Source organism: Drosophila sulfurigaster, chromosome 3 (genome assembly GCF_023558435.1).
Source record: "Drosophila sulfurigaster albostrigata strain 15112-1811.04 chromosome 3, ASM2355843v2, whole genome shotgun sequence".
In the NCBI taxonomy this organism is placed as follows: Eukaryota; Metazoa; Arthropoda; class Insecta; order Diptera; family Drosophilidae; genus Drosophila; species Drosophila sulfurigaster.
In genome coordinates, this window is record NC_084883.1 from 17,564,654 (window position 1) to 17,850,461 (window position 285,808).

Here is a 285,808-nt window from a genome sequence, read left to right on the forward strand (position 1 = left end):
GCCCACTGCGTCAACGGATATCCGACGCATGGAAGACAAACAAAAAAGCCATTAAATCGCATTTAAGTCAAGGCAAACGCGTTGCCAACAACCACCGGCTTATACTTCATTTGCTTGCCAGAATGAGCACAAGGATGACAGCAAGGATGGCAAGGATGTGGATGCTTTGACTTGCCTTGCCTTGACAATCCCACTTCACTTCAACGATACGCACAGCTTATCACAGGGATGTGGCTTGGGCTGGCACAAAGTTACACAAATACAAATACATCTTACAAAATGCGAAACAACTTCTGGGAAATATGAAAAGATTTTTCATTTGCCAAATATAAATGTACCGAATTTGTAAATAATTTCTTAAGAAAATGAGAAATAAACTTGGAGTCAGTGTCAGTCAATCTAAATTTTGTGTTTTAATAATTGAATTACTCTATTGCATCATGAATTAGACAATTTATTATTGTTTTAGAATCCTAAACGAATGAAATTGGATGTAAATATCTTTGAATGAATCAATTAACTTAAGTTAAGAGGATAGCTTACTCAAAACATATAAAATTAGAAAGTAAATATTGTTGAGAATATATATGAAACAATAACTTAATTAAAGATGTAGCGTAGTGTGACAAATAGGCAATTATCTCAAGCCAAAGCAAATGAGATTATATTTAATAACTAAGCAACTTAAGTTGAGTGGTTTGCTTAGTATTAGATCATATCACACTTTAATAATGTTAATAAAGAGAAAATTAGCTCAACTTGAATGTTGCCTTAAGAATAAATCATTGAATAACGATAGAATGAATAAGTGTTTATATCAATGCTTGTGTATTCAATAAGAATTCAACACAGATTACACGCTGCTTTTCAGTGACAGTTCAATGACGAAATTGTCACATTTCATTTGTGTTTTATTTGGATGAACCATTTATAATAAAAGCTTAAAATGCGTGGGACAAAGAAATGTCGTACAGCATTAATGAAATTGCCCATGCACGGCATTACTATGCACATAATAAAGCATTGACCAGTCCAGTCCAGTCCAGTCCTCAAATGAGCCCATGCAGCAATTAAACTGAGAACTGAGAGCTGAGCAGAGAGGCAACCAGAGCGCAGCAAATGCATTTTGCAAACAATGCCAGCCTGTTTTTGTATGCTTCATTTTTTCTGTAGGCCAGCAGTGCAAAAAGTGGCAACTCTGCTGCTGCCCCCGCACACACACACACACAGATGCAGAGACACACGCACAAGAGTCGCGGGCACAAAGGAGCAATTAATGCGAAATTGTTGCTGCATAATTGCTGAACATGCAGCTGGAGCAGCAGCTGGACATAAAGAAGCAATTAATGTCGCACAAATGCGCTTCGCATGCATAAAAATGCTGAGCTGAGCTCATCTTGCGCAATGCAAAAAGCGCACAAAAAATACTACATAGATTGGTGTGAGGAGTGTGCAACGGCAGAAAATGGCAAAGCCAAAGGCGAATTCAAATCAAAGTTGCTGACCATTTTGGCACGCTGGCAAACAATTGCAATTACATTAGAAAAGGCTGAAAACTGGCAACTGGAAACTGGGAATAGCCAACAACAACAACACGACAATGGCAACAGTTGTATGCTTTGAGGCATGTGGCACCCACGTAGCGCGTTCACTTCCGTTGCATGCCAGGCACGTTGCAAATTGTCGCAATGCTGTCGCTGCGCATCCATAGAGATTCTGCTGCTGCTGGCATACAAAAGCCACGGCCAAACGAATTGCCAATTTAAATGTGAATAGAAAAATTGCAAGCGTACTCACCCCGCATTTTCACACACCACATTTAGATCTTTTCACAATTCAACCAATCACTTATACGCGGCAACGACAAAAAACTTCAAATGGCTTGAACCGAACGAACATTTACTTTTTCACTTTTCCCGCTTGAAAGCATTCAATGTTGCACAACGCTGAAATAGCAAGGACAGATAGAGAGAGAGAGACAGAAAGATCATACTCCTTTCAGTGTTGAGCTTTGTTGCAGTGTGACCACAAATTGTACCACAAGAGTTGCTTATTACTTAATTGAATAAATAATAAATCTTAAATAAATAGTAATTGCAATGATAACAATAAATCTAAAAATAATAAATGATTAATATCATTGCTTATGGAATTAGTGCTTGAAATATACCAAGCATATACTTGTGGTATTTTTCGGTATTTTCATATCTCGTGATCGCAATTTTATAACTATCGGAAATATGTTAATCGATATCTTAGCTAATGTTGGCACTTTATTGATTTGGAACAAACATTCCGCAAGTAATGATGTATGTATTATATATTATTTTGATTTATTGTCGGTAGAACATTCTAGAAGAGCAAAGTATGAATGCATTTTTGGAATGCATGCAGCAATCAAACAATACTAAATGCAACGATTGCAAGGTTAATTTACTTTGATATTCTGATTATTTGCAGTCTGCATGGTAGCAAAATTCTGGTTATACATTCAATCAATGCATAAACAAGGGCAACAAACAAAAGCCACAGAGGTGCAGGCGAATGCACCAATTAATATAGTCTCTACATCTCTGTGTGACCCATTATCTCGACAAAAACAACCACGAAGATCAACCAAGCAAATTGATCGCACATCGCGTATACGAATAGTCACTATCTGTTGAATGCTTTGCGGGCAGACCTGTCGTATAAGTAATTGCATAATATATAGTACATATATTTCGTCATGATGCTGATAAACCATTCACTCCGTACATGAAGATGAATACGCATATTTTTTGGGTAGGCCTAGATGATAAGAAATGGGTATAAAGGCGGCACTGACAGCAGTCGAAAATGCAGTCGCCTTCTGGTCTTCCAAGAAAGGAGCTATTCAATTAACAAGATGAACAACAAACTTCTTGTGCTGTTTGCTTGTGTGCTGAGCACAGTGAGTGCTGGAAGAATTTTTGCACGTGACAATCAGCGTGACATTGATACTGGTAAGTCATCTAAATTTAGAAATTCATCTTATAAATATAATAAAATTAGACTTCTACACAAACAAATTTAAAATAGAAGCTACACACACCTACCTTATTATCCCTTTTAGGTTTAATCCCAGTTACTACTTATAATTTTCCACCAACATCTTTCAGTTACTCAGCGTATTGAGCGCTTGTCATGGCAGGATTTGGTACGTCAAAAGTTTCTTCTGGACATTGTGCTTCGCGTGCAGGAACCTTTGCAGGACACTGAGCTGCTACAGCTCGATCGGGGACTGATCATCGACGAAAACCGTTACCAGGGTGGCATTAATGAGCAGATCCAGCAGATCATTGACTTGGATCGTCAGCGTGGTTTGCTCACTCGCAACCAGATCTTCAATATACTCAACACTGATCATGTGCAGCAACTCACAGGCATCTACAACATTCTGGCCCGCTCCATTGACTTTGAGACGCTCCAACGCAATGCTGTCTATTTGCGACGCAATGTGAATCCTGTGCTCTTTGTCACCGCACTGACAACAGCATTGCAATCTCGCCAGGATAGTCAGAACTTGATTATGCCCGCCACGCTTGAGATATTGCCGGAACTGTATCTGGATGAGGAGACGATTCAACGTGTGCAGCGCACCCAACGGGAGCTGGATACGAGCTCACGTCGTTCTTTCATCGATCTTGTTGGCCTGGGTCAGGGACAGACTCCTCGTGGCATCAACTCGCTAAGGAATATATTCATACCTTGGCGCATGGCACTAAAACGTCAACAGCAGCAACAGATACAGAATCGTGTGGTGTTGTCTCAGGGCTCGCAGAATCAGGCGGACATAACTTTGCTTACTAAAGACATTGGCATGCAGACTTTCGTCAACCAGCTGGTCCAACAGTTGGCCATGGCAGAGGATACTACTGAGAAGAGTGTGAGGTATTTGAACAACGACTTCGAGCAGCAGATGGACATACGTCGTCAGCAGCAGCAGAATGAAGACGAGCTGAACATGAATCGCGTTCAATACCAGGGTTTCTACGATGAGTTGAGTGGCAATCAAATTAACGATGATGATTCGACAATCAGCAGACAAATCCCAATCCGTCGTCAGTACCAGGAGCGCACCATTGGTCAAGGCATTGAAGGAATGACCAGCAATCGTCGTGTTATCGATAATATCGATCAGTTGCCCACGGTGAGCATCAACGACGCTCGTCTGCTGCATGTGGGACGTCGTCGCCAGCAGAACACGAATCGCATCCAAGGACGTAATATGTGGAATGTTGATGAGAATGACGATGACTATCTGACAACTACCATTGGTCGTGGAATAGATCGCCAGCTGCTTAACAACAGACGCTACAATGACGAGACAACACAGAACGTGTACGATCAAGACATTTTGAGGCAGCAGGAGCAAATAAACCAACAGCAAAACCGTCGTTCGACATACAGAAATATCGATATTCAGGATGAGCTCACTTTGGATGACATTGTTGAGATGATTCGTCGTGAGAGTCGCTCTAGGCAATCCGGTCTAGGAACTCGTTCTCGTCGCAGCTTGGACACAGTGAACGATGAGCAGACAACGCGCCAAAGTGAAATTCTGCTGCAAACTCTGCGTCAACTCCAGGCGCGTCTCAACCAGGAACGCGTCGCTCTTCGTCTGAGCAATGAAGTCAATGGCAATGGTCGTCGTTCAATCGTATCTGGCCAAGATCAGGGTCAACGCTTTGCTCAGCGACTCAACGAGATGCGTTTGGACTCGCGTCGCAATCGTGCTTTGATTGAGCAATTGAATGCTATTGAAAACACTTTGCGGCAGGCAATTGGTCAAGTTAGAAGACAAAGCAACAACCAGGAACAACTTGGTCAAGCCATTCGTGTGGAGCGTGCATTGGCAGAAGTTGTCCTCGGTCGCTTGGGTGACACTGGCATTCTCCGCTTGCTGCGTCAACAGCTGCAGGACAGCAACATGCAGACTGATTCCTTGGATCTTGGCATCGATATCAATGATCGCGTGCTGCGCTACACCTTAAGCAGCATTCTCAACATTCTCGACGAGCAGCGAGAGCAGCAATTGGGTGTCTACCAAACGCAGGAGCTGCAAATGCAGGATGTGGCCATCAATGATGTGCGTGTCAGCGAATTGCGCACTCGCCTCGAGTCGAGCGATGTCGATGTCAGCAATCTGCTCGAGCAGCCGCAACAAGCGCAGATCTTGGTGCGTCAGCGTCGCCTCAACAGTCAGCCCTTCACCATTGACTTGGACGTCAGCTCGCAGCGGGCACAGAATGTGATTGTTCGCCTGATGTTGGGACCACGTGAGGACGGCAACTTGGAGCAGCGTCGCAAAAACTTTGTGCTGTTGGACGCCATCAAGGTGCAACTGCAATCGGGTCGCAATCGCATTCAGCAGCGCTCTACCAACATTGAATGGACCACTCGCGATGTCACGCCCATCAGCGAGATCTATCGCCGTGTGATGACCACATTGCGTGGCCAGCGGGAGGAATTGAGTGTTAACGAACTGGTTGGTGAGAATGGACGCTTCCCTCAGCGTCTGCTGCTGCCTCGTGGTCGCCCTGAAGGTTTACCCATGCAACTGTTTGTCATCATTTCCCCCATCGAGCGTCAGCAACAGCAAATGGTTCTAGAGAATACAGCTGGATTGATGGGCATCAGCCAGGCTGCCATTGAGGACAGACGTCCATTGGGTTATCCACTCGACCGTCGCATTGACAACGAGCAGCAGCTGCTTAGCATGCCCAATGTCTACTTGCAGGATGTTGTTATTGTTCAAGACAACTAAGTTCGAACTCAAGAAGTTCTTTATTCCTAACCGATCCATCGACCGACCATCCGCCCGTCTTATTTTCCGTTCTCTGGTGAAACGATCACGAAATACTTGATTAACTTTGTAAATGTAATTATTTTTTTGTAATAAAAATGTGCAGTACTTGCATGAAAGCATTTGAAAAACTTAAAACTAAATATGCGTATTATTTAAGGTTTCATTTTTCAAAAATAAAAGCATATATTCACTAGTTTCAATCAAGATGTATCAAATTATGTTCCTAATATCAAATTTATCTCTGATTTGTACTATTTTTCTCTTTTATAATATTTAATAACCTTTTTTTTTTTTGCTTTGGACAATTGCCAATTTCTTTCTTCTAATCTTTAAATTATACATATACATAAGTTAGTACACAAATCGATCAAGTAAAATGATTACATTATGTAATGCCTTGTTAAGCTTAATAGAAGCTCCAATGACTAAGAATGTCTCACACAAACATTAGTCAGAAATTAATCATTGATCGTAGTATTTGCATTCAATGCAGACTATGATCTAATTATTTCTCTTATAATTTTTACTATTTTGCATTAAATACGCTATGCTATTCTATCACATTATTTCCCTTAGCCTTTTTATTGATTTAAGTTTTCACACAGACACACCTATGTTAGTGTGTGCACACCTGAGTGCATTTTCTAATTTCGAAAGACAATTTTAATGTAAATTGCATGAAAGTCTCCTAACGTATCGCTCGAAGGACATAATGGAGAATAGAGAGGAGATTGAGGAGAGAACTAGGATTAGAGCGAACCCCCTAACAAAGGCCGCCCACAACAAAAACGATTTGATATTATGTTGAGGGCAGACAATGCCATCCATGTAGCGGCAAAATAGCTGGCAGGCAAAGCTATTCCTGCCACTATAATAGACTTTTCTTATTCTTGCACCACACACAAACACAACTCAATTTGCAACCCATCGTCCGGAATCACCCTCTTCTCTGGACTGTATGCGAGTAAGTATCTGGGCTGGCGCAGACGCCCAGCGAAGCGTCAATTGCCAAATTAATTGGCCGTAAAAAATTGAAAATGAAAATATAATCACACTTTCCGTTGTCAAGCTGACTCTTTCTCTCTTTCGTTTCCTCTCTGTTTCTCTCTTCCACTCGCTATCGAGACTGTTGTCACTGGCTTAGCTGGAAATGAATTGAGCTTTTAACCCTGCCACGTTGTGGCAACGTTTTCTCATCAAGCCAGACACACAGCACACAGCACAAGTGTTGGCCAACCAGAAGAAGAGCAGACATTTCGCTGCAGGCCACAAAATGTTGCATTTTTCCAGGTTGCCTCTTACCACACAGTTTTAAATTATTGATACTCTGCACGTCAAAAGGAAAGGCTGCAACAACTAAGTTATGAAATCGAAAATAAAATATTTTTATGGCATTTTTCAATATTTAAAATTATTTCAAGTCTAGTTATTGAACAGTTTTTACTGTATTTGCTTTTTAAATGAATTTAGAGAGCATCAGAAAGTCGCTTTGCCTTCATTTTGCTCACTTTTTGTGCTGTCAAAGAATGCGGCATAATGGAAAAATGTTGGCACTCGACCTGTCTCTGACTTTTGCCGCCTCAATGCACTTTCATTATCTTCCGAGTGTTCCTCGCCGCAAAATTCTGTTTTTTCTCTCTACTTCTTGCTGGCTCTCTCTTTTCTTTCTCTATCTCACTCTAGTTCGCTGTCTGATGTGCTGATTAGAGGGCCAAAAAGTTGTAGCATTACACGGCCTATTAGCTAAGCGCTTAATGCAAAAATAATTATGTCTCGTTAATCAGTGCTGCGAAAAACTTTGAGAGACTTTTGCCAAGTCTCTTGAACCCTTTTTGGCCCCCAAAAACTTTCTTCGAGTGGCAATTGAAGGTAGCAAAATGCAACCGCTTTCTCACTTCTCATCTCTCTCTCTCTCTCTCTCTCTTAAAAAACTTTTGTGATTAGCGGCCAACGCGAAGATAGCAAACAGAGAGAAAGAGAGAGGGAGAGAGAGAGAGATAGCTGCTGATGCGGAAAATGCTCGCATAATTTATGTTGTGCGGCTTGCAGTCAGCCAAACAGTTAACTCAGCCAACGGAAATGCCGTGGCGCGCACAGTTGGTGGCGCCACCAATTGCTGCATTCCCCTCCAAATGCCGTAGCATACATTCAAGGGCCGCTGAGCGCAAAAGTTTTCGCCACGCAAATTAGCGGCCACATTTGTTTCGCTTGACTGTTGCCACTAAACCCCAACTGCCAACTGCAAACTTGCAACAACTGCATGCTACATGCCACACGCCACATGCCGCTTAAGAGTCCGACGCCGCAAAAGTTTTTCAGTTATGAATATAAAGTTTATTTATTAAGCAAACAACTTGGCGTTCTTATCTGTGTCGACTGTGTTTCTTCTACTCTTTTATACCCTGCATCAATGAAAGGTGTATAACATAATGATGTTGATAAGTTCACACTCTCTTGATCAGGCGATTAATTGAATAAAAGTTCAACAAACATATCACTTTTAATTACATTAATGTCAATTATGCGCAGCTCAATTAATTGGATCATATGAATCAGCTGATTTAATTGGAGGTTAAAGGGTTGCAGAAAAATAAAATAAAGTTTCCGTTTAAACGACAAATTAAGCGTTTTTTATTATGAAAATTGTATTTAGTTTAAGCTTACATTAGCAAAGGGTATCAAATTGTTGATCAATCCCAGACTAATTTCATGCTTTCGTTGCCAAACAATTTTGCAGTTCAGTTAGTTGGCAAAAGCTCAAAGGAACTGCTTTGAATGGCTAAGGAAATTAATTGCAAGGAAGACTATGGTTTATCATTAGCAAAACGAACAATAATATGTTATTATACAACGTTTTTATTACAATGTTTAAATGCAAAACCATTTCGCAGATGACAAACTTCAAAATGAAATCGACTTTTGTAATAAGCCAAAAGTAAATTGTTGTGATTTAAGTGACAATAATGTGTCGAATCTAGGCAGAAATCAATGAAGAAAGTTTAGTTAACACCTTTTGTGTAGACGTGTGGAAAATATTGACAATCGAAATGCTAAAAGCAACTAAGGAAGGCGTGAGCTGCCTTCAAATCAGCACACACAACACAACAGGAAAAAAAAAGGAAAATAAAAAAAGATCCCTTGCCCTTGTACAATAAGAATTTTTGCATGTTGTAATAGAAAGAGGTTGTGATTGGGTTTTTTGGTTTGAGAGTGAGTTTGAGTTGGGGGTTTTAAGTTTGGGGGGGGGGGGGGAGCTATCAAGTTGAGCAGAAAACTTCTTGCCATTCATACCCATGCGAGTGAATATATGAATGTACAATATAGAAGAATGCTAACAAACGGAAATGTGATATACGCGACACAACCGAAATACAATGGCTAATAGAGAGCAGGGATGGCAATGAAGATGCCAACAGGGGAAGGAAGCGAAAAGGGGGACGATAGAGGAATCGAACCAATTGCTTACAAGCCATTCATAATATTTTTGTGTGTAGGTGATAATGCTACATGGCAATCGTCACAGTCGTCGTCTATTCAATTTGTTGCGAATTAAAGAAAAAATACATGTAGAAAAAAATGTGAAAAAGAAAACATTTAAAAGGGAAACTCTTCAAGAAGCGGAACTACAACGTACCCTAGACAATGCTTATATGTACTTAACATTTGCCATCGACTTACTGCTGTCTATAAATAATAAACTAATTAAGCATACAATGAATTTCTTATTAAATTTAGGATTTCTTTGACAGGTCTAAATAAAATAATTACCAATAGATTCCATAAAATAACTGCAATTAATTATTAAGAAATAACTGAATAATTTTCAAAAATGTTTATCATAATACATAATTCCTTTAATATTACGCGAAGCTATCCAAAGGCCAATTCATGTTTAGGTTAATTTATAATTCGTTACAAGAAATTTCATACTATGTCTCTTGCAGCTGACCACAAGTAAACTTAATGTTGATAGACCCCATGTGAAATGTGTTTCTTATTGCGTGGTATCAAATGCGAAATCGCTGAAAATACATTGAAATTTCGTGGGGTGCATTGTCAAAAGGCTTTTCAACCATTGTAACAGAAATGGAACCACACACTGTCAGCCATCCAGCATCCAACATCTAGAATTCGCCAACTCCAACTCCAAGCACAGGGACTCGCAGCTGACACGCTTTGGCGCATCGATAGATAAGAAAGAAAGAAAGAGGAACCTCTTGAGGCTTTCGCTTGAAGTGGGATTAAAATGCGAGAAGGAGAACTTCGAGGGTATTACGGAAATGTGCACAGGAAGGGATGACTGCCTCTGACTGATGCAGGTAAGCAGGTGTTAGCGGAACTCGAAATTGAATGGGGTAAAGGGAGCAATAAAGAAAAAAATAAGGGACATGAGAGCTCTGTGGATATCAGTAAACTAATAGTTAACAAATATTTTCAATTACTGTTGCTGTCACAGCAAAATCAATCAATTTTGCAAACCACAGACACGAAAGCCAAACGCAATTGCATTTAATTCTCCCCCCTTCACAGAGGAGTATGTGAAGGGAGAACTTTAGCCGATATAAATTTGTAACGCAAATTGATTTTGTGGCCACAGAGATTACAGCAAAATGCATTTTACATTTCCCACTTTACATTTTACATTTTATAGTTTGCATTTTGCATTTTGCATTTTCCCAATTTGTCACATTACAAAATACATTTTATTTCATTTGAATTTTTCCCCATTACACGGCATATGGACAAGCATTTTGTCGACTAATGAGGCTGAAAAAATGTCGCAAATTATATTTGCTGCGCTTGCTGAATACCTTGTAATTAGAATAAGTGCGCATTTCCATGCGCTCAAAAGTATGCTCGATGAATGCCACAAAGAACTATGCCACCGTCTCTCTTTCTTTCTCTAAATCCTATTTACACTCGCATTCGCATTCGCATCCGTCTCGGCTTATTTGCTATTCACACCACAAACAAAGTAAACAAAGCGCCCAGTTCCCATTCACTTCCCTGTTCGTTGTTCCTCCACCTCGTTCCTCTTTCCTAGTGCGTGCGACAACCCTCCCGGCATACCCTCAAGTGGCAAGTGGCAAGTGGCGAGTGGCGAGTGCGAAAAGCAATAAAACGTTAAGCATACACCAATACACGCAAGCCAATACACACACACACACGCACGCATACAATGTCACAGCAAATTTGTTGCAAATCAAAATAAATTCCTGGCAGCACCAAAAAAGAAAAGAAAACCGAATCATAATATAATCGAGCTGACCTTCAAAGTAGAAGAATATTATATACTCTACTTTAAGCAAAGGTAATTTTATAGTAAATCATTTACTTTCTGCTGAGCACTCCTTTTTGGGAGAAATTATATAAGAAAGAGACAACCCTCTTGATTTAGGGATAATTAATACTGCAATACTTTGCTTTTATTCAAAATGGGTAGCGAGTACCTCACAGTCGAGCCCACTCGATTGTAGCTTTCTTACTTGTTATTATTATTGTAACAAAATCTTCTGAGTTATACATTTTTTGCAGACAGACTTTCTGAAGTTATTACTAACAAAGGAAGCAAAACTCATTACTGAAATTAAAATTTTTTCGTATTCCTAAATAACCAAATATTATCATCAAATAAAAATTGTAATTAAAAAATGAATTACTTTTCTTATAAAAAATTAAAAATACCTAAATGCGTCTATTCTAATTTCCAAGAAATGTGCACCTTATTTTGAGTAGGTTTAAGAAAATGTTTAAAAAAGATAGTTTTCTTAAATCTCTCTATAATAATTTGAATATGATATTTATAGTATCATTTAATACCAAATGTATTGCATATCAACTTCATTTCAATTCTCATTAAAACAATAAATATTACACAAACTTTAACGCAAGTAAGCCCGCGTCTAACCTAAGACCAGCTTTGTAAATATAGTATCAACAGACAGTATGCACGTCAAGCTCAAAAACTTCAATGCGAAAAGCGGGCTTACAAAAAATTGTTCTTCGCAGCATGTTTGTTGTTGTCCATCACGAATTTGTCGCAAAAATGCAGTAACAGCGGATCATAGGTAGAAAGCTCGTGAGAAAGCTTTTGAATGTAAGCTCTCTCAGAGCGGCGCTTTGTACTAAGAAAGCATTTGACAATATTAGCGTAACAACAGAAAAGAAGGCAAATTTGTATGGAAATATAGAAATTGAAAGAGCGAGATAGAGCGAGTGAGGTGAGCAAGCGAGCGATATGCCGAGATATGCGATATGCACAGTGAGCGAAATCGTCGAACATACCTCCAATTTTGGTCATTTTGCGTGCAAATCGGGTTTCGCACCAAAGTGCAGTACTGCCATTTAACTGCCAGTGCTGCCATTTAGTTTAGCTGACGCCACTAATCAGTGAGGTTAATCAGAACATTTTCTCTTAGTTGTTAGTTTATATACGCGTGCGTGGCGGCGCAATAAAGAATACATAATATGACAAACGTACGCATTATTAAATGTTTTTTTTAATAAAAAAGAATAATTTTCCTATTTATTGTTAAACTGATGTAAATTATGTTACTTATTATTTTAATTGCTGAAAGCCATCACACTACTTCAGACAATTTAAATATTGCTTTTATGTTTTTCATATTTTCATTTAACGTATAGCATTTATAAACATAGAACTTTGTATTACGATTGGGTTTAACATAGAACTATAAAATGCTGTTACAAACGCCATCAGGAACTCGGCGGAACATAAATATTTGATAGAGTAGAGTGTGGTAAAAAAGCAAAGGCGTTGTCCGGCACTGACAACAATCCCTCAGCCGCAACTCGATTGAGACCCTTTCGCCAGTGCGCCTCGCTCACAAAAGGCGCATGAAGTGCCAGTTCTGTTGTTGTTGCTGTTGTTGCCACGAATTGTCCTTGCTGGCATTCACAAAATTCTTCAAAATGAGTGCTCGTCTATGTGGCATTCCATAACAATTTATGCAATCAGTTGGACAATGCGTACACCAAAGGGAAGCTGCTGCTGATGCTGCTGCTGGATTTGCAGTCATCATCCCCCTCGTACTTTCACTCGTGCTCGCATTCGAGTGGAGTGGAAGCTTAATCCTTTTGAATATTTTTGACACGTGCGCTGCAATTATTTTATTACCCCCGCGAGTGCAGTGCAACAACAACAAGAACAGCAACAGCAACAGCCACAACAGCAGTGAAGTTGGCCAACGTGCAACCAGCCACGCCCAGACAATAGGGCGTAACAGTATTTCGCTTTTTATTTTTAGTAGCAGAGCATCAACAATGGGCCGGCAATTGATGCAATTCATTGAAATTGTTGCCGACTGTTTAGACTAAAATTGCATTAGTCTCTGAGGCATTTATTGTTGTGGAGCTGCTGCTACTGTTGTTGTTGTTGTTGTTGCTGTTGCTGTTGCTTTTACTGTTGCTGGTCGAGCACAAACAATTGGCAATAATTTTCGCGGTTGCATTGAAATTCAAGCGACGCAAATTGTAAGCATAACAATTTTTAAATACGCGCGGGAAGCTCACTTTTGAGTCTCCAACCCCGCCCCCAATTATGGTCGCTTTGCATTATCACACACACAACACACACATACACGCACACTTAGGTACATATATTTTAATAATGATGCCATTTGTTTGGCCATAGAATTGTGTTGGCAATAAAATTTGGCTTTGCCACATAATTCAAATTGTTAATCGCGTTTAATGGGCGGCATTTATCAATATTTTGAAAGAGCCGAAAAATGAAATAAAATACGAATAACAAACAGCATGCAAATGCGAGCAGTTCGCTTCTATCTCTTCCTCTATTCCTCTCCCTCTCTCTTTCACTCTCAATCTCATCTAGTTAGTTGCCATCCAATGACAATGTGTTGACAATGCGAAAACAAAAATGGCGTCTAATATGGCGACAAAATGTGGGGCGGAAATAAAAGCGCAGCGGTCAGCGTTGCATTGGAGCAGAGTCAACCCTGCCACACGAACACACACACACAATGAACACACCTCCTCCCCTCCCGCTACGTCTTGGCAGCGCCCTTAGTTATGAAGTTTGCCCATCTCGCTTTTAATGCGCACCATTGTGTCAAGATAAAGCAACGGAAATTAGCACGATAGCAGGAAGTTGGCAGCGTCGTTGGCGTTGTTCTTCACGACGAAGACGACAAGGAAGACGGGCGCGATAAAAAAAATATACTGAGAGAGATAGACAGAGAGAGAGAGAGTGAAAGGCAGAGAGAGAGAGAGAGACAACGACATTGACAAAGGCAAAGGCGTGAGCCAAAAGGACATTCTGTGACCGTCCAGCATTCCAGCCACAAATAATAATGAAAACGGAAATGAAATACAATACCCAGGAATGCCGAATGCCAGAAGAGATGCTGAATACCATCAATGATGATGGCAATGATGATGCTCTTGCTGCCGCTTCTTGTTGTTGTTCCCAATGGCCACTTTAGTTCTCTCCTCCTTCCTTATTGTCCTTTTGAATGGCTGCAGTGTGGCACCTAACATAGATGTCCGCTTAGTTCAAAACAATGCTCTAATCAGTGCAAGCTCACTCTAGCAGTAATTCATGAAAGCTGCCAGCTGATTTCAATTATATTTTGCATGTTACAAAGTTCTTCTTTTAATATTAAAATTAGCATGTGTCAATGAAATATAGAACAGAATAATTTTGAGGAAGTGTTAATACTTTAAGAGGTTTCTAATTAGTTGATGAATATAACTCGTTTGGAAATTTTGTAGTAAGACTTTGACTTTGATTTGTTAATACGAATAATGAAAAAGAAAATACTATATATTAAAATAACTGCTTTCAAACATTTTAGAGCCTTAAAGCTTAATCTACATAAAACCTATCAGATGATTTCAATTAAATTCATCATTCTGAAGAGTTCGTCTTGCAAGCACGTCAATCTCAACAACAACAACAGATTTATATGATGAAATATATGGTTTCTAAAAATAATTTTATAGTTTTCTATTTAATTTTCTTCCTCAATTCCTTACAGATTATCAGCTTTATACATAGAAATGAAAAATATAATAAAATGTTTAGTTATTAAACCACTTAAAAGAATACCGACAAAGTATTAATTTATTTCTAATAATATCATAGTATTTGTAGATTTGCAGTTTTGGGTTTTCACGTGGTAATAGCAAAATTTGAAATATTTAATATTGTATATATTAAGGTTTCGATTATATTATAAGCTTTTAAATATTATTATTCTCTTTTAATTTACATTAAATCCACAATTAAATTTTTAACAATTTCCAGTATCAGCTCTTTTGCTGAGGGTTAAGTCGCTATTTTATGCCAACAATCAGAATGTAATAAGCAGAGGAATGTGCAACAACTTTGAGGACAAGCTGTGAAGTAACCAAAAATATATGTATTTTCATTAGGTCGCAGAGTGAAGTCAGAGTGGAAGAAGCTGTTATTCTTTTCATAAACCGCACACAAATTAGACGCATACAAAAAAGAGCCAAACAAAAAATGAACGCTGATTGTCGTCTATTCTTACCAAGTTTTTGGACCAGCATCAGGAATGGAAGAGTCGGGAGGTTGGGGATGGTGTTTTGCGTGGTTCACGCAAAGTCAATTAGGCAAAGCGACGACGGGCAAACAAAACTGAAAACAATTCGTATTTAAATTTGCGCATTCTTAGAAAATGTACGCGAAATTAGGGAGCTGCTAAATGAAGTTGGGGATGGCGTTGAATTCGCCGTAAAATACGTGCATATTATTGCGCTTATCTGACAACAAACACGCCCGGGCCAAGGACTCATTCCAGCACCCAAGACCGGGCCCAGACCAACCGACAGCCCTCAAGTTGATTTCGCTTTTCTTTCTCTGTCAAGAACTGAGCTTCAATGTTTCAATGCTCTTGTAGTTATCGCTGTGGCTGTTCTTGTTGTTGTTGTTGTTGTATTGTGTGCATTTGTTTTTATGTGTGTGGCATGCCACCATGCCACATCCCCTTGCTGCCTGTCCCGTTGCCCGTTGCCCGTTGCCCGCTGCTCTTCTCTGTCATCTGTCCTAAGCAACACATCCTTCCTTAAACGTTTCTTGTCTACCAAATGTTTCCATGGGCCATACGATTGTGTGTCCTGGGACTGCCTGTGTGTATGTGTGTGTGTGTTTGTGTATGAGTGTGGTTTTATGTGTGCATTGTATTGCTGGCATAATAGACACATTTAATTTTACTATTATGCCTTTTTGTTGTCATCGCATTCGCATAAGCATAATAAACCGTTTCGTTTTCAAGTTTTCTTTGGGGACTTCTCCATTTGCCTATTTGCCAGTCATTTTATTTGATTTCCCATCTCAAGGGAAACCGAGAAAACGACAAATATTATATTCTATAGAAATTACAGATATACAGTCGTCATCACAGCGAACGAAGTACTCAAACATTGAAATGTGAATCAATGAAAGGCATTTGCTCCAAGTCAATTTTATAATTACTAAATTAACTTCTCTTGTTTCAAATTATCGTCTTTCAAAACTATTGCAAGGCACGTACCAAATTAGTTTGATATGTCTTTAGTTAATTTGCTATTATAGTGTTACATGTAATTTGCTTAAACTTGCATTTAATTGAATAGTGTCTTAATGCCCGATTTGCATATTTTAATACATATATGATAAGTTTTTCTTCACTTTTAAATGTTTTAGTACTTGGGTAACGTACATTGTTCAATTAATTACAATATTCCAATATATGTACAAATAACTATGCGTTTTAAATGAAGGCCATTTCATAAATTAAAAGTTTGTAAAAGTATTTCATTGGAATAATTTTTAAATGAAAAGACACTTCACATTATGATGCTAATTCCCTTTAAAAAGCTACAAAGCATGCCCGTGAGATGGCGCTAGCAAGTTTAGTCCCAAGATGGCGCTATCACAACAGCTGGTGCATAGTCAGCTGAGCAGCTGTCGATAGCTTTTGCAATCGATTACTCGAGCATATGAAATTATCGTTATAGCAGTGAGCTTCTGAGCACTCAGTCAACAGGTGGTTCAACAGTGCGCATGAATAATAAAATGGCAACTCTGTGACCAGTGATGACTGGAATGAAGTGATCAAAAATGAAGATAACTTGTAATTGTTTTTTGGGAAAATGCATTTATTATTTATTATGTTCTCAGTTGCGACTTTTAACATATTAATTTAAATAGTATTAGTTGCACAATTATTGCTTAATTGCCCCGCAGCACATAAAGAATCTTTAACAATCTGTACCAGCAGTTTCTGTTCTATGGAACGTTCTAGGCAAATCTCATAAGCTAACGTACAATAAGTGTGTACTATATGTATGTATGTATATGGTATTGAAAGCTGTTTCTATACTCACGCTTCAGTCTAACGTTTAATGGGGCTTTGCTTTGGGGCGTTCAATATTTTCACCAAACAATGCAAAGAATTCTTGATGGATTCGGTTATACAAGTCGAATGTATAAATACATACATAGTTTATAACTTTTAAAGTTAGTTTTTTTTATTAGATTGGTATCTTTACATGTTTGCTATGCAATAAACATATATAACATAATTAATATATTATTTTAATTTTTGTTTTTGTATTTCATATATATTTTGTTGTTTAACTTTTGCTAAGTTCTCATTTTGAAAACATTGAGGTAGCTGCGTTTTGTTTTCGTCATTTTATTTTAATAATTAATCGTTATTGTTAGATTCTTTGTTTATCCCTGATTTACATACATACGCATGTAGGTTTTTAGGTGCATATGTATGCTATTGGTGTGGATCAAATGTGTTGGCCAGTTGTAGTATTATTTGTTTCATAAAGTGAGAACATCAACTCTAATACCAATTAATTGATGACCGATTCTCATTCCTAACTTAGAAGTTAACAACGAAAGCAAATGAAAAGGAAATAAGAAAAATATTAACTAAAGTATATCATTTTTTGTTTTATTTTGTATATTTAATATATTATATTGTATATCGTATATATATTATGAATAAAAACACCGAAATCGTAAAATAAATCGTTTTAAATTAATAACTAAGCAAAAATAAAATTAAACAATAAAAAAATGGAAATTAAAATAAGGAGAAACAGAGTTATTCTTTTTGGCATATCAAAGAGGAGAGTGTTCAGAATGTGTTGGGCTGTGATCTGTTGTTGTAGCATCTATTATGGAGAATTAATGAGGTTTGGCAAGAGATTCGACTGGGCTATTTACCCTTTGACTATATGTTATATGTGGGTATGATTAAGGTCAAAGTCTTTGTGGGTAAACTTGAATTGACTAGATATGAATGTTGTAACTGATTATGATTCTGATTCGAGGAACTGTTTTGTAGTATTTTGTTGCGTATACGCAATGGGAGCCCTCACACGCCTGAACAAACTGCTAAAAAAAAAACAGAAAGTATCGAAATCAAGACAATATATAGAAGACATTTAAAGACTTTTCAATATAATCGCAATCATATGCATGATTTAGCTATATCATGGACATTGGATTATCATGATCATCATTTGTTATCACTTGCTCTTCTTATAACGTATAGACTAACAACTATCTTTGGGATTCTTTCGCACTCTGCTGGCGCTTTGCTTGATCATTTTCATTGTTTATAATTTTCATGTAGCTTGTTTGTAATTTGATTCGCCTGGTTGTCCTGCTCCTGCTTCTGGTTTACTTCCAGCTCTACTCTTTCGCTCTATAAAAATATAAACAATTTGCCTTACATACTCGTACATACAAGGTTGGTGATGTGTGTGTGTGTGGGTGTAAGTGTATGAGTGTGTGTGTGTGTATGGTTGGGGGATTAACGCCGTTCTCATTATTTTGGTATTGATCTGATCTCTGATCTTTCTGATCTTTGGTTGTGGCAGATGCCACTGCACACGCTGTCAAGGTGCTGATCATCATCATCATCATCAACAACTACATCATCGATCAACCATTGACGGCGTATGGCATTCATGGCATTGACTGCAACGACCCAACGACCCGCGTCCGCGTCGTCTACTGCCTCCTCCCCCGCAACATGCATAGCTACTAAATTTGGTTTGTTGTGTGTGATTTAGTAGAACGAATTGCACCAGGCATCGCCCGCTGCGGGGCTTAGCATACCGACCAGACTGCTGGCATGATGCGTCGGCACGGCGCCAGTCACCACAGTCGCCGGCGATGCCGTGTGATTCGAGGAGGGCAAACATTGGAAGCAGTAGTTGGCGCCATAATTGTTATCCCAAAACTGTTGACCCTTGCACTGAAAGCGCACCGCGAACTCCAAACGCTGGCCCACATGCAGCGAGTTGCCGAAGAGCACGAACGTGAACTTGTCGGAGAAACCGTCGCAGGAGTTCTCCACATAGTTGGCCTGCAGATCGGCATAGCTGCGCCACCCGTCCAGCGAATAGCGTATATGCACCGATTTATGAAAGTCCAAATTGCGCACACGCACCGAACCGGAGATGGTCTGATTGATGCTATCGCTGACAGCGGCATTCTCCAGCGACACCTGCTTCTCGCGCACCGCATCGAGGAATGTGGCCAGTCCGCCTGGCTGCTGGAACAGCGGCATCAACAGCTTATCGGACTTCGGTCCCAGCACCAATGGCGGTTCCGATTCCAGTATTTCCAGATCCTCGAACGCTGACTTCGGTATGGTGGGTATCTCATCCAAGAAGGTCTTCACATCGGCCAGATCCAAGCCTAGCACATCGGCAAAGCGCACAATCTTCTTGCGTCCAGGCGTTCCCGGTGGTGTTTTGCCCGTCTTCAATGAGGAGCATCGACGCACACGCTGCGGTCTGCAGTCATCCTCGTCGTCTGTGGTATCCATGCCATGACTGTGACTTGTCTTCTCCTTCTCTTTGTCTGCCTCCGTCTCATCTTCCTGCTCCTTCTCCTTGTCCTCCTCAGTGACAGTCTGCTTGGCCTGCTCCTGCTGCGCCACTTCGATGTCGACTGTCAGTTTGCTCTCGCACTTGTCAACCTCATCTGAACCATTCGCTGGCAATTGCTCTTCCAGCTGATGCTCCGTCTCTTGCTTATCCTCGACTGTGGCTATCGCTGCAGTCTCCTCAAGCTGCAGCAGCTGTTCGTCTGCCTGATCTATGTGTCCATTGAGCAGTGCTGGTTCCTCGGCTGCCAGCTTCTGCTCCTGCTCGGTGCTCTTCACGCTCTCCGAATGCTGTTGCAGCTCACTGAGTATTTGTGCCTGCAACAGCGTCTCATCTTCACTCTCCTGCTTCACTTCCTCTTCCTTATGCTTGTGCTCCTGCTCCTTCTCGCCATTTGTGAGCAATTCATGTGTGCCATTCAATTGCAGAGCATTGGCAAACTCCTTGAGCTCCGCCGGCGGCACTTTGCCACGATGCGGATGTGGCTGCGGCTGACTCGTGACCAGCATCTCGTCGGGGACATTGCTGATGATGCTGCTGCTGCTGCCGGCGGCAGCATCAAAGTATGGACCATCGGTGCTGCTGTGACTGCTCGCCGCCGAGGCGCAGGCGTAGCCTGACTCAGCGGTGGAGTTGTGTGGCGTATTCGAGGCGGTTTCTATGAGACGCAAGTACTCGCACTCATCCACCGGACTGCCTGGCGATTCCAGCTCGCAGTCAAAGTCGAAAAATGAGTCCGACTCATGGCGCAACGGCTGCAGATCGGTGACAGTCTGTTCGGATTCGTGTGCATTCACCCAAGTGTTGGTATTTGTGCCATTTATGATGGGCTCATCCTCTGCATTGGCGCCCTCCTCGTTGGCCTGTGCGAAAGAGTAAGGGAAAATATTTTAATGAAGTGCTAATAAATTAGTAAATTAGTTTCACGTAATACATCAAAACTTTGCGAGCTTAAAGCTTAGCATGTGCTAGAAATTAGCGTATACGAAAGAAAGCTGCACTAATACATATATCTAAACTAATACAACGACATTTTTATACTATTTAGCTGCAAAGACACCTATCGGAAATACCGCAAGACTTTTTTGCCAACCATATATTTGTTGCTAAAATTTATTCAACTCATATTTCTATGTATCTGTATTTGTTGACTACAATTTAGCCTGCGCTCTTAAAGTATTCGGCCTTGCTTGCATTGGTGCTCTTGAACGTTTTGGCGCCAGGACGCCAATTGGCCGGACAAACTTCGCCGAACTCATCGGTAAATTGATAAGCTTGAACCAAACGCAGCGACTCCTCGACACTGCGTCCCACGCCAATGTCATTCACCGAAATATGCCGCACAATGCCCACGCGATCAATGATGAACATGCCACGATGAGCGAGACCTGTGCTCTCGTCCAGCATGCCATAGGACTGGGCAATCTTCATAGACTTGTCGGCCAACAGCGGTATGTCCATGTCACCCAGACCGCCTTGCTTGCGTGGCTGCATTATCCAGACACAGTGGGCAAATTGACTGTCCGTGGAACAGGCGATGATCTCGCAGCCAACGCTACGAAATTCCTGAGCACGATCGCTGAACGCTTGCAGTTCCGTCGGACAAACGAACGAAAAGTCCGCCGGGTAAAAGAGAAGTATCACGTATCTGCCACGAAACTCGTGCAGCGTCATTGATCTAAATCCAGTTGCGGATGTTACTGCAATGGTACTGAAATCTGGAGCCGGCTTGCGTAGCAGTAAGCTCATCTTTTTTGTGTTTTTTATATTCTACGATGTGTTAAGTTTCAGTCTAGTGTTGCTACTGTAGAGCTGAGTATTGCTAGGCATCAAAAAAACTATTGTGATTTGAGTGAGTATGAAAGGGTTTCTTATTTTCAACATATTTGTGAAGGATTTTTAAATACAAATACATATTACGATTAAATTTAAATATTCCCCAATATTCTAAGACGTATATATACTTTATGATTATGTACAGGTGAGTTCTTTGAAAAGGCAGTGCTCACAACCTGCACGTTTAAGATTTAAAAATACTATTATATTAGTGTATAACACAAAATTTAGTTATTACTGCATAACATATTTATTATGCACGCTACCGATAGAGAAGAATAGTATTTCAGAAGTCATTTAAGAAATTATTTGTTAATGACAGAAAACGGCTTCTAGCGTCGACTCTTATCATAGTTGCTGAGGTGGACAATTCGGTATATACATAGTATTTTCTTCTCTATGGTATATTTTGATTGTAGTAGTGTAACGATAAAACAAATACAGCTTGCGGTATATATGTAGTATTTTTTTGATACATTAATTTGATTTAGTTTTAGAATAAAACCGCACAATTTTGCATTTTTTAATAATGGTAGCTGAAGCGTTGAGTACTTTATTAAAAATTGATGAAATCTAATGGAATCTTTATTCGTTTCAGCTATGTTCAAATGATCAACTAACAAAAAGACATAAGCAAAAAAAAACTGTTTTATTATTCTTGTTCTGACGCACTGCTATTTTAAGGAACATAGCTATCCACGTCTGAAACTATTTGTATCGAGCCCTTTAAGCGAAGGATATTAACTCACCTGGGTTCCCAGGGTGCGCAGCTTGGAGGACAAGCTTCGCGCAAATGCCTCGGCACGTCCACGGCATGATGACATCCCTATGTTTGGTATGATTGAGATAATGCTGCAGGGCGGCCTGCTGTCCGGCGTGCTGGTGTGTGTCAATGGTATATCGCCGGGTTCGTTCATTTACGTCACGTCAATGTGATGCTTGCTGCTGCTGCGGGCGGTGGCAATGTCGATGGCGGTGTCGGTGGCTGTGCGGATGCCAACAACAACAACAAACAACAACAACTGCGGCTACTGCAACGATGCTGCGGAATATACATAGATGACGTGGTTCAAATTATTATTTTCGTTTATTGACTCAGGCTGGGAAAACAGTCGAGATTTTCATTCTCAAGTAAACAAATAAATTTACTCAAGATTTTATGCGAAAACAGCTGTTCTCACTTTTTACTTTCGTTTCGCATATTTCATTCAATTCGTTGATTGCGAATTATTTTAATGACTTATGTATATGTATAAATAATTTACAACAGGCGAGATGCCCACTAAACACTTGTTAAATTTTAATTATTTCCCGCAAGCATTTAGTTGGAATGATTTATTACTTAATATTTGCATACCCTACGTTTTGGCAAGCATTTTGGTAAATTAAAAAAAAAGATAATAATAAATGTAATAAAGCAAATTAGCTATTGCCAAATAAATTTGTATTTCTGTATTTAGTTTTTAACTTTTGTAGAGGGTATATATTAGTTGAACATTCCGTCTGTCTCAAATAAATTTAAATACTTGACCATCTGTCAGTGATTTGCGTGTCCGCCGAAATTGTCATCACATTAAAAGTGTAAGAAACATAAATAATATACGAGACCGCAAAATAAATATAAAAAAAAACATGATTATATCATTTGATGAACGCGTGACATTTCCTCTACAACAGTTAAGCAAACATTTTCTACATGTGCCAAAATAAAGTAATTACAATTAGCCGTGTTTTTGTACATGATTTGTTTTGGGCTTATAAGATCAGGTGTTCGCCTTGTTGCACGTGCCGCAGGTACAACCAAAATGACGCCCACCAATTATTGACCAATCAAGAGGAAAATAAGATGTTTTCAAATACGCCAATCGCTGCGATTTCAATTGGCCTTGAACTTTTGCCGGCGACGATCAGCAGACGATCAGTATTTCTTTTCCTTTTCCTTTTTCAAGACTCGGTTTTTTTTTATTTTTATGTCTTTTTGGCAATGTGCATAGGAAACTTAATTGAGCAGTCAACAATAAAAATTAAATTGAATTTTGCCAAAAAGCATCGAACAAAGTTGTAAATAAAAAGAAAAACCTGCATGCCCCTGGCAATCGACAATCGTTTAAGGAGGTCAATAAAGCAAACTGTTTCGAATGTTTTTCTCTTAACGAAGAAATATTGCAGGAATATTATATAGAAACATATGGCATATTTTGAATGAATCATTGCTTCGGCGCTACTTTTGGGCATTCACAACATGTTGCAACGAGTTGCCTGAGCAGGCGTGTCGCATTCGACATATTCAAGTCCCTTTCTTCACATAGCAAACAGAAAATTGCTGTTGGACCTGGGCCAATTTGCTAAATGCGTTTTGGGCAGTTGTCGGCAGATGACGTGCGAGAGGGAGAGAGAGAAGGTATTAAAAAAGACGCAGTCTCTGCAGATCAGTAGCAGAGAGAAAGAGAGAGATTGAGAGAAGTGCAGACAAAAAGTGTGAAAGAGAGAACGTGACAAATGCCAAACAATTGAATTAATTTAGAATAATAATTATAGACGAATTGTTGACATTTTTAGATCCGACTACAAAGCCTTTCAATAGCAAATAAAATGAAATATATAAAAGTATAATATTTTGCTCGAATACTAAATGAAAATAGCCGAAGATGCATATAGAATATAAAATTATTAAATTTAAAATACTCAAACCAAGTTCAATAAGTCACTTAACAAAATCAAATTACCAAGTCATATTCCTTTATTTACAATGCACTATTCGCAGATTTAAGTTCAATGTACTGATATCAAAACTATCGCTATATTAATATATATAATCGCAGCTAAATGCGAAATATTTCGCATTCTATATTTGCATGCCAAAAATACACACAAAAATGTTTTCTACTGCATTAAAATACCCCACACAGTAGATAATAATAAAAGTCATAAAGTCAAGTCATATATTAGGCGAGCGTTTTATAAATAAAGCGACTGCAAAGCGATATAAAAAAGCAAAGATTTGCTAAGAATTTCGCTATAAATAAAAATTGAGCAATGCATACGATCTTTGCTATGTTTTTTTATTGTAGTTTTCCAAAAGGAACATTTCCGTTTTGCTGTTTTCACTTTCTTCATTCATCACAAAGAAAAACACAAATACAAATGTTTATGTTATGTTTTTTCCTTTTTTGTTTTGTTGTTTCGACAGTGTCTACGGAATGTTCGCTTAGTGGCAAAGTGCGTCTATCTGCGACGCAAAGACACGCACTATTAGATACGAATTGTATCTCAAGCCAGTTTGTCACCCATAAGTAGCTTAATTGAATTAAATTGGGGCAAATGTGTGTGCTCGGCGTGTTTGCCAATTGAGGTACATCAAGTGGCACTCTAACGACCCAAACAATCAAATATAACTTTTGCATAAAGTGTCATTAGTTAACTTTGTATTTTGTGGTCAAAAAATCCAACGAAAGAAAAGAAAAAGAACACACACAATGAGCAAATAATGAAGTCAAGGCGTTGTTGAGATACATTGATGTACATATATGACAGAGGGTCAAATGAGCTAAATGGGCGGGCTGACAGCTCAACACAAGTAGCAACAAGTAAAGCACACAAGTTAATGGTTAATAATTCTAGCTCATTACGTTACACTCTAAAAAATCTCATTAAATTTAACCATAATTTTAGGATTTTGAGTATTGTATTTAAGCCGACAGCTGCTTTTCGTTTTATATAATCCGTATCTGAAAGATACTGTAAAGAGTCGAAGTTTTGATTCAATTAAAATGTTCTAGAATATTACAATTGCGTTAAACGATTTCAACCAAATGTATTAATTAAAATATTTGTGATTTCACGAGATGACAATTCTATCTTCAAGCGTTGCACAATTTAAACGCGACACACAGATACACTTATCTGTCGATGCGATTATCAAAACGCAAATCCATGTCATCCACATTGTGATTAGCACTTTAGTTAGTCACGGTTTCAACTCGTCTCAAAGGGCGGGAAACTAGCCACAGATTGCGATTGTGGTTGGGTTCATGCGCCATTTGGTGATTTACGATTTACAATTCACTTGATTTATTCGCATATATCACAGATACATTTTAGCATCGACTGAGGATCGAGTTCACCTGGCAGTGACATGACTTTGTAGGGATTCAAAGGGGGAAAGGAGGAAGTGACGGGGGTGTCGGGGGTGCCACCGTGAACAGGCAACAGTCAATCATGCCGCGCCGGCGTTTCGATTATGAGCGCTGATAACATACTTGGAATTTATTTTTAGCAGTCTGTAAAAAAAAAAAACACAAGTGCTGAGCACAGTTTATGACCCGATTTGAACTAAACCGAAATGAAACGAATAGAAGTGAATTTTCCCTTACTCACACTCACTATTCACTTTCGCGAGTTGGCAACGCGTTGTCAACTATTCAAATCGCTTTAACATACGCACTTTACGGGGTTACGAATAAAGTTCGGCGCGAAGAACTTTAGCGAACTCGAAAGAACTCGAACTGCTGCACCACGTCTGCAGCGACAGTGAGGCGAGCATGCACTGAATACGTTGAGTGTTTTTTGGCATTAAACGAATTTGCGCTGATTGATAAGGCAGGCAGGCAGTCAGGCAGGCAGGCAGGCAAAATCGAAGCACAGCAAATCGCACCGCTAGCGTCTGGCCTGTCACTGATCAACTCTGATGTGTCTATGCCCTGTGTGTAAATATACTTTTCAACCCACACACACACTCACACACATCGAGTATCTGCAACTGCAACAGTATGTGTGTGTGGCAATCGTATCTGTAAGCGTAATCGCTGCATCCCAAAGGTAGCACTACTGCAGCACCGACAGATGCGACCCTCCCTCTGCCTCTGTCTCTGCCTCTGCCTATCGCCATCGTCCAATGCCAGCCTGACAGCCGCTTGCATAGAGAAATGCTCGTGATCAGCGACGTTGCTGTCGCTCTAGATGTGGATGTGGATGTGAATATGGATGTGGTTGTCTGCTACCCTCAGAAAAGGAAAGGGCATACAGCTCTGTTGACTACCCCTGCAACACCGAGGTATATGTAAATTTTGACTGCCGTTTAAGCTTGATCACAAAAGCACTGAAAAGTTCTTTAATATAATTATAAGGAGGGAAGGAAATACCAGTTGCAGCTAGAAACAAGAAAAGAAGCGCAGAGCTGAAGACTTGAAGCCGTAAAAACTTGAAAGCGAAATGAAACCTTAAAAGTGGACTGACTCATTTCATTTCTTCAAACTTAAAAAGCTTTATTAAAAGAATACTAGATTCTTCTAAGAAATATTGATACGCTCTTTATATGAATTTTGTAAATCACATTCTATTTATTATTGCATTATAATATATTTTTATACCCGTTACCCATTGTGTACGGGAATGTCTGTTCGTATGAAACACTAGATGTTAAAGACTATAACATTTTCGACAGCTAGAGCGGTTTTTAGTACGAACATTAATAACTATATAACATAGTAGTATTTAAGTAAAAATTACAGAAGTTATTTAAGAAATACATTTGTATAGGATAAACACCTGCAAACTACGGGTCTTAATGGCCTTGGATGACAATCTGGTAGTTTTTGCATTCTATAGTATATTTTTATATCAACATACTAAAAACATGACCTATGGAATGTGTTAGTAGTTTTGTAGTATAATAATTTCATATATTTTAAGGAAAATATCGCACTGTTTTGCTTTTATTCGAACTGAGTAATGAGTAGCTTTCTCTCTTGTTTAAGAATTATAAACAAGATATTCCTAGGCTACTAGGGTATTTCCTCGTCGACTCTTTTGGTTTGCAATATATACAAATTGGCATTAGTTCAATGTAATTAAGAGGTATTTGCAGATATCCTCGGTATTAACCATAGTAAATATTTATGATAGTGGCCGAGCTTATCAGCAGCCCGCTGGGAGCGTGATTATTTGAGTTCCAGTTATTGCTAATAGCTGTGTTAAGCGGATAGCTTGTTATCAGTCATCGGTTTATGGACTGTTCGGATTTAGACAAGTGCGGCAATTGGCTTTGACATTGGCCTTAACAATTTTATGAGATAAACTATATAGCATTTTACGGTTACTGATCCTGAAACATTGATTTGCTAACAAATGTGGATATGATTTTACTCCTGATATATTTTTGAAATATATTTCATGAATCATGTTAAATTTTCTATAAAACATTATACATTTATCACACTTTTTAACAACATTAGAAAATGTGTTAGTTAAAAATATATTTAAAATATTCTTGAGTTCTGTCAATAAATCTAATAATAAATGATATTGCCCTTCAGCTTTTTATAGATGGTCTAGTAATTTGTAATAATTATCTAAACTATATTTTATTCAATATGGATTTGAAAAATTGTAGCAAAAAGAACAGAACTTGCTTTCCCGACCACATTCTTCAACTCACTTAAGATCATTTATCAAAATGACATTACTATTTGCTTTAGAAATAATTTTCAAATACAAACATATATTTACTATATACTTATAAACACTTTTTGCTGGTCCACCCACTTTCAAAATTTTAGAGCTAAACAACAGCTGACTGCGTTGACGCTGAATGATTTTCTTTATTTAGAAATATACCACCAGCAAAATGTATTAATATATATTTTTTTATATGGCGAATTAGCCAAATTGACAGCCGCACGTAGCACGCGGCAATGTTTCTTCTTTTATTTTTTGCGCCGCAACCTAAAGTGTTGTCCAGGAGGAACCGGGAGGATTTGGGAGGTGTTGCTCATCGATTTCACGAGGGATCGAAAACAATCAATAGCTTTTGTAGAATTGTGTCAAGTTTTTGGCACTTGAATGGAGACGCCCTAAGTAGCCGCCTATTGACGAGAAGAACTCAGACTTTTCTTATGTGTGTGCGGGTGTGTGTGTGTGTGTGTGTGTGTCGGCGCGGTCAGTGCGTGTTTGGTGTGGGTGTGGGTGGCTCGCTTGGTTTGGCAACGCGTGTATTTTATTTATATTTGTATGACATTGCTACCCAGCGAAATGTCAAAAGCAAACAAAGCCAAGCACCGCCACAATAATAATAATAATAACAACAACGACAACAACTACAATGCGAAAAACGCTTGCGCCGTTTTGGAGCAGACACAGGCACGGACACAGAGAGATACAGCTACAACTACAGCTACAGATACAGATACACTTTCGATTTTCACATGCTTTCGCTTTCCGTTTGACTCTCTACTTACAGCGCGTGCCTTGATTTTTATCGGTAACAACCAAAGCCTGAGCCTGAACCGGAGTGGGAGACTTTGTTTTGATTGTAATTGCGGTTAAAGGATGTTTGCGAAGCAGTTGACAAAGAAAATGAGTGGAAAGATTCAATTCGATTACGTATACGAATCTGATGAAATCAAAAGTGGAATTCGCATGTCACATGAAAAGATCTGACAAATGAGTTTAGCTAGTCTAACTATATTTGATTGAATTAGCCGGATGTTTATTCATAATATTCAATAAAAAGACTTCACTTATTAGATTATGTATTGTACTACAAGTATTCATGCTTGGCACGCATAGCACTTTGGACTCGCCCTCGCCCACCCATCAATCGCTTCAATGTCACCACAAAAAAAGTATCTGACGGATACATGATTATATGTATATTAATATAGCATTGTGCAGCAATTATTTGTAGATAAATGTGGAATCCAACAATTATAATTGGCCCATTTCTATACGCACTTATTTTCACATTATTTCGAATAGTTGTTATGGTAATCGTTATTAATTTTACTAACCTGCCTCCAAAGGGGTTGCCTTTTTTTGTTGTATAGTATGGCCAAGTTCTTGGCTCAACCGTTCACGTAGTAATAAAAAATATGAGTTGTCAAAGTTGTCGCATAAATATCGCACACATAGATGTAGTATAGCTAATGGCGTTTATATACACACGCGCTCATACATATATGTGAATGTATTGGTGTGTATGCTATACCAAAGTTGACGCTATGTTGTAGATATATAGTAAGGCTTATGTATTGCGTGTCTCGGTCTCGTTATGTACTCCGCCTTCGCCTTCGCTTTCGCCTCCGCCTTTGAAAAATGTGCCAAGGAAATGACCCAGCAAAAGGATATAGTATGCTTCTCGCCTGAACTTTCACTTTTTAAACGCACTCACACAGACACGCACACACAGTCACAGGCACATACACTTCCACAACAACTTTCGGTTCGGGCCCACAGATGGCGCTAGTTGCTTAGATAACACTATGTTATTTGGATGCAATTATGTGCACTTTAAATGGGTCGACGATATGTTTCGAATTAGATTCGCTTTCTTTGACTTGTATTATTATTATATATTTTTGTATTTTTGATATTTCCTTTTTGTTCACACGCGCGACGTCTCTGCGAGGGGATTAGTTGTGATGTAAAGGAGCTGCTCCGTCGGATTTATGCAAAAAGCACACGAGACTCACACAAAAACGATTCACGCTAAATACGAGATAAAAAATTTCAATTTCAATTGAATTTCATTTCTTAAATTTTGCCAGCGCTCGTCGTGGCAGCCGTGGCAGCACCGCCAGTTGTAGTGGCAACGACGACGACTTGGTCGCAATAAGAGTGTCATTCAAGGGCATTGCAAGGTCGTAGCAGCTCACCAGCAGTCAGCAGTCGGTAGTCGACGGTCGGCGTTCGGCGGTCGGCGGTCGGCGGTCGGCAGTTGCGTCTTTCGCCCACTGGCGGGCGCTACTCTATACGCTGCTGCTGAGAGTACGCATGGCATGGGACTTATTCAGATATACAACAAAAAGATACGAAAACTTTTTGCAAAAGAGAATTTAATACGTACGTTGAGAGTGAGAGAATGTTTGGAAGGGAGAGTGAGAGAGATTGTGTGTGAGGGAGAAACAGCTGGCCAGTAGATCGCACGCTGCGCTTTAATTAGTATTAATTTGACATCGGTATCTCTATCTGTGCTAGCACAAGTGTATCTCACAAATACAACAATGCTTTATCACACAAACTGTTTTACAGAATTTGTTGTAACTTTAACGCGACGAATTCTGCATTCCGTTACGCCTTTCTGCCCTTGCGGCTGTCCTGTCGTGTGGCAACTGAGGAGCGCCTTCAGCGTGTTGCAAGCTCTGCGGTATTCCATTAACTCTCACTTTTCTCTACCGTTTAACCGCTCTCCACTAGCTGAGTGGGCTGCCTTGGGTGGTGCTTTTGTGTGAGAGGGCAAAATGAGAGAAAAACAGAAGAGCGAATGATGCTTAACTAGCAAACAGTGGTATCGAAGATATTATCATCTGATACATTGAGAAGTTTAAAAACTTTTAAAACTCCACTTGATTAAACAACATTAAATTTTTGAGGGATTTTAATTTAAAATTAATAAAATTAAATTAAATGTTTCATTCTTAGATGATCATTTACTTTCTAAAAAATGTAGTCTAAACATCATTGTAGTAATACATTTATTTAAACTTTTTAAGTGTTTTGGAAAAAAAAAATGTAGTTTTGTTTTATAGATGACAACGTCAGTAAAGCCTATAGTTTTCTTTACTTTCTTGAGAGTACTAGAAAATTCAAATTGAATTATTGAACATGTTAAAAACATTATTACTTCATTAATGTTTTTATATTAATAATACAATTTGTGATTATTTTATGAATGTACTTAATTTATATAATTTACTTTAAGTATATTTATTATTTCATTTGAAAATATATACTATATTTTACTTACTTTTGTATTCTACATTTTTCGATATATTCGTTTATCTCGCTTCACTGTTGTGAGGTGTGTTTTACTCTCCCATTCTCTCAGTCTATCGCGAACTCTCTCACGCACTCTCGGCATTGTTTCGCTCCACTCAGTCTACTGTGAAGCCGGCGTTTTTTTTTTTTTTTTATAAGGGTTTTGTTTTGCATCATGTTTGTTTAATATACTCGCAGTTTGTTTTTTTAATTTTTAGTTTGTTTTTAATTTTCTTTGTGTGTTTGCATCAATGTTTTCTTTATCTGGCTGCCAGTTCGTCTATGCTGCATATGTATGTGATATATCTACGTATATATGTAGGTATTTATGCGAGCATTTATGTGTACTTTGGATATTGTTGGTTGTTCTCTGTTGTCTTAAAGGTGCGTTGACCGCATTTGGCCTGGCCTGCTTCAAACCAAATCGAATTGCTCTTGACGTCGGGTCCCCTATAAAAATATGCATACGTATGTATGAGCATCTTTCAATTACACTGCACTCGTTTTAAATTGCACATGTGTGTGTAAGCATTGCATTTATTTGCAGCTTGCAATCATGTGAACCGGGTCGTCATGCTGTGCCATGTTCTCTTTAGTCTTTCTGTCACTCTCTCTCGATGTGTTTCTCTTTGGATAATTTACTCTTCTGTTCCACATTCATTTTTGGGTCAAAAGCTACTTTCGCTTTCATTTCCATGCGACGGCGCTCTCGCTATTATATTTGATATATAAAACAATTTTTCTCTATTTTTGCCGCTATGAGCCGGGCCGAGTAGAAATTGCTTTTAAGCGGCTTTGTTTAGCGCGTGATTTTAAATTGACAATAATTATTATATGTATGTATATATTTAAGGTGCGGGAATATTTATTCATGTGCTGGTTTTGTAGTTCTTAAAGCCATTATAATTTTCAATTAGTAATACATAGATAATAAATAATAGTATAATGCAAATTTATTGACAGTGGTTTAATTTATTATGATTTCTTCCAGCCTATTTAAAGCTTATCGCATTTTTCGCAATTCAAATTTACATATGTACATATATGTTTTTCAAAATACAATATTCTCTTACATCCGTTACACGCATGAATTTATAGTAGAGTTCCCAACTTTCACTAATGCATGCAAAAATAAGCTTAGCATGATTTTAGGCTGACAGGTTTTTTTTCTATTAAAAATACAAATGTCGAATATACTATTATTATTAATAATTCAATTTTATTATTTACTATTATTAATAATAAATCAATTTTATTATTTAATTCAATTTAATATTTGCGGCAATAAGTTTTTGCAACTTTTGATACAGCATAAAGTTTTTTTGTATCCCTGGTTGTTGGCATGTATGGCAACGCTGAACTGGTTGCCAAGCAATCAGCTGTTCAGTTGGTCGTAAAATAATTGCTTAACGACAATCAGTTGTTTACAAATGTTATAAACTTTAAAAATTAAGTGATAAACTAATCGGTCAAGACGTTTCCTCGACTACACAGTTGTCGAGGCTCTCTTCTGACACGTTGTCTTCATCAGGGAAAGAAATTCAAAATGTTAAGCAATTTAATATGTGAGAGAAATGCCGCGGGAAAAGATTCCGAGTTGTTGACGTTTACAATTCAACAGCAACAGCTTCAACTACGTGAAAAACAACGCATCAGTAATGTGACAGCAACTCACAATGTAAGTGAAATTTCAATTTGCCTTGAGAGGCGCAAAGTTTACTATTAGAAATCGAAGCCAAGGCCTCGTTGCTATAGCAACTGTAGTAAATGCAATGTGCGTCCCCATCAGCTGTCACAGCAGCTGTTTGTGCCCTGCAGTTTATTTGTGCTGCATTTGGGGTATATTGCGACTTAAGACGTTTGTGAACAATTGTTAAATGATAACGTCCAACTTTTATGATACGATGACGGCTGGTGATGCGTAAGCGTAATCAATTTATTACCAATCGCTGATCAAATAATCTTTAGCGTTATTTCAAATGTGTCAAAATAGCGGCATATAAAAATAAATGCCATAAAAAAAATTTCTGTATGATATCAATGCATCCGCTTGCTGGAGAGTCAGCCTCTTAAGTGGATCGTGAGTTGAGCTTCAGTTACGTTTCGTCGTTCGCCTTGGAAACTCCTTATCCGGAAAGCTAAGAATACAATAAAATATAAGAAGTGATATTACTTATTTTAAAATTTGCAATTTAAAATTGATTTTATTGTATGAGACATATTAAGCAAGTTATTAATGGATTTTAATAACGTCAAATGTTAATCTGTTAAACAATTAATTATAAATGAACCCGCATTTTTAGATGCTTATCGAAGATGAAGTTCACGGAGTCATCGAGCTGCCTAGTTTCATTGAAGAGTTAGTGAATCATAAGCTCTTCCAGCGCCTGAAGTCCATAAAGCAGTTGGGTTTGCTGAGCTTAGCCGAAAGACCGAACGCCGATCATACGCGATATGAGCATTGCATTGGGTGAGTTCCGTTATCTCGCTTTATATACTTCAAAAAATTCAAGTCGATTCCAATTTCAGCACTTACAAGAGCGCTCAAGTTCAACTTAATGCTTTGAGACGCAATTCTAATTACGAACTGGATTTACCAGTGTGGTGTCGTCATGCGGTTGAGATTGCAGCGCTCCTTCACGATATAGGACATGGTCCATTTTCTCATAACTGGGAATCAGTTTGCGGCGGCAGTTTCGATGTGAGTAAGTCAGTACTTGAAAGATATTCTGTAATTGAGAAGATTATATTTACAGCATGAACACAATGGATTAATGTGTGTGGATGAAATGTTCAAGGCAGTAAAAAGCAAGGAATTGCTTACCTTGCGTAACGATAATAATGGACGCGGATTACAGTTGATTAAGGCGCTAATAGTGGGCGAAAGTGAGAGGCTTAGTTTTCCAATGATGGGTCATGGCTATATTTTTGACATTGTGCACAACAGTCGCTGTGGTCTCGACGTTGACAAATGGGATTATCTGCGACGTGACAATCTCCGACTACAAATTCTTACCGCGGAACAAATGCAGTTCGATGAGATATTTCAGAATGCTCGCATTTCATCAGATGGTCAGCGCATTGAGTATCGCTATGAGGACTACCATCTTATATATAAGCTGTTTGAGGCTCGCTGGGGTCTACATGTGGCTGCCTATAGGTTGCCCAAGAGTCTGGCTTTTGACGTCCTTCTGAAGAAGATTGTTCACCGAAATCAGAAGAAGCTGTTGGAGGTCAGGGGTGGCAGCAGTGGATGGGATAGTTTCCATGATGACGAAGTCTTGCAGCAGATAGCCAGTGATCCTCAATCTAGTTATCTAAGTGCACCAGAGCGTTGGCATAAAATGCAAAACTGCGACCATCAAAGTGATGATTGTATATGCATAATAAGTGAAAAACCTGGACCTGGTGTTGACATGAAACCCGATGAGTTCTATGCATTATACGGCGACAAAACGTGAGTTGACTTGTTTATATATTGCCCCATTCAATTTTAAATTGAATTAAATTTATTACAGCAAGAAGCGCAGCATCATTCGGCAAATGACGTCCACTCCTATTAGAGCTTGTTACAAATTGCAGTAGCATATTACAGTATTTGTCGTTGAAGCTGATTTATACCATGTCAAGTTTATAATTCGTATAACTTTTTAACTGCCATAAGAAACCACTGCCAGATGATTCTCTACCTTGTTTATCATTGATATTGTAACCACCATTAATTTTGTTTTAATCACTGTTAAGCAAAATATGTTTTTGAATTTGTTATTTTGTTTTCTGGTTTCACTTTAAGCTGGATTTTCACAGTTAACTTTTAATTTTCTCATTGTACGAGGCTAGTACTCAATAAAATGATTTCTTTTCTTCTAATATTTCGTTAAATACTCAATAAAAAAGAATGTTTTCATTAAGATTACGATTGAACTACCTCAACTTTTGGCTAATGGTCAAATAATGAAAAATACGACTAGACAGACAATTTAAAGGAATTGATATTTCAATTTTGTTTGCTTTGACAGTCTTAAAAAAGCTGAACTTGAATCTATCTGAAAGTGTCCCAAAATGATTTATAATATATTGTACTCACTTATGAATTTGTGAAATTCCAAAAATAAAAATATTTAAAATAGATTTGTAGATCTTAGAATATCATTTATTTTCTTTTTACAGTTTTGAGAGCTTAAAAGTCTTAACTCTAATTACAACTAGGTATTAAAAACAACAAATTTCAACAGTTCACTTGAAGACATCACAATTCGAATGCATTTTGTTCATTAACACTAACTAAACAATATAAATATATTTATGTATTTGATAAGAATATGAATATATGTTTTATAACCAATTTGAAATATACACAATGAAAACAACTAGACTCTACGATATGTGGATTGAATGGAGGGTAGCGCACATTACTTAATTGACTACAGGATCGAGTATATCTTTACAATACCACAATACATCTGGAAATCGGGGAGCTAATTGCCCCCGAAGCCTCCTTGATGCGCTGTGATAATCTTTTGAGGCAAATGAGCGGCCAAATATTGTTTATGCAGTCGCTGGCGGCAGAACTGATAGAATTCAATCTCGTTCGTAAAGTTGCGACGCACAATGTTCTTCACGTGCTCGCTGACTGGTGGCTTAAAATTGTTCTTGTTTATCTTGGTCAAGTACTCGGCGCTATCTGTGAGGGATAAAAAGAATGGGCGATATCATAGTAGTTAGATTATGCTTTAACACAAATAATATTCTTTTTGAATCTATTTTATTTTATTATTTAAAATAATTAAATGTATTATTAACTTACTTGCATAGATATCTCGCACACCCTCGAAGAAGCGTGGAACATATTTCTCCAGCACGGAGAGCGTCGTATTAAAGTCTTCCAATACTCCAACCACCGCATACTGTTGCTCCACAGCAAACTTGGCCCGCTCCAAAGCACCCACAGTGTTGAAGGGACTACAAAAAAGAAGAGATATTAATTAAAATGGTTCCGTCATTTAAAAACTAAATCAACTCACGTGCACTCGTAATCATGACCGCAGAAGAACAAGCTCTGGCGTCGATGATCGCCAATGCCTTCGACAGTAACACCTTGAGTGTAGGTGCACTCTTGATCCCCGCTAAGGACACACGTTTCAAAGTCCTTTTTGAGCCAAGCCGGATGAGGCAGTGGGAGATCTGGAAAGGCGGCCTTACGTTCCACAAAATACCAAGGAGCGCGCACATAATAGAACCAACTGATGACACGCTCAACGGGATCACGCACCACATTCAGATAAATGGGTGTTGGCAAATTGAACTTGGTAAAGTTGGTAAAGCACACATGCTTAATAAAGACCGAGGGTTCGGGTAGCTCACTGATCACCTCGGCCATCTCCTGCTGTTGATCCTCGGCGAGGCGTATGGTCTCAACCTTTTGGACGGCATCGCGATGAAATTGAAAATTGTTGCGCTCTGAGAGGCGACGCAGTAGCTCCATAAATGTTTGACTGCCCACTTTGGGCACACGATTAAAGAAGACCAGCTCCATTTGTGCCTTTCGCGTATTGTTCAGATCACGGACATTCAGCGAGGACATCTAAGGGAGCACGAGACAATTTTATTAGTGGACAAGGCAATGCCACATAAAGTATTCAGTGTCAATCATAAGTAGAGCATACTTCATAGTTACCTCAAGTTCCTTGGTGTTTGATATTTACTTTGAGATCTATTGCCAAAACGAAGAAAGCTCTTGTTAAGAGCAAGGGTAAAAAATGCAAAGGACAAACCGTAATTTCTAAACAAGCTCGGCAAAAATAAGTAGACAAAGTTAAATTATAATACAATTTTTATTTTTCAATTATTATTTGGTATAAAGCAAAGTTGGATGAAGCTTATCTAAGATTACTCTCCAACTGTAGGGCCAGATATTGCTTATATAGATGCCGCTTGCAGAAATTATAAAAATCATACTCATGGGTTAAATTACGCATTACCAAGGCTCTAACATCCGCATCCACGGCATGACGATGAAGCCTAGGGAAACTTTGTTTGTGTACTGCAAAAAAAGATATTTTCGATGTATGACATGCCGGCAAATAAATAACAAAGGAAACCTACAATTGTATAGTTTGCGAGCATGATTGAAATATCGTGGTACGTACTTCTCCAGCACGGTCAGCGTTATATTTGGCTGATCCCAGGTGCCGACAACGGCGTATTCCGTCTCTACATGGTACTTGGCCATTTGTACAGCTCGGGGAGTATTAAAAGGTCTGCGGAGTGACGGAATTTTGGCACTTGTAACTAAGCAAGAGCTTGAATATGAAATGCTACTCACAAACAATCTTCGTGATTTCCACAAAAGAACAAAGATTGTCTCCTGAAATCATTTACAGGATCCATAATCGCATATTGAATATATCGGCACTCGGGACTTCCACTGCGAACGCATTCACTGAAGGTCTGCTTGTACCAATCGTTAGTCTTTTGCGGAAATCCTGCGTAAATGCTGCGACTAAGAACCAACTTCTTGAGAGTGCGTTGGTCATAATAGTTGTGAACTATCCTATCCAGAGGATCGCGTACCAGCGAGATGTAGATGGGTTTACGTTTACGGAATTCGGCAAAGTCGATCCAATTGCCATGGGCAATATACATAGTGTCCTTCTGCAATTTACTCACCCAATTCACTTCGATTTTCTGCTGCTTCTTTGTTCGCATGCGAGATATGCTCTGCACAGGACCATTGAGCACTACATTGATGTCATTGTGAATCGAGAGCAGGCGCAGTAAGGGTATCAAGTGATCGGTGCCCACGCGAGTTGGCCGATTGAAGAACACGATATGCGGTCGGGAAAAACGAGTGTTGTTCAAAAACAATGTCCTAATTTTGGGTAGCTGAGAAGGATTGGGGTTTGGAGTTGGGCTAAGTGGGGGGATTTGATAACGATGAAATATACAGAGAATTGAGATTGAGCGCAGAATGAGACACAAATAATGAGGCAATCTGTATGAGTTGAGAAGTTATTCACTTTCGATACGTGTGCTAAAGTTTCTCTTTCTTTTGTCACTCTCTAAAGGAAAATACTCTTCAAAATGGTTTGTAATAATGTTTATTCTCTAACTTTGGATACAATGAGATAGTGCTGTAATAGCAACAGTTCTGACTCAAAAGAGTTCTACATCTTACGATAAATACACTTGCTCCAATTGCGATCGCTTGATGGCAATATATTGTTTATATAGACGCTGTTTGCAGAAATTATAAAACTCGTATTCATTTGTGAAATTCCTTCGCACCATCGCTTTGACATCTTCATCGACTATTGGTTTGCGATTGTTGCGATTCCGATTCTTAAGTTTTTCCGCAAAAACTGTAAAGTTTTAAAGTTGAAGTCATGTATTTTTCAACACTATAGAAGAATATCTTACTTGGATAGATCGTTGTCGCACGTGCGAAATAACGCGGTATATAATGTTCCAACACCGTCAAGGTAATATTCGTTTCTTCCCAAGTTCCCACAACTGCGTATTCCTCTTCCACCCTACGCTTAGCTATTTGTACGGCCAAAGGGGAGTCGAATGGTCTACAAAGCATTTGCAAGGCCTTTAAAAATGATCTTCCCAACTAATTAAACCCATTAACGCTCGTTAGTCTTCTTCGGTTCAGCATTAAACTTCTTAGATCAGCAATAAACTATAATCATGGCTATAAGTCGTCATAAGTTATAAAAAATTCGAAAACTTCTCTTCGAACTATTATATTATTTCTTAATATGTATCCCATCTTTATTCAAATTTTGTCAATTATTGTTGTAAACTTTCATATAAATGTTGTACTTTAAAGCTACATTTTTATTAACACATGAAAACATCTTTACTTTGAATGTACTTGGATTTTATCTATCCATAAAAAACGCGGAATATTTTAAAATGTTAAATGGGGGATTATACATTAAAATCTATCCCAACTGTCACTTCGTTCAATGTCAAGGAAATAATTACAAATTTTACTATTTTAAAAGTTCTAAAAAGCTACCATAGTTCAGAGCTGATGTAATGCTGGACTACAAAGTGGAGCGTTAATGGGTGATCCAAGCTGCATTACTCACAGACAATCCTCATGGTGGCCACAGAAGAAGAGCGACTGTCGCTTAAAGTTACCCACAACATCCTTGACAGTCATGGGAATATATTGGCACTCGGGATCGCCACTGCGAACGCAGTCGTTGTAGTTCTTCTTGAACCAGGTGGCTGGTTGAATCGTTGCCGTGGGATTCTTGCGATAGAAGATGGCATTTCGATAGGAGTTGCGAACGTAATAATACCAGCTGATCACACGCTCGACGGGATCGCGTACGAGATTGATATAGATTGGTTTGGGCATATTGAAGTGATTGAAGTCAATCCATGAGGTGTGCTCGATGTAAACTGTGCCCGGTTGTTGGTCGTAAATATATCGCGCCTTTCTGGCTTGACCTCTGGGTAAAAGTTGACGTTTCGCTGGCAGTTTTAATCCGGTGTGATCGACGTCAAAATCGTTGACATGCTGTAGATACTCCATGAATTGTGTCAAAGATTCGCTGCCAACTTTAGCGCAGCGTGTGAAAAAAAGGCGATCCATTTCAGCTTTTGCAGTGTTGTTCAGCTTATACGGCATCAGAGTATGCAACTGTTTTTTGTTGGGAAGGAGGTAGGAAGGTGGATTGGTAAGGAGTAGGGTAGGATTAGGAGCACTTGACCCACATAAAGGATTAGACACAAAATTGACACACAAAAATATGTATGTGGAGTGGACGAGTATTTTTTTTTGTTTGTTCAATAATTCTACTAACAAAATGTTTGGAAATTCTTTTAATGCATTCAAGTATTATGTTTATCTACTACTATATACGTATGTTAGGTCAACTACTTTAACAATCCATGCTTGTCCAGCTCATGCAGATTGAGGGCCAAATACTGTTTGTACAGACGCTGCTTGCAGAAGTGGTAAAACTCATACTCATGGGTAAAGTTTTTCCTAATCATCTCCTTGACCTCAGGCTCAATGAAGGGTTTGCGTTTGTTCTTGTTCCGATTCGTGATCTTGTTATTGTGCACTAATCAAAGTCAAGGGGAAAGACGAGTATATACTAAAACGTATTCAACAAATTGAAGAGAAATATTCAACCTACTCTCATACATAAGTTTAGCACCGCGGAAGAAACGTGGAATATAGCGCTCAAAGACGCTTAACGTGATGTTTGTGTCTTCCCAGCTGCCAACTACAGCATAATCCCGTTCCACATGCTCCTTGGCCATTTGTATGGCAGCTGGTGAATTGAAAGGACTGCAAGTTTTCATCATTAGATGTTCCTCGGATTAGATCCAATCTACTACTTACATACAATCGTCGTGATGGCCACAGTAGAAGAGCGATTGTCTCTTGAAATTAGGCACCGCATCCTTCACCGTGTGTGGAACATACTGACACTCGGGATCTCCACTGCGCACACAATCGTTAAAGTTCTTTTTGTACCACGATGCGGGCTTAATCTTCTTATTTGGCGCCTTGCGATACTCGATGGCATTCTTGTAGGAACTGCGGGCATAATAGAACCAACTGATAACGCGCTCCACTGGATCTCGAACCATATTGATGTAAATGGGTTTTGGCAAATCGAACTCATCGAAATCGATCCAATTGATGTGCCTTATATACACAGTGCCATCATCTAAGCTAGCCACAAGTTCAGCGGCTTCTCGACGCTCTGGTTTCGTCATTTGTCGTTGCGAATTTTCATGTAATCCACTGCGCTCCAATTCCAGATCATCGTTGTACACTTCCAGGGCATTGAAGAGTTCCAGCAATGCCTCACTGCCCACCTTGGCAGCGCGATTGAAGAAGAGAACTTCTATCTCGGCATTACGAGTGTTATTCAAACGCTCTGCACTCAGCCGATGCAGCTGGAGTTGTGGCAGGAATTAAATTTGGATTCACTATAATATTCGCCTTTTGTTCGGTTTTGTGTTAGTCTCGAGTTTGAAGACAAGTTAGTGTGCAGAGACCGCTTAAGATATTGATAGGCAATAGCAAGTTGCTTGACTGCGTTTAGGTCAAGTTAAAAGCAAGACAGCGATTAAATTCCATGAAAAGGAAATCAATAATCATTCCTAAAATTTGCTGATAGGCAAAATTAAAAGCACTTACAAAGTCAGCTTGATTTTTCAATTAAATAAATTGCATATTTCTTTTATTAACTTTCACTACTTAAGCTACCTAATCTCTAATGGCAAGTTCATTGGCTTGCTTTAAATTGACTAAACTATCATCCATGCGCATAAGATCGTTCAGTTTTAATGCCAGATACTGTTTATGCAGCCGCTGTCGACAAAATTGATAGAATTCGATTTCGCGCGTAAAATTACGACGCACCATGTCAATGATCTCCTGCCTAATGTGCGGTTTCATGGGATTATCATTCGATTTTTCCATATGGAGACCAGCTGAAAAACCACATCAATGAGTGAAGAATTCACAAAGAGAAGTGCAGTTGCTGCAGCACTTACAGTAATACATTCTAGAGGCATCCGCAAAGTAACGCGGTATATAGGCCTCAAGCACAGCAAGGGTTTCATTGGTATGCTCCCAAGTGCCAACTACAGCGTATTCGCGCTCCACATTCTGCTTGGCCAACTGCAGGGGCAAGCGGGAGTTGAAGGGTCTGCAAGGGGGAAGTGTAGGGAGGGAATCAAACAATTATGAGGGAGAATACAGTAAATCGCTTAACTGACTTGGGTAATTCGCTGAGCTTAAACCTAACATCGTTCAAATGCACATTTCTTATTGACGCATTTAAATATCGTCAATATCACCTACAGGAAACTGCAATTCAAACTGTTCAACGAACGTCAAGAACTTGGCTTTTATCTTTGTATAAGCCACTACGTATAAATGACCTGGTCGTTAAACGAGATAGAAGTGTACTATATCATTTACTTGACTGTATCGCTCTGTCTTTTACAATTTCAATGGTCAACTTATAATGAAGTCAACTAACTTCAAATGTCTATTTTATAGTAGCTGCTTAGTGAAAATCACATGAAGCAGAAGGGCCGGTAAGCGAGATAGATGTGTACTATATCATTCCATAACTGTGTCAAATTATAATAAAGTCAACGATGTTTAAAATGACTAATCTATAGTAGCTGCTAGGTGGGAATGCGGAAAGGCTGGTAAACGAGATAGAGGTACTATTTAATATTCTAGACTGCCTCGAGAACTGTCAGTTTAATGGTCAACCTATAAAGAAGACACCTATGTTTAAAACAAATGCATTCAAATATCGAAGACAGTTAAGCGAATGTACTGCAACTCAAACGAGAACTTCAAATCTCACTCACGTGCACTTGAACTCGTTGTGACCACAGAAGAAGAGCGTTTGCCTACGATGATCGCCCACACGCTCCAGCAGCGATCCTTCAATGTAGGTGCAAACCTTTTCACCACTCAGCACACACTGATCGAACTCTGTGTTGACCCACGCTGGATTGGGCATTTCGCGATTGGAGCGACGACGTCCTGGCACAAACACCCACGGAGCACGTATATAATAATACCAACTGATCACACGCTCGACAGGATCACGCACCATATTCACATAGATGGGACGAGGTTGCTCGTATTTGGTAAAGTTCAAATAGTTGACGTGACTGGCATAGACGGTGCCATCCTCTAGGCCGACAATATTGTCGATCAGGTTGTTCTCGCCAGCACTCTCCAGTAAGGGAATTATGCCACCGTTTTGTGGATCCTTCTCGACATCATAGTCATGCACTTTACCTAGTTGCTTCATCAGTTCAATTAATTGTATGCTACCCGTTTTGGGTACCCGATTGTAGAAGAGAACATCGATCTCGGCGTTCTTTGTGTTATTCAGGGCATTGGCATTGAGTTGAAGGATCTGTGAATGGAATGCGAGGGGAAGGGGAGCCGTTGATAGCACTGCACTGATTGATGCTTAACCATAAACCCAACTTGAGATTAGTAGCGAAAGTAGAAAAGAAAGACACACACACACGTTGCTTGCAAATTTGTATATGTACATGAAAATAATATTCTGTATTTAGGTCTGATTATTGGCTACAGATTCTTGTTCGAATTCAGTCTTTCTGATGGCTATATACTGCTTATAGAGGCGCTGCTTACAAAAGTTGTACAATTCAATTTCATAGGCAAAATGTTGCTTCAAATACGTCTCCACATCCTCGTCCAGATGCTTATCATGCGGCGTTGCATTCTTCATAAACTTGTCCTGCTTAGCTGAACCCCCATGAAAAAATACATACGATTAAGAATAGATAATCAAGAGGATTTTTGAGTGAGGCACCTACAGTAGTAGAGTTCTGTGGCCTTGGCAAAGAATCGTGGTATATATGCTTCAAGCACGGCCAACGTAATATTCGTATCTTCCCAGCTGCCAACGACGGCATATTCCCTTTCCACATGCTCCTTGGCTATCTGTGTGGCAAACTCTGAATTCAAATTCCTGCAGGATACAACGATAGTTAGAGGCATCGATCGAAGCGATCATCTGAGCATTACCTACAGACAAACTGGCTGATTGCCACACAAACGCAAGGCGAAACGTCGCCAATCATTATTGTACGTGGAGTGCGGATCAAAGATGCAATCGGGACTTGTTCTTTGTCGCACGCAATCATTGAAGCTCGTATCGAAATATTCCTTATCCTGTTTGGGTTTGTTAGGATTACGCAACAACGAATTGGCATAGATCACCGGATGGCGTTGATAGTAATAGGCACTCATCACCTTCTGTATGGGATGTCGCACCAGATTTATATAAATCGGTTTGGGCAAATCATGTGCCGTAAAATTAATCCAGTTCGTGTGCTCCACATAGGCACCGGGATCGGATAGATCCATGAGATCGGCAGCCTCTTCGGCCTCCTCCTCAAAGGTCTTTAATGGCTTTTTTACGGGTGGTATCTCATTGCGAAAAGTCTGGAAGCCATGCATTCTACCCAATTGGCCCAAAAGTTGTGTCATCGATTGACTGCCAACCTTCTCTATGCGATTGAATAATACATATTCTCTTTCTGCTTTGGGTGTATTGTTCAATTGTGCTGCTGTCAGTCCAGCCAACTTAAAACAAGAGACAAAAATACGAAGTTTCACTGCCATGCTAAGCGATTGTCAGAGAGAACAGAAAGAGAGAAACAGAATCTAAACCCATTCGAGCAGTAGACGAGTTAGTGCAAGAAGAATGGAAGGCGAGTCTTCAAGGAATTCCTAAAAGCAATACGTAGGTGCTTTTAGTTAGAAAACTCTTTAAGTTAATTTTGTAGATTTTTACCAAAGTAAATAAAAAGTATAGGAATAAAAATCGACTCAATTTTTAACGTAAATGTCCTTTGGTAAACTAATAGCAGTTAAATTGATCCTTGAAAACTTTATAAATAGACCTAATTCCGACTATAATAATTTAATGATCACTAAAAATATTTATATATTTTTTAACAAACAAAATTTCCCCATACTAGGAAATATATGTAGATCATGTCACTGAAAATTGAATGGCTAAGTTCATTTTGTTAAGCAAATAGAATAAATATGTATTTTTTTCTATAGATTACTTCTCAACAAAATGAATAGTTAGACATCTCCACGGCGCAACTAAAAATTATAAATTTCTTCAAGATTGAAAAATGAGAGAGAAGTTTTGCACAACATTTTATAGATTATATCCACGGAAATGAACAGAATATTGCTCAATATTGCAGACAAAGGCCAACTTTAAGAAAGAAGTTACATACATTAACACCAAAACGAAAAATACGGCAACGTGAAGAAGAAAGAGTTCATAATCGCTTAAGTATTTCTAAGATTTTTATTCATATTTTGTTGAACTACAGTCTAATACTCGTCATCGATTTGGTTTCCACCGTGCTGCTCCGGCACCAGAAGATAATCGTCGTCGCCAAAGCGTTTGCCATTGCCAAGAGCGGCATATTGGAGATATAACCGTTGCTTGCAGAATTCATAGAACTCGATCTCGTTTGTTAGATTCTTGCGAAGAATCTGACGCGTCTCCTCGCTGACAGTGCGAGTGACATTATTGCGATTGATTTTCGAGAGACCTTCCTTGCCCACTGCAAAGTCGACAGAGAGAATTATACCCACAGCTCTTTCTTTGAAAGAAATAATTGCTTACGATAATATGCCACCTTGGCATTGGCGAAATAACGAGGTATATAGTGTTCGAGTACTGTTAGAGTGATATTCGTGTCTTCCCAGGTGCCCACCACAGCGTACTCCGATTCCACAGTGTGCTTGGCCTTCTGCATGGCCTTCTCCGAGTTGAAGGGCCTAAGGTCCAAGGATGCAGTTTGAGTAACTAGATATATGTTTATGGTACTTTGCCTACTTTGGTGCCTACTTACATGCACAGCTTCTTGTTCATGCCGCAGAAGAACAAGGTTTGCCTGCGATGATCTCCCACCGGATTCTTGATCTCCATCTGCGTGAAAGTGCAGTGAGGATCATGGTTCTTCACACACGTGTCCAAGTCGAGATTGAGAAACTCATCCGATGGCATAGCAATCGAATTCTCACCCAGTTTTGCCTTCATGTCATTATAATACCATCTGGCACGCACATAATAATGCCAACTGATGATGCGTTCGATGGGATCGCGCACCAGATTAATGTAGATCGGACGTGGCAAATGGAATCGCGTAAAATTAATGTAGGCAACGTGCTGACTGTAAATGTGTGGCTTTTGGCGTGTCAGCAGTTCGGCAATGAGCTCCTGTTGCCCATCCTTGGTCATCATGATAGTCTCCTTAGTGCTGCCCGGATTGCGAGCATGTTGAAACCCATTAATCTTGCCCAGGCGACGCATCAGCTCCATCAACGATTGACTGCCCACTTTGGGTACACGATTGAAGAAGACAAAATCGACTTCAGCCTTTTTGGTATTATTAAGCATATCGGCTGCCAGATTAATGCCATGCGCCTCCTCATCATCATCATCATCGTCGTCGTCTTCGTAGTCCAAGTCATCATCAGCCGGATCATGTCTATTCTCAGGTATTGCAAGCTGTCGATCGTGCGGTGCCTTGTGCAGATGATTATGTGGCTGATGTGGCGTCTGATGATGTTTATCGTCGAGTTCTGATAGATCCACAGAGTGTCGAGGTGCGTGCACATTGTGGCCGCGCTATTTGACATAGAGGATGCGATTGTTTAGTTTCGTTGTCAGTCACAAATCCCAAGTACCAGCATGACTACGCGGTGGTTAAAAGAGTGTTTCAGGAAAAGCACAAGAAGTGATGCGAAAGTGAAGATTAGCAATTTTGCAGTAGTTTTTTTTCTATATTTTCTTTATTCTTGAATTCTTAGCCGCTAACTGAGCGATCTCTCTCCAAGTGATGTGCTATATACTGCTTATTCAGACGCTGCCTGGCAAACTGATAGAACTCAATCTCGTGCGTCAGATTCCTGCTGAGAAGCAATCGCGTCTCCTCGCTGATTGTCGGCCTCAACGCATTCCGATTCACATTCTCCACTTGCCGCTGCATCGCATAGTATTCGTCCCGGGCGCCGGCAAAGAATTGTGGTATATACGTCTCCAGTACGCTGAGCGTTGTGTTCGTATCCTCCCAAGTGCCTACGACGGCGTAACGCTTTTCCACATTCCGCTTCGCGCGTTGCATGGCCTCAAGGGAGTTGAATGGCCTGCAGGGTATGGGGGAAGAGGTTTGGGTGGCATCTCAGCAAAATTCTTTGGCGCGTGGTCTGCTCAATAAATTGTCAATGGAAACGATTTTGGTTTATGCCTCATTTTGTTCGTGTGACGCAGTTTGCCTAAAATATTTGTTTTCTTTTTTTAAAGATGAACAAATAGTCTGGCACATCACAATATTTATTCACTTGTTCATATTTATTTGTTTATTATTTACTTCTTAAATTCTTAATCGAAAAGAGGTTGAAAATTTTCCAGAGCAATTAAGATTTGCGTAACACAATTGTGTTTGAGTTAATAAAGTTTAATAAAATTTGAATTAATTTCTGCGATTTCTGGGATTATATTTTTAAATTTCTTCATATTTTTATAACAATATTTACAATCTTTATATGTTAAATAAATAATTAAACAATGAATTGTTTTGAAATTTTATGAACAATCACAGAGCGACCTTTCAACACTTTCCGAAATCTTTAAGTTCATTTCCTTTAGCTTGTCGCATTGTTTCCACTGACAACGAATCGAGTGACCCTCGCCTAAGCATTGGCTACTACTCACATACAAATCTTGGGATTCTGGCCACAAAAGAAGAGCGTCTGCCTTCGATGGTCACCCAGATTGCCCATCTCCAGCTGCTCATAGACACACTCTGGGTCCCGCTCGGAGACACAACGATTGAAATCCTTTTGCAGCCACTCCGACGAGGGCATTTTATACGCCTCACCAAAGGTATTGGCACGATCTGCCAAATACCAAGGAGCACGTGCATAATAAAACCAACTGATCAGCCGTTCGATGGGATCTCGGACAAGATTTATGTAGATGGGCCATGGTTTCTGATACTCGGCAAAGTTGACAAAGGCCACGTGCTTTGTGTAGGAATTCGGTGTGCTGCAATTGAGTATTTCGGCATCGAGTAAATGGCGTGCGAAGCCGTTGTCGATGAGAATCGTTTCGAGCAGCTGTTCGGAATCGCGACGCGCCTCGAAACTGTTGCGTTTGGCCAACAATTTGAGCAGCGCCATCAGCTTCTCGCTGCCCGTCTTGGGCACCCGATTGAAGAACAGTGTATCCAGTTTGGAGTGCGGCGTGTTGTTCAATTGGGCGCTGGTCAGGTGTTGTAGCTGCCGGATTGCAAAAGTGGATGCAGTCGTTGTTGTTGTAGTTGTGGTTGTTGTTGTTGTTGTTGCACACAAGGGACACATACAGAGAGTTGAGTGTGTGTGTGTGAGAGTGTGTGTGTGGTACACATACGAATAGGCAGACTCATAAGCGGATTTTAGCTGAAGCAACAGGCACAAATTGATTGTGGGGCAACAGTTAACAGTTAACTGGCCACAGGCCACCACAATCATATTTTTTCTACAACCTCATCGCGAATTTCACAACTGACATGTGGCTAAATTGTACAAGTAATCCTCCCATTCGACTTACCTTTTACGCGTGTCTTTATATACATATGTACAAACATATATTTTTTAATCATTATAAATCGAATTTCTATCGCTTCTATGTCGCAACTGGCGCATCTGGCAACTAACTCACTCAATTAATTTTATTCACAAAAAATGTACAAACGAGAAAAAAAAGAGACAAAAAGCTAACTGCGCTGACAAAAATCCAAGACTGAGTCGAAGTGTAGTTTTTTGTGTTAGTGTAAATAGAGGAGAGTCTAAAGAGAGTGCAGATTGCGAGAGAGAATACCAAAGAGAGAGAGTGAGAAGGAGAGTTCTGTGTAAGATTTGGTGTAGTGATGTTTGCGTTGTATGTGTGTACTATGTATGTATATGTGTGTATGACGATCGATGAGCAAAATAGGACTACCATTCAAAATATGAGCGAGCGAGCGAGACAGAGAAAGAGCGAGAGAGAGCGAGCGAGCAAGAGGCAAGACACACTTTTGGTAAATATCAAACACCGAGGAGCTGAAGCTTTTCCTTTGATGTTTTTTTGATGTTCGATGTATTTTTGTCGACGATTTTTATATTTTTTTTATGGCCAACCAGAATGTATGCAATAATGTTTACGATGGTGACACATATGGCCCAGCGATGGCGAATGCAGATCGTAAAATATGAATTATTGAATGTCTCGCTTACCTGACCGGTGCTCTTCAGATATTGATAGGTGCCGTGAAGCGTATTGATGTCATCGTGTTCTGAAAAGTGGATTAAACAAGTTGTAAACAGACGTAGTCATATTTTCGTAATCGTAAGAGAGATAAATATGAAGTATTGCTGTGTTGCAAATAGAAGCGATGCATTTGAAAATCAATACATTTAAAGACTTTAATTGCAAGAAGTTGCACAATTATTTAACTAAGCTTGCATTCCCTGCATTCTCTTTTTAAAATAGATTGAGTTGAATACCGAAATCATCTTTACATCACTTTAGTGCAAAGTGTAATTCACACTTTTGTACAAAACCACAATTAAAAATATTTATGTTGACTTGCTATTGTATTTTTATTGATCATAATTGGCTAAAATGGCTAAAACAACAAGCTTTTCCAGCTTACTACTGAATATGAATATACAATATTGTTATTACATATTTTGACGTTAATGTTTTGTAAAAAAGACACAAGACGTCATCAAAAATCTTTAATAGAAACTTAGCCATGACAAATGTAATGATGCCATTAAATAAACTTTAAGCCCCCAAAAAGCTTTGCGACTTTCCAACTAAATTATTTCCCTAAAATAATTCGTTTTTTTTTTGCGTATACGCAATTTTTTGTTAACAGTCAAGTGATAGGAAAGAGACTTTCATTTATTGACTGCAGGGAAAGACATACGAAAAGTAGGAATAATAAATAGATTATTGGCTATTATTATCTGACAATTGGCTACATTTTCATTCGTTTCGTTTTTAATTTATGCCTCGTCTGCGACCTTAACACTCGCAGAGGGCAGTGCCAACTCCTCCCCTGGCCGGGGGAGACTCCGCTGTCAATACTTTTACTTTTCACCAAGTGTTTATGCAATGCGAAAGAGCATAAATATATGACTGGGAAGTCCATCCACTCCATTTTCATTTCGAAGTACTACTCACAAGCCGGCGTAAATGGTAAATAAATGTGAGAGCAATAAATATGCAAGCTCATGATGATTCCTTTCACTTTCAGGATGATCATCGCTCCCTATCTGTGGATCAAGTCGCATCGCATCACATTATCGTTCGTTTGAAAGTTGTCCAAAAACTAGGTCTACTAAGGAACAGGCAACGTGTCCACCCCACACAAGTTGGGCAATTAAAATTGTTATAGTCCAGGCGTAGGTAGCATCGGTTGCAGCTGACAATTTACAAGTTACAACTTTATAAGCTAACAATTGCATACTAAATGACTGCAATTCAGCATTTTGGACAGGCGGAAAACATCTTGATTTTGTGAGTGAGACTGTAGTTGATTGGAGTGCTTGTGGATTGCGGCTGCTTTTGTGGTAAAGTAGGAGAGTGTCGACTGTAGCAGTAGTCGAGTCTTGTGTAGTCAAGTGTGTAGTGTAGTTGTAGGCTGTCTTGCGGCTAAGCATTTCATAATTTGCCCGCTGGAGCCTGATGAACAAGGAAGTCGACGACATAAGCTTGAGTTTGCGTCTGAACTGGAAATCCAAATCCATTGGCCATAAACCAGATTCGTTTTGTGTGTATTCGTATATGGTTTGCTTTTGGTCATTGGTCAGTTTCACTGAAAAATCTGAATCTGAATGAAAGTGGCCAAGTCTAACTGGTTTCTTTCTCTGTTTTTGTTTTACTTCTGCATTTATTTTTTTTGCTCGTCACATTCGAATTCAAGTTACTGAACCAATGTGAAATACATTTTGTGGTTAGAGAAGCCTTTTGCCTTAGCTTTGGCACTTTTTGTGTGGTCTTGAAATTGGGTTACATGCATGTTTCTTATGCAGCAGCTTAGCCCCAAAACTCTACTAGTATATATGTATGTAGTGCATTCAGTTTAACCCTCGACAGCTTACCCCTTTGTCAAGTCAATCTAGTTTTTGCTATTCTTAAGTTATTGTCGTCACAACGCTTAGCCTCGACTTCGTCTATTGGCCATTGAAGGTGAACTGCATTACATGTGTCAGTTATAAAGAAAAAACTTCATTAATGAGTTTATGTTATGTACCCACTCATTCAATCCGGGGCGTAGCTGCTTCTATAGCAACTACGACGTATAAGTGCACTGTAATCACAGTCAATTGCAGTATCTCACGAGAGACTTTTGAATGTCATTGGACTTAACCCCTTGGTTATCCATTAATTATTGTTTGCCTTATATTTCATACGCATTAATATTTAAAATTTTTATCGATTTTAAATTGTATTTTCATACCTCGTTTAGGTGTGTAGATTTTCTCATTTATTTATTTTTTGTGATTTCTTTAATTTTTAAAATTTTTATCGATTTTAAATTGTATTTTCATACCTCGTGTAGGTGTGTAGATTTTCTCATTTATTTATTTTTGTGTTTTATTTAATTTTTAACATGGTGATCTCTAATTAACTAAACATGATGCGACTTTGGTATAAACACTTGCATCATAGAATTACATCATTGAAGAAAATCCACGTTAATCACATAGAAGTCCCCTTAAGTTATGATTATCGCCACTTTTTCTATATCTAATCGATAACTTACATTGTATGAAATTCGATTTTCGTAAGTGTTGTTGAATTAATAAAGATAAAGGGTTGATAAGAAGTAAAGAAACTTGATATACTTAACATAGTAGCAATTTAACATCCTATTTTAAATTCAATTGAAGAGCTCTCTATATAGTTATATCTTGTAGTTGATGTAACAAGTATTTCCTTGACACTCTTATATATAGTAAATATTTGCAAATTTTAAAACCTAACGACTTTTTCGTAAGCCAAGCACGCAATGTTACCAGAGCCTTTTTCCTGTTCATTGATCGCCAGGTTAAGTTGCTTTTTTATTTTAATGGATTTTAACTAGACCGCTGCCTCGCCTTAAGGCTAACTACCAAACAAGTCAGGTATCTATCAAACGCTGCAATTGAAAACGAAAAACGAAGTTTGTGTAGCTTGTGCTAACCACATTAAACTGGTTTAGGAGCATTTAACCAGCACTGTAAATTGAATTGGAATTGTTTTGGCTACAGTTTAACTTTGCTCATTGAGGTAAATATAATTAAGATAAGACGATGTGTTGCCGTTGCCATCTAGATTGAATTAATTTGAATGGGCCGCTTAATAAGAACAGTAAACCGTAAAGTACTTTGTCTAGAGTTCGTCATTATATATGCATATAAGTAAGTATAGTGCTTCTTTCATTCTTTTTTTTAGTTGGACTGCGTGTTCCCACTTGTTCAGTGGAGCAAAAAACAAAGCCACATAACGCTACACTATGCTGCAAAACACACTCACAGACAACTGTTTGTCTTCGTTGCTAATTAGCCCAAGTCAAGTTCAATGTTGGAACACACAAAAAAATGCTGAAAATCCACCGAACAAAACTGGCAACTTGAGAGGTGTCATCAACTTGACTTATGTGAGTAGCACTCGTCTCGTATTTGTTTTCAAAGTCGTCAAGTCGTGCGAGTCAATTATATGAAATATTTATGAATGAATGCTTAGCAGCAACCAAAAGGCTTTTCTTCTCCACTTTTTTTTGTATTTGTTATTTTGTATTTTTCATTTGCTGGCCACAAAAAAGTAACAAAAAATATCTCATCAGCGAGGAAGCCAAGGTTTTTCTTTTATTTTTTTGGCCATTAGCCATTTCGCCTTGCTTTGAGCCTAACCAGACAATTTGTATCTGTCGTCTATGCTTAGGCACGACTGTTGTGGCTGCCGCTGTCGCTGAGGCTGCTGCTGCCTCTGCAACTGCGGCAGCGCAATTGACGCGTGCGCTGAACAACAGCAACAACAACAGCAATAATAATAGTTGTGCTCAAGCAACAGCTGCGCGATGGCAGTCCACAAATGTCTTGCTATCGTACTGGAGCGCATCTGCAGACTTTAAGTTGTAGTTGTAGTTATTGCAGTTGTAGTTAGAGTCATCATCATCATCAGTTGATCACATGACCATTGCACAGTGGTTCAACAATAGGTAACATGATGAACAAAATCTGAATAGTCAATTAAATAATCATTTGCCAAAAGACAAAAAGATGTTTATAATAGCTGAGTATTGGCAACAATACAACACTTCTTAATTTCTAGAAATAAATCTAGTAACAAATTTGTAATAATCGTATGAAGAATATCGAAAGCTGAGAAATCTTAGAAGTTGCTTTACTTTTTAATATCTGTTTTATGATTACGCTTTATGTAATAAATTCGAAATTAAACTAACAGAGCTACGAGCTTCGCTTCTCACCAAAAAAAGAAAATGTAGATGAAATTTACGACTTTTATACTTTTCTTTCCATTTTTGAGATACTTATTAATAGAAAGAATAGAAACCTTACCATATAGTCTAATCTTTAATAGAAAGGTCAAAATCATTCTTCAAAAAACTTTATGGAATATTCTATATATCTTACAAAAATCCCGCATGCAACACTTTTAAACTGCAAATTCATTGGAGTTTAGACAATTATAATTTATAATTACATGTTATTATTTACTCTAATATAATTTATTTCATTTATTTTCAACTAGTAAGGTATATTCCTCTATGCTTAGGTTTACTTTCGTCCATGAGCCTTTCAAATCATCTGCCTTAGAATCAGTGTGCACAGTGCTTTCGGTTGACTTTTGTTGCCGACAATCGCCGCACTTAGGCGTGAAGCAGCCGTGTCGCGACTTGCGACTTGCAAGTTGCAACTTGCGACTCGGAGATTCGCGATCAACCCCCTCATCACCGATAACACTCCGCTTTGATCTATGGTCCGGGTTTTTGGCATACTCGTATTTCGTCAGCGGCAAATGCGGCGAACGCGAATGCAAGTGGATTGCCAGCCAGACGAACCTAAGCTTCCGGCATTGAAATTAAGGTTTTGCATGCGGAAAGTCTGATTTGATACAATACGAAGTCGTATTTCACAGTTGCAGGCCAACTAATGATAGAGTTATTAGTTAGTTGGCTGCGCCTAAGTATGGGTTCGGTTCAGCCACATTCTAAAGTGGCAATCTCAAGACCTTTTTTTCACTGTGGAAAAGTCAGCTGGGGGCAACATTGTGAGGCACTCAAATCATAAAATACTCAAACTCGAATCGCCTCTTATAGTTCTGTGCGTTGAAGTGCTCGACATACGAGTAAATTTTGTGAGTACACAAAGAATTAAATGTCGAGTGGCTCTCAGACAAATGATTTCTTAAAGTTTCAATTGACACATGAAATGTGATCTACATTTTTATTGTAATTTGTGTTTCACTTCACTATTGAAATTCTGCAGTAATTTAATAGGGTTTTTTGTCTTTATGCGCGGCAAATAATTGAATATCTGTTTATGAAAATAATGCGCACAGAAAATGTGAATGAAATCAGAAAAATCAAATTACATTTTACTGCTTTTCTAGTTTTAATCAGTTCACAAACAAATACACTTTTTATTTCGGTTGGTTGGGGAAAAATGCGCTCATTAAATTAATATATATAAACAGAACTTTGCTTTATAGCTCCAGATAATAATTGTGATAATCATAATAATTATAATAGTGAGTCATTATGCAAATAATGTAATTCAATTAAAACTATTCAACTAATGTTTAACAGATTCGATGCCTTTTATAATTTCCATGAAAAAGAGAGCACATAATCTATAATTTCCGCAGTTTAAAAATGCAATCTAGTCGGCTTTTGCATATTTACTAATTGAATTAATAAATATGCGCAGACAAACAATATTTAAATATGCTGCATTATTTATAAAAGCACGAGTGTGAAGTCGATGGAGGATAATAAACTTTTAAGGCTGCTTAGCGCATGTCAAAAGGTTAAATTTCTATTAGTCGCAGCGTCCATTGGGGCAGCTGCTCGCTGGCAGCAATAAATAATTTATTAATGTACTAAAAATAGTATGAAAAATACGTTGCGTTTATAAAGAGAACAACTGCCTCTTTACATTGCATAAATTGTCAATTCATGCATATTAAAATGCAAAATTTTGTTCATGTTAGGAACGTATTTCTCCCATACAGTATAAATTATGTTGACTTTCATTTTGTACTGTACTCGTAGTATTAGTGACTGGGATATAAACTATGCAAAATAATTTATGCATGCATAAAGCATTGGGCACTAATTCAAGTTAAAAACTTTCGACTAATTTATGGTTGGCCCTGGACCAAAAAATATTGCACACAAAAAGTGTTAACAAAAGAGCATTTGGAGTGCTGGGCAGGGATCAGTGTGGTCATTAAAAATCAATTGGCCATAGCCACAGACGTTATTGTTTGTATTTCCTGTGTACAAAAGGGCTTATCTGACAGATGCATTTGTATCTGTGGCATTCACGCATGCAACATGCAGCATGCAACATGCTGCCTGCAATCGAGCGTAAACTTTGGCACAGTTCTGGCCTTTTGGCCTTGCAATATGCGTGTTTCGGGGACTAACACAATACAAGTATAACAAGTGTTTTCAAGATGCTTATCTCGATTACTTACTGCCCGCATCATGTCCGCTTATGTGATTGCCGGTTAGACCCAGGGCCGAGAATTCCGATGGCTGCAGCTTCACCTCCATTTCCTTGAGGCGACTGTTCAATTTGTTTGTGTGCATGAACAGAAAGAAGGTGCACGATATGGCCAACAGCGCTATCAGCTCCACAGAACTGCAAAAACAGAGAAAGAGAAAGAGAATTGAGAATTTTATTAAAAACACTTTTAGCCAAAGGTCGCATAATGACAGCTTAAAAACTCTATTTATAAACCCCGTAAAGCTTTTGTAATTTACGCCAAATTGGTTTTTAGCAGCTATTATTTCATTTACACTTCGAATCGCTGTCACCCACAGAGACTATCAAATACCCTTCCACATCCCTCCTCCCCATTCTTCCCCAGCTATGTTGCTCTTTGGCTGCCCCAGCGACAAACTACAAAGTGTACGCTGTGACAACATTTAATTAAGTTCTGAAAGCCAAAACAAAATAGCACAGCAAGAGGGCGAAGCGGTCCAAGAGGAGCAGACCGGCAAATGAAATGCAGCAGAGCAAGCAACTGTAAAAATTATACAAGAAATTAACAAACAATATGGCAAGAGAAGGTGCACAGACTGTGTCTCTCGGGGAATAGTCACACTTGAGTTACCAACAGTTACAATTGCAATATCTAGAATAAATTCCTTATTTGGAGTGAATTGGCTTTATATAGGGAATTGGTTGGCATTGAACTTTTTGATAAAAGTATTTGTGATACTTTAAGAATGTAAATTAAGGAATTTATTTGATTGAGTAAGTCAAAAAGGGTTACCATATGAGATAACCGAATATGCCATTATTAGAACAAGTGAGTAAGATCAAAAGTGTGATCATATTTCATGATTGAATATTCCTAAATATTTCATGCATGTTAATATGGGCATATTTGTAACAAAAATGTCACCTAATTTAAAAGAAATATTCTGTTATAGTATTAATAGATTAAGTATAATTAACATCAGACTTATTACCTCGAACATTGTTACCTCTTGCTTAACTTTATTGAAACTTATTCAGATTACCATTATTATCACATTATATCCGTTTGCATTCAATCAGTTCGTATTGTAAACATAATTAAGCTGCAGATAAATTTGTTAATATTCAATTCACAACTCCGGCTTCTTTTCTGCGATTAGTTAAACACAAAAAATTGAGACCGGATTTGGCAAATTAAAGCTAAGCAAATATTTGCATTATTTTTGAACAAGTCGAAAACCTACATACAAAAGCAACGACCCACTTGTGTGTCTGCGGGAAAATAAATAAGTTGCAAGTTGGCTTCAGCCATAAGGGCTAAGCTAGTCTCTGGTCTCTGGTCGCTCTCTGTAGTCGCTTTGCCGGGTCCCAGGCGACCGGACACAACCTTTTGTCGCCCCGCATTTTCGTCTGGTCACTTTTTGAAACATTTTCGTTGGTTATTTTGTTTCTATTTTGTATTTCGCAACGTTGTTCGGTTGATAACAAAAACAAAGCTAACAAAGCAACAAAAATAAACCAAGTCGAAATTGCAATGCAAACTGTTTTCTTTGGCCAACTTTTTTAATGCAGCTGTCGAGGAATCGCAAAAACCAAAAACACAAAACAACAGCAAAAAATGAGAAAAATTAAAAGCAACAATTTTATTTTTTACTGTTTGCCTTTGTTGGCATAAATCTGCTCGGCAGATAGCAGCATCAGAAGAAAAACACAAAAATTTACTCAAAAAAAAAAGGAGCAGAAATATGGGAATGGGAAACGATGTAGTACGAAAATAATAATGACAATAAATGTGGCTATAGCAAAAAATAAAGCAAAATGCTAGGCAGAGTTTTGCAGAGCTTCTCTTAGACTTGTTTGCTGCAGTTGCAGCAGAGTTAGTTTTTGTTGTGGTTTCTGTTGTTGTTGTTGTTGTTGTTGTTGCTGTTGCTGTTGTTGTGAGGCTTTTTGCTGGTTTGGTTTTCATCAGGTGCACAAAGTAATTTATTTCAAATGACTGCACCGCCTTCACTCGAAAGTAGAGTTGAATACGGAGTGTTAAATCTCAGACTTAGAAGCGAAAGGCTGACTTTCATTTGGCAGGCAAGGCGAGTGAAATGTATCTGATGGATAGACGGATACAACGCTGTCAACGACACCGCTTTGGCAATAAGGCGCTTTAACTTTTGGCCACCTGCTGTGCGCACTTAGCTCAAGTTCTCTGAGCTTCCAATGGCCGTGGGTTTTTATTTCATTAGCCCGAGCCCACAGTTGATGCCCCAAAAAACCTTTTGGTTGGTCGAAAAAGAAGATTTTTACTTATGTATGTATGCTTTGAGCTTTACCCCGCACTTCACATCCCCGCACTCAAACTCCTCATCTTTCTGCGCCAACTTATTGTTAAAGTTGACACTAAAGTGCGCCGCAAATCCCACTTAAGAGCTGCCTCCCCCATTCCCCCATCGACTTTTACTTGTTCTCTGGCTCAACTTTCTGTTGTATTTTGTTCTGTTCTGTTCTATTCTTTTCTTTTTCTGTTGTATTGTGCTGCAACCAAAAAAAAAGAAAAATTTATTGACATTTTGTTTCTCGTGGAGTTTTGTGTGAGTGTGTGTGGGGGGAAACTGAGGGCTACTCCCATTGGATCGCATGGCGTGTAAATGCCGAAAGTTATGTGATTATTAAAATAATTTTACGTGACTGCGTCGATTTCTTTTTCGGACATTTGCTAGAATCGTAGTCAACACATTGCGCCCAGTTACAGTTTCAGTTCCAGTTTCAGCTCCTGTTTTTCGATGCCAACTGGCAACAACCAACAGCCAACTGGCAACTGGCAACTGGCAACTGGCGACTGCAGTTCGTTTGCTGCCACGTAGCACATGTGCCTGCCATTAGGGACCTACACTTGGTTCGTTAGCGTTTTTTGTGTGCCACAGCGCGTTGTGAGTCAGAGAGTTCTATTGCCATACCCGTATGTGTGTAAGTGAGTGTGTGTGTGTGTGTCTGTGTGCATGGGGATCGTGGGAGTAGCAGATGATGATACCACAGCTAAACTGCGCTGAATTGGGACAGCAACGTAGCGCATAGATTGCTATAGATACAATATAAAATTCAAACTGAAACGTGGTCAGCGCGAAAACAAATCACAAATGATTCTATCGATCATCGTTACATGGAGTGACTTTTTGTGAAATAAAGTTACTTTCCTACGAAATACCCAAAAAAAGTACAATTATGTATTTAGAATATAAAACTATATGCAAAAGCTGAAGAATCTACATATTAGATCTTTTGAAGTTCAAAAGCTATATTTTTATACGTTCAAGTTAGTAAAGTCTTTTTAAGAAAGGTACGAAATTAAGCAATAATTTAGCTACGTTTATTTTGAGCTAGTTACTTACTTAAATTACAAATACATTAACTATATATTGCTTCTTAAGTTATATAAAATTATTTTTTATGTACGAGACAAAAGATCAATAAACAGCAAAGTTATTTAAGGGAGTATTTGAGAGGCACTTTAATTCACATCAATTCTTTAACATTCTCTCATTTATATTAAATCACAAAATATCATCAATCTTAATAAACAGCTGAGTTATTTAAGAATCTTTTGAATAGCTTTAAGTATTACTATAATACTTTATAGAGAAAAAGAAGCTGAGATAAAACTACAATGTTGTAGCGGAAGCTGTGTGCTGGGTATTTCCTAGTCCAGCTCTTCGATTTGTTCTCACAGCTTTATTCATTTCCGATGTCAGCGGAAATGCAATGCGCTAAGGAAAACTACGGGAAAAGCGTCATAACTGTAACAACATTTATTCCTTGCAATCGTTCTAATACGCATACAAAGCGACGATTGCATTCGTATCGTTTACAGAACCAAAGAGGAAGAGGGGCGATTTAAGAGTTGTGCCTTCTATATCACATATATCGCTTTCAGTTGCAACAATATTGCAGTTTGAAAAGCGCGTGCCTTTCACTTCCAGTGTTGCCTAAGCACTGGAAAATGAAGAAAAACAAGCAGAAATGAAAAGAGCAGCAGCAAACAACAGCAACAGCAACAGCAGCAAACAACCTGAGTTTGCCGCATGCAAATTGGTTGCCATTTCCGTTCATTGTCGTTGTTGCTGATACGTAAGCACAACTGCATCATAAGTAATTTAATTAAATGATGGTAAATTTTCCAACTAATCAAACAGCCAACTGCCAACTACCAACTGTAAACTGCAATACGATAAAAATGGCTAAATGGCAAACAATTTGCCGCGCTTTGAGCATTAGAAACGAATATTGCGAAAAATGCTTTAGTTGAGACAGATGAAGTTGAAGCTAAAGCTGAAGCTGGAACTGAAGTTGGAACTGGAGATGGAGTTGCGCACTATATAAGCCATTTGGCACATGTATCTGTGAGATACACAGGTATCTCAAGATTTGCGCAATCTTGGCAGACGCACACAGCGTGTGGCGAAACTATTTGGACTCACTGTGCGCGCTTCAGCTGTGCTGCTTGAAGCAATCAATAAATAAATACTCGAACTCATTAGACAAGTTTCGAAAGGTGTTTGAACCCGGCCTGACTTGACTTCATCGCACCAGCCTAGCTTAGCTTGGCTGATAGTTAAATTTATTGGCCCGCGGGCAGCGTTCGAGTGGGGCTTCAGCATTTTGGAACAACGGTTGAAAGAACTCGGCAAAAGACACGACATAGAATTATGAATATTCGAGTATATGCACACAGATTTTCCATGGCCCTGACTTTGGCAAACGATTCTTTTTGGTCATTAACATTATAGATACTGAAGGCGGTTAGAACTGCTTTGGCCATGACATAATCACCGATGTCCGTCGATGGTGATAGCAAAGTCGCTGGCGATGGCGATGGCGATGTCGGTGCCGTTGGCTTTTCATAACTAGTTTTTGGCCCCCAGGTCAGAGGATGATGCGGCTTATTTGATATGCGCAAAATAATATAATTTACATTTGTGTTCAGCATCAGCAGAAGCGGCAGCAGCGGCAGCACAAAAGGTTCAATAAACTTTGCGGCATTCATTTTTCGCACTGTTGCCCGTTGGTTCGCTCTCGCTTGACTTCATGTAATTATGGCTTTTTTCATTAAGCATTTCGAATTGTCAACAGAGGTCAGTTTAATGAGGCCTACACATCGTTGTGCAAGCTGTGAAAGGAGCTGACTTCGGTTGGATTTATGAATAGTAAAGGCACTTACGCTAAAAATAACTAAAAGCATATGGTTATTAGCTTTTACGATATCCTAAACAGATAAAAGATCACAATTTTGATGAAGAATTATAAAAAAAATACTTAACGCTTATTTGAATTAATTTATTGTTATGTTTACAACCTGTTTATAGTTATGAAAATCCCATTTTGGATAGGGGTTAGCTTGAGCTACTAAAACAAACTCAAAAATGATAATCATTTCATATTATGAATTAAGTTGCTTTTAAAAATAAATATAAATTACTTTTGTACTCGCAGTAATAAATACAAGTGCTCGTGAAAAAATAAAGAAATATCAGAATAATTTACTGTACCAATATATTATAAATACAAATGCTCAAAAACTATTTGTGTAAGGATTGTGAATAAAATAAATAACGCTTTTCAAGCATCATGAGTGGTCTTTTGCTGGGTAGTAACATAAGCTATTATCGTAAGAATGAAAATCATATTTATTTCGCATAATGATTGCCCTTAAATTTAGAGAAAAGCAAAGTCAAAATATGATGTTTGGTATACAATTCTTTTTTCTGTACTTATAAACTTACTCGTGGTTTCTTTGAGTAATTGTTGCCCTTCAAGAACTATTTGCGCATAGAAAGTAGCCATTAAAATAAGTATTTGAATGGAAAAAACCCAAAAAACAAAAACAAATGAATTGCGATTGCAAGGCATGAGAACAACTGAGAAGGGCACAGGGCATAAATGAGCAGTACTAAGGGCAAAGGTCAGTTAAATTACCATTGCATGAGCAGACCGAAGCACAAATTCAGAGCCACTGAAGCTGTATCTTAAGTACATCAAATTCACTATTCACTTAGCCAAATGGCAAGAGAGATAATTTGAGGGGGAGAAGAGAGGAATGGGTCAACAACAATGGACTACTGCAGCTATTTTTGGCCATTTTCCCTCCGTTTTGTGTGTTTGTTTTTTTGGTATTTCTTTAACTCTCAACATTTATGACAATTACTTTGTGACAGTAATTGTATTATATTTATTTTAGTTATTTGTTTCTTCTGCTTCGGGTTTGCCTTTTCACTCTATTTTGATGCGTTTTTAAATGTCGTCAGCAGTTTGTTATTAAAATAAATAGTGAAAATGTAGTTCAAATATGTCACAACAACCTTTTATAAATTAAAATCAACACAATTTACAGTTGCGCATTTTCTCAGTTTGTCAGCTTTTGGTTTGCTGCACTCGATGATGGTTTTTTTAGTTTAGTTTTTAGTTTTTCGGTTCCAATTTACAGTCTCTCAACCAAATCTCAGGCCTCTTGTTTTCGTTTGCTTAATTTTGCTTTTGTTTTGTTTTTTTGTTTTTTTGCAGACTTCAATTAAATCATATGCCAAGCACTCTCCCGTCTGCATGCAGCATAAAATTGTTGTGCTTGTAGTTGAAATTGTCATTGTCATTCGTAGTAGCTACTTATACAATAACTAACTAACGGGTAACCTCGTGCAAAATAAGAAAAAAAATAATAACAACAACCACAACAGCAACGAGAAAAGTAAAAACCAAAACAAACCCAAAAAACAATTGCGTAAAAAATTCACATGCCTCGAATCGTTGCTCTCAGAGATTATACAACTTTCTAATCAAAATAAGCATTACCCTATTATTATTATTATCGTTATTATTATTTATACTCTCTTTTCATATTTTCATATTTTTTCTGTATTTTTGATTCATTCGTTTTTCGTGGCGTCACGCAGCTACCAGAGATTCAATTCAATTACTCAAATGATTCAATCAACTGCGACTATGAGTATTAGTTATACCCGTACCTCAACTCATGGTGCAGGTATCTGTTTGGAGACTTGGACAATTCTCTAAGATGCCTTTTACCGGTTTCCTACGCACTTTGTGGCGAACTCGGTCAACTTGAAGTGTATCGAGTGGAGCACGTAGATCGTTTTAATTACAATTGGCCTAGTTTTCAACTAAGAACTTGTTGTTGTTGTTGTTGTTGTCGCTGTTCTTTTACTGCCCGTTAAAAGGTTGAGTAAGAGTAAAGCTACGAATACGGTTGCAAGTACTCGAAGCTGCGTCATTGCCAAGCTATCAGATCCAAGTTAATTGTTTAATTGGAAGTCGTGGCACAGAAACTTGCCCAAATCGCATTTTGGGAATTGTTTGCGTTGATTGTGGGCTTAGCCCACAGACACGAGACACCTGAAACCAGGCCCATGATTACTCTGCCCTATTCAAAATCAGGTATCAAGTACTTAAAAGTTAGTTAGTTGCATTGAAAAGTGCTGTAGGATTCATTTCTTATAAACTTCCATTCGATGCTCGCTTTTTGATAGCAGACTAAGCGATCCATCGAATAGATATAATAATCGGAAAGTTCAGTTATTGACTGCATCGAATTGATCTAATAATTGTTATATTTTTATAATTGGAAAATGCATGACTTTTCCTTTTTGTTGTTTCTGTTTGTTGTACATTCTCTTCTGAGAGTTTGAACTCGTATTATTCCTTATGTTTTCTTCATTTTCTCTTTCTTTTGAATTGCCATTGATTTCTTTTCCATTTCTTCCGTCGATCGCATTCCCACGATTGTGGCTTCACCTTCTAGCAGATGTTATAGTCACCTTGCTCTGGCAAATTAATTGCTCGAATTATTAGATTAATGTGCAGCATGCTCTAGAGTTATAATAATCATAATTATCATCTGCATTGCCTATGCTATGTTACTTCTACTAGATGGCAATAATCAGACGAAAAGTTAATGGCTTTGGCGTTGAAGCGTAAAACAAACCGAAAAAACAATCAAAAAACATAATGGCTAATCACTGCGATTTGCGTTGTTTGCTATTGCAATTATTTTATACTTGCTCACAAACTTTGGACACGGCGCAGCCTTCGTCGTAGACATTTCTCTGCAGCAACCGCATCTAGTATAACAGTTGTCTGACCGTGGTTTGTAGTCGATGTTGTTGCTGTTAACCAAAGTAGCGTTAAACACGCACTTGGTCCAAGTTGAACGTGCCAGCTAGTTAGTCAAGCGTGTTGTCCCACTCTCTCTCACACTCTCTTCTCTCCCCTCTCTCTTTCTTTCTCCATCACTCTCGCTCTGACGCCTCTGTCTTGTAGTACATGGCATGACAGTTGCATATCCATCCGATGCTCGTTCAGATATTTCACGTATCTAATAGAACGTGATCTCATAAAAGCGCCACTCGCCCGTCTACAATCTTAATGTGCTGTCTGCATGCTCTTTTTTCCCCCTGTTTTTCCATTTGGGAAAGTCTTCGTCGATATCGATCAATCGATGCGGTTTTTACTTTTTTATTTTTGGTTTTTCATTTTGCAACTTTCAGTTCGCAAATTGTCTCGGAAGAAGGAACGTGCAACGCGCGCGCGCTCTTTGCGCTGTGTGCAGCGGCCCGTTGCATGCAACTCCTCCGTTCGAGATTAGCGACAAATTGTTTTTTTCCTGCTGCTTTCGATTCACGAATCAAGCTGCAGCTCCTCCTCCACCCATATTCACACTCTCAATCACAATCACAGTCGCATTCGCAGTCAAAGTCACAGTCATGGTCATTGAATAAAAGTGTCAATCTGGGCAACACAATCATTAGTCGTAGCACTAGAAACATCATCATTATCATCATTGGCATCGCCATCGCTATCGCCATCAACGTCATCGTCATTAGCACTGCCAACAAACTGTCAAAGACAATTCGTTCATCTGTTTGGCTTTCTGCAATGAATGAAAGTAACTCATGCCAACATGATTTGAATGCCATGGATTTCAGTTTCATCTACTTTTTTTCGATAGTTTGACATTTCGACACACCCGGAAATATATGAGCTTAAAACTTATTCGACAGTTGCCAATTTTATTACTTTTCTGGCTATTTTTTTGTTGGTTGTTTATCCTAAATAAATGGTTTTGCTTTACATTGAATAGATGTTTAAATTAAATACAAAAAATATTAGAATGAATACAATAAATAATATTTGCTTGCAAAATTAGTATTCATTAGACCATTTTGATAAATAAATCACGCAAATTTTGGAACCATTAGCATTTAATACGCATAATAAAAGCAAATTAAATCTAAATAAAGTGTATGAAATATGTTTATAGTTGTGAGTTTAGTTTTGCGTATTATTATAATTGTTATTTTATTATTATTATTAGTTTAACCGCTTCTCACTTTGTAGGGTATTTCCCATTTTATCACTTTCCCATACGCTACTAACATAAATTAAAAATCAACACAATAATGTATGTTAACTTTAATCCTATTGCCGTAATTGGGAAGCCGTAACTAGCTCGTTACTTTGGTAACTGGTTACCTGCTACCAGCTGACTGTTACTGCTACTCGTTACTGCTTACTGGTTACTAGTTGCCGGTTGCTGGTTAACAGTTACAGGTTACCTGCCACACACAACAGCCCACGTGATGTGACGTGACACTTGGCGCATGTGTGGCAAGTTTTTTTTGGTTTTTTTTTTTGAGTGCATCATTTGAATTTTGCGTGTAGCTTAACCCATTTTCCATTTTCCGCACTTTATGGCCATGTGAAAACGTGAGAATAGTCGAGCTTCATTTGGCCCAAGTAATTAAGTTGTAAAATCTATGTGGTTAGGCTAGATGCGGTGCTCCATAAAGTCCTAAGTACACACACACACTCATAAGAAGAAGCACAACAAGTGCCACAAAAAAGAGGGAAACAACTTGTGTCAAAATGTTTAACTGCAGATTCATTAGGCGCTGCTGCCTTACTTTTTCCTACTCCTTCTCCTCCTACTCAAATTGTTGTTCGTAGGTGTCGCTGTGCATGCAGCGTGCAAATGTTACGAGCACCCCTCGCATGCTCCTCGCAGCTTGTTGTCAGCGATTAACACACTCTAATTGTCATTTGTTTTTCGACTTTTCGCGTCAATTATGAGGGACAGAACTTGATTTGGCCACCGCAACAACTCGTCTCTTAATAGTCGCAATTAACAATTTTCATAACGTTGTCATAAATCAAACGGATTGTTTACGATGTGAGTGTGTGTGTCAGTGTGTAAATATGTATGGGTAAAGTGCTCATTTGAAATCGTTCGAAACATTTGCTAAACTATTTGCCAGCTTGTTAACAATTAGCGATTCTGGCCTTTTTGACATTCTTGTGCGAAGGCTAACGGAATAACACACTGTAAACCTTACACTGAGCGAAATTAGCGTGTTGGTTGAGCTTGCCAAAATACTCAAAAAGCAAAGCTTAGATCAATTTTCACACACTGTGAAATAATAAAGAATATAAAGCAATTCTTTGTTCTGAGACTGAAGGAACTTAATATGTTTAAATGAGAAAATAATAAGAATAATAATGAAAAATAATGAATAATAATTAAAATTATATTTAATCGTTTTTTTACTAAAAATTTTCTTATTATCAACGAGAAATTGAAGGTTGCATTAACTTTTTTTAAATATCTAAGCAACTTGTTTTCATTGCAGAAAATCGACAAATATTAATCTATTACTTGTCAAGACTTTATTACATCCGTTCTTAAAAAACTTATCTACATTTTCTAACTTAGATTATGAACAAAATATTAATCTTTACTTCATACAAAAATCTAAAGCTGGTATCTTCCAACTTTATTTTAATTTTCTTCCACATCGTAAGCTGTCTTTTTACTACACTTTGCACACTTCTTGATGCTGCTATTGATTGTACAACTATTTTGTTGGCTGTGTCTCTGCTTGTTCAGTTTATACTTTAAGTTGTCAACAACACGCAGCAGTGGCAATGGGAACTGCAAATCGGATTCGCACTTCATGTTTCGTGCCACGCCCACCGCACTGGGCAGTAAAATTTACCTAAGTAGGCAGCCACTACAGCAGTGGTTGCTGCTCTGCTCTGTGGTTGCCAGCTCTTGAGTAGTGTTGAGTTGAGTTTAGTTTGGCTGAAATTGCTCCTGAGCTATATTCGGATTGCGAATGCGGCTGCGACTGCGACTGCGGATGTGTCGCGTGGTCGCCTGACGACGACTTTGCCATTTGCTGTTGCTGTTGCCGTGCTGCAATTTAGTCCAAACTTTTACGCGTTTTCCTGCCACAATATGTTGCAGCAGCACACAGACGGGAGTCGAAGAAGATGCTGAAGACAAAAAAGCGCTGGTTGCTGAGGGGCTGGGGAACGCCCACTTTTTGACTTGGCATCGCACGTGCTGCTTGCAGCGAATGTTAATAACATTTTGTGCCAACAACAGCAGCAACAAATCCAGCACCAACAACAACCGACAACAACAACAATTGAGGCGAAAAATTTACGCACTCGACAACAAGCTCGACGTTGTGGCTGTTGTTGTTGTCGCTTCCTTTAACGAGCTCATCCTTGTTGCAAGTAGCGTACGTGCCACATCCCACTTCCACCTCCACCCAAACTCCAAGCTCTAGTTGCACTCTCAATCCACAGTCTCAGTTCTAGTTGTCTTCTGCTTACTTTTACTACTTGACGCTGTCATTTGCGGCATTGCAATTAATTTTTGCTTGCCATCTCCCTCACTTCTCCTTGCTTCCTCTCTCTCTCTATCCCTTTTCCCATGTATGTGTGCGGTTGGGTTAAGGGCGTGTCAGGTGGCAAGGGTGCTGACATGCAACTTGGCACACTAATTTCTGATCTCTGCTCTGCTCCGCCAACAACAGCGGCAACAACAGCAACAACAAGATTGTCAAACGCTTCTCATTTAACGCCTGCATGATTCGCCCAGCAATGATGCAACACGACAGGGGAAGAGGAAGAGGTAATCTCCATGCAAGTGGGTTGCAGGTTGCCCTGGTGGTGTGGCAATGATAAGCAAATGCATCGTTGTTATTATCAATTTAGTTCAGGTACGAGATGCGGCCTTAAAACGTAAACTGAGCTTGAGCGCAGCCAGAAGCAGCAAGGAAATGCAAATTAGTTCTTGTTATTCGACGAAACTCTTTAAAATTTTAAATATTATACCAAGAACTTAAAGCAAGCTAAATATTAAATATTTCTTAATAAATGAAAAAAGATTTTTTTATTTTAGAATAAAAGTGAAATATTTAGTAAATTCAAGAAATAGTCAAATTTGATTTTATTTTCATTTTCTTTCCAGACAATCAGCGTAAGAAATTAAAAGAATTTCACAAATATTACGTATTAAGACAATATGACAAATAATACTTAGTATACGTTTATTAAGAGAACTTATAAATATTACGCATACGCAAGGTTCACATTTATTGTATTAAATTGAATATAATTTAAAATTTAAAATAGAAATTGTTAAACAAAAATTTGTGAATTTATATAAAGTGTTTCATAACAATAATATAAAATGCGTATAAGCTTGTTAAATATTCAGAAAATGGTTCAAAATGTATATAAAATAAAAAAAGTAGTAATTAAACAAGAAATGATTGAAATATAACATAACAATTCGACAAAGAAATTACTGATTTAATAACACTTCAATTTCAATTTTCAGCAAATATAATTGCGCAAAAATATTGTTTAAAAGCAATTTATTTTCAAAAATATCCGCATCGATTTGACTAACTTTCGCCATCCCCTCCCTCCTTCTCTACTTCTTTTTCTCTCTCTCTCTCTCTGTGACAGCTCTTATTTGTTCCCCTGGAAATTAGCCTGACTGGATGTGCACACATGCGAGGAGAAAAAGGAAAAACCTGTGAGGGAAATTGCTTAATTAATTTCCCCAGCTATTGGCATAAAATTGAAAGCATGTGAGTTTTAGGAGCAATGCAAATAAAACTTAATTTTAATGCAACTTTGACTTGTGGAGGAGGGAGCAACTGGAAGAGCAACTCCCTCAGGATGCATTCTGTTTGATATTTTTATGTGCAAGTTTTTTAAGTTGTTTTTCTCTGTGTGTGTGTGTGTTTGTTGCGGGGCAATTGCCGGTAAAACGAGTTGCAAACGCTGCAGACGATGACGCTGTCGACCTACTTTAAAGCCTGAACCTGGGACAAAGTCTACTGCTGAGTTTGCTGCAACTGCAACAGCTACCGCGGCTGCCACTGTTGTTAGCTTGGATGCTGGCGCCACTTTCTTTGGCGTCCAGTTGACTGGTTGACACCAATTTGAATGGCAAGTTTCAGTTTGGCTCGCAGCTCAGGCTTTTTTTTATGCTATTATGCTAAAACTTAACTACAAATAAGCGCCGTTTATTCTGTCACGTGAAAGTCGTAATATCACAAAGAGAGACAGAGAAGAGAGAATGGGAGAGAAACACACCCAAGAGACTTGCCTCAAGCTGTTGTTGTTGCTGCCTCCAGTATTTCTAATTGTATTGCAGCGCGTGGGCTTTTTATGCTTAGAGCAAAACTGCCGGAAGTTGCAAGCTATACAAACAGGTGATTTTCTTGGCTGCAATCAGAGTGATTTATCAATTTTCTTGGAAAACTCTAATAAGCAGTTGTTATGTGCAAGGGAAAACGACGCATTAAATCGTGCTGCAGTTGTTGCACTTTCCAGGAAACCTGTTCTAAAAGCGTTGCAAGGAGTTTAATAAAATAATGGAACTAATTATATTTAAACTACGAAATAGGAAAGTCAATTTAATTAAGTAGATTATCAGCCTTGTTGATACTGGTAGTTGATTATAAGTATGATTATAAGAGGGAAATTTAGCTTGCAACATTTAGAAACAATCATTTAGTAAAGAAAAGTTTGTTATACATTGCATTTTCTCTAATGAATATAAGTGAATAAGTATTATAAATAGCAGCTGTATTGATTATATAAATCTAGATCGCAAGTACGATTTCTTAGAATTAAATGTCTTTATAAATCCTTGACTTTTCCATGGAACATTCAGATTATTTGTCATGACTGTCAGTCAATCTCTTTGATTTGCCTTCTAATTAGTGATCCATTTCGGATTGCTTTCAACTTCCTCAGCAGCAAAACTGCAATCGCTTTGCACTTGAGGTGAACTCATGCAGCGGCTTCAGTTCGCTGCGATCGTCAGCTAAAAAGACCATATATGGCTTCCAGTATGCTCTAAAAACAAAAAAAAAAAGAATCTAAAAACTGCAATAAACCAGTTCAGGTTTTGGCCATTATGTGCTTGTTGTTGGAAAATATTGGCCAAGACCGAACCAAATGCACTTTCGAAAAGTAAAGCAAAACCAAAACAAAGCCAAGTAGCTGCTGCCGAATGGAGCTAAGCCAATGCCGACAGCAGCAACACCAAAAAAGCAACAGACTCCGCCTAAATATAGCCATGTAGTGGGGAAGAAGAGTGGCGAGGGGAAAGGGGAGGCAATAGTGGGACCCCAAACGACCCCACATACAAAAATGCAAGACAAGTCTTGGAGCAACAAATTGAAATTGTAACAAAATGCTCACGACAAATATGCGGTTTCTGTGCATGGGTACAACTATTTTTTTGTTTTTTGGTTTTTTAGTTGTCGTACTTCTCGCACTCAGTGTGGCACAGGCTGGTCCATGACGTAATGACCACGTCGAAGTCATGTGCTCCGACAGTTGTTTCTTGGCTTTGGCGGTGACGGCGGCGACTAAACCGCAGCGGAGGGCCGGCGACGGAGACGGCGTCTAGGCCAGGTCCAGAGACACGTCCAGATGCGACTTTTTACGCTAGATGTAATTAAAATTTAAACTGCATTTTTGTCTGTTGGCGTGTATAATTGCCAGAGGATTGGCCTCAACAGCAAACAAAACAATGTTGCAAAAAAAAAAATAAAACAAAAAAAAAAGCGAAAACAAATACTTGATTGTTTGCATGCATTTGTGAATTTTATAATCTTATAAAAGCTAATTAACAAATTTTAAAATAAATACATAAAAATTAATTAATTTTCATTCGTACTTCCGATTAATAGTCTAGCATTTGTGAAAGTTGTATCATCAAAAAGGAAGTGTCTTAAGGGTATTTGGCTGAAACCAGAAGATTGCGAAATAGACAAATAAAAAAAGAAGTGGAATACTCATCATAATTAAAAACAAGTTGAATCTTCTTTTCGCATTTAAAATTCAGGACAAGTGCGGCTTAAAAGTGAGTTTGGAAAGATTTGCCATAAGAAGACCTGTTTCCATTTGAATTGTCCAGGAAGTTGAGCAATCTTAAGCGTTTGCTTAACTCAAATGTAATCCAGAGGCACACAGACACCATTTCAATTGCTATAAAGTCATCATAAGGCCATAAATAAAGGCAAAGCATTTGCAGTGTATTCATTATTGATTTTTGTTTAATTTAGTGAAAGGTGCTTTGTGCTCTGTCTCGCGATTGGTTTCATGTTTTTCTTTTTCGTGGGGGTCACCTGTGCAGGTGCACATCACCAGCTCCAGCTTCAGCTTCAGCTCTATCTACTGCTTGCAACTTCTTCTTCGTTGAGCTCCTCAGCAGCGGGTGGCTAAGGCCATTGGTTAAATGCGGCAGCAGCTGACAGACACTCTTTTGAGTTTGACCGAAAATCAATCGTGAAGTACATAAACTAAGTTGGAGCTGCTGCAGCTGATGCCAAAGTGATGCCTCTAATATGTCTGGGAAAATGAGAGAGATTTGGCCGCACAGCACGTGGCTGGCAACATATTGAGTAGACCAGAAAGACGACGAATCGATAGCAAAAGCTTCAAAAGATTTATGATTTCCGAACATGTTTGTCCAATGTTTGGCGTATCCATGCAACTAACTCAACCGGGGCGGAGGCTGCATCATTAAAATCAATTTTTGATTTTGCCATTTGTCATGAAGACGCCTTTCACAACATGCGAGATAACAAAAAATACAAATAACTCAAAACATATTCACATCTAGTGTGATATTAATGAGCTCTTCTGCACATTAAATTTGATTACTAAATTTCTCATTAGGGATACGCGGCGTATGCGTACTTTCTTTTCGAAATCAATTTGCATACATCTAATTTGCCATTAAAATTTCGCATTATGTTTGTACATGGATTAAATAAGTTTATGCGCTTTATAAAGATATATTTAATAATCAAAGAAATAGACAATAAAATCAAATTCGCAAAATAAATTAAAAACACAAAAAAATGGAGATGAATGTAAAATATATATTATAGCTAGAGCTTATGAATTAAAGTACAATCGAAAAAATAACAAAAATGCAGTAAAATATGCATTACAAATATAAATGGGAGCTTATATTTTTTTAACGCCTTTTCCCTTTCAGTTTTAAAGCTATTCTAATGAAGCTTTATATCCATAATATTGTAATGTACAACGTAGCCAGGTAGATCGGATTACTACGTAAAGTATCTACATTAAACAAGCGATCGATCGGTTGAAAATCTCATTATGTGTTTCATTAAAGCTTAAATTTGATGCTGAAGTGTGTGTTCCATGTGTTATAGTATCATTAAAGTTGGATTGTGTTATGGTCTCGAGTACTCTCACTCGTTATGCACGTTTGCATGATGAGCTGATTATAATAATCAATTTGTACTCTTGTTGGAAACTGCCCCATTAATCTTCATTTCTCGACCAAATAAACAGCATGCGTACAACTCTAATGATTGTTGACTTTCTAGTCAAGCCATCAACACCTTTCATTAGAGTTTTGTTTGGGAATACTCCCATCCCCGATATTTTCTTTCGCCTATTTCAATTTGTATACGTTAAATGGAAAACCAACAAACTTTATGCAACACACACACACACACATACAGTTGGACTATACAAATTTATTTTGATTTTTCTCAAACATTTTGCTGCTGTTTGTACGCTGTTGTGGCTGCTGCATAAAATCTGATTGTTTTTGATCAAATATGCATGCAAAAGCTATAAAAATTGTTTGTCTGTTTTTTTAAGTTTGCAGTAGCAGCAGCGGCAACAAATTTCAATTTAATTTTTTTTTGCGCTTCGCAGACGAGTAAACTTCCCCAGCGAAAGTGAGTTACACTCTTCAGCATAGAGACGGGAGACAGAGAGGAGATAGAGAAGCACAAGAGCGACTCTTGGAAGTATGTAAATCACCTTAACAACAGCACACGGCGCAGATTTATGGGCGCCAGCTACTTAGCGCACAGAATTTTTTATGGGCCCCAGAGACTGAAACATGCTCGGGTTACCAAAGCGCATAGAAACCATCTCCAAAATCTTGCCTGGGTGCGTGGGTGGTTTGTTTTTTTTTTCCTTTTTTTTTGCCATTAGAGAAACATTGCAGAAGTTGTCGTCGCTGGGTGTGAAGAAGTGAAAGCCAACAGGGCGGCTACACAACTTTAGCGGTGCCTTCAATTGAACGTCAATTAGCACCTAGCATATTTCAGTATTCAGATTTCGGATGCAGTTTACCACCTTCTCGCCATCCACGCTTACGAAATATTCCCTTTTGGGATCTCGCTTGCTCGCCACTCGAGTATTTTGGCGGTGATGCTAAGTGGGCTTTTAGCGGTTTTTTTTTCCTTTCAGGGCTGCTTCTGCATCTGAGTCAGCGATTCAGCAAATTGTCTATTTACGATGGGTTAGTGGAGCGTTTTGCCAGCTGACTGACCTACTTTACAGTGGGGCACTTTGACAAAATTCGAAATCAAAGAGACTGCAGAGGAAACGCTAATCAAAATTTCAGCAATGTTAAAACACAGCAATGAGAGCTCTCGCTTAATTTCACATTGGATTATGTGCGTTAAACAAGATAATGAAAACACAATTGTGTTGCAAATGAAAAATAGATCAAGTCTCAGCATTTTGCGATAAGTATAAAATAATACAAACTCTCAATTGAATTTGAAATATAGGCAAAATAGAAAATTTTATTGAAAACTTTTCATGATAATTTTAAAAATAATAAAAATACCTTTTGACTTTACTACTTATTTAGTTTAAAATAATACGAACTCATTTGGATAATAAAAGATTTTAGTGGAAGTTTGTTTATGATAATTTTGAAAATAATACAAATTATTTGTGACTACCCTACATTTTTATAATGACTCTTTCACTTACCATACAATGGGGTTAAAATTGCTTAAAACATATTTGCAAAAAAGTTTCATTGAACTTAAGTTGCAACTAGTTCACGAGCTTGATATGGCTTTTAATTGCCTTCAAGTTGAGTGCCAACGAGTGTGGCGCAAAAAAATTCATCAACAATAAAAGCAACCAAAAAAAAAAGGAAAAGGAAAAACAAAAACTAATCAACGTCATTATTAAGTCTGTGTGGATCGTTGTTACGCATTACCAGCCACGCCCACTCGCAGGTGTTGGGAGGGGGGCTCCTCCTTTGGCCGTATTTGTATATCAAGTGAAAGCTATTCACTTAATTTCCACTTTTTGCCGTTGTTTGTTATTTTTAGCCAAAACTCTAGTGTTGCACATTTTTCACATGATTGTGTTAATCAGTTTTTACCTTTTTTTTTGTGATACTTAATCTCACTCTACACTCAACTTAGTTCCCGAACTGAACCCTAGACTATGGAAGTGGGGGATAATGCAAATTTGGCTGTCAGCGCGACTTTTGACCGCTCTTTTTGCATAATCTATCTAATACTATATACTGCATATTGTATATGGTCATGGTTGTCATGGGGGCGTTGTTTTTAGAGCTGAACTAAAACTAAACGAAAGTTGATTAGTTACTGTTCCATGATGATGGTTTTTAGCTTGTCTCTTTTTATTATTAATAATATTGTTTGGGGGCAAGTCAACTCTGGCGACTGTGGGCGGTCAGTTGTCTCTGCCTTTATCGTTGTACTCTGCATTTATGTCATCTTTCGAAAACTGTGTGACCAAAAGGCGCTAAACGGCTGCGGTCGTCATAAATTGTTATGATGGTTGCTGGTTGTTGGTTGCTGGGTACAAAATACCAAGAGCAAAAACAATTTTAGGCTTTCACTTGCAAAAAATAAAAAAAAAAATTGCGTGTGAAAAGATCGTGTGGCATGCGGGTAACAGACAGAGACAGAGAGACAGAGAGGGAGAGAGCAAGCTGCTCTCAGTTCTGTCAGCAGCCTTAGCAGACAAGTGTAAATGTGTGAAAAAGTAGAGAAGCGCTTTTTGTCGACATTTTTGATGCGCCCTCTGAAGACATTGCTGCTGCGCTTTGTTCTCGCATGCCAAGAGGCAAAGTTTCCGCTAACGCATGCAGCTTGCAATGCATTGCAAGCGTTAAGCTAACAGAAAGCTAACAGTGAATTAATTGCGTGTCTGTCTGTAAGTGTGTTTGCTTGCCAGCTTGACGCACCTATCCGCAAAGAAACTGTAATTATTAGCTTTCGAATGCTGCAAATGATTTTCATTGAAAATGTGCCAAACGAATCACATAATTGTCATCAAACAGCGTGAGCAGCAAACCACAATCGAAGTAGCAGTCACAGTCGCAGTCGCAGTCGGCGTCGATTAAAGCAGAACAACGCACAATAAACGAAACCACAACAACAACAGCCATCAACTGCAGAAACTGACACAACGCGAGACAACATGAGAGAATGAGAGAGTGAGGTGGCGAAATGAGTGCGAATACCGAAGTTAAAAAAGAAAAAAAAACACAAAAATTATTTATGCTGTTGTGTAAGCTCTGTGATTTGACTTTGCTTGTCTGAGTGTTCACACGTCGCTTCGCGTCGCGTCGTGCTGTGCAAGTGAAGAAGTTCTAATTAAATATACAGTGACGTCACAAGACGTTGGCCGATAATGAAAATGCAAGTAAAAGTTGTATATTTTTTCTATTAATAGCTGCACGTATTGAGTGGTAAATACAATTTGAGTTTATTATCGTTTCTATTTAGGTAATTTTCGTATTTTATGGTTATAAATTGAAACACATTTAAAAGCCAATACAAAACCGAAACTAAGCTGATAACTTTATTAGTTTAGCTAATTTCAAAACCTTAGAGTGTTGAAAAAGTTCTAAAACGTGCACAAATTAACAGTGCTGTAAAACACGCTCTGTTAACTGCGACTTACGTGCATTTGAAGTGCATTTTATTTTAAAATATATTTGTATGTGTGCACATAAGTACGTGTCATAAATTTGTTGTTCATGTTGTGTGTCATAAATCACACAATAAACTCGTATATATTTCAGTGCCATGTGAAATTGCTAGTTAATTAATTAGTTAATTTTGTGCACAATTGTTTGCATAAGTACTAAAGAAGCACTCATCGCTCATAGCGTCAGTATTGTGTGTGTTTGTCTGTTAATAAGGCAGCGAAGCGATTTCTCACAGAAACAATTAATTAAATTAATTAATATCAATTGAAAATACAACAAAAATGAATTTAATATGTGCAAAGGACTGTGTAAATAGAGTAGAATGACCACAGCATAAATCAATATTGTTGATTGTGATTTTGTTTTAATTATGTACTTGGTTCCTTTTATATTTGTATATTTTTTATGCATTTCCACATTTTGCATTTTCCGCTCTGCAAATGTTTATTTAATTTTATGGCACAAACAAAAGTTTGTCTTTTTCGTCAAATTGAATAGCCAATTAAATTAGCACTTGCGAATGATGAAAACTGTTTACCGATTGATTGATTGACCGACTGACTGAATGAGAACTTTGAATAACAAAACAAACGATGCGTGAAATTTCTGCAAATGAGATTTAAATTTAATGCAAGACTCTGCTCGAGTGTTAATAAATGCATGCAATTAATGCACAAATAACAGCTAGTATTAAAAAAAATCATTATTTAAAGCTATTTCCTGAACAGAAGGTGCGAGATAAAAATAATTAATAAGAGCGTAAATAACAAACATTTTTGGTAAATTAAAAAAAAGCCATTTAAGGTATGTAGCTCTAATTTAATTTCGATTCTGCACATTTGAGTAATTTGAACATGTGCTATGAATGTTCAACAGAGCAAACTTAACAGATTCCCACACCCCGACAGACGAAAAACAACAATCAACACCTTTTTAAATACCAATTAGTCCATAACAAGTGTGTGCTCAGTATATCATTAGTTTACATCTAATGTGGTCGCAATTGCAACACTTTTGGGTCTGCCACAAGTTGCACAATAAGCGGACGCAGCGAGGCAGCAACACAGCCCAGCCGCGAAACAACGCAGCAAAACGCTCCCCCGGTTCGGGCCTGGCCTAAACACCTTAGCTAATGGCCCGGCCAACAACTAATGAGCGGGCAGTCAGCGAACTGAGAGCTGCAAACTCTTTAAAAGGCAAACCAGAACTTAACCAAAAACTGAATCAAAGAGTAAAAAAAAAAAACATCGAGACAACAAAGAAGTTTGTGTTTCGTTTTCATTTTTGTGTTTTTTTGGGGAAGTCAAGGAGAATGGGGGCTACTTGAAATACTTGAGGTGGCGTTTCAATTCGAGACTTGGAGGTTTTTCTTTTGGCTTTGGCGCGCATTGTTGTTGTCTCCGCACATAGTTTTGGTAACACCAAACACCAAAAAAAAACAAACTGTTTTTTTATTTGAAAAAAAACTGGCCCCAAAGCTGCTCAGTAGCTGAACAATTTCAGATTGCTGCACAAAATGAAATATGACTGCCGAGCAGAACAATTGAAAAAAGACTCCAAAAACCAAAGCAAATAAAATAAAAATGCGAGTTGGCTTTAAATTATTTTAAACTGGAGCACGTTGAGAGAATTCTGATTGGACACCAGCTGCAACAGCCTCGACAGCCGCAGTCGCAGCAGCTGACCATGAAATGCGTTTTTATATTATGTTTTTTTCTCACTCCTCAAGTCAGAGGAAAAAAAGCAAGCAAAACGTTTCACTTTTGCCCGATGCCAAAGTTGGCATCTGAAGCAGTCGAGAAAACCGAAAGTTAACAACTGCTGTTCAATCGAGAATTGAGTTCACGCCAAGTGCAATTAGAATCCGTTTCGAGTCCGATTCAATAAATGCAGTGCGCAGATTCCAATGCGTTTTATTATGACCGGTTTTTTAGTAAGTTGTTAAATATAACTGCAGTGCACTTTCGCAAAGAAATCTTAATTTTTTAATGTTGGTTCTTGATTGAAAATGTGCTACTTAATAAAAAAAAAGGAAAACGTTTTGAGTTTCCTTTTAATTTTAGGCACTTTCTTTCATTTCATTTATTGAGAAAGAAATTACAATTAGATTCTTTCTTCAATGTACTGTTATTTTTTTGAACTTACCGCTTGGGGTACGGTATGCGCCTGTACTTGAAGGCATTTTCCACATCACGCAATTTCATTTTGTAGGATCGATCGGTGTTTACAGACATCAAAAGGAACCACACACAAAACACTGAATGACACTTGGATCTTTTCTATGAACTTTGACAGCTTTTCTAATTCTCTTTTACAGTTATTCGAGTATGCTGTAAGCTTTTGCCCGGCACTGCAACGATTAAGTGACTGAGTGACTGAGAGGAGAGGAGGAAGCACGTGTGAAGCGCACAACGTTCGCGGCACAACTGAATGTTCCTGCGAGTGCTTGGCCGCCTTTTTTGGCCAAGTCCAAAGCAAAACGATCAACGATCAACGCTCAGCAGCTCCGAGACGAAGTCAGAGACTCGCGTTTGCTTTGTGGCTTTTGCCGTTGTCGTAGCCGTTGTTGTTGTTGTTGGCAGCGACGGCGACGGCGTCTGCGCCAAGCGCTAGTTACGTTTACCGTTTGTTGTTGTTTTTTCCAGCAGCTGCTTTTACCTTTTTCTTTTGCGCTCTCATTCGATTGGAACCAACTCTTTGGCCGGTCTCTTGTCTCTTGCTCTCTCGTCTTTCTCTCCCTCTCTCTCACTCTCTTTCTCTCTTGTGTGTTGACCGTGACTAATATTTGGGATACCACTGTACACCGTTTGATGTCTTTCTTCGTTCGGTAGTTCTTTGTTTTTATCACTATGTTTTACTGCCTGTTGGCATCAAATTCCACTTTCTGCTCTTATTTGGGTCGCTAATATTTAAACAAATTGTCAACGTAGCATAAGACACAAAAACAAAATAAAACACAACTGCACAAATACTAGCCAGATACTATTCTTACCGTCATCCAAACATTTGATGTGTGAGTGAAATGTTGTTTGAGCAACTGTTCGTACTATTCCCAAAAAAAATATTCTTTTATTTATCAGCTTCTCTTCGTCGTTTTTCGAATTAAGTACCACAACTTCAGTATCATCATTAATAATCGAATCGCTGCTTACATAAGCTATTTCGAGTTCTTTTGTTATCCATCTTTCTTTTGAGAGACCATCAAAGAACAGGTTTGCATCCATCTCGACCCGATCCAAAGTCTAAACTTGACCTTTCCGGCTTTGTGCCTCGATTTATTAGCAATATTCGTTGGCTTCAAATCTTGCTTTCATATTCCCTTTTACATCTTGTATTTATCTATTTCAATCCGCATAAAATTTGCTAGATTCGACTCTCAAAATTCTGAGGAAATTAATTATTATATGTTTACATTTATAGCCCCGCGCTTGCCGCTGATGAAGCTCATTGACCCTACAACGATTAAAGACACTTCTGGAACGGTGAGTGCTAGAAATATTTGTATTCCATAAAGAGAACATATGTTTTCAAATATTATAACATCATTAATAAATGTGAAAATAAAAGCAAGTCAATAAGTTTATCACGATTATAAAAGCTTCTGGAACGGCAAGTGCCAGAAATATTTATATTACATACAAAGAGAGTGTTTAGTATTATTATTAAATATTAATATTAAAATATTTATTTGAAGAAATTGTAAATTGATAAGTTTATTATTAAAAGTAAAGAAAATTAACGATTAAAGATACTAGCTAGATAAAGATAATAGCTAACATAGATATATTTGTATTTCATGAAGAGAAGATTGACTTCTAATCATTATAAGTTCCTTTGAAGTATTTATATTTGAAGAAATAGTTAATAAAAATAAAAATTAAGAAAAGATAATACGTCAACCTACATATTATATATGTATCTATCAAAGATAGCTTTGGAATGGTGATAGAAATATTTGTATTTCATAAAAAAAAGATTTATTCCAATCATTATTATATAACAATTTTGAGTGATTAAAACAAAATTAATACCTAAAACCATTAAAAACAGTTCTGGAAACATTTATATTTCATTAATAAAACTACATTTAATGTAGATTATAATTTCAAAGAAGTAGTAGCGAATGGGAAACTTTTCCTATCGTGTGTAAGACAAGTAAACTAAAAAATTATAATAATAGGTTAAACTTACATATAAAACAATTTGTCTTTTCTCGCTTTTTAATTGAATAAATACGACATTTAATCCGCTCTCGGATAAGCCTCACTTTTCCAGCTACTTGAACAGCTTTTCATTTGTAATTCTATGATTGCTTTCACTTAACACTTCCCACTCACCAGCAAGTGCACAGACTTTCTCACCTCACTGTGCAGCACTTGGACTTGGACTGGCGTCTGACGGCTGTTGGCCCAAAGTAATGCGTTTACACATTTTCCGCATACATACATGTTTCTCGTGGTTTTCAGTTTTGAGTGTGTTTTTTTTTTCTTGCTTTGTATTTTATTGTTTAGTCGGGCAGCAAAAAATTGAATGTTTATACTTTTTTGCAACAAGCTGAAAATTCATGTAAATTTCTCGATAAAAAATCCAAAATTGCCGCGGTCAACAAAAACATACTTAAAACTGAATAAACAAAAAAACCAATAGGGTTTAAAAAGATATATAATAGCAATTGGCAGCTGTTAATATAATATAATATATGTTAAGCACGGAACAAGAATCAAAGAGTGCGAGATGTGAAGATGTGAATACATTACATAAACATGGCAAAGCTATCAGCTTCAATTGAAAGTGATATGCAATCATAAATCAATAATGTGAAATTGTTAACGAAAAAAAAGGAGAAAAATAAATATGCGCAAAGTTGTCATCGGATTGCATAGTTCAACAACAGGTATAAATAGAAATATATTTCAATTGTCATATTTTCCACTTAACCGACGACAAACCACAATCACAATGATGATGCTGTTAATGATGATGATGATGATTATGATGGTTTCGATGACGTTTCTTGAAAAGATCTCTGGAAACTCTGCACACATCTGGATGGCTTGACAGGGCCACACCTTTCGCCCAGCGGAAAACATTGCAACTCAAGTGAGCAGTTGTCGCCGTCACACAGTCATTCGTTCAGTCATTCAGTCAGTCATTCAGTCAGTCATTCAGTCAGTCATTCTGTCACTCTGTCAGTTTGTCATGCGGTCACGTGGTCACTTTGTCATTTTATCAGCTGCCATAAGTTTTTACGCGCACCTTGTTGTTGTTTTTCTTGTTGATGCGACTGCTGCTGATGTTGTTACTGCTGTTGTTGTTGCTGATGTTGCTGCTGCTGATGTTGTTTTTGTTCGCCATGTTGCTGTTGTTTCTGGCATAGCAGCAATTGTGCTGAACTGGCAACTCAATTGTAAATTACTTCAATTGGCCCTAGGCGCAAATACAAATACCTATACGAATATTTATGTATGTACGTTTGTATGCGAGCATATTTGTCCAGGTTTGTGAGTTCAACAACAGGCACTTTGTAGGCGGCGAGGGGTGTCATTAGAGTTCTCCATAATTAAGTCGAATTGCTTGCATTATCTTCTGAAAAGTTACTATTATTATTCATAAATATAAATTTAACTTAAATTAAAGCAGTTCAAATTTTGTTGATATTCCATTCAAATTTATGCTGAAATAAGAAGGTAACGAGTTAAAGTAATGAGTATTATGAGTAAATAAGAATATTAGATAAATAAAAGTTTTCCAAATTTAATTATATGAATGACAATAAATGAAACTAACATCGAGTAATCTTTTCTTATTATAATATCTAACACTGCTTACTCGAGCTCTTGATTATAGTTCCTAGTATTATAAGTATTATGTTTGTTTAGTTTAAACAATTTAAATTTACGTTCGTTAATTATTATTATATTTGTGTGCTCTTAAAGATAAATAAATATGCAAATAATATATGAATCATTCACCACTATTATTTATATTTAAACTAAGCGCTTTTTGACGTAGTAATATATGACAATACCGTAAAGCAATCTTTTATAATTATAATTTCCAACATTACTCCCTTATTTATTCTTTTGAAGCTAAAACTAAGATCCCCTTCAATCGAGAGCCTTGGTTAGCCCTCGTTAATTAATATTAGGATTGCTTATTTTGAACAATATAATTTAGCATAAAAATAAATAAATTAAATGTGAAATTTTCAATTCTATTAATTCATCTAAACTTCACACGTTTCCACAATATTTCTCTCTGGTTATAAGAAAAGGCAAATAACGTGGAGTAATCTTAACAAAATTTCTAATTAGAATTTCCAGCAATGCTTAATCTACTTTTCTATTTAAGGCAATTGTTCACCTTAGCATTTCATAACGAGCATTTCCTTGGCAGCCTTAGTCTGTGTTTTTGGGTTAAACAGGGCGAATTCATAATACTTTCATCCGCTGTGCAGCTCAAAATGGGATTATTGCTGATGCAGGTACTTACTTAATATGGGCATAAATTGAGGGCTCGGGCAACTCTCGCCTTCTCGCACTTGCGCCTGGTCACACTGTTAGGCTTATCAACGCCATTTGGCAAAGGGCTGGCCAACAACACACACAACACACAGTCCCGCAGCAGTGTAAAGTGTAGTCAGCTGGCGGCAATAAACAGCACCATCGTCGAGTACATAGCCCCAGACAACGTAGCGACAACCACACCACTAACAACAACAACAACAACACCAACAACAGCAACAGAGAAGCAAGAGGAAGACACATCGCTGGTCGGTGGTTTATGTGTTATGCGGGTTAAGCTGGTCAGTTGCCAGGGCCAGAATTCGCAGCAGGCCGAATAAAGTTAGCCTGGCAAAAGGGTCGACGCCTCGGGGGCAGTTGGCAGTTGCCTTAACTGTAACACCGTCGACAGGATGGGGGCAATCAGCACCGGAACTCAAGTGCTTGGCTAATAGCAATTGGCAACTTCAATCCCAAAAATGCAATGAAAGAATACAGTTTTTTGTTATTTTTAAAATTGTTGTTTAAGTTTCTTTTTGTTCTTGTTTTATGTTCTTCGTATTTCATTTTTTTTTTGTTTTTGTTTTTCAATTGTCTTGTTTTAAATACTCGTTTCAACTATTTGATTCAGTGCGTCATTATTTCAAGTTTTCATATATAATACTCTATATTTATATTAATATATATATATATAATATATGCATGTATATATTTATAAATATTTCCATTTTGTTTATAATACAAGTGAAACTTACGCCATACACAACTGAAAAGCTTAACTCACCATTCATGAGCAGAATCCAAAATGGAGAAAACAAATTTTCAATTTGACAGTTTCTTTTTAGTGTTTCTTATTTTGTTTTTTGTATTCATGTTTTTGTGGGTTTTTCATTCTTTAATATGCGCTAACAGTACGCAGTTTGACTATTTACACAGCTGCTGTATTTATTTATTATTTATCAGCGTCACTTGCCGCACATTCCCTTCCTTCTTTCTGTTTTTCTTCACATCTTTTTTTTATAGGTATACATATATTTTCTTTTTATCGAGTGTGTTTTTGAGAGGGGGTCTACAAATAAATTACATGCAATGTTTTATGCGTTGACATAATTCAATTTCTTGTACGTTTTATTTATCATTTTGTTTGCTTTTATTTTCTTTTGGGAAATGGAAACTACTTTAAACTGAGTTGGCACAATAATTTTTCATAGTTTGTGGTCGTGTTTTTCGGTTTTTTTTCTGTTTTCTGAGAGAAGGAACTGAACCGAACTGTAAATAATTTGTGACTTTTGATCGTGACTGTGACTGCGACTGTAACTGTGACTGTGACTGAGACCGTGAGAGAAATGCAGTAACTGTTATTTAGGCTACTTATTGAATCTGATCGGTCACATTTCCTATATATGTTGATAAATATGGCCTATGCACCAATTGTGTTTTTAATTGATTTGCTTATCGATTTCCTTATACCCTTGTAGTTAACTATCGAATTTTATAGAAATTCGATTACTATAAGATCTTTGGCAATCCTACAAGGTTATTTAAATTTCGGATAACCGAAGACAGTTTTCATTATAGAATCATTTACTAGTTTGTGTTTTTGGTGTTTAGTTTGTTATATGCAATGATTGCTATTATAAGTAATTTTATTTCTCACAATTATTTGCGACAAGAAAATATTTACTTTCATAAAATTGTACAAAGTGCGCATTTTAGTGGAAAATAAATGCTATGTGAATTGAAACTATAATAAATTCATATTTGATTTTCATTTCAATTTCGCCTTTTTTACATTATTCTTGAATTAAACGTTGAATGGATCTTTTCTATGGGGTCTGCTATTGGCGATATATTTAGTTTCAAATTCCATTTATACTTATTAATAATTTCATTATATATTTTTAGTGCATTTAAAATAAAGTACATTTGTCTTATATGTTTAAATGGATCTCATCTGTGTCGAAAATTTGATTGTTTATATATACTATATATTGATGCATTTATCGGGCTAATCGTATGACTTAGGCTCTAAGTACGGCATACAAATTGGCATAAATTACTCTAGAATCATTTATATTAGGTTGTTATTGTGTTTTTTACAAATTGTTTGTTAATTTTAAATGCTATTCTTTAATAATATCATTAGGAATTTGATTTCTTATCAAATTGTTTTTGTTTTTGCAAATTACAAATGAATAACTGAGCAGATCTTAACGTGACAATTGGAAATTGAATTCTTAAAAGTATTGAGTCTTTAAAGTTGAATTGAATTAATTGAATTAAAATATGGAAAATGTATAAACTCATTACAAAAACAATTTTAATACATTTGAAGACATTTAATGGCAGTTTTCTTTGATAATCGGTGAATGTGAACATTGTCGCGGTTGAATTTGTTACTTATTATTAATTGAATTAATAACAATTTATTTGTTTATCTTTCATTTGTGTGCTGTATCAAAAAACCTCACGGTGCTGCCATGCCTACATATATACTCTATATACGAGTATTTGATAACTGCCTTAGTTGTTGATTAACTCACTGAATGCCTTAGTTGCTTAGTTCACACTATAGTTAAACATAGTTCAGTATGTGCATGCCTTTGGATCATCACAACACTGTCGAGATTCTTTTACTTGCCCCATTTGAAATGCCGCTAACAGTTTTTTCTTTTTTCTTTTATTATAACTAGACCCTAAGTTCTTAAGCTACATATTATGCCTCAGAAACTTTTGCAATTCATCTTTTCAATCTTCGTTTGCATTTCAATTTCGCTTTCACGTTTGCTTTAAATATATTTATACAATTTAATTGTAATTTATGATTTTGTCTGCTAATTGTAACTAATTTTCTTTTGCTGTGTGCTATGTGTGTGCTATACTAAATATTATATGCCAAGGGCTTTCATTTTAAGTACTGTTATATCATATTAAAGGTACCTAATTTACAATAGTTTTCGCTTTGCTCTTTTCGCCCCCAAACAAGAAGAACTAAGGCGACTTTCGTAGAAATTAGAAATTAGAGAGTTGACAAACAATATCAATAAATACATAAATCAGACTTTCAAAGATTAGAAATGCATTGAAAATGTTGTTCATTTATGAGGTGGAAAATATTAATTTTGATATGGCAACTTTGTGAAAATTAAAGTATTTCTTTCGATGGAAAATTAAAGTATTTCATTCCGGATAAATGCTAAAATATTTTGTTATTTTTATTATAGTTATGTACAGGACTCGCTAGGCAGTGATGATTGTTAAATGAAAATGTTAAAAACGAACCGAATTCTATACACACATAATATCTATTCGTATCGATAACTGTATCTGCAAATGTATCTGCATCTGTTTTTGCATTTTTTGTTTTGCCTAGGACTAAACATTCACGGATTCATGGCTTACATGTTTACTGTTGAAGCGCTTAGAAAAGTTACGAACTTACAGTTAAGCTATTTAGTTCTCTTTCTGTCTGTCTCCCTGTTTGGCTCATTCGAAATCCATTCGCATCCTCTTGCACTCAATCTCTCAACGACAGCATTTAAAATCTCCAAGCCAGATCCTGGACTGGACCAACAATAATCTCCATTTTCTCCATATGCATCTGTTCCCTTTCCCTTTCCCCTTCCCCTTCCCGTTCCCCTTCCCCATTCCATTGCAATTTCCCCTCCAGTTCCAGTTGCTGCTCGGGTCAGGCAATGCTGAGGCCCTGCTCCATTTTATCGTAGAAGCCACAGCCGGCGGCAACATATCACACGGTAGTCTCGCGATCCACATGAATGTATTCGACCGGCTGTAGTGGATGTCAGGACGCCGGATCGATGTAGAGCGCCTCCTTCTTGAAGTCCTTCTTCAGTGTGCCAATATTGCAGGCAGCTGGCATATTGCCATTGCCATTGGCACCATTCATGAAGCCGCCGCTCTTCTGTACCACCGACTTTTTTCGCTTGCGCATCAGTCCAAACATGCAGAATATGAGGCAGGCGGTCAAAGCGGCTGCGATGCAACCCAATGCCGCAAAGACGCCGCCGGGCAGCTCGAGCAGTTTACGCGCCGTGCCGCACTCCTCCTCGGACTCATCGAAGCCGCTGGGACAGTTGTGATGACCTGCAAAGGCAGAAAGCAAAGCAGTTGGCCATTGATTGAAAAGAAATCTTTCTCTCTCTCCGTCTTTGCTGGTCAGGTTACACAGGTTCTTTTTGCCTCGACAGTTGCCAAATTGAAAGTGCCTCGGCCTGGCTGTCATTTGAGTGCTCCCTGGTTGGTTGCCCAGTTTGCTGTGTGGATTGCTTCTTGGTTAGTTTGGTTTGCTTGGCTTGCTTGGTTGCTTGGATGGTTAGCTTGTTTAATGCGCTGCCTTTGCGGTTAAGCAGCTCAGTTGCAGACGCGCCTGGCTACCCATAAATAATTGAAGCTAAAAGGCGAGTCCAGTGTCCCATCTCTCTCTCAAGTGGCAGCAGCTGTTGCGGGCTGCCGGTCACACAGACGGACGGACAGACAGACGGACAGATTAGCGGACAGATACACAGAGAGAAGCAAAGTTTTGTGGAAGATATTTGTAGGCTGCTTGGCGTCCAATCCGCAGCAGCAGCAGCAGAAACAACGGCTGCAACTTGCAGCAACAGCAGCTTTGTGCAGTTGTCAGGAAACTTTGCCTGATTACAAAAACGTGGCAAGCAGCTTGCAATGAAATTAACAGAGAAGCAACCACAAGTGAAATTTTGTGTTGCCTGCTCACAGGCGTCAGAGAGCTGCAAGCAGCTGAAACTGAAGCTCAAGCCGGAGCAACCATCGCCAAATCACGTACACGCAATGCAAACTTTGTGCTCAACGAGGGTTGCCTCTAAAGTTACGTGTAAGATTAGAATGAATATCGAAATTATTCATGAATCCGCTTAATATTGCTTTCTAGCATTTCAATTTATTAGTAGATATATTTGAAATATATTTTAAATAAATTTCAAATATCAATTTATGTGCTTAAAGGTTTCGTTTAAGAAATACAAAATATCTACAAAGCTAAAATCATGTCCGAATTGAAGACCACTTCAACCAATTCACATTGGTTTGAATTAATTCTAAATTGAATACATAAAATATTCAATTTAAAATGCAACTGCTAAAGTATTCCTTAGCCTTTTTATTTTTAATGTGCTGCCAAGTCGAATTTAAATATTTAAGTTGTCGGCCAAGGAACTTTCTGTCTGGCAAAGAATTTAGTAAGCAGGCATTCAGGTATTTTGTCTTGTCCACATTTACTTGCAGCTCCTGCTGCCAATTCCTGCTTACGTGGCAGTCGGAGTTGAAGTTACGAGTTGGGGTTGCAGTTGTGTGACAACCCGTGCGTTTTGTATCTTGTATCTGGGAACTTACCATCACACCACAGACTGGCCGCAATGCATGCATCAATTTCAGGACATTTGTACTCGCAGTCCGACTCCTTGGGATAGAAACCAAATTCGTTGAGCGTCTCATTGGCTGCCGAGCTGGTCGCAATGCCTCCGGCGCCGGCAACTCCGGCACTGCCTGTGCCCACCACCCCACCACCGCTGCCCGCACCACCACCACCACTGCTGGGTGGTGTTCCCATGCCAGTGGTTACGCTTGCATTCACATGCAGGTCCAATTGCTGCAGCAGCGCATTCTTCGTGCGATGAATCTCCAGCCATGTGAAGGCAATGTCGCCGGGCTCCTTGAGTATGGGCTCGAGCACCAAGCTCATGGGTCTAAGCCAAAGAGAAGAACCAAGATTGTGAGTTAGTAAGTGTGTATGTGTGCGAGTAAAGTAAAGTTGTAAACATTTTCAGCCTGACCCAGTATCTGCCCTTGTCCCAGGATCTATACCATGCCCTGTGGTTGTCATGCTCCACATAACTTTGAGGCAAGTTTTTTTGGGGATAATGCATAAGGCAACTCGGGTATCTCGCCTTGGCAACCCAGTTGCTCAAGTGCAACTAATTACACGCAACTTTCAAGATTGCATAGACAAAATAAGTTCTCGTTTATTATGCACTTCGTTTCCCTTCATTCTTGAGAACAAGAACGCTGCTGCAATGATTTCATCATTAATATTATTGTATTTAAGTAGTCTTAATGCTTTCAACTGCGAAATAAAGCCAGCGCAATATTAAGATCGACTACAACGAGTCAAGTGGGTAAATGATGGCAAAGAAGCATCGCTCTGAAAGCCAAGTTACACTTTAGACAGGCAGCCATAAAATAGTTTCTGAATGGCGTATATATTTATGCACTTTAAAAATTCATAAGGCAAAGCTCTCATCAAATTTATTATCTTCCTGTATATACACTCAATTTTATTATCTCCCAAGTTCACTTGAGCACAAAACTCTGGGCTTTATGAAATACAAATTTTTAAAGATGGTATTAAAGATTCAAAAATGGTTTATGTTTAATCCTAATACTAAAAAGAATGCAAGTCACTCAAAGAGTAAGATTTAATTCGACTATTGGAGTTATATTAAAATATAACAATACATATTATACAATGACTTTAAATGCTTTTATTTTCTGCAATAATCACCAGCTTTGATTGAATTTTTTACTATTCGCAATGCCGACAAATCTATTCAATTCTCAGGTGTTGCATAGCTAAATTCTATTCTGAATATTCCATTGTAGCATCTGAATTATTTATAAAATGTTTATCAGTTTCCACGGGAAAGTTGAATGAATCATATAATATGCATAGTTGAGGGGAGCTTAGTCCGTTGAGGCATGGGCTCTATTTAAAATATGTATGCGATGATGTGCGAGTTGCTTCAAAAAGCCTCTGAACGTTAGCTCCTTTTTTTGTAGCTGCTTGCACAAAACTAATTGCAATTTAACAGTTGCCCGCGTTTCAAACATTTTTAGCAGCTTCTGTTCTAAATATATGTGTGTGTGTGTGTGTGTTGGGTATCCATGCCGTTCTCTGCTCTGATCTCTGTCGAGTTATTTGGAAGCTCTTATGAGCTCTATCAAAAGAAAAAAAAAGCAGGCTGCTTAAAAATGCAATAACAGGAAATGGCTACAGCGGCAACAAAACACAGGAAATTGAGCGCAAAGAGAGAAAGAAAAAACACACACCCATATACATTGAGGCAAACAAACATGGCTGTCAGATACACTCACACACACACACAAGGACTGGGAATCATATAAATACAGCAGACAAGACCATGTTGAAAAGCATGCAAAAATTGTCCATTTGAAAAGGAATGGAGATGAACGTAGGAGGAGAAGGACAAACAGCAGATCCATGTGAGGACTTCTGTATGTGTGTGTGTGTTCCGGCAATTTATGTTCAAGGTGCGTGCCATGAAAATGAACTCCGTTTTTGGTCAGTTTTGTGCTGCCGCTCGGAACGTGTTGCCATTAAATTTTATGTGCAAGTGCAGCTCAAATTTGTCGCCAAAAAAAGGCAACAATAATAACAACAATAACAAGAAAGCGGCGAAACAACAAGGAGAAAGGAGAGAGAGCAGAAAATAAAACATATAAAACACATACATGTGGCCATGTGGAAACATATTTTTATGACACCCCAAAGGGTAATTGACAGTGTCCAGTGGCTGTCAGACAGGCCAGACACAGCCAACTAATGAGCGTGTCGAGCCTTTTAGATAATTAATCGAGTGCTTTTCAACTCATTCGCTTCACTTCACGCTGCAGCGATATATGTATCATATACATCCACTGCAAAAATGCCACTAAAACATGGGATTAATATTTCAAATGACAATCCAAGCGTTGAGCCATATGATACCACGTGAAGCAATTGCAACAATGAGCCCTCGAATGGTGTGCATTAAAAGCGCATTATGGCTGCCAATGAGATTCAATTTATTGCTCAAGGCTGTAGTCAAGATTTATTTGCGCCAAATTAATTAAAAATGCAAATTAATTGCATAATAAAGCCGAAAATGTGGAAGGAAGGAATTTTTGCAACTTAGCACTTGCGTTGCTATAAAAGCTCATTAAAGCTTTAAATGTAGAAGGCGACTGAAGATCTTAATTAATGGATTTTATTCATGTTATGTAGTTTTTATAAGGAATGTGAACAATGAATTTTATTATGTTTGCTAGAGATATAAAAGCTTCCTCAACACAAACTTCACAGCTTTTATAAAATTATTTAACAAGTAAGTTAAAAAGCTTTGGGATATAAAGTTTTCAAGGAACATGTGCTGGCTTTAAAAGCACATTATCTTTACTAATAAATTGTACAAAAATTCAAAGCATTTATACTAATACACTACAAATTTAAAAATAACCATAAAACACCCAATTGAATCGCTAATCACTTCATAAGGTAAAAACTGTTTAAAATATAGAGTGAAGACTATGTTATACATCTTAAAATATATGTCCAACAGCTTGATATGCTAACGCATCATTATCTATCTTAGATTTCCCCCGTATAGATATCATACAATTTTGTCCACTTACTTGTTCATGAACAACGGCTGTCCGTTAGTCCAGTCCTCGGAGAATATGTGCAGCGACGTTGGCCTCGGGCCACTTTGTGCTGGGCAAACAACACGCATCGGTTTCAGAGGTCGACCCGAGTAGACCATCAAGCGATTCTTCGTGTGACAGCGCATGGCATCCTCGGAGGTGGGATCGACGGGTAAATAGGAGCCCCAGGTCTGCACAAAGAGCGAACGTTCCGGGGACTGAGCCTCGACATACCAGGCCAAGCCCTCGCAGCTGGCATCTTGTGTCTTAAGCGGATACTTCAACTCATCCTCGCCACCAGCGCCCTTCAGTTTCAGCTGCTTGCGACAGTCCGGCTGGCGTTTGTACTCATACGAGGCCGAAAAGAAGACATCGGCAAAGTCCTCGGAAATGTTCAGTTTGCTGACGGTAAAGGTCAGCTCCATGACCCGCGAATGTGAGACAAAGGTCAGCGGGGCATTGCTGTACAAGGCGCTGGAATTATCACAGAAGCAGCCCAATTGTATCTTGACATCCCGGAAGGGCACATCGTACAGTCGCAGCTCGGTGATGCGTCCCTCGGGATCCAGTTGATTGCAGCGTGGCCTGCCCGTATGCAGATCCGAGTCCGTGGTACAGGCGGTGCCCTCGCCAAAGGACACATTGTGCAGCACCAGCTTAACACGCTCCGAAGTGCCCGCCTCGAAGCGATACAAGCAGGTGATGTTCTTGGCCCCGCCTCGGCCGTAGAGAAACACATTCCTTGGCACCTGAATGTTGCCTTTGCGTTTGCGAAATACACGCGAACAAAGAGGAGGCACTGGATCCTCGCCACGCCTACCGGGCCATGCGTCGCCCCCTTGTTCCGTGTCCACAAACTCGTAGTTGAGCGCAAATTGAGCCGGAAAGAGCGCGGTGCCTGTGTGCGTGTGAAATTCCAGTTTCTGCAAATATCGAAAAAAAGCAAATGCCAGAATGAGCTAAAGCAGAGAATACACTACAAAAAAAACATTGTTGGATTTTTTTAATTTCCATTAAAATTGCATTTAAACTTAAATAAAATAAAAATCTTTGATATCTTAGAAAAAATATTATGCACAAATGTAATTATTAAAGTGTTAATTAAATTCCTAAAAAAGTTTTATAAATGTAATATATAATTGTGAAGTATATTTTTACATTTAATTTTGGTGGTTAACATATTTAAAGTACGTATGAATTTGTATACGCATATTAAGTATACGCAATACAAAATTTACCGAAATATGCAATTATATTTTATTATTTATTTATTTTCTTCCTTTTCATATACAATTTAAATTAACTATTTTAAAATTTCATCGCAGTGTAGCGTCAATTTGGCGTCATAATATTTGCAGTTCATATTTGCGACATTCAAAAGGCTAAGCAAGCTTATTGCGGTCCCCTCTATTTGCTGCGCCCACAGTTAGCGAGGAGATCCTTCAAGCACCCCCAGCTACATTGGCACGCACACAACAGCGTTTGCTCTGTGTGTGTATTTGAGTATACAAGACTGTGTGTGTGTGTGCTTTGGCGAATTTGAATTTTGCCATCAGGCAAAGAAGTCGCCGTGGGCAACTCAACAACTCGGCAGCTTCGTTGGCTTCGTTTGTCGCTTGTCGTTATTTGTGCACGTCTGGCGATGCACTCGAGTGTTTAATTTGATTAATTTTGTCAAGTTTAAAGCAAATACAAATGTGCACTGTGCCAAATTTGTTGGCTTGCGTTGTTGCCAGGCAATTGGGTGCTTGCCACCGACGACACAGCGCCAGGGCCCCCAAAAAAGAAGCGAAACGCAAATTGGGTACTACCAGCGAAACAGGTGCAGTTGAATGCTCAGAAGGCAACAAACAACAAGAAAAAACGCCGAGAACTTCAACAAATTGTCCTTTTTCTGCTGTGTTAAAATAAACATTGAAGTGTTCAAGGCACAGCCTGAAAGTAGACAACAGTTTACGGAGCGTTTCACAGAGTTCATTAAAAATGTTGCATACTTTCAAGCTGCGAAATTAATTTCATCTTCTTTGGGTAGCTGTACCTAATATTTGTGTACTACTTAGCAGTCACTTAAGCCTGAGAGATTTCGTCATGCTGTGGAAGCAACAAAGTTATTTAGTGGCTGACAAATGTGCAAATTAATCACACACGTCCTACTAAATGATATTTTATGAGTCCTTGAGTGCACTATAATTACTGATGTTGAGTGATGAAGCGAAGTTTAAATGAATGGCAAGTTTATTCTAAGAACTGTCGAAAATAAACTACATAAATTGAGAAAAAAAATAAAATAAATAAATTCCTAATAAAAAAAATATAAAAGGAAACAAAAAAAATATATAGAGTAATAATATTATGGGCTACTCATTCTCTACAGTTACGAATAGATTATTAAAATGTAAAATAATTTCTTAAATTACACATATTATAGATATTTTTTTTTTATTTTTACATAAATGAGTGTAAGTTTGGTTTAATTTATTCACATTAGTTTTCTTTTTATATCCCTCAAAAAAGAATTGAATTTCATTTCCATTTTTTTTTTTTCAATTACAATATCGAATTACAAACCAACTTGATTTTCAGTTTTGTAATAGTTAAGCGAATAAGTGAATAAAAAACATGATAAAGCACTCAATTATAAATAATGACGAATAATTTAAATTGATATTATTATAATTTGAAAATATTACTTTATATTTATTGATACTAGCTTACTGCTACATATTTTTAATTTTAATTATATGTATTTTTTTATTTTAATTTTTTTTAAAATTAAATTTATCAACTTACCAAATCTCTGCCCGTGCTCACGTAGCTCTCGAGTGGACTGCAGGGCCGTTGCTTGTTGCCACCCATGAGGGCGCTGCTACCGCTGACTCCGCTGCCAATGGCTGTGTGATCGCACAACTTGGGCGTCTCGTAGTCGTAGATCTCGAGCATTAGGCGACGCTTGCCCTTGGTGCTCATCAAGGAGACGGCACTCTGTCTGTCCGAACTGACAACTGCAGCAGCCGAGGCACCTTGGCCATCTCGCCCCGATTTGCCACTCGATATGTAGTTGAGGCTATCCTTGATGCCGCCCAATTGTTTGCCAGCGGCCGAGCCTGGAGCACCAGCTCCACCTCCGACGCCGCCACCTTGATAGCCACTGTACTTGTTCTCCTGATTGAACACACTCGACTGGGTGGGACCATAGATGTAGGTGTCAACGGGATTCCAGGCATTGTCGATGTTGACGCGCAGATTGCGATTCAATTTCGGATTACTTGCACTGTAATAATAGCTGCCGTAGTTGCTTTGATTCAGCAGCGTCGGTTTGCCGCCATCAGCCGAGGAGGCAACGGGGGGCGGTGGTGGCGGTTGTCCGGTGGTCACACTGGTCGACTTGATGGGCAGGTAGGTGCCATAGCTGTCCCACATGCGCAGTCGGGTTATCCAAGGCGGCAGATCGCTCTACAATAAAGGAATGCAAAAAAAGTAAGGGAGAGGAAGAAAGGCAAAAAAGCATTAGGGAAAAAGTAAGCGCATGTTATTGTTTAATTCTCTTGTTGACATTATTATTGTGTTTCGCGCGGATAAACAAAAGTAACAAACGCGCAATTCCCCAGCCCATTCCCCTCAAGCTGCAGCTCGCATCCCTGAACAACGTCGCTGTCTCTTTCTCCAAGCATATCGTTGTCCTTTGTTTTAACGCATTTTCCATGCTTTCTCTCTCTCTCTCTCACTCTGATGTTTGTTTGCGCTTGTTCGCATTCCCTTAGTGTTAGTAATTCCCGCACCCACATTTCCCTTTTGCCCCTTCTTTCCCCCCGTGTTTGTCATATGTCACATATTCAACAGCAATGAGAGTCAGTTGCAAGTGTGAGTTATTTGTCTTTTCACGTTTTGTCACTGCTGTTGTCATGTTTTCATGTTGTTGTCCTCTTCTCTCCTCCCTTTGTTCCCCCTTCCACTGCATCGTCAACATCTTCAGCATACTGTTGTGTGCAGGCATTAAATATTTTTACTAGAAGCCTGTTTGGAATGTTTTCCTTTTCGTGTCTAGGCAGTGATTACTGTTGACTGTGTTAATAATGGAAAGACAGTAACAAACAGCTGCGGCTTCTGTGAGCTACCGAGGGAGCAGGGCTGGAAAGGACCAAGGCGTGACGCAGAACTGTAGAAAACACGCCTCGAGCACATTGGCTTATAATTTTGATTGTCTACGAGTATTCTATTGCACTTTTTTTCCTTATTATTCTTTCTCTCTTACCATCTCTCTTAGTCCATGTTTTATTCCCCATTTTTTCTCGAGTAAATTAGCTTTCAGATTTGCGCTCTAATTCTGTCACTTATGTTTTTATTTGCACGCATTCTTTAAAGTAATATAATCTCATTAAGCTTCAACTTTTCGTATTTTATTATAGATTTTTTAATCTTTTATATTAATATTCATATTTGTATTTATAAAAATTGTGATTCTTCAACATTTTTTTAAGGGTATGATTAATGAGTAATGAATATTATTTGTTTTGTGTTTTTACTTCTGAAACTAATTTTGATGTTGTTCTTTAATATTGTTAGGATATTGGACATAAGTTTCTTATTTTGAGCTTTTTAGGGTTAATAAATTTTTACGCTAAGTCGAGAAGTGCAAGAAATCTTCAACTAAAATAGTGAATCTTGATATTATAATCGAATATTATGTAAGGTTATTATCAGATTATAATTTAATGAACCAAATAAAGTTCAGAACTAATTTTGTCTTTAGCTTTAATTTGTATTTCTAGAATTTTTTCAGCATATCTTGTATTACTTTTTTGTCGCATCTGGCAGAAGTGACAAAATGTGGTTTTCCCCGCTTTCCCTCTGTCTTTGAAGTACTGAAGTTAACTTGTAAAGCTGCTAAGTGACTTTCAATTGGTTTTGTTGTAAGCCCAAGTCGCGTCGCGTTCGCCTACTTTGCAGTCAGGGGCGTGAGTTTCGCAAATTTGTTGCTTTTACTATGCACACACATACACATACATATATCTCCCCCTAATTTTCACGTAGTCCATCACATCAACTGGGATTCCTGGAGGGGACTTGGGGAAATGTCACCACTTGTGTGCGGCTCTCATAAATGTCGCGGCATTAATTCTAATGGTTTTTCTCAACATTGTTCTGCAATTTCCCAATGATGTAGCTTGCGCTCTCCTGGTTGAGCTCTTGCTCAATGTTTTTATTTGAAATTTTAACTTTGCTTCTTAATTTAAAAAGTTTGCTCGCTTTTTGTTTTGCGCAAATTCCCTCTCAACTTATTTTTATTTTGCTTCTTTCTTCGTACCCAAAATGCCAGAGCACCCACGTAGCAACTGTCCTCCCCCTTGATCTGCCTGCCCTCTTCCCTCCGCACACTCCTCTCCCAGGAGCTAACTGCTGTTACTCCAAGTGTTGATTGTCGTTGTTGCTGCTGCTGTTATACCTGCTGTTTGTTTTTGTCGCTTTTGTTGCTGTTGCAAAATTCATGAACTGTTTTTGCTGCTACTTTTGCCTCTGTTCCTGCCCCTGTTTTATTTTACACATATTTCTGTTCTGTCACTTTTTATTGTGCCACCGGCGTGGGTGTAAGTAGGGATAGGGCAGGGGAAGGTGGGAGTTCTGGTGTTACTCTGCAAAAAGTTGTTGTTGCTGCTGGCAGCTTTTCATTTTTACCTTTTTCCTTGGCAATTTTAAAGTGTAGGTGAGTGAGGCAACTGCAATTGACACGGACAACTGCAGTCAGCAGGAAGGACACGAGCAATTGTTTAAGGATTGAAGAGCAACTGAAACTGGACTGACGCGTTGCAGGTAGGTGGAGAACGAAAGCGAGTTCTTGAACTCTATTCCATTGCTTGAGCTTCTCATTGGGATTTATAAAATTAATTGGCACTTCTTTCGTATTTATGTCCTAACAGTTTGTAAAGTCACTTGGCGAAATGAATTAGATGTCTCCTCTTTCAGAGAGTGTCTAGACAGAAAAAGACCTTGAAAAAGTTGGAGCAATTTATATGTCAAGTCTGTCTCTATAACGTGCAAGTGGATGTGCTCACATACGATAAGTAATTGAGGTGACAACAAAAAGAAAGCAGACATTTGATCCTTAAGCTCGCAAAGTTTAAATAGCTGTGGTAAGCTGTTAACAGTATCCTATGTGTCCCAAATGTTTAGCAACACTTCCGCAATTGTGACAAGCATTTTCCAACACTTAATCGCACGAAATTGACGTTAAACAGCACGCAGCTATTTGGTGTTTTGCAACATTAAATTTGTGGTAGTAGATTGGGGTAAACATTTTCCAACACTCACTCAGATGAAACTGACATTTACAAAAATTTTTTTTACATTAACTTACTTTAACAATATTTTATTATAATGGAATATATTATTACAAACATGGTAGCGATAAATTTCTAACAAAATGGAGAATATTTTTTGTATGTTGCACTCATACCGTCAAAAGAAATTAATCATCAGAGTCATTACTTATAGACATCGGAAGAAATCACATTATTAAGGAAACAAATTATACATCGAATAATACACTTCTTTTCATTTGTAAAGATGTCTCTTTATTTATCTTACGAGTGGAAGCAAGCTCTGTAAGCCTACTATTGTAAGCTAAATTTATTGCAATAGTGCACAATTTAAAATCAATATCGTTGTGTTTCTATTCCAACATTTTGTATTAAATTAACACTATTGAAATTTCAATGGCAAGTATTAAAAGTTGTTTGCTTTCAGATTTATGTAAATATGTTACTAACATGTCTCTGCAATGTTAAACAACTGTTAGTGCGCTGTTACCTACAGCATATACCCTGTTAATTGCCCTACATAATCATTTAATTCACTCATCGCTAAACCTTTGACTCTGTCGCTGAGGTGAGCTCAGAGAACTCGGGTCGTTAAAGATATGTATTTACATGTGCATGGATGTTGTAGTTTTCACTTACAGTTATATCCACCTTGACACAGTTTACAGGCCGTTAGACAACGAACAAGGCACATTAAAAATGCACGCACGACACGAGAGGTGTTGCCTTTGTTTTCGCAGTCGTTTTGTCGCGTTGCACAACACTACAACTAAACACAGTTGCTGTTATTGTTATTGTTTTTGTTGCCGTTGCCGTTGCAGTTGCTGACAGTGTCGCATTTTGACGCAGTTTCTTTTGCCCGCTGGGCAGACTTCACAGTTAAAGAGAGAGTGTTGAAAATCCTTTCGGCCACATTCTACACTCACCGCTTGCTGCAGCTTTCTATGTGGCATGCCCCATACCTTGGCTCTTGAAGTCTTTCACTTAATTATAAATTGTATGCGACTTTATTTGTGTGTGCGTGTGTGTTTGCTTTTGTTGCTGTCGTTACACACACACACACACACACACGCATACACACAACAAACGGGGCAGGCAGCATTTTAATTGGGTGAGAAGACAAAGTGTCGCTCGACTGGCACTAATAGCCAGTATATAGAATGGAGTGGCATATAGTGCGATATAGAAATCAAGACAATAGACAAGTGAATCCACCGTTGGCATAGAACGCGACGCGTTTAAGCGCACAATGCAAACAACTCGGATACTTCAGCTGCTTGCCTGCCTGCTGCCTGCTCCATATAGCCCTCTTTCCCTTCTGCCTCCCCAGCCCACCCACAATACACATTTTATGCATTTATGCAAACTGTTACAGTTGAACCTCCCCATCGCCTCAAACGCTTTCACTCACCCGTCCCAGCGTATTGTTGTCGTGTATCGCCTGCTGCAGTATCTGCAGATTGTAGCTGGTGAACGATAACCAAATCAGGTCACCAGGATATCCGTGAAAGTGGTACGTGCATGTTGTGTTCGGCGGAAGCGTGTGACGCGGACTCACAATGCGTCCCATGCGGCCGCGACGTGAGAACAGCACATCATCTGCAAAAGAAGATCGAGCGAGACAGCATTAGTGACACATGTATGACAGCGAGTGCGAGAGAGATAAATACAGATTATGTGGGTGTGTGTAGGTGATGTATCTGTGTGTGTTTGTGTGTGTGCTGTCAACTCACGGCCGTTTTTTAATATACTCTAAGAACGTTGTATGACAAGCGGCTTACATGTGATTTAGGTTAATTTACACTCGTCTCCTCTCAGCTCTCTGCGATTCGAGTAGTTTTTCCCATTTCCCCACATTCATATTCACACTCATTTGCGTGGGTGGGAGATTCGTAAGATTTTTACAAAATGATTAACTATAGGCAGCAAATGTTTCTCAACAAGTTGAAGCATAAGAAAACTACATTCAACATACATGTCCGTTATTTATGTCCCGGTTTTTAAATAGGTTAACAATTGGGAGCAAGCTGTGCTTAGTTTATATTTCATGAAGCCGATTCAGTATCGAAATGAATGTACATAAATTGATAAATATATTATTATATATTATTCATATATTTTTAAAATTAAAACCAAGTATCGGCATTTGAAGCAACCTACCAACACTGTTTCAAATTTATCACTTTAAGAGACATTATATTATTATATCATTAAAAGAAAAGGTATTTAAATCTGAATTACAATGATTTCTATCATTTCAGTATTAATAGATTTGTGCATAATTCGGGACAACAATTTAGATATTTTTGTGAAGTTGAAAATATCATTATAAAAAAATAAGAATTTAGATTCGAGTGGACTGAACTGCATGCAACCCGTTTCCAATAAAACCATATTCTAAAAAAATAACATAAATATACTACAATACACCAAAGGCAAATCTATAATACTCTTTCACTGTATGGGTAGTAGATATAATAAAATATCTTAATATAGTTTAATTTGAATTAAGGATGATTTTTCTTCCAAATTCTAAAAGTTATTTTATATCATTAAATCTATATTCATTGTTTCAGTGAAATTAAATAAATATATTTGCATTTAATTTATATTTATAAATAAATTTACATTTATATCAATGAAACCTTGTGCGGTTATATTTCATCCTTTTTCCTAGCGAAATTCCCATTAATTCAGCAGATGAAACACGTGAAATATGGAGCTTGTTAAATCCGTATGTTGAGATGTTGCAATTGCAACACTTGGCATTAATTAAAGTTGTCCAAAGAGCCAAAGCAAATGGAAGTGGAAGTGGCACTGGCAGTGGAATGAAATAAACGAAAAGCCACGAGAACCGAGCAAACAACATGCGGAGCAGTTGAGCGCCGTCAGTCAAGGGACAACTTTGGCAACTTTTGCTTCAAGTGACAAATTAAAAACGGCAAAGAGAAAAAAAATCGAACAAGCCCGAAAGCGAAAAGCAGAGAGCACAAAGAAAAACCTCCAAAGCAAAAGGCAAGCAAAGTCGCTCTTCAATTGCTAAAAGTCGCACGATTTGTTGCAATGCGGCATCAAGAGAACACATCGAGTAGCTGTGTGGCAAGCTTGTCGTGGGTGGCTTGAGTGCCGCCTTTCCTCTCTCTTCTCTCTCTCCATGAAGGAGGCAAACGTCAACGGTATCGATGATAACACCTGGGCCAAGAACGTTGCTCCTAACTGCTGCGACAGCTTTTCAACTTCAAGTTGATGTAGCGCCAAAGAGTTTTGATGTGCCGCTTCGAGTGGCAGCAGTTGTTGGCAAAAGTTGCAGCTGCCACAAAGGCAAAAGTTGCCCAGCTGGACGGTGAGGATAGAAAGCAGAGAATTGTGAGAATTGTGCTGCGTCGTCGTAGACTTCAGACTCTTTTATTTTGGATGCTATGGCTATGACTCTATTACTCCCACATGTGTGTTGTGTGTGTGCTGTGCCTCGTGCCACACACACACACACGCATCTAATACATTTTTATGAGCTTTTTATTGTCACATTGCGCTGGTTGCGCCCATTAAAGCGAATGCGAAACGGCTGAGAGCCACTTAAGACGGCTTTAAGCAATGTTTCCAGCCTTTAAGACTCAAATTTTGCCATATTTGCACCATCAACATAAGAGTTGCCCATAAAAAGGGCTGCTAAGGATAATAGGCACATTAGAGATGTATGCCAAGGATATACAAAGCTTCCTCAATATGCTAGAAACAATGCATGTGCAAAGTTAATCAACATTAATTAACAATGGTACAAAGGAGAGGCATTGAGTATCGATTGAGAATAATTGAGAAAACCATTTAAGTTTTCAAGGAGAGGAAATGTAGTTTTAAGTAATTATAAACAATTACTAATGGATCAGTAATTACTTGTTTATAACTACAATTAGTCGTATTTAAGTAATTATTTATGAATTAATAATTTGTTTCAAAAGATTAATTTGTGTGGTCAGAAAAGACTTTAAAAAGAATAGAAATATTAAAACGAAAATAATTTATTATTTATGTACTAATGCCAGAGAGAAACAGTTATTATTATTCATATTTATTTTAAGGGGCAATAGAAAAATTTGAATTATGTCTGATTCACATTTAATTTTCGAATGTACCACTTTTTTATGGTATATAAAGACTATAAATACGAGTCTGACAAATAATTTAATTTAACTCTGTCATTTCTATGCCAAAATTCAAGACTTTATCTAAAAAATTACGCTTGTATTCGATTTTCCTCAATTTGTTATAATAATCTATGGGTAGCGGGTATAAAAACATATGTACATACTACAGTAACTATAGTTAAACGCAAAAAATGCTTATATAAAAAAAAAACTACTATTTTTGTAATATAAGGTTGGCCAAAAAGTCTTGCGGTATTTTTATTGAATTTTCCATTGTTCATAAAATTGGTTATAATAATGCGATTTAAGTCAAATATGCGCCGTTTTGTTCGATGACGAGTTCCCAACGAGATGCCAACTTCATAATGCCCCTCTTATAGAAGCTCTCTTTTCATTGGCAAAAAAACTCGGAGAGCCAATTTTCACAGGACTCTCTTGACTCTCTCTCTGATGAAAGACAATTCGGTCTCTGTTGATCAAAGATGGACTCTTCTGCATGATTGCTGCATTCAAGCGGTCCAGTACAGGTCCGAATTGAGCGTTTGGCCATAGGGGAGCAGCTCATAGTGGATGATTCCCTGCTAATCCCACCAATCACACAGAAGAACCTTCCTGGCCGTCAATCCAGGCTTGGCCACCGTCTAGGCAGCTTCACCGCTTTTCGACCACAACCGTTTGCGCTTCACGTTGTCGTAAGTGATCCACTTTTCATCGCCAGTCACCATCCGCTTCAAAAACAGGTCGATTTTGTTGCGATTCAGAAGCGATTCGCATGCATCCATACGGTCAAAAATGTTTTTTTGCGTCAATTCGTGTGGCACCCATACATCGAGCTTTTTTTTTTGAATCCAAGCTTCTTCAAATGGTTTAAAACGGTTTGATGTCTCATGCCCAGCTCTTGGCCGATGCTACGGCGCTACTATGCCGATCTCTTTCGATCAATTCAGCGATTTTATGGCAATTTTCGACGACAGGCCTTCCTTATATATACATCAAAGGTAATGTGAGCTTCTTCTTAATTAGAGCAATGTCAATGCACTTTTATGCATTTGTTAAATTTTAATTCATCTTTATTTTTATTTTGATTTTTTAAGAGCAGTTACTAGAAAATCAATGAAATAATTGGGATCTATATCCATAGTTGACTTATAGAGCAATAAATACGAATATGAACACATATTTCAATAAAAATATTCAAATGAAAAATAGGCCCTATGCTAAATTGAGGCACATAAACTATGCGTTGCACCCATTAAGAGATAGAAGCGAATTGCATTTTAAATGGCTTCAGGACAATGGATTCCACATGCACCCAATCGCAACAATGCATCCGATTGTCTCGACTAATTGTTTGAACGCATTAAATATAATGCAGCATAAACAAAAACAAATGCAAAAATCGAAACACACACATATGTAAGTAGATGTGGAGTTCGTTATGTGTATGGATATCGATATGGATATGGTTGCCTGGGGGCAATTGTATTTAATTTGCACAGAGGCGAAAAAGCAAATCGAAAAATAACAAAAACCTAACAAGCAATCAAACAACAGAGTCAAACGAAATGCCACTCAATCAAGCCACACATCAAGAGTGTGGGAGAGAGAGAGAGAGGAGTAGATAAAGAGAGAGAGGGAAAGAGAGATGAGGGAGTGTCCCACTCTCTTGGCCGCGCAATCAATAAAACTAACACCCCATAATTTAATGCCGAAATGCGTTGCGCACACAATTACGACTACATTTTGTGGGCTCGCGGCCGCAAAAACCCAAATGCACTCTAATAATAAATCGCAAAAATAACAATTTTATTGCCACGCTTGCGGTTCACCAGCCAGCGAACTACACACAGTACAATTCCCAATTCCACTCTCTCTTTCTCTCTTTCTCTTCCCAAACTATGCAAGAGGAGAACGTGGTTCGATAGTCGCGTCGCGTCGCTGCGAGTTGAGTTTCAGTTTATGGCACGCTGATAAGCATATTATTATTATTGCTACTATTACGGCACAGGTCCATTGACTCCAACACCCAACTGGCAACTGGCAACTGGCAACTCGCAACTCTGACAGCGATTCCGATTCCGGGTCTTGAATTATTTCTGTGCGCGCCATTGTGATGTTGTATTGGGCAGCAATGGCGGCGCTGCCGTCGCCGTCGCCATTTTGTATGCCCTCGAAATTTATTACCCGCCACTGCAGCTGAGATCGAAACTTGGCCACACTCTCCACTCACCATTCTCCACTCCCCAGTCTCCACTTGGAATGTAATTTTGACCGTGTGAGCCAACGTATAACGTTAACTAATTCACATGGTGCACAAAATGGCAATGATTACATTTCATATAAGCAATACAGTATGAATTGCCAAACACGAGTGTCGAGTGCTCGAGTGCCCAAGTGTTTTGAGTGTTGTGAGTGCCCACTGTGAATATTGCTGTACTATATGTTCAGTATTTGTTTTTAAATCACAGCACTTTTCAATCACTCTCTCTCACTCTCATGTGGTCTCGAATTTAACTCTGCTTGTGTGTGCATTATATTTGCCCTTTGCTCTGCTCTGCTCCAATTTTCAATTGGCAGTTTTGATGGCAGATTTTGATGCGTATTTTTGGTTAAAAATAAAAATGGCAACTATGCAACTCATACAAAAACAGTTGACATTATTCTACTGAGCTGCAACTTTGTGCAACAAAATATTATTGAAATGTATTTTCGCTCGTTATTAGATATCCTTTTGATTTTTTCATTGATAGTTGCGGCGCTTTAAATTTGTCTGACCGTGATTGTAATTTGTGATAAATCTCAGAAATGAATTAATATCAAGTTTACTGACAAATAATGTTGTAAGATCTCTGAAAATTAATTCATAAATTTATATTGATATTGTAATTCTGTATATTTCAACTACTTCATTTAAATTTTATATATTTAAAGAGGTTTAAAATGTTATTTCTTCTAAATTGTTTAATTATTTGCATTATTTGTAAAATTACATTTTAATTATAAATTTACTAAAAATATAAAGTTGACAAATTTAAAATTGTAATTTATACATTTAAACTTCTTTTTTAATATGCGTTATATAAACATTTTACTTTTGCATGAAATACTGTCATAAAGAACAATTTCCGACACATTATTTTAAAGTACAATTAATGTGATTAACTCAAAGTGAGTTCAACATTAAATGTCACTTCAAAGTAAGTGTTGCAGTCATATTTAATAAACATGTGAGACTGATAGTCTTGGCAATTGAAATTATTCCAAAAAAGAGACAATGCAAATGATTTTCCTGCAGTAAATAAAAAACATGACATAAATAAGAAATAAGCCTCGAACAGTGAAATTAATTTACGGGTCAATAAACAAAAGCAAGTCAATCATGTTTTTCGGCGGAAATTTACAAACTTTGGCACTCATTCAAACATGTATGGATAAATGTTTATTAGGATATTATTGTTTATGGGGCAATGGCAAGCAAAACAAGTCAGAGGGTTGGCGAGTAAATTTCAATTAATATGCTGCAGCATGCGCCTAGGGGCGATAATCAATTTGGCTGATGTACTATATTTGTGATTAGGCCAATAATTAGGCCAGAAATAAGCAAAGAAATGCTGCAGCACTGCGAATGCTGACTAATTGCAAACATTTTGTTTTCGCAGCAATAAAATAGCCACTGGCTACCCTTTTTTTCCCTCTCAGTAGCATAGATGAGATGTTCTTGATTGCTTTTATTGGTAGCTAAGACAATAATTGAATCGCCTGGATGGCTGCCCAATCACGTGTGGACAATGTCGAGTCAACAAAGTTCTTCACAATAAATAAATATGACAAATATTTGCCAGATTTATCTGCAGCATCAATCGGAGAAGAAGAAGAAGAACAAGAGGAGAAGTAATAAAAAATAGCATGCAAATAATACTTAAAGTTTATAGTCTGTCAGTTTGGCTGCACACACACACACACATATCCCATTCACAAAATTCGTGTTTAAATATTTATATTACATAAAGGCACACACACATTGGATGTACAAATAAAATGTTGCTGTTATGTGCAAATATGCTAATTTGTTGTTTGCACATCACATCCCACACACACACGCACACACACACGCACACATTGACATGCCCTTTAGTTGGCTCTGTCATCTGGATCGACTTTATGCATTTTGTCGCTGATTGCAAACAAAATTGCAACTCAATAAGCAAACTAAACAACGGCAAATTCAACTACTACTCTATGCAGTATGCAGTGTCTGTCCCTCTCCCCCCCTCCTACCGCCGCCCACCCACACTCTGATATCCAACCTCGCCTTTTGTCTGCCAAATCAGCCAGGCAATGACCTCATTTGAATGCATGCGCTGCCATTGTGGTTCGATTTTATGGCAAAATTCTAATAAAAGACGTTTCCGTGTTCATTTTCTCCCCAATTCTGCAACATTTTATAGAGTTTCCGCTTTTAGTTAAAGGCGCACATCCATTGGCTGTGCAAATCAGATAATATAAATGGCCTCTGCCATGCGTTCATTGTTGCAACCATTTCTAGTCCACACAAAACCGACAAAGTTCTAATTTCACAATGAAATTCGTGTTCAGCATTTAAGAACTAACTGAAAACATGGTTTTCGTAATTATATAAGGTATATTCGTCATATTATTTAAAATCTTATTTTACATATATTAATATAATCTGCATTGCTAGTTTTTAAATGCAGTTTAAAAAATATTATATTGATTTAAAATATATAAAGAGGTATAATATTAATATTATTTAATAATTTTAAAAATATACGTGTATTTAGATATTTATTTAAATGTTGTTTCAAGTTATTATAATTTAATTATAAATATATGACTATTGTTAATATCCTTTTATTAACTAATTTAAGCCAACACATTTTAAATTTAAAGATTTAAAAACTAACTAAAAAGATTACCTAATATTTATTTTAGCTTTTTCTGAAATTTATTTTTTGTTGAATCACAAATAAATCTGTTTTTAATTTTATTAAAGCCAACAACATTTAAACTTCTTTAAAACTAACTGAAATCTTGCTTTATAATTATACCAGCATTATTTGTAATTCATGCTAATTAAAACAAATATTCTCTCAATATTATGCTGAAAACTTTACCAAATATTCATATTAGCATTTTCTGCAATTTATTTTAATTAAACAACAAATATTTGTAACTTAATACAAAATATATGTTTATTAACGAACTGAAAGCTTGGCTTAATAAACATATCAGTTTTTCTAATAAATTCTAATTTAAACGTATACTTTTTTTTAATATTATTTAACATCTCTTTGGCATACAAATATTAAAGCAACGCAAACAACATTAAACTTAATTTAAAAAGAAACTTAAAACGTACATCAAACCTAATTATATTTGCTTTTTTACAATGTTTTCTAATTAAACCACAAATATTTGTATATTTATTTATCATCATTTGTACTACACTTTTTATAGCGAATTTAAAATTTCAGTCGTACAACATTTTAAATTTAATAATTTGATACTTGGTAAACTGGCTTGCAAAAGTTTTAAATTGCACACACATATTGTAACAACTAAAACAAGCAAAATGAAGTTAAAAAGATTTTAGCAAAACACACACACACATTTAAATTCAGCTCTCGCACATTAAACAATGCAAATTTTTGTTTGAGTCTACTACATACATATATTTTTTGTATATTTGCTTTTGATTTTTTTTTTTGGCTTGGGCCTGTTGACTTTGCAAAATTAAAAAGTACAAAAATTTCAACAAGTTGCCACGCACTTGAATAACAATAAGAGAAGTGAGAAAACATCGCAAGATTTGGTTAAAGTTTGCTACAAACTTTCGAGCTGCTGCTTTTGTAACAACAGCTGAGCAAAAACGAACTGAGAACTAACCGAATCGAAACAAACCAAAGCAAACTGAATCGAATCGCGAGAGGTTTGAAAGCAAACCTTGCGAGAACTTTCGCTTTAACTGAGCTCAGCTTTTCTGCTCGACAATAATCCGTAAATCAATAAAAATGCCAAAGCAACTTCCGGCAACGTAGAGAATGTATCTATTGTCAGGCTCCACGTTTCTTGCATCCTTCTTCAGTTTATTTGTAATAAAATGTTGTATATTTGCTTCACATTTGAGCATATTTTTAGGGCTCTCCACACACAATACACACACATACATTGCCATCACATTCCCATACAAATCATTGGGTAAACGGTTTTTGGCTTCAACGGAAATGTTACTCAGCTTGTAGTGCAATAAATTTATAGCATCTGTGATCTTTCTTTTGTAAATGATTCTCCGTCTCAGACTCATTCTCCTTATTCACACACGGTCTGTGCATGGCATAAATAATTTGCAGCCAAATCTTACAACGATTTCATATAATAATTTATTACACTCGAGGCACATAAAGTATGTAATTCCAAATCTTTGGGGCGGGCAACTCTATTTTGTTTTCGGCGGCTTAGTGGCTGTGTTTGTGTCTTGTTTTTGTTCTCGTTGCTGGGAATGAGGAGGGAAAACGGAGTTGGGCAGCAATTCGAGTGTCAGCAAGTTGATTAGCGTTAATTAGATGGCCAAATTCAAGGGGTGTGGTAATTAAAACGCCGTTTCGCCATTGCCAACAAAATTGATTGAGGGCGTTGCGTTGCTTTGCGTTGCCTGTCAGCTTAAGTGTCAGGCAAAATTGTCAGCCAGCGGAAAAGCATCTTTGTGGCTATTTTTAGGGTAAGGGTAAGCTTATTATATGGAACATTTTAATCAACTATGTTTAGCTAAATTAGCTAAATATAAAATAGTATACATATAAATTTTCAAATTTGTTTATTTCTTATATAATTGTATCTCTGCTGTCCGAAAATATATGGTAATAAAAATAATATAGATTAAGAGTAAGTTTGTGTGTATGAAATTTACTCGAAATCTTTTCGTACTTATGCAATTAATCATTCAATGTTCAATGCTTATTATTGGAGACATAAGAGTTAAATACAAATTTTTTTTTTTTTAATAATTGAATTTATATTGAGAAGTTAAGCAAATTAATTTCAGTTATTTGCCTAGTTATATTTCTTACATTTTCCTATAAGTTCAATGTTAAATATTTGAATGTGAAAAGTTATTTAGTGCATTTTAGCTATTAGAACTAATAAATTATTACGATTATATTTCTATATTTCTGCGTATGTCTTCAATTACTCAGGCCAAGTTTTCAAGATATATTTATAGCTCTACGCAGGACATTTTATTGATAAACCTAGATGGTGCGAAGTGTCCTTGTAATCAATAACTTTTCCTTATATTCTTTGGTATTCCAAATCAGATTTAATCAGCTGACAAACTTGTGTTGAAGAGCACTCAAAGGGAAAAGGTGCCTATTGTCGTTCTTTGACTACAATCTCAATGGCCCTATGAATTGTTAATGAGCTAATCAAATCAATTTGCATGCCATATGAATGTGGCTGCCACAGGGGCAACATTTGACTGGTAAAATACATTCACATACACGACGGCAGGTGCAACAATGCGCATATTTTTACACCAACTAGTGCCACAAGGTAAACAACAACAACAGCGGTAGTAAAAACAACACGGATAACAAAAATAAAAAGAAATAATAAAAAACAAATAAGGTGAAGAGAAGAGCGGGGCGCAGAAGTTTGGCCAACATTCCGCGGAAAGTTCAATTAGCAAAACGTGGCGCTTTTCTATGAAGCATTTATAATGACCCCAAAAAGGGCGAGGAGAAAAGGTAAAGCAGCATAATTGTTTTGTTATCGATACGCACACATACACACACACTCAAACGCACAAGGCCACTAACACAAATGGCAAAAAGCATGCGCTACAAATAAATTATTGCGGGCTGCAACATGATTTTAATTAAAGTTTTAACGAAAACCAAATATTTATCGTTTCATTTTGCTTTCAATTGTGCGCAACGCGGTTTTGTTTGTTCAACACGCCCTTCACACACCCCCGTCCCAAACATCCCACGCACACAACGAAAACAACAACAAGAAACATGATCATTAAGCAACCAAAAAATTCAATATGCATTGCATTTAAATATGCAAAATGCGAAAAGGGAGCACAGCAATTTATTATGAACAACAAAGGTCATTTCAAAGTTGTAATAATGAGCTGTGGCTCTCTGCATGTGTGTGTGTGTGTGTGTGTGTTTGGGAATGTAAATATAACGCTTGATAAACAGTCTAATATAAGCTGCATGTCGACGCTCACATTTACATTCCTGCGTTGTACAACGTGGCGTATGATTAACAGAACTGCAATTTGAGTTGGTTTAGCTTTCGAATGCATTGGTTTTCATTTCGTTGATTACAGAGCACAAAATCTGTTGCATATTTAATTTGGTTTGATTTTGCCATAACTTTTCCAATTAAGTTTAATTAAATGTAGAACTACGTCCACGTCCACCGCACTGACTCTGCTCTCCCTCTCTTTCACTTTTCCCCAGATACTCTCTCTCGTTCGCTCTGTGTGCGTTGGCTTTTAATTAAATTTTGCATGCATGTATTGCGTTGCAAGCAGCCTTGGTTTAAAGTGCGCCTAATTTGATTGAATTGTCAGCCAGCAAACGCATATTTAAAATGACCATTGACAGCTGTTTACCGCGCAAACTTTGAGCTTGCCTATGAATTCAATTATTTGACTGCAATACCCTGTAGTTAGTGTCAACAATCTCCGGATTGAACTTTCAATTTATGCATAATGTTTGCAAGTTAGACAGCTCTACAAATTTTAATAAATTTATGCTAATTAAAAGCAGCTAAGAAGCATCAAATAATGTGCATTAAATATTGGATAAAGATTGGAATTTGTTTTGTTCAAATGTTGTTTATGATTTATATCCTGATTTAAGTGCTTTATTTCCCAACTTTGTTTAGAAAATTACATATATTTCCCCTCACAAATTCTATTTATGTTTCCCATAGATGTCAAAAACTTTTTGTTTCTCTTTATCAAATTGTTTAGCCGAAAGTTTTAGCGTGTCGTGAACAACACAAAGATAGGTTACTCTTTAATCCATTCATTTAATTGCCATAAATATTTCATTTAACATTGATCTCTTCCATTTTGTTGGCCATTTACAGTGCTCGCAGCTGTTCTGATAAATATTTGATGTTTTTGTTCAATTTAAAGCATTGAGAGTTGCCATAGATGAGCACACAGATTAAAACTATGATAGATATGCCAGTTTCACGCCTCCGCCTAATGATTATCCCCCGGACGACGACAAAGAAGACGATGGGCACATCTGTGGCATTTCCCAAGGCATTAAGCTCAAAGCTAACGCAAAGGCTAAGGCTAAGAATGAAGATGAAGCTGGAGTCGCAAGTCGAAGTCGCTGTCGCTGTCGAGTGAAGCTGAGGCATTTCAGAAAAGTTAAACGGTCAAAAATTAAGGAGAAACAACAGAATGGGCAAAAGCTGGCACACAGCAACAAACACAACAAACAAATAAGCTGGCAAGTTAATGACCATAGCAACAACACTGGGCATAGAAAAGCTGATGAGCACTTGGAAGACAAGACAAACAGGCAGACAGCAGGGTGGGGAATTTTCATTTAGGTTTACACAGCTGGACGAGTGCTTTGACTAGCCAAACTCGTAACCGAAAACTAATTTCAAATGAACAGGAATTTGCAAATAAAGCAAACTTGAGCGAAAAGCTTAAAAAAATTGCCAGCAAAATAAGACCTACTCAAAAGTTATTAAGTGCAAATTAATGAACATTAGCGGTTAGCACACACATATTTACATCAACGCACACATAGAAACACACAGAAAGTCGCAGTGAAAAAAACAACGTTACCTACTTTTGGGCTGCACAAATTACCAGTCTGCGGTTCAAAGAGTTTGCCCGTCGTCGTTGTTTTGCTTGGCGCGCCGAAATTTCATTTAATAATTTTTCAATTAAATGCAGCCGCCTGCTGACCGCCGCCAAAGAAGCAAAAACAAATTACACACAACCAAAAAAAAAAGTAGAAGCAAATTAAGCACACAGCTTATGGACAGGAGCTTACAATTTACCGCAATTAAGCGAGTATATTAAGGGTCTGTCTACATCGCCGCAGACCGCACACAGCGCCTCCAAACATTCCCCTTAGAGGAAGGCAAATCAATTGCAAAGCGTTCTACAAAGCGCTTTCTTCTTTGCTTTCTTAATTTTACTGTTAATTATGACGTCAACAGAAAACTTTTTTGAATAAGCGATTTTAGGTATTCTAATAATGTTTTGTGTAATATTTAAATATACAACTAAATTAAGTTGTGAATAACTTTACAGAAAACTATATACATAAATGAGCAATGAGCTCAGTTAATTTATTTTATTCACAACATACATAGATGCTAAAATGCAGTGAAAGCAGATTCAAGAGAATCTTCAAGCATGCAATCTGACAACGTCAATTGCTGGTTGATCATGTCAATCTGATTTCGTCTGGCCTCGAATTAAATTAAAAACCTATTAAGACCGTCTAGATAAGCCTACAGCTAATGAAGGGCAGCAAGCCCCAACAGGATGCTGCACTTGAGGCCTCAATTCATCTTTTACAGTTGCCGTTGCAGAAGCAGCAAAAGCAAAGTGGCTGCTACTTTGGATTGTTGCAAGACGCTGTGTGCTAATTAGCTACCCGTTACGCTGTGAGTCGTTGTGATGAAGTTGAAGTTGAGATGTTGAGAGCTTGGGGAGTTGAGTTTGCAGCACGCGTTCACTCAACTGGCATTAATGAGTAAGCAATATAAATAATAATAATTTATAAATTAAACAATGCAGCAGAATCAACTCTGCATTTAATGAACAAAGAGCAAGCTCAAATTGAGAGACTGAGAGTCAAAGGAAGGCCTGCCTCGTAGACAAGCCGAAGAACATGGCAAGGGGGAAGTTAAGAATGCATTCAACGTTCAGCTGACCCAGTTTAAAGTTGATTTTGCGAATGTATGAGTAAGTGTAGGTGTGTGTGTATGGGAGTGTGTTGATGAGGGCGTAGCTGTCATGCTCATTAATATTCGCATTTTTTTTACAGCTGAGCTCGACAATTGTTCTGCCCTTCGTTGGCATGGATGTCTTATTCTCGCGGTACTTACCGGGATTCGATGCATTAATGTGAAATTCACAGAGATTTTTCGTGCCCTGTGCAAAATCATATGAATCCGAGTCTGTAAATAATATATCCACATCCAGTTCGAAGCCACGATTCGGAATGCCTTGTTGCAGAGGCGCCGAGAAGGGGCTGGAATGGAAAGCCACAAGCATTTCTGGGCCACTGCAAGAGAGAGAAAGTTTATTAAAAACTATATTAGACAACTATTTCATTTACCTCAAGTGTTTTATTATTAAATTGTTTGAATCCCCAGAGGCAGTTTATGAAACATTTTTTAAATTACTATTTTGTACTTTTGCGTAAGAGTTATTTATCTTTTTTTTTAACTAAATGCCAACTTTAAATATTTTTATTAAATGGCGTTTTCCCTTAGCTTAATTTAATATCGTCCCTAAAAAAAAAACAAATTTGTTTGCCATATGGATTAAATCTTTGTAATTTAGCATAACATATTTAAAACTAATATATCTGACTGAGAAGTTTATTCATGCGTTAAATTACTATCGCTCAAACTAGAGAAAGAGAAATTGCTCCAAGGACTGAAATTTGCTTACGCATAAGAAATTTTTACATATAAGTGAATCACAAACAGCTTAAAATTTGTTTTGGAATTTGTTATTTGGGCAGTTGTGCCGTATTAAGTTATAACTTTGATTAAGCCAATTGAAAAGTGTTCGCAAGCTTAGTCAACAACACGATATTTTGTGCCTCAGATTGCGTATACGCCACGCTGGCCAACAAGGCTAACGCTGGGCACTCCAATTAGAGGCGTGAAGAAACTAGTTTCTCATAAATTTAATTTGCACAACTCGGCAAACAAGCAAACTCATAAAGTTGTTGGCCACACACACGCACACACACAAGCATTCGAGCGTTGAGCGTGCCAGAAAAGGCGGGCGCGCCTAAAAGTATGACGCAGTATTTTGTTGTGTTTTGCTTTGTTTTGGTTCACAGTTTTTCCAGAACAGAACTCTTGGCATCTCTCCCTCTCTCTCACTCTTTCTCCACTTATTTAAAGTGTCTGTCAGTTGTATTGTCGTCGTCTGCTTGCTTGTTTGCATTTTTGCTGCCAAATTAACTTTTTTCGCCATTGTCTTCGTTCTCTCCGCCTCGCGTCGCGTCGCCGAAAAAGTTGTAGGCAAATTTTTTGGCATAACAAATCGCAAGGCGCAATTCAAGTCGCAAGTAACGAATCTACCAAATGTCCGGGCCAAAATTTTTCGGGGCCGTTTGTCTTTCGATTTTTTGGCTAAAAATTATGAAATGACAGCCGTGGGTGTTGCACCATTTATATTGTAGACAACACGACGCCAGCTCCCAAGTGCACGAGGCTGGCAGGGAAGAGGAAAACAGAGGAACAAAGAGAACAGGCAGCTGGACTGGAAAAGACACCAGCAATGGCAATGACATCGAGTGCTCGTAAAACTTTTGGCCAACAGCTTCAGTGAGCGAACCTCAAGTAACATTGCAAGACTTAAACAAAATTTACTTGAATTGATTTTTCGTCATTGTTTTGATTAAAGAGTCATCTAATGAATTGAATGTTTTTTATTCTTTGAATTGTTACAGTCTTTTTTTATTAATTTCCGAAAGCAAGCCAGAAGCTTTTCAATTTAAATTTCAAATTGAATTTTTATGCCCATGCTGCGTATGAGCAATATAAAGAGCATAAAATTCAAGAGAGACAGGCGCGCAGCTTGTGTGGCTTTTGCCCACACCTGGGCACTTGTCAAGGCTCTCGCCACGCACGATGTTAAAAGCCATCAAACATGGCCAACACAAATGGCTTTTTAATACGTGTAAGTGTGGCTAAAAGAGAGAGACAAGAAGCAAAAGATGTGGCACTCTTATTATTCAAACACCTACACACATCCAACAACGCTGGCGCCCACACACACAAAGATAATGTCACATCTCCTGCACGTGTGATGAACTGTTGGAGAAGGAAGAGATGAAGATGAAGGTGGAGAGAGAGAGAGGGGAACTGTCAGTTGGCAGCTGCTGCAACGTTTTTGTCACTGCCAAGTGCAATAAACTGCAAATGAAAAGTAAATTAATTTTTAATAAAGCTCACAAATGTTGACTGCTACCTCCCAAAGGAGAATACCCTTCGTGTCCTGCTGACGCACTTGGCTACCTCCTAATGGCTTGCGGCACTTGCGGGTGTCGTAAAATCAACACAAACCTCGCTCCACCCCTTCCTCATGGGTGCTTATCAATGCGTGGCCTGAAATATTCTCCCTCTCTCTCTCGGTACGATATCCCCAGACGGTTACTGGACACGTATTTACACTTGCTACCGTTTTGGGCTACCAAGCGCCTGACCGCAGAAGGGCTGCGCCGTCATCTTGTGGTCTTTGTGGCATGAAAATATCGAGCAGATTGGCGGCCCTAAAAGTGCCACACGCTGCTGCTGCTGCTGCTGCAGTGGCAAATTGAGGTGCTAGTCGCTTGGTTAACAGCATTACTCACAAGGCTTTGAGAGCGGCAAATCCAATAGAGCCGACAGAGGCAGGCGCCTAATTGAACTACTCATAGTTTCCAATTCCAATGATTGACAGACTTACAGCGGACAGTTGATTGACTAACAGGATTTAAGCGGCAGTTGATTGATGGCCAACTAAGGCGAAGGCATAGGAAATGGATTCTCAGTAAAATGTTAGATAAGCGCATTGAAGAACTTCCATATTTTTATACCCACTACCCTTAGGATAAAAATCTAATTTTAAAGCTACAGCCGCAATTATACAATAATATAAAAAACAAAATATCAAAGCGACAATCGAGTATGCTGACTGTTACACAGAAAACAGAAAAATGCGATATTCTTCTTAAAATATACCAAATTTATACATAGCAAGAATACTAAAATACACAAAAAGGTAATATACAATTGATATAGTACCACATCCAAAACTGGCTGACAATGTAGTATATATTTTCTACTATATGGTATAAAAAAAAAAAAATCTTCGGAATTTTTAAGTATTTTTGCGGTACTTTTTAGAATATAATATATGTATTTTTCTGGTTTTCTTACTCGTTTTTCTTTATAATTTATCTATCATTTAGTACGCAATCTAATGCCCAACACTACTTGACATTAAAGTTTGCTGTCAAAGAGAGTAAGTTGAGCAATTCATTAAAAAGTGTTCATAAGTTGAAATTAACTTTGCATCATGCGAAAACTCATTTGAAAGTAAACATATGAGGGTAACTAGCACAGAGTTTATTCCACTTAAAAGTGTGGACTTATCTCGACATATTTACACACGTAAAAACTTTCCGTCTACAGGTGCAAGACGCTCTACTGTGTGTAACTTTATCGAAAATGAAGCCACAGCAAACTCATAGCTAGCTAAAAATTAATATACCATTTAAAAAGTTAACACTTTCCCCTATTGTAGTATAAAGAAAGCAACAGCTGTTTACCCTCCCAAAAAAAAAAATAGGGAAAAAACTGCACATGCCAAAAAATATATAAGTAGACGTTGCAGTGAGAAATTAATAATTTTGATGTGGCAACGGTTCCCCTAACACCTCTCACTCCCCTCCCTCTCCTCTCCTTTGCTCATGTGCAGCGTGGAAAGTCGGGAAGGCAAAAGAAAAGTGCCAGGCAAATTGTATGACTGTCATGTCTGAGGTGTCTGTAAGCCAACACTCGCACACACAGTCAGTCAGCTGATGTGTGTATATGCACATATATGTATGTGTGTGCGTGCATTTATAATTCGTCTGCTCAAGTCGCGAAAGACGTGGAGAACGTGCAGCGCGTTGAGAGGCGAAGGCAAACGTGGTTCGAGGACAACTTTTGAAGCGAACTTAATGCCGTTTTTCTTCAAATTGCAGTGAGAGCTTGTGTGTGTGTGTGTGTGTGTGTGTGGGAGAGAGTGAGAGCTTCAAGGGTGGTGCTGAGTGGCGTGGGTGGATGTCGGTGTTGCTAGGTACCGTGCCGATTTCTTTCTATAAACTGCACGACGGCATCGTCAACGCCATCGTCATCGTCGTCGTCATCATCTTCTGTGTGCATTTTACGGTGCATGCATTCTTTATGCGTTCTGTGTGCATGTTTGCCTATAAGATTTCAGCTCTTGTAATTTGCCTCGACGTCCTCGGCAAAATGTTAATAAATGCCCGAGTGCAACTCATTAAGAGATTAAGTAGCAAGGTGAAACGATCGTAATCATCGTCGTCATAATCATCATTGAAAATCATCAAACTGCTTAAGCAACTTTTAATTTGCGGCCTGCTTTCAACTTGGAAATATTTTTGCAGCTGCCTTCGAACCAAAAAAAAAGCAGAAATAATAAGAAAAACGAAGAAAAAGGCTTGCAACAACAATCAATGTTGATGTGCACGTCTCAAGAGTCAGCGAAAAGTGCAAACTGCAAACTGTAAACTGTGAACTGTAAACTGCTGGCTGCCAACTGCAAACTTTGCCCAGCGAAAGCAACAACAACAACAACTACCAAAATCTGAAGTGGCAGATAAATGGCCGAAAGTGGAGCGGACGTCGCCCACGTGAATGTGGCATGTGGCAGAGTGGTTTGTGCCTCGCCGTTTTGCACTTGAGACCTGCAAAGAGTGGTTAACCTAAGGCGTTTCTTCGGAAATGTGTACTCAGATCTTGAAAAAAACACATTTAATGAAAATATAGTGACAGAAGAAAGTTAACGACGCTTAGAATATAAACAAAAAACATATTCTCAATTATTGTCTTTTAAATGCAGATCAATATTAACAAGTACGAAATCTACAGTGGAAGTTGCTCAACTATGAGATGCACACTACCTAATTTCAATAAAACCGTAAAAATACTAAAATATACCAAAGACTTTACTTGGTATATAAAAGTATTATATTTAGTATAAAATATTCTAAATTATCAGCCAAAGCAGCTAGCCATCTGATTTCAGTAAGCGTTTTTTTGCCATGTTTTCATAAATAATTTCTACAATTTCATAAATAAAGTCATAAACATTGTATTGACAAAATTATACTTGTTATCAGTTTTTTTCAATTTGCGGAAAGGAAATGGGCAAAAAATTACATCAAACTTGATCTGCCTGTAAAAATAAGAAATGCTGACGAAAAAACATTACATCTCTATCTTTTACAGTCTCTGTGATGTTGGCGCTTATATGGACAGACGGACTAGCAGACGGACATGGATATATGGTCTCGGCAGTTAAAGCTGATCATGAATATATCTACTTTAGGAGGTACACAAAGTTACTCTACGCTATTGTTAAAAGATATCAAGCAAATACTTATTTGTACCAGTTTGAAGCTTTAAAAATATTTTCTCACTCCAAGAAATCAGCTATATATTAAAATACGTTTTAAGGATGGGCAAAAGTGTATTGTGAAAAGGCCATAAATAATTTTAGGCATTCTGTGCATCTGTGATTAAGTGTTGTCTCCATTTATTTGCAATGTTTATATGTTTCTAAGTTTTGAAGTATGGTTTCTTTTGAAGAGAGTAAAAATACTCAGAGAATGGTACTCACAGTATTTGCAATAAAATTGTTTATATATTTTATTTTTAGAAAGAGAAGCAATTAACAGCTGAGAGAGTATACTTTTGTCCAGAAATAAAAACTGAATAAAGTATGACATATATTTAATTTAATTTATTTATGCTCTTGGTCTCAAACAAAGCAACTGATTCACAAAAAGAAAATAAAAAGTATTGAAAAAGCAGGATCACAAAACACACACAAATTTATAGGACAATTTCACGAGCGATTTATTCAGCAAATAAACTAATAAAATCGGTTCAATCAGATAAATGCGATTAATGTGAATATATTTCTCAGCAGAGGAAGGTGTTATTCAAGAATGCTCTGTTTGGGTTTAGTCTGCGATGGCGCTTTAAGAATTTATAGTGGCAGTCCCCGAAAGTACTTGGCAACTAATGAGCAGCAACTAATGCCATTGCATAAATCACAAGCATCAAAATGTTGTTTTCAATAGGCGGGTATTTTGTATAGTCAAGCAAAAACTTGCAAGCGGGCCACACATACATACACATAAATCTATTTATGTATTGAGAGTGTGTTTGTGTCTCTATTTAAGTCTGTCTCTTTGGTCGCTTTGTCTGTCTGCAAAGCAACCCAATTTCCGGTTTTTCTTAAGCATTGCGCACAATTGCAAGGCACACACAAAGGCATCATGAACTGTGACTATGACTCTGTGTGTTTATATGTTTGTGTGTGTGTGTACATGTGTGTGAGTAACTATATGTAACTGAATTGGAACACATGCGCCCCAGGCCAACTGCAGTGCAGTGCACTAGGACTGCGGTCTCAGACCCTCACACACAACACATGCTCATTAAAATGGCGCTCAGTCAGTCAGTATATCTTTCTCTCTCTATCTCCCCAACTGTCTGTCTGTCTCGCTGTCTCGGCTTGTAAATGTATTATGAGTCGTGCAATGCTCATATTTAACTTTTTCATAAAAGCGAGAAATGGCGTTAAATAAATGCCTGACAAGAGCTTCAAGTCACATTGCAACACATAACATACACACAGAGAAGACACAACAAAAGCTTCATTCATTGCACTTACCGTGACACAACGCGGGGCAACCAGTCGCCACCACAGTATTTAGCCAGGACGGGATCATTGGTCGAGCTGCCATCGTAGAATATCAAATGATCCCGTTCGCCCGTACAATCCGACCAGGCGCGTATCGAGCGTGAGGTCTTATTAAAGCTGGCAATCGAGCTGCAAAAAGGGGTTAAAGACAAAACAGATTTCCAAATTAAAAACATTCGCATACACAAATTTCCCGTTCGCTGGAGTCAAACAAAAGGGGTATTTAAAATAAAATTGCAATCAGTGCTAAATGCAATGCAAACATTTTCATTTCGATAAGCCGGAAAAACAATTGCGAGCTGTGTTGTCAATGACGTTGCACATTGCACGGGAGAACTTGTCAAAGTTAATAACCAACAGATGGATGAAAGAACGCATATTGTCATAAGTCTATCAATGAATACGCTACGATTTAATGCAGAAAAATGCAGAAAATAACAATAATATAAATATTCAAACAAAAATTTTAATTGTTCGAATTTTAAATATAAAAGAAAAATATATGTATAGTCAAAACATAAAATTAATATTACGCATAGATTTATATATTAGACATTAATTCTCAGGAACTCATTCATATCATTTCTTATTTAAAAATATAATATATTATTTTATAAATATATAATATTATATATAATAAATAGCGTTAACTAATTCGGAATAAATAAATAGACAAATAAAAAGAAGAATTGTTAACCAACTCATTTTTAAAATGTCTTTAATAAATATGAAAATACAAACATAAAATTAGAAAAATACAATGCAACTAAAATATGATTGAAATCTACATATATTTCACAAGTGAATATACTTTATAATAAAAGAATGTATAGCATAAAACTATATTACAAAGTAATAAGAATTTTCGAAATTTAGTTTTATAACTATATATTTCTTACGCTGTTTATTTAGAATAAATAAAAAAATACTTTTTTTTTTTGCTTAACGTACTTAACCCTATTAATGAAAAATTACCTAAATACAATACAACTATAGTTTATTTGACAAAATTATTTATATTTCAGAAGTAAATGTATAATTTATATAAAAAAAGTGTGTAAAACTTAAAACTATAATAAATAATGTAAATAACAAATGTTTTCATATAATTTTGTAACCACAATAAAATTATTCAAGTTCTTTAATAAAATTATTTTCCATTTATCTTTATTAATCTAGAAAGTGTATTAGCTGTTGCGGTTTCTAACACAAAGGTAACACACTCGAAATGACATTCAGTTGACTGCTTTAGAGAGGGGCCAGTCCATGAAGCAGTTGTGCAGCTTCCTGTCAGTTTCTATCTAATTTGAAATGCATGCATTGTGTGCAAACATTTAATTGGAATATATAAAATACAATTTGAAATACAATCAAAAAATGCTCAACAGTTTTGAGTGGCCCAAAAGTTTGAACTTCTATGCGCATTTACTATTTACAGGAGACTTTACAAAGTGTGAAGTGCAACAACATCGACAACAACAGCAACAACAACTGCTACTGGAGTTACAATTGCAATTTGGCAAATTGAAATGTGTCATACAAATGCGACACGCTCTCCTGGAGCCACAAAATGCTAATGCTTATTTAATGTGCATGGACGTTGCATAGCATTTGGCATTTTGAATAGAACATCCGTCCGTCCCATCCATTCAGACTTTGACTGTGTCTTTTACTTACCGCTTGACTAAGGCCTTGTGCTGATTCTCCTGGCTGACGGCAATCATGGCATGCTTGCTGGTGGGAACCTCTTTTTGCCGTATGGTCCAATAGCAGGTGACATTCCTTGGATACATGCCGGGATAATTTGGACTTTGCAGGCGACACTTGTTACGATAGCATTCATCGAATTGCCTTGTACAATAGGTGCCGGGTGTGACACGTCCCAATTCCAATGGCTTATCGGGCAGTCCATACCTGTAACAACCACACACACATAGCATTAGTACACAGGTGTGTGTATGTGTGTGCAAGTGAGTTTAGCATTTAATTTAGTTTAGCCTCGACTCCATTCGACTCGTCGCTCTGTGCAGTATATTTGTTTGGTATTTAGGGCTCTCATCCTGCCTGCAATTTGCATAAAATGCGCTCTGGCATTTTAGGGTTCAAATCCTTCCCCCCTCGCTCTCTCTCTCTATCGTCCATCCCCAAATATTTGGCCATTGTTTGGTTTGCTAATGGCTCGCATGCCGGACACCTGCGATGAACAGCAGTCGAGCACATTTACTGCGCTCAATGCATTTCTGGCTCTGCTCGTAAATATAAATATCCGTGTAAATTGTAAATTGTGTGAAATTTGTTGAGGCGTAAAAATACATTTCAATTTCTATTACTCTTTCTATTGCCGTATCCATTTCTCTATTCATTTCTCTATCTATCTATTCTCTTCTATCTACTGGCAAAAACAAAGAGCGCGACGCATTGAAAGACCAAATTTGACACACGTCTAGGCACAAATGGATTGCAGGATGAATCGTATATGGCATGCCACGGCAAGGAGCTGTTACTGCTGCTCATGTTTTATGCAGCAGACTTCAGCAACAACAACAATAACAGCAACTGTTGTTGGCATTGTGCTGCAGCAACATTTGCAGGTAGCAAAGATTTAGCTCAACCTAACTTTGGCTCAGCTGCCAAAGAGTGCTACGAGTGCTCCTAAACTAAGGGCAAACTGTCAGGCACCACACACACACACACAGTTCCTCAATACACACACACACACACACACACACTTTTCTGGTGACATTAACTTGCTGAGCTGTCCACACTTTTAAAGCTTGCTCTTTTTCTTTACCATCCACGAGGGCTGAATGATAAATTATGGCGCTGCGGCTGCGGGCCACGTAGCAAGTTGACGCATTACTGCCCTTGAGGCAAAGATAGTCCCCAGACACCGTTGTGTAATATTTCTTAATAGAACGAGGGATATTCTACACACTCATAGTAAATTTGAATTCAATTATTGGTGAACATTTTTAGTATATACAGTTTTTAATTTCTAATTCAACTTTCTTAAATTAATATCGAAATTTGACAACTTTATTGTGGTTAAGAGATAGGGACGAAATTTTTTCCACGCCCACGCAAATCCATAAAAATCGAATAAGAAGTGACATATTCCTTAGCTTTCATTATTTCAGAAGTTTGGGTGCGATCAGATAAAAATTGAAAGAGAGATTTAAATAATACTTTTGTTTGAGTAAAGACGCCTACTTATATGTTTACTTTGGCGGACAATTAGGTATATTTTGCTCTCTACGGTATATTTAGAATGTTGTACTATACCAATAAACAAAATCTAATCTCCGGTATGATTTTAGTATTTTTTAGATATATTTATTCGGTATATTTTCAGAGTAATACCGTACTGTTTTGCTTTTATTCGAAATTTATAGCCGGTATCTAAGAGTAGAGCTCACTCGACTATAGCTTTCTTACTTATTATATTTTACACTCCCTTAACTTTATGATCCACCCTTGGCTTTGTCTTTGCCTTTGTCACCCAAACAATTTTGCTGCATTTTTCATTTGTGAAGCAACTTACCTTACAACTGCATCGGACTGGCTAATAAATTTGTATCTTATGCTGAACTCGAAGGGTTTCTCGTCTCGTATATTGCGTGGCGGATGAAATACCTGCAAAAAAAATGTCAAAGCACAAAATGTGAAAAGAAGGAAAACGATACAAAAAAGAAAAGAGAGACACTTGCAATGCAATAACGCTACAACTTAAAATGAGCTGAAAATTGAGTGTAAATAAAAGTAAAAAACGGATACACAGACAGATCTATTGAAGGAAACTCTGTCAGATAGCAAAGGAAATGGTGTCCTGTCATTCAAGAGTGTGTCGATACAAAGGACACATCGCTGTGCAGGACGATGACAGGGCCATTGAAATATTTATTTGTCGTAAAGTGAGCGACAGCCGTCGTCACGACAAAAGAAACAAATGCATTTTCACAACTCTTTCAATTCGCGTTGGCGCTATTAATGAGTTAAACTCAGACTTGTTTTTCGCCGCCTTGTCGTGACATATTGTCATTTGCACACGCAATTTTCTTTTAATTATGCAATCTGCAATCTGGAATCCATGCGCCTCCGCTGACCACGTCAACTCATCATCACTTGAAGCAATTTGTTGCACTCTCAGCAGATACAAAAGCAGAGGCAGACGCAGCAACAGCAATCGAGTGTTTGGCTGAAGGACGTCCAGGGATGCGATTCAAGCATGAATTTTTATTAATTTTCATAATTTATGCGCTGGCGATTGCTGGCAACCTGAAGCCTGGGCCAGAGTGCTGCGTTGTCCATTTGCCTTTATGGCCGCGCATTTATTTAAATATTAATCACAAAGTGGCAATGGCTGCTCAAGTAAACATTACGCATACGCCGAGTATCCACACAAGTTGTCCAATTTTAAATTAAAAGCAAGAAGTGGGCTTTTTGCTTACGTAATAAAAAGCTTTTTAGATATTTCGACTTAAATAAAATTACATTTAAATTGCAGCTGAATTGTTCAGTGTGATTTAATCTCTGCATTTAACTCACCTTTACTGAAGCTGTCACCGTAGATGTTTCGCTGAAATATAATTGCGGTCCCGTGGCCTTGCCGCACCAGGAGCCACCGGTGAATGGACGTCCCAGTTCGCTGAGCTGCAAAGTAAATAAGTAAAAGTTAATTAATTAAATATCAAGTTTGCTGGAATGCAATTCGCAACTGTCTTTAATCCCATTCGCTTTTCTCTTTTTGACACATTTTAAAGCACACACGCATGCTGTAAAAAAGTAGGTTAAGTTGCACTCCAGATTTGCTGTATATTCTGCGTTTTTTTTAATTTTTTTGCATCGATTTTAGTGGAGAATATACATAAAAATGTTTACAGGGCAAGTGAAAAATTAATAAACGTACGGAAGCTGTAACCCACACAACACGGCAATCCATCGCCAGCCAGCACAATCCCAAAGCATCTCCACATTCCCAATTCGAGCTCGAATCCCATTCAATTTAAAAACTGCTGCTGAATTCCCGGGACCAAGCAGCTGGCATGGGTAATGGATTATGACTGTTGTATAAATTTTATTTGCCGGCGCCGTTTGCCGCCTCTTGCGCTCAATATTTGATTGTTTTCCTTTCGTCGATTGCAGCAAACGTGCAACGACAACTGCAGCTGGCAGCGAGCGGCAAGAATGAATGCTGCAAAAAGTGTGGCATACATTTGAGCGCCGTGCTCAACTTCATATTACAACAACAACAAAAAACTATTGGCAATTGTCGAAGGTACGCCAACTGAAACAACATGCAATTCGATTGCCAAGCGCCTAAAAGGGCTCACCAAAGAAAATAAAACAAAAGTAAGAAAGATACAGTTTCGTATGCTCTACTGTGAAATACCCGCTACCCATTTCCAACCAAACCATATTCTAAAAGCATACCCAAATTATATACCAAACATACTAAAATACTCCGAATTTCGTATATCAATATACCGAAATATAATTTCAAGTTATGACATATGGTACAACATATACCAGATTATCAACTAAACCAGCTAAGACCCTTAGTAAGTAGACGTTTTTTCCAAATGTATTTCTTAAATAACTTTGACAATTTTTACTCGATCGCTACCAAACTTCTAAAAAACATAAACCCTATAGTTATTCTCGTCTCGGCTGTTGACTCTGATCAAGAATATATAAACTTTATGGAATCAAAGATGCCTCCTTCTGTGTTTTACATACACCTATTACACCCTTACACTCTATGCGTAACTGGTATCACACAAACAACATGGTTCCTTTTGCGTACACAAATCAATCAATTATTAAAAATATGTATTTATTTTGCAGCCAATTACGAGCTATTACGAGTCCAGTCTGAAATCTGCTTTATTGTTAGACAAACAAATGATCTTTTATTGTGGTAAGCTGGACCTAACACATATTTTTACCAACTTTTTATTATTTGTTTTCGCTCTGCAGAGCTCGAGTTTTTCTGGCCAGAGTGTTTATAAATATTTTTCTCTCACTTCAAAAAAATTTAATGAAAATATGCTCTCAATTAGGAATTGATAAAAAATTACAAATGATTTTAGTCCCAAACTGTTTTTTTGAATTTCAATTTACGCTTTTTTAATGGTAAGCCCCAAGAATTTCAGCAAAAAAAAAAAAAATTACTAGAGTCAAAAACAATCTTTAAAGACATTTTAAAAATTGATTCAGAAAATGTAATAACTATCTTAAGTAAATTTAAATAAAGTGGAAATAATGAATAGTAAATTAATAAATAAACAGATTTATTATTTTAAATAATAAAAATTAATAATAATTTTAGGATAGACTGAGTCTACAAATTGACGAAGAAAATAACTCGTTATGAAAGTGAATTAATTTAAATAGCTACCAACTCAAATGGAATGTTAAAATGATAAATAGTAAAATAATTAAGTAAGTGTGATTTGCAAAATGATAATAATAATAATTACATAATTTCGTGATTAATGATATAATATTAAAAAAATTTAAATAAATTACTCATCCTATGAATTGATTCACAAAACAGATTTTATAAAAAGTGAACTTATTTAATTTCGAATTTATCGCTATTATGAAGTAAATATTCTATGAAGTCTGAGTAGTAAACGATATAGAATTCAATTGTGTATGGCCCCATGAATATCATCGAATGTTGCACGTGCCCCATAGCAAGTTGCAAGGCAGTCGATAGTGCAGCGTGTGCAATGGAAAAAATTACCAGGGTTGTCAATTAGCATTCATTGAGCATAGTTGAGCCAAAGCTTCTATAATGTCGCTAATGGCAACCAAGAATGGCCAACCACATCATCAACAGAGACACAGAGACAGGGAGAGAGAAAGAAAGCAGAGAGGAGGAGAGATATGGTGGCTTTTTTCGCATTGCCTGTGGGCTGCAGAGCTCGTTCGATAGGCTGTCAGCTCATTTACACTGCACCTATTGGCAATGCTTATGAAGGGGGTTGGGGTTCCAATTGATTAAGTTTTTAGTTAATGGGTTATTTGAACTGGGGCGCACACTGACCAGCCATCTAGCCAGCTATCCAGGCAGGCAGGCAGGCTGCTAGCCAGCTCTGTGTCCTGCTAACTGGTTGTGCCATGTCCTGTGGCTGCGGCTGCTTCTGCCATGGCTCCTCGGCTGTGCTCTGCCTCAACTCAAACAACAATTTTTGCTGTAATTGCAAAGTTGCCATCGCCATCGATGTCGTTCATACCAGAGCTCTAGCCAATATTTGTAACTGGTTAGAGTTGCAATTCACTGCTGTCATATGAAATACGAGGAGCAAGCTCTAGGATGGGCCTGACTGTCCAGCATAATGGTAATTTTCTGATTTCGATTTTGTGTAAATTCATTGCAAACTCTGTGGCGACCTCCACTCTTTCTATCTATCTTTCTCCATCTCTCTCTGTGTTTTTGTTCCTTGCCCCCGAAGCATTCACTGTGCGGCCCAGTCTATACTTTAGATCATCATCGTCTTCTTCTTCGTCCTCATCATCGTCATCGCCCATTTTGTCCATTGTGTGCACTGGAGCGTTATTAGCATCGACTTCACAACGAATTATTGGAATTTCGTTTTTGTCTCTCCTATCTGCAATCTTTCATCTCCATTCTGTTCTTATTTTAGTTCCCTGGTCTTGTGGCGTTTTGTTTGATTAAGTGTTGGTTTTAAATTGATTGAATTATTATTGTGGTCAGCTTGGGGAGCCACTGGCATAAATGTAGCAGCAGCCAACGAAAGACACGAGCTGTTGACTTTCCCTACTGTTCCTTGGCTTTGCTTTTGAAATAATTTTAGGGGAATCGAATACAGTTCAAGGCTCACAAAATTTTGAATATTCATGGTAATATTGAACGGTAATTTAAGCATCAAATTGTGTTCTTGGAAATATGCTTTGAGTTGGAGAAGTTTTTGTACTTTTATTCTTATCTAGTTCAGGAATAAGTAAAGTAATTTGAGTTAAGTAAATTATCTATTCATTTACGTTTATGCTTGAATAAATTAAGTTAAGATGTAAATAGAAGCAACTAATTAAGCAATTGTACTTTAATTAATTATTTATCCACCGCTAAGCAGCGTTAGCATTTAATGTACTTAAAGATGTAGTTAAACATCATAGCGAGGGCTCAAGGTAAGTGCATATTTTCATTTAATCTTTTGTGTATGTGTGTGTGAATGTGCTCGTAATCCTGTGCACATATCAATGAAATGCAATAAGTATCTTTCGTCCTGTTTTCATGAGAGCTTATCACAAGAATTGAACTTACGCTCGGTTTAAAAATCCATTTGACCATTTGCACGTCGAGTGTGAAATGTTGCAATGTTAGTTCGTCGTGTTGTTGTTCAGCACAACAACAATCAACCTTTGGCTGATTAAACATGGCTCAATTCGGTCTGTCGACAGATATGCTCACAACATTTTACCTGCTTTTGTTTGGACACAGCTCATCATCAGGCAGTGAGCGTCAGATCCGCGTCATTTAAACAATAACCGATAAAAGTTTTATCTTTTTGTAGAGAGTTGTTATTGCTGTTGTTGTTGTTGTTGTTGTTGAGTGTCGTCGCCGACGCTTCATAATCTGCCCGACAATAAACAAAAGCCTCGCTGCAGAGAAACCTTCAATGGATGCAGCCGTTTCGTTCCTCGATATTCTCTTTGTCTATGAGCAGCATGTTTGCTGGCTTAATTGTAAAACAATTTAAGCGCATAATGCCACATTCGTTCCACTGTATTGAACCCACACTCATTCACTTACAGAGAGTGAGATAAATGGAAAACTTAACAACCCTGTCTGCATTTCTGTTTGATTTACTGTAATTTAAAACATTTGCCACAGTTTTTTACGTCATTGCTATTAAAAAATCATTAAATATAAATTATGCAGCCCGGCAAAGCTTTTAATTTGCAATTCAATGCGTCCTTGTATAATAAATAATATGGAAAAAATAATATGTAAGTGAAAAGCTTGAATGAGGTTGAAGCGAAGATACCCTAGAGTCGAATAGTCTTTGGCTGACTTTATTTACAAACTTGATCATTTCACTGAAATTTAGTTGAACTTTACTTAAAAATATTTAGACATTTCATCAAACGAAAAACAGGAAAAGGAATAAATAATTTGAAAACTGTTTAGGAAGCTTCGAAATATTTCTAACAAAAAAATGAATATAAGTTTTTTACTTTACTTCATTTATTATACATTATTTACAATAATTTGAGAGATAAGTAAAATTCAAAATATACTTAATCTTTTATTCAATACGTTAAAAACTTTTTTGTTTAAGATTTATTGTTTTTCCGTCGAGTATACCGCATTTCTCAGTATCTAACAAAAAAGGAGTATACAAAACAGGAAAACTTGCAAACCTTTCGTAGCATTTTTTCGGCTTCGACTCGTAAATTTACGACACAAACAAATGCCGTTGGGCAGCGCCAAAGGAGCAAAAGTAGTAGGAAGGAATGTACAAGGAGTTTGCCAACTTGAATTATGAGCTTGTCTATGGCACACAAGCGTGCACTCACACACAGACACACTTCCACTAACACTAACAGTCAGACGTATACGTATACATATTTATAGATAGAGCTTAAATTGCTATTGACAAACTGGAATGCATTGTTGCTGTAGCCTGTTGTCTTAGCAGAGGACCGGGAAAACAGGATGGCGAACAAAGAGAAGAGCAGAGAGCGAAGAGTTGACAGTGGACACAGTGGAGAAAGAGAGAGACAGAGATAGAGAGGGAACTTGAAGCGTGGAGACTAAGCGGATGTTATGATTGTCAAATATTGAGTCATTTACTCAAGCTGGCCAGGCCAAAGGACAAGAGGACAACGAGGCAGGGACACAAGCAGCAGCAGCAGCCTGTGCTTTCTCGTTATCGTTGTCCTTGTTGTTGTTGTTGTTGATTTAGGTTAATACGTTTATGCATAAACTTTGTTATTTATGATTAACAATATTAGCAAATAAACAAAGCGCCAGCCAGGACGAACAGCAGCAGCAACCGAAACAGGAACTTCCTCTGCCAGCTGGTTGAGTTTAAAGCAAAAAGTGTTGCTAAATTATTCAAAATAATCCAGAGAAAAAGGTCGCACTAAGGGCATTGCCTCGTGCAAAATGCATGAGTCTCAAAACTGTCTAACTAAATTGAATAACTGATTAAACTGTTACTTGGCAGCCACTCACACGCATTCCTCGCTCTTCCTCTCTGCCTTTTCAGTTCCACATATGTATGTGAAGGTATTGCAAAAACTCGACCAGAGATTGGCATAAATATGAGAGACGGTCAAGAATTTATGTGGCCAGGTCATGACACGAATAATTTATAAAGGAAACCAACCAGGAGAAAACCGAAGCAAAAAATAAAAATAACAAAAAAGAATTGAAAAATAACAACAAGAACAAAATCCGATAGGAATAAAAACTGAAACCGCGTCAGCAGTTAAAAATGTTTGCCTTAAATAAATAAAAACAGGCGCCGGCCAGCAGCGATAAAGCCCGGCAAACGGCAACGAAAACGGACCTCGGCGAATGACAACACAAACCTGCGGTTAGTTACGAGTTTATAAAACTGCAACAAGGCTTGCAAGGAAAAAAATTGCAAATATTTAACTGCATTTTAAAACCAAAACTCGCATGCAAAAACCGAGTTTCGCCCCGGTTCAGAAAAGGACTCGCAAGACTCACACCAGTTCTATTCCGGGTGCAGTTTCCCGTACACATGTCAAGTGCCAAATGAAACCTCAACAGACAGATGGACAGGCGGAAGGATGGACGGACAGAGAGACAGACAGACAGATGGACGGATGGACGGACGAGGATGAGCTGGACAGCACCGCAAAATGTCAGCGCACGCCCCACGCTTGTTCAAAATTTATTGTCACAAAGTCAGCCGAGGGGTGTGGCAGACAGTCAGCGAGGTATGGAGGCGGGCAGCCAAAAAAGAAGAAGCTGCAGCAAAAACTGCAGAATCACTCGCCATCGCTAAACTAATAGGGGAGTATGGGCTCACACAAAGGGTGGAGGATCGAGCGAGAGGGGCACACAATGACACAGCGGGTGAGAGTCACTTTCAGATGGATGTGGCAAGGGAACGAAGCCAAAGCTGAAACATATTTCGAAAGAAGGGAGATGGCAGTGGAAAAAACTACGAAAAGGAACTATCAAAGATAATGTCATTTGGTCAAAAGGAAACCCTGCAGAGGAATGCTAATCAACTTTCACCTAAAAGTACAAGGAACAAATGAGAGAATTTGTTTGAAATAGTGGAAACAATTTTTGAAAGTTATACAACTTTAATACAATGTGAAGAAACCAAAAAACAAGACTTGAATACGTTAGGAATAGTGAGTTCTTAAATTTATTCAAATGTAATAGAGTGAATAAACACAACGATCAGTGTGAATTATTAGAACCTTTAATTTTACAATTCCGTGGTCTTATAAAAGTCGATTGTTATCTCTAATTAGGGGTCTAAGCTGAAAGGAACTTTTATGCATATATATAAATATTGTATTTTAAATTACCGCAGTGCGCGATGGAATCATTTTTAGGATCTTATCCTAGTTATTCAGTGTTTATATGAGATATGAATAGCACCATATGGGAAGATATCTATTTTGTGTTACGATAACTTAGTGACTGTTACATTTTCATGTTCATGCTTGACCAGAGATATTAATCTCTTTAGTTAAAAGAATTTTCTATCTTTTTCAATTCCATCTTCTTTATACTAATATATAGATATACCATTGTTATTTTCTCATATTTATTTAGGTAAAAAGCTTAGATCATTTATAGCTTTCAGCATCTTCGTTAGTATTGAGTAACTTTACAATAAGAGGAAGTATACATAAGCTGAAGTCATTTCTTAAGATCTGATGATGATATGTGTAAAACAAAATATCAGCTCAATAATCTTAAATAAATAATGTACCCAAACATCTCCTTAAATATTGAGTACCTTAAAAACAAAACACTTTTTTGCTACAATCACTTCAATATAAAGAAGTGCCGCTTAAATAATTGCAAGGTAATTATTTACGAAGTAATTCATCAGTTTGAATTGCGAATCTATTAAAGTACTTCTGAATTTGCTGGTTTTGCACAAAATAATCACACCTCAGTTAATACCACAAAGCTGAGGAGGAGATGCCTTGTTTGTGCTCCGTGTTGCTCCTCCCCAAAAAGGGGAAAACACTTTAGTCGCTTTGAGATTGCTTTACCACACCTCAACTGAACTCATCTCAATTTCAAATGCAAAGGTTCTTTGTGCGATGTCCGCACAACTTAAGCTTTGAAATTAATTCAAAAGCTGAAGGGTTGCTTAAGGTAACTAAAAGCGCATGCAAAGTGCATGGTCGATACTCGTTCGGATATCGAAAGGAATTGAACTTCACTCCACTCTCTTTCCCGCCACTAAAACCAAAGCAAAGTGTATTGCAGTAAAACTACATTTAATGTAATGCAGCGGCATCAGATTAGAAGAGTGAATACAGCCACAGCTAAAGATACGTATATACTTCTCTATACAGAGAAAGAGAAACAAAGTTGAGTGGCAGAGTTGATGTTGTAGATACTTATATACAAATGTACATTTGAACATATTGCACAAGTCAATTACAGGGATTTGGTACATTTTATTTGGCCAGGGCTTTAGTTTTACTGTTTAACCAACCCTCACCCATCCAAGCGGAAGTGCTTGAAATGCCAAAGGGGCGTGCCAGAGACCAAAATGTCTCGACAAAAGCACCAATGTCAACATCGTGGAGCCGCAAAAATTGTGATAAAAATATATGTATGTTAAATACTTTTCTGTTCTGTTTCGTTCGCTTCCTTTTTCGCTTCCATTTCGTTTTCGTTTTCATTGCTTTACGTTATTTTTGCTGCACAACAACAGCGAACAGTGTGGCAGAGAGTGAGGAGGAGGGGAAGGGTAAAAAGGGAGACGGCACAATTCAATTCAATTTGCTGGGCTAATGTGGCATTTGTCAACAGAACCAACAGAAAATTACAGAATTACTCGGACATTGATTGAATCGCAGGACGGAGTAAAGCAGGACAGAACAGAGCAGGACGGTCAAACTCCGAGCACCAACGAGTCGCCACCCAACACACACACACACATATATATACACTCATCTCTCTCCATTTAGTCTGGCTTTAAGTGTATTGTGTGTGTGTGTGTGTGTGTGTGTGTGTGTGTGTGGCATAAAATTATGGCAAGTTCAATACCAACAGCAGAAGCGAGAGCAACAGCAAATGGAGTGCAAGTTACAGCAGTCAGCAGAAACGTTTGAGGGGGACGCAACTTACGTAATATTCAATTCAAATTTTAATAAATTAAATTTGCACTCACCTGCATAAAACCCTCGGGACAGCCGGGCAGCTCACCGGTCGGACTCAGATTCGTTTCATAACCGTCCACATCCGTATCGACCATGCCCTCATCGAAGCGGCCCACCGTAAAGCCATCAAAGATGATCTGCAAAGCGAACGAGAAAGAAATAAATACGTATACGTAATATGGTAGTATATGCCTAGTGAAATAGTCAACTTAAAGATACCTATTCTGAGGCAAGTTAACTCCACTAAGTGTATGTGATATATATTTTGTATCGGAAGGTTTTACACTATTGAAAAGAGAGTACAGTATCATATATACTATAGTCATGAACCATTCACGAAAGAGCGAACCAAAATTAACTATTCAATAAAGAATTCAATAAGTTCACTTTCATGGTTTTATTGTGTGTTTTAGTTAATTCTTGTTTAGTTTTACATATTTAATCTTTAGTTATTTCTTATAGACATACTAAATTAGTATTTATTCGACTTTCATTTTTCAGTTGAATATCTTTCTTCAGCTAGTTGAACTGGTGTTTCATCAGTATTTTTTACAATATCATTCAATACCTAAAATATACTATGTGCCATTGATTGTTGCCAATCGAAGTAAGTAAAATACAAACTACCCGATAGAACTGCAGAGGGTATTTGAAATACATTTTATGTTCGTTTAGTTTCACACACGTTAAAGTTATGCAAATGAAATTCTATTGCAAGTGGAAAGACTCTTTGCAGCATTCACTGGCACTGCCCTTTCTTACTGTTTGCATATTAGATTGCCCATAAAAAAAGACAACACACACACACACACACAGCAGGCATGAGAAAACAAGGTCAGGGAGGAGAAAAAGTGCGGCGAAAAAGTATCTGTACCAGCCTCAAGATGGGGGCTCAACTCAAAGTCAAGTGTCTGTTTGCTGTGTGTATGTGTGTGTGTGTAAGTGTATGTGTGTGTGTGTGTGCGGGCGACTGTATTTTAATAAAATATGCAAATAAAGTTGTGCGTGTGTTTGGCATTTTCCAAATTACAGAACAAAACTCTCACAGAAAAGGGTTTTCAACTTTCTGGTGGCTTCTTTATACATTTTTTAACACCTCAGCACACGTAAACAGTGTCGCAAACAGCAAATAGAATGCAACACGATTTTAATTTCGAATATTAAACCAACTCGAAATATCTATGGAAATGATGGTCGTCACCTGTTTTGCATCGTTTGGACCAAAGCTCTTGTGCAAAACTTTTCCGTTTTTGCCAACTTTTCCCCGTCTTTCTGGACACACGAAACTCTCCTGGGCAAGTGCTCGTAATTTATATCGTTTTTCGTTTTTTTTTACGGAGTTTTGCATGTTAAATGAAAGTTGTGTCCAAGTTGTTTTGCCACATGTAACGCTATCAAGTGAGCAATGCTTTCATTTCTGTCCGTTTTACACCCATTCGTGTTGTACACGCAACTTCAGAACGCTTTCAAAAGTAGATGCACAACTTGGGATTGCGTAATTGCGGTACTTTCATCTAACACTCGCAATTTAATGTTTTGCTATTATTTACTTCTCGATGATAGCTCTTAAATGTGCGTTTATTCTAGTGTTAATTACTGCATCAAGTATACGGTGTGTTGTATTTCATTTAGTGAGCAAATTCTATTTAATACAAATCGGAATTTAAAATTTGCGGAATATTAAATGAAAAGTTTAATATTATCACACGTTTTGTGTCACATAAACTAATCTCCAACATATAGTATATTTTTATTCAAAGAATTTCAAGCAGAAAATTAAAAATGATAACAAATTTATCACAGAATAATTAGAATTAAATCCCAATGTCGAAACGAAAATGGTAAAGGGTATTGCAAATAATAATTATGCTGCGTAAAATAAGAAACTCGAATTAAAAAGAAGAAAAAGAATTGAAAAGCTCTCATTCGCTTTCGCTGTGTGTGTGCAATCAACGTTTCCAAATACCAGAAAATACTCAATTATTAAAAGGGAGCCAAGCAAAATGCATCTATAAATGAGAAAATCGCGTTTAAAAAGCGACCTGCAAAAATATTCGATTCCAATGTATAAACAAATATAAAGGGGCATTTAAAATACTAACAGAGAAAAAAAATAATAAATGAAAATGGCATATAAAAACCAAAAAATTATGCAGCTATGTGAATTTTATATGAAAATATCTGTTGATTTATGTGCGGCTGGTAAAAATCGCTGGCTTTTATTACAACAATTTAATATGGCAGCAGTAACATATACTGACAAATACAGGAGACTTTTCTGGCAAAATTTACCGCAACTCTCTTCATTTTTTCCCTATCTACTAGGTGAGGCTTTAAGTCACCTGTCCCATGAACTGGGGGAGTCTCTCACACCCAATCTGGAGCGGGGAGGGCGTGAAAAATGCGCTCAGCTCGTAGCGTAAATTACATAGTGCAACTTCAGGATATTTGATTAAAGCATAAAAAATTGAAAAACGCATCATGCAGGGAGTTTTGGGGCCAAGTTATTTCCATTAAAAATTAGCCGCGGGAAAAAGTTGCAGCAGCAACTGAAGCAGCAGCAAGGGGACCTAGGGTAATTTAAACTTTTGCTCTCGTTGGGAGAGAAACACACACCGACAATCATCAATCAATACGTATGGTAGCAGGAGAAGAAGGACGAGTTGACAGACAAGGACGAGGACGAGGACGATGGCGATGTTGTCCCCTAAACCGGCGCGTAACATTATTATTTTAAGCAATTTCCCACGCAGATGCACAGCAGGGGAGTCAATGGGAAATGGGAAAAATGAAGAGAGATATAAGGATAGAAGGGAGAGACTGAGAGAGCGGGTTTCGCCTGAGGTATGTAGATGGATAAAGTGAAAGCCAAGCACATGATTTATACGCGTTCCGAGCAGATTCAGCCACGTTTATCAGCGTGGTCTACAAATGCGGAAACACAAAATAAAAGTTATAACTTATGCATGACAGATTTGGTGCAAGGTGCAAAGCTGCTGAAGCTGCTGAAGCTTTCGTGGCATCAACAGCCAGCAACTTTGCATATATCATCTTATATACACGTGCAGCTATAGAGAGCCAAGAGTGAAGTGTGAAGAGTGAAGGCACAGGCACAGGCAATGCCACTGTTCAGGATTACGAAAATGATTGAGAAATGGAGCAGCAAAGGACTCACTTCGTTGTCGTTGTCGTCGTCGTCAACATCTCCTACCTAGTTACTGTTTTTCTGTGTCCTATTTACAGCTTGTCTCCCCATCTAGATTTGGATTGGGGGCAACACCGAGTCTTGGTAACGCTTCACCCACACCTCAAAGCTTGTTTCCCTCGTGGAGCTAACTGCTCATTGCGCTGTTACGCAAATTGCATGGAAATCAATTATTTTCGAAATTGAAATTGACGTTTTTCTGACAGTTTGCCAAAAATGTTTTGAAGCGTGTCTAATTTTATTGTCAACGTTTTCGTCATTTTACTCTTGACAGTCTCGACTCACTGTCTGTGCCTCAAAGGCGCTTTTAAAGACCTCGCTCGCTTAAAGAGTGCTCGCTCCCCCATTCTTGTGCCTACTCGTATTGCGTTCGCTGACAGCAAAACAGCTTGCCAGCAGCATTTGGGCCATAGCTCAGTCATATCCCTAATTGAGCACGCACATAAAGTCAGAGCTGCGCACAGCGCACAGGCATCCATCACAGTGTAATAGAAACGTACAAAAAAACCGAGGAGAAGCACAGACAAAAAGTGATGAATCTTTACGCAACTGAAACTAAAATACACTACGAATGCTTTAAAATAAAATCATTTCATATTATATGTTTAATCTATTCTTTTTTTAGGCAAAAATCATGAACGAAACTCACGCATATGGACATGAGTTAAGCTTAAAGCTTAGCGCATGGCTTTGTAGCTTTTTTTGTTGAAAGCTCACTAATACATGCGCGCTTATCAATACGTTGACATATGTTAGACCTTATCATATTCTTCTATTTATTTTTGGATATTCAACGCGATTTAAATATGTTCTGTGATTATTATTTATTATTATTGAGATTTAAGTCTTCACTATTTTGATGCGTTCTTTATTTATTTATCTATTTAACTTTGTAATCCTATCGATTGAAGTATAGTACTATTCAATTATGTATTCCAGATGGATGTCAACATACTAACTTAAATTTGATTCAATTCAATTCAATAATAGAATATTATAATACTGCTGATTTTTATATGTTTCGAATTATTGATGTCTATATGGGGATACTTTGTATTCTACTCTCCTTTATTTAAATGTTAGTACAATATTTGTTATGCATTATATAACTATTATTTCCATCGACTTAAATGTGATTTATGTTATAAAATATAATCTTTTTTAATACAACTTTCATGGATTTAATTATTATTCGAGTATTTATTATGCCTTGAACACAACTTAGAATGTGGCAAAATTATTTATTCCTCTTTTTATTGTATTTATTTACTGCAACTATTCTAACTCAATATTCTCTGAGCAAGTGTATTCACAGCTGGCACATTGTCATCTGCAACTTTGCGTCTCTTTATGGTACAGCATTGTGCCCAAATGTTTTACGGTGCATTTGTGCGTGACAAGAGTTCCACACTTGCCTCCAGTTGGAGGATGTCTGCATATATACAGACACTCAGATACACACACTCTCTCTCTCTTTCTCTGTGCCCCCCTCACTCAACACTCTTCGGTCTCTTTTCGACGCTGTCTCCCACGCTTTTCTGCCTCTGTTTGTGTGCATTGCAGTTTTATGTCGCCGGCGCGCCTGCTAATCTTTGGCCTACGGCGCGCTAAAGCCAACAACGACAAACAGCCGGACAACAGTCCATGCAACAGCACGGCAAACACTACAGAATGGCATACTGACTATTCCTCCCCTCCATTTGAGTAACCCACAATCACACGGCCGTCGACTCACCTGAACGATGTCGCCTTGATCATGGCCGGACGCGGTGAATGTCAAGTGACAGAGGAAGGGCAATTTATTCCACTGTGGTGTTGGCACTTTTATGGCATATGTACGTCCAATATCCCCATAATATGTCCGATTGCACACTGTCCAAGAAAAGATACGAAAAGAGTTACACAAACAGACACAGATAGAGATACTTATGCAAATGGTGGCAGGCTTAAAACAGTCACTCACCGGAACAGTGTTTGGGCTCATCACTGCCATCGGCGCAGTCGTTGCGTCCATCACAGTATTTGTCCAATGGCACACAGATGCTGCCAATGCTGCCGCTGCCTTTGCACGCAAACTCCGAGACGCGACAGGCGAGGCACAGGCTTAATGTGGCCAAGAGCAACGTTAACAGCAGCAGCCAGCCAGGCTGAGCTAGCCTGTTTCTCTGTTGCAGGCTCAGCATCTGGAAGGCAAAGGGAGAGGGATACAGGAAAATTAATTAAATGGAACATTTTTATAAGTTAAGGTGAACTCATATTTTTAATAAATATATATTATGGTGCAGACAGTTAATATATTAAGTTAAAATTCGTAAGACCGTTTACCTTAAGAGTTTTATAAGCTAAATATATTGTAAATTGTAAGCTTGTATCTGACAGTCTAGCACATTATGGTTTCATTTTTGTTTTTCGTATAAAAATAATTCTTATACGGTGCCTTTATAGAATTCTGACCTAATTGAATTACTTTCATCTATTTAATTGGAATTTTCTGTTTTAAATTTTTTTACACATTAAATAGTAAATTATTTGGTTAATTATACTAATTTGTGCATATTTGATATTCGAGCTTATTAATAAAAGTAAATTCAACTTTTTTTTTCTAAGGTCCTTTTAATGATCGAATGTGAATTAAAGTAATTTAAATGAATTACTTTCATCTGTTTAATTTCACTGTGTTAACCATGGGACATTTATTTTGAAGCAGCCACAGCCCTCGAAATTTATGTCTCAATACTATGTCAACAATGAACAAGTTTCAAATACACTTTGCTGCCATGAAATACTTTTGCTAGAAAATATCTGTGTAAAGTGTAAGTGTAACTCAAGTGCTGGGCTGCGATTGCAAAGACGATTGCGCTTCCGAAGGATACTATGTTGTGCCTTTTTATGGCGATTCAGAAATTTCTAAAATGCTTTTGTACAATTTCTTGTAGAATAATTACAAATCCCATTGAATCTAATGTCCTCTTGCCCTCCACACCGAGCGTGCAAGTGAAAACTTTCGACATAAAGGCGACTGCTTCCCCTTCTCGTTGCAGTCAGGACCTTCGAAATATCTCAGGCTTTTCATAGCTTTTAGCTGCCAACGTCTTACGTTGTTGTTGTTGTTATTGCTATTGTTGTCTGGCTAAAGCCGTGCAGACATTTGAACGTAACTACTTCAAGTTTTATGTTGCCGTCAACCTTTTTTTTTCTGCTGCCCCCTACATAAGGATATATTTTATGGGGCATACGTGGGCCTCGGCATATTGAAAACTCAGCATTGTTATGACTTTGAAACCGAGTGGGAGGCGCTGAGTAAAGCAGAAAACGAGAACAAGCGTTGCAAGTCCAGATAAGCGGCAGGTGCAAAAACTGTTATCGGGAACTGAGCCGGTTATCGTGCATGGGGGGCAAAAGTTCTTAAAGCGCACTTGATTGCTCAAATCCTTTGTGTATCCTTTTAAGCCTTTTGTTTTCCATTATGCGCCGGAAGTGTTGTAAACACTTCAGCAAAGCAAAGGCTGACACAAAAACAAAAAAAAGAGAAGCAGAACACAACCAACTGATGAAGAAAAACCAAAGCCAGGCAACAATAACAACAGCAAGCAGACTGCCTGGGAAAGAAGTTGCACCCCAAACATTAAACCATGGCATCAGCAACAGCAACAGAAGCAGAGACAGAGGCAGAGGCAGCTATTCCCTGACTGGCCGAGGAGGAGGACAACATGCCGAGACAGCAGCTCGGCGGGAAACTGTCGCTCCTCTCCTTCCGACTTTCTTTCGCTGACTATATGTAAATTTGACGACAGTTTTAATAAAAATAAAAGAAGGCACGGAAATAAAGCATAATAATGTGTGATGACAATCACAAGACAACCCCAAAAGTGGGCGGCAGATGAATTCACCCTAGAAAGGGAGCAAACTCAAAAAAAAAAGGGAAGGAAGGTGCGTGTCGAATGGGAAAGCACTCATAACGCTTGGTTTGTCCCTATGTCTACAAACCCTGAAGTGCGCTCCTCTTCTGGCCTGTCAATATGCTACCCGTCGAGTTATGCAATAATTGTAACTCTGTGTGTGTGTATGTGTGTGTGTGTGCTTTGAGAATGCTTTGCATAAGTTGATGTGAGCTGAGTTGTGTCTTGTGAAGCACTTTAAGTTACTTAGCCAAGGCCTGGAGTGGCGCCCAGGGAATGCGATCTTGCCAGGGATTTGTCGTTGACAGGAACTTGCAAGTGGCCAACGCGGAATGTTAAAAGGGGCCGAGATGATTAGTTCAGTGCACAAGAGAATTTACAAGTAAAATTATTATAACAATAAAACAAAAGAGCTGATGAAGAGCGTCAAAGCTGTGGGAATTTCCCGCATGAAGAAAGAGACATAAAGTTGCGATAACGAGTTTAAATTCAAATGTAAAATCTTTATGAAGAATTTGGAAGATGAAAGTTAAATACTGTGGAAAAAGCGCTTACGTTAAATCGATTTAGTTCTGAAGAAAATCAGAGCATCGAGTTACCTCCTAATGCTCATCGTCAATATTCAATTGGCCAAATGAATAAGTAATTGTGATGTATGCAAATACGTTGCACACAGGTTCTTAAGCCGTTGGCTGTAATTGCCGGAATCCCGCTTAAGTTGTAAGCTTTTCATATCACCATATTTGCCAAACAATAACCTATGCCTGGGGATATGTACTTGAGCTGAAATTGAAATGGAAATGGAAATGCGGTCCACTCTTAGTCACTCAGTGCTTTCACGTTAATGGCCAATTCGAGTGAGTGGAGCGGAGTCGACGGGCTGAGCTTAGTAATCCAATCAATGCACTCTCATGCCTCGACACAATCAAATTCTAGTTACAGACTCTCAAGTCTTTCGACCATACGCGTGGCACAATTAGAGAGCACGTATGTGCTCCAAAAGCGACATGCAAAAGGGAAAAAAGACGATGAAGCTGTAGCAAACTATGCGAGCACACAAGCTGGAGCCAGGACGAAGCTGGAAGCAGGACAATGGCGATGGCAAACAGCCTGACTGCCACTCAGTCAGCCAGTCAGAGAGTCAGGCTGTCGGGCAACATTTGCCACAATTGACAAAGAATTTATGCGATGCTTATAAAAGGCTTATGGGGTAAGTCCTTTCACCCCGTCGGAGACACATACGCACGCAGGACACGGGACATAGGACACAGCACATGCGAGTGAAGTGGAGTCAACATGAAAGACGAGAGAGAAATTTACTTTTTTTGTGGCAGCTGCAGAAGCCGAGCGCAGAGATGACGATGTTTTTGGGGCACCCAAAGTGACAACAGTAAATAAAGTTGGGGCGGAGATGCCGCAGCCACATGGAAAGTAACAGCACCGTGTGGCATTGCACATAGCTCGACAAAATGGAAATGAGAACTAAGAAAAAATAAGACCGAAAAGAAAGAAGACTGAAAACTCGCGCGCGACTGCTCGCGGCGAAATTGCTGGAAAATGATGTTGCAAATGTGAACATTTGTATTTTGTATATTTGTCTTTGACTTTTCGTGGCCCAAAAAAAGGAAATGTAATTTTTTCAGGCTTTCCCCAAGAAAAAGCACGTAACGGAATGCTAGATTGTGAGCTACCTTTGGCTGTATTTAGAAATTTATAAGACGAAAATGTCTTTTAATAAAAACAGTCCTCAAATTAAAGAAAAATATTTAATTTAAAAATAGTGTTTCGCATTATTTATTACAATTAAACATTAGATTATTATTTTACACCGAATTTTAAATTAAATTTAGAATATCAGAATACCCATCATCAAAGTGGACGAGGGTATAAAAAAGAAATATAATTAAATTAGCGTTGAGGGCAACGAAAATGTTTGTATTAAAAAAAAGAGACCTAAAAGCAGCATCAAAGCCCATAACAACAACAATAATAACTGCCGAAGAAAGAGAGAGGCGACTTCAATGGCCAGAAGGCGTCAAGAAATTAGCATAACAAAGCCATTAGAGGGAGGCGAGAGGCGCGAGACAGCAGCAGTAAACCAAACCAGCAAACAGCAACCAACAAACACAAGGCACAAGGCGCGGTAGCAAACCAAAAAACGCTTGTGATTTCAAAGGCCAAACGCAGTGGCAATGGCAAAGGCAAAGGCAATGGCAATGGCGACTGTGTGGCAGCTACACGAATGGCGGCGCTGTGTGCCACTGACACCACAGCTGTGGAGCAAGGACGCACCAGCAGCAACACAAACAGACTACAAATGTCACCAGCAGAGAGAGAGAGCGTAGCCAAAGCTCGAGCAGAAGCAGTTTTATTCGTTGGTGGCCACCAACTCGAATTACAGCTCAACGACTGCGAGGTGGCGTCGGTGGAGAAACATTGCTCGTTTACATTGCTTCAATTTTGCTCATTTTTTTTCGTTCTTTTTTTTTTAACTGTGGCCCGTTACGTGCCCAGCTACTTTTTGAGTAATGGCCAAGATTACGCTGCAATGTGCAGGCAGCAGGAGATGGATGAGATGAAGGAGGATGGGAGCCATGTCTTTCGACAATTTAAACTTGGTGTCACGCATCACGCTTTGGTCTAATGAGCGTCGTCGTCGTAGTCGTCGTGCTCATGCTCATCCTGATAGTCATCCTCCTCCACATGCTCTTCTCGTGGCAATTGCAACGTGATTTGGCGACACTGAATGCCGCTGCTCAATCACGCTTACTGTTCAGTCACTGCAACTGGAACTTAGTGATGTATAACGCTTGGTCACATGTGGCGTATGAGTAATATTTAATTGTATGCGATCCACTGGGCAATGGATGTTAAATGAATTTGTTAAGCTGTCATGTGAGAGTAATCACTCCAGGAGTAATCAAGCACGAAGCCGAGCAATGCTGCCAACAAGCAATCTGATTGGCAAGACAAATAGTTATCGTTGAGAGAAAGTGCCAAAGAATGAGAGAATGACAGAGAATAGAAAAAAGGCTTTGGCATTGGAATGTTGAAGGACAATTTTCTTTCTGGATTTGTTGATAACTAATTTGTGACTTATAATTATTTTTATTAGTTTCTATGCTTTTGTTATCCCACAATGTATTCTAGAACTGAACTCAGAAATTTAAGTAAAATATTAAGGTATTTTGGAGTTATTAACTATTAAATATTCAGTATTTCTTTTTCAAATGTCCAATATAATATACAATTAATATATCCAATATCTACAAGGAAATTATGTACAATTGATTAAATTATTTAAAATAAACTTAAAATGTAAATATTTTAGAAATTTTATATTGAAAAAGTGGATTGATAGGAGAGTTCTTAACGGAACAGTAAATAAAACACATCCATCTGCTTTGACTATTTATTCGCGACTATATTGTTAATGCTAGTTAACATAATTTATGCAGGACAAATGTGCTATATGCGAATTTACATTATTTTCAACATTTTATAACCTCTTCATATATCTGAAAATTGTGCTAATTCCAACAGTTTTTCTTCATAAATACCATATGCTGGCATTAAAAGTCTGCTAAGATTAAAATAACGACATCTACTATATATATGCTTTAAATGCCGAGTCAGCTTTTATTATAGACCATAAACACCGCCATTCCATGTCTGCGCTAGATACATGATATGAGGAGGATCATCAAAAAGATGACTTATTTGGCATTCTATTGTTGTCATTTGTTTGAAATGCTGCGACATGATTGGACTTATTTCCACATGCAATGTCTTTAACTACATACGAATGTATGTCCCAGGGTGAGCTCAACTAGTGCCGCAGTCAGTCTGGAGCTGTGCCACATTGGTTGCTCCCAGTCAACTATGCAGCTGGCAAAGTCATGACTATTAAAGTTGCAATCATAAAGCTTGAGGGGGGGTGAAGGCAGACCTCACTGACTTCGTGCCTGCTGCTGGTACATTAAAAATGTAAGCTTAATTTTAAAGCTCAGCGCTGCGTGTGTCTGTCTGTGTTTGTGGAAGGCCAAGTATGTGGGTGTTAAAACTACATATTACAATGCCCAGTCCCAGTTTCAGTTACAGACCCAGATCCCGATCCAGAGTCAGGAGTCTGGTCATGGCACTCTGGCGCTTTTGCAGTGCCTCTGAAAACATTTCGCATAAAATGCCAAATGCTTTTGTGAGCTCGTAAAGCAAACGATTGTAACCAAAAGCAACTGACAACAATGTGTGTCTGGATGTGTGTAAAAGCAAAGGCCCGAAAACTGTTCCGCAAAACTGTTCAACAATTTTAGTCCGCGGGTTTGCAAGCCAAACAAATTGCATATGAGCATTTTCAATTTAAATTTTTTCCGTGCCTCGAGCACTTTACATGGCGCTTGATGCCAGAGAAGTGCGAGAGTGGAGCCCAAATTGAAATTTCTGGCCAAGAAGTGTGCAAGAAAATAAAATGCAAAATGATGCACAATGGCACATAGAATGTGGCCATGCAGTGCAGTGCAATGAACTCAAGGCTAATAGAGAGAAAGAAGACACGCAGAGCGACCAGGTGCTAACAGGCATCTTGTGTGAAATCCAAGGACTGCAGACATTCCATGCCTTTGGCCATGGCAGCAGGCCAAGCACCTGCACTTGAAAAAATAACTGCTTTAATAAGTTTAAGTTTGCTTTAAGTTTAATAAGAACAAATTACAACTGACGAAAGACAAATTTATAATAAGCTAAATGTAAAAATATAATATAATGTATATAAAATATATATAACTATTATTTGTTGTTTACAAATACCTATTATTTGCGACGTTCGTTTCTCTCAGTGTATTGCTTGACATAGCTCAGCATAATGAACTGTAGTCTCTCGCACCACAAAACAAATACATCACGCATACGCACTGGTGTCTAGTTACGGCCATTGAAAGCAATGCCATGTACAAAAAAGCCTCACTAAACACTTGAGCACTGAGCACTGACATGCAGATGGGGCTGCAAACTCTTCTCACATAATGGTCTTTGGGCGAGTACCTTTTATCGGCAATATATATTAGCAGAAAGCCAGAAAACAGCAGGAAAAACAGAAACGAGCAGAGACACACACAAATAAATAGATAAACAGAGACGAGAGCAAATCTTATGAATGTTTGAACATACTTTAGCACTTTGACACTCTTGCCGACGGCTAAAATGGCATTGCCTACTGCGACAATAGCTTTTTTTTTCGACCAATTCTCTGCTTTTGGCTTTTGTCGTTTAGGCGACCAAGACGAGCAGCGAGTGTTGCCATTAAATATATGGTCAGGAGAGAGGGGAGAGCAGCAAAGGGAAGGTAAGTAACTACGTGTCGTGTAGCTAGCTTAGCGCTTGTCTTAGATTAATAGCAGTCGGCAGTCGGAAGTTGGCAGTTGTCATTGACGATGCCATTGCGTGTGGTCTACGTGCCAGAGTGCGCCTTGATGTAGGCTACGCTTTTTTTTTGTCATACACATGATTTCAAAATCCAATTCTTGTTCATGTTTCAAAGAGCAGATTTACCGGGAATTGTTCTATAAAAAATAAAGAACTGTCCCCATCAGCAAATTGAATTCATATTTCGCAAAAAGCGAACGATTTATGTATTGAAACTAGCTTTTACATTTTGCTTGCAAGCCAGTCAATAAATAAATCAAAATTTATCTATACAATTTGTACAAAAGAGAATTAAATGAAAAATACACGTAAAGAGCTTTGTGAGTTGCGCCGGACTTTTATTTTAGTAGTTTCAGTCAGGCAGGCAGCAGCATTGCAGCTGCTCGTAAATAGAAAAATGTAAAATTTATAGAAATTCAAATGCAATGGCGCAGCCTCCACGTAAAGCTGGCTTAAAGCATTCGCACAGCGTACACAGCGAGTGCGCCGGGAATGGAGATGGAGATGGCAACGGAGAAAGAGAAAGGTTATCGTTTTGGTAGTGAAAGGGTCAGGGCAAGAGTCCTATCAATGGCAACCGCTGCCACAGCTTTGGCGCTGCTACAAAATGCCAAATTTGCATATAAAGTAAAATTGAAAATGCCGGTGGGAAAAGCGAAAAGAAAACCCCAGACCTCAAGCTCTAAAACGAGCCCCAAAGAAAACCAAACGAATGCACTTCCTCAACTTTCAGAGAAAGAGAGAGAGAGAGAGAGAGCGAAAGGGGGAGGCACCGACAGGCAAAGAAAAAGTGAAGCTAAACATGGAATGCAATGCCAACTACTCGTAGGTTCAACTACTTCATCTGAGCGAAGCCGCTTTAATGCTGGCAAAAAAGACGTTCCCAAAATATTTACATTGATTTGGTGCCGTTGACGATGCTGCTGCTGCTTTTGCTTTTGCTCTTGCTGCTTTTACAGTTGGAATTCAAGTATAAATTGCAGGCACTTTATATTTGATGGGCATTCAGCGGAAATGCGCGTCACGTACAGCAGACTTCCCCTCGTCCCACAAACAGACTCAAAAACCAACAGGCCGCAAATCAAAACGGACCACGAAACGCAGCGGTAACTCCGCTCGCTCCCTTCCACCACAAACAAAATAAAGAATTACCAAAGAATCCAGTGGACGAATTTTACACTCAAAGAAGCTATTCGTGTAGCTCAACTTGAATACGAGGATTATTAATGTAAATACTGAAGAAACTTCTACGATTGCTGTCTATAATATAAAAGTAAATAAGTAGAACAAATTATCTTTTATTATAGGCTATTATTATTATATATAATAATTATTTATAATATAAATAAGAAAAATTAAAAAAAAAAAAACCACAAATAAAATAAATCGTTGTACTGCAGAAGCTTTCGTCTTTTGCCGCTTATTGCATACGTGAAACAATTTATAATATGTACATACATATATGCATGTATTTAATACAAATAAAAATAATGTATTTGCTACAAATTTTTCTTTTAATATTGGTAATTCAATTTGATAAATTGTTCCTAATATCATCAATAAATTGTTCACAATAATATAATCAACTTCTCGATAATACATTTATATTCAATTTGAATTTGAATACATTTAAATTATTTATTATGAACTAAATATGTTAACATGGTATTATACAAATGCTATGTAACTTTCTTGAGAAGTTATCGACCATTTCTCGCAGTGTATTCGGCTGTCAAAACGCGTCGCACGCGCAACTTCACTATTTTCACTTGCTTCTTTTTTGGCTCGAACCTGTTTTTTTTTTTTCTGCTCTAGGTAAACGCTGCGAGGGAGGCCCAAACTAACTGATACAAATTTGTTACACGTACAGCACTCCATAGCTATCTATATCTCTGTGTGTATAAGTGTGTGTGTATGTTTTAGTGTGTGTGTGTGTGTTGGTGTACGTGTGTTCGTTAGCCTAAAATCCGCGCTGGTTATAAGCCTGCCTAGCATTGTTGTTGTTGCTGTTGCTGTTGCGAGACGAGCTAAAAACTAATTCGAAATTCATGGGCTCGATTTGCATTTTTGATTACTCGAATGCACCACGTGCTGAGCAGAGCGAGCGAGAAAGAACGAGTAAGTGAGAAAGAGAAAGAGAGTGAGGAATATAGAGCGTGTCAAGTTAGTTGTAGTTGGAACATTGTCTTGGCCAGGCTAACACACAATGCTAACGAAACCAGGCAAAGGTGTGATATTTATATTTATGAACGCAAATTGTACGACAAACGCTTGGGGAATTTTTCGTTAGTTTTAAGTAATTGGGCGCCATTTTTATAGCACATTGTAACATAGACACGATACTGTCTATGTATGTGTGTGTGTGTGTGTGTGAACAGTCACAAGGGACGCATAGCAAAATACATAAATATTAAAATAAAAATAAAATTATAATGTATGCGTTATGGTTTAATTGGCTGCAGTAAAACGTGTGCATATATTGCCTTCTCTTTTGCACAAATTCTCTCTCTTTTTCGCCGTTTTATTCACTATGGATATGTGCATAAAACGTGTAGCTTTATAATTTTTTGTAGCGGTTTTAATTAAAAGTGTGGAGTTCGCTGTGGCTAGAGAGGATATGGACAAGACCAGCTTCTAGGGGAAAACAGAATGTAAAACTTTTAACGTGAAGCCAAGGGAATTATGGCGATGGAGGGAAGGCTATAAAGTGAGCAGGAAGACTATAAACACAGAATTAAGAGCTGCATGAATAAACTAAGTGCCAACGCTTTAATAGAGAGTGTTCGACTACAATTAACCCTGTTCCTTCGATCACTATAATTCGAGTGCAAATAAAATGACCTGTTCACTCATATTTATGTTATTATCAACATTTTTATGGATCCAGATCAGCGCCATATACATAAATGGATTATATCTTTTAATTATGCAGATAGAACTATAGGCAGGTGGCTCGCATAATTATCAAACCGAATGATTTCCTCTTTTTTTTGTGTTTATGAATATTTATTAACATAGTTGTAAACAAAAAATAATGAAATCCTGTACAGAAATACAAAAATATACTAAATTGTGCTCCCCTTTAACTTTTCAGTTATGTGTGATTTTTAATACATCCAAAGACTATTATCTTTAATAATGCTTTTGGTTTGATATTGCGTATTTGCAATCATATTTTTAACCTTTCCTCTCTTGCTGGTATCGTATACAAATTATAAGTTCAAAGATAATTCCCTTGACCTGTTTCACTAAACATATTATATCCTATGCTCTCTCATTTAATCGGAGCACTTATAGTAAAAAATATAGAGAAGTATCACTGCATAATATATTTATGGAATTCTTTGGTTGGGAAATCAAATAACCTTTTTCACGTTAATTAAACAAAAAGCGTTGATATATAAAATTTAATGCACTTCTCTGAACTATAAGTGTCAGCAATTAAAAGTCAGTTACTTATGAGCTAGCAACTATACATAAATTGATAACTGTGACTTAAGTATTTATAACAATGCTTAGCACAACGACACAAATGTTGTAGATTTGCATAGCAAAAAGGGGAAACAACGAACATTATTCACATTCACATTTTATTGCATAAAAGGTGTTAATTTGCTTGGGTAACCAACAGTTTTCGTCTGTGCGGGCGTCGCATTCAACTAATTCTGACAAATAACTCTATTAATATCAGGCGCCAGAACTTTCAAATATGCTAAAATTGTCACTGTCATTTGCCATTGGCCTGACGATGATAATTGTCTACGTGTTTGCGTGTCTCCTGCACATTAGGCGGAAGTTCGACGCTATTGCTGGCAGCATTTCGTTCGCAGTCAATGACTTAATTAGTCAAAAATTTCAACAATGTCGAACCTCGACTCGGTTGCCTGCTGACTACTGCTGCTTCAGCTCGGCTGTAAGCTGTCAAAATGTCATTTCGAGGTCTCCAGCCACTAATGCTTTATTAGCTTTTGCGGGGATGTTGCCACATAAATTACGTTACACATTAGCCTTGTTGTTGATATCTGATTATTATGTGTCTTTTTCACCAGCAGCAAGAAAGCAAGTGTCTTCTTCTTTGCTGTCGTCGTCCAAGGTAGGACACACGTGCCTGCCAAATGTCCTGGCATGTTGCCTAATCAATGACCCTTATCACCGTGGCAACGCTAGAGATGCCTGTCAGGGCTTTAATTAAAGTTCAAACTGTCAGTGCGAACGTAAATTGAATTTTAATGTGCGCTACGTATCGTATACGTAATCTCAACAACGTATACGCAGTGCAAGCAATAACACTCACACACAGAGAATGCGGTTGCTTGGGCGCAGTTGTCTTTAATTTAATCAATACACAAACAACAAACAAACAACTTAGCCCACATTTGTGAGCACACTCGATAAAGTCTTTCCCCTTCCCCCGCGTCGCGTCGCTTCATCCTGCCAAAGGACGACGACGCAGTGGCCCCAATTTCTCGGCTTCTCTGTGGCCTACTTTGCGGCGCTCAATCAAAAGCTGTAAAATTGGCAGCTGAATTTTAATCGAAAGACAAATGAAACTCTTCATGTATATAGCGTATATCCCCTTGAAGTATATGAAAATGCATGCTTTTCAATTTATACCCTAACAAAGTGTGATATTCTGCCTTTTGTATTGAAGTTGCTGTATAGTCTTAAAAGACATCTTATAATAAATAAAGTTCAAAATTATGCTTATTTAATTTAATCAAAGTTTGTTTTAATAAGAAATAGCTTTGGCTAATATAAGTTCTTAAAAACATTTTGTCGTCCTTAAATAAATAAAAGTTCGAATTATTAAAGCATATATTAAAATGTTTATAAATCAATCAAATTTTTGCTGAAGTTTTCTGGGCAACTGAAATTACTTTTTTCCAAATTTAGTTCTTTGAAATTTATATTCCATTTCCATGTCCTTGTACTTCTAACAAAAATGAATAAAAACAATGTTATATAGTATCAAAACGTAATGAATAGCTTCGTAAAAGTTGTGAAATCTTTCACAAGGCTATCAATATTTCATCTATGCATTTTATTCTCTTCTATTGTGTGATTGGCATCCAAAGCCACTTGAAGTTGCCGCTTTTCCCATCATGTATAGTACTATGGCAGTGCGTGTTTATTGTACAAATACTCATACAATTTTTCATATTTATTGGCACTTGATACTCTGCATGTTCGACTGTCTGCCGACTGCTGTATTGTTGGACTCTGCTTGTCATGAGCTCTCTGTGGACGTATTGTCAATGTGCTAGAATTTTTATTTATTCATAAAACGCGTTCATCTTGCATTTTGCATGTCGTATGTTTGTTGGCTTTTAACTCTTTCCCCACCAATATAAAAAAACTAGTCTGGCAATTTATTTAGTTTTTATGCAAATCAAATCACACATGGAATAAAACAAGCATTTTTATATTTTCGCTATATTTTTCAGGATTCAAATTCACGATTGCGATCAGGATTTTAAGAGTTTTCAATTTAAATTCTGTTTGGCAAACAAATTTGTTAGCCATAACATAAGTGCGTGTCGTCTGCTGCGTCGGCAACAGCATTTTTTTTACTGGTTTTTAATTAAATGATTGCATTTTTGTGACAGGCGAAAAAAAAAGGATTTAAATTTATTTGAAAAAAACAGAGAATGAAGACTAATTTGATTTTAAAGTCTACTATTATTAAAATTAGTTGCTCACTCAATTTAAATAATCGTATTTTATGTGCAATAACGAAAGTCTATAAAATCTAAAAAGTCTTCTTCAATTTTCAACTTTTTTTTTTTATAATTATTTTTGACTATTTTCCCCAAGTTTGTTGACAGACATTTCTCATACAACTTCAACGCCTGAAAACATGTGCCATCTCTTTTGATTTTTCATTTCTCTCCAAGTTGTTACGACAAACTTCAAATTAGCTGCAAACTAAAAACAACAATTCAAAAGCCAAAAACTCCATACATTTGGCACACACATGCTACACACAATAAGTACATACAAACAATCATATGAAAAGCAATTTCTATAACCGACAAAATTGCAGCCACATTTCAACTTCGGCCATAGAACTTCACTTCACTTATCATTCGGTCCGTTTGCTAGAAGAAAATTGTGTTCGATATGCGATGGCAGAAGCAACATCGTGCAGTTGACCAGAAGAACTATTTGTAATATTCTTGTGGTTCTGGCCAACGAAAAATTCTATGAATATGCAAAGTGAAACTAAATGGCGTGTAACAAGCATACGAGACGAAGGCAAGCAAAGTGCAAAGAGAAAAAGTAAAAGAATAGAAACTAAACGAAACGAAAACATATTAAAGACTGGCGCCAAGTTGATCAAATTGATGCTTGGCATTTTTGGGCCAGCAGCCAAAGTCATGGCAAATATACGAATATACTCGTAACTTATAAAGTTGCTAAAAACCGAATGAAAAATAAAAGAAAAAATAAATTGAAATCGCATATAAGTCAGACTGAGGATTGAAGTTGCGTTGCAAGAACTGCTTTTGCCTTTTGTGGCCCGAGACGAGGCGCAGGGCAAAAACAAATAGAAAGAGTAGACAAGGATGCCAAGGAGAAGGAGATAGAGAGAGAGAGGGAGAGAGGCAGAGATGAGGCCACGTAAGCAGAGCGCAACGGACACGTAACATGGATGGTTTCCACAATTGCTTCGGTTTGTTATATGACAACAATAACAACAATTGCACTCCTGTGGGCCTGTCACGGCACAGTTCAATTTCGCCACAAAACGGGCACAGCCCGAAATTGATAGGAAAGTCGAATTGGTGTGTAGGTCATGTGAGTAGACGGAGATGTACCCTAGCTTTGAAATCTCATTCTTCAAATTGCCAAATATTACATTTAAAATTAATGAGAATTTGTCTTTGATTATTAAATACGGTTGCACAACAATATTTTTATATTTTAGACCTTGTTTTTTGGCATAGAAATGAAAACTTTTTAAATTTCTGCCTTATTATCATAGGGTGAATATTAGAAATTAATGTTTATATTAGGTCTTTCAATAATTTTTTAAATATCGTTAGTTATGATGTATTTTTTTTTTAAATGTAAAACACTTAATAAAAGTGTAATTACAATTTCGATTTAATTATTAAAAATTTCAGCAGAACAATATTAACTTTTTTCTAATTGTCAAAACTGTTTCTGTTTTAAAACATTTTAAAATTAAATCTAATTATTTTATAGACATTTATATTTGCATATACATTGGCAGAGATAATTAAATAGAATATCTGAGTAATAATGAAAAATGTTTGGCAAATATAAAATATTATTATATTTTACAATGTCATACTTTCTCTACAAAATGTTGTGTTCAATTTGTCAATTTAAGCTCAAAGCTTTTTATATTAAAATCATGTTTACTTTAAAGTGATAAATTGACATTTACTGTCGTTATTTATATACTTTGATAATCATTTAATGCGAAATACTGAATGTTTTCAAATTAAATCAATTATTCAACCTTTTAATACTTTCTTAATCTTCAAAATTAAATCATTTTATCAGCGGTAATCCAAGGTGATTGAATGTATAGTAATAAATATTCGTGCGGCCGAAATCGAAATACATAACTTTACGTTTAACTTTACAAGCGCTTGTATGTGGGCCAAGAAGGCAATTTGTTGTCAGTCTCTCCCCTTCTCCAATCGCTCTCCCCCTCTCTCTCCCTAGCCCTCTCTCTCTCTCACTCTCTCTCTCTTTGAGTGTCATGACAGCTGGCACAGTATGTAATTGGTGACAGCGGCTGCATTAAGATGTCCAGCGAGTGTCTGATGTGTTAGTCGTTGACAGGAAACAACTCCGAATCAGAAATCCAAACCGAATCGCATTCCGAATTGAGGCAGCGACAAGGGCCAAAGGCAAAGGCAAAGGCAGCGTTTGACATTTAGTGTGCATGCAAATTTCATGCATCCGTTTCCGGCAAAACTGCGAGTCACATAGCAGAAGGCGACTTTTTGACAGACTTTTTGAGCTGGCCAAGTCCAAATGAAATATGCACCTAATTAGTGCGCGACCCTGTGCCATTTCCCACTCACTCACAGAAAACACGAAGAACGCAGAAGCAAAAGCAGAAGCAGATTTTTAATTATTTATGAAAACATGCAATGGTCAAATGGCCAAAGAATGACGTAGTGTAAGGGTGAGGGATGTAAAGTGTAAAATGGCAAAAGGCGAAGCAGCATTTTTCATTAGTGCGGGCGTTGTCGAGTGGCCAAAAGCCCCGATGTTTTACAATATAATTGCGAGCGAACGAGCGAGGCGAGCAACGGCCAACAAAACTCTCTGACCTGACCGCTGACGCTGCCGCTGCGGCCTTGAGCTCGTATGTAATTTGTTTTAGCCGAGTTTCTGCTCAGCAGCCCACCTTCCCCCTCTTCCCCGCCAACCTTAACCGACAACCCTCCATCAAACAATTTTCAACATGCAAGGCAAAGAGCAGAGCATATAGAGCGAACCCAACATACATATATGTTTATGTATGTGCATATATCATATAAGGACACGATATATTAAACTCACACACGCAACAACCAAAAAAAGAGAAGCCAAAAAAAAGGGGATGAGAGAGGGAAAGATATAAAACCATTTAAAAAACGAAAGCCAATAAAACATTGCCTACAAAAGTTGGCTGGATAGTCAGCCGGATAGTGGAAGCACTTGCCTAGTGAGAAGTCAGTGAAAGTATTACGAATTGAAGGGCAGAACATGTTGGTAATAAATATGGATACACAGTTCATATATGTAGGTTCATGTTCTTGTATGTACTCCAGGGCAAATGATGACTGCTGTGCTACGAGACTGTTATAAGCGACCAATTAATTTGGGAGATGGGGAAGAGGGCTTCATATAAGTTTTATAAATAACTATGGCTTATATTTAAACCCTGCAAGAATAATTTATGGACAGAATAAACTTTGAAATTGTAGTAGAGTAAATATAAACAAAAATAAGTTTGCAACGAAATTCATTGGAGCTCGATTGTGAGATACCCTCTAACCATTTTGAATAAAAGCTCAAAAGTGCGGTATTATTTTTAATATGTACCGAATTAGTATACCGCAATAAATGAAAATTATTTGAAAAATGATATACTTGGTATATTTTTAGGAACCATAAAGACTATAGTTATTATTGTATGTAATAAAAACCCTAGCGACTCTCTAGACAGACGGAGAGATTATTTAAAGTATTATTGACGTAACATTAAAATTATGTAAATAATTTTCGAAGAAAATTCAAATATAATAGAATATACTTTTAAAGTATTATTCATAGTCATAGTACACTATTAACATACATTTAACATTTCAATTGATCCGATTTTATTTTGTTTTCAAATTCAGTTTGCACAATTGTCTAACATTGCATGGTACTCTTTACCCAACTCGAATTCTTTACCCAACTCAAATATTTGACAATTTATTATTTTAACACAATATTATTCAAATTCACAAATCAATATTTACAATATTTAAACAAGAGAAACATGAATATTTGTAAGTTCATAAATACATACTCGACTAACAAGATTGTGTACAAGTTCTCGCTGTCCAGTTGTCATTATGACCCAGAAACCAAACACATTTGAAATGATAAGTGCCGCTACAATTCTCTATTACAATATGTATTTGTGTTGGGCACACACACACACACACACCCACAAACATAGTCTAAAAACTAAAAGCCAATAAAAAACACGAGTTCTCTGCAAAACGAGGGAAAACATTAAAAATAGAAGAGGCACACTGAATTGTTTGAAACATACGGGAAATGTGGGGAAATCACGGATGGTTGAATGGACAAAGGGTTGAGGGGATTGCCTGCCTTCTCCATTTTTTTGGTGGGGGGTTTGGCTGCTTTTAGCCACTCGTAACTGTTTTACCTATTTTTATTGTTGTCGCCAATGCTGTGCTGGTTGTTGCTATTGTATTTTCCACACATACACACATTTAGCCTTCAACTCTCTGGCTGTTGCTCGGTTTTTATTGATTTTTTTTGGGTTGGTTTGTGTTTGTAGTTTGTGTTAGACAAATGCTTTAGGTACAAGGTTTTTTAATATTTAAAATGAAGCCACCCGTTCACAACAGTTACACAAACACAATTTCGGAAATGACCCAAAAATGCTTAAATCGAAATCTCAATAAAAGGGCATTTGGCGTGAACTGTCAATCAGACAGACAACCAAAAAGCAGTCAGTCAGTCAGCCAGCCATTTAGTCAGACAGTTGGTCGATTCTCCGGGTCGTTGTTCGCTCTTATGTGTTTATCTGTTTTACTCTTGATGTTCGTGTTGTTGTTTTTAGTCATCAACCATTTTCTATGCCAAGTGCCACGTACTCTCTGCCCCCGTCTGAGTGGCTGCCTCTTCTCTTCTCCTCTCCTCTCCTCTTTTATCCATTTGCCCTATTCGCTTCTATGCGAAATTGTGTTAAAAATCGCATTCCTTCTCGAGTTTTTTTTTCTCTCTCTCTCTTTCTTTCTGTGTATGCAACGGAAATTGAAAATAGCGCCACGTTGTTCGTGTGGCACTTTCCATTTTTATAGTACTTGTTGTTGTTGTTGCTGCGGCTGCTGCTGCTTCTGATGTTGCACAAAATGCTCATATGGCATGAAAATTTAATTGGAGTAAAATGCTGCTGCACAACTCTCAAAAACTAGTTAGCGTCGCAAAAGAAATCAAAATAAAACTAAAATGGAACCAAAACAAGAACTACAAATAAAACTAAAACTGGCACATAGCATAAATCAACGAGAGTTTGTCGTGAGATTGAAATGTGCATTTCGTATTAGCCTTAAATATGCATATAACCGGATGCTATGTGTACGTAACATAAAAGCACATACTCTATGCTACATAGTACATATAGTACATATATGCTGCATATCAAGTGGCTTATAAATAAAGAATCCCATCACAAAAATGCTAAACTTATTTTTTGGGGGTAGGTAAATTCATTCTAAGTTCCAACTAATATATGAAATATACAAATAAGCTTATTTAATATATAAACTTGCGCCAAATTAATATATAATACCAATATTTATTGAAATGCAAGGATACTTAATTTCTTAATTATTAACTTTGTTAGAGAATTAAATTGAAAATGTTCCATTTTTATAGATTATCTTCTTATCATATGATAGTCATAATATTTGTATACTTTTGCGTAATCCTAATAATCATAAATATGAAATATTTTGCATGGAGGCTCATTGCATCAAGGAATTGTATTCGATATGTCAATAAAATAATATAAATTAATTGGATTTTTATCTATTTTTTCATTTTTTCGTAATAAATTTTAACTTTGGTATAGCTAAATTAATTAAAATTTATATAAGTGCATTTAATTGATATATAAAATAAATATTCATTAAATTTCAGGAATATAAAATATTTGAATTATCAGGAATTTAATTGCAAATTTTGTCATATTATATTTTGTTTTTCGTTTTCTAACATTGTCAAAATTTTTGAATACTTTTGAAATATCATATAATTATAACTTTAAAATATATTTTTAAATTTTTTAATACATTTTATTCAAACTCTAACTAAGCTTGATGTAGATAACCTAAAGGTTATATAAGTTTTTTCCTTATTTATGTGAAGGCGCTTCCAATTAATGTATAACTATTAATTCGAATTTAAAAATTTTCGTTTTTTTAACATATATAATATTGCATTACAATCATAGATCTTAACTATTTTTTCATTTCATCCACAAAATACCCAATATGAATTGTATATTAATTTGCATGTTAATAAATTTCAAACTCACTTCAATGCAGTTAAATTAATAATAATAATCAAGCTAAGGAAACTGACTAGACTAAATTCTTCTATGGTCTCAGTTTCATAATTATGTGCACTCCAAAGATTATTTGGTTGATTTGACACTTCCTTTAAGACGTCGTCACAATGCTATCAAAGCCCATGCAGTGTTAATTAATATTTGATGTAAGGAAAGTACATAAGTACATACATATACATACATATGTACATATGTATGACTACTATATAGAATTTGCTCGATGTGCATATTTTATGTTAGCTAAGTAAGTTTGTCATATGCCCTAAAAGCAAACATCAAACAAGTTTCGCCCACATTGCGTATGAGTTATGCATTATGTTCTTTAGTTTCCTGTTATGCTCTGTTTAGCTCTCTGCTCGGCTTTGTGCTTGTTTGTGCAACGCATTACGACAAATATTTGCGCATTGGACAACATATTCCTGCTGCTCGTTGTTGTTGTAGTCGCTGTCGCTGTAGTCAGTGTTGTCTGTGCTTCAGCTGTGTTTGTTGCTTCTGGTTTTTGGGTTTTTCTTGCCTAGTCGCCAAACGAGGTCAGTCCAAAATCTAAGCCCTTGGCTATCCAAACAGCTGATGTCAGCACAACATATACATATATACCAGTATTCCGTAGGTGTTTGCGTGCCACACAAGTAAGGGAGGTGGCTACAATTCCATCCAACGTGTTCTTTTTTTTTTGTTCGTACTTTGATAAATCAGTCGGTAAAGCCGCAGGGCCAAGGCAGCCATACAAGTGCCCCACCAAAAAAATAGGGGAGCGAGGGCGGGCGTTGGCAAAACACTTTTGGCTATGATTTACCAGCAATGCAACCCGCAGGCACACACAACTTTTGCTTACTGAGTTCACTTCGGGCATAAATTAAGTGTTTATTTAGATAGCACGAGAAGCACAGAAAGTCACAGCGAGAGTTTTATATATAGTAGATGCTTGCAGAATTTTAGTTATTGTTATATTTTATGCATGCCAAAAGGGTTCAGCCAGTTATGGAACTACTGCAAGGCCGTGCCACAGATGCTGCAAATGGTTCATATAAAGTTATTTTTATTCAAATGCCAGCCAAGTGCCGATTGAGTGCCTTAGAGTCCACACTAAATGGATAGAGAAAGAGAAAGAGAGAGCAGTCGTAACTCAATTTGAGTCATCGATTGATAAATTGCTAATATATCCATCTTGTTTCTTTTGCAGCTTGCAAAGTCTCAAGGTAATTGAAATGCCTCGACTCAGTTACAAATGTATATGAAAAACTCTACTCGGGTTTCAGTTATACAATTTGCTACTCTAATTCAATTTTAAATTTATATGAGATGAAAAGTAAATATGAAATATTAAACAAGTTTTCAATGAAATGCACATCCAAAAATACATTGCAAACATTTTGTAAATTGATTTTATTTATTTACTCTTCAATTAATGGTGAAATTTCGCAAATTTCTGCTTCAAGAAGCGAGCTAATTAAATTACCTCATTTTAGTAAAATAATATCGCACATCATTTTCATAAAGCTTTCCTGATTTAATTAAACAAATAATGCACATTAAATATGTGCAAAATAATTAATTGAGATGCAAATAGAGATGAAAGTCAAAAGGGCATTTAAAGCGCTCACATTTTACATTAAAGCAATCGCAATCTCATAAATCTGTCACAGAGTTGCAGAAAGCAATCTTTCAATCTCTTAATACAAGTACTTCGTGCTACAAACAAAAATCTATTGTAAGCATCTTTACCGTTTTTTATGGCAGCTTAGTCAAAGCAAAGAGAAGCAAACTGTGTCATGCAACCAGATAAAAAAAAATAAAACGACAAATATTGAATGGAAGAGAAACAAAATAATAGTAGAGCAGATGATGCTCAGTTCGTTGTCCTACAAACATGACCCGTGTGACCAGCGACTCAATAAGGTTGCAGCAACCGGCTTAAGTTCCATCCGAAGGTAAGACGTGTGAGTGTGAGTGCTGGCAGTGTTTGGCAGCGACTTGGCTAAAAAGATAAACTTTTCAAATGCGCAGAGTTCTGCAATTGGCTGCTCACTGCGCCAATCTCACGTAACTACGCGAAAGAAAACTCGCATTTCTCTGGCCACAAGCTTTATTTGAGATTTTCCCTTTCTTTTGCACTTTATGTACGCTTCACTTACTTTAACTTTCCTTTGGCAGCTGATGCGTTGAAGCCGCTATTGAGGATGATGGTGATTTCTCTCTCTTTCCTTTTTTTATTTGATTTTTTTTGTAATATTTGTCGATGTTTAAATTTGTTGTTTGCTTTTAGGTTTCTGTTTGTGACATTTTGTCAGTGCGAACGCACAGGAAAAAAGGAGGCGACCTTGAATGGGCGCACACAAAAACACACACTCACTCACTCACGAGAGAGAGAGACGAGACGAGACGGGCAGACGAATAGACAGACAGACCGACAGACTGTGGCTGGCAGTTCCAGGGCAACAGTTCTATGGCGCCGCTGCAGCTGCCTGAATACGGTTTTGTAACATTTTAAAGCAGCAACTCAATACATCGTATATCCTTGAAAGCTACGTAGCAGATAGCGTGCAATCAATAAAAACACACGCTCACACAAACACACACACACAACACGTACGCACGAATAGTGACAGCAGCGTTGTGGTCACACGTTGCGTATACGTAACGCACACAACATTTATATTCTTTGTATGAGAGAATTTATATTTGATTTTGACCCAGCTGATTTGGGCATCGAACACACACAAACACAAAGCACACAGAAATTGATGTTTTGGGCTTTATTTTTCCTATTTTTTTGTTGTACTCCGTTTCGCGAAAAGATTTTTTGTGCGCGAGAGCTTCTGCACGTTACGCGTCCTTGTTCCAACTACTGGCGTTCAACGCAACGCAACGGCCACAACTCGATTCGCTGACGGGTCCTGGACGCCCCCGAAAGTAGCAGCAGCAGCAGCAGCGACTACGAAAGCGATTACAAAAGCTCTTATGCTCTCTTGTTCACACTCTCTCTCGTTGCTTTCCATTCAGCGTGCAGTGGAAAACTTTGCACTCACTGTGCTTGCTGTTGGCCCAGGCTCTCACAGTCTCTCTGTTGTTGTTGCTGGTGCTCTCCGCTTGCTTTTGTGGCCTGTCTCTTTGTTGTTGTTCTGCTGCCAAGCTGTTCTCTCACGCTCTCACTCCCTTGCGCTCTCGCTCTCTTCGTTTTTGTTTTGTTTTGCTGCTTCGCTGGCAAGGTTAACAACAAACGAAGCTGCATGGCGCCAATATCCCAAAACATCTGATTGCTGTCAAATTTGTGCGGAACATGCGCAATTCGATTGACTGTGTTTAGTAGGTTGCCAGCGTGTGGAGTCGTCAGTTAGACAGTTGGAATGCGATGAGTTAACTTAGTATGGAAACACATAACTCCCATTTAGAGATGCAGTAAAAGTGAAGTTAGCAGAGCAGAACATATGGAAGAAGCCTTGATTTATGATTAGCCAAAGTGATTAAGACAACTCCGATAGTTGTCTAAAGTAGAAAGCATAAATTTAATGATAGAATGACAACGTAACGTATACGTAATGTATTCTAGTTTGCAGATGCACTATTTCTTTTCTTATTAGCAGATTAAAACATGAAATTATATCACAGCGGCTTAGCGCAAATCTTCTCACCTTAATGTGTGTTGTTTTTTTCGGGGTAACCCGATATTGTGGCTGGTTTTCGGTAACCGTAATTGCTGCACCTGCAAACCGCAGGTTAACAGCTGCCAACCACATGGCCAGAGATTCCGTTCTGTCAGTCTAAACTAATATTTAAAAGCCACAGCATTTCGAAGTAGCAACCAAGCGCCAATTACGCGTGCACCACCCCGAAAAGTATGCAACAAAAACTCGACGCGCTAACAGCAGCAGCAGCAACGAAAATAATGGAAATACCACACAAAAAATAAAATTGTGAAGAGCAAGAGAACAGACACAATATACTCGCAACTGAAGCTGCAGCTGGAGCTGCATTTGCAGCTGGCCAGGAGAGTTAGCTAAACCTTGTTACCAACAAATTTTGTGCATATTTCACAAAAGTTGCGGCATTTGCAACGAACGCTGTCATCGTCGTCGTTGTCGTTTGTTCGTTTTGTGTGTGCAGTATTTTTTTTTTTGGGGATTTACTTTTTCATTTTTTCCAGCAGTCCGGCGCGTGAAAATCCGAGAGGTGACACTTGTCCAAATTATCTTGCGGGATAAACCAGCGCACTTAACGTGTTATCAGTGCAAACGATGCCAGCGTGGCGCGGCGTGCACACACAGAGAGAGAAAGAGAGGAAGAGAGAGCGAGAAAGCAAGCACAACTCCAAACATGAGGCGCATTGTAATCAAACGCAGGCAGCTGCAACACTCGAGCCAAACAATCACACACGAACACAAGCTCAGGCGCAAGCTGAAGCTGAAGCCCAAACCTAACTGACATGCAGTTGACTCCAAAAGAGTCGTCGCAGTTGGGATACAGGATGCAGGCTGCAGGATACAGGCCACCAAGCACTACCACAACGACGTCGTCGACGATGAGGCATGCAACGGACGCTTGAGAGTGTGACCAAACCCACATCTGGATGTGAGTGTGAGCTCTGACTGTGAGTGCGACTTTGAGTGTGAGTGTGAGTGTGAGTGTGAGTGCAAGTGTGTGTCCACAGTGGACAGCTGCCGCATAATACAAAACATATACTCAGCTGAGGCTGCAGTCAAGTTGAAAATGTTTAACACGAAAAGGAGTTATCACACTGACAGGATGAGGCCAGCACGCGAACGCGAACGCGGACACGGATGAAGACCAGGACAAAGACGAGAACGGTGATGGTGACGCTGACGAGAATGAAGTTGCGCATGCAGACGAGCCGGAGTTTGTGGATAAACCCGAGCAGCCGCGACGTGCCATCCACACGAAATTATGACAAACTTCTGATGAAGAAAAATGCCGCAACCAAGAAAAAACGCAACAACAAAAATCACACTACTAAAACAGGTTTCTATGCGGAGACTAAAAACTGAATGTGAACATCCATAAACCAAACCAAATAAAAGCCATTAAAGTCGAAAGAATCTCTCTTAAATTTTTATAGTCATACTTTGTTATAGTTAGGAAAATAATATAATGAATGGAAAGATATAAAATTATTACAAACTATTACAATATAAATTATTTATATGAAATCAAAAATAAATATTAGATTATATAAAATTTTATTTACTGTCAATTGAACTTATATTTGTAAGTGGATTATTTTTATTGCGTATTGTATTTATATTTTTAAGCTGATGTTAAAAAAACACAAAATATGTGTACAGTTTCTTAACGCTTTAAATATGTGCGAACTAAAAATTGCAGCTTTAGTTTACAGAAATACTTAAAAATTGACAATGTTTGGTAATTGAATTTCTTAGGTAAAAAATAATTAAAGATCTTCATTTCACATAAATAACAAAATCATCATCAGTCGACCAGGAGTTTGACAATCGGTGGAATGAAAATTAAAGCGCTTTTATAAGTTACAGCAAAAATTAAAATATGAAAAACAAATGCAGTTGATAACCGCAGGCCATGCGACATCAGTTGGGGAACATCAGGAGGACGACAGCAAGCGCATCTCTTATGAGAACAAAAAACTATGCCTATCAACAAGAAGGGCAGTGAGCAGAGTAGTCGTTGACTGTCAGAATTAAACCACGCCCGCCGTCTGCAAATGAAAGCGGATAAAATTGAAGTAGCTGCAGTTGTTGGCCGGCCAATGAAATTGGCCCCCAGCAACAGCATAAACCAAAAAAACACTTATACAAATGTTTTTTTATACCCGCTACTCATAGGGTAGAAGGTCGTGTTCGTCTGTCCCAATGAAGAGCTATATTTCAGAGACTACAAGAGTTAGAGCTCCCGTTTTGTTAAATTTCGACAGAACATGTTATGTTTGCACGCAGATCAAGTTTGTTTTAAATTTTTACCAATTCTGCCGCCGAAAATCACAAAAAATCACATAACAAGTGTAGTTTTAAAACTAGATTTTTGGTAAATACAATAATAACTACAGCATTTAAGATTCCTGAAAATTTGGTTGCAATCAGATAAAAATTGTAGAAGTTATTTCAGAAATACTTTTGTATGGCAAATAACGCGTACTACAATCGGCTCTTAGATGCTTTGGCTGACAATCTGGTATATTTTGCACTCTATGGTATATTTCGCATTTAGTACTTTTCTACTATACAAAACTTAGCCTGTGGCATATTAATTCGTATATTATAAAATTAATACTGCAGATTAGAAACGGGTAGCGGGTATCTCACAGTCGAGCACACTCAACTGTAACTTTCTTCTTTTTTTTTAATTTTTATTTCACAATTTGTTCGAGGAAGCGGTGTAGAAGGGGAATGCGAAATGGGTCCACTTCATAATGTCCGTCGATTAGCACAAAAACTTTCAAGTTGAGGCGGCTTTTGCGGTAGCTTTGGGCCACCGCTAAATGACTTTAAAATGTAACCACAAAACATACATATAAAAGCGACAAATTCCAGCGCATTTCCCCGGTATCTTGGCTTGCATATGTATGTGTGTGTGTTGGACCAATTATGACAGAGTCAGCGCCAACTAATTACACGTGAGCCTGGGATACTCTCGCACCAACGAAAATTCTTGTTTGCTTGATGACGACGGCGTTGCTTTGATGGCCACACATAAAAACCCACCGCAAGCAGCACTCGAGCCAAGCAACAGCAACAATCGGCGGGTGTTGTGTGGAGTGAGAGCATAGCACATAGGCAACTTAACCCGTTAACGCGTTAAAGAGCAAACGAGTGGTTAAAAGCTATGCCAGCACGCAGGACGAAGGACGCGTGGCCACAGAGGCAACCGGTTGACTGGCTGCTGCCTGACTGCTTTGCTTGCTTGGCTGCTTGGTTGATGCTTCATGAAACCTGGCCACCATGCTCGATGGCGGTCGGTGCAAAGAGATTGGAGGACGGTGAACGGTGAATGGTGAACGGAGGATGGCCGCCAAGTCAAAGACTTTTCGAGTGGACTGCAGCGCACTGCAGAGGTTAAACACTAACCTGATGAAGGCAAGCGCCGCAACAAAAACAAAACCACAATGCTCAAGCTGAACATTATCGAATACTAAATACTCTTACTGCTAAGTAATCAAGAAAGAATATTTGTGATATGTCAAATGAGTAATATTTACCCATTAAATGTTCTAAATAGTAAATTTAAAGAATATGTCATTCATATAAGCAAATATAAGTGGATTTATTATTTTTAATAAACAGTACTAAAAATCAACTGAGCAACATTTGAATATATCTTGAAATATATCAAAGGTTGCAAGAAATCTATATTAAATATCGGAATATACATATATACAAATATACATATACATATTAATTATTCGAAAAAGTAATTTTAATATTATTAAAAATATTCAAATAAATAAATCAAATCAAATCTTCATAAATATTATAAATATGATTTAAACTTATATTTTTATGTGCCATACCTAAAGATAAACAGCCGTATTATAAATTAAAATTATGAAAAGTAGTAAAACAACTAATTTTTTTAGATAGTTTGTCATCTAAACATTATTTTTAATAAAATATGTATATAATAAATTTTTCAAACCAAAAATATATTTTAATACTACAATTTTGGTCTTATGGACCATTTCATTCTTCTGTCGATATTTAATTTTCTAAATTTCTTCTAATTTTCTAAAATATTAATTCTAAGTCCACAAACCTTGTGTAGTAATCAAGCAGCCTTGCTGGGAGAAAGATCATTGAAATGCTTCTGTTTATGTAAATATGTTTTGGAGCAGCTCTGTTTGTCGCTGCCTTTTGTGTTTTGCTTGTGTTGTGTTGTGTTGTGCTTTCTGTTCTGTGTTCTGTGTAGTGTTCGTTTAGTCACTACGCTAGGCGTGTTGGGAACCTACGAAAATGAAGACATTTTTCAACCTGAACTTTGCCTTGTTTACCTCATGTCCTGTTCCATGTTCAGACACAGCAAACCGAGCAAGCAACTAGCTTCCACATTTGTTGAGTGAATTTTGGGCAACTTTTGAGTATCACATTTACCACTTTAAGGATACATTGAGCGACATGCACGTGCTGGAAAATGCGGCATCAAGCGTGAAATATGAAAATATTATGACTTTTGGTGCATTAAAAATGTTTTTCGGGAATGTTGTTTTTTTTTGTAATTTCTTTTTTTTCTCGTTATTTTCTCTTTGCAATGCGACACTAAAAATTATGTTGCTCGACTCCTGATGTTGTTGATGACTGTCGCCTGCTGTGGCTTCTGCAATGGCATTTCGCTCTCCTTTTAGCCACGCTTGCTCTGGCATTTTGCAGTTGCGAGTTGCGAGTTGCCAGTTACCAGTTAATGTCGCTACGCTGACAGCCGCATGTCGCGGCACCAACACCAACAGCAGCAACAGCAGCAGCATCAGTAGCAAACAACAAATGCAACAACAATGTCATCACTTTGACGTTGATGAATAACATCAACAGTTTTTGGCCAAGGCAATGGCAACCACTGGCAAAAGGATTTTGGCAATAGTCAGTCCTCTTTTCCCTCCTTCCCTTCTTTTCGGGCACAACACTCGAAAGTTTGATTTGGTCGACTTTATAACTTGTTGGAGGCATCATAAAATGTAGTTGAAAGTCAGAACTACTTCTGTGTAGTTAAATTTGATAATTGAGAGAACAACATTTCAGACTAAAGAGACAACAGTTTGCGTAAAGATCTTTTTAAAATGCCAAACAAAACAAGGAAGATCGTTTTATTTGAGAGTACTTCACTACAAGATGTGCTATCGAAAAAGATCGAGAATACATATTTTATTTCCATCTTTTTAATAAGCATAGAATGTTAACAACAATCCATTTTATATAATTTTATACGCTGTACTCGGAAAATAAGATACAAAATTTGTGCTATGATATGCCAAATGATATTTAGACTTTATAGTAAAATGTGTATAAATGGAGATTTTAAAATGTAAATTTGGAAATGTTACGTTTTAATTTCCTTACATTTATTCATTCATAAATTTATGTTGTTTAAGTAGCAAATGCTACTAAGCCTATCGCCTTTTTGCTCTACACTATCTTTTAATTTTTTGCTAATAAATTGTTTCAATTATCAAAAAAATTAAAAATATATATAATCTTAACCTTTATCCTAGTAAGATTAACTGAACATTTATTATAATTTTGAACAGCAGTCAAAACAGAGCCATTTCAAAGCTGCTTGTGATGCCTGTCTGGCAACGTACATAAGCCATTAAGTATACGCCTCGTCTGCTAGTATAGAACTGCGATTCTTGCATACTCTCACTAGCAAGCGAACCATCGTCACAGTCAACTCTTGTCCTCTTTTCAGCTAACCCAAATGACTTTAACCCCCAAAGCCTCACAGACGTACAAAGCCTTTCGGCAGCGCATAAAACTAAACCAAAACTACACTCAGCTCAACCTCAAAACAAGCTAACCAACAAACCTTATTAAAATACGAGAGATACACGCCCTAAACTGAACCTAACCTGCCTCAATTTCTCAGCATACTCATACCTTATAATCCCACCACCCAGCAGTCGCCTTCATCTCCCTTTTCTCGTCCCGAATGCACGTAAGGAAGCGTATAATTTAATTAAATTATCTGGGGCAGCTGCAGCAGCAGCATCAACGAAAAATGTGCATCAAAGTGCACTTAAATCATCAGCGAGGCACGGCGACGCACACACAGACACAGTCACAGACGGAGAGAGTCAGAGATAGAGAAAGCGAACTAAACCCACACACCTTCCTGCTACTCAGGCTCTTCTCCTTTCAAAATGGCGTTGGCTAAGTGCCGTTGCATTATAAGCGAACAGAGAGAAGCGAACTGAAGTGAAGTGAAGTGAAGTCAGCCAACCAACCAACTTTGTACTTTGACTTGTATTAGTGACCGGAAATGCAGGTTTCCGAAGGAAGGGAATACCCAGCGGGGAGCGCAGGGAACAACACGAGCCGCCTCAATGACTTGCCAAAGTGGCAAAGAACGGAGGAGCGGAAGAGAAGAGATGGCCCAAGCCCGGAATGCCTCACTTTCCTTGACAAGTGCGTATATATTTTTTTTTTTTAAGATTTCTATTTACAGCAGCATTTCAATTGGAGCAGATTTATGAGACGAACTGAGGACAGTAACAATATAACCAAGCAGCTGTCAAAAGTGCGAAACTTTTCGCATATTTAAATATTAGACTCAACTGTGCGAGAAATGTATACGACTGTTGCATATTGCAAAATAACTTGCAAAGCTCGAAAGCAATTCACGCAGTTCCTTTATGAAACGACACGATTCATAACCATTTCAGCCCTTGACTACCTTGACATCATTACTGAATTCTGCTCGGGATTTATGTGCATTGTTAGCAGCTGCATCAGCAGCGAGTGCTTCGCTTTGCACCTCAATTCGTTGCATATTGATGTCAGCTCCCTTGACGCATGATGATTGTAAAGAATGGAGCTGAGGCAGCCATCCAATGGCAACCAGCATTGACATTTGTCGCTACGAAATCAGCAGACATGGAAAATTAAATAATGAGAGCAGCTTTGAGACAGCGCGAATTTAGCTCAGTTCTCCGGTGTATTTTATTATGAGAATCACTTAGTGTTAAACAAACGACACATCAAATAAGTCAAGGTTTAATCTACATATATCTTTTTAATACAAATTACTTTTGAAATTTAAAGCATTTTAAACGTGGCTTTAGCTAGAATTTTAGGCAATATGCGCAGACAGTGCTTGAAGTGGACATATTTTAATGGAAGCACATTTAGTTACCGAATCATAAATCACATTATTTTTAATAAAATTTCGTTTTTTTAAAATGTAAGCAACTTAAAGTTAGCTTCAGCTGAAGAAGTCAACAAGAATTTCTTTTGAAAGACACGCTTAGTAAGTTAAAGTTAAATTACAATCACATTAAAGTTTAACAAGTATGAAAGCTGCAGTCAAGTGTGCTGGACTGTAAAATACCCGTTATCCATTTTCAATGATAACAAATCAGCGCGGTATTAATTTTAAAATATGCCCAACTAATATACCGTAAATATAATACTACATTTAAGTAGGTAGGCGTGTTCATACCGAGGAAGGAATAGACTAACTTGCCCAAATCCTCTCTGCTGACGCTGATTAAGAATATACATATATACCTTCACCTAAGAATAGCGGGTACATATAACACTAATATAATTTAAATATAAAAAAATTAAAATTTAATAATATATTAAGTTAAGTGTTGACTGTATTAATTCTTAAACCTATCCAATATCTTAAATGAAAAAGGGTATTAAGACCGCATATGAAAAGTTTCAGAGTCATTGGCGAAAGATACTAAAAACATTTTGTAAATTTGACACAGCTGCCACAGAGTAAGAGTAGAATATATATTTTAAGGGTCCAACCAAATCCTCTCGTTTAGTGCGGCTCGATAAGAGCTCATGCCCTACAGAATATAATGTTGGAATTCATGAAAACTTAATTAGAGGCTTATTTAGGAACGGGGGATTTTCGAGCAAAATGGCGCAACATTTGCATACCGCATTTAATGTGCTCGATGCACAGATACGAGCATGCGACAACCACAACAAAATACGCAACACAAACCATCAGAGCATTCAAAGCATTTGGATATTCCGGGTCGGAAAATAGTAAAATTAAATGAGCTAAAATTAACATAAACAATAAAAACGATAAGCGACAAATTTGCAAATGCCGCCAAATTGAACAACTAATTTGGTTGGACAGTTACAAATTCATAAGTCGCTTAGCGACACTAATTGAAATGTGCTTATGTATGTGAGAGGGAGTGAATAATAATAATGTGAAATAAAATGAAATTAAAAAATAACAAATTTAATTAATTATTCAATGTTACAATTACAATTTACTAGCGAAATTCGTCGCGTTTAAAAAATAATCAACTAATTATTGAAAGCCAGCAAAATTATCGAATTGTGCATCACATAATAATATCATAACGTTTTGAATAATCTGTAGCAGAATACCTGCAATAATATAATAGAAAGAAAAAGGTGTGACTATGTAAATAATATGTTAATTAATTTTGAAATGTTGAGCAGCAAACGGGAATTCCAAGTTGTCGCTTGACACTCGGTTGCATGTAGAATGTAATAAGCACAAGCAACTTAATTTAAATCAAATTAATTGGTTATTTGAAGACTTGCAAAACAGCACTTGAAGGGCCACAATTTGAATGCTAAATGGCACACAACATATGCGACGACGGGGCGTATGCGTAATTTTCAGTCGCTTATTGCGCATACGTCGCGTATTGTCTTTGTGCGCGAAAGATTTGCATTAAAATGGCGTACAAAACTTTAATTTTATACGCTTTCTCTGTCTCCGTCTCGTTCTTTGTGTTTTTGTCTTTGGCCTCTTTGGGTAATTTATATGCGCGAAAAATGTTTGTAAAGTTGCTAAAGTCTGCTGCTTCTACAGTTTCTGCTGCTGGTGCTGTTGATGTTGGTGTTGGTGTTAGTGTTGGTGTTGGGGGCGGCATCTTTTGTTTTCAGGCTGCTTCTAATTAAAAACAAAAGTTTTTTAATCTGCTTTATGGCATAAACAAATAATTATTCACAATTAACTTGCACAAAAGCAAGCAAACATGTCATAAATTCGTTTTCTTTTCTTTTTTTAGGAAACTCAATGCCTTGCGGTAGCAGACATTTCAGTTGTAAATATTTGTGGTTGAAACTTAAACAAGTTTCAGTAATTCTTGGAAAACGAGCGACTGTGATTTAAAAATAAAACATATCCTTGAGCTGCCTTAAATTTGAGCTTAATATTTTCGACTATTCGGCGAATTTAGTGTTAGATTTGTTGTGCGGAACACGCACGAAAAATTCGTAGTCTGCATTTCTGATTAGCCCGGCGAGAAGTCGAACTACGTGTTGGCCATAGATTTGATGCTCGAACTGTTACATAGGCAAAAGTTATGCCCAGACTTCGCCTGCTTAAATATGTAAACAATCCATTAACCAGAAACTTAATCAATTGAAACTAGTTTGGAATTGCAAATGCATTTGCCAGCACAGCAAATGCCAAATGCAAACGCATTCGATGCCTCTAGGGACAGACACACTTGAATAAACCATTCACTTCATTTTCAAAGTGCCCAGAGAACTTTACCTTCTACCTTCCACAGATCTTTCGATTGTGTCTGAGTGTGTGAGTGTTTGCGCCGATGATTGAGTGTGTATTTACTAAAGGTGCGTAGACTCGTTTCTGTTATTGGCGTATCTTTTGACCAAAAATTCAACAGTTACTTTACGAACTACTGTGGCTTCAGTTCCGCCTATTGCTCTGTCTTGCCTTGACTCTGTATGACTTTCAGTTCAGTTTCGTATGCCAGGAAGGTAACTGATAAGTTTTCTGATTTAGAATTTTGCTGCTTCAATTGGGCTTTAATTGTATTTCAGCTCAGCTCTGCTTGGCTTTTGGCCCACTGCAAATTTGCCAACTGACAGTTTGATGTCGAGAACTTTCGAAGGAAGCTTTGAGCCAGCATCACAGGCTGTCTGTCCGTCTAGGTGTTTGAATTTACCGCACTTTTAATTGAATGAGTCGAGTTATGCCATAGGATAAATGCCGACTAACACTCATTTTATTAACACTACTTTAAGTCGATTACAAATTGTGAGACTTGAGAGAGATGTTTTTCAATTTGCGAGCAATACACATTATTATTTTCAATTTTCCATTTGCCATTTCACTCACATCACTTTTGAGAGTGACGCAAATGCTGAGCGAAGAAATGCCTCTCAAAATGTACTTTGTTGAAATTTATGTGTGCAAATATCAAATGTGATCAACTTGAAAACATATTGGAATGATATAAGAGCCGTAACGTAAATTAATGCTATCAAAATGTTTGTGATTTATATGGGTCGTATACGTATGTATGTGTGTGTGTGTGTGTGTTGAGGAGGTGTTCTTGGCAAAACGACAACGGCAGCAGTTGTCGCTTCACACATTAAAATATTAGAACATGAACTGGAAACATGAGCACAAGGCTGATGCTTGGATACGTACTGTACGTAATTCCCCACTCTACCTATCTTTCTCTCCCTCTCTCTCCTCACAGTTTCACAAACAGCAACCAAATTATGATGTGTCAGCACACACACATACACAACAACGACAACAACAAGAAAATGTGTGTAACTTTGGTGCTCATATTTTGGTAGCTATAAATAAACTAAATTGCTAAAGTCGACTCTCGACTCGACTCGAGGCAAAAGCTTCTTCTACTTCTCCTCCTCTCGGCTTAACAGCAGATTAAACATAAACGCATGAAGGGGGCGACTATGGCACGCCCACTTCGTTATTTAGGCTGCCCTTTCCCCACCCATTCATTAAGTATGCACATTATCCATGTTGCTGCTGCTATCAGTCGACTGTTGCGATTACCAGGCCAAAGTGCATACCTTGCGAGCACCTGAGAATAACTGGCGACAGTACGACAAAACATGCCTAAGACTACAGCTAATTGATTAGTTGAGAACTCTCTTTGATATAGAAAATCGCAGCCACTATACAATCATCTTCAAATTACATTATGAAAATCTTTTGCACTCGTTACGCGGCTTAAGCTTTCCATCCGAAAAGTGCATTGCCCGGAACTTGGCTTAGCAATCAAATTATGCTTTAGTAGAGTAGCTGACAAAAAGTTCCTTTACGCTTTTGACATCAAAAAGGCAAAAGCATCTCAAGTTGAAAATTTGTGTAGTCCAAAATGTTAATTGGGCTCATGACACTGCACGACAGCGCATAAATCATCAAAATGTTGACCCAATGCAACGGACGAGCCACAAAGCACAAACACACACCCAAAAAAAACAACAAAATAATAAAAGAAAAAAACCGCTGGTCTAGGAAGCACTGACCAGGCCGAGCGGTAAGTCCACGGAGTGGACTTTGGCGGGCAGCAAGTTTCTAACGAAGCGTAACGACGAACTTAAGCAGAAACTTGTAAAATGCAAACCGAGGATATGCTAAAACTGCGAGTTACGCTACGACTTCCTTGACAGTCAACAAAATCAGCTATTTATTTATCATTTTTGTCATTGGAATGTGCAGCAACTATATCTTTTTCCTTTCGAAAAATAGAACACATAAAATTGAGATAGAATGAAAAACCACATTAAAGTAAAAATGTATTTAATTATAAGTGGAAATAAAATTGAAGCAGAATACTTGTGTTGTATTCATTATTGAAACGAAATAATTAGAATATTCTTTTTATCTATGAAGTGAAAAGATAAATAAAAGAAAATTAAATGAATTATTGAAATGAAATCTAATTTAATTTACGGTGCACTATGAATGAAAACACGAAATACGATTAAGTATCAAAGATAGATGAAAAAAATATAATATATTTAAAATGAAAATATGAAGCATACTATTTAAATAAACCTTAATTTAATTTAGAAACATGCAATACTGTGCACATCTTATTACTTATTAAAAAAAAAGTCTGTCTATGAGAGAAAAAAAGCGAAACAATTAGACTACAGAGATATGTGTGATGTAAAAGAATAGAAGTAAAATAAAATAAAAAATTCAGCACACTAATAAAGTAAACATTTAATTAATTTTTAACACAACTTTGTTACTAAATACTTATGCTAAAAGTAAAAGAAACTGAGTAAAAACGAACTACGAAATTATTTATTTTAGATAAATATAATATAAGTTTTTTCATTTAATGAAATGTTTATGTATTATTTTGCAATATCTTGTTTCATGCCAAAATGTAAACAACTTTAGCTTCCACAATTTTGCAGAATATCGCTTTTCAATAAAAAGATAAACTAAATTCTCTCAAAAAAAGGGAAGCACAAATAATTGGACGAGTTCACTTCATAGATCTTATTATACGATTTTTGCACACGACTACCCTAAGCAACCTTTTCTATGCAGGGCATCGAAATGAGTTTATGCTCGCCTGACTTTGACTTTTTAGGCAAATTCACACACACAGAGAGACGCACATTTTGCGCTTACAAAAAAAAAAGCGAGTTGGAGGGCGTAAATAAAATAGAAGCGAACTCTGGATGCCATGGAAGTCTGTGAAGTGAAATGTAAGTACAACGTAACTTAAGCAGTTTTACATCTTCAGGCAGCATGAAATTGATTGATGGTATTCTATGGCAATGAAAAAATGAAAAATGAGAAATGATTTCTGCGCCACGCCAAGGCTTCTTCAAAATGGAATGGAGGCGAAATTATGAGTTTGCGGCGCCACTCGAAACTAGGAAACTATGCGCCACACACTGTTAACCTTGGACAAGGAAAATGTGGCATTGATTTAAGTCCGGTTGGTGCTATCACCAAAGTCAAAGTTAAGTAGGCATTAGCCGACACAAGCGATAGATATAAAGAGACGGCGATAAAGCGGATAGACAGACACCAAGATAGAGAGACTGGCCGCACATTTCCGCTGGCCTAGACAACAGAAAAATGGCAGCTGATTGGCTTCCCGCTTGGATCATGGAATAGAAGCTGTGCTATTCGGGGGGTCTGGCTGGCTACATTTTAATTCTGGATGGGGCTAAGTTCAAGGGCAGCGCGTTTTTGCGATTTGCCTTTGGGCTGCTTTCAATGTTAGGTAGCATAATTAATTTTCGTTTAATTGCCAGGCGCTAGTTAAACTAACAAGCGTGCAAAACACACGACTTCTCAGAGTATTCACCCCACTTTGCAGCCCCTCAAAGCACCCAGTGACCGACGCCGTTTCATGGCCGTCAGCATTTCAATTAATTAATGTGCCAACATTTGTGGGCGTGCTTTGACCATAGAGTAGAAGAGGAGGGAGGGAAGAAGCAGAGTGTGTAGTGTTAAGGCGGGTTGTCCCACACACTCAACTGTGTGACAGTGGCAAACACAAGTTAGCCACATATAAAGCGAGAAATCAAACATGGCAGCTCAGTATGAAGGGGGAGGCGGCTGACTGAGTGTGAGAGAGACACAGCTATGAAGGCGCTGTACCACATTTATGTGGGCGTGGCAGGTCTGGCATTGCCACTGCTCTCTTCTCTTGCCACTGGTTGTGTGTGTGTGTGTGTGTGTGTGAAAGCGTTAACGACTTCCGATAGTTTTGCAAAACTTTACGCGTCCCAAACGCCTCTTCACCCAACCTCAACTCAAATCCCGCATCTTAACACCCAAAGTCTTAAAAAGTGCCCCAGGAAATTCGTCTGATAAACTAAAAAAGCAAACATAAATAAGTACCGTGCGAGGGACCTAATGAAAGTTGTTAGATACAAGCAACTAGAAATACAAAACTATTATATTTTACTAAAAGTTTCAAGAGTTATTTCTAAGTCTAGCCATTATTTTGTTTAGAGGTTTAAGTTTTTTTTATAAAGAACTAAACATTATAAGGAAGATTAATTTATATAATTGGTTTAAGGTAAAGAAATTGAAGTAAAAGGATTTCCAAAATAAATTAAGTATTTCACATTTTAATATAAAAAAGGAATGAATGAAAATTTAGAAAAATACAACGCTTAAATATCTATGACCTATTCAATGATCACCTTGAAACAAAAACGAATGTTTAAGTTTCAAATTACAGAGCATGAGAGAAAAGTGATTAAATAAATAACACGCGTTGTGAAATGTCTTTTCGCGTTCTGTCCGTGCTTTTTATTTAACTTTTCGATGAAGACTAATCGCTCTTAATTATTTATTTGACAGAACAGAGTCTCAAATAAGATGAAAGAATAAATACAGAATAACCGAGAGAGCGTAACGTGCATATGCTTAGGTATAGACACTCGTCCTCATAATATAGTTTAAATAAATAAACATTTAAAACGGTAAGAAAGAATAATTTTTGGTTCTATGCATATTAACTTTATATTTCAAAATGCATAACTCTGGATAAGAACAATATTTAGAGCTAAGATGAATTTTAGGAATTTTTTCTGTATTACGATAAAATGTATAAAATCGTTTATCTATTGGTTTAGGAGCGAGCACGATCGTTTTTGAAATTATCCTAAGATAGGAAAATTACTTCAAAATCATTCTTAGCTCTAATGAAAGTGATAATCAGCTCTTTACTCAACAAAAATAATATTTTGGTATTTGTTTTTTCACTTTTGATAGAGTCGCATGCGACTTTCTTACACGAGAATTACCCATATTGAAAACTATGAGAGTTTGTGGATAAAGCTATTTCATAGTAGGAAATAATTGGTAATTTTGTATTATAGACTAAATTTACAAGCAGCCCACTTAAGAAATTAAACATACAATAAAACTAGAAACACACACACGCTTAGACACACTCACACTTTTGCATTTGTATAACATATGTTGGCGGGTAAGCGGGTAAACTCTGTGCTCATTATATAATTGCAACTGTTTGAAGTTCTCTGCTACAGCGCTGCCTCAGCTTCAGCTTCAGATTTAGCGATTACTCTGAGTTCTGGATACAACTCGCACTCTTAATACAAATACATTTCTCTCTCTCTCCTTCTCTATCTGTGTGGTCGGTGGCCATGGCCACGGGTTATGTGTCGTAATTTGTAATCTCAAAACAGCGGCAAGCAAGAATTTGTTATCATTTTTATGTTTAATGTTAAATTGCCACAGCAACGTATCAAAAGCTAAAGCTAAAGCTAAACTCTGGACAAAAGTAGAGCCAAAGGACAGCTGTAACAGTGGCTGCAAAAGATTGAAAAGGGTTTTGTGCGTCTATCATATTAAATATTTTCCTTGTGGCTTTTCTTTTTGCATGTGTTTCTTTCAATATTTATACATAAGAACAGTTGCAGGCGAAAGTGTGTGTGTGTGTGCGAGTGTGTGTGTGAGAGGGGATTCTTATGGTACGTGTGCAACGTCTAGACACGGTTCTTTGCACAGGTAGCCAAGCAAAAGTTGACTGAACTGCAGAGCTAAGCACAAAATACTCGTAAGTTGAAAAATTCCCCTTTCCACATTGCTTTTGCCTCTGCTGCTAAAGTATGCTACAAAATATTATATTAGCAAACAAAGGCAGCTGCAGCAAATACATAAGACAAGCCAAACCACTCACACACACTCACATGCTTACACGCTATAGGCAAACACAAATATACCACAAGCGCAATGCGTCGTATACTTAATACGTGTGGCAACAAAATTATATTGAAATTACAAAATGCTTATGCCGGCAACTGGCTTGGGGGCGTTCAAGTTGTGGGTGTAAGCTGATGGGCGTGGCTTTTCCTTCAAATGTCTGCCAGCTGCAAAGCTCAACCTACTGCAAATTGCTTTTGAGGTACAAATCAGTCTTAAATAAATAATTAATTATTATTATAAATTTCAAAAATAATAATAAATTAATATTTTTTGATATTATTGAAATGGCTGATTTTACATCTTTAAAGCTATAAATATGAAAAGCTGTTTTAAATCAATTTTAATTTAAAGGTTTTTTAAAGAAATTTGTACAATAAATATGTTACTATATTATATATTATAAGAATCTTTGATTTATTTATTTTTTAAAATGAAGTACAAGTTATAATTATTTTAATTCTGTAAAATATAAATCGATGAGTAAAATTGTATTTTTTAATATTTATAATCAACGAATAAATCAGCTACAAATAAAACGTGTACGAGTTATTTTTAAAAATTCGGTAACATTATTATATTCAAAATGTAAAATTATAAAACTGAATTTATAAATCGACAAATCAACTTTCAATAATTATTTTTTAAAACTATTAATATATTATTATTATTAATATAATACAAAGAATCGGGTTAGCAGATTTATGTACATTTCCCTATTTACAAAAATATGTAATTTTTGTTGCCAATTGTAGTTGAACTAAAAGACAAGCTAAGCTCTACACAATTTGAACGAAATGTTAATCAATAGCCGCTATAAGTACTAGCTGCCAATTGAGCTCAATCAACGGTCAGAAGAGAGAAACGACAACAAATCGCAAATGACATTGACGGGGATGTGAAACGTGGACCATTATCGTCATCCTCATCGTCATCGTCATCATCATCATCATTGTCGTCGTGAACAAGCAATGATGACACATTCCCGGCTCACGTTTCGTGACCATCGACAGAAATATATGCGAGTATATGACGATAGTAGAACCTGTAAGCGGAAACAAAAGCCGGAGAAGAAGTTGAGCTCATTATTGTTCTTGTCTGCCATTTTGTCTGTCCCATTCACCATTCACCGTGCAGCGCATTTTGCGCTTTCGTTACCTCAACTCAACTCTCAACTTCTTCAATTATTTGCTTTGCCTTGGCTCTGTTTTGCTTTGCTTTGCTTTGCCTTCAGTTTTGCCATTGAATAGAATTTAACGCTCATTGTTTGCCCAGCCATCCAGTCGCGGGCGTTCCTTTTGTTCAACGCTAATTAAAAGAATTTTTCAGCAGGTGTTTTGCGGTTCTACCCTCTATCGACTCCTGCCCCTCGATTTCCCTCGGTTTTCTCATTGTAAAACTCGGCAATACCAAAAAGGTGTAACAATTTTGCGCTTCTTGTGGTTCACACGCTTATTTGTTGCCGTCTGCTAATTGAATATGCATTTTAATAGCATAATTTTGTGTGCCAACACTTTAAGCGTCATCATCATATTGAATATCCTTAAACCGAAATGAACTTTGTGTAGCACATTTTTTTGCTTTTGCCTGTGCCTGTGCTGCAAATGATGTTCGTTTTCTTTGTTGCGCTCTGCGACGCGTTGGCCCAGAAAATTTATTTTTTAGGCATTTGCATAAAATGTTTTTCAAAAGCAAATACAAAGAATGAGCAAAAAAAAATACAAAATAAAACGAATACAAATCGGCGGTTTTAAATGCTTCCCATTGCCCCACCCACCAAATCGTGTGTGTATTCAAACTGCTTTCGGTGTCTTTGACAGTTAACGAAGTGTAAATATTTGTATAAAATCCCACGATATGCTTAGCACTTGGCTGCATTTCACGTCGACGGCCCCAACTTGATATATTTGTAATTGCTTTTTCCATGTGAATACAGCAACAACAAAAAAATAAAATAAAAAAAAAACTTACCAAGCCAAATGGACAGTAGACTTCGGTAACGAGGAAGTAGCAAGTGATTTGTCGACCTGAAAATAACATTCTAAGCAAATAGATGGACAAGTCATAAAATCTTAAGTAGCTTTGTATATAAGCAAAAAAAAAACAACAACACAATGATTTATTTATTTATACACGTTTTACAAATGTTCGCAAAACTTAATTATTTGTTCATTGTAATTCATTCATTGAACCAACAATGTATTAGTAAGATTTGACATATAAAAATTAATGTAATACAATATAAAATTATATAGAAAAATGTTTGAAAATTAATCTGATTGTAAATTTTTTAGTACTTTCAATGAAATGCAAACTTCCTCTTGCAGAAAATGTTTTAATGAGTATGCTGCTAGCATATGAAAATAATTACCACTCGATTTAAGCAACTCATGTATGTATGTAAACATTTACAGCTTTAATACATTCATGATGTGGAAGTAAATATAAAAATCAATTAAAATAATATGTAAGTGCATTTCAAGAAGTTAGCTATTATCAATTATAGAAATTCTATATTTAAAATAGTAAACGCCAATGTTAGTGACTAGAACCGTAACTAATAAGTTTTGAGATTTTAGATTAAGTATTTGAACTAGTAGAACAAACGAGTCACAAAAACAACACATTTTAGGGAAAACATATTCAGGTCAATCCTGAGAGATGCTTCAGCTGTAAAATTTGCATACGTATATTATCATGGCATCTTTCAGTTTGTCTACCGTGTGTATTCAATAAATTTTTAGTCTCTTTTCTCTTTTATTCATTGAGATATTTCTGGAATTGTTTGAAATTAATTGAAGTCACACATGCAAATAAAATTAGAATTCCAGAAAAACCACATTCATTTTAGATTGTTGATATATTTAGACAAAATTATATTCAAAGCGTTTAACTTTCAAAAGTAAAATAAATACACAACTCTCTCTCTCCAATTATCAAATAATTAAGTTAAGACGCATTTTCAAATTAAATACAAATTTTAAAATGCCGCTTTCATTCTTTTTGTTATATTTAAACTAAGTCAATATATTTTTTGTACAGGACAAGCAAGTAGAGCTAATTTATAACTAAAAAAAACAGTGTGGGCCGCTTTTAAAGCGGATCTGCCAATTTCCCATACGAGCACCTGTCCACATAATACCCCAAACTATTTTATTTTTTTCACACTAAATCACATTTGCCGGCCGGGCCGCTAAATCGTGTTGGTAGTTGGAATAAAATGAAGCAGAGGTCTCTAAACAAAATGCCCAAGTGTAACACAAACAATTTCTGAAGAGCGACAAAAATAGTCATTTGACAAGAGGTTTTTCCTCGCTCCCCCAACCGCTATGCTGGTCAGGTGTTTGGGTCAACAGTTCAACGTACGGTCAAGTGAAATATCTATGTGTATGTGTATACCAAAAATAAAGACTCAAATTATTTATGTGTCTCTGTAAGAGTGTATGTGTGCGTGTGTTGGCACAATAAATTATTTTTAAATGCAGTCCTTGAGCCGAGTCCTCGTGGTGCACGGACAAAGAGTTGCACACTCTGCCACAGTCATGGGCCAAATGTGGCACAACTAAAATGGGAAACAGAGCAAAACAGAAACAATGAAATCTGTGTGAGAACCAAGGAAAACAAAAAACGAAAAACTTTTCAGCTTAGCATGCCATTAAAAAATGTGTAAACTTCCAATCAGCAAAAGCGAGAGAGAGAGCGTTGCAAAGAGAGAGCAAACGAAGAGTGCGCAAATGTGAGAGAAAAAGCTCAAAATAGAACGAGAGACAGAGAGAGAGAGAATGAGAATCGCAATCAGAGCACGTGTTGTGTGTTAAAATGTTGTGATGATGTGATGTGAAGAGAATAAGAAGCAGAATAGTACAAAGCGTAACGCTACAAAACAAAGCTCACATAGAAGGAAATTCCAACACAAAAAAAAAACAGAAAAAAAAATGAACTACGAGAGTGTGCTATAAAATGTGATACGGAATGGCAACATATGACAGCTGTCATGTTACAGTCCTTAGCAGGCAGGCAGTCAGGCAACTCCAGCACAATGTAAGTTGGGTTAGGTTGTGGAATTGTTGGATTAAATATGGTAGCAGGAAGGTTCAGAGCGAACGAAATGATGGGGGATTAGCAGATACAAAGGATTATAAAGTTGTCAATGAACAATCTGAATGCGGATAAGAAAAGCCTGTCGGCATCCACTTCATTCAAACTCGCTTTAGAAACTTTTGTAGGTGCATTGATGCAGGCCCAATAAGCAGCAGCCTTCGAGTAAAAGCAATTGCAATTATTGAAAACTCAGTCCAAGTTGTAAGATATTGCCTATATATATTGTATACATTATATGATATATATATCTTAGAAAAAAAAAATCAACAAAAATGGGAAAAAACAGAGCATAAAAGCAGATATTTGATTAAACAGTTCAAATGTTGTATATTCTAGTTTTATTTGTGTCATATAGTAAAGTGCAATAATATGTCCACAAACATTTTTAATGGTAACATATAGTCCAGTCCATGTTACGTTCAAATGCCGAAAAAAATAAGAATATTAGAAAAGTTAAATGAAAGCAGAAGTAAAGAAAAAAGGCAAAGAGAACTTACAATTTTCAGCTTGTGTTTTCAATCGATGAATAGATCGAAATCAGAAAGCATCAACAAAGGTCTACAAATTCTGTATTATTTAGATCAGCATTAAGCTTTAAATGTAATTTATATATATTTAATATATTTAATATTATTTGCACTTGTTATGAGAATTTTTAAATTTTAGATTCTAATATTATGAATATTATATGTATTATTTGAGAGATATTTTCGAGTACCAACATATGTCTTAAATTCATTAATCAGTATTAAATGCATTTAATTTTTCTATCCACATATTTGAATACATAAATATTCACTGCTGCTTTAGTTATGTGTGGTATTCCTATTGAGAAATCAATCTCTAATCACCTCAAGCAAAACTATTCGTGACACCAAAACAAATTCTTATTCACTTTTGCATGATACCAAGCAAAGAATTAAATTACAAATTACTTTACTTCCTGATATACGCCTGACAACAGTTGCCAAGTTGCTAGTCACAAGTATAGATTACGAAGCCCTCAGTTTTAAAGACAACAGTTGCTCAGAAGCTTAGCTGCTTGGGGCAGGTGGCAGGCAGACCCAGAAATGCGAGAAGATATTTTGTTTTGCATTTGAAACCCAAATCGAACGGGTTAAATGGCGCGTAAAATGCCAGCAAACTCAATGGGAGATGAAGTAGAAGGAGATGGAGATTTGTAAAGGCAAAGAAAACGGTTATGTGGAGGAATGGCGACATGCATTGCGTTGGGTCCCGTGGCGCGCTAAACTGGAGACACAATATAAACTCCACGCCACGCACATAAACCTGATCCGAAGCCTCGTCTGCAGATGCCACTGACATTGTCAGTGCACGACAGCGCACAGCAGGAGGAGCTGATGAACCCAGGAACGAAGGCACAATATTGCCACAGAGCTGCAGCACTGTGACCACAAAATGCATGTCAACCGCAGTGGCAAAGGGAAAGAGAGGGAGCCAGATAGAGAAAGAGAGAGTTGCAATAAAGCTGCAAACAGTCATAAAAAAGCAGCACAACAGCATATGAACAGACACACACACACAACAAATTAATATTTTATAACTTAATTAAAAACACAAAATAAAAAGGTCATATAAATATATGAAAATAAATAAATGGAACGTTCTGAGGTCAGTGGCAACTTAAAGTTGCCGTACCGCACATCGTTGCCAGGTTTATTATTCATACGCCGCGTGTGCCACGCAAACTGTAAAGCGTTGCGTCGCGTGAACTCTGCACAGTCAATTTAATTTTAATTTACACTTCATGCATAAAAAATAAAATGCACGCACAGCAGCAACAGCAACAACAACAGCAACAACAGAGACGCCAATTGATGAGCAAGGACGACAACGCAAAAAAAACTGATAGCTACGTTTACTTCATTGTGCGTGTGCACAATATTTATAAAAATTGTTTCCCCCACCGCCACCGCCCAATCTCCTGTCCAGACCAGGCCATTAAACACGGGACACCGCTGCGGTTGCCGCGATTGTTTGTACAAATGGGCAGCGGAAACGGGATACAAGTATTTTATAGGCTAAAGGCAAGCGGAAAGGGGGGGGGGCAGAGAAGCTTTTGTGTATTGTATTCAACAGCATCGGCGAGGATAAACTGACGACCACCAACTGGCTAAATAATCAACGGGTTGTCCTCTGCATCGATTAGCTTTACCAACATTTAAGCTACGGGAACTAGACCACCAATGTTTCATACCTTGAAGGTTGAATGCTTATTAAATTACATAAATTTTAAATAAATTTTATCATACAATTTATTCAAATTACTATTTTCTTTTCATTGCACACAAAATCTAAAAGTTTAACTGCATTGTAGAGATGAAAAGTATGAAAGCAATACAGAAAAATATGACTATTTTCTCTGCTTATTTTCTTCTTGGCACAGATACACAAAAGTGTATGAAATGAAAATTCAGCTGTTTGCAGAATTATACAAATCGATTGCGCTCGACTCGCAGATGGATTAAATCAAATTGCAAAACGTCAGAGAGACACTTGAAAGCAATTCACTTTCAGCTTTGGAGTGCGCTTCGATATTGAGTGCAATATTTGCAGTTAATCATGGCAATGGAAATGCATTTTAAATAGCCAAATAATTAACTGAACTGAGCTGACTGACTGACTGACTGGGCAAATTGATTGGAGGAGCGCCCCAAATACGGTATACGCTGGAGCAACATTGTTGGCTGACTTGGTGTCGGTTTCCTTCTGCCAGAGTGACCCCATCGTATCCATCAAATAGTTAGTTTGCCTCAAATGTCTGACATGTGAAGCCCTAAAATCCAAACAATGAAGACAACGCAAGCAAGCAACGAACGCAGCACACAGTACGTATACTTACTATATACACATACACACGCAAGCATGCAATGAAAACATTGAGATTGTTTTGTTATTGTTATTTCGGCAGTTGTTGTTGTCCTCGTTACATACCCTTTACCTATTATGTTGGCAGTCTTTTAAATATAAGATATTTTATAGTAATTTAAATTAGTTCAACGAAAGCACATATAGAAAATTTAACTATATAAATAGTTTTTACTTTTCTTAAAATTTATTACAGGATATCTCGTAGTCAAGCAACCACAAGTTCACCCAATCCGTTGTATAAAACACACAATGCAGCGGTATGACGCAGCCATGTACAAGTTTTGGGGCCATAAACAAACCCAAATCGTAGGCAAATAAACCTATGGCACAGCCCCAGCTGACAGGCAGTTAAACACACATCAAATTGACCATCACTTGACCTGATTGATGACTTCTTCAAACATCAACTGCACAAAAATATACGACGGCCGATTTCTCAACTCAGAAATCTGACGAAGTGATCCGATTTCACACAACATGTTGAAAGAACGTTGAAAACTTTTGCTGCAGAAAAACTCTGAGCTGCAGCTTAAAAAATGTTAGAAAAATTAGAAATCAAAGTAGTTATGCAATAGTTGTAAAAATTAAAACAGAATTCCATAAAACCCATTTTTAAATTCAAAATTTGCAGTATTTCATTAAGATATTTACAATGTTTGTGTGTGCAGCAGAGCATTTAATATCCAAGCCGAAGTAATGTGTTAATTAGAGTAATTCGTGTAATTGTTAACTAACAATCTACTAAGCACAGTTTCATAAATTTTTCATTGCGTAAGCGAAGCTCTGGTGTTGAGTGTCCCAAGTCAGCCTTTGCTGATGTCAAACTAGTTATTCCGGCTGAAATTTTCCATTTAACAAAGCTCTATCAGGAAGATAAACATGAGAAGAAAGTAAATCTTGGTGTTGGTGGTAAACGTGAAAATGAAATATTAATAATATATCTACAATAAGATAAAGCTTCCTAACTTTTCTGTTTAGCTTATCGCACCGAAGACAACAAGCCTCTTGTGTTGCCAATTGTTAAGAAATGCGAATTTGAGGTTGTCAATGACTTGACACTAAATCATGAGTATTTGCCCATGTCTGGTAATCCAGATTTTATAAAAGTTGCCACAGAATTGCTCTTGGGTTCAGATTGCAAGGCACTGCAAGAGAAACGCGTCAGTAACGATATAAATAAACTATTTACTATCACTTTAATATATTTTTATCTTCAGGTAGCTGCAGTACAAACGGTTTCGGGAACCAGCGCTTGTCGACTAGCTGCTGATTTTCTAGCTAAGCGTCTGAAGCGACGCACTGTCTTCTTTCCAGATCCGACTTGGGAAAATCATGGAGAAATCTTTAAGCATGCCGGTTTTAAGCAGTTCAAAAATTATGCCTATTGGCATAATAAAAGACGCCAAATTGATATGTCCAAACTCCTGGTGGATCTTGCTTCGGCAACGGAAGGATCTGTAGTTCTTCTCCATGGTTCGGCACACAATCCAACGGGAATGGATCTAACGAAGAAGGAATGGAAACAAGTCGCAGAAGTTATCAAGTTGAACAACTTGTTTCCACTAATTGATACCGCATATCAGGGATTTGCAACTGGAGATCCAGACCGAGATGCTTGGGCTATTCGATATTTTGCCAACGAAGGCATCGAGTTAATGGCAGCGCAATCGTTTTCTAAGAATATGGGTCTATATAGTATGTGTGATGATGTTTTATTTGTCGAATTCATTTTTAACATTTGCATACAATCAGATGAACGTGTTGGCAGTCTGGTCACGATTATAAAGGATCCCAAATTGGTGCCAGCCTTAATTTCAGAACAAATGCTTTTTGTGCGCCCAAATTACTCAAATCCACCTGCATTTGGCAGTCGAGTTGTTGCCAAGGTGTTGGGTGATAAGAAAAACAAAGAAGAATGGTAAATTTCTGTTAAAATATTATATTTCATTTCTTAATAGAAATACTCATTTAATGTAGGTTGAAGACGTTACGTGAGATGACAGATCGTGTTAAGACAATGCGAAAAGAGTTGCTTCAGAAACTGCAAAAGCTGAATACACCTGGACGATGGGATCATATCGTCAAGCAGCGTGGCATGTTCTCATTTACAGGTCTAAATGGTGAGTGTTTAATATTAAGCCTTAATATGCTATATATTTATGTACATTCATTGTTTCACGTAGAGCAACAAGTGGCGCGATTGATTAAGGAAAAACACATTTATTTGACGAGAACTGGACGCATTAATATCTGTGGTTTAAATACAAAAAATATTGATTATGTTGCTGAATCAATTTGTGAAATTGTTAAAGAGTCTGCAGAAAATGAATGTGATAAGCCTGACGAAGAGAAGGTAAAAGAAAAATGAGAAAGATGTAAGTAAAAACTGAAAGAATGCATCACGCGCAGCATATATTCAAATGTGTTAGTTTATCACAATCTATTGATAGTAATTTTCATTATAATAGTAATTTGTAATCACAGTTTCATCATTTAAGCAAAAAGAACTGTAATACAAACTAACCAAATGTGTGTTGAATACATGCAAGAAAATATAAAATAAGTAAATCATGTTATTAAGTCATGTCATCATGTAAAATAATTTATATAATAATATTTGTATCTATATTAAGATCGACTAAAACATTAAGAAACTAAGCTCTCATTTGGTCCCATTGTATGCTTCAAAAGCGTATACCGTAGCTCAAATTCATGACATTTTACTCTTAGAACAAAATGTAAAACATATCCCATAAATTACAACAAATCGTTTTATGCTAAAAGATAATAAGAACGTAACAAAATAGAAATCATAAATATAAGCAGGCCATTAATATGTGCTTGCAAACGCAAGCCAAAATAATTTCAATATTTGCCAACAAGCATTTTTTGGTAATGTTTCAATTAACTTGAGCAAAAATATTTATGAGCACAGTACTCACAATTTTCGAAAGGCATAAAAAGCGTTAGGCAAACAACAACGAACCAACGAACACACACACACAAAATAAAACACACACAAACTCTTATTCGTAGAGCGGTGTTCTTCTACAAAAAGCACTCTTTCGCACACTGGCTATCTCTGTCGCACACGCACACACACATGCTCGCCGACAACATAATTTGAGTCTATTTGCCATGTAGCATACTTTTCAGCGTCAACCCCAACTGACGCACAACAGCGGCAACAACAAACACACACACACATACACACATAAAAGCAATCAAGTGTCGCTGAAAACACAACATAGCCAAAGAGCAAGCGTTAAGGGGGGGGCCACAGGGCGAACAGAGGCGAGGTTGACGGTAGCTTATGCGTAACAAGCAGCAAAAACAATAAGCGGCAAATTTTAGTTACCTTCTGAGTTTAACAATGTCATTTCGCCTCAAATTCGGTAAGTTTAAAATCGAAATTTTTGATGATTAGTAGTTAGAAGTTACAAATAATTCAAGGTATGTAGAAATATATTTATATATTTTAACAGTAAATTTATCGCAATCGCAATAATAATAGATAGAACAATAATTTAATATTTATTTGCGATCTCGTTTGAGATTTAATGAATAAAATGTGTCATTTATAAAGATGTATTATGTTAACACTAAGATGAACTTATCCAGTTTACTCTTTAAAATTAATTTTCATTTTTCGTATTAATTTACATATACTCTTCTTATTTCAGCCTACTAAATACGTGTGAAAAATAAATATGGTTTTGAACAATTTATAAAGTAATGTAAGCTTCATAATGAAAAATGGACTTAAGCCATTTATAACCTAATTGAATTAAATTGAATTGAAATATCGGTTACAATATATATGTTAGATAACCAATTTTGTAACTGTCAATAAGAAAAGAAAGCAGAAAGAGGAGTAATAAATAAAATAAACTGAATTTTCAAATATTTCTATAAATTTCTTATTATTTAAGATCATATTTGAGCAGAATATAAAATGTTAAAAACCAATGTTGAAATGCTGGAGAATTCGTTGCTTGGAACACAATCGACTCCTCGTGTATCAAATGCGCCTGCTGCTGTTTCTCCTGTTCTGAACATTTCGTCTGTCCGCTCGGCCGACATCATCAACATCGACAGCATCCACACAGCGACCAAAAATCAATGGACTGGAAAATATTTATGATGCCCACATATTTGTATGTTGAGAAACGAGGGAAAAAAGAACACACCACACTCCTGAGAACACTGTCAGTTGCCTGCCTGGTGTGAAGTTTGCCAAAATGCCAAAAGTTGACAGTTGCGTATGCAAAGTTGTCCCCGTTGATGTTGTGTCGGGTTGGAAAAGGGGGACATGACCGGCAATTAACAGGCACAAAAATAAGTTGCAACTGCCGTCAATGAATAAATTTTATTGCAAAATATACTGAAAAAGAGCTGCGAGAGACGGGGACAGCCACAAAAGCATTTGTCGCTTCAGTGGCTATCCAAAAAGGCATTTTAACTATATATACAAATCGCAGTCAAAGCGCTGTCATTGCCTTTTTGTCTGTGTGCTTTTTGGGTGTTTGGGTATTTGGTTTGGTTTCAGTTTTCACTATGTTTCTATCTGTCTGCTTCTCTGTCTCTGGCAATTTACTTGCCTCGCTTTGTTGCCACTCGACGAATGTGTTGCCCTTTGTTCGAATTTATTGTCTATGCTATAGCTCCTGGGTGGGCGTGGCAGATTCAATACACAAATTGTGTGCCGCTCCTTGTAAAGTTTATCGATCTAGAAACCATTTGTGTGCTGTCTCTGCCCCTTTTTACACATCTCTTCTTGAATTTCTCAAAGATTTGCTGCCATTGCTTTCCACTTCAAATGTATTTCCGCCTTTAATTGTGCTTGAACATCAAATATTTGTATTCGACCTAACAATAACATCAATAGTGTTTTTACAGCTTAAATATTATTATTTAAAATGTGCAAAAATTCAATATTCTAAATTAAGCCAAATAAAAAACGCACAGCTACAAAATTCAATTTGAAATCACAACATATCTTCTTTGTGATAAACTGAGAATTCGAGTAGAGAATTCTAAACAAGAAATTTGTTGGAGAATCTCCCGCAGAAAAGGTATTCTTAATGAAAAATACAAGCAGTTACTTTAAAGCAAAATTTTAGTCTTATTTCTATTTTCCTTAAAGCCGTAAAGCTTAACATTAAAAAAAAAATATATAGCTATTTCGAACTTCAGCAATAGTTTGTAAATACGAAAATTTGATCGAAAGCAAAATAAATAAAATGAAATTCATTCATAGTTGGTGTCCGTGAGTCGTCTAAGAGCTCAGACAGAACTCGAAAGTTGGTAGACAAATTTGAGACCGCAGACCAAAGGACACAAACCAACAGCTGTCGTTTCCGTTGACGCCTCATTTGATTCGCAACGACAACAACAACAGTCAAAACAGACGGCGACGAAGTCGATTCGAGTACTTGCACTTATTTTGTATAAGAAATGTATCCAATCGCCTGTCAGACGCTTTCCCCGATGGAATCCAATCTGACGACGCGACGCTGTTAATGTTTTGTCATTGAATTTTTAATTTAATTTAGCTGTAAGCAACGTTTGCCTCCCAAACACCAAATAAGTGAAACGAAACGCAATTTCTTTTATTAAAGTCGAGGCATTGATTTCAGCATACAAATTGTCTAATCAAAAACAAATTTCATTTGAATAGTGTTTGATCTCATCGCTGGCGCAAGAACGTGACATCTTAGCCCCAAGATACAAGCCAGGTGATAGCAGCTTAATAATGAGGCCAAGTTTGTGTCGAGAGCAACCCGTGACAACCGCAGGAAACACATCGTGTACCGTCATCAGGAACCCGCTTTAAGGACAGACAAAGCCGCAACGCCAGAAATTATGCTATTAAAATGTATTTTTTCAATTAGCCAACACGTCTTTCCGCTGACTCCCCCCTCCCACTCTGCCTTCCCTTTGTTATGTTGCTGTTCACCCCATTCGCCTGTTGTTGTCTGTCAAAATGTTGTCGGTAATATTAAAAGGCGCACGCTGCGTATACGTAATGTAATTTCACTCTAGATGTGCGCTCCTAATTAGACGGCCAGACATATTTGAACAACTCCACAATCTCCTCCACGGTCTCCTTCGGCTTCGTCGTCGCAAGACAACAACAATCAACAATGGCGAATGGCAAATGGCAGCGAAACGTTGCTCTGGCTTTGTGTAAGCAAACAAATTTTAATTAAAAACCACACAGCCGCACAGTGAAATGTAAAAAGTGCCAAAAAGTAAAGTTCAACCGCAAAATGTTGCAAAATTATGCGGGCGCACCGAAAAGTTTAATGGAATTTTGATTTGCCACGAACAAAACTGGAGCAGCAACCGAAAAAGGCGTCAACATTCTCCCCAAGCACTGATAGCAGTAATTATTTATGGCATTGGCAATTGATAAAGGCGAACAGTGCACAGAAGACTACAAAAATCAATAATTTTTAGTGAAAAATGTTGCAGAAAATAGTAAAGTAAAAAATATAAATCGTAAGAAGCATAAATGATAAAAAGCCTTTTATTGAGTTACTTTTTTAGCTAAAGGTCATTTGTGAAATTAAGTACACTGAAAAATACCAAATTCTAAAATTAAGAACATTCGTCTTAAAAATTGAGTTTTTAAATTAAAACCACTTAAAGAACAAATTTTTAAAACTAAAAAGATTTGTCTGAAAACTGTTTAATTCTCAATATAACACCAAAAATGGTAGATTTTGATTACAAAAATTTTTAATCCATAGAAATTCCAATAATGTTTTCTTCTAGTTTTCATAGCTTAGTTAGCCGAGCTATCGAAAACTATTTTTTATTAGAGTCTAAGTGCAGATGAGGTCTCGGGTTCTAATGCTACGCGAATCGATGACAAGTATTTCGTAAATAGAATGATTAACATACAACTCAATAGATAACAACTCAGTAACTTTAAGGGACTCTCCTCCAATAGACAACTTTTATTCTTAGGCAGTAGGACGAACAAAAAACCGAGTACATTTCAGCTGGCCATCAACATAAGCTTCTTTCCCAAAGCCCGTTCTGGATGAAGACTGCAAGTTGCAACTGAAATATCCTTTAGCTGAAACTTCACGCATTCCGCTGGAAAAGTTGTTAGCCCAAAAGTGCAAAATTAAATGCTGGACGCCAGAAGTTAAAAGCCAAAGCCACAAAATGCACACAAGTATGCAGGACTCTCAGGAAATATGTTTTTGTGTGTGTGTTTCTGTTTTGTGCACTTCTCTGAGGGCTTGAGTTTAACATATGTGAAGACGCATGCAGTTTGAGTATTCTCTATGAATTTTGTTTGTCTAATCTACAACTTCATTAGGCCAAGTGGCACTGGTCAGTGGGGTGATGAGGTGAGTTGAGTTGAGTCCAGTCGTGTCGAGGGTCATAAACTTTGCCTTCTAATAAATTGAAATATAAGTAACTGCCATGTGGAGAGCGAGAGAGCATGACCACAATTTTCATTTGTGTTAATAATGCCAACGGTCAGCTTTGATTGTGCATTTTGTGTGCGCCAAGAAGTTTGCTTGGGGTAGGAGGCGGCCTCACTCCACACTCCACAAAACTTTGACTGAGGAAGCTCTATTACGTGGCATCTTGGCGACGCTGATGCCACTCGAAAACCACTTGGGCAATTAGAGATGAAAGTTTGCGCCTGGACCCAGCAGCTATGACAACTTTCGTCAAGCTCCTGGGGAGTTAACAACTTTTTTGCGCCCCAGCTCCCAACTGCGGTAATTGCGTGCGTATTGTTGGAACACGAACACGGAACAGCGAACCGAGAAACGAGAACTGAGAACCGAAAAGCAAGAGACATCGCATTGGGCTTGCTTTAAGGTGCGCCCCAAAAGCAATTACCGAACCGCCGGACAGTGGAACAGCCGTAAACTTACTGCAGATGCAGCTCAAATGCACTGAACCGACGGCATCAATCAAAGCGATTTGTCTGTTAGATGGCACACTGAGCAGAGCCACAGAGACGGTCGAAGAGTGGGGAGTGAGGGAAGTGAAAAGATCGAGTGCCAAAAATGTGAAACGTAATGCGTTGCAATCAGTCTGGATTTGACGACGCTTGAGTGCATATTCATGACTGACCCATCGAATTTGCTACACTCAAAGAAACTGGACTGCAAAATCACTGAAAACATAACTAATAAATTTGCTGTAAAATTTATTATATCGAGCTACAACAATGTGAGTTGCGATTGCGCTCGATAAAATGTAGTATGCAAAATGATATTCGAAAGATTTACTCCATTTTCTTGCAGCTTAGTCAAATGGTTCTCACGGAATCGAGTACTTCGCCTGCTGGGCCAATGTGGCGTATGATTGCTTTGATTTCCAATAAGTTTCACAAGCATCGCATTAACATAACGCATGAGCATGAGTTGAGCTTTCGCTAGAACGATATATTTGAAATGCAAGCTACTATAAAATGCAAGTATATTGAGCTTAAATTGAATATCCTTATTTGACGCACAACTAGAACTAACAACACTAACAACAACATCGACCATGGCAACAAAAGCAACATTGTAGCCAAGTTGGTAAGTAAAATACACCTTTGTGTTGCATAAAAAGCGAAAACAAAAAGCAACAAAAAAAAAAAAAAAAGGAAAAACCAAACGGGGTTTGCATTAAAAAAGGTTGTAAACTCTGGCTAAAAGTCGAGCAGTGGAAAGGTGTCTACCTTGCTGCTCTTACTGCTTCTCCTGCCGCTGAGCGTTAAGCAATAAAAATTTAGACAGGTCGCACAACAGGAGTAACTACTGTACTTGTATGCTGGCACGATGCAGCAAAGGTGGTGAAAGCGCCGAGGTGAAGGTAAAGGAAACAGCAACAAGCCACCACATTATGACAACAATAAAACGTAGCAAAGCAATATACAACAAAAAGAGAGCTGAAAGATGATAAGGCATCGCGAGGTGTGCTCGAAGAGTCATCGAGAATTCAATCATAAATGTATTAAAACTGTATTAAAAGTATTGATTATAGACTAAACTGAATAATTTATAGGCTATCAAACTTAAATTTTATGGACTATTTTAATTATATATTTAACTTTCTTGTTCTTTATTTTATTCATTTTTAAATATTATATAATTGAAATACGTATGTTTAAAATTGTACCAGCATTGTTTATTATTACTTTTTCTAAATTGTATTACACTCGAATTCTAATTCATTGTACATCATACATTCAATATTATCTATTTAACTTTTTTGTTCTGTACATTATTTATTTTGAAAATTACTTGAATTTTATATTTGGATTTTTCATATTAAATATTAAATTTTGTTTTAAAATCTTTGAAGCTTTAAATTTACTTTATCATTTTTGCAAATTAAATATTAAAATTCAAATTAAAATCTGTGAAACTGCCCTTGTTTATGAGAGGCGGTGAGGTGCTTATAGCCCAACCTGATATTACCAGGCATGCCGACAAACAAAGGCAATTGTGGGCGGGGCGGGAACGTCACCTCTCCAAGTGCAACTCTTTATAGCAGCTTTAGCTGCTTACAAAAAAAAAAAAAACAAAAAATAGAAACAAGAAGAACAGAAACAACTACGGATATGCAACGATAGAGATGAAAAGATAAGCAAAGATTGCGAAAATTGTGTTTTTCTATTGAGAGTGTGCTGTTTGAGAATGAGTTGGCTTGGTTGGAGGTGGTGAGGGGGGAATAAAGGGATTGAGGAGTTAGGGAACTGAGGGTGTTCGAAACTGTCTTGGCAAAGGCAGCACAAAACAAAAAGAATGAAGGGAAAAATATAGGAAAAAAAGAAAATACCAAAAATGTAGCTGTATAAGCTTTCAATTGTTAGACCGGAACCGAGCTGAACATGACGACCCAGCACGGAGCAAGGTCCATTTGGCCAACCCTTTTATGAGTGCCCCTCGCCCCGTTCACCCCTTTCAACATCAACATCTCGATCCCTTGCCCTATGCTCTATGCTACTCAATTTCCGTTACACGCCAATGCGCGTGTAAGCAGCATGTAAATATGAAAGCGGCCGATAGATGCCAAAGTTATGAGCTGCAATCGTTCTGGATTGCTACGAATCGTTGGGAGATGGGGGGGGGAAAACTTGAATTCAAGTTTGGGTCTCGTACTATTTGCGGGCAGCATAAATCAAAATCAAATTTGAGTGCTGTTTAGTCAAGTGGCTGCAAGGCTAGCGGAAACAGAGCCCAGAAGTGACCAATAAGTGGGTCAGCAGTCAGCACAAAGTGGAAGCCAAACTATTGTGCTGACTAAAACCCGAATGTGCTGAGCGTGGACGTGGCAAATGTAAGCGAAGTGGAAGTGAGTAAGAAGTCGGGTAGGAAGCAACAGAAGAACTGGTTGAGAAGTGCTCGCTGATTGGGTTGCTTAAGACAATTAAAAGCCATCAAAATTCAACAGCTTAGCATTAAATGAATGCGATAATAGCGAAGATGATTGCCAACTAGTGATGAAATCGTGAGAAAATATTTAGCTGATAAAAATAATGTATTTAGTTTTAGTAACATTATTTTAATATGATAAGACATTATCTATCAAATATAATAATTATTTTAAATATTTATTTTAATCTGTATATTCTAGCAAATGTTACTAAATTCTTCATACAGAAACCAAATCAGGCAAGTAAGAAAACTACAGTTGAGATATTTGCTACCCATTTTGAATAAAACAAATCGAAGCGGTGTTAATTTTACAATATGATAATATTTGCCCATAGAAAAATACATATTTCTAAATAACTTATCTTATTTAGAAAAATGCTTATTTATAAGACCAATTCAAAATGAGTAGCCGACAAATTGAAATTGTACATTTTCTCTGTACGAAAATTCAGATAGCCAGATAGGAAATTAACATTCACATATTCTTACACTCAAAGCAAACTTTTAGTCACGCGCCCATCTCCAGTTTGAATCTTTATTAAAACCGTTTTGTTTACGCGACAAACAATTTGCATTTTATTGGCCTCACTAGAGACTTTCGCCTATGACAAAGCCAAAAGTGATAGCGACAATCAATGAAAGGCAGAAACATGGACTGAAAGACGGACAAACAGACAGAGAGAAAGGCAGGCAAGGATACAGGGAGAGATGATTGTGGGCGAAAAGATTTGCATTACAAAGTTACTTGATGCGCAATGAAAAATCACTTAGGCAGTCTTTTGGCAGAGGCAGATAGAGATATCAAAACGTTTGAGATTAAAATTATCCACTCATTTAAAAGACGCAGAAAGAGAGAGAGAGAGAGAGAGAGAGACTCCTTCCAGATATGTCAGCTATAAACTACGTATAGTTGGGGAGTGTATTAAGGTTCGTGTTTGCAGCTGGTGGCACAAAAACGAAAGTTTTGTTCAGAGTTGCCAACATTGTTGATTGCCAGTGCAGCTTGGACACAGCCAGAGAACAGTAGTAACCCCCTTTAGAAGGCTAGAGAAGAATGGGAAGTGAGTGCGGAAAATGAAACCCATTTGAATTTCATTTTCGTATGCAAATTTTCAATAGGTTTTTATGCTGTTCGTTTGGTTTGAAAACGGAAACTAAGCCACAGAAATATGCAAGTGAATGGCTTTGGCCGTTCAGCCTCGACCAAAGCAACCAACAACAAGAGCTTCAGCCTCAGACTCAGCTATAGATTCAGCTTTGCCTTGACTTTCATGGCGAACACAACACCCCAGCAACAAACGATCAACAAGCCCGAGCCCGCCATTTCCTTTGCCCTCGCAGTCTGTTGCGAAACAATTGAAACAAGTTTGCAATCAGTGCACAAAGTTTTTTGCCCCGGCACAAAACACTGAAACACAGAAATAGTCGGACACCCCATCAGACCAACAGTCAAACAGGCAACAGATACTGCAAAGATACAACGAAAAAAAAAAACAGAGAAACAGAGAAACAAAACGGCGAGCAAATTGTGCGGCTGCTTTGGCTGCTGTTTCTGTTGGTCAGCCAGGGCGTTTGACTGTAAACAAGTCCAGACGCGCCTAAAAGTATGCAGCAAAGGCGCACAGCACAAAGCATGGAACTCGACGAGAGCCTGGCAAAAGCAGTTCCTTCTTTGTAGACCCTGAAAAACAAGATATACGCTTTCTCTTTAAGAAAGAACATTATTGAGAATTCATATAAGTTTGTATAGCATATAATTTATTTTTATGTAAACCCAATATTAAGCCTCGATTCTTATTGAATTCGTATCTTTATCCATTATTCTTTATAAACGAGACGATAATTACTTCACCAATATTGTAAAATTGCATTTAAAAACAGTATTTGCCTTTCAGAAAATATTGTGCTGATAAATGAAGTGCAAAGAAATTAATGTTGCGTCATAATGTGATAAGTAAATATATCGATTTTTTAATTTATCACAGTAGATTTTCTTCGCCACGAAAGCATAAGGAAATAAATTTCAATTAAAATATAAATTTGATTTACTTATATTCGAATTTACATCTCTTACTTGTCAAGCAAATTGATTAATAAAGTCAACATACCTTTTTCATGTTAAATTCCAGAGAATAGGAAAAAAATAGAAGACAACGGCATTTGTTGTTGGCATGGAGAGTTGTGTGTGTGTGTGATCCAATATCTATAAATCAAAAAGCTTTTTTTTGCAACAACATTTGATCCCTTAAAGAAATAAACGAGGGGAAAAACTGCGAGAGCTGGAGTGGTTAGAAAAGTTTTTGGGACAACAATCAGCAACAACAAACAAACCGAGTTTGAGTCTTTGTCGAGGCCACAATAAGCCTTAAAATTGAAACTTAAGTTTGTTATTTAAGTTCGTTAACTGCCACACAATAAAGCCGATAAAAGGACGCTTGATTGATTCGATTCAATGACACATACTCGACCAGGCAGACAACACTGTGACACTTCACATTAAGCTCACACTCAAATTTGCCAACAAAATTTAATGTTTTTTAATTATGCCTCATTAGAGATACAAACAACGATTGCACAGAGGGAGAGGGAGTGGATGTCCTCTTTATGTTCTCATAAATATTTAGCGAAACGAGAATTGCTTGGAATTGAATTGAAAATGACGGCATTGAGAATTGAATTGAGGCATGTGATTGATTGCCAGACAGATGCTTTGCTCCCCTCGATGCGACGATGGAATCCTACACGTTCTCGCTGCTGCTGTCGTTGTCGACACCATAAATGTCGACTTCTGTCACAGTCACACCTACACACACACACACACACACACACACACACACAGCCATGGCCAGACATACATACAAACAGACAACAGAAGGTATGAGAGAGATTTTAGGGAAAAACATGACGTATGAAAGTCGTAACAAAACACTTTGATTGATGATTGAAATGGCCAGGCGACGTATTTGTGTGAATGCGATGTGTGTTGGTGTTTGTGCTCTGCATCAGACCGCAAATCGTTGACGCACGACTCACAACTATAGCCCAAATGGAGTTTAGCTCACTCAGGTGCACACACTCCACACACACACACACACACCGTCACACACACCAACGTCAGTAAGTTCATGATTCCATAATGTCCCTGACATGTGGCTACACCCAAATCCGCGCCCCTCTCCTCGCCTCTCTCTCCTCTTCGCTGACTCGTTAGCTGACTGTCTGTGTGCGGTCATTCAGTTACAGGTTTGAGAGTTAATCCGTCGCTGTTCTTGTTGTGTGTGATGTTGTCCAAGTTGTCGTTGTTGTTGCTGTAGCTGGCTTGTCTTTCAAACGTTACAGCGAATGTTGCTGGCGATGCTCTGCGGCTGGTTTCTGTGGCTTTTTTTGGAACAACAACCAAATAAAAGGTGCTGTAGTCGAAGCAGGCTCAACTTAACAATACCCTATAAAACAATTGAAAACATTTACCACCGCAATCGAATACAAAATAAAAGGCAATTTTATTTAACAACATTTATGCTGCGTATTCGTGATACAAATTAATACACCCACTTTTTTAAGAGAGCACGGTATTCAACAATCGAGTAAAAGGTATTTTCGTGGCGTATTGAAAGCACCTTTAAGTCCTACAACATTTTTCACCTAATTAAAGTTTAATTTTACCACTCTGCCGGAAAGTGTAAATGAGTCATGGGCAACTTCAGCAGGAAAATACATTTAATTGGCACATAAGAAGCTTAATGCGGAATAAGAAATCGATTGAAAATCTCGTCACTAGCGTTCGGCAATATTCATTTTTGCATCTTGCAGAGCAAACGAAATTGAATGCAAACGAATGAATATGTATTATTCGAAATTAATGAGAGAAGGTTATTTTATATATAGGAAAAACACTAAGAAATGCACATAAAGAAGATGTACCCGAATTTTTAAGTTACATTTATTTATTTTTTTTTTTTTGTTATTATCCATACTCGCTAAAATATTGAATAATCCATAATTTAATTATTTAAAAATGAGATATGTTTACAATAGTATTTTTAAATTGTATACGTTCAAAGGCACTGCTATTTCAGAGAACACTGATGAACACCAAATTATTTTTCGTCCTTATTCGCATTTATTCCCAAGTAATTGTATAATTATTGAATAAATTCTATTATAAATAATTTCAGTTTACTTGACTTGGTTTGTACATTGCCTTGATTCTTCTCAATTTCCAAAATTATGCCAAATTAATGAAAACACATTTGTTTGCTGCTAAAATGCATCCACAGAAGCTTATATTCAGTTGGCTGATAAAATTTGACGAGCCTATTAATAGGTTTAATCCTTAATTCATTTCGAGCATAAAGGGAATACGAATTTGCGCAAGAAGCATATTATCAGTGAATGAAGTAAAGGTTTTTGTGCAGAAGCAGTAAACTATCAATTATGATAGATTTATTTATTGGCACTGGCAAATCAAAGTGTTAAAATCTAGATGGAAACCAACCTGCAGGTAGACAAATAATTTAATTAAATGCAATTTAAAGACAACAATTTATTGAAGTAAAAGCCAGACAAACAGAGCTGAACGTATATATTATATGTATATCTACACTGCGTATGTCTGCTCTGTTATGTGTTCATTTGCAATCAATTTATCATACGCCTGATTTGAGCTTGGCTTACAGTGCCATTGGTCAATGGTAATATACAATTTAAATGCATGTAATTAAAATTGAATAAAGGCCGCATTGCATCAGCCAGGTAAGTAACAACAACAGAGCAAACGAGCAGCACAGCACAGTGTGTTGCTTAGAAACAAGTCGGCAACCAAAGACTGCAATCCGTCCACTCAGAGATTAGATGCCCTGCGGTCTTTATTGTGTGTGTAGGTGTGTTGTATATGAATGTGAGTGTAAGTAAGCGTTTGTTGTTTTACTCCTCTGTCTCTATTCACTCTAATCATTGCTGTTCAAATTGAACTCTCGAACTAAAACTTGTCTGGCCTCATAGATAACAAACCCGCTGCAAAGGCAGCAAAACTTTGAGTCAACTTGCCCAGAACTTAAAGCAGAATGTCATCGGCAAATGACACTTGATTAAAACAAACTTTTATAATTTTATGGGAATGATGATTTAAAATTTGTGCAAAATTCAATAATAATTCCACTTATATTTATTAATATTCAATAAATATATAAAATATATTTGTAACTAATATTTAAAATAAAATTAAACACAACATACAAAAATTGTGTACAAAAAAGTATACAAAAATTTATTTTTGTTTTTAATATTATTTTAAACAAATTTAATTTTGGATCGGTTAATCCTAATTTAAGATTTTTCCTTCTTGATTACATTTTAAGATTTGTTCATTTTTAAATCAAGATTAATATCTGGAATTTTAAGATTGGGCACTTTACAATTTTTGTGAAATTTTGATTTTCATTTAAGAATAAACCTTCTTGGTTCAATTTTTACATCATATCACCTTGATTTAAGTTTGCCTTCTTGATTTTAGCAAGTTTTTTTTCTGTGTAACAGTTCAAGTTTAATCCACAAAAACATTAGGAATTTGTGGCATATCAAAGACATTATTTAAAGCTTTTTGTATTGTGATTGATTCAGTGATTAATCATATCAGAAATTAATTTACACTTATAATATTAATTTTCTCTTCTTAACTCTTAGAAGCTTGTCTAGAAGTCAAGCTCTTTTCTAAGATTAATCCACGAATTATAAGAAATTTGTACTAGGGTGAATCGTTATTCACAACTTTAATACTTTAAATCTTTAATTAAAAATTTAATAACAAAGCTATTTAATAGCGTTATACTAACATTTCAAATATTTTCTGTTGTTGTTTACCTCTTAGAAGTTCTCCATGAAATTGAGTTCACGACTAAGATTAATCCACTAATTATTAGTAATTTTTGGTATGTGTCATTGTCGTTTAAGACGATTGATGCCCGTTTTTGGATTATACAACTAATTAACTGCCTATGTTTGGCCTAATTACGATATTATCCCTGTACCAAACAATAAGCTGACAATTACATAAGCATTTTGCGACAGCCTCACAACTACAAGCATGTCGTCGACGGTGCCCAACTCCTTCTCCTCCCTCGAGTCTGTTGTTCGCCCTTTCGATGCCTGTAATTGACACTTTTGGTCAGTGCTTTCACAAAGGCAAAAGACAATTGTGCTTATATTTGCGGGCCCAGCTCAAAGGCGACTCAGACCCAGACACAGACTCCGACTCCGACTCAGACGCTGTGACGCTGCTGGGCACGTGCAGATTAACGACTATTTATCCACATTATGCAACTTGCAAGCATTAACTTTGTGCCCCAAATAACTCATATTCAGCCGCACGCTTTTGTTTTTGCTTTTGCTGTTGCGTGGGTGGTAAAGTCGAAAATTAACCGTTCTCCCTTTGCCCAATCTACGAAAAGAACAAAGAGTTTCATGCAAATTTAACAGAATTGCCAAACAACCTTTATATAATGTTTTCAGGAGGCCTTAACCTAAGGACCAGAAATAAAATAAAATGCCACACAACGCTTTGAAAACGGATGCTCAATGCAGTGGCGGAGGCAAAAGGGAACTAAAGCGTTTGTATTTTAAATGATTTCCAGTGAATTGAAACTCAATCGCTAACTCTGTGAGGAATTAAAACGTTAACTTTCATTTGACAAATTATATTATTTTTCTCTTTAAATTCACTCTGACTTTAACGTATGTATTAATATTGCGAAGCAGTTTAGCAAGAGAATTGAAATCGTTTCTTTTAATATATTGCGTCAGAGAGCGAGTACTGAAAGCTAAGGCCTTCTACTCAAAGATATTATATATGCTTATCATACATTTAGTTAAGTTTTCATTATAGTATTGAACACTTTCATTATGATTTTCTCTGTGAAAGCTTGTAATAGGTTAAAGCCAATCCACGATACTTTCTGCTTTTCTTTGACAATATGTGTTTACTAACATTCCTTCGTTTATTGACTATATTCCTTTTAACGCCGCCTTTGAATACCGACAAACACTTAATAATAATTGCGTAGTTAAAAATTGGATGCCAACATGGCGAAATATTTGAAAAAAATTCAGGAAATAAATAAATAGCCAACACTGAGCACACCAAAAATTAAATACTCTTATGATAACAAATCATGATAGAAATTGACTTTCTTTTTTATATTCGCAATTTTCTATTCAATATTTAATAATATGAAATAATATTCAATTAATAGTACAAAATTGTATTTATTTATATAATGCTGAGCCAAAATGCCTTCAAAGAAATCAATGTAATTTTAAGACATATGAATTAATTACTCTAAAATTGTATCGAATGGAAATGAAAAGAATTTCGAGCTCTTAAATCAGGCGATGTAATAATTCATTACTTTAAATGAATAGTTTTCATATACAACAGATACACCCTTTATTTAGTTTTACCTTTACATTTATTTAGCCAAAATGAAGAAAACTTATACTTTTATAATACTATTAAAAGAACAATTTTAATATCTTCTGAAAGAGTATACCGAACACTGGATAAAACCAAAAATTAAAAATAAAAAGGGGTCATGTTGTTGGAATTTTGTTGTTGTTTTTATTTTTTTTTTTTCTTGGCCATACGCTGCACGTTTTGGAGTAAAAATATTTACAGCTATGCGCCGCTCAACAACTTAGAATCAGAAAAGGACAAAACTACCCAAGAGCCTCCCACACTCTGTTGTCCAGGAACATGATGAGATGATGCGAGATGGGAGATGGGAGAGAATGGCAAAATGTTTAGCAGACGGACGCAGCCCACGCACATTTTTCACATAATTTCCTTGGGGATTAAGTTTCCACTTGGCTTTGCCTTTGCCGTTGATGCCGCCTTTGCTGCTGCTGCTGCTTCTGCTGTGCACCTCGCCTTTATTAATTTTGTGCCACAAAGTAAATAGAAAGGCAACCCGAGTAAATTTCATTAAAGACGGCGACTAGAGAGCGTTCAGAACCAGAACCAGAAGCAGAACCAGAACGAGAATGAGAAAGGAAAACGAGGGAGGCTGTGTAACTAATAGATAAAGCGCGATTACGATTACTCAGGTCACAAATCACAAGGCGGGGAGAAGACGGAGAGAAGGCCGGGTGGCTAAAGGAAATGACATTTGAAGTCGCCTGGAAAATGAAATAACCAAAATCGGTAATGGGCACCAACGAGCAGCGCCTAGAGGCGACGGAGCGAGAGCGAAGTAGGGGAAGGAGAAGGAGAAATTTAAGGCAACAACGGGGGACAAATCAAATTACAATCAGTCTAGCTTTAAACTGACTTCACTCCAATCGCGCTGTGCATTTGGCAAATATTTTAAGCAACTGGAAAAAGTCGAGGGATCTACTTTGTAGACACACTACCTTCTGCTTCCAGCTGCCATGATGCGCCCTCGTGCATAAGTGTTGGCTGCAGGGCACAGGCACCAAAAATTTATGCGCACACCTCTTTGGAATTTACCAAAGTGAGAGAGATAGAGAGAGAAAGAAATAGGGAGAGGGAGAAAGCTGTTGCCGCGGGACTTGCGACTGCGATGGCGACAGCAACTTGTCCTTGCCAATGCGTGCTCAAAATGGCGACAAAAGTGCAAAATAAGAAAAAAATAAAAGAGCATTTTTAAAGCGTTAAAAATTTGTAGCTGCGGTTAAAACGCGACGAGGAGAAATGCTGAAGAACGACGCGACAAAAATGAAATATTTCTGCAATTTTTATACGCAGGACGCAGGACGTAGCAAAAATGAAGAAAAATAGTACAATTCGAATAGGTGCAAGGCTAAAGATGCTTGATTGCAAGCTACCCTAGATATGAAGAATTGAGTGCTTAAGCAGTTCAATAAGTATGAACAAATTTTGGTTTAACATTCCGGCTAGTTAAAATTAACTTTCATTTAACAAAAAAAAAATAAAATAAATCATTTCAATGCACATGAAAAAATTGTGGTGTAATATAATATTTCATATTCAATTTTAAGATATACAAATATTCGACTAAAAAAATAATATAAAGTTAATGAGGTATAAAGTTTCAAGAATTAAGTTTCTCAATCACACAAAAAAATTACAATTTTAGCAATTAATGAAAAGCAATATTTAAACTCATTTATTCAATTTATATTTCAGGCAAATTATCAGCAGATTAGCATAATATTCAAGGTGTTTTCTTTAGTTGGCTTTTCATAGTTAACTGGATTAAAATAAAATAAATAAATACATAAATTATATATTCGACTTTTGGAATAAAACAAAAATAAATAAATTGAAGGAATTAATATTTTGTATATAATAATATTTTTTAATATTTAATATGAAGAACGTAAGTAAGAAAGAAAGTAAGAGTTCATAATATAAAGTATAATGAATTAACAAAATTGTTGTTTTTCCAATTATATTGGAATTATTTAAGCGACATTAAAATTCATGTATTCCATTTATATTTCAGGCAAATCATCATACAGATTAGCATGAATATTCAAGACATTTCCATTTTTATTTTGGCTAGCATAAATTTATTTCTCCCAAGGTTTAATGTGGCATATATAAAAGCAGACAAGTATATGTAGAGTACATGAGAACACGATGTAATTGTCCTGATTACTGGTTGTGATATACCCCGCCCTGAAGGGAGATTCGGTAAATAACAGCGCAAACATAAAAACCAAATCACGGCGACAACTTCAACGTGGCGCACTCATGGGTAAATTACGAGTACACGAAATATTTTGCCGGGACTAAAACGGGAAAAATGCTAAAAATGCGCGACAAAGACAAAAGCCGAGAAGTAAAAGCTAAAATACAACAGCGGAGGCTGCGAAAAAGGTTTTTCTGTTACTATTAGTTCGATGCTGTTGGTTGGTGGTATGGCTTAAAATAAATTATAGACAAAATCAGGGCAATTAAATCAAAGCCACGTCAGTAACTCAAACAGGCGGCAGCGGTGGCGCAGCTCATGAATATGCAACGAACGAAGCGATTGTGGATTGGAAGCATTGTGGCTTTTGCGGGCTGAGCAGAGAGAAGAGTCGAAACAGGAAGGATGTGAAAGGGGAAATGGGCCAGGCAACAACATTTTCGTGATTGAATTCATTGATGAACAACAACTACAACTACAGCAATAGCAATAACAGCTGCTGCTGTTTTGGGGAAGCGGGGACAACCGCACCAATTGAAGTGTATGCAAGTGATTGGCCACATGTGGCAAGCAAGTTGTGTAGCAGGAAGCAGCTCCAACACTCAACTCCAACCCCAACTCCAGCCAGGACTCTTCATGTCCATCTGCAGTCACAACAGCGTGAAATCTGTGGCTGGGGCATTGAAACAAATCACCTTGATTGATGATTGGCATTTCGTTGCCAAGTGGGTTTGAGATGTGAGGTAGCTGCTGCTCACTCTTCACTCTCTATCTCCCTCCCGCCCGGCTGTCGGTCTGTCTGTTGGTCTGTCAAAGCCCCAAAAGTCAACCGCAATTAAATGAAAAGCAGCGGCTGCAAAGGGCGTTGAATTGTGCGGAGTGTTTTGGGGTTGTGCCGTCGGGCAATTTGAGCTGCTGTTTTGCTTTATTGCAGCAGCAGGAGAGATGCCTCAACCTGCAGTTGTCAACGCCACAGCAGCCGAGAGTGAAGAGTGAAGAGTGAAGTGAGACTCTGCAGTTAATCGAATTACAAGCAATATCAGTGTTTGACAGTTTATCCAACTAATTAAACCGATTCGAATGATCTCCTTATTGCTAGACAGTTTGTCAGATTGCGAGAAATTAATGCAGTTGAGTAGCAAACAATATGTGACAATCAAATGCGTTTGTTACTAACAACCATTTCAGTTTGTAATCAAGAATGAAAGCTACAGTCGAGCTTATAGTTAAATGAAAGTAAAACAGTGTGGTTTTATCTATAAAATATATCAAATTAATGTACAGCAAATATTCTATAAATATACTGAAGGATATATTTGGTATATTTATATAATACAACATTAAAAATATACGAAATTGTCAGCCAGAACACAATACACATGAGTGAAAGATATCAAAATAAAATTGTATGCCTCACATTTAATTATTTATTGTAAGGAAGATGATAGCAATAATCTCGTGGCGAAAATCCATTTCACGGCCCGGCTCAACAAACGTTTTTAAAGCCTTCATCAGCCGCCACCCTCATCAACTGTCGCATAGAATCAATCCGGGAAAACAGGTGTGGAAAAGGGAAAGCGCAAAAAATTAAATCAAACAACGCTTAAAAATTTATTAACGGCCGCCAAACCAGTTAAACGTCAGCAAATTGTATTTTTATGTTAAGACCATTAATGAAAATCGGATGCAAACAAAAAAATACATCGCCTGAAATAAAACAAGCAAAAAAAAAAGAAGTGGGGCGAGGCGAGAAAAACATTTTTGCATTTAATGTGGCCAGCAGAAGCTGCAGGACAAGCTGCAGGATTCACGCTCTTGCTGCTGCTTCTGCTGTTGGCTGGCGGCATTGGCAGCACTTCGATTAAGTAGCTCTGTAAACAGCAGGCGACTGGCTGGTTGGTTGGTTGGATTGTTGGATGGCTGGCAGCAGCTCTTCTGTCCTGTCCTTCAGACAGCAGCAGCAGCAGACCCCTGTCAGACACTTGAAAATGCATAACTTTTGAATGGCCAAGAAGCAGAAGAGTTGAAGGGAGTTAAATTCTCCATAGGGAATCAAGCAGAACAGAAGCTGTCCAATCTGTCGGTTTGTTTGCCACGCTTTTAATGCATTTTACGCTGTGCTGGTTTCCTCTTTACTCGCTGCGCTTTGTTTAACTTCGCTGAACGGCGCCGTGCAAAAAAATGCAACGTTATCAATGCAAATAAAGCTGATTAAGCAGTTGTCCAAGTTGTATGTACCATAAAGTACATATTAATGTGCACCAGCTTTAACCAAGAAGTTTCTAAAGAACTTTCAGCAATTGCCAAAAACCGCACTGCGTACGTTTTTAGTCAATTTGTCAGCGACTTTCTCTCTCCCTTTTTTGGCTAAAAGCATGTAACGATATTTCATCAACTTCATTCACCCAAAAGCTAAATTAATTACTACAACGACAAGCCGCAGGAGGCAGTTGAAGTCAAAAGATAAAGACCCAGAGAGTCACACACACACTTGCCTAAAACTAATATACTAACCACAAACAATAAAGTTGTAGAGAGCTAATAATGAAAGCCATCTGTCAGTGCTGACAAGCTGCTTGTCGAGCGAGTTTATTACAAACTATAATGTTGTAAAATTCATTCTGTATTTTTTTTTATAATTACTTTACATTTTAAAATTTAAGAAAATATAAAATTCAGCATAACTAATAATAGATGTTATGAAAGCCTAAAGAACAAGCACATATATAGCACGCAATGAGCGCTAGATGGCGCCAGCTTCTAATCGAAATTTATAGAGAACTATTTCGTTAAAACGATAAGCTAGAAAGCATGAAATCGAAAAAAAATATATATTACCGATCTGCACTTCAGCTTTATGAAGACATACTGACTGCTGCACCCAAAATAATAATCATAAGTTTGTCGAAAACTCAAAAATAAACATGAAATTAGTATTTACGCAGCAATAAATTGAAGAGGCCCAGTCCCAAAGATTCAAAGAGACATTTTAAAAGGTTTCTCAGCGCTCTGTGCGAATAAAGAGTGCAAAAGTTTTTGGGCTGTTTGCTTATTTGTCGTGTAATTAAAAGCCTGGTACATTAATTTCGACTGCAGCAAGAAGTGCGCAATGCAGACAGTACGAAAAAAAAAAGAATGAGAACGAGAACGAGTGCGAGAACCAAAATCTGAATCGCCTGCAAAAAGCCTTAGAAAGAAAGTCGTGATAAATCCACAGTATTTTGGCCAAGTCACAAAGCAGCAGCCAGAACGACGAGCGACGTTCTCATTCATCTAACAACTTATTTTATTTTCATTCGCAGTTTTTGGCTGCCTGCACAAAGTCAACAAAGTGCCTGGCAAAAGTACGGACAAAGTCCGGCAAAATAACAACAACAACCCTCTTGCAATTAGCGCTGGAAAAGTTCTTAGCAGTAATTGATTTGCTGTAAACCGTTTGACGCGGCCACACTCCAAGACCAAGACGAAGACGAAGACGAAGACGACTTGTAATCGTTGTTGCTGCATGCAGCATGTAGCATGCAGCATGCTGCACACGGCACAGTTGCGTCTCCTTTAAAATTTAATGCTTACCCCGGCGCACTAAAGTATGCAACACAATTGTTATTGAACACGTGCCTCTGCCAACAATTGCAAGCTGCAGTCATCACTGAATGGGCACGATAAAGTAGAATAGTAGGGGGAGGGAAAGGAAAAGGGAAAGGAGGAAGTGGAACTCAACGTCAAAAGGAAAACAAAGCACATTTTTACACCCAACTCTCTGCTGTTGCTTAAAAATGCTAAAAAGCACAGAAAAACACGCTCTGAGTGCGACGGAGGACGACACTAAACAAGTTCAAAAAGTATCGCATAAATACAGCACTCATATACGTGTATAAGAAATATATTAAGTTTAAATTATAAATTGTATATTTATAATAATTTTTTATAACAAAATAAATTTATAACCTATTTGTGTTATAATAAAATGTGTTAAATAAGAATACTTATAAAATTTGCAATGTTCAAAAGACTCTATAGTGATTGTTGTAGCAGATATTTAATCTACCACTGCCAAATAAAGTGTAAACTACTTGCTAAAAGCATAAAAGTCAATTTTCTCGGAGAACAACTTTGAAAGCAACCCTCGAGCATTCACCTGCCCCCCTAAAGTGCAACAAAATGCACGGAAGCATAGCGAAAGGCAACAGAAATAGCAGCAGTAGCGGCAGCAACAGCAGCTTTGGCAAATGGTTGCTCGGTGGACGATTTGAAAAATTCAATGCAAACAAACGGCAGAGAGGCAACAACAACAACAACAACAATAGCTGAACAGCGCGTTGCAATGTTCTGCACTTTGTTAGATATTGTACTTGCTGCTGGTGCAAGTGCAACAACAACTGCTGCCCATTGATGGCTTAAAAATCACATAAAAGTTCCAATTCCAAGCAAGCAACACGCAACACAAAACAATAACTTCAACTCACATTAAACTGCATGAAGTTCAGAGGTAGCTAGGGGCAACTAAAAAACAAAACAACAAATCTTCGCACCCTTAAAGTTGCTTTGAACTGGGCAAATAATGATCTCGTTTATGGCGCCCAAGCAAGCAGCTATCAGCAGAGACAGCTGCCAACCGCAAACTGACACCTTAAAAAGTTAAAAGCGCAGAAAAATGTGAAGGCCTCTGCAAAAAAAAATAAAATTGCAAAAAAAAAACGAAAAGAGCAAGCAAATCCATCAAAAAATTAGCTCAGACCGACGCCGATGCCTCGAAGCAACTCACTCACTCTCTCTCTCTCTCTCACTCCCTTTCGCTCTGCCCACCACTGAAACTCATTTAAGCCGTGTCGGGACGTAGACGAAGCGTTGGTTGTCAAGTGATGCGTCCTCGACCGCCAGAGGGCGCCAGCAGCGAGAAAAGCACGGGCAAAAAAAAAACACTATGGGGGCGGTGGCTGGATGATGTTTTTGCCGAATGCCGCTAAATTGCTGAGGACTGACTGCTGGCTGGCGTAACGGTAAGCGAGTTACAGTTAAAGCTATGCCAACGCCTTTGACACGCATGGCGGCACGTCACTTTGATGTTGCCCCCAACGTTCCCAAACGATTTGGTCGGAGGCCTTCAAGTTGAAAGCGGCTTTTGGTGCCAACAAATATTTGCTAAATGCAAATTACTTTTGACGCTCTGCGGCTCGAGGAACGTAAGTGAAATGATTGGCTCAGACCGAGTCTATGAGTGCTGCTAACAATCAAAGACACTCCAAACAAACAGCTCCAGAGATCACAAGCGAGGTTTTAAAAGGTGACAAATTTTGTAGTCCCTGCTCTTTGCTCTTACTAAACGGAAGACATGTCTCTCCATATTCTATACTCTAAACATAGAAAGCAATATAATGCACAAAATTTATTTTATATCCACTTCAAAAGTATAAAAATAAATATACCCAAAATACGAAAATTTTTCAACCATTTGCCACATGTGGCGTATGCGTAATATTTTAAAGATTGAAGCTATTATTAAAGCATTTTATAGAACAAAGTGAAATAACATATTTTTTAACAATATATCTAAACACGTCACATACATATTGTATTGTGCTCTACCGACAATTACGTGGCGTATGCGTAATATGAGGTAGATGAAACATAAACAATGAATTTTTTATTCAAAACTTTTGTTAGAACTAAATGAAATGTATTCTTATTTTAATCAGCACACAATCGTCTCAAATTACTTAGTTAATTGTGTTATTTCGACAATTATTTGACACATGTGGCGTATACGTTATACTACATGTAGTAGATTAAACGAGAACTTTCTTTAGAACTAAATGAACAGAATTCTTACTTTTTTCAGCATATAATCTTATCAGATCACATTTCCTAATTTTGTTATTCTGACAACAACTTAACACATACGGCGTATGCGTAATATGCTGTTGATTTAAATGAAGATAATGCATTCTTTATTCAAAACTTTCTTTATAACTAACTGAAATAAATTATTATTTTAATCAGCATTCCTTCTGCTCAGATCACACATATAAATGTACTATTCCAGTGTCCATGACAAATGCTGCCCTTAAAAGTGCTTAAGTGCGCATCCATTTGCTTGCAAGTTCAAGCGGTTGTCATCGTTTCGTTGCATGCATATGTTGCCACTGACAGCCAGATGCAACTTCATTGCAATTAAACACTCAATTTGCAGTCGTCGTCCCCCAACTACGCTCTAGGAATGTTTATAAATGAAATTTGGGCAAAGGTAAAGTTTGTTTGCCCTCGGCGACACTGAGAGTGGAGAAGTGGGGAGAGTGTGAGCCAGAGAGGGTCGAAAAGAGAGGGAGAGAGAGAAAGCTGATAGACTCAGCTGGAGACAACGTCAACAGAAGTCGCAAAACAAATAGCAAAAGCGAAATGGCGCCCCAGAACTTCGGTTGTTGTGCAGCTAAAGACGTTGACGATGCGCATTTGCTGTAGATTATTACAAAAGTTTAAATACATAGACATCGCCAGACAAAGTTGTGCTTATGTACATACACATAGAGCCCTCAGGTGTTTTGAGTTTTGCTTGTCGACGACGACGACCGGAGACGACCACAACCAGACAACCGAATCCAAGTTCAATTCAACTCAACTCAACTCAGTTCAGCTCAAGCTCAAGTTAGTTCCAGTTGAGGCTGGTAAATTGCCTTGGCAGTTACAATTGCACGTTGCACACTTTTCAACGAGTTCTTCTTCGTCCAGCGTAGGTCATTACACTGTAAACTCTTTGGCTGCTGCCCGAGTTTACAGCTTGCCCAAAAGCTAGAGAACAACAAGAAAGTGGCTGCTACTTTTGGTATCGCTTCTGACACTTTGCAAATAATTAATGGCATCAGATTATTCAAATGTCAGTCAGGCGTAATTGGACTAATAAAGCACTAAAATGATGGGAATAAAATCAAGCAGATATTCAATACTTTGAAAAGTATTCAGAAAAATCGTTAATAAGTTTTTGAATATCGATTACTATCTATCAATCTTGATTACAATTATTGTTATCGCTAATTCAAATTATAATCAAAGCAATTCAAATATAATATAATGATCGATTCGTTTAGTGAACCTGTGATTTATAGGGTACCTAAAATTTATGTAATAAAGTAAAGAAGATATTGAATGTATCGAATATTATCATTCACATCTAATTGCAGTCAATGTTATCGATATTATTTAGATAGTAGGTAATTCAATTAATGCCAACATATTCTAAAATGCATCAATTTATTTTTCAGGTAATATTAAACTTATAAATAATATACAGTTCAAATGATACATTTTTCGCTATAATTTTAACGTTAACCTTTGCTGATATATGTGCAGATAAAATGCGAATTTTCGGCAGACTCAACATATGAGCAAAGGAATAGAAATATCTTAATAAATAATGAAATACTCGCAAGTAAAGTCGATAATAATCAATTGCCAGCTAAACTAAACGAAAAAGTTATTTGGGGAAAAAGCTAAGAATTGTTTAAGTAAGCACTTGCCTGAAAAAATAAGTGTTAATTGCTTTGACAGCAGATAAATTGAAATTCCGGCAACTTCCTGGCGAGGAATTCTAGTTTTTAGCTAACTTTTAGCGTGTGTGTGTGTGCACATGTGCTGAGTGTGTATAAATGTGTGTGTGTGTGTGTGTGTGTGCTTGATTTCTTTTGTGTATCTTTAAGAGATGCTTGGTTATTTCCTGGCGGCGTCTGTTGCAGGCGTTTACTTTTAGTTTTAATTTGGCAGCCCGCATAATTTTGCTATGACTTGCACTTCTTAATTAATTATTTTTCGCCTTCGCAACTAAATGCGAATCGTAGCTGTGTCAGCAAATAAGCGGCACACACACGCGTCTGGCAATCCTTTATGGAAGTCTGGCAAACGCAAGCAAAACAAAACTCTGCAAAAGGAAAACACACATATATTTGATTTGTTTTTTTTTTTTTGGTCTTGCTAGAGGAAATTTCAGCACAAAAAAAATACTTCGCAGCTGCAGCTAAAATTCTTTGGCACCTTTGACACATGCGGCGTATGCGTAATATGCGATAGCAGACGTTGAAAACGCAAGTCGAAGCGGAAGCAACGGTAAAATCAATGCAGTAATCCCCTTCTAACCAATGAAAAGGCTTACCGTGCAAATTCCCAGGCTTATGCCAATTGACAGCCACCGATGCAGACACTCCCAATGCTTTTTGTTTCATTTAAATAAAGCGTGTGTTTTTTTTCTCTCTCTCTTTACTAATACTTTTATTCAACTCCCTCGCCGTCCTCTCATCACTTGCTGATTGTTAAGCTTGGCGTCTGTGCCATGTCAATTGCATTTCGCTGGCAATGCAAATTGGCAGAGCGTTTGCCATTTTCCGTTCTGTTGTGCGAAGAGAAGCGATCGATGGTTACTCATTATTTAGACGCTTAACGCGCGTCGCTTTTTGCATTAGGTGATTAAGTTTTGCAGCGCCACCTGTCGGTCGCAGTTCAAATTACGCTTTGTGTGCTGCGTCGCTTCGACTCGCGCTCTTCGATTGACATTTTGTGAAGCAATGCGGTTTTTGTTTTCGCATTCAATTGTTGGCAGCTTCGCCTGCCACGCATTTTCATTTCCCCTTCACCTATTTTTTTTCCTTTTTTTTTGTCGGAATGAGATCCATAGCTGGCGGTGCCAAATGTAAAAGTGGCAGCAGCACCCACAAATACACACACACATGCACAACCACACTCTCACTCACTCACCACATTCAGCTCAGCTCGGTACACATCTCATCTCATGCCAGGGCATGTAAATTGCTCTGGCAAACAAATCACGTACTCGATGTACCAAACTCCCCCGTGCAACGCTCCACGATGCGACATCCTCATCGTCGTCGTCGCCATCATATCAAAAGCCAGAAGGCTGCCTGAATTTTTGCGGTGTTGTTGCTGAAATGACTAAAAGCAGCACACGCCGCCTCTCTCTGACTCCCTCATACTCTGCTACTGGGCGAGGAAGCTGCTAAACAACCGCAACGAAACCAGCATCAGCAACATTGCCACCCTTCAGGTTGTCTGGCCCATTTGAATGCGATGAGACGCTTTTCTGAATTTTTAGTTTTCTTTATTGGGAAACCAGGCTGCAGCACCTGAAGTGCTCTCTGCAGCAAGAAACGATTTTAAGGTGTTTACTTGCAGATCAAGTGACTAAAGACGAACTCAAACGCTTTAAGAACATTATATGGAGTTTCCCAGATTTTGTAGACAAGTTCTTTAACATAATACCAACAATCTATACATTAAACTACTTCATGTCTTCGTTTATTGACGAAGAGTGACATATTTAAAATCTGATTTCAAATTGGAGCTAAAACTAGAAAAACATGTTTGGAAATTTCACTGAGAGGCTTATACTATTTTTTGTCAAATATTTAAATGCTATTTCAAAATTTTGACATTTTTGTATGGTATTAATATTTTGTTATTTATTTCAAATTAAACTAGAAGTGTATCCAAATCACAATTTCCGTAGGACTACTTGAATTAAATATTCACGTTCTTATAGCCTCTAACCAATTTAAATTTTCGGAACATACAATAATAATAATAATCAAATAAAAAACGGCTTTAAGCTTCATTGGCTGACAATCTGGTATATTTAGTACTCTATGATATATTTTATTTTAGTTGGTCAATAGCCATCGATGTTTAAGTATGTTTGCAGTATTACAATAATTTAGTATTAGAATAATACCGCACTGTTTTGCTCTAATTCAAAATAGGTACCGGGTATCCCATGTCGAGCACACTCGGCTGTAGTTTTCTTACTTATTTATTACTTGTTTAAATGAGATTATAAATTTCGCATTGTCCATTTCCAGAATAGAATTTAATAATAAACTAATCTTCAACTTTAAATATGCTTGCTAAGTAACTGAAATTTCAGCTTTTATTCGATCACTTCTGAGATACACAGTTTTATATGAGCATCTCAAATTTACAAACTTGAGTAACAAATACTTTTAATGTAGTGTTCTAAAATATCGAAAAAAGAGAAAAGAACAAATTAATTGATGTGTAATGTATACTCACATTTGAGAATAAATGCGAAACCATTGAAAGTCTTTCAATTAGATGTTAATGTGCATTAAAACTTAGCACAAGAAGCTGATGTGAAATCAATTACCGAACGAGTCGAGTTTTTCAACAACGCAATGATGCAACAAATTAAAACGCATGTGAAGGAGGAGGGCTAATGAAAGGTTCTAAAGAAAACTGGGCCAAATATATTCGAATTCCTGATAGCTTGTCAGAGGGTTGAGGCGAAGGTTAAAGGGTTAACTCATAGACATTTGGAGTCTTTGCTGGCCCAGGGCGGAAATTGCCAAAAATGTGCCGAGCGGAACAAAAACAACAATAAAGTTGGAGCAAAAATTAAGGCAAGTGGAGTTAAAAGTTAAGCTAACAAATGAAGATGAGGCTGGGAATAGGATCGGCACATCCGTACGGCACGTCCTCCTCCATATGTGGGCCTATCCTATCACACACACACACACACACACTCTTACGAACATCAAACACACACACACGCGCTCGTACACACAGAAGGAGAAACTGAAGTCGGGCGCAATTTTACGCAACAACAAAAAGTTTAATTGAGGATAAACTTTGCTGCGTTTGCGCTGCTGTTGAAAATCAACCAACGTCGACATGGAAAATTTCTCAACTACGTTTGGCAGCGGGTAAGGGAGAGGGTTGAGAAATTCTATAGTAGAAGAGATGTATATGCCGCTTATCTTAGCTGTTTAAGTTTTCGCTTTCTACTCGTACTTTGCATCGCTGCTTGGCTCACTTTGTCGTTAGTTTTCTTTCCTTTGTTGCCCCAACCTCACAAAAGGGTAAACTTTAAGATTAAATTTTTGAGCACACGTCGATGCCAAACGAAATAAATGAATAAAGGAAGAGAAAAAAAGGAAATATCAAAAGAAATTGATGTGGACATTTATTGGTCGGTTGGATGCGCGTTTCCCAAGCTTTGTTTGCCAAAGCCAAATGAATGGCAAATATGGATGAAAAGCGCATGAGAAACGATCTGAACCTCAACCTCCGGGCTTGCAGTTCATATATGGCATACTATAAGTCGCTCTATGTAGACAGCATGCAAGTGAAAGGCGAAGGACAATGAAACACAAATGACCTGAATAAAACCGATGTACCACGATGTGCCACAAACAATTGGCTCTCAAGCCAATTTCCCCGACCGTTATGATGGCTGGTTAAACATGGTCAAAAATGGAATGACGAGAGAGTTTAAGTGATTCAAATACTCTTTTGCAATTTTCATTTGTATTAATTGGGATATATAACCAGCGAATATCGTATTTAATTATACATCAGTTTAAACTACAGTATGAATTTAATGAAATAGGTTGATGAGAAGGTTATTCAAATAAATGGAAATTATTCGAATGTAAAAACTTTAACTTTACAAAGCTCATATTTAAATCTAGAAGGTAAGTTATTTAAAATTTAATGATTATCAAATTATAGTTATATATTATATATATATATATTTCTTTTATGTGACAAACTGATTAAAAGCAGTAAGTATTACTTGCTGATGTAGAGCATAAAAGTGACCAATACTGCGGTCTAGACAAACAATGGAATCAATTTATACTTTTTTTTTTGGTACGAAGTTGAACGATTTTTATTAAAGGCTATCAGTCATTGAACATACACGCTGTTAATCCTTGCCGGACTTTGGCTCTTACCACAATGCGGGCGCTGCGGCATAGCTCAAGGGAGCTGCTCCAAAAGCCAATGGGGCGGAGTATTTGGCAAAGACAGGTGCTGCATAGGGATGCGCCAAGGGAGCCGCAAATGGAGCTGCCAAAGGAGCCGCAACTGGGGCCACAGCTCTGACAACTGGTGCAGCGATGGGAGCGGCAAATGGAGTGGCAATTGGTGCAGCCAAAGGAGCAGCAACTGGTGCAGCGAATGGAGTAGCAATTGGTGCAGCAACTGGGGCCACTGAACGGAATAGTGGAGCAGCCAAAGGAGCAGCAACTGGGGCCACAGCTCTGACGACGGGAGCGGCGATGGGAGCAGCGAATGGAGTAGCAATTGGTGCAGCCAAAGGAGCAGCAACTGGTGCAGCGAATGGAGTAGCAATTGGTGCAGCCAAAGGAGCAGCAACTGGTGCCACAGCCCTGACGACTGGAGCAGCAACTGGAGCCACTGGCACTGGAGCAATCACAGGCGCCGCAGCGATGCCATTGAAGGTTCTGGCCACCACCTGGCTACTGGCAGCAGTCACCACGGGAGCAGGTGCCGCAATCACGGGAGCAGGTGCAGCAATCACGGGAGCTGCGAGCGGTGTGTGCAGAAATCCTGGCTTGGCGGCAACGCAGGCAATAAGAGCGAAGATGACAACGGCCTAAAATAGAATACATCAGAATTATTTATTTTTGACCACCAGAGAGTGGAATCAATATGAAAATACTAACGTATTTGAACATGTTGAATTGATTTGGTTGATTTGCTGACTTGGTTGTAGCTGTATGAAAGCGAATTGCTGACTGATATCAAGCTGATGTCATGCCACGCATATTTATACTCAAGTAGCCAAAGTATCGGCACATCGAGGCTACTTAACATGCGCCCTGCGTAGGGCTTTGTTGTCCGTTATAAGTGGCGGCATTATAATTGGACAAAGTGCTTAGATACCAGCAATGTCTTTGAGGGTCTCGCGTTGCAGCTGACAAAACCCGAAGGGCAACCAATTTCAACTGCCTTGACTAATTACCAGCAAAACTTATACAGTAAAGGCAAACATGCAAAACGCACTCGAATTGCCAAGAGTTAAAAAATGCACTTTATATCGAAAAACCCAAATATGACATATCTGACATAATTGCTATCAATAATAGTAGCTTGCCAACAATAAATAGCCAAAAACCTCGACCCACATTGCTCAATTTGTGAATGCAAAAAGTTGATTAAAATGTCAATTATAGAAAGATGAACGTTTTTTTTTAGGTGTTCTTCAGCAGGACTTTTCGAGATCAATTAAAAATTGGAATGAACATGAGTATTGGATTGGAGTGTTTTTATTTAATTTGTAAATAAATAAGATTATTTAATTTCATTGATATTTGAATAATATAAACGTTTTGTCATATTTTGTCCGACATAAAATGTGAAATTATAAATTTCTCTGCCATTCGTGAAATTTGAAGCATTATAATTAGATTCAAGAAACTTAATAATAACTCAAGGATCACTTCAATAGCACGGGATTCATTTTGCTCTACACGGGAATTCAATCATATTATAATAATTATTATAATATTATTATTATAATTAAATAAGAGAACTTCTAATCTTTCAAATAAAATCGACTTATGATCATAATATATGAGACGCTGTACAAGAAATGAATTGAAATGTATGTTAGAAACAAATTTTGTGATTAAAAATGTGTCTATTGAAATATATTTAAAGATACTATAATTGTTTTTGATAAGACTGAGTGCATTGCAAACTTGTGTTAAATTTTCGATTCAAGGGCTTTAGTTTCTACTATCCTACAAATTGCTTAAATTTATCTTGACATAAAGTATTTAAGAAATACAAAACCAACAAATATAGAAAGTTACAGCTTTAACGTATTTGCATATTTTGTTGAACATTTAATTGTTAAAGCTACGAATTGAATAAGTTGAGAGAGCAATATTTCAACAAGATGACACATACACACATGCAAACTCAAAACCTTTGCCATGTGCTAGCTCCAGGCAGTGACCTGACCTGGACGAGACCTGGAACAGTTCGGAGAAGTCAACCAATTAAACATTTTGAGCACGTACAGACGGGACAGCTAAAGCGAACTGAAAATTATTGCTCACACCCGACAACTGTTCGGGTCAGCAAAAACACACACAGTTGCACACACGCACACATACACACGCACACATCAACGAACACCACCCGCACAATTGGACGACAGAGTCTCGTTTGTTGACACAAAACTTTTTTCCTTTTGTTTTTGATTACCATTTTTTTTTTGGGTCAAGGTTGATGCAATCTGGGTTTTACTTTAGGTATTTTAAGGTTGACTGACACTCCGCACGTGTTCATATACAAATACAATAAATGAATTAATATACCGACATAATTAAAGCTAATAAACTTTGCATCACGTGCAGTAAATTTTCACCAATTTTAACAATTCTTGCAACACAATTCGGTGTTCTTTAACGACAAATGCAAGTGCGATAATCAGTGTTGTAAAACACATGTAAACAATCGATTAAAGCAGGCAAGGCACGAGTAGGCACGACTTGCGTGAAATGTGGTCGCAACGTGTCACGAGCAATAAAACAACGTGCTTATTACAGTTACAGTTAGACCTGCAAAGTCCGGTTTGTTATTGTTTTTGCTTGTTTTTCTTTTCGTTTCTTTGTTTTGCTTGGCTTCGCTTTACTTTGTCTGTGCGCTCTGCATGCTAATTTCTATTTTCGCTTGTTATTGTTACTTTTTGCGTTTTGTATTTTCTATAGCGCGTCCGTCACGTTCGTTTTGATTTGCTATAAAAATAAATCGAAAACGAAGACACGCAATCAAACAGAGTTTCGCTTTTAACGCCTCAACTCCAAAAAAGCAATCAGAATACACCCCCAACATGTTCAAATGCGTAAGTAACCAAAATTGTGATTTTTCAATGCCCACATCACCAATCACATTCTCTCTTTATACAGACCATTGTCATCTGCGCTCTGATCGCCTGCGTGGCCGCCAAGCCAGGATTGTTGCACGCTCCCCTGGTTGCGCCTGCCCCAGTCATTGCTGCTCCTGCTCCCGCTGTGGTCACTGCCACCAGTAGCCAAGTGGTGGCCAGAAACTTTAATGGCATCGCCACTGCGCCTCTGATTGCTCCCGTCGCCCCAATTGCACCAATTGCTGCTCCAATTGTTAGAGCTGTTGCACCTGTGGCTGCTCCTCTGGCTGCCGCAACGTTCACTCATCCGGCGGCTGCTCCTATTATTGCCAAGTATGCTGCTGCCCCTCTGGCTGCTCCATTTGCCTACAGCGCCCCACTTTCCTATGCGGCGGCTCCTGGCCCACTTTTTATTTAAGCCATTATTCCAACACTGTGATCATTTTGTATATGTAATTACGAATTTAAACTTAGAAATCAAATTAAAAATCGATTTAAATTTAAATTTGTCAATCAGTTTTTTTACTTATTTAGTTAAGAAATTAATTATATAATTGTAAACCCGATACCGATACGATAGAACTTTGTGGCTGAAAATTTAAATAAAAGTTATTAAATAAATACTTTTATGTCAGCGGAATAGAAATATCGATTTTATAGTCAACGTCCGAATTTTAATCAGACAGATACAATAAAAAATACAACATTTAAATATTAATTAATTTCTATGCTTACGTCAATTTATCAAAATCCATAGGAATTGTATTTGGAATTCTTTTATCTTCACTTTTCAGCTTGAGGCTCGAGGGTTTCCTACTTTATTGGACATTTAATTTCTATCATTTAAACATATAAGTCATTTAAAAAACAAAGTCAGTAGTTAACAATGTTAATGTACGTATTAACAGTAAATAACAAATTAACTCATCATTTAATTTTGTCACAACAGTTTAAACATTCATACAACGCATTTCCTATTGTGATGGGAACAGAAATACTATAAATCACATCCAATCAATAATTTTGATATTTACATATTTGAATGTTAAATTAATGTTTATTGCGCCACACAGTTGACACTGTGCATTTCCCCGTGACCTTGACATAATTACAAATTTTGTCCAAGAGCAAATTTAAAGCAAACAATTTGGTCACTTAGATGTCACGCAGCGGCCAACAGACGATGATGGAAACAGCTGCTGTCGGTGTTGACAATAATTTTAACGCGCTCTACGTGACTTGCACTTCAATTTGGCCAACAAGCTACGAGCCGAACGAGCCCTTGTTTTATGTGCCAGCTGTAAATCCAATTAGAAGACACCCAAGTGCACCCCGAGATAACTTAAGCTTTTAAGTTAGAAATGTTGATTTTTATTTTTCAGTTTGATCACAAGTTCTTACAACAGAACTGGGGCAGCAACGTGGTGAGCGGAATACGCCAAAGGGGCAGTCAAGGGAGAGCTGTACGCAAGAGGAGCAGCCAATGGAGAGCTGTAAGCCAGAGGAGCAGCAGCGTACTTGGCAATGACTGGAGCAGCCAACGGAGTAGCTACTGGAGCAATCACTGGAGCAGCTGCGATTCCATTGTAGTTGCGGGCAATCACTTGGCTGCTGGTTGCAGTCACATATGGAGCAGGAGCAGCAACAACGGCAGCTGGAGCAGCATAAGCCAATGGCTGGCTCAGAAGAACTCCAGGCTTGGCAGCGGCGCAAGCGATGACGGCGAAGATAACAACGGCCTGTGGATAAAATGGATTTATAATATATCCAAAGGATTATCTGGAAGCTGATCAACTTACGAATTTAAACATTTTGTTTTGTTTGTTGATTTGTTTACAGCTTGAAGACTGGAAATTGTTTGATGCCTTTTAGCAGCTTCACTCTGCAATTTATACAAAAACTGGGAATTTAACTTGACCTTAAGTCCAAATGTTTACAATTTGTAGGTGCCACGACGTGTTATACATTAAACAGTATTAAAAAATCTGAAGTACAAAATAGCGGAATGATAATGACTACAAAATGCAAAAGAAACCGTTAACTGGTCTTACGCATTTCAATGAACTAAAATGACTCACAAATGAATGAAGACTATTTTGAGTATAAGTACTCGACGATTGTTCAAGTTGGACATCAATCAGTTCACAGTTTCAACTAGAAGCAACACAACAAATCAATCCTCAACATGTTCAAATACGTAAGAAGGAATTGCATCCAAGTCAGAGACTTTCTTTTAACATCCTTTCATTGTAGGCTGTTGTCATCCTCGCCGTCATCTCCTGCGCTGCTGCCAAGCCTGGAGTTCTCCTGAACCAACCATTGGCTTATGCTGCTCCAGCTGCCGTTGTTGCTGCTCCTGCTCCATATGTGACTGCAACCAGCAGCCAAGTGATTGCCCGCAACTACAATGGAATCGCAGCTGCTCCTGTGATTGCTCCAGTTGCTACTCCGTTGGCTGCTCCAGTTGCTGCTCCAGTCATTGCCAAGTACGCTGCTGCTCCTTTGGCTGCACCCTTGGCTGCTCCTTTGGCATACAGCACTCCTTTGGCTGCTCCTCTTGCTTATAGCGCTCCTTTGAGCTATGCTGCTTCTGCACCACTTTTGATTTAAATTAATAAACTGTGATCCATAAACTACATATTACTGAAATATATTTGTCTATTTCTTTAATTTACAAGTATCGTTCAATCCGCCAATATATTTTTAAATCCTTTTGATTTTTGATATTTAGTCATCTTATTTGCCACATCATGAAAATTAAAAGCTTCTCATTTCTGTGGTAATTCAGATTTAGTTGATGAACTAAGCTAAATCTTGATTAAGTAAATAATCCAATACCAAATTCCATTTAGTGACTCTTGATAAATCAATTTAATTGCTGATGAGAGGATATGTATAACATTGTTTGCTTACAATTTATGATTAAAGTTCTGTCAGGTTATAAAAAACAAAAATATCGAATTTTAATAAAATCAATTATATAATTATTAATATTATTTGACTCAAATAAAAATATTGTTATAAATAAAATAAAAGTTCGTTTCTATAAAACTGCGACTAAATGTAGTGCGGACACTTTTCCAAATAATTTCGCTGTGTGGACAAATGATGAAGATGCATTTATGTACATCAAGATTAAAAAACCTTGCCAACATATCGGAAATGCATAACGCATAAAAAAGAACTTAATACAAATTTCGAAAAAAAAGTAAATTAATATCAACTTGGACACTCCGCTTAACCGAGTGAGAGTTCCATACCGAAAAGCCTCTACCAAAGCGAATATTCACATCTTCGCATATGAGTTCATTAAACTCAATACACCTTGAAAAAAGGCACTTGCGACCTTGACATAAATGTTTGCATACATTTCGAACCCAACGCATCTTCAACACAAACCAATTTTGTGTATTGTACGTGAGGTGCATTCAAATTTAAAATAATTGTTGATTTCCCTTGCCCTGAAGCCGACAATCCAAAAATTACAACGCAAATACCAATAAGAAATCTATGTTATGTTTTCAGTTGTTTATTTTAAATCAATGGACTAAAGTTCTTACAGAAGAACTGGAGCCGCTGCAGCAGTGTAGGCCAATGGAGAGCTGTAGGCAAGAGGAGCAGTCAGAGGAGCGCTGTAAGCCAGAGGAGCAGCCAATGGAGAGCTGTAAGCCAGAGGAGCAGACAGAGGAGCAGCCAGAGGAGCAGCAGCGTACTTGGCAATGACTGGAGCAGCAACTGGAGCAGCCAACGGAGTAGCAACTGGAGCAATCACTGGAGCAGCTGCGATTCCATTGTAGTTGCGGGCAATCACTTGGCTGCTGGTTGCTGTCACATATGGAGCAGCAACAACGGCAGCTGGAGCAGCATAAGCCAATGGTTGGTTCAGGAGAACTCCAGGCTTGGCAGCAGCGCAGGCAATGACAGCGAGGATGACAACACTTGGATTCATTTGTTAATATCAAAAAGGTTAAGGTCGTAATTTTCTTGTCATTATCATAACCAATGCGACATATTAATTTATTTATGGTCTAACTAATCGTTAACACACAACTTCACCTGTGTGTAATTTTTTTTTTTAGCATATGGTTATTACTTAATTTCATGTAGTTCTCTGTCAGTTTATATGTCTTTCCGTCCAGCGTAGATTTTTGATATACAAAAAAGTAACTGAAGTTTTTAAGATTCCTTAAAATTTTGGGGGCGATCAGATTAAGAATTCTGAACTTTTCTAAGAAATTAGATTTTACTGCAAAAACTGCTATTGGTAAAGCGAGTTAATTACTTGGATAAACAGTTGAGTATATTTGTATCTAAATGTATGTAAAGCAATTTATATGTTTTACTATATAGACGGTATATTATTTTGGTATTTTGGATCGTTTACGATATCTTCGTACTGTTTTTTCTTTATTCAAAATGGGTAGTTTTATGATTTTATTACAAACTAATCTGCCAAATTATTAGTACCCACTTTATTTAAAAATTAATGGCTTCCGAAATCATTTTAATATGGCAACAATTTCGTAAACAAAGCGCATCTTGTGTTAAGAAAATCTCAGATAGAATATAAAACAAGTAAGAAAGTTACAGTCGAGTGTGTTCGACTGTGAGATACCCGCTACCCATTTTTAATAAAGGCAAAATATTGCGGTATTATTTGCAAAATATACCGAAAATACTAAAAATATACCAATACACCATTCAAAATATACCATAGACGGCACAATATACCAGAATGTCGGGCAAAGCAAATTAGACCCCTAGTAAGTAGGCCTTTTTGCCCACACAAAAGTATTTCTTTAACAACTTCGACAATTTTTATCTGATCGCAAGCAAGATCAAGATAAAATATCAGGAATCATAAATACTATAGTAATTATTGTATATACCAAAATTTGAAACTCTAGCTTTAAAATTACGCTTGTTATTCGATTTTTTTGATTTGGGGGGGCGGAAGTGGGCGTGTCAAAAACTTGAAACAAACTTGATCTGCGTGCAAACATAACAAATACCGTCGAAAAAAGCTCTATCCCTTATATTCTTTGAGATCCAGTGTTTCATACGGACAGACGAACAGACGAACATGGCTATATCGTCTCGGCTGTTGACGCTGATCAAGAATATATATACTTTATAGGGTCGGAAATGCCTCCCTTCTAACTGTTACATACATTTCCTGCCGGCACAAAGTTATAATACGGGTATAAAAATATGCAAACTGTCCTATGTACAAAATGCATAGCACTAGCCGTTTGTACTACAAATTTAAAATCAATCAAACCACGACTAAGATAAAACGTGATCAAATTAAATATGAAAAAAAAAACATATTTGTATTTCTTGTTATTTGAAAGCCTATTGAAAATGGTTGAATTCCTAGCTTGTTTGAATTGATTGATCTGTAGAGAAAACATTTTATGGCATATCAAATTAAACTGTTATTTATGATGTCACCATCGACAAATTATGTATTGTTAACATTTGGTCAAGAAGTTTGTTGAAAATGTCGCGTTGTGAAATAAATTATTGCCTAACTCGCACAACTATTTAATAAAATTTGTCATTTCTAAAAGAGGTACACTTATATTTTGTTTATAGATTACGAATCACAGTTTATTAATTTAAATCAAAAGTGGTGCAGAAGCAGCATAGCTCAAAGGAGCGCTGTAGGCAAGAGGAGCAGCCAAAGGAGTGCTGTAAGCCAAGGGAGCAGCCAATGGAGCAGCAGCGTACTTGGCAATGACTGGAGCAGCAACTGGAGCAGCCAATGGAGTGGCAACTGGAGCAATCACTGGAGCAGCAGCGATTCCATTGTAGTTGCGGGCAATCACTTGGCTGCTGGTTGCAGTCACATATGGAGCAGGAGCAGCAACAACGGCAGCTGGAGCAGCATAAGCCAATGGTTGGTTCAGGAGAACTCCAGGCTTGGCAGCAGCGCAGGCAATGACAGCGAGGATGACAACAGCCTACAATCAAAGGATGTTAAAAGAAAGTCTCTGACTTTGATGCAATTCCTTCTTACGTATTTGAACATGTTGAGGATTGATTTGTTGTGTTGCTTTTAGTTGAAACTGTGAACTGATTGATGTCCAACTTGAACAATTGTCAAGTATTTATACCCAAAATAGTCTTCATTCAGTTGTGAGTCAGTTTACTTCATTGCTATGCGTAAGACCAGTTAACGGTTTCTTCGCATTTTGAAGTCGTTATCACTCTGTTATTTTACTTCAAGTCATTTAACACTGTTTAATGTATAACACGTCGTGGCACCTACAAATTGTAAACATTTGGACTTAAGGTCAAGTTAAATTCCCAGTTTTTGTATAAATTGCAGAGTGAAGCTGTTAATAGGCATCAAACAATTTTCAGTCTTCAAGCTGTAAACAAATCAACAAACAAATCAATATGTTCAAATTCGTAAGTTGATCAGAGTCTAGATAATCCTTTGGATATATGTTATTATAAATCCATTTTATCCACAGGCTGTTGTTGTCTTCGCTCTCATCGCCTGTGTTGCTGCCAAGCCTGGAGTTCTTCTGAGCCAGCCATTGGCTTATGCTGCTCCAGCTGCCGTTGTTGCTGCTCCTGCTCCATATGTGACTGCAACCAGCAGCCAAGTGATTGCCCGCAACTACAATGGAATCGCAGCTGCTCCAGTGATTGCTCCAGTTGCCACTCCGTTGGCTGCTCCAGTTGCTGCTCCAATTGCTACTCCATTCGCTGCTCCTCTGATCGCAAAGTACGCTGCTGCTCCATTGGCTGCTCCTCTGGCGTATCATGCTGCTCCCTTGGCGTACTCTTCACCACTTTTGCTGTAAGATGTTTTTTCACAGCAGGCAATGACTGATTTCAAGTTGAATAAAAAACTCGACGACTGATCCACTAAGCTGGCAAAATGCTTTTCTATCGCTAGGGCTTCACACTTACATACTCGCATACATACCATCACCCACACACACACATATCCATGCACATGCTTATCCTTTTGACTGACTTTTCCTCATGGGTTTTTGTTAGTTTCGGGTATTTATCTGAATCGCTTTCATAGCGCATTTCATGCATTGATGCACAATTTAAAAAGTCATTTTTGCACTCGCGCATGCTGATGGACGATAAAATCCTTTTTCCAAGAAAAGTGGCAAAATCCTTGGCATATGCTATCGCCCACGACCTTAGCGCCAGACGTGTGACAGGATTTATGCTATGCTGAAGCCCAGGATTTGTTCATGCATTTGCTTTTTCCCAACGCTGCAAGGAAACCTTTGCTAGGCGCCTATAATTTGATTAGGTGCAACAAGTGAAGTTGTTTGTAATTAGAAATAAAACAACAATGTCAGCAACTGCGTAATTGAATTTACCATCCAAAACTGTAACCATAATCAAAAGCCAAAACTACAGGAGTAGGAAAAACCCGTGTGACTTTCGCGTGCTCGTCTATATAATTAAAAGTTTACCCTCTCGTTTGCCAAGCGAGATGCGCATCGCCCATTTTTGGTATGTTTCGTGTTTTCATGTTTTTTGTTTGCCATTTGTAATTGCTGTTAATGGCAAAAACAAGCAAAGCTGCGCAGTGCACGGACAATGCTAACCGAGGAAAAACAGCAAACGACAAGCGACGAGTAAACACTAATTCAACAGCTCACAACGTGACACGGATTTTGCATTAAAAAATACTCGCATCCAACTCGCCAAATCTCTGGAATAGCTCTAGTAGATGTTGCCTACAAACATCACAATGAATTGTCATGGCAGACGCAGGACTCTGAGAACTACAGGAACGAAGAAGTATGAATATAAATATGAACATGAGTATGAGTTGTTTATGTGTGGGTCATGTTCATGTCTCTCGTAGACCAACGAAAATTGTTAAATAATGACGTTGATATTTGTTAACATTTTTAGGTTTATGCGGTTTTCTTCATATGTGTTGAAAATACCACGATTTCACAGAATATTTAATACAAATTTATACCAAAGAGTATGTGTTTATTTTAACATATTCGAGGAATATCAAATTTTCATTTCAATATCAATTTTTGTACACTTTGTTAAATGCACTTAATTATTTTAAATTATTTACAAAATAAATTCTCTGGGTGTAAAATGTAAAATAATGCATAAGAATCAATGTACAAAAGGCTATCATTAAGTTTAATGGAAACTGTTTTCTTCTCAACTAATACTAATACTTTGAAGAAGTGCAACATTAAGAATTTCAAAGAATATTTAAAAATTAGGAATGCAATTATTTTATTCTTCCTCAATTTTGATAAGGATAAACTTTGGCATTATGTTTTATATACAAATTGATATAGATATAATGAGTTATTAGCAATTTATGGATGCTCGGTGAGTCTCTCTCCTAATGAGCAACGCAAGCGCTGCGTGTTCGGCATCTTGTGACCCGTCTTATCCGCGCCTTTCTTCATTTAGAGTCAAGGCGCCTGTCTGTTCTGCCTGTCGCTAATTAGGCTAAGCAAATTATGCAATATGATTAATAGAGAGCACGGGAAAGCAATTAACTTTTTGCGATAAACAGCCAAGAGAGAACAATTAATGCGCTCCTGATTTGCCAGCAGATTTATTTGTTCTCTCCACTCCAACTCGGTGGAAAATGAAATGGACAGGACCAAAAGCGACGGGTGGCATCGTAGCGGCAGGATGCCGAATGGCACCTTTCGTATTTTACAATTCACGTAGTGACATTTGCATTTTTGATTACTTCAATATTTGCTGCATTGCTTTTTGTTTATTGCGAGGTGTTGAGTATCATTTTATATATTTTTTTTCCCCAGCTTTATTTTGGGGTGCGGGATTTTTGAAACGTGTCGTGCAAATCAAAAAGCACGAGCCAGGGGGAAGGGGAAGGGAGCACGCGTCTATTTAAATTGGCAGACGAAAGGTCAGTTGGCTTTAAAAATTTTCCCAGTCGGTCTTTTTGGGTTATTTCTTTATGCAAATCATGTGGGCGGCGTAACAAGGGCGTGATAAGGTTTGATTATGTTGCTGCTGCTGTTTATTATTGTTGTTGTTAATATTGCTGTGGCTTTTGGCCAGCTTTTCGGTACGGTTCGAACTCTGCTTCGGTTTTGAGTTTTTGTTTTTCTTCTTGTTGTTACTCGCAGTGTCATTTGCTTAATTTGTTTGTTGCGCTTACAGCCAAAAAAAATCAATCAAAACCGTTTTGAGACTGAAGACAATGGCCAAAAAAAAAACAACAACAACAAAATAAATGAGGAAAAAGCAAAGTTCATGCAACCCGGGACAATGAGCCATGTATTATATTTCCAGGCAATTGTTTATGCGCACCGAAAGTTCCCCAACAAAAAGTCGCCGCCATTTAATTGATGATGGTTCAAGGGGGCAAGAGAAAAGAAAGGTTGTCCTTTAGAGGGATGCGGTTACATTGTGGCAGCTGCCTTAAAAATCGTGCTCAAGCAGCTAAACCTTAAAAGAAATATGGCAAAAAATGGGATCCACTCGCCAAGTAAAACTCTCCTTCCATGCTTTGCTGTGAGTGGGCGGCGGGATTCAGGATTCAGGGACGATTCAGGACGCTCGGCGCTGACGTGTTTGCCGCATCTCAGCTTCTGCTCTTGCTGCTTCGGCTGCAGCAGCCAAAGAGCCACACTTAACCTTGGCTGTATACGGCCGAGGACACGCCACTTAACTTATGAATTAAATTCCAGCTCTCGGCGAATCCTAAAGCCAGTGATGGTTTATTTTACGGCCAGCACTCGCAACTTTAACCCAAAAAGCTCCATGAGGCTATCAGGCCAACTGCTAAAGCTACGACTCTCTCATTCGTGCTCAGTGAGAGAGCTTTTCCTTTGGTTTTCCATTCAGCACTCTCTTAGGCCTCAAAGCTGTGATTGCAGCGCTCTTACGTCTGATGTAAAAGAGTGAGGCTAAGAAAATGTTTCATTGTGGATTACATTTCTTGTGTTGAGGTGCTATGAATATTGTATTCTTTAAATATGATTTTTTTTTTTTGGGGTATTTTCTAAATATTATTAAAATGTATATACATATGTGATATTTTGATTTATTTTTTGTAAGAATAAGTATACGTCATACACAACATTTTATTTTTTCTTAAAGTCCTGACTGAATATATATGGATATAGTAATAACACTATTATTACTTTTAAACCCGCTAACTTTACAGTAAATGCCCTTCTGTCTGTCTGTCCATATGAACACTCAGATCTAAAGCTAGTTATATCAACGTAACAAATATAAATTTCGGTATTTTAATATTGTATTTAGTATAGTATTTTAATGATAATACCACATACTTGGCTTTGAACTTTTAGCTCATGTTTATATTACCTTTTCGATATAATTTCTAGTTATTTTATTATTTTGTTACTTATTTAACCAAAAAGCTGAGCTTGATTTCTTTGTATATTCTACTGACATAAAATGGCTTGTTTAGCTAACTTTTAATAATAATTCACCAATTAAAAATTGCATATGTATTCAAGAGTAAATTTTCAAATATTATAAATTGAATTTTCTACACTAAGAATTAATTTGAAATATGTTACTTTGAGCATTAACAGTTGGCATGAGTGTGTTTTTGTGTAAAAGTTGTTGATAAAAAAAGCTGTTTAACTCAAAAATTAGAAACTTTTTGCTAGAGTCTGTAATGCATTTAAAACTTCACATGGCTTTTGATTGGGACACTATTTCTTAGACGTTAGCTTGGATTCTAGGTACACAGAGACATACAGAGTCAGGTAGTTAAAACTTTTAAATTGAGCATGGGTGGCCAGAATCATTTGTGATTTTTTTATTTTCTCCTTTTTTTATGTTTTATTTTTTGTTTGTTTGGGTGCTGGAGAGGATCTGTCTGCCCAAAAGTTGCAGTTACGGCAAAAGTGCTCTGTCACTGCTCATTTGTTGCTAATAATTATAAAAGTTTATACAGTTCCCCAAGTCGCATATGTACACAGAGAGAGAGAGACACACATTTCCCATATACCAAAATGGTGTACACCAAAAAAGTTGCAGACAGTTTGTCTATCTGCAGCATTGCTGTCGCTGCTGTGTTGCAATTGGAGATGGGATAGAAAAGAATGCTTGGGGAGGGAGAGAGGTAGAAGAAGTGAGCAAAAGTTTAGCGCCGTTTGCAATTGTTTAGTTTAGCTACATTTGCTGTTGATCAAAATGTTTGTAAAGTTTTTTAGTGTGGGTCTAACAATAACTGCTGCCTCCGATTACACTAGGAAAATGGCCAAAAAAGAGAAGTGGAAAATATGTATGTGATGCTCAAACTGTTCAACTCAAATAGTTTTCAACAGCGGCAGCCTAAAAGCAAGAGAGATATTAAATTTTTATTTGCTTACTCATAACAATTGTGAATTCGGCTTTGCTTGTTGTTCTCAGCCTTTTGGGCATGCCCCGATTACTTTGTTAGCCATAAGTCATTTTGCTTTGGCCCGCAGCCAGAGACTTTCGACTCTGCCTCCGGACTTGAGACTCAGGTTCCGTAAGTTTCAATATTATTCTTTTTTTATATTATATTTTGCAAACAAGTCCAACAATGGCAGCGCCAAATTGCCCTAAAAGCCTTTTCAAGTCAAAGTTTTGCCTGTTTGCGCATAATTATTTAGTTGTGACATCGCAAGCGAACAGTTAAAAAGAATAAACAATATTTAAATGGAAAACTATCGAAAACATGGCCGGCAATTATAAAATACTTTTACAGTACAATTGTTGTCTTAATACAATTATTGGAATAAAGTGATTGGACTTTTATTTAATTATTTGTTCTAGAGTTTACCGATTCATATTCCATTCATAGGGCTGCCATTCTACAAATGTATTTACACATCGTTTTTGCGTTTTGCAACACCAAATTAATCGATAAGGATTTCGATATTTTTAAGTGTTTGGGTTCGATTGCAGCTATTACTATAGAAAACTTGCTTTTAAAGCACCAGAAAAATATTTTTTTTATTATTTGAATTCAGAAATATTTTAATGTTCTTTCCGTACTGTCATAACATTTATTTCTTATTGGTGTTGGGTTTTCGACCTTGCGGCTTCTTAACATCATCTTCACTGGACTCATCGGTGTCCACAAACGGATTATTCTTATCCTGCTCGGTTGTTTCTTGCTTTGTGGAATTACGAGCGATGAGCATTAATTTGAGAATTTCCATTTGGGTGTTCAGCATGTAAGAGACAGCCAGCACGTGTTCAATGCGATCTCTGTACTCAGCCTGCAAGGTTTCTTCATCCTTGGGCGGCGGCGGCTTTTGACGACTGGCAGATATCACTTCTCGTTTGCGGTGTAGTTTCGATTTCGCCGACAATTCGCGACGATCCAACTTGCGTTTTATGTTCTCAGCCACAGTTCGATCATTGCGTATATACGGCTTTCGCCACCAGGGCAACTTTCTCAGAAAGAATTCGAAAAAGCCATTATATTCGACACGCAGGAATTCAAAGAAACTAATTCGCCTCTTTGTTTGGGCATCACGAACAGCGCGAGCTGTTTGAAAATAATCGGCAATGGTTGTAATCAAGACATTCATTAGCAAAATGGCCACAACAAATCCCATCATGGCATACAGCAAAATGCCCAAATAGAAGCCACCATACAAGACCTCCTTTGGATTAATCGTAGTGCTGAAGCCACAGGCAAAGCACAAGGTGGTCATGATGCTTGTGATTACACGCAAAAAATGCACCGAATTGTTGCCATTAATTATGACAAAGGCAATGCCAAATGCCATCAGAGTAATCATAATCATCGCGATAGTCATCGCAAACGCCTTCCAGGCCAGAGCAAATGTCTGCGTGAAGAGTAGAAACACCTTGGAGAACTGGAGAACTCGCCACAAACGCAGCGTCGTCAGACAGATGAGGAAACCAATTAATATCGTGGTCAAGCTGTGCAGTCGAGCCGGTGCATGGAAATTCAAGTACTCCAATTTGTTGGCACCCTCCAGTCGCTTCAGCAATCCGTGCACAATCGTTGATCGCACCAACATCAAACCGATCACCAACACATTCAGCACAATAATGATAAGATCCATTTTGTTCCAGAAACTCTTGATTTTCACCGGCGTATACCAGACTGTTCTCACAAATGCATAGCTAAACTGCAGCACAACAATAATATAAATCACCAGCACAATTATGCTGCCGAACGATAGTTGTTCCAACTCTTCGATGAGCCTCACGCTGTCGCAATCAACTTTAGGTATGATACTGCCAAACGGTGTATTCTCCACTCGCAGCGTGCAAACACTGAACATATTCGCATCCACGTTGTAGAGTGTAAAGTCGAGGAACACAACCGATGTATTGTAGTTGAGCCAATTGTATTCCGAGAGAAAGTCAAGGATCTTCATCGAGTTCTGTTTGTTTCTGGCCAACAATGTGACATAGCCTCGCAACTCGGGATAGTTTTGAAAGTAACCCACATGATCAAAGTTCATCAGAATGGTATCCATCAGGTCGGAGTGATCATCGATGGGCAACCACGGCTCGTAGATACGCCAATACTTGTCCGCATAGTGCAGACGTCGATAGGGCAGCTCCCAGTTGGGCATATACTTGAGATTGGAGAACTCGGGATCATTCCATCCGAATTGTTCCTTAATCAAACGCAGTTGCCGCAATCGCGCCACGCCCAGCATCTTGTTTGGCTCACTGTGCACCCAATAATTGAAGCCCGTGTCCTCATCATCAGAGTCAAAGGCAGTGACCAGCGAGGACTGCACAAAGTCAAACAGTTGATTCAGATGGTAGACATTTTTCAATCCCATGTAGTCCGTGTGATTGTCCGTGAAGAGTCGTTGGAGCATTTTCGTATTGTGATAGAGCAATTCATCACGATGCACGAGCACCATTAAGGTTAGCACCAGAAAATACTTGCCATAGAGGAAAAGATCTTCGACAATCAATTTGTACTCATCATTTAGAGTGTAATCGCGATAACGCTCATTGATCAGCATCTGAACTCTTAAGCCAGGCAATCGTTGCTTTAGAAAATCCAAGCGATTGTATTTCTCATCTTCCTCAGGCTCGTAGGGACTATACTTGGGTATTTTTGAGGGCCAAGTGGCCTCGTCAATAGCGAATAGAATGAATTTGATTGGCTCTGCGATTATCATTTGAAAGAGCAGCACAATCACAATCGAAACCAGCATGTTCTTCAAGTGCTCCGTTTCATGTTCAACGCCTGCAAAGTAATATGCCACGCCCACGCAGCACAAAATTATGAACACGGTCAGGAGGAAAAACAGTAGTCGACTTGATTTCTTTTTCATTATTCAATTTGCAATTTATCGATCCAATTATTTCCTCTTGCTAAACAATTGCTAGGAAGTTAACTCAGGAAGTGAAATAAAATAGAATTTGCTTCCGTTAAGCAAGTTTCGATTGCCCAAACAAAGTTGTCGTGATTGAATAAACACTCTAAGCAACTATTTCGGAAATAAATAGCAAAGTCGACCCTGCTCTACTCTTAAAGTTTTTGCCACCACGTCATGAATATAATTGACAAATTAATAATACGCATAGCAATGGCAAAAATGTTAAGTGACTAAGGCAAAACAGCTTTTCCACTCTAGAGACAAAGGTTCTTCAAAAGGTATGCTGCACCTGCTGCCGTTGTTGCTGCACCTGCTCCATATGTGACAGCAACCAGCAGCCAAGTGATTGCCCGCAACTACAATGGAATTGCTGCTGCTCCAGTGATTGCTCCAGTTGCTGCTCCAGTTGCTGCTCCAGTTGCTGCTCCAGTCATTGCCAAGTACGCTGCTGCTCCATTGGCTGCTCCCTTGGCTTACAGCACTCCTTTGGCTGCTCCTCTTGCCTACAGCGCTCCTTTGAGCTATGCTGCTTCTGCACCACTTTTGATTTAAATTAATAAACTGTGATTCGTAATCTATAAACAAAATATAAGTTTATCTTTTCTAGAAATGGCAAATTTTATTTAATAGTTGTTGGAGTTAGGCAATAATTTATTTCACAACGCGACATTTTCAATAAACTTCTTGACCAAATGTTAACAATACACAATTTGTCGGTGGTGACATCATAAATAACAATTTAATTTTATATACCATAAAATGTTTTCTCTACAGATCAATCAATTCAAACAAGCTAGGAATTCAACCATTTTCAATAGGCTTTCAGATAACAAGAAATACAAATATGTATTTTGTTTTAATTTAATTTGGTCACGACTTATCTAAGTCGTCGTTTGATTTCAAATTTGTAGTCAAAATGGCTAGTGCTATGCGACTTCATTTTGTACATAGGACAGTTTGCATATCTTTTTATATTCTATCTGAGATTTTCTTAACATAAGGTGCGCTTTACAGGTTATATTGAAAGCCTAAACGATAAGACTTGGCCGCGTGAAATATTTAGGAAATTGTTGCCATATTAAAATGATTTCGGAAAGCCATTAATTTTTAAATAAAGTGGATGCAAATAATTTAGCAGAAAAGTTTGTCACAAAATCATAAAACTACAGAGGAGATATTCACCACCCATTTTTAATAAAGGAAAAACAGTACGAAAATATCGTAAACGACCCAAAATACCAAAATAATACGAGTATACCGACTATATAGTAAAACATATGAATTGCTTTATATGTATATATGCCTTTAGATAAAAATATACTAAACTGTTTATCCAAGTAATTAACTCGCTTTACCAATAGCAGTTTTTACAGTAAAATCTAATTTCTTAGAAAAGTTCAGAATTTTTCTTAATCTGATCGCCCCCAAATTTTAAGGAATCATAAAAACTTCAGTTACTTTTTGTATATCAAAAATCTACGCTAGACAGAGAACTACATGAAATGAAGTATTATCCAAATGATTGAAAAAAATTACACGCAGATGAAGTTGTGTGTTAACAGACTAGTTTGACCATAAATAAATTAATATGTCGCATTGTAAAAAAAATATTGCCGCCTTAACTTTTTTGATATTAACAAATGAATCCAAGTGTAATTAATCGATACCTTCACTACACTTTTGCATAGAGAGGCATATTTAAATGAAAACCATGTATATTTCATTAGCTCTGAAGAAGTAATTGACGCTCAACAAAAAGCCCGAAATGCAATTAAAGAAATATTTACTTTGTTTAGAAATGTTTATTTTAAATCGATAGAGTCAAGTTCTTACAGAAGAACTGGAGTAGATGCAGCAGTGTAGGCCAATGGAGAGCTGTAGGCAAGGGGAGCAGTCAGAGGGGCGCTGTAAGTCAGAGGAGCAGCCAATGGAGAGCTGTATGCCAGAGGAGCAGCCAGAGAAGCAGCAGCGTACTTGGCAATGACTGGAGCAGCAACTGGAGCAGCCAACGGAGTAGCAACTGGAGCAATCACTGGAGCAGCAGCGATTCCATTGTAGTTGCGGGCAATCACTTGGCTGCTAGTGGCAGTCACATATGGAGCAGGAGCAGCAACAACGGCAGCTGGAGCAGCATAAGCCAATGGCTGGCTCAGAAGAACTCCAGGCTTGGCAGCAGCGCAGGCGATGAGAGCGAAGATAACAACGGCCTGTGGATGGATTTATAATATTATATATCCAAAGGAGTATCTGGAAGCTGATAAACTTACGAATTTGAACATATTGATTTGTTTGTTGATTTGTTTACAGCTCGAAGACTGGAAATTGCTTGATGCCTGTTAACAGCTTCACTCTGAAATTTATACAAAAACTGGGAATTTAACTTGACCTTAAGTCCAAATGTTTACAATTTGTAGGTGGTACGACGTGTTATACATTAAACAGCATTAAACAGCATTTGAAGTATAAAATAACGGAATGACTACAAAGTGCAAGAGAAACCGTTAACTGGTCTTACGCATTTCAATGAACTAAAATGACTCACAACTGAATGAAGACTATTTTGGGTATAAATACTTGACAATTTTTCAAGTTGGACATCAATCAGTTCACAGTTTCAACTAGAAGCAACACAACAAATCAATCTTCAACATGTTCAAATACGTAAGAAGGAATTGCATCAAAGTCAGAGACTTTTATTCAACATCCTTTGATTTTAGGCTGTTGTCATCCTCGCCATTATCGCCTGCGTTGCTGCCAAGCCTGGAGTTCTTCTGAGCCAGCCATTGGCTTATGCTGCACCTGCTGCAGTTGTTGCTGCTCCTGCTCCATATGTGACAGCAACCAGCAGCCAAGTGATTGCCCGCAACTACAATGGAATTGCAGCTGCTCCAGTGATTGCTCCAGTTGCTACTCCGTTGGCTGCTCCAGTTGCTGCTCCAGTCATTGCCAAGTACGCTGCTGCTCCTCTGGTTGCTCCTCTGGCTTACAGCTCTCCATTGGCTGCTCCTTTGGCTTACAGCACTCCTTTGGCTGCTCCTCTTGCCTACAGCGCTCCTTTGAGCTATGCTGCTTCTGCACCACTTTTGATTTAAATTAATAAACTGTGATCCATAAACTATTACTGGAATATATTTGTCTATTTCTTTAATTTACAAGTATCGTTCAATCTGCCAATATATTTCTAAATCTTTTTGATTTGTGATATTTAGTCATCTTATTTGCCACATCATAAAAATTAAAAGCTTCTCATTTCTCTGGTAATTCAGATTTAGTTGATGAACTAAGCTAAATCTTGATTAAGTAAATAATCCAATACCAAATTCCATTTAGTGACGCTTGCTAAATCCATTTAATTGCAGATGAGAAGATATGTATAATATTGTTTTCTTACAATTTATGTTAAAGGTTCTGTCAAACAAAAATATTGAATTTTAATTAAAATCAATTATATGATTATTAATATTATTTGACTCAAATAAAAATATTGTTATAAATAAAATAAATGTTAGTTTCTTTAAAACTGCGACTAAATCTAGTGCGGACACTTTTCTAAATAATTTCGCTGTGCTTGAATTTGGGGAACAATGTGTGGACAAATGATGAAGATGCATTTATGTACATCAAGATTAAAAAACCTTGGCAACATATCGGAAATGCATAACTCATAAAAAAGAAGAGCTTAATACAAATTTCGAAAATAAGTTAATTAACATCAACTTGGACACTCCGCTTAACCGAGTGAGAGTTCCATACCGAAAAGCCTCTACAAAGCGAATATTCCTTCATTTTGTAAATTTCACATCTTCGAATATAAGTTCATTAAACTCAATACACCATGGAAAAAGGCACTTGCGACCTTGACATAAATGTTTGCATACATTTCGAACTCAACGCATCTTCAACACAAACCAATTTTGTGTATTGTACGTGAGGTGCATTCAAATTTAAAATAATCGTTGATTTCCCTTGCTCTGAAGCCGGCAATCCAAAAATTACAACGCAAATACCAATAAGAAATTTATATTATGTTTTCAGTTGTTTATTTTAAATCAATGGGCTAAAGTTCTTACAGAAGAACTGGAGCCGCTGCAGCAGTGTAGGCCAATGGAGAGCTGTAGGCAAGAGGAGCAGTCAGAGGGGCGCTGTAAGTCAGAGGAGCAGCCAATGGAGAGCTGTATGCCAAAGGAGCAGCCAGAGGAGCAGCAGCGTATTTGGCAATGACTGGAGCAGCAACTGGAGCAGCCAACGGAGTAGCAACTGGAGCAATCACTGGAGCAGCTGCAATTCCATTGTAGTTGCGGGCAATCACTTGGCTGCTGGTTGCTGTCACATATGGAGCAGGAGCAGCAACAACGGCAGCAGGTGCAGCATAAGCCAATGGCTGGCTGAGGAGAACTCCAGGCTTGGCAGCAGCGCAGGCGATGACGGCGAAGATAACAACAGCCTGTGGATAAAATGGATTTATAATATATCCAAAGGATTATCTGGAAGCTGATCAACTTACGAATTTGAACATATTAATTGTTTGTTGATTTGTTTACAGCTCGAAGACTGGAAATTGTTTGATGCCTTTTAGCAGCTTTACTCTGCAATTTATACAAAAACTGGGAACTTAACTTAACCTTAAGTTCAAATGTTTTAAATTTGTAGGTGCCCCGACGTGTTATACATTAAAGAGTATTAAACAACTTGAAGTACAAAATAACGGAATGATAATGACTACAAAATGCAAAAGAAACCATTAACTGGTCTTACGCATTTCAATGAACTAAAATGACTCACAACTGAATGAAGACTATTTTGGGTATAAATACTCGACAATTGCTCAAGTTGGACATCAATCAGTTCACAGTTTCAACTAGAAGCAAAACAACAAATCAATCTTCAACATGTTCAAATACGTAAGAAGGAATTGCATCTAAGTCAGAGACTTTTATTCAAAATCCTTTTATTACAGGCTGTTGTCATCCTCGCCGTCATCGCTTGCGCCGCTGCCAAGCCTGGAGTTCTCCTAAGCCAACCATTGGCTTATGCTGCTCCAGCTGCCGTTGTTGCTGCTCCTGCTCCATATGTGACAGCAACCAGCAGCCAAGTGATTGCCCGCAACTACAATGGAATCGCAGCTGCTCCAGTGATTGCTCCAGTTGCTGCTCCAGTCATTGCCAAGTACGCTGCTGCTCCTCTGGCTGCTCCTCTGGCATACAGCTCTCCATTGGCTGCTCCTCTGGCTTACAGCGCTTCTTTGACTGCTCCTCTTGCCTACAGCTCTCCATTGGCCTACACTGCCTCAGCGGCTCCAGTTCTGCTGTAAGAACAACACATAAAACGACTTATAATAAACATCCTTCCTTCCAAAAAAAAAAACTCCTCTTAATGACAAATTCAGACTGCAATTGGGCATTTTTAATCAGTTTATGGTGCTTTTAGCAAAAGTAAACAAAAGAGCAATAATAAATTTGAATGCAACTCTCGTCGCTTAGCAAAAATAATTGGCTGCAGTGAACGCAGTTATGGGCCACATTGAGCAGTGGATTAAATGGTTTGTTTTGAAGTTACATTTTTGTCAACCACAGCAATTATTTATGCAAGCAACAACATACTTATGTATGTGTGTGTAGTTGACTGTGAATGTGTGTCAAGGTCTCGTGGCTTATTGGGAAGGTTGCTGTAGTTTAATGAACTTTAAAGTTCATTATTTTAAAGTGGGTAATTGTAGCATTAAAATGTCTGTGTTATTTTATAATTAAACACTGTAATCTTCATCGGATTCTGAGTCTCCTTCCTTGGGCGATCTTGGTTTATCCTTTTTAGTTTTATCCACATCCAACTCCCAGAAGTGTTCCAACAGTTGCATTTGAGTCTGCATTACGCTTGCAATATTATAAAGTCGAACAATGCGTTTCTTATAATTCTCATGCTTCGTGGCCTCATCCAAATTTTCATCGCCCCGTTGAAATCTGATGGCCAATGCATGATGTTTGGACTTAACGCTCTTCTTATGTCTGTCATCCAAAGTATATTTGACATAGTCAGCCACCGTGCGATTACCGCTGCGATATCCACGATTGATGCAGGGCACCTTACGGAACATTTCAAAGATACCGTGGTACTCGACACGCAGAAATTGAAGAAAATTAATCGGCTGTTCTGCTTTGGCATCACGCATCGACTTGGCATAAACGAAGTATCCATTGATCGTCGAGACAAATACGTTAATCAGCAGCTGTGCAATCACAAAAGTGAGTATCAAATATAGGATTATGCCCATGGGTTTTCCGCCATAGAAGAGATCATTGGGACTGATGTGCTGGCTAAAGCCAAATGAGAAGCACAACGAATTGGCAATGCTTCTCATGATGTAATTGAAATTCATCGTATTGTTGCCATTGATGATTGCCACAGCGATGCCAAATGCGAACAGGAAAATGGAGATAAGTAATGCGGTGCTCGCCAGAGCTTGCCACGCAATAAACAGAGCATGTGAGAAGAGCTGAAAGACGCTGGAAAATTGAAGAACCTTCCACAGACGCAACGTGGTAAAGAGCACAAGGAGTCCGAGGACAATGCTGCATGCATCCTTCACAATCGCGGGTCTCCGAAAGTCCAGAAATTGCAACTTGTTCGCATACTCAATTTGCTCGAGCAGCCTCGCGACCATGAACTCCTGCATGATGATCAATATGACCACCACAATATTGAGCACCAATATGATCAAGTCTAGTATATTCCACATGCTGCGCAGCTTCGATGGCTCGTACCAAAGTGTGACCACCAGTGTCTTGGAGAACTGAATGAGCACCAACACATATATGATGGACACAATTAAACCGAGTGTGCCCAGCTGATCCAAGACTTGCAATTTAATGCTTTGGACATCGACACGGGGTTCCAAAGTGCCAAAAGGCGTTCGCTCCACCAGCAAATTGCAAATGGTAAAGATATTCGCATCCGCATTGTATAAAGTGAAATCTATGAAAACAGCAGCGGTCTGTGTATTCACCCAATTGTTTTGCTCAAGATAATCAAGCACCTTCATGCTATTGTTGCGACTACGCGCCAACATTGTAATATAACCCATTGTCTCTGGAAAATTGTCACAGTAGCCGGTGTGCTTAGGATTCAAAAAGATTTTCTCCAAAAGACTGTACCTAACCGACGACGGCAACCATGGCAAATAGATATTCCAATATTTATCCGTGTAAGCCATGCGTTCGTAGGGTAACTTCCAGTTGGGCATATAATCAAGACTAGAGAACTGGGGCGATCCCCAACCGAGATGATATTCCTCTTTGCGTCGCAGCTGACGCAATCGAATTACACCAAGTTTGGCAGTTTGATCGCCATACATCCAGGACCTGTAGCCTGTTTCCTTAACCTTCGAATCGAAGGCATTGATCAACGACACTTCTAAGAATGTGTAGAACTGATCCAACTCCTGTACGTAGTTCAAGCCCAAAGTATAAGTACGGTTGGTCGAAAATATTTTTTTCATCATAGCCGTGTTGTAATAGAGCAGCTCGTCTCGTGTCACCAGCACCACAGAAGTCAACAACAGGAAATAGGTGCCGTAGAGACACAGATCGAGGGAGATCAATTGAAATTTCAGATTGAGTGGTTCATTGATATGATCCTGTCCGTGTCTCAACTGGGCTCGCAATATATTCAAGCGCATTTTCAAATATTGAGTGCGAGTGTGCACAATTGGACGCCTCTCGTTCAGGAACGTTGTCTGCAAATTCGGCCAAGTGGCCTTATCGATGGATATCAATAGGAATTTAATTGTATCACTTAGCAGAAATTGGCCCAGCACCACAAGAAATACGTGCATCGCAACTGTCTTGATCTTAACCGATTCGTGTTTGCAGCCCGAAAAGTGCCAAATAAGTGCCAAACAAGCAGCCATTATTATCAGTGTAAATAAGAAATAAATCAGCCTATCGCTTAAAAATCCGATTTTCATTGTGATTAATTTTTCAGTTTTACAAGCGAACGAGTTGATGTATTGTTTTGTTTCAAATGTTTCAGGGTAATAGTAAAAGTGTACAACTCAAATTTTAAGTTGTCATAGCAAAGAGGCAAAGCAAAATTGATAAACAAGTGGTAATGATGCTTTCAGTGTTACTACAATACAACTTTAACTTGAACTTGGTGAATTTAGAAATTTAAAAATTATTTACAAGCTGTATAATAATAAATGTATATAAAATATGAAAATACCTTAGACCAATTACTTATTAATTGCTAACTTATAGTTATTCATAGCACTTTATATTTTATATATGGGTAATTCCATGACGGAATTTGTCCCGTGCGAGACATTTTACAGTGCTCTACAGTGAAAATAACATAACTAAAACAAATTTTAAAAATAAGTGAATGTTATTCTTAAAGCTTTAGCTTTAGATAAGCACTATATTTAGAGCTAAGATTGATTTTAGGAATTTGTTCTGTTTTACGATTAAATTTATAAATTCGTTCATTTTTTTGGTTTTGCGTTCGAATTGGTTAATTTTTGCAACTATCACAACAGAAAATAAAACAGAAAGAAAATTCCAAAACCATTCTTAGCTCTAATTAAAGTACTTATCTAGAGCTATAAAAATAAACTTTTCTTATTTTTAAAATTGTTTCAGTTTATGTTATTTTCAATGTAAGGAGTCTCGCACGGGACAAATTCCGTTATGTAATTATATTAAAATTATGAAACCAAATTTTATGTTTTGTAATGGTTCTATCCATGTAAAACATTATATTTTTTGTGAATATATTTAGCTAGTTTTTTTTAATTTGAAGATCACAAGAGACTCTTATCTTAATTATTTTTATTAAAATTTTTAGTACTAACAAATTTCCAGAAAAAAATGTATTTTCTACTCGATAAATCGTGCTGCTTTTTTTACTATTATTGTAAAAAAGGTTTGTGAAGGTCTGGCAAATTTATTAGACGTATGTATTATTTCGCACACATTATTATGCTGGAATTAGGTGATAGCTGAGATGGGTCAAGTGTTTCACCCACAAGCCAGTAATTTTTTAGCTCTGCTCGTAGACATATGGCTGGGCTAACAAATCTACTTAGAGAAGCAGAGACAAGCTCAGTGAGTGAGAAAAGTTTTCGGTAGAGAAAAGTTTTTTAGAACTAAGTGCAAGTCTTTGGGTAAACTTTAATTTTTTAGCATCAAGACGACTGCGACTAAGACATAAAACCTTTTTGGTGGCTAACTTCGTCCACAGGTCGCTTTTCGTTTGGTTTTTGTTTTTGTTGCAGTTGCAGTTGGAGTTCTTATGGGCAAGTGGAGTGCCCACATCTCTTTTTGGCTTTTTGTGGTCAGCTTACTAACGACTTTTCGATACGAAGCGAAAAACTTTGCGCTTGGCCTAGTAGATAAAATTGTCGATTGCAGGTGGAGCCAGAAAAGTGCCGAGGCGGCGTCTCAGTGTGAGAGACACCTGCTGCTGCCGCTGCTGCAACGTAATCCCCTAGAGCTGCTGCAACTGAGATGGGATGCATATTAATAAGCTGCACAAATGTTTGCCCGCTGCCAGGCTCTGCTCTGTGCAGTTCAGTCTTTTAAAACGGCACAATAGACTCGCCTCCGCCTTCCGCCTTCCATCTCTGACTGCACTGTCATGCAAAACATGTTTGCCCAGCCAAAGGCAACCGCTGTCATGGCTGAATTCCGTCGGACAGGCCAGACCTGGTCAGTACAATGTACAAAGGCTCGTTTGTTCCTTGCTTTCTTCACTCAAACTGTTTGCCGTTTAGTTTCGCATAAACTGCGTAGACCCTGTAAAACGCATAAATCTTTGTTGGCACTGGCTCAATGCTGTTTCAGCTTCTATGCGCCTGCTGCTGCAGTTGCTTTGGCGTCTTGTTTGTTGCACGTTTCATTTGTCAAAAAGGTAGTGGAATTTTATTACCGACACTGAGTGCAGCATTATTGCAGCTCACACAAATGCAATGAGAAGGAGACGCAGTGAGAAATTAAGAGTTTGTGGTTGAATTTTTATGAAGTGCAATTGAAGTAGTATGTAGAGTGTCATAGTACGTGAATTAGTGATAACAAATTCAATAAGCAGATACTGTGTTTCACAAAACCGCATTCGAATTAAATTTCCATCAAAAATGTATGAAATCCAATTGTAATTAGTAAATTTTAGGCAACGCTTAGTTTAGCTGCGACTTAAACCGACAGCTATTTACAGTTTAGGTACAACTGTTTTTCTTATATTTTCGTTGCATGCTTTTAGGCTGAAAAAGTTAATCAAATTTATGTGTGCTACAAGAAATAAATTAAACCAGTAAAATTTGACTTTTACTTTACAGTCGAGATAACATATATTTTCTGTGATATTAATATGGAGTCCAAATACAGCTACAGTTAAACAGACATGTCGTTAGTCACAAGAGAAAACTACATACATATGTATATATAAATATGCAGATTTGTCTGGCATTGCGTCTACTTCCTTTATGTACTCTGCCTTATAGTGCCACCAAAATCAAATTAAGCAAAATTAAACGCAACAACAAACAGACAACAGACAACACAACAATAACGACTACGAACGAGCTACAGAATATGATTCCTTTATTTTATTTTTATTTTATTCCATTTGTTTTTTTGTCTTTTCTTTTTTTGGCAAGCGCACACAGCATATGCGTCCCGTTGACAAATAAAGTTTACAGATATGTGCAAAAAACAAACCAAAAGAGGGAGAGAAGCGAACTCGTTGCTCCACGAGAGAGACAGATGGGCAACGCACACGAGTAAACAATGGGAAGTTGGATGGGAAGTGGAGAGTGGGGAGTGGGGAGTGCGAGAGCTATGGCAACTTCAGGCTTGGAGCATAGAGCAGGGAGCTCTGCTAATGTACACAGACAACAACTCCCCAATGAAATAGTTTATGGTAAACCGCAATGCGAAAAATGTCACCTCTTGGCAAAAATGAGCAAAGCCAAAGGGCGGGCGAGATTCAGACAGAGACACAGAAGCTCACAGAGAGAGAGGAGAGAAGCGAAGTAGAGAGAAGGCTATAGAAGTGCGGAAGTTGTTTGCGGAGCTGGCAAAAGGCAGAACGGAAGCGGCCTATTGGGCAATGGCGGCGCCACAAGCGGAAATGAGCCAACTTGGCTGCCACATGAGCCTGCCCGCCTCTATGGTTGCCTGGCGCGAACTCAAACACTGGATGAAGGACAATTGCGACTCGATCTTTAATAAGTTTTTGCATTATATTGCCAGACTTAAACTAGTTGTTGACCTAACTAAACTTTAAGCTCCCTGAGTTTTGTGTTTGTAGCACCTGTAAGATTCCAGAAAAAAGTGACATATGTTTCCTATCATCTAATACATTTTATATCTAAGGTCCGCGTAGTGGTGGCTCTGTGAACTGTTGATTTTGGGCATCACAACGATTGGCATCTGCCTCGGTGGGCACCACATCCTTGGCCAACTCCAGCAGCTTGTCCAAGGGACACTGGAAATCACAGCCGGGTACAGTCAACTTTTGAGCCGGCGCCTTAGGATTATTGCGGAAATAGATCTCCACCCAGTAATCGCCGGTGTCTTTGTTCTTGTGCAGCTCGAACAGCGCCATTACCGAGTAACGTGGCAATTGACGTTCCCAGATCTTGAGGCCAGACAGCACATTGACCACCGTCGAATCGTGCCCAGTATAAATGAAGAGTTTCCGTTTATCGGGCTTTAATGTGGCATTGCGCTTCTGTTGCATTTCATCGAACATCTTCTTGAGGAACGGACCCGCCTTTATCTTTTGCATCTCGGGTGTGTAAACATTGTAAACATAGCTCTGTTCAGTTAGGAACTGCATCTTCTCGGGAAAGTATTCCTTAGTCCAATCGGGTAAGTCTAGTCCCCATTCCTGCTCGGCCAGCAAAGTGAGATACAGCGACTGCACATCTTCGGGCTCTTTGAAGCTGAGTCCAGTGTGGGAGGCCAGCTCCTTGTACATTTCCAAATATGGTGCAATTTCAGCCTTCACTTCAGGCAGTTCGTATACCTCGTGCAGTGCCTCATAGTATCGAGGGCAGGGTGTGCGAACGAGCAACAACTGTGAAAGGAACAGAAGGAAGTAATTAGTTGTAAATATACTTGTTTTCATTGGCATTTCACATGTTGTATACTAACTGCCATATTTTCTAAATTTAATTCATTGGGATTTTAATTAAAATCCAATTAATGGATATGAAGGGATTTAAAGGAATTCTGCTTCAAATTAAATTTGTGGTTCTAATACTTTTTGTAATGAATTGGGCAAAAATAAATGAATAATTCATTTTATAAAAAAAATATACATGAGTAGTTAATTGTGTGGTTTTATAATGAGGCAATATTAAAATTTAATTGTGCACATTATTAATTAAATGAAGTAAATAAAGTTATTTAATTAAAAGTATTAAACGCTAGTTTTTTTTTAAATCATAAAAGAAATGCCAATTTACACTAAAGGCACATTTAATTGTACATACAATAAATACATTTAATTTGAAATTAATCATTTGGATTTACGGCTTGAATTAGTTTCTTAGTTTGTTTGTAGACAAATGTGAAATGGAATTAGACCTTAAGTCGGTCAGTGCGAAAGGGAAAAGATGAAATAGGGTATAAATCAATTTGAAGTGATGATGATGGCATCATTATTGATAGCATTGACGTACCGTATCCTCGTTCAGCTCCTGTGAGAACACTGGAATGGGCTGCCAATTGTATTTGCTGTTCCATTCCATGGCCGTCCCTTTCGGAGGAAAGAAGCTGGCCAAAACCGTTTGCATGGTCATGTGTGTGCGTGGCACGCCCGTTGCCTGTGCGTGCAACAACTGTGAAGAGAAAGAGAGAGAGAGAGAAAGATAGCGAAAAAGACGTAGAATTGAGTGATGAGGCAAACGCGCTTGAGCTTTGCAATTTGTAAATGTCCGCACTATCAGACACCCGTCCGTTCGTCCGTTCGTCTGTTCGTCCGTCCACTGGAAACGAGAACGGGTATCTGGTGGTTCGTTAGCGTTGGGTTACTCACATCGGGACTGTAGTAGGGTGCCAGAAATTTGCCATAACGCTTACGCAGCCAGCTCCCAATGTTGAACAGCTCGCGTTTGCCATTCTGAGCGTTGATTTATTACATGGCGTGGGCGGATGGCACGTGAGACAACAGCCGAAGAATTCGCAGCGACAGAGAACGAAATACAGAGAGAACGGGACTTATATAGCAACGTTATAAAATAATAAATGCCTTGCATTTTTGCAATTGCATAAACATATGCATGTGTATATGTTAATGCAACACACACACACACACAGCAGAAGCAAAAGAAGACTCAGAAGCAGCGGAAGAGGCAAAGGCAGAAACATCAAGCCATCTTCCTCCTCCGCTTATACACGACAAACATTTGCATTTCAATTTATTTAAATGCTTTGCTGCTGCGGTTTTCGGGTTGAACGAGAAAACTCGTAGGTTCTCTTTTTTGGTTTTATTTGCGATTTTTTGGGCAAAAGTTGTGCTGCAACTTGTTTTCTACTCACATTTGTTACTTGTCCCCAGCCAAATGGATAGTAGGTTTCATTTACATAGGGATCCCTTGGATATGTGTCCGCCGGTGTGCGTGGCCCATGTCGGAAAACCTGCAAAATGTTTGAGAAAATTTATGCAGTGTTAGTGAGCAGATTTGTTTGCTTTAATTAGTTCAATGCAATGGCGCTAGCTTCAAGTAGCGCAATGTTTAACATAAAATAATGATACAAAAATATACATATGTTGAAGGCATGTGTTATATGATTATTTATATATGGATTCTTTTTTGGCAAATATTTTAAAATATTTCAATTTCATTGGAAAGCCATTCGCATGAATTCTACCCACTATCTATTGGGTAAAAATATATTATACATATTATATATAAATATAATAAATATATTATATTTCCTACAGGAAATGTATGCAGGTGCTTTAGTTGAAAATATAGTATATTTTCAATGTTATAGAGTATTAGTTAGCTGTTTTAGTTGACAATCTAATATGTTTCCAATAGTATATCATTATACCAAATATTTTAGTATTTTTTATTTCGCAGTATTAAATACCGTATCATCATATCATGCGTATACTTTATATTCAGCTAGACAAGGAGCGAATAATTTTTCATCATCAAAACCTTTCTGGATGAGTTACCATATGCCAAATAAGATAATTTCGTAAAAAGTTTATAAAAATAAACATTCAAAGATATTTTTGCAGTAATATTAGAAAAAGGATTTAAAAATGAAAACGTAGTTTTCTTAAATAAATCTAAATTTAACATAAACTCATCTTATTTCAATTTTTGAAGCTCATGTCATTGATGCTTTAATGTGGGTGTCTGGTCAATGTCTAATGACTCGACGAAAATGAAAAGCAAAACGACAACGGCAAAAACAATTACAAGAACAACGAGCACAATGAGAATGACAAATTTAAAACGCGCACGCGACTCTGATAAGCAAAAACGAGAACACGTTCGTGTGAAAGAAGGAAAGACAGAGAGAAGGCGAGGCAGTCACTCAAGCATGTGCTGCCAACACCCGCAGCGATCTCCGAACACTAGAAAGAGGCAGAACTACAACAACAGCTAGAAGCGCAGCTGCAACAACAACAGCCAGAGGCGCAGCTACAACAACAGAAACATCAACCACAGGGAAACTTTGCTGTGGTCATGCACGTTTTGGCCACATTACAATTAAAAAGATTTGCGGAAGTATTTCCCAGCAGCAATTGCGATTCGATTTGAATCGCGCGTGGACAATTTGCTGATAAGAAAACCTATCAGCTCACAGCTTTCAGTTTCCAGCCTCACCTCGTCTGAAGGTCGCCAGCCGTGAACTACACCAGACTATCAGCTAACTAAGTCGCCAGTGCATCAATATTTTGATTTTAGTTTGTACGAAAAAATTCAAATCTACATTTATGTAACAAAAGTGCGTCGCAATTTGTGGACTGACCATTTGAAATACATCGCTAGACTGGTTTTATTTCTTTTTTCTTGTGATCTGGTGAAACGAGTATCTTAAATTGTAATTAAGCGCGTTTGTAGCCGGTTTTAAATCTGTTTGCCTTTGTTTCGCACCGCTGTTTGACGTGGATGACGCGTATTACAGATTTATCGTTAAGTTGTTGTAAGATTTAAATAATAAGGAAATAACATTGACATTACATGCAGAAATATATCCGAATAAATAAGTGTTTTACAATAAGTCCCTATCTTTATTTCTATGTTTTTCAACGGATATAAATCTTTATCTACTTGCGTTTTTTTAAGCGCTTTATCTGACAAAGTCAAGTTCAATTACTTTATGACTACCTTTTTAGACTTGTCCTTGAAAAAGTGTGTCAGATTATTTATGGCCTTAAATCACTATCAAGCATAGTTAGGGAAAGTTTCTACTTCATGAATGATTAAAGAGATACTGGGAAATTTATCTTCAACTTGACAGATTGACTTGCACTTGGGAATACCTTTGGGATAATCACACATTATATGCATGGGTTGAATGTACATTGAATCGTGTTCAAGTCGTCATTATTATTATTACTCAACAGTCTATACTTAATGTGTGCTATAATTAGAATGCTGGCTTTAGCATTGTGTTTAATCTCAATTAAAGCAGCTGTTAATATTTCAAAACACACTTCACATGTCACTCTGTCAGTTTTTGTTTGCCGTTAGCTTCGATATGTTATGCTTATCGAATGTGTGCAAATTTACCCACCTTCTAATTGGGTCGAATGTATGTTAGTTCTCGGATCACCCTCACTTTCTGTCCCGAAGATACATATTTAATGGGAATTCTCATTCGTACAAATGTAGCTCTCTTATCGTTCGACATACGACTATTGCCACTGCCCGCAACGTACTAAATTAATATAATGTCATGCAATAATTAAATGCCACGCTACACTCTGCTACACAATCAGCAAAACAAATGTGCTGACATGAACAGCGTATAAATAACTTGGTGTACTATCAAAAGTATGTATTTTTATTTTATCATTCATACTATGTAAATGGCATTGACTTGCCAATGTCAAGTTTACAAAGTTAACAGTCCAATCAGCTAATTTTTTAATTAAATTAAATATGAAACGTGATGATAATGACTACTCGAAGAAGTTACAAGCATTCTCAGTGTACAATCAACGTCTAGCAGAATTGCATAATATACGGAACACTCGTTGAATATTCTACATTGAATTTTTAAAATTTTTAAATTTATGTAACATATAATAAATATATGTGGAATAGAATAAATTATATCGATCACTGATTGTTCTTCAATACTTTCCCGCACCTTAAGAATCACTATTTTATTCACTTGTTTAGCCACTTTAGCCAACACACTTAGCTCACATTCAAAACGCAATTCATGCTGCACAGTGTGATAAACACAGCTGATTTGATTTCCAGTCGTTCGTAGTTCGTAATTCACCGTTCGTTGCTCGTCGGCTCACAGACTTACCACATGCAACAGCTCAAGGGTAGACTCATCGGTACCGGGATCGGTAATTTTACCCGTGATCACCGTGGTGTGTGTGAGGCACAAGATCAGCAGCGCCAATGCAATTAATCCGCCCGTCATCGCTAGACAATGCCTTCTAGTGAAATGCGAACGCGGCATTTTGTAGACCCGCTTTATATGATTTAGCCGGTGCTTGAGATTGGGATTGGGCTTCGGATTTTGGTGCCGAGGGGGGTCTCGCGGTTATTGTTTCTGTTTTTTTTTATTATTGTTTTTCTATATAATTTTGCTGAGTTCGGAGCGTTAATAGCGGAGCGGGAACGTTGACACGGTCCGAACAACCACAAAACACAGTTCAGAAGACGCACAGACAACTTTTATATTGTTTGTTATTTTTATTTTGTTGCTTTCGTATTTGATTTTTTGGCTTTTTTGCGTTTTTTGTGTTATTCGGCGTCTTTAATTATGCTGCTCATAAAACAAGAATCAGCAACAGCAACAACAAACTGAACACCAACAACAGCAACAACAACAATTAGCAAATTAACAAATTGAAAATTAAAAACAAAAGGTATTGTTGTTAATTTACCAAGACGCTGGGAACGGGTTTTGAGGGCGCCTTTCTTTCATCAGCATTTGAATACGAGTTTTCGAGCTCTATTTGTCTTATATTTCTGTTATCATCCAATGCAAAGACAATAAGAAATATGGTTTTACAATATGTTTGGCTTTGACAACTGAACTGACATTGTTGCTTGATGAGACGCGTAATATTTTCAATTTTCGACAAACCGTGAGCGGAGATAAGCGAACAACTCGATAACGGATAGCCGGATAATGACGGATAACGATTGCGGGCGACGAACAACGGATAGTTGTCAGCTGTTCGGCGGAGCTCTTACGCCGTACTGTCTCAATTCGCACAGCAGACAAAGTCAAAGCCCACGCAACGTTGTCCAAACCTCATAGAGAGAAACATATGTGTCTTTTATCGTTTCATTATCGCCAAATGCTTTCGTCACCGTTTCGCCGACGATTCTGACAATTATATTATTTTTATTCCGATTGTGATTGTTACTTTTAGTAGTTATTGTTGTTGTTGTCGTTGTTGCTAGTGTTGTCGAGTCGGTCTATTGTGTGTTGTGCTGTCCACAACTGATCGTACATTGAGCAGCAGCCACAACAATGCCCCAACATTTGAAGCATTTTAAATCTCGCTCACGCTTTACATATCAACATTTACATTTATAACAAACACACTCACAAATAAACATATACACACACAATCAGAGCCACACAATCACATTGGAAATCACATCTGCGGTCTTCTTCGGAGCTGCCCGAATTTATGACCAAAGAAATTCGTCACCGAATTTTCGGCCAATAAATCTTGGCAGGTGGATTGTTTGTTTATCGAACTTATGCTAATTACTTATTATGCAAGTTTGTTTTTGCTTGTTGCTTTTAATTGCTGTCAACGTTGTTAAATTGCCGAATTTAAATTTACATGTCACTTTATAATGCACGGAAGTTGTTGCTGTCCTTAAACGGCTTGCGTATACTTAATATGTATATATTGCTAATTACTTCATTTCAATTTAACACGTGGAAAGCTACCAACTCCAACTGCCTGACTTGCAATAAGTGCACAGTAATTTTTATTAGATCTGTGAAGCTCTCATTTCACAATAGTTTATAAAGGGGAGTATCAAAAATAAATGAGTTTTACAAAATAGAATTCAAATATACATATATTATCAGTAAAATAATAGTAAAATATAGAATTTCAAAAACATATAAAGACGAGCTTGTTAAATTTGTACAATTTTCTACTCATTCCAATCATTTCATTCATATTGTAAATTATGCAACCCAAAAAATGAGTTTACAAATAAGTTGAGTTAAGTGGCATCGCTTAATAAGTATTTGTTTGAAATTACTTTATTTATTTATTAACTTTAGTAATTCCACATCAACTAATATAATGCTTGTCAAACTTTAATTTTAATCAAAAAAAGCATTGTAAGCTAAACTTTCTTCTTTTAATACACAAATATCAATTTTATATATTAAATAAATGTTTAATTCAATACCTTTTAAATTGTATTTATTTATTTGATAATTTTTATCATTTTATTGTATTTTCGCAAATAAACATATTAGTTATGTGGTGCTCAAACATTCTAGTTATCTAATCTTCAAGGCTTATCAAAACAGTCTGCAAAAAAAAAAGCATTTGTTTTGATTGTTGAATGGATATAAATATTGACATGACGCATATACAGTGCTGTTCAGAACTATTCAAACCACCTTCAAATATGGCAGAGAGCAGTAAGTACTACACGCACACTAGTTTTCAGATTGGCATAGGTTAATTTAGTAGCGTGCAAATCAATCACACAACACTCATAACGAGGTAGAGCATTTATATAATATTCGCTTGATGTTAATCTATAGTTAATTTTAGTATATTAGATACATATGAATATAATATATATTTAAACGATATAGAAGAGTTAGGCTTGCAATGAATTAAGAGCTCCAGCCAATAATATTGTGTCAATTTATAGTCGAAATCTGACAGCTTTAAATAAGTTTATTCATACAATTTTTGTAGTATATGGAGTTACAATTAAATTGAATTAAAAGTGTATCAACCAATTGTCTACATTAATTTATTACTAAGCTTTTAGTGTAATACATTTTAAAATGCAAAATTAGTTTTCATTTGCAAGATTAAATTATTAAACCTAGTTAGCTTAGTCTCACATTCATTTTGAAATATGATTAAATAAATATTACTTTCACTTTGTTTTTAACTTTACAACAAAAAGCAATGCACACCCTTTGAAATTATAAATTTTAATCCGTTTTTCCGATTCAATAGCCAAATATGAACACCTTGAAATATACCCCGGACATATCCCCCGGTAAGCAAGCTGGCTTTCAAGTGCTAGCTGGCGCATCCGCCGGATTCCTTGAGGTATGTCTCATGCAGCCCCTGGACGTGGTCAAGACACGCATGCAACTCCAAGCCAAACCATCAGCAGGTTCATCTGAAGTAATTTACAATGGGGTGCTCGACTGTTTCGCCAAGATGTACCGTCAGGAGGGAATTCTATCGTTCTGGAAGGGTCTGCTTCCGCCCATTTTGGCTGAGACCCCAAAGCGAGCCATCAAGTTTTTGGTGTTCGAGCAGACGCGACATTTCTTTCAGTTTGGCTCACCGAAACCAACTCCGCTCTCGTTTTCGCTGGCTGGCATGACGGCTGGCGTATTGGAGGCCTTCGTAGTGAATCCCTTTGAGGTGGTGAAGGTGACACAGCAAGCCGATCGTACAAAGAAACTGCGAACCTCGTACTCGGTGGCTCGAGAAATCATCAAAAGCGAGGGCTTCGGAAAGCGGGGACTGCTAAAGGGTGTAACTGCAACAGTTGGTCGCAATGGCGTATTCAATACGATCTACTTCGGTTTCTATCACACGGTGAAGAACATGGTGCCAAAGTCGGAGAATGCGTCCTGGGAGTTTGTACGAAAGATCATTATCGGCTTCACGGCGGGCACTTTGGCCTGCCTCTTCAATACCCCCTTCGATGTGGCGAAGTCTCGCATCCAGGGACCACAGCCAGTGCCCAATGAGATCAAGTATGAGGGCGCTTTGCGAACCATAGGCATCGTTTATCGCGAGGAAGGCATCCGTGGTCTGTATAAGGGTCTGTTGCCTAAGGTGATGCGCCTGGGTCCCGGTGGTGCAATTATGCTGCTTACTTTCGACTATGTCTACGAATATCTATTGACGAACTATTCATAGTAAATTCGTATTTTTACAATCATTCACCTATGTCCGAGTATGATCAGAGAATGAGTCCAGATGAACACAGTCAATAAAATTCAGAGTAGAAACCTAAAACTCAGGCGTATAGTTCCTTAGGAAGTTGATTTGGGAAATAGCTAAATGTCAAACTTCTGAGCAAATTTCGTAATTAGCTTTTGTGGTTTAAGGTCTAATGAGACACTCAGAACTGAAATTCTAGTGGAAAAGTTTTCTGTGGTCGACATATGGTACAGATCGATTTCTTGAGTGTTTCATAGCCATACAAGTCAACCGACTTAAAACAAGTAAAAAATTAGTTTTAATACAAGTAAATAATTTAGTGTGGACAGAAATATATTTAAACTATACAGATTTGTGTAGACAGTAATCTTTAGACTATAAAGAGTTTAGAGTAGATAGACATATAGTTAGACTAAACACAGTTAATACTATTGGATTGGACTGAAAGCGTTTCACACTAGTGATAGGTAATAATCGTACCATCGCTGGTGCCCTTGGCCACACACATCTGCTCGTAGGGTGCATCGGGCAGAACGTTTTTGGAAAGCTCCACCAGCTTGGCTACGGGACACTGTTTATCGCAGCCAGGAACTTGAAGTAACTTTGGCTCCTTGCTGGGATCGTTTTGGAAGTAGATTTCCACAAAATACTCGCCGGTATCTTTGCGCTTGTGCAACTCAAAAGCAATAAGCGCCGAGAAGCGAGGCATCTGTGTGCCCCACACATCCAGAGCACTCAGCACATTTGCCACTGTCCAATCGTGGGCGCAGTAAATAAAGAATTTTCTATCGGCTGGCTTTAGTTCTCCTGCGATCTTTGCCTGCAGCTGCTTGTACAGATCGGCCAGAAAATATCCGCCCTTAAGTTTTTTCATCTCATCCGTATAAGCATCGTAAGTGTAGGATTTGGATGCCAGAGGTCTCATCTTCTCGGGGAAATAGTCCTTGGCCCATTCTGGAACCTCCAGACCATAAGCCAGCTGAGTTTGCAACGAGATGTAGATATCAGTAACATGATGCGAGTATGTGACATTGAAGCCCGTCAACTCATGCAGTTCCTTCATAAGTTGTGCGTTCGCCTCGTGCAAAGCAACAACTTCTGGTGTGTGCATCACCTCCCAAACTGCCTCGTAGTAGCGGGGACAGGGAACCTTCTGTCGCAAACGCTGTGAATAAATGAAATTTATTGAAGTGAATTGCCATAAATTAATAGGAGGGTGGCATCCTGCATCCTTACAAGGTCAGTTTTCTCTGGTTCGGTCACAGTTGGAATGGGCTGCCAGTTGAGCTTCTTGTTCCACTCCATGGGCGTATTCTCTGGCGGGAACATGCCGGCCAACACCATCTGCAATGATGCCATGGTGCGTGATGATTCTGTGGATTGTGCGTGCACCGTCTGTCAATTGTTTGAATATCGATTAGTCACAAATTTAGCTTTAATTTATATGTTAATAAAACCTACATCCGGGCGATAGTAGGCAGGCATGAATTGCCTATACCGTTTGCGCAGCTGCTTTCCAATCTTGTAGAGCTCCAATTTGCCACCCTATTGATTGCACAAATATATATTAGATAAATATAATAATTTAACTAAGTATTCCACTGACTCACATTAGTTAATTGACCCCAGCCATAGGGCTCGTATGTTTCGTTCAAGTAAGGATCCTTTGGATATGTGTTCACAGGTGTGCGTGGTCCATGTCGAAAGAGCTGTTGAAATAACATTCACATTGAATATTTATAGTGCATTCATTAATCAAACAACTGTGGTTTTTAATTATACACAAACTCTAATTAACTTAATATTATAGCTCTTTGTTAGTGCAATAAAATAGAATTGCAATTATCAAATGATGAACACAGTTAAACTTATGCCGTCTATCTACCTACTACAATCATTATTATGTTTATAAATAATTCAATTTAAATGGTAATTATATGTTATTCATTGCAGAAGATATAGAAATCCCAGCAAATTCAACATGTATTATATCTATGCAAATTTAACTTTAAATGTTTAATTCTTTAGAACTTGCTGCAGGGTCTCAGCTAGTCAAGCAAATCGCGTATAGCACATTTTTAATTGTTTTAGTATCCCATTAATATTATTAGTTTATAGCATTGCACATATCGTTATTTGCAGCAAATGTTAAACTGGCATTTGTTGAGTTTGTACCGGTTTCGTCGGCATAATTAATGTTCAGCTTGGTTGGCGCTTTGTTAAGTATACGCAGTGTGGTTTAAACTGGTCTAGTTAAACATTTTGCAATGTGTTCTTGAATTCGCCTATTAAATACCCTTTACTTATGGCAAGTGAATGGCATTTATTATTGACTTGCTGCTTACGAAATATATGAGAATACACAGGAAGTATTCTTTAGCAATAGGTTGTTGGCTTGAGGTAGAGATAAAATTTTTATTATCATTTCTCCACGTTAAGCAGTCATGTATCTATATTAAGAACATGTGGCAAATTTTTGTTTCACAATTTATTATATCTGAATTTTGGGAGTCACTAGTCACTTACACTCTACGTTGCATATAAATAAATTATATTTAATGACATGTTATTACGTAGCACATTAATCAGAATACACGCAGAAAGTTCAGTTTCTCATGCTCTATAGTAACACTCGAAATTAAAATAATAAATTGCGCTGTAGCTTCACTTGCATTAATCAGATGCCCTTAATTGCGAAATTGAACAGATTACTTAAACAAACTCGAAAGCCGAAAACACATAATTTGCATCATTTTCTGGTCTAGTGATTGTGTGAAATTATTGTTGAATTACATTAAATTTGGCACTTTTTTTTAATTTTTTATTTTTATTTACCAAAGTCACAAGTTCCAACGTAGAATCTGAATTAGGCTGCTCGTCCTGCGAGTCCTTGACAATGCCACCGCTGACGAGCAGGCAACAGCCAAGGCAAAGCAATAGGCCGACGATTTGCTTGGCAAACATTTTGTTTGGAGCGTTCAATTGCGCGTACTTCCAACTGCGTTGAGACTCAGGCGTCTAGTGACTGTGCGGATAGAGATCGAGCTGCTTTTAAGTCGCGAATATGTTATGTAGAACAAATTCGAGAGAATTGAGAATATATACTTTCTGTATTTGCGTTATCTTTGCGGTGCGACTGCGAGTGTGAGATTGCATTCATCTCTTTCGCAGTGATGATGATGACGATGATGATGCGCATAAAGAAATAAAAAAAGATGACAACAAAATAAAACGGTGCTTTAATAACACACAAAATTAAATATAATTCGCTTGAGCCCATAGAATTCACTGACAATAAGCGAATTACCTGCCAAAAAAAACGAAGCAATAAACACAAAGATTTTAATGTTTATTTTATTTTGATTCTTTTCCCACGAAATCGCGGTTAGCAGCTACTTTCTAATACTGACTTTTGTCTGAGTATAAGCCGCAAATTGTTTAACATGTCTAACATACATATACATATATATCAATAATATCATTGTAGTAATAATAATAATTTACTGCTGATCAATTGGTCGTGGCGGGGGTTCCACGAAATCAGGGCTTCGAGCGCGACAACGTTGCTCCAGAGGTTCATTTGGAAGCACCGCTTCACTCAGCTCGATGAGACGATGCAGTGGACACTGCAGCTCGCAGTCAGCCAGCTTCAGCTGCTCCAGGCAGCCAAACTCGTCGTTACGGAGAAAGATCTATAAACAAAGAAAGTTCAATTACAATAAAGTTTGACTATGCAACATTGGAACTACAATTATCTTAACTTTGAACGATAAGAAGGAAAAAAACTTTAGGATCACTTTTCTAAGTTGTGATTTTGCAATCGAAGTTATGATATATAAAATGAAATATATAAAATTAATTGCAATTTCCCCTACCTCTACATAGTATTCGCCCGTCTGTCGATTCTGATGCGTCTCGAAGATGGCCATCACAGCGAAGCGTGGCATTTGACGCTTCCAAATACCCAGAGCAGAGAGTATATTGCCCACAGTCCAGTCGTGGCCCGTGTAGATGAACATACCGCGATCCTTGGGTCTCAAAGTACCAGCCTCTTTGGCCAACATTTCATCGTACATCTTGCGCAGAAACGGGCCACCCTTGATCTTTTGCATCTCGGGCGTATACGCATTGTAAACGTAGCTCTGCTCGGCCAGAAACTGCATGCGTTTGGGGAAATAATCCTTGGCCCAGACGGGCAGCTTATAGCCAAACTCCTGCTCGGCTAGTAGTGTGATGTACAGCGAGTTGACGTCCTCGGCATTCCGCATGGGCATGCCGGTCAAGTTCGACAGTTCGCTGAGCATATCTGCGAAGGGCGCCTGCTCGGCCATCACTTCAGGCAACTTGAATACCTCATCACGAGCCTCAAAGTAACGTGGACAAGGTGTTCGCACCAACAGCAGCTGCATAAAATAATAGGCGCTTTGTTTTACTCTGTTTTGCAAGTAATTGAAGCTTTCGCTTACCGAATCCTGTTCAAGGGGCTCAGATACAATGGGTATGGGCTGCCAGTTAAGCTGTCGATTCCATTCCATCGCCGTGCCACGCGGCTCAAACATGCTCGCCAATGTAGTTTGCAGTGACATCAGAGCTCGCGGTGATGCTGTGGCTTGAGCATGCAATCTCTGGCAGAACAATGTCGGAATTAATATCGAACAGGCTCTGCACACAATGTCTTACTTACGTCTGGTCTATAGAAAGGTCCCATGAAGTCACCATAGCGACGATGCAGCCAACGTCCCATATCGAAAAGCTCCTTTTTGCCGCGCTGCACGAGAGTTGATTTAAAAAAACATTTATTTTGATTAATTAATTAATTAATACTATTACTTGATAAATGCGATAATTTGATTGATATTTCAAAATCTTTACTATAATATTTTACTATATGAATGTATATTTTATGGGAAGTTTTCTTGAATGCAGCTACCATTATGAAGAGGATTTTTTAAAGAAACTTGTTTACTTATCTATTAAAATGTTCTTTACACATGAAAAATTGTTCTACAAAAATGTAAATGGTAGCAAAATTCTTTTTCAGAGCGAGGACTTTAATTGAATACAAAATTTAGTATGCAAAATAAAAAAATTGTAATAAAAAATGGCATTTGAAAAATGAAATCAAAAATATTGCAATCCGGTTACTTAAATAACAATTACGGATACAGATTTAGTTGAGGAAATAAAAAGAGAACTGATATAATTACTTTTGAATGGATTTTGGAATTTCTGCTCACCATTATAAATTTATTTAGTTTTGGTTTCTCTTTACTTTCTAATCACTAATTTAAATTTGTCGTTATTTTGAGTTGGATTTATTTTACAGTTTTTGTTTGTGATTTAGATTTGTCAATTTTTCTTCTCTTTACTATCTGATTCCTAATTTAAATTTGTTGATTTTTGCATTCATTAGCAATCTCTGATTTAAATTTGTTGATTTTTTATTTGTCTTCACTCTGTTACTCACATTTGTGACATGCCCCCAGCCGGTGGGCTTAAAGTTATCCTTGACGTAGGGATCCCTGGGGAAGGTGTCAACAGGAGTGCGTATGCCATGCCTGAACACAATGTGCACCAATTCGAGTGTAGAGTTTGTTGTGTTTGGCCGCGTCTTGAAGCACTTGGTTGCCGCCCGATGCGCTGCCCATGGCGGCTCTTTGGACTCCACTTGACTGAAGACACTGATGGCAACGATTGCGAGGACAGCACCAGCGGCCAGAGCACTCATTGTGAGCAATTGTTTACGCGTGCAGCGACCGAATATCATGTTGAAGCTGTTGTCCCTTATATATCCCGAGATTCACGCCAAAATCGAACACACAAACAATACTTTTTGCGGAAGCCAAAAATAAACGCAAAGTCGTAAGTATTGTAAAACGTGATTTTGAATTTTGCGATTTGTTATTCGCATGTAATGTGAAATTGTCAACGATTTCGTTTCGCGGGGAGCGTTTGTGATTGGCATGTGTTTTTGCCAGCGCTGCTGAGACTCAAATAAAACCTAGACAAGTGGATGCGGAGAACTTAAAACGAGATAAATCAACGGCCGATTACATTGTTGTTACGCTTGTTGCTACGCTTATTGCTGTTATTGTTGCTGTTGCTGTTGTTGCTGCTGTCGCTGTTGTTGATCATTCGTCTGTTTGTCGTTGTGTTGCGTCAGTTGACGGGGCGCTAACTGTAAATACGAGCGCAAATACGAGCACGAACACGATCATTAACATGGGTGTGAGTGCGAGAGCACAGCTGACTTTCCAGCGAAGCCGAAACAATTAATTGGTAATCTACAATTATTTTAGTTACTGGTCTCACTCGCGAATCAAATCAAAATCAAATTCAAAAATGTTACTCTGCTCTATTTTTAGCCTTAACCAGTTTCGCATATCTTTTTTGGATTTCCAACAAACGCATTGTTGTTAATTCAATTACTGCAATTTAAAACCTGTGTTCATTATATAGTACATCTATTTGAAAATAACTTTTTAGCTGTACCAGATTAAATCGATTTTACTGCGTCGATTATATTATATTTTTATGATGAGATTTTAGTTAGCAAATGAATGCAAATTATTATAATGATGTTTCGGAACAATCACACATATTCATCTTGAGGGTGGGAAATTGATTTGCTTGCAAATTATTGTTGTCTATTAATGTGAATCATGATGAATTCCGTGTACTTCTGAAGCACATTGTTCCACTTATCACATTTCCGCAAGAATAAATCAAGTATCGATCTTGAAGTAAAATTCTACACTCATTTCATATAATGAAGTAAAACTGAAAAATACTGCAAAGCACTTCAAATTGAAATTTTTATTAATGTACTTACTTTTTATTAAAAGATTCATCAAGACACACAGACTTTATCTTCAGCTATAAAATTTATCTCTGAATCTTCTGAAGATATTTCATAATATTAGTATTAAGCTTAGCGAAAGTGAAAATACAAGTCAAGTTACCTAGTTAGCTCTTAAAATAGACACAAGACAAAAGAGGTAAGAATATTTTCCCAAGTCACAAAGATATTAACTGCTTAATAGATTTATAATTTTGTGCGTTAACACACATTGCTCTCTTCACGCCGAAATTCAAGCACAACAATCAGAATAATGCTGACACCAAAAAAAAAAACATGAAACAAACTTGTGATATTTTGCACTAATTATTTGGTTGTACACATTTTTTTTGTGCTCTCGTACTCTATTGACACTGGGCTACAGTCATAATTATTTGTGTTGTATTTCGGTTTGTACATTGTTTAAACAAGTTGTTTGGCTTTTTTGTGGCTGCCATAACAATTAGACGCTCTGGCAAACAAATGAATAATATATGAGACCTCTAGTTGCTCTTTACAAAAGTCATATATAGAAGTTTAGATACTATAACAGCTCACATAAAACTATTAGATAAACTCGTTACAATTTCAGCGTGATTAGTTCAGTGGTAACAACTTTGTAGAATGTATTTTATAGTAGTTAATGGTTTAAGTGTGGCATTCTTTTTTATGTCTGCTACTCGAAGTGTATATGAAGACATATCCGACTGCAGCTTAATTGCGTTGATTGACAATCTGTATATTTTACACTCAATTACATATTTTGAACATAATATAATAATGCAAAATTAATCGGTATATTTCAGTAATTCTTCGGTATATTAATTTTGTATATTTTTGCTTTGATTGACAATCTGGTATGTTTTGAATGTAATATTATACCATATATACCAAATATAGCTTTCGGTATGTATTAGTAATTTTTCGGTGCATTTGGTATTCAATAGAAACTGAACTGTTTTGCTCTTATTGAAAATTGGTCTTAAGACGGGTATCTCACTGTCGAGCACACTCAATGTACCTTTCTTACTTGCTTGATTCTATAACCATTTAGTTGTTTTTTTTTTAGGCAGTGGTTAATCAACAGCAACAGGGTTAGCCGGTTGGCTTTTTAACACTCCAATTTCGAGAAGCTCTTGAAATGTATTTTTTGGAATTACCTAAACCTCTTGCTAATAGAATACCTCCCTCGTCTCTTTGCTTCTTGCCGTTCAGCTAATGGCTAATTAATGCATAGAACCGTTACAATCTGTCAGCCTCAATGTCTTTATATGTACGAAGTAGAACTTCCGAAATATGCAATTAGCTGTTGAAGGAAAAATAAATACAAAATTGCTCTGAATAACTCAAATTGGTGACATAGACACTGGCGACAGCTCACGTCAAGTGTCTGTAGACTTGAACTTAGAATTGAGTCTGGTTTAATCGTATAGTTTATATAGCTTGATAATTGCCAGAATACCTGAATATAAGTACTCATTTAAAGCATACATATAAATCGAAAAAACAGCGGGGACCACCTAACAGATCAGTAGATCAACAAAACTATGAAATTGCCATTTGAATTGCGTCAGCTAAAAAGGCGATAAGAATTTGACAGCAACGTAGGAAATTCCTATCAACAGCCCCAATGGAGAAACAAACTATTCAAATAATAGAAGGAAACTGAAAGCTGAATTAATCATTAAGTAAACTAAATTCATCATGTTAAATGAAAATGTGAAATACCGGAAATAAGGGAAATGTGCAATGAAATATTTATAGTTTTTGTGTGTAAACAAAAAAGATACTTTTATTTTTAAATTTTTTTTAGAAATGAATACGAAAATTTAAATAAACATGTTTGTGCAGATTGAAATGATTAGAAATCAATTGAATATATTAAAACGTAATTTCAAACATAAAACACAAAAGCAAATTTGGGTTTCATTTATTGTCTAGTGAGTGAAAGTAAATGGTAAGGGAAATATAAATAAAATTACAACAATAATAATTTAATGTTTATTTGGAATCGATGAATAGTATGGATGTTTTTTTTTATTTTAGATTTATTAAGTAAAATGCCATGTATGGATTTAGATTTCTTGAGTAATTGAACTGTTCGAGTACAAGCATGTAATATCATAACAACGCATAATAACTTATGATTTATAAGGAAACTCATTCAGACAACACTTGAGATTTATATCATGAGGACGTAATAGTGTGGAAATGAAATAAAATCATATTAAATATTACTTAGTTCTTAGCATTCAAGTTGAATTCCATACTTTTATATTTCGAGGTAATTTTAATGAAGAATATTATTATTATTGCTATGTAAGTATGAATCCATGAATACATTTTTTTTTTTAATTTGTTTATTTTATTATTTAACTTGGGTTCTGCTACCTTTTTGGCAGCTTGACAAGTTATACACGTATTAAAATTGAAAACCATTAAAAAAATGGTAAGCAAACAAAATAAAATAGTTTTGAATACAACTTAATTGTTTTGCATTAAAGTTAAATATCATTTTATTAACTAGAAATAAACTTTTCTCTTCTCTACAATTATTTCCTCTTTTTTTGTTGGTCAACAATCGCCAGCTACGCCAATTGAACTTTAATCGCTACTCGATGTGACTTTTGTCATTGCTTTATCGTTTAGGCGACAACATACAGCAGCTTAACCTGCCCCTCCTCCCCGCTGACGCCCCCTCTTAAACACAATTGCCAAAAAAAAAACTGAACATAAAAAGAGAAAAGGAGACGCGACCCTAGCCTGAGGTTGCCAGTCGCGGACGTAATCCCACATCCCGAATCGAGGCGCGCTTTGTCTCATTGAATAGCCGTTGCCACGCCCACTTTATAGCCCAGCCAAGTGTCAGTGTGTGTGTGTGTGTTGTATGGGTATTTAACAACGCGTGTTCGAAATTTTATGCGCGTCTGTTAGAATTTTCAGCTATTTCAGCGAAAAGACATGAGCGAAAAACAACAAAAAAAAAAGCGAAAGAAAAAAATTGAAACACTAAAACTGGCGTTCAATTTGTCGTACAAATCTTTGAAATGGCTCCGTTGAGAACTATTTCAATGCGTCGAATCAATAAATTTTGGCTGGGGCAATCGCAACGTTTTGTCTGACAATTTGGCTGGCATGTTTTTTGGCGCTCTCATCTCGCCATCAACCGCTGTCGAGTAAACACGATAGTTGGTCTACTCGACTCGAATCGACTCTAATCGTAATTGCATGCCTGATAAATATTAATGTCATGTTCGAAGATCCTTGCTTTTTGGCCATTTGATTGTTTGCTTAATGCCCAACATTTTCCCCACATTTCCTTGTTTCTACACATTTTATGTGCATTCAATGGCAGCTTAGCACGTGGTCAGCCCACTTATGAGTAGATTCCTATATTTTTTTTCGCATTTCCCAAAAGCAAACAGCAAATACTCACGAACATGTTTGTGAAAATAATTTTATTTGTTTGTTTATTTTTTTGAGCGCTAACTGCAAATGGCGCAGTGCCGTCAATTAAAGTGAAAGTCATGTTGTAAATCGTTCCACGAACACCCTACAATACTGATAGCTTAGCACAAACAGCCATATCAGCCACGCGCTTTAGATTCGCACTAGGTGAGGTCAGATAGTGACCAATAACAAGACTGATAGTTTGCGTAAATAGTAAATTTTGATTCTAATTATATGACAATATTCTATTCAAGGTTTATTACGGGGAATTTCCATAGATAATCTTATTATTTATTTACCTTTTTTAAATTAAAAAAAATAATATACATACACTTGGCCCTCGCTTAACACGGGGGTTACGTTCCAAGAAATCCTCGTGTTAAGCGAAACGTGGATTCAATACAAAATAAAGGGGTTACGTTCGAAAAATTCAAAATTGGCAGCAAAAAAAAAATGTTTTATTGTCCAATTTTGGTCTGTTTTTATTAAAGTTTCATACATTTGTTCAAAATTAACCAAAAGTTATTATGCATAAGCCTTTAATAAATGCATAACATTCATATTTTCAAAATTAAAAGTTGGTATTAAATTAAAAAAGTTGCTTTATATAATTAATTAACAGTTTAAACTTTACTTAAAACTTAAAAATGTTAAAAATTAGGTCATAGGTTTCTATTCATATCAAATTTGAAATGCATTTGCTTATTTACAGTTTAAGCCAGTTTGTTTCAACATGTTTAGTGGCAGTTTTCACAAAAAATATTTTGCTATCGTGTAACAACGAGGTTTTTAGCGTGTTAAAAGGAGGATGGCAGCAAATTTGTAACCATGTACCGAGTTCGTACTAAAAGAGTCCGTGTTAAGCGAGGGTCAAGTGTATTCTGTTTAACTTCGTATTCCCAAATAAGAAGAAATATTTATACGTTTAATATTTAATTATTTTTAACCACAACAGATCAAGATCAAAAATGAAAGGGGAAGTTTTAGTTTAGTTTCCGCATTTGGCATTAATTCTTTAGCATTTTCTATAATTGTATTTATAAAAATATGAAATATACTCTATATATTAAAGGAAAATTTCATTAAGATTACTATGCATGGCGAAGAATATTTATGTATTCGTCTGTCACTCTTAATGTGATAGACTGAGAAGCCTGTCAGAGGCTGGTAAAATATAATCTCAAATTAATGAGTTGATTTAACTTTTTGGCACAGGTTAATCGCGCTTGTATCATGTGCTTCACAGCAAATTACAACAAATTATACACATAATTGCGCTTTAATGATTGCCCTAGCCACGCCTTTTCCAGCAGCCACATCAACAACAACAGCAACAGCAACAACAACGACAACGCATCAATGCAAAGTAAAATTGTGTGTAAAAAATGTGATAATTAACTTAAGTCCTCTGGGAATTTGCTCTCCCTATCTCTCTCTCTCTCTCTCTTTCTCCGACTCTATCACTCTTTACTGGCTCTTTAACCGTCCAACACGGCTCTGTTTAACGAGTATGTGTTTATATATGAGAATATGAGTGCGAGTGAATACTGAGTGCACACTACATACATATGTATGTACATACATACATAAATACGAATACTCATATGTACATAAACTCATTGTCAGTTAATTATGTAAAATGTCGGGGCGTATATTCTCATTTTATACCAGCAACAGCAACAGTTCTACATAAAAAGGACTTTCCTTTCATTTCAGATACACACACGCGCACAGATTTTCAACACACTCATTTGCATTCATATACAAACAAACATTTATGTGTGTAGGTGCATTATTTTTGTGGGAATTAGAGATGAGCATATCATTAATGTTATAAGCAAAGTCTGTATAGGAATAAATTCCATACTTTCAAAGCTACAATGAAATACTTACAAATTGCAAACGAAAGCAACATAATTAAAATTACAATTTAATTTTATTTATTTATTATTTATTTATTATAGTGTTACATTATATTAGTGTAACATTAGTGTATAATAAAACTGGAATTAAATTAATGTTCAATAAACTATTTAAGACGCATTAAATATATTTAGAATAATGTTAAGCATTAATATTTTGTTAAATTTCACTTTTATTAAATATAAAAAAAGGTTTTTAGAATAAAATATGTATTCCGATAAAAAGTTAAAAAATGTTAAGGAATCCCTGGGATATTATGTGAGAATAAGTTAATTATGAAGATGCTAAGTTAAATATATTCGTTAATAAGTCTGCTTATTGCCTATTATTAACAGTAATTGAATTTCTTTAATGGATAATCGATAGGTTGGATAATCTCACGAGATCATCTCCAGACTGGCTGGCTAATTGTCACAGTGTTCTGTGGTGCAGCTCTCTTATTATTATGATTATTATTATTATTGTTGTTGGTGTGGATGTTACTGTGTTGGTTGTTGTGGTTTTATAAATTTAAATGATGTTTACACAAGACAGTTGCACAGGTGTCTGAAAGGTTTGAGGTTCGTTGGCCGTATGAGAGCTTGTATCTCTCTCTCTCTCTTCCTCTCTCTCTGTCTCTTTTTGGATGTCTGTCACATTTGGATGGCTTGCACATTTGACTTTCTTCATTTGCTTTGTTAATGAGCGTCTCATAATGCATATAATTAAAAACAACAACAATGGAGACATACACACAGACACACATTTTAGGGGGAGGAAGGGGGGCAATTAGTAATTCTCGTTAGGCAAAGGTTTTTCCTTCCTGTTTTTGCCATCTTCCGTTTGGGATGCATGACAGTTGCTCTCTGTGCTAATCCTTTATAAATAATGCATTAAATGTAGCTTTTGTTGAGAGACATACGCTGAGAGATAGATAGAAAAAGGAAGAGTGAGAGTTACTTTTCACAACCGCTTTCGCTTCTCCTGTCGGAAGTGAAGCAAACGAGACAGATCCTGAGCTGAGCCAAGCTGAGCTCCATTTAATTCAATTTGCATAAAGTGCTTGGCATTTTATTAACCCACTAAACGTAATTTAGGGCCCAGGCAGCCTGCAAAAAAAAAACGTAAACCTAAACCTGAGTCCAGCCTCAGCCACACGCTTCAATTGCCCCGCTGATGAAGTGCTGGCGAAACCAAAGCAACTAACATAACCAACCAACCAAACCTGGCCATCTTCTTACAAAATCCCTCCCTTGACTTGCGCCTATCCCTGGGGCTTTTGCGGCCCCAATTATCGAGGTCCGCAGCGCATCTCAGCATCGCAGCATCGCAGCTTTTGTTGATTTTGCCGACCTTGTGCCTAGTCGAGCGTTAAGTGGACCATTTGCGGTGAGCCTAACGATGAATCCCGCCCTTAGAGTCTCTTAGCTGCTGTTGCTGCTGCTGTTGCTGTTACTGCATTTCAGCTACGAATTTTACGTGGCATTTATGCAAAATCGAGTCAAGTGTATCTCGGCCACTTGAGCTGACTTTGCTAAGAGGCTTGGCTCTCCATTCAAACGGCCCAATATGTCCATTATCCAATACGTTGTTGTAGCCAAAGGCTCTTGTCTGCCTTTTGGCTTGAATGGTTTTTGGCTCGCTAAAGTTGATTCAACGGTTTGCTGCTTACAACCGAAGAAAACAGCATCTTCAATTGTTACACAGATTAAGGAGAGCAGTTTTGCAGATAATAATAATCTAATAATCATAATTTGAGAAATTGGTTTGCTTGTTGTAATCTTATTAAAACATTTTACGATTATACTTTCTCAATTAACTAATGATCTGTAAGTGCTTTGTTTGTTTGTAAATATGTTATTTTATTTATATGTATAGTATGTTTAGTATCGAAATTGAACCCATGCCACCACATTATTCTTATATTTTTTACAATATTTTCCTTTAATTAAATTCAAACTGTTTTTTATAGTGTGAAATTGAATTTAGTTAAACCAAATATGCGTCAAATACCAATACTTTTTTTATTTTGAGTAAAGATTAATGTAATAGCTCTTTATTAGCACTTTAATTACAGCTACCAATAAATTTGGAATAATTTTTCTGTTTTAACATAATTGCAAAAATTAACAAATTCGAACTCAAACCAAAAAATGAAAAAATTTAAGAAAGAAAAAGTTCCTCAAAATAATCTTTTCTCGAAATATAGTGCTAATCCGAAGCTATAAGAATAATGTTTAAAATTGTTTCAATTTTTGTTTTCAGAGAATTAGCCATTATACATTGTTACAGAGAACTAACCAGCAAACTTTACTATAATATTTATTTCCTCTCACTTCTTTGGCAATTCTCTGCAAATAACAATGCCATGATTAATGCTGCCATAAACACTAATTGGTAACCGCTCATGACTCTTATACGCAAAGCGCTCGAATGTATTGACTTGGCTCCCAAGATTTCAACTACGACTACAACACAACTCTCTTTTATTTGGCTGCCCTTTCATGGCCTTTTAGCCAGCTGACTAATACCACAAATTATGTGCCTAGACCGAAAATTTTCCTCTCACTAGACTGACAATGTTTGCAAGAAATTGAGAATAAGAAAAGAAATGGTAAATTGTGTTTTTCACCCATCAAATTCGTGAAGCGCAAAATATAAAACATAAAATATGATTAAGACATACAAATCCAAATGCCCAAAAAAAAACCAAATAAGAAGGAGAAAGTAAGAGAAAAAGGCGAATCACAGAAATGTAGCCAACGATAGCAGTTCAGACAGCTGAAATTGAAAGGGAGGCCGAGAAGTAGACTACACAAAGTTGATATGATTGGTTTTCGGGTTGGTTTATGAATTTCGGGTGTCCAAAGGCAAAGGCCTAACGAAGCGTACGGAGGGGCAAATGCTGGGCCAAAAACTGACCGCTCATAAATTACAACAACTGCAACAACAGCAACATGGCAATGAAATCAACGCATTTTCAGGGAGCGGAGCTCTACACAAATGAGCAAATATCAGAAGCTATAAAACCATTTAGCCAGATGAGCGTGAAATTTTTCATGGCAATTTTTGGCCATCATCAACTGTGGCTTTAAGCAAAAGATAACCGTTGAGACCACAAATTTGGCAACAACTGTGCGACACTTTATGAGACCGAGACACGCCTACAGAGCAGTCGAATTTTTGGGAACAGCGTTAAATAACATTTAAATAGTGGCACAACACGTACAAGGCGGAAGCGAAGAGCAGGCGGGAAGGTTGAAGGGGGGTTGAACGCATATACAACTTGTGGCAAGAAAGCCTTCTGCCAACGACAACGGGTAGAGTTTGTTTTTCGGCGGTTTCACTTTGGCTCCAGCCTCCTCGCCTGCTTGTTAAGCCTGTCCAGCTGCTGTCGTTGCCATCGCCAGGCCAGGCCAGGCGAAGGACTGACTCTGCTTATGATGCCAGCAGGAATTAAATTTCATTTAATGTGTCGACAGCGGCGAAAACTTTGCGCACACACACACATGTGTGTGCTGGCTGGCCAACACATTTGATGATAACAAAAGCAGGTCAAAATTGTGAAACCAAAATGCCGCCCATCAAAGGAATTAGGTTGCTGCTGCTGTTGTTGAATGTTGTTGGTGTTTGCCTGCGGCCTTTGCGGCCAGGCTGTGAGAAAAAATTATGATTATTTTGCGCAATTAACCCAAATTATATATATTTATGTAGTGTAGTCTGAGATTCGCTCGAAGGTCGTCCACGTCGTCATCATCGTCAACTGTGACGCTTTGTGGTCATTTAAGTGCTTTAATTGTGGGTAAACATCTGTTGTTATTACTGCCAAAGGAAGGCAACATAAACATTGCTAATGGGAATTGAGGAACTGCCGTAAAACGAGCCACGACTGGTGCCACACACAACTGGGAATCTACAATTGTTACAAGCATTTGTGAGGCCGGTGGACAGCTGAGGGTCACAAATGCTCGACCTAACTCAAGTCAGCCTGCTTTAAGCTAAAAAATAAATAATATGATATTTAATCATCAAATTCATTTTATTATTTAAAGAGCAAGCATGTGTTGGAGTCATCAAATCCTAGACCAACTCAAATTAAACGCTGCATATGAACGACATATGATCAAATATTGTGTATAAAAGTTTAATAACCTTATTAGGGACTCATGTGGAAACATGTATATGCATATGTTATGTCTAAGTTTATTATTGCATAATTCGCTCAACTCGATTGCTGCAATTTATTTTTATGTCTAAGCCTTCGTTTTTATGGCACTCGTCGAGTCATATCCTCTTCACACACACACATACACACAACCCTCTGCTATGTCCTTCGTCTCTAGTTGACTTCTCTTCAGTTGATGCGACATTTAGCCCACTTTTGCAGCTCGACCTCATTGCCAGCGATTTTCCGCTGTCCCAGGCGGCGTATGCGCAATATTTCAGTTGTGCTTGTTGCTTACGCCGCCGTCGTCATCGTCATCGTCATCACAATCATAATAATCATCATCAGCCATCTACATCATCATATTCACAACTTAACGTCCACTTCTCCGTCAAACAGGCCGTAAAGTGGCATTTCTGTTGTCGTTCCACATTCCTCGTTCTTTGCTGGTTCGTTTCGTTCGTTTCGTTTGGTTCGTCTGTTCATTCGCTTGGAGCCAGTGGAGCCTTTTTGTATGCAGCATAAAATTAAATTATTTGTTGCATAAGCCGGCCAACCATCAACGCCCCCGCCCCCCCTCCTTCTTACACTCCCCAGAGCCGTCCACTACAAAAGGCAACGAGCTATGCTGCAAAGTGCTAAGCCATGAGAAAGTGTGCACTTGAAGCGGCACAAGCCGCATGCTACATAACCCATGACCACGCCCACTTTTTCGGTAGGCAACTGGCGTTGTCGCTGCCGTTGCAGTTGCAGTAGTCGTTGCCGTTGTCGGCGGCAGCACATTATTATACTTTGAGCGGCGCCGAAATCAGGCAAAACTTTCCGTTTAGCCGCTGATGTCGCTACTGCTGCTGCGTACTTTTCCCTTTTTTCAATTTCTTTTTTATATTTGCCATCACAGAAGGCAAACGGCAGCTCCAAAGAGGGCAACAGTTTTTCCACGCGTTGCACTTTTCAACGTGCACATCGCCTTCGTTTTCATTACAGTTCGTTTCGTTTCATTCATTTATTCCGTCGCTTGCTGCTTTCATTCATTTCGGAGTCGGCGATTTAATTCGACTTCTGTATCTCTGTTGGTCTTAACTCGCCTTTGGCAAGAAAGTCAGCACAACCGTGAATTGCAGCGATAAACTTTGCCCTCGCTCTCATGTTAGATATAAAATATATGAACATAAAACATTGAACATTATTTATAATATATTTTTCTAAGCAAATCAATTATGATAAGTAAATATGCCTACAGAATACATATCTTTAACTTTTTAAATATATTTCAAAATTATATAATTTTGTGTTTATGTTAACTATTTCAGCATTATTACTTCAATTCGTATGTTTCAATTGTTTAATCAAAAGTCCACTCGTCTATAATACCCCAATCAAAGGGTATGTAAGTAAACTCACCAAAAGCAATGGCGAACTCTTTGTATAAATTTCACGGATGGCGAGATGGGTCCAACATTTTTGCTCGTCTGGCTGCTCTGCGTTTGTTTTTCGAACTCACCTGAGCTCTTTCACCTTGCTCAATACTTTTTTTTTCGTTACAGCGGCCGCAATTTCCACTGCTCATTTGCATTTTTAATGACACCATATAAATCGGCAAAGAGGATACAGTGTGCGTAAGTACGACGGCAAATTATGATCCCGAAGCAAAGTTTTTATTTCCTCCTTTCCACACATGAGCATATCAGAGAAACAAAATATACATTCGAGTATGTTATGTACACGCTTTTCCCAGGTCTCGTCTTTCAGATTTTAAACGCAATTGTCCCAAGAGCTCGTCGCTTATCACGACAGGGAATTTGTGTAAGCAATAAATGCATCGCATAATTTACATAGCCCGATTTATTCGGGACTTAAGAGCTTATTCCAATTCGGCGCTTCAATCATTCTGACCAGCTGCCAGCCTCAAGACAATCCCCGTCTTGTGGTCTGGCAACCCTGGTAGATTTATGTGACCGCAAAAGTTTGCAGCAGAGCATAAATTAATGTTTAATTGATGAATTTATATGAGCCTGTGGTCTAAGCGCATTTTTGCTTCATTTGAATAGTTTTCATCAAGTAAAATAATAATTGGTAGATGTGCCAAATTTCTGAGACAGATAGTTATTTAAATTTGGCTATACTTAAAAGTTAAAATTTTTTTTATATATTTTATATATATTGAATAAACGCATTAAGCAAATAATGAACTGAATAAAAAGTAGCGCTTTAAATTCAAATTAACTAAGCAAGCAGTTCAATTAAAAAGATGTGCGTTGTTTCCAAGCAGTTGAAAATGTAGTGCAAGCAGTTTCTGTTCAACTGCTTCGTTGCAGAGCAAGTGGTTTACCAGTAGCTCTCTAACTTTAACAAAACTCCCGAAAGTATGCAATGGAATAGGAATTAACTAGTCAAATTGTGAGCGATGATGAAAAAGGAAACTATCCTATAAATAAAAATAATAACAGCTAAGGATGCGAAAGCCAAGCTTCAAAACAAACATATTCATAAGCATTAGTTGTAAGTAAGAAGCGCTGACAAAGGCGAAAGAAGTAAGGACCAAGGATAAAATATATAATGAACATCGGTAGCAGCTTCCAACAAATATTATATTATCACAAAGCACTTAAACGATAAGCTAGTATTAAATTACAAAAGTCTCCCACAAAGTTCAATACAGTTCAACTTATTGTTATAGTTTACTTTTACCAGCCCAATTAACCTTCAGAAAACTTATTAGTTCATGCTTCGATTTTAACTAGAAGGGTCAGCTATAAAAAGACAACGAACCGTAAGTTTGGTATCGCAGTTCCATTTGCGTTTTTATCACAGCAACATCTAACTACAATCTACATCCTTTAATAATGGCCTACAAGTTCACCCTAGTTTGCTGCGCCCTGCTCGGAGCTTCGGCTGCCAGCTATATTCCTCATTCCGACTACCAACATGGTCATGGTCATGGTCACGAGGTTGGCTTCAGCATTCATACCCATCATGAGGCACCCAAGAAGTGGCACAGCCAGGAGCACGATCATTGGGCACCAGCCCCACAACAGCATTACCATGTGCCTGCTGCCCCAGTGCATCATTGGGCCCCTTCACCACAGCACCACCATGTGGCCGAGGAACCCCATCACCACCCCAAATACCAGTTCGACTATGGCGTCAAGGATACCAAGACGGGCGACATCAAGAACCAGTGGGAGACTCGTGATGGCGACAAGGTCAAGGGTGGCTACACCATGAAGGAGGCTGATGGACGCACTCGTGTCGTGGAATACACTGCCGATGACCACAATGGCTTCAACGCAGTCGTCAAGCACATTGGACATGCCCACCACGAAGAGCACAAGTCTTACGATCATGGCTACCACGGACATGGACATGGATACGGTCATGCCACCAGCTATGTGGATGTCAAGCAGGAAACCGGCAGCAAATGGTGGTAAAATGCTGATAATTGTACTATAAATAATGTTTGTCGACAACTACTCATAATATATTTAAATAAAAACAAGCAAATTGCATAAAATGCGATAAAAACCAAATTTTCACAACTCTTTTATTAATTATTTAAAATGATAGTTGGTAATAAAAACTGCAATATACTTAGTGAATAATTAAAAAAAATGAAATCTGAAAAATTCAACAACTAACTAATTAATAAGCGAGAAAGAAGTGTGCAAATTCTATTTTCTTTTTTAAATTTGTAAGCTAAAATTTTCAGTATTTTAAATGCTGAAAGGTAATAATTTATGTATAAAATAAAGAAGAATAAAAAAATGAAAATATCGCACTGAAATACTTGGATTAAACATATTTTTTATTTTAACATATAATATTAGTATTTAATACTAGATTTAGACGAAAAGAAACTACTGACTTGTGGGACCTTCGACTCGATCGTCTTAAAAATAATTTAATAAATATATCAATAAATGCTCATGAATTAGAATTATTTCGTAGAATTTTAGGTAAAAACCATATCAGTAATAAAATTAAATTGTCTCAAGCTAAAAAAGTTCATCACGTCTTCAATATTTTGATTTAATTTTGAAAACTATGAGCCTAAACTGCAAACTATTGAAAATAAAAATATATTGTTGAAAAATAGATAGATCAATAATAGATAGTCAATCATTTGCTTCAAGTTATTTCCCTCCAATAACTTTTAAATTAACTTGTATAAGAATAAGTAAACGCATGTACAAAATTAGTTTTTATCGCATTTTAAATGCATTTTGCTAGTTTTTATTTAAATATCTAGTGAGTATTTGTCTACACAGGGTATTTACAACATTTATCATTTTCGTAACTCAGAATCCTTTACTCTACCACCATTTGCTGCCTGTATCCTGCTTGACATCCACATAGCTGGTGGCATGTCCGTATCCATGTCCATGTCCGTGGTAGCCATGATCGTAAGACTTGTGCTCTACGTGGTGGGCATGTCCGATGTGCTTGACGACTGCGTTGAAGCCATTGTGGTCATCGGCAGTGTATTCCACGACACGAGTGCGTCCATCAGCCTCCTTCATGGTATAGCCACCCTTGACCTTGTCGCCATCACGAGTCTCCCACTGGTTCTTGATGTCGCCCGTCTTGGTATCCTTGACGCCATAGTCGAACTGGTATTTGGGGTGGTGATGGGGTTCCTCGGCCACATGGTGGTGCTGTGGTGCTGGTGCCCAATGATGCACTGGAGCAGCAGGCACATGGTAATGCTGTTGTGGGGCTGGTGCCCAATGATCGTGTTCCTGGCTGTGCCACTTCTTGGGTGCCTCGTGATGGGTGTGAATGCTGAAGCCAACCTCATGACCATGACCATGACCATGTTGATAGTCAGAATGAGGAATATAGCTGGCAGCCGAAGCTCCGAGCAGGGCGCAGCAAACTAGGGTGAACTTGTAGGCCATGATGGATTAGAGAATGAAAATTGTACTTTGATGTTGCTTGGCTCAAAACGCAAATGAGACTGCGATGCCAAACGTTGGTTCCCTTGGCTTTTTATAGTTGAACATTCTAGCCCAAAAATGAAATATGAATTAATTAGTTTTCTGGAGGTTAAATAGGCTAGAAAAAGTAAAGCACAAAAATGTTTGAAATATTTGTGCAAATTTTCCATTTCCACATTCGTATGCAGTTGTTTTATTACCTGATGATCATTGCCCAATTAAAAGTGGCTGTAAAGCAACAAAAACAAAGGCAACCAATAAATGGGGCGTTAACAGACCACGGCAACGCTTGAACAATCGTTATTGTTGTAATTTGACTAGTCGCACTTGTTATTATTGTTGTTGCTGTTGTTAATTATTGTTGTGGCTGCTAGAAATCAATCAACAAGTGTGGCCCGCTTTCAAATTGACCAAAAAAGCCAAACACCGCGCCTGGCTGCATTTTCAAGCCAAGCGAAGCAAGGCAAAGCAAAGCAGCAAGCCAAACCTCAAGCGTTTTTGCGCCCAGTTAGCCAAAGCCAAAGCCCACAGCTAAATGACCTTGAGACGCATTTGCCGAAGAAGGGGGCCCAATCGATTTGGCCATTTAATCACTGTGGGGAGTCTCTGAGCCGACTGCTTCCGAATTGGTGCTACACTAAATGTCTTGTTAATGTTTTCTATTAGCGGTGCAAATTAATCGGCATTTTTTTGCTCTGACTCTCGAATATGATTAATGATTAATTGGTTATTATCATCTCTTTACTTGATCTCGTTACGGGGAGTGTTCAAGAATAGGCTCGTTACCGGGAATGAAGGCCGACTGAGACAATAGAGTTCTAACTAATTTAAGACCATTCTTTTTTAACAGTCTTTAGACTTATAATTACAGTTTTGTGAAAATGCTGATGATTAATGAATTGCTAGTAATGATATTTATTCACAATTTAGTCACATAATGAACAAATATTTACAATGAAGAACAAGATATTTTTATCTTTCATTCATACAATTAATCACAAAGTAAACACATTCGATATTTTTAATAATAAGAAGAAAATACATTAAAAGTTTCCGTATATAACTTTATATTTAATAAGTGTAAATGGTTTGTGTTCTTCTAGAGTTTTTATACCCGCTACTCATAGGGTAGACGGGCCCTATTAAGTCTATATATTTTATATCAGCGTCAACAGTAATTGAGTGAAGCTAAAGCGAACTTTGGTACAGACAATAATAATTATAATTATTTAGTTGCGATCACATAAAAATTTTAGATGTTATTTAAGTCTACTACGTCTACTGCAATCTGATAGCTGGAAATCTTGTATGTTTTGATGTCCTATAGTCTTTGGTAGTATTAGTACTTTTATGGTATATTAATTTAATATATTTATAATAAAATAAACACCGCACTGTTTTACTAATGAGTATCAAGTATATTAAAGTCGAGCACACTCGACTGTAGCTTCTTTACTTGTTTAAATCTCTTTATTTCCATGAGCGTGTTTAAGTGTCCCTTAAAGAGTCAAACGCTTGCCATATCAATGACAAACATTTGCTCTGGAATTTGTGGAGAATTTCAATCTTGCAATCTGCCAACGTCACTTCGCAGTGTATGTCCAAATCATTTTAATTATTGCCATTTATGGAAGCAGCTTGTTGCCTTTACTGGGTGGGAATTTGTTGCCAGCAGTCGCTGAAAGCGATAACTACGTAGGAATTCTGTAAAATTGGGCTAAAGAGAATACTGAATTCAACTGAGATTTAAATAATGTAGATAATATAAATAACATTAAAATTAAAGAAATACGACGTTTTATAAATATTATTATTTTTATATTTTTTTTTTATATAATTTGCTTAATTAATAATGTAGTTATATAATATAATGTAGAGTTAACGTAAGAACATTCAGAGGAAAAAGATACGCGGAAATCCGTAGGAGAAACTCCCAATAAGATTCGCTTTCAATCAGAGTCGAGAATATTAACCGAGCACAACAAACATTCTTTTCTTAAAATATCATAATCATAACACTAACGCAATCCGCAGCCAAACGCCCTCCAATTTGATTTTCAACAGTTGAATTGTTAATTGGTGTTGGTGTTGGTGTTAACAATAATTTATTAGATTTTCTATGCAGCTCAAGAGTGTAAAAGTAAAGCACAATTATAAATAACTAATTAGCAAATCGAAGGCAGGTGAATGGCTCTGCTAGTGGTGGTGGTGGTGTTGGCTCTGGGCCAGAGACCGCCCGATGGGCCGAGGTAACTACAGCTATAAAAACAGCCAGCGGATCGAGCAAGAACCAACAGACATCATCACAACGTTAACCAATCAATTTGCCAAACCGAAAATGCAGCCGTTCTGTGGAGTTTTGGTGCTTGGCCTGGTCAGTTTGGGTCTGGCAGCGCCTCATGCCCCAGCGACCAGCTACAGTTCGCTGGTCAAACACGAGGAGCCGGCACACAAGAGCTACGGAGGACATGGACATGGCAGCATCGATCTGGGCTATGGCGGCTACGGAGGCTATGGATACGATGGTCTGGGCTATGCCAGCTATGGCCATGGCTATGACAAATACGAGGCAAGCCATTATCCCAAATATCACTTCGATTATGGCGTCAAGGATGCGCACACCGGCGATCAGAAGAGCCAGTGGGAGTCACGGGATGGCGACAAAGTCCATGGCAGCTACTCTTTAAAGGAGGCCGATGGTACGACTCGTGTCGTGGAGTACACAGCCGATGATCACAATGGCTTCAATGCGGTGGTTAAGAAACTGGGACATGCCCATCATCCTCAGGTGTACAAGAGCTACGGACATGGTGATCTCTATGGCGCTGGCTACGACTACGGACACAATGGTGGCTTTAGTGGTGATTATGGACATGGTCATGGACATGCCAGCAGCTATGTGAATGTCAAGCAACTGCATTAAACACGCCGACAAATAAAGAAATGTGCATAGAACCTGATCTGACCTTACTTATATAGCATCTGCATACGTAACCCAAAACACCAAATAAGCTTCAACCAGTATTTTTAATAGTAATTTTAAATGAAATACATATGAGACAAACCGAATCTGAAAACAATGGTTATTTCTTATTTAAAGCAAATGGGTTGCAATTTATTATTATTTTAATTGCGGAGTAAGTCGTAAACAAACCATAAATTCTCAAGTATGCAGTGTGCAGTAGATTTAGTGATGTCTACTTATATTAAAAGATCTTTTTAGTGTGCCTGGAGTTATTATTTGGTTTGTTGTGAATAAATCGTTCACTTAACAGTTCACTGACTTTCTTATTCAGCTTGTTGTTAGAAGTAAAGTATACTAGCATATTGGTAAGCAAATTCAGTGATTATTCTTAAGAAATCTTAGTCGTTTACTACGCATCCTTTTTGTCTAAGATTTCTGAAAAACTTATTCTTATGACAATTATATTGAATATTAAACTAACTTAATATACGGTTAATGAACTATTCGCTTGAGTTGAATACATTTTCTGTTGCTGTTAAAGATGGTAATTGGTATGATGATATGGAAATCTCTAAATTTATTTAAGCCTACACAATTCGACTTAAAAACTCTTAAGCTTTAAATTGTTAATGAGTAACAAGCATATTAAAATATATTAGATATCGCATAGTTAAATAGATTAAAAGGAAAGTCGTATCACGGATTTCCTGCAGCTGCCGAAGATTATTATTTTTTGTTGATAGTGTATGAAGAGTCTTAGTTTATTTTATTAAACACAATTTGACTTATAATAAATCTTCTTAAAGTCTACACCAGAAATACGAATCAGACTTGATAAGCTTATTAGTTTGGATAGATATTTTAATTTAAAAAAGTATTTTAAACTTTAAACTTCTAAGTTTCGCATTCGATTTCGACAGATATTATTCGGAGACCGGTCTTTTACTTCTGCATTATGAGCTAAGAATATTAATTGGTATTCAACGCATACGAAACTGAAATACTAAAACTGCTTTAAACTTCACTTCCATGTGCCTAATCAATTTTGCGACTTAAACGCTTCAATGCGCTCTGCAGCTGGGCTTAACATAGATTTGGTGAATGCTGTTTCCCATGGTTGGGATTTACGATAATTTGCTGGCAAATTGCAAAGTCAATCGCTTTGAATTTATGTTAAGTCCAAACGTAATCCTGCCTGATATCAATTTTATAATGTCCAGTCAGCGGTTGCAATTGAAGCGCATCGGCGACGACGACTTTTACTCGTTGCAGCTGAAACCAAAAGTGGAGACAGCCAAATTGGAGTTGAAGAGCTGCCAGATGGGGAATTGGCTAGCTATGCAGTGGGGAAGCCAAGCAGCCGCCTGGTGGTGATAGCGAAACAAGTTTGGCTGATCCACAGTTACAGACTGAGTTGGAGTTTCGTATAATTGTCAATTAGAGTGAGCTTCGGAAGCGTTCGCTCTGAAGCTTATGCTGCTGCGGCTGCTGCTGCCCACATCGGCTCATCGTTGCAGTCGCATCTGATTGCCACCTGACAACAGCAACAGCGCCAAGAGCAACATCGACAGCAAAACGGCAGCAACAACAACAATTGTGGAACCAGTCGGGCCGGAAAATCTTGTCGCCGGGAAATCGCTTTGACCATGCGCAGAGCCGGTCGTCTTCGCGTCTTCGTTTTGCAGCTGGTCTCTGTTGGCTATAAATACTTTGGCAATGTCGCGCAAACGCTTTAATTACGTTTTTGTCCTTGACATTGAACCAGCAAACATCGCAGCACCGACAACGACGACAACAACGACGAGCAGTGAACGATTTCGACGCGATTTCCGTGCGATTTAAATCGCCAGTTTGTGATCTGTGTGACGTGAACAGCAATCCGAGTGCAACAATATTTGTTATTAATAAATATTCATAACATTGCACATAGCAATGCGTTTTTATGTAAGTGCAAAGCAAAAACTATATTTGCAAAAATCTGGCTAAACTTATTTTCGGCTTAAATGAGAGCGAAAGTGTTTGAAGTCGAAACTTTCACCCACAAAGTGAAAGTAGTGCAGAAATCAAAGAAAAACGCATGCAAATCAACAATATTCAGAAAATTAATGCGGTTTTTCACTTTCAACATGAGACTTCCTTATGAATTTCGAGAAAATTGAATTTATTTTTGCTTTTACCATCAATAATTAATGTGCAAAAATGCAATAATGTGAAGAGCTTCATTCTCCTTGAATAATTTTGTCAATTAAATAAAAGATTAAGCTTTGATGAGGAAGAGAAAGCGAACATTTTCTTCATGTACAATTATAACTTTGAACAAGAGTTTGTTTTTAAGTTACTTAATTTCGAACATTTAAAAAAGTATTCGCAATTAATAAATAAACAAAGAAAGTAAGGATTTACTTATGCATATTATTATCTCAGTCTTCGAATACTTAAAATAAAACTAAATCATATTAAAATTAAATTTTATGAGCTACCGATCTTTGATGCTTAGTTTTCTTTTAGACGTCAGTCCAGTTTTACATTTTGAAATAAAATTAAGCATCTGAAGATGAAATAAAATTTGTATATTTACAAAAAAAAAAATTACCACACTATATAGAGAGCGAATTAAATATAATTAATGAAATTTTAGATGTGAGAAATAAGATTTTTTTTTTATATACCGTAGGCCATTTTTACTATATCTATATAGTAGTGTATTCGAAATATATTATAAAGGACAAAATAGTCCTGATTGTCAGCCAAAGAGCTAAGACCAGAAACAAAAGTATTTCTTAAATAATTTTTACAATTTATCCTATCGTAACTAAATTCTCACGAATAATAAATATCTCTAACTTATGAATAGCGAGTATAAGAATAAAAACAGATTGGCACATATCATATTTATACTGTGTTAAAAAACCAAAATACTACCACCTAAAATAATTAATTTGAGATTTTTAATTAGACCAGCTTAAGGAAATTCCGAAATTACAGTGTCTGATATATATCTGCAAGGATTTATGGGCAAATGAATTTGACAAAACTCGACAGGCAGCAAACAATCAATTTATTACTGTCAACTGTGCTCCAGTCTGATGTTATTTTACAATTTGCAATTAAGATAGATGTTTACAATTCACTAGACATAGATAAATTTGTACATTTGAGGCAATATACAATATTATTAACAAGGAAAACGGGCGATGAATGAATGGAATGAATGAAGTAAAACCAGATTATGAAAACCAGAATCAAATTTGTTCACAACACGATTCCACATTCTTGTCAAATACCAGACGTGTCTTAACAAATCAATCTCGAAAGCTGCTGATTTGCTTGCGCTATTGCCCGACTAAGTATTCCTCAAATGAATGAGCGAATGTATGTGTGTGTGTGTGTGTGTGTGAGTTTGTTTTGGTGTATTTGTTTTGGTGCTTTGGGGCAGGCACAACTGTGCTAATTAGCCAGGTTTTTCTTTTGCGGTTTCATCATGAGAAACTGTAACTGTAACCCAAACCCAAAACCGAAACCCAAATGCTGCCTGGGCGAAAACGACACATGCCAATCGAAGCTGCTGCAATGAAAGAAAATGCCCAAAAATGTTGCAATTTATTGGCTGGTCGCCCAAAAATAAAATCAACGACAAGTTGCAGGTTGCAAGTGGCCAGTTGCAAGCAGCGATCAGCAATTGGCAGTTAAGAGTTGGCAGTTGGCAGTTAGCAATTGAAATTGAATTGTATGTCGAGTGGCGTCGCGTCGCGTTGTGGCGCGTCACGTTGAGTTTACGACCATCCTGCAAGACCCGTTTCCATATCGAAGCTACTGGTCTTAAGCAAAACCATCAATCTCCAAGCAGCAGCCATTGCTGTCACATCGTACATACAAATGTGCGTCTGGCGGGGCTTAATTTTCCAAGCAGGGCAGCGGGCCGAAGAGACGGTAACGGGGCGTATGCGTATTACCATTACCATTTGACAACTGTCACAACGCTGTATGACATGGCCGGCATGGCTGGCTGGCAATTCGACAGCCATTTGGTCTACAATTCGTATTCGGCAATTTGGGCACTGAGAAATGTGCCAATGCATCTAAACACGCGTCGCTTGCCTGTTTAGCTTTTTGGCCAATTAATTGGCCCATGCTCGCGTAATAATTTTGTAGCCAATTTATTAACTGTTCGTTGGCTGTTGGTCAACTTGTTTTATCGTTGCATTTATTAAGCGCTCCACTGATAAAAACCGCACATTCATATTTCTGTTAAATGCCTTAGATAACGAGACCAAAACAGCCGCCTTCAACCCGCCACAGACGATCATGCCACATGTTGTTCACCGCTCTCCTTGCGGCCAGCCTCTGGACACGCCCCGTCGCTAGTGGACGCGTCTCAGCCGCACCTGTCGTCGTTGCCGACGATGATGAAATGATGGAATATGCACCAGAATATGTAAGTACCCATTACACTCTCACCCCACACACACTCTACACACGCAGCACACTCTCAACACACCAGAGTCCACACACTCCACACTCCACATCTCACGCCTCAGAATGCTTGAGCACCTAATGGTGTCTTTATAAGGCCGTCGAAGTGCAAACTGCCGAGTCACGCACAATGGGCGGAAATTGAAATATTACCTGACAAAAATACTGTTAAGCTGCTTATGCAATTTAAGACAAGAAAAGTCATTAAACTCAAAGCTTGGCTTAATTTTCTACATGGATGTGAGAGACTATTTAAGCAAGTTATTGTAAATACATTTAAAAATTTTAGATAACTTATTAACTATTAATATAATTCGAAAGATTTTCTTGCACACAATTAAATAGAAAGTACAAGTAAACAAAACTAAATATATAACACATACAATATTTTAGTAATTGCAAGTAAAAAATAAGTAATATTCAAAGGTAAATAATATATATAAAAATATAATATTTTTAATAAAAAAATTAAAAAAGTTGTATATAAATTTCAGTGTCTACAAAAAAAGTAATACACTATGTGAAAAAAATAAAAACTGAAACGATGTCAAAAATAAGTAAAGGTTACTCTTATAGCTGTGGATTAGAACTACATTTAGAGCTAAGACTTTTTTTAGGAACTTTTCCTTTTTTACAATAAATTATGTAAATTCGTTCTTTTTTCGTTCATTTTTGCAATTATTTAAAAACATAAATATAGTTCCAAATCATTCTTAACTCCAATTAATGTGCTAATCAAGATGTATATTATTCATCTTTACTCAAAATTAAAAACAATTTTGATATGTTATTTTTACATTAGATAGTTTTGCATATCATAAATAGATCACTAAATGTCATTCATAAACTTACTTATAATCAACAAATATATTTATTAAATATAAATTTAAAGGTAACCAATAATCAAATATGTAGATCGCCAATACAATTCTTAAACTTAAATATGTATAAATCGAATATATTGATTTAGCAAACATAGGAATCATTCAAAGAAGTTTTAGATAACATTCAAATATAATATATTACAAAAAAGTAGTGAAATATGTAGCTCACTAACTAAATGCAAATCCTAAACCAAAGCACAGGGAGTATTTAGTAAATGACTCACAAAAATAGATTAATATAAATGTGCAATAAAAACGTAAAATTGAGAACCCAAAGCAATTTATTAAAATTGCATAAAAGCGAGTCAAGTGTAACCATAAAACGCATTGCACGAATACTCGTATGCTGGCAGCCTTCGCATATTTGTGAATCGCGTGGCAAAATCTTTCGCTAATCCGACAAATAATTAAGTGCAGCAAACGCATTTTCCGCCATTGCCAAGCTGGCGAAGCCAAAGTGAATGTTGTTCATGCGTTTTTATGATCGCCCCCACCCACAAGGCATTTTTTTGTGTGTGCTATGTGTTGTGTGTGTAACATTCGAGTTCGGAGTATCGTCGCCCACATAAATCAACTTGTAAGTGGCATGAACTGATCTGGCTTTGCACTGGCCTGGTTGGGTCTGTCCTGGTCTGGGCCATTGTCTTTTTTTTCTGTGTGCTACACTATAGCTATCTTTATAAGTGTGTGCATTTTGGGAGGTAGCCGAAAATGCGTTTTGCGTGCAACAAAATCGACGATCAACGCAGCGATCGAGCTGGCTGACTGGCGCCATATATGGCAAACTCACGCAGTTCGCAGTTTGTGCTGCACCTACTCGCAAAAAAAAAAAAATGGGAAGGCCTCGAAAGGAGACAATTGTTTTCATTGTAACTGTAAAGCTATGACAAGGCGCGTTTAACATTTTAAAATGTTTTTCATGTGCTGCTGCAACAAGTTGTCGCCCTGTCTGTCTGTTTGTTTGTCTGTCACCTGTCCGACTGTCTCAACTGTCCGCCTGGGTGCGTGGCTCGAGAGTCAAAGAGCTTGTCTGTCCGTCTGTCTGACAGTTATCAAAAATATGCATATTTTAATATATATACAATCGTATATGTATATATACTCTCTCTCCCACGATCTGTCCGCTGCACTGTTGTCACTTTGACGCGCACGGCCAACGCTGCGTATGCGCAATTTTGCATGCATTTGTCACTGGACGCATACGCCCAGTTGGCCCGTGCATCATAAATTCTATGTGCGTGCACAATTTATGAGGCAAAGTTCACACGCACCCACCAACTCTCAGCACCGACATCAGCATCGGCAATTCACCAATAAGGCAATCAGCCGACCACCAACTGTGGCCATAGCTCATAACTGACTCCTGGGTGGCCAATGGTCAAGCATTGGGTCCGCCTGCCGCCTCCGCTTTGCACTCCAATAACTATGTATACCTATACATGTTATGTGTTGTGTGCTTATGCAATTGCACAACACCAAAAATAAAAAAGTAGCTCTGATTAAAAACTATATTTCTCGGAGATTTCTGCTCTAGCCTTGGCTGCTCAGGTTACGCACTCGCACTCGGACTCGCACTCGTACTCGCAATGTAATCATTTGTTTTCGGTGGACAGCGACAGCTAGCTACAGCAAATTGATAGGCAGCCAACAACTGAAACTACTGCAAGATTCGAGACGCCAGAGTCGAGACTGGGGACTAGAGACTGTTCGCCTGGACACGACTGTAACCATTTATGGACGTCTGCGCTTAATTGAAGCCAGCGCAAAAGCATGCGAAATAATTTTGCAATTTGCCCCCATGCTCCGCTTTACGAGAGGTGCCAAAAATAAAATAAAATAAAATGTTGTTAAAAAATAGCTAAAGAAATATTTTACAGACACTGGCAAATGACAACGCACCACATTCGAATTAATTGCCTTTATGTAAATCTTTTGAACACTTGTTGCAAAGATTCTAAACCTTTAAATGGCATTATTCACTTAAAATCGCTTTCTAAAGAGACCAAATCAATGTCTAGCTAATTAATAATTTAATTGCAATTGACTTGATGTCGGCTAGAGATCAAAAGATCGTTACACAGACATGGACTAGCCCAAATGAACTACACCCAGCCGAAACCCCAACCCAGACTCCAATGGCTTTCAAACTGTGCACAGCGCGCGCTTTTGCCTTGACACAATTTGTGGCAAGCCAAAAGCAAAACCAAAACTCAAAAACTCAAAACGGCGCTTATTTAACGTCATTTATTCTTTTTTATTTTTGTCACAAAAACTAAAAAGCAATTCAGCCATTGCAACTGTCGTGTGCGTGTGCTTATATTCTCTCGCTATTTTGTTCTATCACTAGGTGTGGTCAACGCATTTTTAAACATTCACGCACAATAAACACTGTAGAAAACTAATACATAAAATGGATTTACTCTTACAAAGTATAAGGCAATAAATCAGAGGATTATTCAATTACCATATTTATGTCAAAAACTTTCAATTTGTATTTATAAATAATAAATCACAATCTTAAAGCACTTAAATTTTTATTAATAACTAAATATGATATTCAATAACTAATAATTCTGAAAATAACTAAATTTAAATTTCGGCAACATTTTCTATAAAAATTGAAAAGCATTTAAATCGTTAGCGCATTTATTTTATTATAAATTGAATTTATTTATATTTTACAAAAGTTCTGCTCTTAATAGTTGTAAATAATACACAAATATTCAAAATAACAAAAATGTGTTTTATTTTAAAACTTATTTAAATCAAATGATTCTAAAATTTTAAATTTAATTCATTCTTAATTTTCCTTAACAGGAGCATCCTGGATACGCATTCAGCTATGGTGTCAAGGATCTGCACACTGGCGATGTTAAATCGCAATGGGAATCACGTGACGGTGACGGGGTCAAGGGTCATTACAGCATACTCGAACCTGATGGATCCATACGCACCGTGCACTATACCGCAAGTGCCAAAAAGGGTTTCAATGCTATCGTCAAAACTGTTGGCGCAAATTCGCATCCGATAACAGAATCTCCGGAGGGCGAAAGTAGTCCGAACGATGATACATCACAGTCGAAAATCAATCACTACAGCAAAGATCAAGAGCACATTGTACTCAGCTCGGACATAAAGCCGCTGAAGAAGCCCATCGAGGATCTAACCCACTCGCATCCCAAGATACCAAGTTTAATCGAGTTCAAGCCACATGCACGCATCAAGCAGGTGCCCATGGAGATGGATCCGGATATTAGGACTCGCCTGCAGCAGGCAAGGAATAATTACTACAAGGAGATTGCAGCGGCACAGAAACTGGAGGATGATTATTCACCCAAACTGCAGCCACATTTCGGTGTGCAGGAGAGTGATTGGAAGGCTGTGATTGTCAACGAGCCCAATGAGTATCGACCGCACTATAGCACAAGTCAACCCCATCAGCACCCGTACTATGAGCACTACAAGCCCAAGGATTTGCCACAGAATTATTTGCACAAGCCGTCGGTGCCTCAGCAAGGATTACACACAAGCTATTCCCCTTCACCCTCGAAGCCACGACATGGCGGCAGTTCGGAGCCCATCTCCAATCACATACACCAGAAAAAGATCGTGCACACCACGCCCGGCCTAAAGCATTACAAGTACAAGGGCATCACAAAAAGCTACAGCCGTCCCGATTACTCTAGTTACTTCCAGCGCAAGCCAAAGAAGCTGCGCGGCAGGTCGCTGGCCTACAAGGAGCGACAACGTCCAGCCGAGGGCTCTGGTCCTGTGCTCTTCCCCGAGCCCCTGGACGATGACTACGAGGAGTTCTCTGATTCTGACGAGCAAGGCTCTGCCTCAGCCAGTCTAGTGCAGTCGATGGTGAAGCGGGATAAGCAGCACATGGTGCCCATGTATGCTAGAGGTCATCAGTTTGCAGCGGCC

General features: G+C 37.6%; 34 protein-coding genes and 1 long non-coding RNA gene across 45 annotated transcripts in view; 13 read left to right on the forward strand and 22 right to left on the reverse strand.

The window, feature by feature from the left end:
• The first annotated feature begins 2,838 nt into the window (after positions 1-2,838).
• On the forward strand, positions 2,839-5,970 carry LOC133842153 (fat-body protein 1). Its single transcript, XM_062275135.1, has 2 exons — positions 2,839-2,984; positions 3,141-5,970. The coding sequence occupies exons 1-2, from the start codon at positions 2,888-2,890 to the stop codon at positions 5,786-5,788; spliced, it is 2,745 nt and encodes a 914-aa protein (XP_062131119.1). The 5' UTR covers positions 2,839-2,887; the 3' UTR covers positions 5,789-5,970.
• Positions 5,971-16,958: 10,988 nt separating this feature from the next.
• LOC133841085 (glycogen-binding subunit 76A) lies at positions 16,959-30,147 on the reverse strand. 3 transcript variants are annotated; one of them, XM_062273361.1, is made up of 3 exons: positions 29,359-30,147; positions 22,321-22,613; positions 16,959-20,598 (listed from the first exon to the last, which is right to left on the reverse strand). In XM_062273361.1, exons 2-3 carry the CDS (start codon positions 22,486-22,488, stop codon positions 18,910-18,912), a joined length of 1,857 nt encoding a protein of 618 aa, XP_062129345.1. In that variant the 5' UTR covers positions 22,489-22,613; positions 29,359-30,147; the 3' UTR covers positions 16,959-18,909. The 3 variants fall into 3 exon arrangements, with proteins under 3 accessions (XP_062129345.1, XP_062129346.1, XP_062129344.1); XM_062273362.1 differs by lacking the exon at positions 29,359-30,147 and adding an exon at positions 25,955-26,124; XM_062273360.1 differs by lacking the exon at positions 29,359-30,147 and adding an exon at positions 25,949-26,124.
• LOC133841086 (peroxiredoxin 2) lies at positions 20,833-21,551 on the reverse strand. Its single transcript, XM_062273363.1, has one exon. The coding sequence runs from the start codon at positions 21,482-21,484 to the stop codon at positions 20,894-20,896; it is 591 nt and encodes a 196-aa protein (XP_062129347.1). The 5' UTR covers positions 21,485-21,551; the 3' UTR covers positions 20,833-20,893.
• A 2,554-nt stretch (positions 30,148-32,701) lies between the features above and the next one.
• On the forward strand, positions 32,702-35,303 carry LOC133844323 (deoxynucleoside triphosphate triphosphohydrolase SAMHD1 homolog). The gene is made up of 5 exons (XM_062278255.1): positions 32,702-33,002; positions 33,628-33,794; positions 33,854-34,025; positions 34,081-34,781; positions 34,843-35,303. Exons 1-5 carry the CDS (start codon positions 32,871-32,873, stop codon positions 34,907-34,909), a joined length of 1,239 nt encoding a protein of 412 aa, XP_062134239.1. The 5' UTR covers positions 32,702-32,870; the 3' UTR covers positions 34,910-35,303.
• LOC133844324 (heparan sulfate 2-O-sulfotransferase pipe-like) lies at positions 33,613-78,276 on the reverse strand. 3 transcript variants are annotated; one of them, XM_062278256.1, is made up of 7 exons: positions 77,935-78,227; positions 55,642-55,808; positions 49,161-49,219; positions 36,349-36,908; positions 36,132-36,286; positions 35,412-36,008; positions 33,613-34,053 (listed from the first exon to the last, which is right to left on the reverse strand). In XM_062278256.1, the coding sequence occupies exons 1-6, from the start codon at positions 78,021-78,023 to the stop codon at positions 35,803-35,805; spliced, it is 1,236 nt and encodes a 411-aa protein (XP_062134240.1). In that variant the 5' UTR covers positions 78,024-78,227; the 3' UTR covers positions 33,613-34,053; positions 35,412-35,802. The 3 variants fall into 3 exon arrangements, with proteins under 3 accessions (XP_062134240.1, XP_062134243.1, XP_062134242.1); XM_062278258.1 differs by lacking the exons at positions 33,613-34,053; positions 35,412-36,008; positions 36,132-36,286; positions 36,349-36,908 and adding exons at positions 46,553-47,051; positions 47,620-48,185 and having other exon boundaries at positions 77,935-78,276; XM_062278259.1 differs by lacking the exons at positions 33,613-34,053; positions 35,412-36,008; positions 36,132-36,286; positions 36,349-36,908 and adding an exon at positions 45,696-46,533 and having other exon boundaries at positions 77,935-78,274.
• On the reverse strand, positions 38,216-39,047 carry LOC133844330 (heparan sulfate 2-O-sulfotransferase pipe-like). The gene is made up of 2 exons (XM_062278264.1): positions 38,744-39,047; positions 38,216-38,685 (listed from the first exon to the last, which is right to left on the reverse strand). The coding sequence occupies exons 1-2, from the start codon at positions 38,907-38,909 to the stop codon at positions 38,498-38,500; spliced, it is 354 nt and encodes a 117-aa protein (XP_062134248.1). The 5' UTR covers positions 38,910-39,047; the 3' UTR covers positions 38,216-38,497.
• On the reverse strand, positions 40,013-40,657 carry LOC133844329 (heparan sulfate 2-O-sulfotransferase pipe-like). The gene is made up of 2 exons (XM_062278263.1): positions 40,486-40,657; positions 40,013-40,410 (listed from the first exon to the last, which is right to left on the reverse strand). Exons 1-2 carry the CDS (start codon positions 40,655-40,657, stop codon positions 40,220-40,222), a joined length of 363 nt encoding a protein of 120 aa, XP_062134247.1. The 3' UTR covers positions 40,013-40,219.
• LOC133844331 (heparan sulfate 2-O-sulfotransferase pipe-like) lies at positions 41,268-41,953 on the reverse strand. The gene is made up of 2 exons (XM_062278265.1): positions 41,861-41,953; positions 41,268-41,797 (listed from the first exon to the last, which is right to left on the reverse strand). The coding sequence occupies exons 1-2, from the start codon at positions 41,868-41,870 to the stop codon at positions 41,571-41,573; spliced, it is 237 nt and encodes a 78-aa protein (XP_062134249.1). The 5' UTR covers positions 41,871-41,953; the 3' UTR covers positions 41,268-41,570.
• LOC133844327 (heparan sulfate 2-O-sulfotransferase pipe-like) lies at positions 43,263-43,868 on the reverse strand. Its single transcript, XM_062278261.1, has 2 exons — positions 43,685-43,868; positions 43,263-43,613 (listed from the first exon to the last, which is right to left on the reverse strand). Exons 1-2 carry the CDS (start codon positions 43,866-43,868, stop codon positions 43,417-43,419), a joined length of 381 nt encoding a protein of 126 aa, XP_062134245.1. The 3' UTR covers positions 43,263-43,416.
• Positions 44,957-45,754, reverse strand: LOC133844328 (heparan sulfate 2-O-sulfotransferase pipe-like). The gene is made up of 2 exons (XM_062278262.1): positions 45,526-45,754; positions 44,957-45,463 (listed from the first exon to the last, which is right to left on the reverse strand). The coding sequence occupies exons 1-2, from the start codon at positions 45,656-45,658 to the stop codon at positions 45,228-45,230; spliced, it is 369 nt and encodes a 122-aa protein (XP_062134246.1). The 5' UTR covers positions 45,659-45,754; the 3' UTR covers positions 44,957-45,227.
• A 4,577-nt stretch (positions 78,277-82,853) lies between the features above and the next one.
• LOC133844321 (uncharacterized) lies at positions 82,854-159,631 on the reverse strand. Of its 4 annotated transcripts, XM_062278250.1 has the most exons (14): positions 158,822-159,631; positions 137,488-137,707; positions 137,260-137,396; positions 132,331-132,456; positions 123,494-123,598; positions 122,490-122,581; positions 120,626-120,862; positions 118,919-119,077; positions 112,330-112,508; positions 98,472-98,659; positions 93,537-94,199; positions 90,738-91,669; positions 87,663-88,015; positions 82,854-86,396 (listed from the first exon to the last, which is right to left on the reverse strand). In XM_062278250.1, exons 2-14 carry the CDS (start codon positions 137,705-137,707, stop codon positions 86,095-86,097), a joined length of 3,693 nt encoding a protein of 1,230 aa, XP_062134234.1. In that variant the 5' UTR covers positions 158,822-159,631; the 3' UTR covers positions 82,854-86,094. The 4 variants fall into 4 exon arrangements, with proteins under 4 accessions (XP_062134234.1, XP_062134235.1, XP_062134236.1 ...); XM_062278251.1 differs by lacking the exons at positions 137,260-137,396; positions 137,488-137,707; positions 158,822-159,631 and adding an exon at positions 135,531-135,723; XM_062278252.1 differs by lacking the exons at positions 98,472-98,659; positions 122,490-122,581; positions 123,494-123,598; ... (2 more) ...; positions 137,488-137,707; positions 158,822-159,631 and having other exon boundaries at positions 120,626-120,765.
• Positions 113,690-114,811, reverse strand: LOC133844333 (uncharacterized). Its single transcript, XR_009894597.1, has 3 exons — positions 114,454-114,811; positions 114,213-114,381; positions 113,690-114,155 (listed from the first exon to the last, which is right to left on the reverse strand). It is a non-coding gene; the product is annotated as an uncharacterized LOC133844333 (long non-coding RNA).
• Positions 159,632-183,368: 23,737 nt separating the features above from the next.
• On the forward strand, positions 183,369-185,480 carry LOC133843648 (aspartate aminotransferase, cytoplasmic-like). The gene is made up of 7 exons (XM_062277287.1): positions 183,369-183,515; positions 183,574-183,731; positions 183,801-183,982; positions 184,040-184,517; positions 184,575-184,740; positions 184,800-184,942; positions 185,006-185,480. Exons 1-7 carry the CDS (start codon positions 183,475-183,477, stop codon positions 185,188-185,190), a joined length of 1,353 nt encoding a protein of 450 aa, XP_062133271.1. The 5' UTR covers positions 183,369-183,474; the 3' UTR covers positions 185,191-185,480.
• Positions 185,481-214,336: 28,856 nt separating this feature from the next.
• On the reverse strand, positions 214,337-215,408 carry LOC133845051 (calphotin-like). Its single transcript, XM_062279387.1, has 2 exons — positions 215,382-215,408; positions 214,337-215,311 (listed from the first exon to the last, which is right to left on the reverse strand). The coding sequence occupies exons 1-2, from the start codon at positions 215,391-215,393 to the stop codon at positions 214,643-214,645; spliced, it is 681 nt and encodes a 226-aa protein (XP_062135371.1). The 5' UTR covers positions 215,394-215,408; the 3' UTR covers positions 214,337-214,642.
• A 1,763-nt stretch (positions 215,409-217,171) lies between these two features.
• On the forward strand, positions 217,172-218,039 carry LOC133842888 (glutaconyl-CoA decarboxylase subunit gamma-like). Of its 2 annotated transcripts, XM_062276181.1 has the most exons (3): positions 217,172-217,298; positions 217,437-217,570; positions 217,635-218,039. In XM_062276181.1, the coding sequence occupies exons 2-3, from the start codon at positions 217,559-217,561 to the stop codon at positions 218,010-218,012; spliced, it is 390 nt and encodes a 129-aa protein (XP_062132165.1). In that variant the 5' UTR covers positions 217,172-217,298; positions 217,437-217,558; the 3' UTR covers positions 218,013-218,039. The 2 variants fall into 2 exon arrangements, with proteins under 2 accessions (XP_062132165.1, XP_062132164.1); XM_062276180.1 differs by having other exon boundaries at positions 217,264-217,570.
• Positions 218,040-218,963: 924 nt separating this feature from the next.
• LOC133846196 (cuticle protein 16.5-like) lies at positions 218,964-219,505 on the reverse strand. Its single transcript, XM_062281005.1, has 2 exons — positions 219,394-219,505; positions 218,964-219,333 (listed from the first exon to the last, which is right to left on the reverse strand). Exons 1-2 carry the CDS (start codon positions 219,403-219,405, stop codon positions 218,992-218,994), a joined length of 354 nt encoding a protein of 117 aa, XP_062136989.1. The 5' UTR covers positions 219,406-219,505; the 3' UTR covers positions 218,964-218,991.
• A 175-nt stretch (positions 219,506-219,680) lies between these two features.
• LOC133846193 (cyclin-dependent kinase inhibitor 1C-like) lies at positions 219,681-220,204 on the forward strand. Its single transcript, XM_062281002.1, has 2 exons — positions 219,681-219,791; positions 219,848-220,204. Exons 1-2 carry the CDS (start codon positions 219,780-219,782, stop codon positions 220,202-220,204), a joined length of 369 nt encoding a protein of 122 aa, XP_062136986.1. The 5' UTR covers positions 219,681-219,779.
• A 912-nt stretch (positions 220,205-221,116) lies between these two features.
• On the reverse strand, positions 221,117-221,543 carry LOC133846189 (glutaconyl-CoA decarboxylase subunit gamma-like). Its single transcript, XM_062280997.1, has one exon. The coding sequence runs from the start codon at positions 221,541-221,543 to the stop codon at positions 221,151-221,153; it is 393 nt and encodes a 130-aa protein (XP_062136981.1). The 3' UTR covers positions 221,117-221,150.
• Positions 221,544-223,180: 1,637 nt separating this feature from the next.
• LOC133846195 (cuticle protein 70, isoforms A and B-like) lies at positions 223,181-223,836 on the reverse strand. Its single transcript, XM_062281004.1, has 2 exons — positions 223,617-223,836; positions 223,181-223,560 (listed from the first exon to the last, which is right to left on the reverse strand). Exons 1-2 carry the CDS (start codon positions 223,626-223,628, stop codon positions 223,216-223,218), a joined length of 357 nt encoding a protein of 118 aa, XP_062136988.1. The 5' UTR covers positions 223,629-223,836; the 3' UTR covers positions 223,181-223,215.
• Positions 223,837-223,919: 83 nt separating this feature from the next.
• LOC133846197 (larval cuticle protein F1-like) lies at positions 223,920-224,480 on the forward strand. The gene is made up of 2 exons (XM_062281006.1): positions 223,920-224,011; positions 224,077-224,480. Exons 1-2 carry the CDS (start codon positions 224,000-224,002, stop codon positions 224,410-224,412), a joined length of 348 nt encoding a protein of 115 aa, XP_062136990.1. The 5' UTR covers positions 223,920-223,999; the 3' UTR covers positions 224,413-224,480.
• A 5,086-nt stretch (positions 224,481-229,566) lies between these two features.
• Positions 229,567-232,006, reverse strand: LOC133846180 (polycystin-2-like). Its single transcript, XM_062280983.1, has one exon. It carries the CDS (start codon positions 231,880-231,882, stop codon positions 229,609-229,611), a length of 2,274 nt encoding a protein of 757 aa, XP_062136967.1. The 5' UTR covers positions 231,883-232,006; the 3' UTR covers positions 229,567-229,608.
• A 131-nt stretch (positions 232,007-232,137) lies between these two features.
• On the forward strand, positions 232,138-232,526 carry LOC133845846 (cyclin-dependent kinase inhibitor 1C-like). Its single transcript, XM_062280435.1, has 2 exons — positions 232,138-232,148; positions 232,206-232,526. The coding sequence occupies exons 1-2, from the start codon at positions 232,138-232,140 to the stop codon at positions 232,477-232,479; spliced, it is 285 nt and encodes a 94-aa protein (XP_062136419.1). The 3' UTR covers positions 232,480-232,526.
• A 1,189-nt stretch (positions 232,527-233,715) lies between these two features.
• On the reverse strand, positions 233,716-234,326 carry LOC133846190 (cyclin-dependent kinase inhibitor 1C-like). Its single transcript, XM_062280998.1, has 2 exons — positions 234,195-234,326; positions 233,716-234,134 (listed from the first exon to the last, which is right to left on the reverse strand). Exons 1-2 carry the CDS (start codon positions 234,204-234,206, stop codon positions 233,757-233,759), a joined length of 390 nt encoding a protein of 129 aa, XP_062136982.1. The 5' UTR covers positions 234,207-234,326; the 3' UTR covers positions 233,716-233,756.
• A 106-nt stretch (positions 234,327-234,432) lies between these two features.
• Positions 234,433-235,092, forward strand: LOC133846192 (cyclin-dependent kinase inhibitor 1C-like). Its single transcript, XM_062281001.1, has 2 exons — positions 234,433-234,588; positions 234,645-235,092. Exons 1-2 carry the CDS (start codon positions 234,577-234,579, stop codon positions 235,017-235,019), a joined length of 387 nt encoding a protein of 128 aa, XP_062136985.1. The 5' UTR covers positions 234,433-234,576; the 3' UTR covers positions 235,020-235,092.
• An 878-nt stretch (positions 235,093-235,970) lies between these two features.
• Positions 235,971-236,507, reverse strand: LOC133846191 (cuticle protein 70, isoforms A and B-like). The gene is made up of 2 exons (XM_062281000.1): positions 236,432-236,507; positions 235,971-236,371 (listed from the first exon to the last, which is right to left on the reverse strand). The coding sequence occupies exons 1-2, from the start codon at positions 236,441-236,443 to the stop codon at positions 235,994-235,996; spliced, it is 390 nt and encodes a 129-aa protein (XP_062136984.1). The 5' UTR covers positions 236,444-236,507; the 3' UTR covers positions 235,971-235,993.
• Positions 236,508-236,687: 180 nt separating this feature from the next.
• On the forward strand, positions 236,688-237,285 carry LOC133846194 (cuticle protein 38-like). The gene is made up of 2 exons (XM_062281003.1): positions 236,688-236,828; positions 236,885-237,285. Exons 1-2 carry the CDS (start codon positions 236,817-236,819, stop codon positions 237,236-237,238), a joined length of 366 nt encoding a protein of 121 aa, XP_062136987.1. The 5' UTR covers positions 236,688-236,816; the 3' UTR covers positions 237,239-237,285.
• A 29-nt stretch (positions 237,286-237,314) lies between these two features.
• LOC133846181 (polycystin-2) lies at positions 237,315-239,967 on the reverse strand. Its single transcript, XM_062280984.1, has one exon. The coding sequence runs from the start codon at positions 239,885-239,887 to the stop codon at positions 237,671-237,673; it is 2,217 nt and encodes a 738-aa protein (XP_062136968.1). The 5' UTR covers positions 239,888-239,967; the 3' UTR covers positions 237,315-237,670.
• A 3,156-nt stretch (positions 239,968-243,123) lies between these two features.
• LOC133846183 (venom acid phosphatase Acph-1) lies at positions 243,124-249,598 on the reverse strand. 2 transcript variants are annotated; one of them, XM_062280987.1, is made up of 6 exons: positions 249,511-249,598; positions 248,433-248,900; positions 245,466-245,564; positions 244,963-245,046; positions 244,607-244,765; positions 243,124-243,999 (listed from the first exon to the last, which is right to left on the reverse strand). In XM_062280987.1, the coding sequence occupies exons 2-6, from the start codon at positions 248,589-248,591 to the stop codon at positions 243,289-243,291; spliced, it is 1,212 nt and encodes a 403-aa protein (XP_062136971.1). In that variant the 5' UTR covers positions 248,592-248,900; positions 249,511-249,598; the 3' UTR covers positions 243,124-243,288. The 2 variants fall into 2 exon arrangements, with proteins under 2 accessions (XP_062136971.1, XP_062136970.1); XM_062280986.1 differs by having other exon boundaries at positions 249,022-249,579.
• A 1,624-nt stretch (positions 249,599-251,222) lies between these two features.
• LOC133846185 (mitochondrial 2-oxodicarboxylate carrier-like) lies at positions 251,223-252,342 on the forward strand. Its single transcript, XM_062280992.1, has one exon. The coding sequence runs from the start codon at positions 251,326-251,328 to the stop codon at positions 252,241-252,243; it is 918 nt and encodes a 305-aa protein (XP_062136976.1). The 5' UTR covers positions 251,223-251,325; the 3' UTR covers positions 252,244-252,342.
• Positions 252,343-252,542: 200 nt separating this feature from the next.
• Positions 252,543-255,305, reverse strand: LOC133846184 (lysosomal acid phosphatase). The gene is made up of 5 exons (XM_062280988.1): positions 255,103-255,305; positions 253,878-253,976; positions 253,729-253,812; positions 253,504-253,662; positions 252,543-253,432 (listed from the first exon to the last, which is right to left on the reverse strand). Exons 1-5 carry the CDS (start codon positions 255,229-255,231, stop codon positions 252,725-252,727), a joined length of 1,179 nt encoding a protein of 392 aa, XP_062136972.1. The 5' UTR covers positions 255,232-255,305; the 3' UTR covers positions 252,543-252,724.
• A 299-nt stretch (positions 255,306-255,604) lies between these two features.
• LOC133846182 (prostatic acid phosphatase) lies at positions 255,605-258,227 on the reverse strand. The gene is made up of 5 exons (XM_062280985.1): positions 257,735-258,227; positions 256,952-257,035; positions 256,734-256,892; positions 256,143-256,670; positions 255,605-255,959 (listed from the first exon to the last, which is right to left on the reverse strand). The coding sequence occupies exons 1-5, from the start codon at positions 258,032-258,034 to the stop codon at positions 255,768-255,770; spliced, it is 1,263 nt and encodes a 420-aa protein (XP_062136969.1). The 5' UTR covers positions 258,035-258,227; the 3' UTR covers positions 255,605-255,767.
• An 11,720-nt stretch (positions 258,228-269,947) lies between these two features.
• Positions 269,948-272,116, forward strand: LOC133846187 (histidine-rich glycoprotein-like). 2 transcript variants are annotated; one of them, XM_062280995.1, is made up of 3 exons: positions 269,948-270,107; positions 270,170-270,241; positions 270,314-272,116. In XM_062280995.1, the coding sequence occupies exon 3, from the start codon at positions 271,469-271,471 to the stop codon at positions 272,051-272,053; it is 585 nt and encodes a 194-aa protein (XP_062136979.1). In that variant the 5' UTR covers positions 269,948-270,107; positions 270,170-270,241; positions 270,314-271,468; the 3' UTR covers positions 272,054-272,116. The 2 variants fall into 2 exon arrangements, with proteins under 2 accessions (XP_062136979.1, XP_062136978.1); XM_062280994.1 differs by having other exon boundaries at positions 270,170-272,116.
• Positions 272,117-272,853: 737 nt separating this feature from the next.
• LOC133846188 (histidine-rich glycoprotein-like) lies at positions 272,854-273,742 on the reverse strand. The gene has a single exon (XM_062280996.1). It carries the CDS (start codon positions 273,518-273,520, stop codon positions 272,936-272,938), a length of 585 nt encoding a protein of 194 aa, XP_062136980.1. The 5' UTR covers positions 273,521-273,742; the 3' UTR covers positions 272,854-272,935.
• A 1,997-nt stretch (positions 273,743-275,739) lies between these two features.
• On the forward strand, positions 275,740-276,514 carry LOC133846186 (pro-resilin). The gene has a single exon (XM_062280993.1). It carries the CDS (start codon positions 275,799-275,801, stop codon positions 276,480-276,482), a length of 684 nt encoding a protein of 227 aa, XP_062136977.1. The 5' UTR covers positions 275,740-275,798; the 3' UTR covers positions 276,483-276,514.
• Positions 276,515-278,264: 1,750 nt separating this feature from the next.
• Positions 278,265-285,808, forward strand: part of LOC133844269 (uncharacterized) — a 7,745-nt gene continuing 201 nt past the window's right edge. The window contains exons 1-3 of the mRNA XM_062278186.1: positions 278,265-278,468; positions 280,786-280,959; positions 284,699-285,808. The exon at positions 284,699-285,808 is cut by the window's right edge and continues 201 nt beyond it. Coding sequence (XP_062134170.1) covers positions 278,457-278,468; positions 280,786-280,959; positions 284,699-285,808 — 1,296 coding nt within the window. The 5' untranslated portion in view covers positions 278,265-278,456. The remainder of the gene's footprint in view (positions 278,469-280,785; positions 280,960-284,698) is intronic.

What these genes read in the sequence shown, in the direction of transcription:
- LOC133842153 (XM_062275135.1), top strand. Translation starts at nt 2,888, where the DNA reads ATGAACAACAAACTTCTTGTGCTGTTTGCTTGTGTGCTGAGCACAGTG. An exon ending in TCAGCGTGACATTGATACTG is followed by an intron (nt 2,985 to 3,140) that starts GTAAGTCATCTA and finishes AACATCTTTCAG; the next exon opens with TTACTCAGCGTATTGAGCGC.
- LOC133841086 (XM_062273363.1), bottom strand. Translation starts at nt 21,484, where the DNA reads ATGAGCTTACTGCTACGCAAGCCGGCTCCAGATTTCAGTACCATTGCA.
- LOC133841085 (XM_062273361.1), bottom strand. Translation starts at nt 22,488, where the DNA reads ATGAACGAACCCGGCGATATACCATTGACACACACCAGCACGCCGGAC. An exon ending in TGCGCACCCTGGGAACCCAG is followed by an intron (nt 20,599 to 22,320) that starts GTGAGTTAATAT and finishes TCTTTCGCACAG; the next exon opens with GCCAACGAGGAGGGCGCCAA.
- LOC133844323 (XM_062278255.1), top strand. Translation starts at nt 32,871, where the DNA reads ATGTTAAGCAATTTAATATGTGAGAGAAATGCCGCGGGAAAAGATTCC. An exon ending in ATGTGACAGCAACTCACAAT is followed by an intron (nt 33,003 to 33,627) that starts GTAAGTGAAATT and finishes CCGCATTTTTAG; the next exon opens with ATGCTTATCGAAGATGAAGT. An exon ending in CGATATGAGCATTGCATTGG is followed by an intron (nt 33,795 to 33,853) that starts GTGAGTTCCGTT and finishes TTCCAATTTCAG; the next exon opens with CACTTACAAGAGCGCTCAAG.
- LOC133844330 (XM_062278264.1), bottom strand. Translation starts at nt 38,909, where the DNA reads ATGCTTTGTAGACCATTCGACTCCCCTTTGGCCGTACAAATAGCTAAG. An exon ending in TGCGACAACGATCTATCCAA is followed by an intron (nt 38,686 to 38,743) that starts GTAAGATATTCT and finishes AAAACTTTACAG; the next exon opens with TTTTTGCGGAAAAACTTAAG.
- LOC133844329 (XM_062278263.1), bottom strand. Translation starts at nt 40,657, where the DNA reads ATGATGAAAACTTGCAGTCCTTTCAATTCACCAGCTGCCATACAAATG. An exon ending in TGCTAAACTTATGTATGAGA is followed by an intron (nt 40,411 to 40,485) that starts GTAGGTTGAATA and finishes GACTTTGATTAG; the next exon opens with TGCACAATAACAAGATCACG.
- LOC133844327 (XM_062278261.1), bottom strand. Translation starts at nt 43,868, where the DNA reads ATGCCTCTAACTATCGTTGTATCCTGCAGGAATTTGAATTCAGAGTTT. An exon ending in GGCCACAGAACTCTACTACT is followed by an intron (nt 43,614 to 43,684) that starts GTAGGTGCCTCA and finishes ATGGGGGTTCAG; the next exon opens with CTAAGCAGGACAAGTTTATG.
- LOC133844328 (XM_062278262.1), bottom strand. Translation starts at nt 45,658, where the DNA reads ATGCAGAAGGCCAAGCACACTGTGGAATCGGAGTACGCTGTGGTGGGC. An exon ending in TGCCAAGGTGGCATATTATC is followed by an intron (nt 45,464 to 45,525) that starts GTAAGCAATTAT and finishes TCGACTTTGCAG; the next exon opens with TGGGCAAGGAAGGTCTCTCG.
- LOC133844324 (XM_062278256.1), bottom strand. Translation starts at nt 78,023, where the DNA reads ATGTCTGTAAACACCGATCGATCCTACAAAATGAAATTGCGTGATGTG. An exon ending in CGCATACCGTACCCCAAGCG is followed by an intron (nt 55,809 to 77,934) that starts GTAAGTTCAAAA and finishes CTGTTTTTGCAG; the next exon opens with TTCTGTGGAGCTGATAGCGC. An exon ending in TGTGCGAGATATCTATGCAA is followed by an intron (nt 36,009 to 36,131) that starts GTAAGTTAATAA and finishes TATCCCTCACAG; the next exon opens with ATAGCGCCGAGTACTTGACC.
- LOC133844321 (XM_062278250.1), bottom strand. Translation starts at nt 137,707, where the DNA reads ATGCTGAGCCTGCAACAGAGAAACAGGCTAGCTCAGCCTGGCTGGCTG. An exon ending in CGGTGACAGCTTCAGTAAAG is followed by an intron (nt 122,582 to 123,493) that starts GTGAGTTAAATG and finishes TTTTTTTTGCAG; the next exon opens with GTATTTCATCCGCCACGCAA. An exon ending in CACAAGGCCTTAGTCAAGCG is followed by an intron (nt 119,078 to 120,625) that starts GTAAGTAAAAGA and finishes CCCTTTTTGCAG; the next exon opens with CTCGATTGCCAGCTTTAATA.
- LOC133843648 (XM_062277287.1), top strand. Translation starts at nt 183,475, where the DNA reads ATGTTTGTGTGTGCAGCAGAGCATTTAATATCCAAGCCGAA. An exon ending in TAAGAATATGGGTCTATATA is followed by an intron (nt 184,518 to 184,574) that starts GTATGTGTGATG and finishes GCATACAATCAG; the next exon opens with ATGAACGTGTTGGCAGTCTG. An exon ending in CTCATTTACAGGTCTAAATG is followed by an intron (nt 184,943 to 185,005) that starts GTGAGTGTTTAA and finishes TGTTTCACGTAG; the next exon opens with AGCAACAAGTGGCGCGATTG.
- LOC133846189 (XM_062280997.1), bottom strand. Translation starts at nt 221,543, where the DNA reads ATGAATCCAAGTGTTGTCATCCTCGCTGTCATTGCCTGCGCTGCTGCC.
- LOC133846180 (XM_062280983.1), bottom strand. Translation starts at nt 231,882, where the DNA reads ATGAAAAAGAAATCAAGTCGACTACTGTTTTTCCTCCTGACCGTGTTC.
- LOC133846181 (XM_062280984.1), bottom strand. Translation starts at nt 239,887, where the DNA reads ATGAAAATCGGATTTTTAAGCGATAGGCTGATTTATTTCTTATTTACA.
- LOC133846183 (XM_062280987.1), bottom strand. Translation starts at nt 248,591, where the DNA reads ATGCCGCGTTCGCATTTCACTAGAAGGCATTGTCTAGCGATGACGGGC. An exon ending in GCTGGGGACAAGTAACAAAT is followed by an intron (nt 245,047 to 245,465) that starts GTGAGTAGAAAA and finishes ATCAACGCTCAG; the next exon opens with AATGGCAAACGCGAGCTGTT. An exon ending in CACCCTACTACAGTCCCGAT is followed by an intron (nt 244,766 to 244,962) that starts GTGAGTAACCCA and finishes TTCTCTTCACAG; the next exon opens with TTGTTGCACGCACAGGCAAC.
- LOC133846185 (XM_062280992.1), top strand. Translation starts at nt 251,326, where the DNA reads ATGAACACCTTGAAATATACCCCGGACATATCCCCCGGTAAGCAAGCT.
- LOC133846184 (XM_062280988.1), bottom strand. Translation starts at nt 255,231, where the DNA reads ATGTTTGCCAAGCAAATCGTCGGCCTATTGCTTTGCCTTGGCTGTTGC. An exon ending in CGTTGGAACTTGTGACTTTG is followed by an intron (nt 253,977 to 255,102) that starts GTAAATAAAAAT and finishes TTATTTCAACAG; the next exon opens with CTCTTTCGACATGGACCACG. An exon ending in AACCAGAGAAAACTGACCTT is followed by an intron (nt 253,433 to 253,503) that starts GTAAGGATGCAG and finishes ATTTATTCACAG; the next exon opens with CGTTTGCGACAGAAGGTTCC.
- LOC133846182 (XM_062280985.1), bottom strand. Translation starts at nt 258,034, where the DNA reads ATGATATTCGGTCGCTGCACGCGTAAACAATTGCTCACAATGAGTGCT. An exon ending in GCTGGGGGCATGTCACAAAT is followed by an intron (nt 257,036 to 257,734) that starts GTGAGTAACAGA and finishes ACTCTCGTGCAG; the next exon opens with CGCGGCAAAAAGGAGCTTTT. An exon ending in AGCCCCTTGAACAGGATTCG is followed by an intron (nt 256,671 to 256,733) that starts GTAAGCGAAAGC and finishes TATTTTATGCAG; the next exon opens with CTGCTGTTGGTGCGAACACC.
- LOC133846187 (XM_062280994.1), top strand. Translation starts at nt 271,469, where the DNA reads ATGGCCTACAAGTTCACCCTAGTTTGCTGCGCCCTGCTCGGAGCTTCG.
- LOC133846188 (XM_062280996.1), bottom strand. Translation starts at nt 273,520, where the DNA reads ATGGCCTACAAGTTCACCCTAGTTTGCTGCGCCCTGCTCGGAGCTTCG.
- LOC133846186 (XM_062280993.1), top strand. Translation starts at nt 275,799, where the DNA reads ATGGGCCGAGGTAACTACAGCTATAAAAACAGCCAGCGGATCGAGCAA.